This window comes from Podarcis raffonei, chromosome 1 (assembly GCF_027172205.1).
Source record: "Podarcis raffonei isolate rPodRaf1 chromosome 1, rPodRaf1.pri, whole genome shotgun sequence".
Taxonomy (NCBI): domain Eukaryota; kingdom Metazoa; phylum Chordata; class Lepidosauria; order Squamata; family Lacertidae; genus Podarcis; species Podarcis raffonei.
In genome coordinates, this window is record NC_070602.1 from 14,174,192 (window position 1) to 14,462,549 (window position 288,358).

General features: G+C 42.7%; 6 protein-coding genes, 1 non-coding gene and 1 pseudogene across 34 annotated transcripts; 5 read left to right on the forward strand and 3 right to left on the reverse strand.

Moving 5' to 3' along the window:
* Positions 1 to 15,092: 15,092 nt before the first annotated feature.
* TDRD9 (tudor domain containing 9) lies at positions 15,093 to 102,555 on the reverse strand. 4 transcript variants are annotated; one of them, XM_053362315.1, is made up of 36 exons: positions 102,234 to 102,555; positions 81,264 to 81,364; positions 76,980 to 77,080; positions 74,326 to 74,547; positions 73,706 to 73,828; positions 72,732 to 72,812; positions 69,256 to 69,423; positions 61,122 to 61,225; positions 55,144 to 55,214; positions 53,974 to 54,028; positions 52,295 to 52,379; positions 51,456 to 51,513; positions 46,158 to 46,262; positions 45,309 to 45,406; positions 42,723 to 42,854; positions 41,190 to 41,349; positions 40,610 to 40,673; positions 39,952 to 40,015; positions 38,756 to 38,800; positions 36,753 to 36,806; positions 33,378 to 33,494; positions 32,440 to 32,547; positions 31,924 to 32,024; positions 31,010 to 31,183; positions 29,629 to 29,740; positions 28,750 to 28,962; positions 27,723 to 27,812; positions 27,279 to 27,539; positions 25,837 to 25,992; positions 24,934 to 25,004; positions 21,642 to 21,751; positions 21,376 to 21,472; positions 20,037 to 20,175; positions 19,416 to 19,534; positions 17,277 to 17,349; positions 15,093 to 16,488 (listed from the first exon to the last, which is right to left on the reverse strand). In XM_053362315.1, exons 1-36 carry the CDS (start codon positions 102,386 to 102,388, stop codon positions 16,387 to 16,389), a joined length of 4,089 nt encoding a protein of 1,362 aa, XP_053218290.1. In that variant the 5' UTR covers positions 102,389 to 102,555; the 3' UTR covers positions 15,093 to 16,386. The 4 variants fall into 4 exon arrangements, with proteins under 4 accessions (XP_053218290.1, XP_053218379.1, XP_053218436.1 ...); XM_053362404.1 differs by lacking the exon at positions 102,234 to 102,555 and adding an exon at positions 86,857 to 87,010; XM_053362461.1 differs by lacking the exon at positions 36,753 to 36,806.
* Positions 93,976 to 97,620, forward strand: RD3L (RD3 like). Its single transcript, XM_053362860.1, has 3 exons — positions 93,976 to 94,587; positions 95,221 to 95,527; positions 96,702 to 97,620. The coding sequence occupies exons 2-3, from the start codon at positions 95,229 to 95,231 to the stop codon at positions 96,997 to 96,999; spliced, it is 597 nt and encodes a 198-aa protein (XP_053218835.1). The 5' UTR covers positions 93,976 to 94,587; positions 95,221 to 95,228; the 3' UTR covers positions 97,000 to 97,620.
* A 14,980-nt stretch (positions 102,556 to 117,535) lies between the features above and the next one.
* Positions 117,536 to 117,609, forward strand: TRNAK-UUU (transfer RNA lysine (anticodon UUU)). The gene has a single exon. It is a non-coding gene; the product is annotated as a tRNA-Lys (tRNA).
* Positions 117,610 to 125,816: 8,207 nt separating this feature from the next.
* LOC128402387 (multifunctional methyltransferase subunit TRM112-like protein) lies at positions 125,817 to 126,390 on the forward strand (annotated as a pseudogene).
* A 5,689-nt stretch (positions 126,391 to 132,079) lies between these two features.
* Positions 132,080 to 200,119, forward strand: PPP1R13B (protein phosphatase 1 regulatory subunit 13B). 9 transcript variants are annotated; one of them, XM_053363403.1, is made up of 18 exons: positions 132,080 to 132,405; positions 155,703 to 155,850; positions 157,786 to 157,905; positions 160,750 to 160,814; positions 178,921 to 179,022; positions 180,065 to 180,239; positions 181,330 to 181,526; positions 182,489 to 182,653; positions 183,333 to 183,513; positions 185,195 to 185,350; positions 188,261 to 188,427; positions 188,658 to 189,159; positions 193,666 to 194,426; positions 195,255 to 195,392; positions 195,488 to 195,621; positions 195,760 to 195,926; positions 197,358 to 197,557; positions 198,843 to 200,119. In XM_053363403.1, the coding sequence occupies exons 1-18, from the start codon at positions 132,397 to 132,399 to the stop codon at positions 198,882 to 198,884; spliced, it is 3,429 nt and encodes a 1,142-aa protein (XP_053219378.1). In that variant the 5' UTR covers positions 132,080 to 132,396; the 3' UTR covers positions 198,885 to 200,119. The 9 variants fall into 9 exon arrangements, with proteins under 9 accessions (XP_053219378.1, XP_053219121.1, XP_053219196.1 ...); XM_053363146.1 differs by lacking the exon at positions 132,080 to 132,405 and adding an exon at positions 132,534 to 132,638; XM_053363221.1 differs by lacking the exon at positions 132,080 to 132,405 and adding an exon at positions 132,959 to 133,063.
* A 180-nt stretch (positions 200,120 to 200,299) lies between these two features.
* Positions 200,300 to 217,326, reverse strand: ZFYVE21 (zinc finger FYVE-type containing 21). 2 transcript variants are annotated; one of them, XM_053366025.1, is made up of 8 exons: positions 217,118 to 217,326; positions 214,329 to 214,379; positions 212,732 to 212,900; positions 211,559 to 211,634; positions 209,642 to 209,733; positions 206,100 to 206,153; positions 201,819 to 201,961; positions 200,300 to 201,028 (listed from the first exon to the last, which is right to left on the reverse strand). In XM_053366025.1, exons 1-8 carry the CDS (start codon positions 217,247 to 217,249, stop codon positions 200,993 to 200,995), a joined length of 753 nt encoding a protein of 250 aa, XP_053222000.1. In that variant the 5' UTR covers positions 217,250 to 217,326; the 3' UTR covers positions 200,300 to 200,992. The 2 variants fall into 2 exon arrangements, with proteins under 2 accessions (XP_053222000.1, XP_053222092.1); XM_053366117.1 differs by lacking the exon at positions 206,100 to 206,153 and having other exon boundaries at positions 217,118 to 217,325.
* A 334-nt stretch (positions 217,327 to 217,660) lies between these two features.
* Positions 217,661 to 232,381, forward strand: XRCC3 (X-ray repair cross complementing 3). 5 transcript variants are annotated; one of them, XM_053365515.1, is made up of 8 exons: positions 217,661 to 217,750; positions 220,841 to 220,935; positions 222,197 to 222,334; positions 222,743 to 222,955; positions 224,025 to 224,179; positions 229,363 to 229,575; positions 230,731 to 230,780; positions 231,533 to 232,381. In XM_053365515.1, the coding sequence occupies exons 2-8, from the start codon at positions 220,881 to 220,883 to the stop codon at positions 231,774 to 231,776; spliced, it is 1,068 nt and encodes a 355-aa protein (XP_053221490.1). In that variant the 5' UTR covers positions 217,661 to 217,750; positions 220,841 to 220,880; the 3' UTR covers positions 231,777 to 232,381. The 5 variants fall into 5 exon arrangements, with proteins under 5 accessions (XP_053221490.1, XP_053221315.1, XP_053221397.1 ...); XM_053365340.1 differs by lacking the exon at positions 217,661 to 217,750 and adding an exon at positions 219,513 to 219,662; XM_053365422.1 differs by lacking the exon at positions 217,661 to 217,750 and adding an exon at positions 219,513 to 219,658.
* A 6,461-nt stretch (positions 232,382 to 238,842) lies between these two features.
* Positions 238,843 to 277,056, reverse strand: KLC1 (kinesin light chain 1). 12 transcript variants are annotated; one of them, XM_053364203.1, is made up of 16 exons: positions 276,740 to 276,760; positions 263,604 to 263,865; positions 263,181 to 263,411; positions 262,742 to 262,820; positions 261,797 to 262,022; positions 261,144 to 261,231; positions 260,159 to 260,260; positions 259,157 to 259,330; positions 258,573 to 258,672; positions 256,297 to 256,346; positions 256,148 to 256,215; positions 254,419 to 254,527; positions 253,110 to 253,244; positions 247,632 to 247,762; positions 242,965 to 243,031; positions 238,843 to 239,854 (listed from the first exon to the last, which is right to left on the reverse strand). In XM_053364203.1, the coding sequence occupies exons 1-16, from the start codon at positions 276,745 to 276,747 to the stop codon at positions 239,789 to 239,791; spliced, it is 1,896 nt and encodes a 631-aa protein (XP_053220178.1). In that variant the 5' UTR covers positions 276,748 to 276,760; the 3' UTR covers positions 238,843 to 239,788. The 12 variants fall into 12 exon arrangements, with proteins under 12 accessions (XP_053220178.1, XP_053220087.1, XP_053220448.1 ...); XM_053364112.1 differs by having other exon boundaries at positions 253,083 to 253,244; XM_053364473.1 differs by lacking the exon at positions 242,965 to 243,031 and having other exon boundaries at positions 276,740 to 276,759.
* Positions 277,057 to 288,358: the final 11,302 nt, after the last annotated feature.

Genomic DNA, 288,358 nt, shown 5'->3' on the forward strand with positions numbered 1-288,358 from the left:
GTCAAGTGCAATCATTTATTTTTTCAACCTTCAAAATCCAGTCAGCAGAAAAGTCATGAATTAAAACGTATTTCCACCAGTACAGTAGTACGTCGGGTTACATACGCTTCAGGTTACATACACTTCAGGTTACAGACTCCGCTAACCCAGAAATAGTGCTTCAGGTTAAGAACTTTGCTTCAGGATGAGAACAGAAATCTTGCTCCATCGGCACGGCAGCAGCAGGAGGTCCCATTAGCTAAAGTGGTGCTTCAGGTTAAGAACAGTTTCAGGTTAAGTACGGACCTCCGGAACGAATTAAGTACTTAACCTGAGGTACCACTGTATAGATTTTGTTCAGAATGCTCATTCTCACAGAACTGTAAGGAAGAATCATAAAAAGGATGGTTAATTTTAATTCTATAAACTAGTACAGGCATTGCCAGCCTTCTTGAGCCCATTTGCAAACCAGAGAAACTTATAGGTAGCACACACCTATGCACACATCACAACCTATTTTACTGGCTACTACAGAATACTTACCGTATTTTCCCGTGTATAAGACAATGTTTTTTCTTATAAAAAAATGTTACAAATTGGGGGTCATCTTATATATGGATAGTGCAGAGGGTGGACAGGCTATTGGTTGCAGCCGCGAGCAGGAGATTTTCAGCGGGGGGGGGGTAATTGGTGGCTGCATCAAGGGCTGCTGTCATTTGGCTGTTGCTGTGGTAATTGGGCGGGTGATTGGTGGCTGTGTCAAGGCTTGCTGTTGATTGGGTGCCGCTGCGGCAATTGGGCAGGTGATTGGCGGCTGCTGGCGGCAAGCGGGCATACGATTGTTCGCTGATGCATGCGATTGTCAGCGTCAATCAGACGTGTAGTGATTTCCGGCAATCCCCACCCCCATTTTCTTAATTTGGAGTCTCCAAAAATAGGGGTCGTCTTATACACAGGGGCATGTTATACACAGAAAAATGTGGTATATTTATTCCTACTCTCTGCTTCCTGCTATTTAACTTCCTGATCCACAAGCGGACCTCTCCCCTTATTCCATGCATAGAAAAGTAAGAAACAAGAAATATCTCTGGTTAAGAACTTAATTTGTTCCGGAGGTCCGTTTTTAACCTGAAACTGTTCTTAACCTAAAACAAGCTGACTTTACTCCAAAAAGGAGTTGACTTCTGCTTCACTTCCCAGCACTGAAGCAGACTAACATTACGGAAAAAAACCTATTTTAGCTATTGCTGGGAATTTGCTACACTTTTCCCTGTATCTTGGCTTCTGACATCTGAAGTCAGCCCTTTTTAGGGAAGTTTTTGATGACTGATGTTTTAATGTACTTTTAATCTTTGTTAGCAGCCGCCCAGAGTGGCCGGGGAAACCCAGCCAGATGGGCGGGGTATAAATAATAAATTGTTATTATTATATCCTTATCATGCTTTGCATCAGTTTTGACCTCCCTGCCATAGCAAATATGCTCAGATTAGTCCTGTATAACATGAGCAATGAACTTCAGGGCCAGAGGCCAAAAGTGGCCCTCCAGGGCTTTCTATTTGGCCCTTGGAAATGTCTATAAGTCTCCCCTCTCACCAGGCCACATCCCTCATTGCCTCTCACCCCACTAACCACTGTCATGTGGCCCTTGGAAAGTTGACCAAAAGGGAATGGGGCCCTCAGAATGAAAAATGTTCCTCAGCCTGCTGTGTATTGATACCTGCACTTGCCAGTTGGAAAGGTATCTTGCCACTATAATCGGTGTGTTCCATGTCTATGCCTGATAAATGCCAAACCATCAATCCATCCACATCTCCATTTGCAGCAAGGCTGGGAGTGGGGATTTTAAAAAATAAAAGAAGAAGAAGAAGAGTTTGGATTTGATATCCCGTCTTTCACTCCCTTTAAGGAGTCTCAAAGCGGCTAACATTCTCCTTTCCCTTCCTCCCCCACAACAAACACTCTGTGGGGTGAGTGGGGCTGAGAGAAGTGTGACTGGCCCAAGGTCACCCAGCAGCTGCATGTGGAGGAGCGGAGACACGAACCCGGTTCCCCAGATTACTAGACTACCGCTCTTAACCACTACACCATACTGGCTCTCTAAAAAAAGAACAATTGTCATATGGAGAGGAAATTGATGTTGTGCTAAGGCAATTGTTACATCAGGGAAAGCATTTCGGCTTGCTGGATGGAATGACCCCCCTTCTCTACTCCTCTCGCTGTTCCGGCGGTTCTCCTGACCCCCAAAGAACCAATACCTGAAGGAGCGTCTCCACCCCCATTGTTCTGCCCGGACACTGAGATCCAGCGCTGAGGGCCTTTTGGCGGTTCCCTCATTGCGAGAAGCGAGGTTACAGGGAACCAGAGAGAGGGCCTTCTCGGTAGTGGCGCCCGCCCTGTGGAATGCCCTCCCTTCAGATATCCGAAGCCATATGAATGGAGTCAGGTAAGATTTGCTCCCCAAATTTAGACCTCAATAACACCAGTCCCAAGCCTTCTAGCCTCAGGCATGGTGACTCTCCACAGTCTAGCAGATCACATACTACCTCATTTCATAGAACACCCTCCCTTCAGATGTGAAGGAAATAAGCAGCTATCCTATCTTTAAAAGACATCTGAAGGCAGCCCTGTTTAGGGAAGTTTTTAATATTTAATGCTGTATTGTTTTAACACTTGATTGGAAGCCGCCCAGAGTGGCTGGGGAAACTCAGCCAGATGGGTGGGGTATAAATAATAAATTATTATTAGTATTATTAGCATTATTATTAATTAATTCCAAGGGTGACAGGAAGCAGAGAACAGAAAGTCACATTTCTCAGGGCTTCTGCTGATGGGATTCTTTGGCTGATTCCTGCCCATGTGTTTCTCTTAACTAGCTTATCAACACCTTTTTGTGCTAGCCAACCTTGCAAAATCTCTCTAGAATGGTTGGGTGCAATGGAGAGAAAACGGCTCTCACCAGCCGTTTTGCTAAAATAGGGTGCTGCAAAACTTACTTTGCTTCTTTAGGAGAAACGCGATGACAAACCTAGACAGCATCTTAAAAAGCAGAGACATCACCTTGCCAACAAAGGTCTGTATAGTTAAAGCTATGGTTTTCCCAGTAGTGATGTATGGAAGTGAGAACTGGACCATCAAGAAGGCTGATCGCCGAAGAATTGATGCTTTTGAATTATGGTGCTGGAGGAGACTCTTGAGAGTCCCATGGACTGCAAGAAGATCAAACCTATCCATTCTGAAGGAAATCAGCCCTGAGTGCTCACTGGAAGGACAGATCCTGAAGCTGAGACTCCAATACTTTGGCCACCTCATGAGAAGAGAAGACTCCCTGGAAAAGACCCTGATGTTGGGAAAGATGGAGGGCACAAGGAGAAGGGGATGACAGAGGGTGAGATGGTTGGACAGTGTTCTCAAAGCTACCAACATGAGTTTGACCAAACTGTGGGAGGCAGTGGAAGACAGGAGTGCCTGGCTTGCTCTGGTCCATGGGGTCACTAAGAGTCAGACATGACTAAATAACAATAAAAAACTTACTTCCCCAGAACTGAGTGCAAGTAAAGGCACAGAACAGTATATACACTAAGCCAGACCTCTCTGAAGTGATTCAGAACTATGTGGGAACTAGCAACCCATCAGATGGATAGAATGGATAGCATTGTAGAATTGCAAAATTCTTAAATTAAATCCTGCTTGGGTGAACAGTTCTTATACTACTTTCTTTAGATTTGCTGTCTGGAAACACCCTAAAACTCCAGTTTACACTACACTGGTACATCCAGCTTATTGCCAGGGAGGACATTATAATCCACTTCTTACGTATGTTCCCAGGAGTCTATCTAGGGGATTCATCAGACTCATAGCACCATAGCCAGTGGACCTTCCAGAGGCAACTGACTGGTCACTATGGGAATCAGGATGCTGAAGTAGAGAAGACCTTTCAGATGATCTAGCAGGTCTCTTCTAATGATCTTAGGTTTAATTTTAGAGCTGGGGGCAGGGTGGTCTCCTTACAGGCATTCTCCAGCTCTTCACTGGAAAGGTGAGCTCCAGTTTCCTGAAGTAGGCAAATTATTTCCATGTGCCTTTATAGAAAAAAGAAAGAAACACCAGTGTAATTATTGACAAATTCATAGTTAATAAGTTCCTTCAACAGTCCTTAGCGGAACTACCAGGGATGACGTGCCAAGACAAAGCCAGTGTGAGCACTCACTTGCTTTCTCTCTGCGACTGCCTTGGCAGCTACCCAGAAGCGGGAACTCAGAGGTGATCAAGTGAGATGATAAATTGGCTGCTCCTTCAATGATCAACCCCATCTGATGTGCCACACAGAGAGAGAGAGGGAGGGAGGGAGGGAGAGCATAAACACTTGCTCCACTTTTCAGCAAGTACTCAGCCAGCTTTGCGTGCCCTTTGCTTTTTGCAACATGAAGTTGAGTGCGGCCATCATAATCTTCACAGCTTAAGTTTCCACCCTGCAAAAAAGAAACATATCTCCCATCTGCGAGAGCAAATGCAATGCTATAATGAACTTTTTAATAAGCTGAATTCATCTCATCAGGCCAGCAAAGCCAAAACTGAAATGTTGTAAAAGAGATTGTAGCTCAAAAGGTTGCAGGTTCAGTATCTGGCATCTTCAGGAATAAAACAACCTGGAGCCTTAGAGACCAGGGCAGGTGGGTAGATTTCAGCCTTTTGTGGGGTTTTCCAGGAACCCAAAAAACCACCAGCCAGAGTCAGGTGCGAAATAGTGGCTCAGCCTGCTGACATATATTAAATGCACTTCCAGATTACCTGTTTATTGAACATTCATCCTGATTCATTTGCAGGATGAATAATTGGCATAGGCTATTTAATGTGCTTGTTCTGATTAGTTTGAAGGAAGATTAGACAACATTGCCTATTTCACTAGCATTCAAGCTGTTTAGTTTGCAGGGAAATTAGACAATGTTGGCTATTTAATAAGCATTCATCCTGGTTTATTTGCAGAGTGGTTAGAAGATTTTGGATATTTAATTAGCATTTATTCCACTTACAGTGGTACCTCAGGTTAAGTACTTAATTCGTTCCGGAGGTCCGTACTTAACCTGAAACTGTTCTTAACCTGAAGCACCACTTTAGCTAATGGGGCCTCCTGCTGCTGCCATACCACCAGAGCCCAATTTCTGTTCTCATCCTGAAGCAAAGTTCTTAATGTGAAGCACAATTTCTGGGTTAGTGGAGTCTGTAACCTGAAGCATATGTAACCTGAGGTACCACTGTACTTTTCAGGAAAGCTAAATGATGTTGCATCAAAGTGAGTGTTGTCCTACACTCCCCACAGCATTTGCCTGCCACTCCCATTAACAATAAAAGTTTGGTATTTGGGGAAAGTTGAGTATGTTGCACAAGATATTCCGGTCAACAGCAATTATGCAATCTGAATTTACTGGACTGTGATTGAATCACACCACGAAATAGCAATGGTTTGGAAACGCCCTTAGAGGAAGTCACAATTACAAATTAAGTATTTATCATGCTTTTGAGCAGACTTCTGCTATTTTTATTTACCACTTCTTCTATTGATTTCAATGTATTCAGGTTACCAGTATTAGCAGCAGCACAAGCCATAGGTGGAATTCAAGCTTCTAGCTCCTAAAGAATGACAAGAAAAAAATAAAAGAAAGATTATGTATACATTCCATAACATTAAGCAATAACTGTTTGGTATTTATATTTATTAAATTTCTGTAGCACCCTTCATTTGAGAATCACAGAGCAGTTTACAATATAAAAACACAAACATAACATAGCAAGAAATGAAAACAATCCCTCCACACAGAGTTTTAAAAGCCATAGATTAATACATCTTATCTGTGAGTACAACAGATATTTATATAAACATGGCAACACAGATATGTTAAGGTATTGCTGTTTTAACTGACACATTTGTGATGAATTATGCTATTGTTGGGAGACACTGAGACATTCTTTTAGCAAAAAGCAACACACAAATAGAATGAACAATAAATAATATTAGTGAGATTCCAAAATGAGCGAGAGTGTGAGCAAAATAGGAAAAAGAAATACAGGGTTTTCAAGTTAATGTCATTACCATTTGAACTACCCAATACAATAACCAAGTTTTTCAGTCTACTTGGCATGAATCTGAATTATTTATTATTATTTCTTAAATCTGTATACCACCCTTCATCCGAAGATCTCAGGGCAGCAAAAAAATCAAATTTTTAAAAAATGATTTTATATTCTCAGGTTTTAATCAACACATTGTGGCTGGTTTTTTTAGCTGCTTTGGAACTGCTATTGTTATACTATATGTAGTAGTAGTAGTAGTAATAATAATAATAATAATAATAATTTATTATTTATACCCCGCCTATCTGGCTGGGCTTCCCCAGCCACTCTGGGCGGCTTCCAAAAAAATATTAAAATAGTGTAATACATCAAACATTAAAAGCTTCCCTAAACAGGGCTGCCTTCAGATGTCTTCTAAAAGTCTGGTAGTTGTTGTTCTCTTTGACATCTGGTGGGAGGGCGTTCCACAGGGTGGGTGCCACTACTGAGAAGGCCCTCTGCCTGGTTCCCTGTAACTTGGCTTCTCGCAGTGAGGGAACTGCCAGAAGGCCCTCGGCGCTGGACCTCATTGTCTGGGCAGTGGAGACACTCCTTCAGATATACTGGACTGAGGCCGTTTAGGGCTGTTTATGTGCTGCTCCTTAGCAAGCTGTGGGTTCCTGTGAGCATTGATGCATATGTCTGAGCTGCCTGCTGGCCCAGGAACGCTCTCCCCACAACAAGTGCAGAGAGTCCAAATCTGGCAGTCATTGTCAACAGGAGTGGTCTCAGGGATCACTTTAAACCTCTTGTTAATTACCTGAATCTGCATAAATTAATTAAATAAATGCACTTAGGATTTGGGGGATGAGTCCCGCCCACTTCCCACCACCATGTGGACACCCATGTTTTTTCAGAAACCTAATTTAAAGGGAGAAAGCAGTTTAGCCATTGCTGTTGTGAGACAACAACAGGGAGTCGTTCTTGCCCACCTAATGCAGATCGCCCAGAGATCCATCAACAGATCCACAAGCCATTCCACGACTTGCTTTACAGCAGCTTCATATGTAAATGAAAAGTAATACAAGTTCAAAAATGACAACTTTCCATGTAACACATTCTTTACCTGCTTCTTCTCTTTCCAAGAAAGTTGCCTTTTGCCCAGCTCATATGAAAACCTTGCCAAAGAAGCCTCAAGTGTCATATCGCCACCTGAAATCACTCCAACGTGAGCAAGATCCTGTTGTTGTTTAATCCGTTTAGTCGTGTCCAACTCTTCGTGGACCAGAGCACGCCAGGCACTCCTGTCTTCCACTGCCTCCCGCAGATTGGTCAGACTCATGTTGGTAGCTTCGAGAACACTATCCAACCATCTCGTCCTCTGCCATCCCCTTCTCCTTGTGCCCTCCATCTTTCCCAACATCAGGGTCTTTTCCAGGGAGTCTTCTCTTCTCATGAGGTGGCCAAAGTATTGGAGCCTCAGCTTCAGGATTTGTCCTTCCAGTCAGTGAGCACTCCGGGCTGATTTCCTTTAGAATGGATAGGTTTGTTCTTCTTGCAGTCCATGGGACTCTCAAGAGTCTCCTCCAGCACCATAATTCAAAAGCATCAATTCTTCGGCGATCAACCTTCTTTATGGTCCAGCTCTCACTTCCATACATCACTACTGGGAAAACCATAGCTTTAACTAGATATAACCAAATGCCGAAATGTTGGTGCAGCTAATCTAACCGGCTGCAAAGTGATGATGTACAGGGAGTTGGGGGTATAATATCTATTTAGAGAAGGGGTTGGAAACCTCAGGCCAGGAGCCCAATCTGTCCCCTCCAGGTCTCTCAGGGTACCATACCCTCCAACATTTATCCGGGATCAAATCAGACACCGGGACGGCTTCTGTAAATCCGGAACTGTCCCTGGAAAATAGGGAGACATGGAGGGTCTGTGACAGTTTTGAGTGCTAGTGTTCTTAAAACTTAATCTTTTATATCCCCATTTTTGTGCTGGTTTGTTGTTGTTTTTTTTTTTTGTTGTTTTTTTTGCTTATTAGTTGCTACTTAAAACAAAAATCCACCAATTTTTCATAATTTCCCACTTAAAATTATCATCACAGAACCCAGCACAGTCTACTTTATTATAATTTTAAGAAATTCTGCACCATGCACTTGTCCTATTCATCACCCGTCTAGTTCCATAGGTTGAAGCCACAGACCCTCGCAAACACATTCTGCTCCATCACTTGCTGAAACTCTTCCAGCAAATCAGGGCGGTTGTTTCCAGCAAATTGGGGAGGTTGTTTGCTGCATTGCCTCATCCTTAAGTTTCCAGTATGATCCCCTCTGTGGGAGGCTGAAGAAAAGCTTTCATCTGACACCAGGAATGTAGAGATTAGATAAGACTTCTCATTAAAATTATGTTTCTCTTGATCACCTCCCACACCAGTTCTATGTATCTGCTCCTCTCCTGTTCCCCTCCCTCAGATGCTCAGTGACAGCCTTGGAGGAGAAATGTCATGAATGGAACTCACAGCTCGCTAAGGAGCAGCAAATTTATTAAAGTGATGACCAAATTATAAACCTGGATGTGAAGACAGGTTCTGGCAGATGGAGTGGATGAGAGCAGTAGTGGAAGGCAGATTCTGGAGGGAAGTGGGGGACAGATGGCACTTATCAGCCTAGGAAGGTAGCCCATCTAGGAGCCAGAAAGCTCTGATCCTAAACCTCTGCTGCCTTGCTGGATATCTTTGGAAGGGCTAAGGAGTAAACCCTACAAAAATCCCAATTGGAGTCCCTAAGACGATAGGATGGTGCCTTGGAGCCTCCTTCCAGCAATTTCTGCAGCCAAGTTGGTGCCATACAGTGGTACCTCAGATTACATACGCTTCAGGTTACATACACTTCACGTTACAGACTCCACTAACCCAGAAATAGTGCTTCAGGTTAAGAACTTTGCTTCAGGATGAGAACAGAAATCAGGCGGCGGCAGTGGGAGGCCCCATTAGCTAAAGTGGTTCTTCAGGTTAAGAACAGTTTCAGGTTAAGAACGGACCTCCGGAACAAATTAAGTACTTAACCTGAGGTACCACTGTATTCCATTTGACTTCATACCAGAGGCGCACTCCATTGTCTCTCAAGACAGATGCCAACCACAAAGTCAGGCTCATTGCTTTCCAGAAGCTCACTGCTTTCTGGAAGCAGTGAACTACTGAAATAGGAATGTTGAATCCCCAACTAGTGCAGCCCCAACCACTTCCACAGGCTGCATGCAAATAAAGTGGCACTGAGACAACCTGGTGCCATAGAGATGTTTCCAACCACATCTTCTGTTATGTACTGAGTTGAATAGGAGCCAAAATGCAGCAGTCTGAGTAGTCCTAGAACAACAGGATCCAAAATGCAGCAGTCTGATTGGTCCTAGAACAACAGGATCCAAAATGCAGCAGTCTGATTGGTCCTAGAACAATAGGATTCAGAATGCAGCAGTCTGATTGGTCCTAGAACAATGCAGCAGTATGATTGGTCCGCAGGAGCCACCCAGTCCATCTCCAGGTGAAAGTGAATCCACAACCTGATTGGCCTACAGGAGAATCCCGGAATTAGCCAATCACGTGCCGCCTATTGTGTAAATAATGTATATAAAGCAGATATTGTGGGGGAACTTCCATTCCTCCTCACCACCATGAGCTGAATGAAAAGCATGAAATCCACTCTTGACTCTGAGTATATTTCATCTTCCATCACTTCTGACCACTGTCCTCTCAGGTTGGGGCTGGTGGGAGATATAGTTATAAGCACTGAGAGGCAAAGAAGAAGAAGGAGGAGGAGGAGTTTGGATTTGATATCCCGCTTTATCATTACCCGAAGGAGTCTCAAAGCGGCTAACATTCTCCTTTCCCTTCCTCCCCCACAACAAACACTCTGTGAGGTGAGTGGGGCTGAGAGACTTCAGAGAAGAGTGACTAGCCCAAGGTCACCCAGCAGCTGCATGTGGAGGAGCGGAGACGCGAACCCGGTTCACCAGATTACGAGTCTACCGCTCTCAAACACTACACCACACTGGCTCTCCAGGGTTTGGAGAAGGTTTGGAGAAGGCAGATCCACACTAAGTGGCAGCAAGGCTCTCCAGGGTTTCAGAGGAACAAGTTTCCCCAGCCTTACCTGGAGATGTTAGGGATCGAACTGGCACACAAAGCATGAATTATGAACTCTCCCCCACAAGATCAAAAGTGCTCTCTTACTCAGGGACAAGTAGCATCATGCACCATTAAAGTTCCCCAGCCTCTGTCTCCTCACTGTGGGCTGTCACCTCGCCCACCCACCTCCATCACACTCGGCGCCCCCAATGCCAATGGTGCCCCCAGTGTTGAGCACCGGCACCCAGGCCCTAGCCTCCTCCCTGGCAGGGCAGGCCTCTGGCGAGCCCCACAAGCTCTCGTGGCTCAGAGGAAGAGCTTCTCAGCCTCTGGAGGCGTGGGGCCTCAATGCCATGCTCTCCAGGCAATTCCAGGTTTGCCACCGTGGTCAGTGCTGCTGCTGATCTTCCCAAAGCCTCAACCACAGAGTCTCAGTGCACTTGCTATTTTTATCCAAAGCACGTGCACCTCCCATCTGACATTTATCCCTTCAGCAGTGACTACATCCTTAGATTTGCTGGTGTCGCTGCAGAAGGCTGAACAGATATAGCCACCCGCAAACTCTCAGGCTGCAAAGCCTATGCAATCAATCAATCAATCAATCAATCAATCAATAAAGCCTTCATCATTCATCTCATGAGAGAAAGCTTTAAAGGTACCAGGGATTTTTAAACAGAAAGGGTAGTTTATTTGTCACTGTGTTTTTAAAAAAGATTTAAACAAACATCAATTTCCCAGAGCTAAGAATTCACATCAACACACACATACCCACATACAAAACACAAAGCACCTAGCAGTGTATAGGTATAGGCATATTTTTGTACCTTGCTATACTATTGCAATACAAAAACACTCAATTTTGGAACAAAGTGATTATATAACTGTTTTACACCTCTCTAGCTCTGACTACATTAATGCATTTTTTCCTATTTACCATTCAGTTATCCCGTCTCCAAGTGTAGTTTTCCAGTTATGACAAATTAGTTCCTTTTATTTGTTTTTTAAGGCCTCAAAGAGACTTGTGCAGTAGAAAAAACCCTAAACCACAATTCAAGACCATACAATATTATCAATGAATAGTACACTGCACAATTACTACACAGATGGTATTGCACTCCTTTGCAAATGTCCAAATTATGTTTTCTTCCATAGAAAACATGGTTGGAGTTGCAATAAACTTGGTACATAGTATCATTTATGGTTGGGAATGTCAGTTGGTGCAGGATTTTTTGGATTCAACTTTGACAGAAATGGTAAATATCACTAAAGAAACGGTTGTTTGTTGTCCAGAATTAATGTTACTGGAAATTTTTGAGGATACCGATGTAAATATATTGTCAAAAGAATTGGTCTTATTTATTTATGGTCTTGGCAGCAGGAATAGTAATTGCAACTCAATGGAAAATAACCCAAAATCTTACACTGGATGCTTGGTACCGCTCACTCTGGAATATAGCTATAATGGAGGAAATTGTTCATAATTTTAGATTTCAACAAGGACTGGAACATCCAGACACCTTTAATATGATTTGGCATTCCTTTTATGAAATATACAGCAGAGCCATCATTTTTAAGACAACCTGGCAAATCTGGAACTAATACTTGATGATCCAGCCAAACTGATAGTTTTTATTTAGACTTTCTTTTAACTCATGTGCAACAACTCATTCTATGTGCCCATTTTATCCACCTCTTCCCCTCAAAGTGCTACAATTACTAGTGCCCTGGTGAGAATGATTGACGGTCAAACCGCTCTTGAGACTGTTAGCTCTGTGACTCTCAGTACCCTTAACTAACTTCAATTCCTAGGATTCTTAGGTGGGAGCCATGACTGTTTAGAGCGATACGATATTGCTTTCAAAGCATAGTGCAGATGGGGCCTAACTCTTGCATTCTGGTCATCCTTCCTGTTGGCAGTCGATGAACCGAATATATATTCCACGTTTTGGAAGGAGCTGCAAACCTGCAAATAAATCTCAAATACAAAGTAAATCCATACTGTCCACCAGGTGGCAGCAGATTCCCAGCAGAACAGAAAACTGTATTTCCCATGAATGTGTGTTTGGTGATGCTGCTGGGAGGATCAGGCTGCAAGAGATTGCGGTCAAACCTAACTATGCACAACTGCTAGTTATTGCATGAAGGGGTTAAGGACCACAGAGTTGTAGAAAGACTTGGGTTACGTCCAAACCTTTCTACTCTACCCCCCTCCCTGTGCATCATGTAACCATTGAAGAAGGATGTGTGTAAGCTTGATCCTGAGCTTACAGCATGTGTTTGGAATTATATTCTGCATTTTCTACTCAACGGTATGTTGCCTGTATTATCATTGCTGCAGCATGGAACAATGCATGACTGAGACCTTGAATCTGTAAGTAAAACATTTTTAACTTACTTAACTGTGTGTGGTCTGCTCATTGCAAGAGGGGTAGAAAGAGGTCAGCTGCTGTATGCAGCTGGATGAGAAAAGGTTTAACAACCTGTATTCCTAAAACTTTAATGGGCTGCTTATTTTGTGATTTTAACTGGGGCTACCGGGGCTCTCTGTGTGTTAGCCCCCGCATTCGAATCCAGACACTCAGCCATTTCTTTTTGTTGTTCACACACAAACACATATATTTCATATATTTCATTTCTCCCCATACAGGCAAGGTCTTTTGAACCCTCTGCTTCTCCCTCCAGGGAGGAGTCATCCCTCTCTCCAGACCGACTGGCAAGGCAGATAACGCCTCAACTACTAAAATATCATCCAGTTGGAACTGCATCAGGGACTGGAACCTAACTGTTACAACTCTACAGAAACCATGAAGGAAAAACAGGGAGCGAACAAAGAAGACAAGGTAACTTAACCTGCAAGAAAAGGCGGAAGCCTCCAGTTGAGGAACATCTGCCTAAGACAGGGAAAGGAAGCTCTAACAGTATGTGAGGTGGCAGCAGAATTCATTACCTATGCACCCAGATACAGTGGTACCTTGGGTTATATACACTTCAGGTTACATACACTTCAGGTTACAGACTCTGCTAACCCAGAAATTTTACCTCGGGTTAAGAACTTTGCTTCAGGATGAGAACAGAAATCGTGCTCCGGTGGCATGGCAGCAGTGGGAAGCCCCATTAGCTAAAGTGGTGCTTCAGGTTAAGAACAGTTTCAGGTTAAGAGTGGACCTCCAGAATGAATTAAGTACATAACCAGTGGTACCACTGTATTGTCAGGAGAGAAAGGAGAGGTGACCAGAATATTTTTTTTAAGATGGTCCTGTGGAACAGAGTAAGACAAGTTTCCATAGCTGCAAAATGTTGCTGGAAGAAATTCCCAATAGGGATATACAAGAGCAGTATCCAGATCCTGGACAGGCTTCCTTCACCTTTCTCCCTAGTTTGGAGTTTGCATGTTCCCTCTCAACCCCATCTGTGCCCTCCTGGTGTCCAAACTGGGAAGAAACTTTTGGCAGAAGACCTGCTCTTAAAGGGGTGCTGGATAGCACTGAGACCCTTGGTGAGTTCAGTAGAAATAAACACTTTATCCCAGGACTTGTAAATTGTTAGAGAAGGCATGGCTAGATCACGCTCCCTCTGGGAGGAAGTATTGTCTGTTTCTTGTTTCTTTTGTTCCAACCATGTAGCTGAGCACATGTCAGAGGCTGGGGCTCCAGACTCAGACCACATGGTGGAGACTAACACCTGCATTTTGCAACCAAAAATACCTTGCCCTTATGATTTCTGCTGTTGCGTTGAACAATGCATGAGTGAAACCTGTAATTACTGTAAGTAAAGCACTTAAACATACCAAAGTTTGTGGTCTGGTCACTCTAAAAGGGGTAGAGGCTTTGCAAACGCTGCACAGATCTGTGTTTTAAACTCTGCTGGGGGCTGTTTTGGCGTAAGAGTGAGTCAAGCCCCGCGTGCGCTTTTTTGAATTCAGGCAGTCAGCCATTTTTTCTTGGTAGTCCCACACACGTGGGACTTGCAGGATTAACTGGTGTTCCCAGTTATTTCCCAGCAGTAACAGTGTGCCGCTCGTTTCTTTTGGAAACAAGATTCTATTACTTCAGGTTGTTGGTCTTCACCACACAGAAAACTGACAGGATATTCATGTTTTAATAGATCGAACAATATCTTGGATCTAGAGGTGTCCTTCTACTTTAAGACTTTTTCCAGACTTTATGTGAAATGCACTGAGTCAAGAGCACATTAACGTAATCCAGGCCTCTTTTCTTGTACAAGGCAAGGAGGATATCTTGCTCCAGAGTACAATTTCTGGAACATCAGGATTGACAAATGAGTCACTGAAATATTGCAAAAACAAGTAGCTGGCCACAAGGTTGGGTTTTTTTCTTGTTACTTCTTGGATTTGCCTCAGAAAAGGTAAATCCAGGGGGTGAGAGTTACAGGCTGGCATTTGGATGCCAATGATGCCAAGCTGATGTTGTTCCTCCAGTCTGCCAAAGCCCTGCCCCACACGTAGGCCTTCATTGGCCGATTTAGATTTAAAATTTAGGCAGCCTATCCTGTCACCCTCTGTGGCTGCAGCCATCGCCCACCTTAAAAGGTAAGTGGTCTTTCTTGCACTGATGGGAGAGAACTGAGCAAAATCCGTCCTAAGATTTATTGCAGTATTTTTCCTTTGGTTGCCAAACCACGTTCTGTGGTCTGTACTAAGATTATGATCTGGTTAATCAGTTCTAACCGATTTTATAAAATTGCCTTTTGTGTTTCTTGCTTTAGTGTTGCTATTTGTTTTAGTTGTATTTCCACTGCAAACTTCTATAAAGGCATGTCTGTCCGTCCGTCCCGTCCCCCCACTTCAAGCTAGGAAGAAACAAATTGCAATTTCCATCATGCTGTGTGAATGAAAAAAGGAACAACAGATTTGATTTAATCTACGCTGTTCCTTTTGCCCAATACATATTTTAAAAGACACAAAAATCACAGTGTATTAAAACTCATTGGCTTTATTTTTTCAAAGCAAACTAGCAATTGCAGATATAGCTAATAACAGAAAGCAAATGTTAAATGGAACACTTAAAACTTGAAATGCACTTTAATCCAAAGGCAAAACCAAAAACGTTATCTTCCTATTTGGCTGCTGTGAATGTTAACTACGAGCTAAACTGAAGCGGCTTAATTATATGCACCTCACACTCTTTAAAGAATCTGTCGCAGCTAAGCCCTGCTGTCAAAACTATCAATTCCAAGAATCTTAGCCGTAGAGACTTGTATGCATCTTTAAAGCAGGGATAGGGAACTTTTGTCCCTCCAGAACCGGTAAGACCAATTGTCATGGATGATGGGAGCTGTAGATCAACAACATCTGGGAGGCCAAAGGTTCCCCAGCCCTGTTTTGAACTCAAGAAGAGAAACATCATAGGCAGGGTTAAATGGAGGTGGCAAAGAACTCCTCTTCCTGGCACTGCCCACCATGGCAACATCCCACTGTGCTCCCACTCTTCCTACAGCTGCCTGGCTCCATCCCATCAACTTCTGTACATCAGGCAGAAACAGCTGGCTTTGTGGGGCAGAGTCATTACATTAGCTCCTCAGTGACAGATGGGTCACTGCTGCTTACTGGGAGGGAAAGTGGCAAGGGAGGTTGGCACGATGCAAACATGCAAGCAGGAGCACCAGATTGGCTCTGCCTGTGCGTCTGCACTGCACCAGACCCCTTGTCATCTTGCCCCTCTCACAATAAGCAACGTTGATCCACCTGCCAGGAAGTTGGCACAGCAGTTTCATTCTGCCTGGGAAGCTGTTCCTGACACCAAACCCTCCCCTCCGCCAATGCCAGGAGCCAAGGGTGATCAGGGCTCTTGGGTGTATGAAAAAGCCTAAGGGTGTACCATCCCCCTACAAACCCTGGCATTCAGAACTTTACTGAATGCATATAGGTTGGAGGGGTGAAGCCAGGTAGTCTAATGTTAGGGATAAGCCGCTCTTAGTGCCTCATGTGGTTAGTAAGTGAGCAGAACTAAATTTCTTCCAATTTCAAATACTGTACTGCATATACCAGTGTCATTTTCTGGGGGCTTCCTGTTTCTTAGGAAAACCAGACAAACAGTTAAACTGGTAACGTCACATTTTTAAACACATCTTTTATATTTTTCTGTAACAGAACAATAGGTTTTTTTTAAAAACTACAACAACAATCTGATCCTGAACACACTTATTTGGAAGCAGATTGCACCAGGTCTAATGGGACTTTCTTCCAGCGAAGGACGATGAGCACGGAAGCCTTAGGCATTTAACAAAATCAACTTATGCAGCTGGTACAAGGAATCAGTCCTCGCTCGTGCATCTTGTGGTTCAGACTGGTCAATGACAATGTTTGACTGTGGCTAAAAGAGAAAGAAAAACATGGGAACAATGTCCAAGCAACGTAACTTAGTACATGCAAGTAATGAACATTTTATTGTTTCTTCTTTTAAAGTGAAGGTTTAATGCTTTGAATGGAAGGGAAGGTTTTCTGGTGAGGTTGAAGGGGGGAGGGGTGTCTGTTCCAGTAACATTTTCTCCTGGGCAGAGCTTATAACTCACAGAGGATGGATGGATGGGTAGGTAGGTAGGTAGATGTGGTATAGAATGTTAAAATTATCTCTAGCACTTGGCAGGATGGTACAGGCACAACTACAAACTAACACAATGACATGGGGGTAGAGACGGGCATTTCTGTATATTATTTTTATTAGTATGTTCATTTTTGAACACAAGCATTTCTTGACTAGAGAACTGCATCGCAAAATCTGGGGAAGTGTGTGAATTTTGAATGATGGCTGCAGTTCAGTTTACATTTTTTTTTCAGGAAGGGTTTAGCTTCATTTTGGGGGACATTTTTATGCTGATCACTACGTCTCAAAATTCAGAGAAGAGTGGAATGCAAAGGATAAATGTGCTCCAATCCATGCCGGAGTCTAGGTGCTGTGGATCAGGGCAGGTCATACTGAAATTCACTGAAACAAATTCGTCAAGTATCCCCAACCCGAACACCCCAGATTCAAACCCTGGCATCTTCAGTAAAACAGTCAGGTAGTATGTGATCTGCTAGACTGTGGAGAGTCACCATACCTGAGGCTAGAAGGCTCGGGACTGGTGTTATTGAGGTCTAAATTTGGGGAGCAAATCTTACCTGACTCCATTCATATGGCTTCGGATAGAATTTGGGAGGAACAACTTCACGAGGTTTCGATTTACAAATCAGGCTGAGAGAGCGGGGAGAAAGAAACTCATTGTGAGTAAAGAAAAATCGTATTAATAGGACAGACATTTAAAGCAGTCTTATACCACTTGAACAGTCATGGAGAATCTGTTGGGATTTCATTCATTCCACGGCTGATGTGTGATTGTTTTCATCACATGTCTGTGTTGACATTCCATACTACTGGAATCATGGGAACGGAAGTTCAGTTACACTGTTCCGTTATTGTTGTACTTTTGCATTTGCTGTTCTCTCTCGGAGAAGAAGGAGAGAGGAGCCATGTTTTCTTTGTTCTGTAACACCTGATCGTGTACATAATAAATTAGCTTAGAATCCACACCTCTTTGCCTAGTTTCTGCTTGGACTCTACTACAGTATTGTGTGCACATATCTTCGGATATACGGTATTTTTCGCTCTCTAGGGCGCACCGGACCATAGGGCGCACCTAGATTTTAGGGGGAGAAATAAAGAAAAAAAAACTTATGCCCCCCCCCAGCCCCAAAGAGCAAAGAAGCCAAGTCAGTGAGCGGGATGGATCCTGCTAGCTGTCTTGGCTTCGTTTTTAGCCGCAGGGCTGGGCGGGGGAAGCCCGAGCTTCCCCCAACCCCAGCCCCCAGAACGGGTCCGGGAGTGGTGGCGAGGTTGTGCGCAACCTCGCCTTCGCTCCCGGAGCTTGCTGCTATCCGCTAGCCTTCTGAGCCCGGCGGGAACTCCTGCCATGCTCCGAAGGCTTGTGGATAGCTTCCTGAAGCTTGCATTTGCTCCATAGGACGCACACACATTTCCCCTTCATTTTTGGAGGGGAAAAAGTACGTCCTATAGAGCGAAAAATACGGTATGTCACAGAAGAGCATTGGGACAGAGGAGTGATGGATCATCCCGAGAGGCGCTTGAGGGGGAAGAACGCAGCTGCCTGGCGTTTTCCCAAGTTGGTTACAAAGCTCAGCACGGTACACCAACAGAATTCTGGGAACTGTAGTTCTACAGTACAAAACTACTGTTCCCAAGATTATTTGTGGGGAAAGTCAAAACTACTAAAGTGATGTAAGACTGCTTTATATGTATGGTGTGAATGAAGCTCAACGGGCCTCTAATGGTGTTTTTGCCTTGCAAGGGGAGGGGTAGTAGCTGAGGTCCCCGGGGGGGCAGGCAGAGGCTACACAGAGGGCTGGATGGAGATTCCAGGGCCCACCAGTTGCCAACCTTACTTTGTTGGAAGCCGCTCAGGAAAAAAAATCAGCGTCACGCAGAATCTGGTGTCCTAATTATCGGAAGGGGAGGCGTTAAAGGGGTCCTTAATGAAAGCCAGAAAGCCCACTTCCAACATTCCCCAACTGTAGCCAAATCCTGCCCCCTCCTAACCTTCATTAGGAGGACAAGCTAAGAAGGCCAGCAGCTCCCCCTGCCCCTTTCTAATTGGAGCCCTGGCTGAGCTAATTTATTAAGAGTATTTTGACAAGGCAAGCATTTAAAACATCATAATTTAAGTTGATCTCCCAGTGCCAATGTTTGCATCAGCCGAGTGCATATACGTGCATGTGCCCGAATTTGTCTATGCAGATCTAATCCCAGCTATTTTGGGAATGTTTTGTCGTGTGTGACAACTCGATTACTACAGACTCCCCGCCTGCCATCTCCTGTCTCCCTGAGCTGTGCAAAGTACGGCAGTGATACGTTTTAATTCATTCTGTCTAGACATGTTTTTCAAATGCAGAGTTTCCCGTTAAGTAGTGATGACATATGGTAAATACAATTAACTTAAAACTGCAGATGCACGAGTGCCCCGAATACATAATGATACATTTAGGTTCTTTCACTTCTCCAGGACTATTACAGTTGTGCCGGGCCTTCTCTAACCTGGTGCCCACCAGATGTTTGAAACCACAGCTCCCATCATCCCTGATCCATGGCCATGCTGGGTGGGGCTGGTGGGAGTTCGAAACATCTGGAAGGCACCAGGCTAGGGAAAGGTGAGTTAGCGCTTCTTCAGATTTGCAATGCACTCTCTCTCCTGCTGTGTGCTATAAAAATGAATGCAACTTCTTATGGCGAAAAAGGAGGTAATTTACCCTAAAAGCTTCTGGCGAGTGGCATCCTGCAACTGGGCAATTCTCTCCTGACCAAAATGCATCAGGCCATTTGGACCATCCGAGACTAGCTTGTTAATGGCGATCCTTATAATGTTTATCTGTGAATAAAAGATGGTCGATTTTGAAAGCAGCAGAGATGGCGACTGGTTGAATACAGTGGTACCTCGGGTTATGTACTTAATTCGTTCCGGAGGTCCCTTCTTAGCCTGAAACTGTTCTTAACCTGAAGCATCACTTTAGCTAATGGGGCCTCCCGCTGCTGCCGTGCCGCCGGAGCATGATTTCTGTTCTCATCCTGAAGCAAAGTTCTTAACCCGAGGTACTATTTCTGGGTTAGCAGAGTCTGTAACCTGAAGCGTGTGTAACCCAAGGTACCACTGTAGTTGAGCTTTTGATGAAACTACTTTTCAGATTCAAACTGAAACACTTTTAAACCAGATCTGTTAACAGAATTTGTTAGCTTAATCTTCTACCCAAATACAGGATTATTTCCCAAGATGTGGATCAATCTCATCGCACATAAACTAGCCAAGGCAGTTGGGTTCACTTCCAAGAAACCTGGGGGGCAGCATGAATGGGATGAACTGGTGCAGAATTTACCTGGGTTATGTCATCTGCATCAATTTTCACATCAAACATAAACTCCATGTCATGGTCAGAGAGGATGGGGACTCCCTGCGAGTAGTTCCATCCCAAGCCACAAAGGACACCAATGTATCTGTTCCTGCTTTCATCAACCCTAATGAGAGCAACAAGCTTTTTAATGACTGAGTCATTTATACAGTAAACTGGCCTGTGATCCTCAGATGAGGAGCGGTATATTAAAATAAACAAGTGCAGAAACTTTATATGACATCATAACCGAGTACTGCTCGCCTGCACACAATGGTCCTGTTTGTATCTAACTGTAAACCATAAAGCATGAATGAGCATGCTGAATTGCTCCCATTTCACTCCGAGAGCAACAAGCTTGGTTGTTTTTCCCCCAATGACCCATGATCCATAGGCCAGGAGCAAACCTTGGCTTACCACTATAGTTTGTCTGGAGAGAGACAAACCATGAGTGCTGGTTCACACCTCACAGTAAGCACAGGTAAAGGTAAAGGGACCCCTGACCATTAGGTCCAGTCGTGGCCGACTCTGGGGTTGCGGCGCTCATCTCGCTTTATTGGCCGAGGGAGCCAGCGTACAGCTTCCGGGTCATGTGGCCAGCATGACTAAGCTGCTTCTGGCGAACCAGAGCAGCGCACGGAAACGTCATTTACCTTCCAGCCGGAAGTGCTTTCAAACTGCTAGGTTGGCAGGATCTGGAACCAAGCAATGGGAGCTCACCCCGTCGCAGGGATTCGAACCACCGACTGTCTGATCGGCAAGCCATAACCTCTGTGGTTTAACCCAAAGCGCCACCCGTGTCCCTTCACAGTAAGCACACTTGTGGTTTATTGCCCGAAACTCAAGGAAAGGAGGACCTAGACAAGAACGATTCAGCAGCATGCTCATTCAGAGTAAGCCATGCTCTAGGGATTACTGTGATCAGATTTCTTGAAATCCTGTCCCTCCTGATCCCTTTGCTCCTGAGCTTCTGTGATTTGGGCAAACCCTACCCACAGTCTCTTTTCACATCTTTCTTTACAGAAATATTCTTCTCAGGGATAGCAAATTTTCAGTATCACCTTCTGAACAGGTGGCAGGTTACAAGCTTTTAAATTCGGCAACATTTGAAATTAATTACTTTAAATATGCACAGGCCTGGCAGTAAGCATAGCCCTGGATTTGAAAAAAAGATCCATGTTTACTATCAGTGTGGGGGACTGCATTTTATGTCACACAACATGAAGCCTTTGGAAAGAGTGTTCTACATTCTGTCAGGGAACTATAAAGGAAGCCACACAAGCGTTTAAGTTGACTGCGATGCTCTTGTTTAGAAATGTGCACATACCTGAGATCTATCACAGGAGCAAACAGCATGGCCAGCAGTGCTGGAAGTCCTGGAATATGAGGCATCAGAGATGTCTCCCTGAGCAACATTGTGGATCCTGTTATCAGAAAACAAGAGTAGTAATGATAATACTATTTGGTCATTTTAAAGAATGCAATAATTTTGCAAATATAAGATCCAGTGGTAACAGAACTATAGTGCAGGCACAAGTGATCGATCAGCTCTTTATCAATGCTCTATTCACCCAGGAATAGTACACTGTTTACCTGTTGCATTTACTGTCACAGAGGCAGCAACCAGCATCTGTTGAAACGAGTCTTCAGGGGCATCAACGACCACCACCGAGTTCACACTCTCCTTCTCCACTAAGACTGCTCTAGAGGGGAGGGAGGGAGAGAGAGAAAAGCAATTCAGTTCGTTTAAATACCAGCCTTGCACAGAATTCCTAATATGAAGCAGAAGAAATCCAATGCCGTGAAATTGTCACTGACTAATTAGCGAAATTATTCTCTTAAACACCTTTCCTACTAAAATGGTTCTATCAAACATCTTTTCATTTCTTTTCTCTTCTTTTGCATGGAGAAGTATAATGCAATTTGAAACTCATTTATACAAAATATAGTAGGTCGAAAATTGCAATTGTCAATTGATAATGATTGTTATGGCAATGCACAGTATCCTTTGGGGTTTTATTGCTTTCGTTTTTTCCTCTCCTCTCTCTTTGAAGCAGGCATAGGCAAATTCAGCCTTCCAGCTGTTTTGAGACTACAATTCCCATCATCCCTGACCACTGGTCCTGTTAGCTAGGGATGATGGGAGTTGTAGTCCCAAAACATCTGGAGGGCCGAGTTTGCCTATGCCTGCTTTAAAGCCACTTTTGTATGTGTTGTAAATCAGCATCATCATCTTTTATGTACAAGCATTTACACAGAACTACTGCTGCCAGGGGGCGTCATTCTTCAGTCTTCCCCATGGAGAAAAGGGCTTCTCTTCAAGACAGTTCCTACTGTGGCATCTGTGCACCATCCCTTGCTAGAAAAGGCACATCTGAGCACAGCTATATGTGCCTGGGTGACCTATGATTAGTTAGATTACCACAATGCGTTCTACCTGCGGCTACCCTACAGGAGTGTTTGGAACCTCCAGCTGGTGGCAAAATGCTAGGGCTATTTAAAGTCACGCTAGTATCTTAACAGCTTAGGGCTGCAATATGGTGTTGCCATCACTTAAGGCTGCTCAGCTGTCATTTCCCCATAACAGGACCTTATTGGTGGCATTTCTCCATTTGTGGGATACCCTCCCTGGTGAGATGCACCCATTTCCTTCATTATTCATTTTTAGGAGAAACTTAAAAACATTCCTGTTTCCCAGGCATTTGATGGCTGAAAGATACTGGTCATGCCAACCTTGAAATAAGCTGGATGAGATGGCTTAAAAAAAAATTTTTTTTTAGTTATTTTAAACATGTTTTATGTCCGTTTTAATTGTCTTTTTTAAACATGTTGGTGTTTGCTGCTCCCTGAGCATTTTTGGGAAGACGGATGGAATAGAAATTTAATAAATAATAATTATTGTCTGAAAGACCACCACGTGAATCTGCCTAGACAGAAGAGATCATCTTCGTTGGCCCTATCGTAGTAACTTTAGCTGGTACGAATGTGCGACAAAGGCTTCTTTGCAGCTACAATGTTAAGAGAATTTCACACTAAGCAGATACGGTAAATCCTTCTGCCCATGTGTTCAGAACAGCGTGTTGCTGTTGTTGTTGTTTTAAAAAAGTTAGCAGATTACTGTATTTTTCGCTCCATAGGGCGCACCAGACCATAGGGCGCACCTAGTTTTTAGGGGGGGAAATAAAGAAAAAAAAATTATCCCCAGCCCCAAAGAGCAAAGAAGCCAAGACAGCGAGCAGGATGGATCACGCTCACTGTCTTGGCTTCGTTTTTAGCCGCTGGGCTGGGGCAGGGGAAGCCCGAGCTTCCCCTGACCCCAGCCCCCAAAACAGGTCCAGAAGCGGCGGCAAGATTGTGCGCAACCTCGCAGCCGCTCCCGGAGCTTGCGGGGCTGGGGAAGCCCGAGCTTCCCCCGACCCCAGCCCCCAGAACAGGCAGCTATCCGCAAACTTTCCGAGTGCAGCGGGAACTACTGCTGCGCTCCGAAGGCTTGCAGATAGCTGCCTGAAGCCTGCATTCGCTTCATAGGACGCACACACATTTCCCCTTCATTTTTGGAGGGGGAAAGGTGCGTCCTATAGAGCAAAAAATACGGTATATGTGCTTAATGTCGTATTTTCTGATATGTTGCTTTGTGCTTTGTTTAACGTTTCCTGGCTGTTGTCATGAAGCTCAGGGTTCAGAACCTTGCAGGGGGCAGGTAATCTATTTGCTTTGGAAGAGGGAAGTGTCAAGGTGTGAGAAAACCCTCAGGAAAACCTTTGCACTTCCTACTTAGTTGGTTTACTTAGAAAAATAGAGGGAGTGTGTTCTTAGACCGGAGTTTATTCACTTACACACAAACCCACCCACCCTGTGAAGAAGCAAAAATCCAGAAGCACAAATATCTGCACACCTTGAAAAAATGCATGTAAATTACAAGCTCAGACCTGTAAACTGCTACTCAGGTTGGGACCAAGTAAATAATAAATTAATCTCATGAGCCCTTAACACACTGCAGTTGTCTAAAAGAGATTAGGTGCTTGAGTGGGGAGGGGTGTTTGGGGGGGGAGGGTCAGTGAGATGCAGAGAATGGCAGTCCACTGTTAACATTTAAATACTTAAATATTGTGAAATCAGGTACAATTGGGCTCTGAGTCTTAATTAACCGCAACAAAGAGCTACATCAGGAAATGCAAATACGGAACACATGAAATAACTGGTGTGAAATCACATAATGGAACATGGCAATAGTACGACCAAAAAAATGTGTAAAATTCTGGCTGTAAGTAGAAGGTGAGATGATAATGTCACAGGTGGAAGAAGCCAAACTGCAGAAAAACTGAATTGGCTCTGGTTATGACGAATGAATATCAGAATGGACACTGGTCTTGGGATTTTCTCCCAAAGGAAGGTGAGACTAGCCCCATCCCCGATGCTGTTTTAGGTGAGCACTGAAAAATGTTCTTATTATGCATAGATTTTAATGAATTATTGAAGCTTTTAACTCTGCCTCATTGGATTTTAAAGTTTTAGTTTTACTTTATTTTGTTACTTAATAATCATTTTTGGTTTGGTTCTTTCTGTAAAACTGTTGGGGTGGGGCTTATTAGGGCAGGAATGCAGAATTAAATAACCTAAATACCAAAGAAAGTATGCTGTTTTCTGCAGAAATACTACTTCAATGAAGGTCAGGCTTCTGCAGATTTGGCAAATTAATCCATTTAAATTAATTTCAATTAATTGATTATACGTTCTTCAAATTTGGAGGCAGCCCTAATAAAAATTATGAGAGCCAGGGGGACACAATTTTGTACATGACCTGGAAGGACATCAATGAGAAGTCCAGTTCAGCCAGAATGTCACGGGGTGACCTTGAACAAAGCACAGTAACATGCCATCCTACCTAAATCTGGAGATTCTGGTCATGCTGCTGAATTTCAGGCAGTAGGGGTTGTATGGGCCAATAAGCCTTGCCTTAGGAGGAAAAAAATTAGAGCAGAACATAAAACACCCAAATTAGTCCATTTCGGATTTTCTTCTTATGGTAGTAAAGTGTGGCTCATGTTTTGGGGTAGGAAGGGTAAATATGGAGGCGTCAAAATAACCCCCTTACCCCAACCCCTTAAAATCAGTTCATGAGTAACATGAAACCACGGATTGGCGGTGCAAGGATGAGCTACCGTGAGCCTGGGGCTCACACGCCCTCTTCTTCCAGCACAGCCACCAAAAGACTGAAAGACTCTGCCTGAGATTAACCACAGTTAAGTGTGCCATCCATTCCTTAAATGTAGTTAAATTTAACTAAGGTTTATTGAATGTATCCAGCTTCTTAAAACTATGACTTGACATTCGCTTGGTTTCAACAAGCAAACAGTGAAGACTAACCACACTTTGTCAAGTGTGGATGGCATACAAGATGTCACTGAAACAAAATCCTCTTTACGGGGAGCATGAAACTTGCTCCAGTTCCTTCTCATACACACTAAACCATGGTTTGGCAGTACCGTCAATGCAGCCTCTTAGAGCTCTGGAAAACCCAAAGCATAAAAACAGCTTGCACAAAATCGCAAGTTTACATGAACATTGTGTGTTTTGTTATTTCGCTCAGCTGCTCTCACACGTTTCTGTAGAGATGGAGCGATCTCCCACCCCCAAAGTAACCTTCACCAGCCACATGGTTTCAGTGATGAAGAAACCTGGTATTAATAGATACTTGGACGGAAAGGCTGCATTACGTCCTTCAGAGAACCCACCGCACGCCACTCTGAAAGCGGGGGAAAGTAATGACCGTGCCTCTTAAGCTTACCTTGCAGTTTGGCGCACTAAACCTATTGGCAGAGGCGTTTTCCAAGAGCATTTCAATCAAGCGATTCTCCTCTTCACTTGAGCTCCTCTGGAGAGAAGCATCCCTCTTCCTTTCTTCTGGCTTTGAAAACAGCTCTTTAAGATTTTCGTGGCTGAGCTAAGGGAAATTCAAAAGAAAACATTTTGAGAGTTATCGGGCGGGGACAGAGGGAGGAAAGAGACTTAGTTATACTACACGGGGCATAAGAACAATACTTAAGTCAGGCGCCCCCAACCTGCGGCCCTCCAGATGTTTTGGACTACAGTTCCCTTCATCCCTGAACACTGGTCCTGTTAGCTAGGGATCATGGGAGTTGTAGGCCAAAACATCTGGAGGGCCGCAGGTTGGGGGCGCCTGACTTAAGCTTTGCTTTGTTGGGAGTTGAGCCTGGGGCCAGACTCTCCTTCTTCAGGGTATAACACTGAGTGGATAGCCCTCAGAACCAGTCCCAGAAGCACCACAAAATGTGTCTGCAGTCCCTGTCAACCCATGGCCTGAGGCAGTGGACTCCAGTTCAGAAACCGTAACACAACCATAACATCCCCTGCTGCACTGGAGTCAATAAATGGGGCTTCTTTCAGCGAAGGTGAAGCCAGTTGCTAGGACAGAATAACAAAATCAGAGTTGCAAGGGGCCGCCATGGTTACCATCTATCTGCTTCAACCCCCTGTGATGCAGGAGGTGCAACTTGTATTTAATGCGGCAGCTAGACTAGTGACTGGGAGTGTCCGCCGGGACCACATAACACCAGTCCTGAGAGATCTGCATTGGCTCCCAGTACGTTTCCGAGCACAATTCAAAGAGTTGGTGCTGACCTTTAAAGCCCTAAAAGGCCTTGGTCCAGTATACCTGAAGGAGAGTCTCCACCCCCATCGTTCAGCCCAGACACAGAGATCCAGCGCCAAGGGCTTTCTGGCGGTTCCCTCATTGGGAACCAGGCAGAGGGCCTTCTCGGTAGTGGCGCCCGCCCTGTGGAACAGCCTCCCTTCAGATGTGAAGGAATTAAGTAGCTATCTTATCTTTAAAAGACATCTGAAGACAGCCCTGTTTTTAATATTTAATGCTGTATTGTTTTTAACACTCGATTGGAAGCCGCCCAGAGTGGCTGGGGAAACTCAGCCAGATGGGCGGGGTATAAATAATAAATTATTATTATTAAGGCTTGGTCTGAGGGACTGCTGGTGCTGAAGCGACATCCGAGTTCTGCTCTCCAGCCTGAGCCCTGTGCAGAGCTGTCTAGGGAAACCGTTCCCCTGCGGCTCCGCCAACATCAGAACTCACAGCACGACAGAGGTTAAGGCTGCAATGCCTTGCCTTCAATCCTCTCCCCCCTGCTCTCACAGCTTCAAAAAACCCTAAAATGCCAAGACTTCCTATACTCGAGAAGGAACAAGAGAACGCACTTTGGATTCATAGGAGTCTTCCGCCAGTTCGGCGTGGCCTTCCTGAATGAGTACATCGCGGACGTTCACAATGTCCAAAAGCCCAGAGTACCGAAGCACATCGACAAGCAGGATGCTGTGCACGATCGAGAAGACCTTCACCAGCAGAGCACAGCCGCTGACCAAGGAAGCAAAGCTCTGGCTTGCAGCGTGACTCCACTGCTCTCCACATACAAGGGACTGGGCAGAAGGCCGCATTCTGCGCAGCTTGAATTCCAGAGCCTACACCAAAACAAAAACAAAAAACCCCGCCAAACATGAATATATGCACTTTTGGCCCTGGTAAAGTTTGAACTGATGAATTACAATAAGAATAGCAATAATAATAGTTATATAACACACACACTCCTCCCTCCAAAACACATAGCACGGTTCCGTGATTCTTGGAAGAAAAAGGAACGTTACCTGGAACGGAAGCTCTCGGAGATGGCTTGGAATCTCTCGCAAGTGTCCCAAAGCCACTTTTGATCTGTTGCCATAATCTACATAGAAAACCTGGACGGTAAAACAACAGTAATGAATAGAAGGACTGGCAATTATTTCCAAAGCACAGAAGAAAATTGGTCTACAAATTCAGAGGAGCCTCCTGGTGCAAAAATTAGGCCCGTTATTGCATCACGTGAAATTTTATGATTAGGCAGCCATTTCAGCTGGTGCCCCCTTTGCTTAAAATGACCGTGGGGAAGCTGCCTTGAATAGCTTTTCATGCAGCAGCAGCAACTGATCCAAGGGCAAAGTGATTTGTGTGCAACAACGAGGCTGGGCGCCATTCCCCCCCACTATGAAACAACGGCAGGAATGTTTTGAACTGGCCAGGGAGCGCAGAGCAGAGGTGAGGTGCCAATCTGCATACTGTGAGCACCCGGCACACCAGTGGCTTGCTGAACAAGTGCAGCTGTCACCAGGGCAGACAAAGGACCGTGGAGAACAACTTGGTGAGACAGCGAAACCTTTGTAGGCGAAAGATACCGGGTTCAATCCCTAACTTCTCTAGGCAGACATGGGAAGCACTCATGCCTGTAACTCTGAAGACAGAACAATGGTCCAACTCCATATGACAAGGGCAGTCATCACGGTGCCCTCCACATCCCTGACCACCGGCCATGATGGCTGGGGCTGATGGGAGTTGGAGTCCAACAACTGGACAGCCCCATGTTGACTACTGCAGCATAAGGAACCTTACTAGATTCCCAAGGATGCAATTTCTTAAAATGGCCATGCGAACTCAGCCCAATTTGCCAACATGAAAGAGTCTGCCCTATTATTTAATATATTTTAGCCTTTTCTAACCCCTCCGATCGCTCTCTCCCAGCATTTGCCAATCCTGCCCTTCCCCCGTTTTCTAGAACCCTCAGAGTTGATTCAGAGCTGTGTGTGCTTCCTTGGGTTTGAATTAAGCTGCAAACACAAGCACACTTTAAAAAATATGTACCTCTGCATTCTCTCCGGATACATACAGGACTTGGGCTCTGTAGTATCTCTCATCTTCCCACTCAGTGAAGGGTGCCAAGCACACCAAATCTGGGTAGGGACGGACTAGCAGAGGGGTCAGCTGTAGCTGGTTGATCTCAGCAGACACGCTGTTGAGCACAGCCATATTTTTCTCGTCAATTCTGTAACCCCAAAAGTGCCCAACTTCTACCACCTGAAGAGAGGGAAGGGAATAGATAAATAAACAGATAGATAGATGACAGACAGATATTGACTGTGTGGTCAAATTCTTACTTAATCATCCAGGATATGCAGCCAGCTCTGTTGCCACTCCCTTTGCAGAAACAGGAAAGCCAGCAAAGAGGCAACAGTTAACTGCAGCTTCTCATTACGTGAGAAATGGGAAGCCACCATTAATGGCTTTTAAAGGTAGGGATGGGTGAAAAAATTTGGCTGAGTCTGCTTTTTAATGTAAACCTGCCCAGCAGCAGCAGCTGACAGGGCAGCGTTCCTTGCCAGGCTTTCCAACAACTGCACATGGCTGGCAAGGCAGTGGGTAGCTTGGCACAGTGCGGGCACAGCTAAACCCATGCTCATGATGCTAAGCTTGCACTGAGCTCCCTGCTGCCTTGCCCATTCCATAACAAGGAGCATAAAACAGCTCACCAAAAAATGTGTGTATTAGGACAGCTGCACACTGAAATGCTTACATGAGCACTTACACTTGCCAGCTGATGCAGAAATGAGGAGACCTCAACCAATGAATGAGAAGGGGAATGCGAAGTGCAAAGAGGACATGGGAGTGGTTCTGGCAGCAATAATATGATCTAGACTCTGAATGTGCACTAACTGCTGCAGTATAGTTTTATGACATTTGTACCTCTGTGACGTTGATAGATAAATCAAGGCTGCTGATGGTCTGAAGTTTTTCCAAAGGGCTACTGAACTTCTCCATGGGAGACACTGTGTGCTTCTGAAAGTCCACATTCACTCTAAAAAGAAATGCGAAGCACAAGGCAAACAGAACAGAAATAACTCACTGCTACCTTCTGCAGACTGCTCCCTCAATTAAAATGTTTATAGCAACTGGCCTAGCCAGAACGGAAGACTACGACTCCCATCATCCCTCTCCACAGGTCATGCTGGCTGGGCTGATGGTAGATGTAGTCCAACAACATCTGCAGAGCCACAGGTTCCCCATCACTGGTTTAAGTAACCAGCAAACCTGAAACGATCTCTTCTCCTCTCATGGGCAAGGCCAGATTAGCCCTCAACGTAACAAAAGCACATGCTCCCCTCAAGCAAAACACTTGGCTTTTTAGGCTAGAGCATCTACAGGAGTTGAACAAAGCTGACGCTTTTTAAATACATTGAAAATGTTGTTCATACACTTGGCCAATCACCTAATAATAATAATAATAATAATAATAATAATAATAATAATGCCTCTGTTCCATTTTCAGAGCTAACCATGGTGCAGTGTGGCATCTAGGCTGATTTCAAATGTCAACCATGGTTAGTTCTAAACCAGAGCTTGAAACCAAGTTTGAAACAGCTGGTTTGCAAAGCCTGGCTAGGTTAGCATTACCAGCTGCAATCACAACTTGCGGAAATTTGCAAGTGCTATGTTTACACAGACGTGAATGATTACGCCGCATCTTTCATTTTCATAGGTTTCTCTTCAATATTTTGTAAATCTAAATTTTAAAAAGCTAATATTTTTTAAAAAGAAATACAGTGGTACCTCAGGTTACATACACTTCAAGTTACATACGCTTCAGGTTACAGACTCTGCTAACCCAGAAACAGTGCTTCAGGTTAAGAACTTTGCTTCAGGATGAGAACAGAAATCGTGCTTCGGTGGCGCGGCAGCAGCAGGAGGCCCCATTAGCTAAAGTGATGCTTCAGCTTAAGAACAGTTTCAGGTTAAGAACGGACCTCCGGAATGAATTAAGTACTTAACCTGAAGTACCACTGTAGAGCATGTTTTAGAAAATGTAAACCACTCTCCCCTACTTCCTCGACATTTTAGGCACCCAGAACAACTTGCTCTTTTCTTTATTGTTGAGATTTCGGGATTATGCTTGTTTTGTCTCACGAAGTTTCCAAACCCAAAGAATGAGCTGAGCAGAATTCACACCGTGCAGCGCGGCTTTAACTCACTGCTCCCGTCCCTGTTTATTTGCCAACAGAATAAATTTATGCAAAAAAGGCACATGAGAATTTGCATTAATTTGAAAACTAATGAATCTGCATCATACTGTGAACCCCGCGCCAGCATGTTTGGTCCTCCATCCATTTTCCCTTCAATCTCCTCTGGGGAATGTATATTCAGCTCCAATGGAGTCCGCAGCTGTGACATCTTAAGGGCCATATATACGGCAGAAAGTGTTTTAAAGCATTCGGTTGGATTCCGGGAAAATTCTACAAAGGCTCTACAGGGAGAAAATGCAAAGTAAGAATAAAGTATGTTCTCTAGGTTAGAACGAAGAAAATACTAAGGTGGTAGGGCGTGTTGAATTTTTCAACGTTCAAATTCCAAAAATGAGGGCTGCCAGAAAGTTGTAATGTGACTTAGAGATTCAAAAGATATTTTGGTTAAATTAATATAATTTAGTTTTGCTTGGCAAGTAAAATGTGTGTAAAATTGGACAGAAATCATTCAGAATGACTGCCAAGTACTTTCAGTTATATATGACAGGCACACAAACCCGGAACATTTCAAACCCTTATGACTGCGAAGATACCTTTGAAAACGTGTAGGCAATCTTTTTACGCTAGGTATTTATATACAGCCCTTTTCAAATATTTATCCCAGGGTAGTGATTGCAATATTAAAAATGCACAAAAGAGAAAACGTTCTGCCCTGCCCATGATTAGCAAAACCAGAATGAATTATAGTTATAGGTAGGTAGCCGTGTTGGTCTGCCGTAGCCGAAACAAAACAAAATAAATAAAATAAAATAAAAAAATTCCTTCCAGTAGCACCTTAGAGACCAACTAAGTTAGTTATTGGTATGAGCTTTCGTATCTGAAGAAGTGTGCATGCACACGAAAGCTCATACCAATAACTAACTTAGTTGGTCTCTAATGTGCTACTGGAAGGGATTTTTTTATTTTATTTTATTGTTTCGAGAATGAATTATGCCCATGTTAAAAATGGAAGTTCCCTTACTTGGTCCCATGATAGGAAATGGATTTCACTTGGCCACACTGTCTGAACAGGGACTGCAGTTGCTTATGGTAGAGGAAGCCGTATGGGGGAATGTTCTTCAACTGTTAAGAAAAATGTATGCCTTCAGATAGGTCAAAACAACAACGGTGTGTGATATATATATATAAATATTATACAGTGGTACCTCGGGTTACATACGCTTCAGGTTACAGACTCCGCACACCCAGAAATAGTGCTTCAGGTTAAGAACTTTGCTTCAGGATGAGAACAGAAATCGTGCTCCAGCGGCGCGGCAGCAGCAGGAGGCCCCATTAGCTAAAATGGTGCTTCAGGTTAAGAACAGTTTCAGGTTAAGAAAGGACCTCCGGAACGAATTAAGTATTTAACCCGAGGTACCACTGTATATGAGAAATGTGATTATTAAAACAACAGTATCAGGGAAGAGGGACAGGACACTTCAACAGACTTTTCGTAACAGACTTCACAAGGCAGAGTCAAAACTTAGTTAAGCTGTACCATTATAGTTGTTTTGGGATCTTTGCCCGACATCTCCCGGACGGCGATTTCTTCATCATGTTCCACCAAAGTAAAATAATTCGGATAAAAAGCCCCAGCCATTACAACCTAAGGAAGAAGGAAAAGTTAACTGCCTCAGGAGAGGTGGCAGTTCTCCTGCAACAAGCCATTTGTCACACTGCAATGACACATGCATGATTACTTAATCACGTGAGCCAAACTCTCTGGTTTCGTGGGGCTTGCAAATATGTTTGTAGTTGCGTAAATGCAATTTGCAGTAAGAGTAAAAGAGGTTCCACTTTGAAACCAAGCATTTATTTTTAAGTCTCACAGATTTTCATTGGGACTCAGGTGTGTGGGGCTCTGACTGACTCCAGCTACAAAAGCTGAAGCTGCTGAAGAGTCCTGGAAGACCTGCTGCCTGCCTTGCAGGCATTTTTCCAATTGGCCTGATTGACTCCAGCTACAAAAGCTGAGGCTGCTAAACAGAATCTTGGGCTGGGGTGCTTTGGAAGGGTTTGTTGGTAGAGGGTTGTTGCTGGTGGTTTTTTGTATATTTATTTTCGATTTTGTTGTGATTTATGTGGAAATGGTTGAGTTTTGTTGTGTAATTTTTTAAAAAAGTTTTATTTTACGTATGTACAGTGGTACCTTGGGTTACATAGGCTTCAGGTTACATAGGCTTCAGGTTACAGACTCGGCTAACCCAGAAATAGTGCTTCAGGTTAAGAACTTTGCTTCAGGATAAGAACAGAAATCGTGCTCCAGCGGCGCAGCAGGAGCAGGAGGCCCCATTAGCTAAAGTGGTACCTCAGGTTAAGAACAGTTTCAGGTTAAGAACGGACCTCCAGAACGAATTAAGTACTTAACCCGAGGTACCACTGTATATTACGTATGTATATCTAGAAAAACAACTCTCATACATCCAGACATCTCACCTGCAAAATGAATCGCTGCTTATACACATGGTCCTGATCCATAGCAGGGGGGTGAGGGTTGACCTCCATGTTGAACACGCCCATCCTCTTTTTCAGCTCCTCATACAACTCAGCCACCTAAAAAAATTACATCTGAATATTAAGCACAATACATCCCAAGACCATCAAAAGGAAATTTCATTAAGGCAAAACATCTCCCTCTCTTCTGCACCCTGCAAAAACAAACAAACAAACCCACACCTCACTATTTTATTTTTAAAAAATATTTATAAACAGCTCACAGAAAATGCAAGTATAAAATATATGCCAAACATAATACAATGAATCTAACAGCACAACACTAGAAGAGGATTTCTTATCTATTTATGCCATAGGCACCAAGGGCCTAGGCCAAAAGCTAAATTAATATTGGTAGAAAAAAACCATTGTGGTTTATCTCCACAGAGTTCCAGTCAGCCACAACCCAATTTAATGGCCATTCCCACCACTTTGACCAGTTTGCCATTTTTCTTTCTCAATTGGTACTATGTGGCTTCCAAACATGCTCAGTCCCTCACTGGACCCCAAAGGTGGATCTTAATGGTTTTTTAAAAGATTATGTTTTTGCTTCTACAAGCCTTAGGGTTTCCCCAAACATGCCGATACCTCTCTCACTTCTCAGTGGCCTTATTTTTCTGGCACCATTTTTATTGGCTTTCACCATTTGAGTTTGCTGTAAGATGGAAGGATAGCAGCATCGTATGAATGAGGGAATCCTAGAAGTTGAAGGAGGAAGGAGCCCTTTGCTAAGAACCTATGTCCTTAATAGGATGGCACCAAAATGGCCCACAACTATTGCAGCCCTGTTTGCGGCCATGCGCTTCTCAAGGGAGGAACTGAACCGGAATTGCCCTCTTGCCTTAAGCAGCAGCGGCTGCAACAGCTTCATACAGCTTTTATTTTGAGCTTCACTTCGCTGTCGCACAACTCCTCTCTCAGCCGCCATGCTTATTACCTGTCCCAGAAAAATGCTGCACCCAAGTGTTAAAAGCAGTGCCTTCTCCCACCAACAGGAGAGTTGCGTTGCTGCTGCTGCTGCCAGCACGGGGAGCAGTGAAATTATTTTAAAATATCTTTTTACAAATTATTTGCAGTTTTGGAGTAGCACGTTGGTCTAAAAACTGCGGCAGGCCAAGACACAAAACTGCTTTGCCACAAGAACAATTCATCCTGAGAGGGTACGCTCCGAGTCCCACATTAAACGCTGCGACTTTTCTCTGCAAAGCTGCACTGAGAAGTTCCACTGCGTTCCTGTGTGTTGGATCAAAGGGCTTGTTTGCTTGGAGCAATGTTCCCAATTAAACTCGGAGCGGAGGAAAGGCATGTCCCTGCCAATGAAGGTTCCCCATTATTTACTCTTTCAGGGTGCAACCCGTTACGTTCAAGAGGGGATAAACAATTTCCGTTAAGTGCGGGGTAACCTTAGTAACCGAGCGCCGCGATTCAAGCATTAGCGGCCTTTGTCCGTTGTTTGCAGCAGGAAATCTAAACAGTTTTTGCTAAGTTACGCATTGGCTTCTGTGGGCCTACATGAAACGAACTGCATCCGATCACGCTTCTTTAAAAGCAGAACACTGTGGGGAGCAGGGAATGGCAGGGCAGGAAATGTTATAGCTGGCTTAGTTTTTTAGTTTTTTAAGAAAAAAAAGTGAAGGTACTCACCATGGAGTTGTTACAGGAAGTGCCATACTTTTAACATTTGGGGATGGGAAAGGGGCCAGTGGTGCGTACCCTTAAGTACTTCCAGGGAAAAAAGCACTGGGCTCTAGAAAATTAAACTTTCCATTACATTATCTTCCTTACTGAAAATACCCTCGCCTGTTGAGGGGGCCTGGTAGGAATTTTTCCACTTGGCAAACTGGCACTGGCCATTTGGTTTTTGCCTACCTCGTAGGAATCGTCACAACTTTTATAAGGTTTGGTGTTTAGGCATTGGTAAAGCCTGGTTTGGGAGAGGGGAGGTGTGGCCATCACCTGCCCCTCCATGTTATAGGGTGTTCCATTAAAGCAGCAGTTCTCAACCTGTGGGTCCCCAGATGTTGTTGGACTACAACTCCCATCACCCCTAGCTAGCAAGGCCAGAGCTCAGGGATGATGGGAGTTGTAGTCCAACAACATATGGGGACCCACAGGTTGAGAACAGCTGCGTTAAAGGGATCCAGGGGTGTGGATCTTTGTCCAAAGCCCAGGTAGGGCTAGGGCTATGCCACGACCCCATCGGGGACCCTGGGGGAGCTCTAGTTGATGTACATCAGCAGGGCTCACCCTATTGGTGGTTGACCTTTACTAGACTCCCAGCATGGCAGGCAGGAGTCAGACATAGTTGGTTCAAATCGAATGCCTAAGCCAGTGATGGCCAAACTTGGCCCTCCAGCTGTTTTTGGACTACAACTCCCATCACTCCTAGCTAGCAGGACCAGTGGTCAGGGATGATAGGAACTGTAGTCCAAAAATAGCTGGAGGGACAAGTTTGGCCATCACTGGCCTAAGCCAATACCACTCACATTCTGTAACCAATGAAGTTGTGGTCTAAATTTGCCCCATTAACCTAAAATACTATGTCCTTGTGTTATTATTCAGCGTAAGGGGGAGGCCTCGGGGTCTTGACAAGCAACAACAACAACCAATAAAATTTATATACCACCCTTCATCCAAAAATATCAGGGCGGTTCGCAAGATAAAAATGCAACATGAAAGCACAAACAGTTAGAACAAAAACAAAAAATAGAGTGTTGGGCTAGGAATGGGGAGACTCTTGGGCCCAGGTGATGGCTCTCTCAGCACAACCTACCTTAAAAGGTTGTTGGGAAGATAAAACGAGGAAAAGTGGGGTAGCTGCGTGTGAAACCTTGAGCTCCCTCTGGAGGAAAGCTGAGGTATAAATGTAATGGTGAGACAAATTAAAAAATGAAGCAAAAAAGCTTATCAGGTTGTGGTTATCACGGGAACCCCATAGTCGGGTCTCACTCTGGAATTGTAAAATGTGATGTTTGTCTGAGGGGAGCTGCTTAAGAGCTCCTGGCATTGAAATGAGTAAGCTATCACACAGCTGGTGAGCACACAAATCCCAACACGAACATCCCACAAACAATGAGGGCGCTTGTATGGTTTTCATGTGGATTATGTATGAAGGAACTTACACATGTTTGTGTGTGATACACACACATGCACAGATACAGCTGTTGGGCTCATGTCTCGCTTGCAGGCTTCCTGCAGGCATCTGATCAGCCAGATTGTTGGGCTAGATGGACCTTTGGTCTGATCCAGCAGGGCTCTTCTTGCCCAGGTACTTTGTATTATTGGGGGAAAGAAAACAAAGACGCACGTCCAACTCACCTCTCTAATTCTCTTAATGTGAATGTAGTTGGAACGACCCCAGTCGAGCTCATCCTGCGGGAGAAAGCCAGGAAGCTAAGAGGCTAAAAAGCATGCAAAACCTCTTCGCTCTCCACCACCTTCAGCAAAAAGGAGGCAACTGGTGGGTAGTTAATTCCAGTCCAAGGGGTCCATGGAAAGTTTCTTCAACCCCTTACGCCCATCGCTGCTCATAAAGCATCCCGTGGAGGTAATCTGGGATGGCTCAGTTGGTAGAGCATGAGACTCTTCATCTATGGGTCGTGGGTTCGAGCCCCACATTGGGCAAAAAAAGATTCCTTGCAGGGATTTGGAGTCATGACCCCCAGGGTCCCTTGCAACTCTACTATTCCATGATTCTATGAGCTCATGTCACCACCCAAACTTCCAGGATGTTGCCGGTAGGGACGGGTGGATATGTCAATTTGTCCCTGCCTAATGAGATCAAGCAGGCACTTTCACTGTACTTTTTTTGGCCCCTGCTGAACACATTCTTGCTTCAACAAACCTACCCAGGTGCTTAGAAAGTTGAGGCAATTTGAATCTGTTGCAGTATTTTAACAGTTGTAAGGTTGTGGATTTTTATTGACGTTATTGTTTTATCTTTTTGTGAACCACTTGGTTCTTGGCTCCCCCCCCCCCCCCAATCAAGCAGTGTATTCAATTTTATGAACTAAATAATAAATATGAATTTTTGGTTTCTCTTTTTTCCAATCCTCCACATCGCCGCATTGTTTTGATTTATTCCCTCCCCCAAGTCCTCATGCAAATTCATCAGCATTTTAGGACAAATCTCTCCTAATTATACACACGTTTGCTAGGCAATTTCTTCTTATATAATAATGCTTTTTCGTATGGAGGTAGCGATGGCTCCTATATAATCAGGGGAAATGTATCTGTTCACTAGGGATGGAGTAGAAATTCGGTTCAGTTTCAGAAATGCATTTCAAAGTGTGTGTTAGGAGAAAGGCACACTAAAATGCTTTGGGTGACATTGGATGGCTTTATTTTACAGTGGTGCCCCGCAAGACGAATGCCTCGCAAGACGAAAAACTCGCTAGACGAAAGGGTTTTCCGTTTTTTGAGTCGTTCCACAAGACGAATTTCCCTATGGGCTTGCTTTGCAAGACAAAACGTCTTACGAGTTCTTGCGAGTTTGTTTCCTTTTTCTTAAAGCCGCTAAGCCGCTAATAGCCGCTAAGCCGCTAATAGCCGCTAAGCCGCTAATAGCCGTGCTTCGCAAGACGAAAAAACCGCAAGACGAAGAGACTCGCGGAACGGATTAATTTCGTCTTGCGAGGCACCACTGTATTTATTTTTAAAGCAAACTGATGTGGCTATATGGAGAAATAAGGAGAGCTGAGTTTGGGAAAATGAGAGGGGGGAGAGAGAAACCAGAATTGACAGATTTGGCCATGCCTGCTGTTCACCCAGGTGTTTGGAGGAATCTGATTGATGTTGAACTGAATTTTCCGTTACTACAGATATTACAAGTCAAAATGACATAACTGCAAAGGAAAAACGGAAGAGAGTGCAGAATGAATGCAGAAAGAAAACAATGTTACATCATAAACAAGCTTCTTTAGAGAAGGCACAGAGAGCGAAAAAATGTACGAGGAAAATAATGTATTGTAAAGTCAAAGGATCAGTCTGGTGTTAGGATCTAGCCATAAGGAGTATGATTCTTTGAGGTCTTAGCATAATTTCTGGTTGCTGCGAGCTTTTTAAGGTGTTGTTTTATTTTAACTTTCTGCTACTTACATAGTGTTAGTGTTTTATTCATGTTCTTATCAGTTGGGTATGGCAATGGCTCAGGTTTTAAACTCCTTCCTGGGATCCTGAATGTGGACCTAAAAGCTCAATAAATAAACCAACCACAGATCTGAAAGCCAGGCCTGGTACTACTTGAAAGGCTAAGTCTGGGTGCCCAGCAATTAAATAGTCCAGACTGGTGCCTAAACACCCGACTGACAAGTGAAACTAACCTTAGGGTGTCTCAGTTTTCCTTTCTTCTTGCTTTCCTGCCATTCCTAAACAAGAGGGGGGGAAAGGGAATAGCTTTAAACAAAAAACAAAAGACCAACACAACAATAATTTGGTAATTTGCACTTCAACACTGCCTGGACACAAAATACTCTACATGCACCAAGAGCAAGACCTGGGCCTTGTATACACCACACACATTAAGCCCCCAACTTCCCCCAAGGAATCCTGGGTGCTGGGAATTCCCTAGGAAGAGGGACTAAGTGTTAACCCGCTCTGGGAATTGTAGTTCTGCGAGGGGAATTGGGGGGGGGTCTCCTAACCACATTCAACATCTGGGTCCATTTACAGTCTCCACGATTCTTTGCGGGGGGGGGGGGGAGCCATGCCTATTTGAAATGGCAGGTGGTAAATGGGTGGCGCTGTGGTCTAAACCACAGAGCCTAGGGCTTGCCGATCAGAAGGTTGGCGGTTCGAATCCTGACGACGGGGTGAGCTCCCGTTGCTCGGTCCCAGCTCCTGCCAACCTAGCAGTTTGAAAGCACAAAAGTGCAAGTAGATCAATAGGTACCACTCCGGTGGGAAGGTAAACGGCATTTCCATGTGCTGCTCTGGTTCGCCAGAAGCGGCTTAGTCATGCTGGCCACATGACCCGGAAGCTGTACGCCAGCTCCCTCGGCCAATAAAGTGAGATGTGCGCCGCAACCCCCAAGTTGTCCACGACTGGACCTAACAGTCAGGGGTCCCTTTACCTTTAAATGAACAATAAACCCACCACTCTCCATTTTCTTTCCCACCCAGTATGTTTTCCTCACTTACTGGGATTTGGAAAGGGGACAGGAGAGCTCCGAGAGCATCCCAGAGGCCTTGCACCACCTTCCCAAAGCCTGGAAAGCAAGGCGTTGCCTTCCTTACCCCAGCGTCTGGGAAGGAGGTGAGAGGACTCTGGGAACATCCCAAAGGCCAATAAGGAAGGCGTCTACTCGCTTACTGGGAAGGGGCCTTCCTAGATTCCAGTAAGGAGCCCTCTGCCTTATGGGGGGCAGGGAACCGTTCCAGAGGTTCCTGATTTCGCCTTTGTGTGTGGACCCCTGGAAGCAAGCCCCCCAGCTAAGTGGTGGTCCCCCCCTTAATGGTGACACCAGTTGTTAGTAGCAAATGGGAACATAATTTGCGGGTAGTGGCGGAAAACAGTTACCTTAAAGGCATCCAGAAGTGCAATACAGTCACTCTTGCTATTCCCAGAAAAATGCCGTTTATTCCTGTAAACAATTCACCGCAAATTGTTATAAAGTTAAAGAGCAGTTGTCACGATTTACAGTTTTACAACACCGTTACTTTTTTAAATACGTTTTTGGCTACTGCCTCTGAAACACCAAAGGAACACCTGTATGCAAGTACCGGTTCTGATAAAATAAAACAGCAAATTAAGTAACGTCCGTTCAGAAAGAAGATCCACTGCAAAAAACTTAGCTGCAAGGAAATTATGTTCAGGGTTGCAGCCTCGACTGCCAAGTTTTAAATGCTTTTCTTCAGCCCAAATGGAAAATAGGTGAAGACACACAAGATGGCGGATCAAAATATAACTTTGGTGCGACTTCATCCAATTTCCTAGCACTCCCCCCCCTTAGTTCATATAATAGATATTCTGTTCCCCTGCCCACCAACCTTCAAATAGAAGGGATTCATCCACCTCATGCAATACTAACATACATCATCTGAAAACAAAGCAAGTGCGCCCTTTTCTTCCAACTATTTTTGTATTTATATGCAAGCTTATGTAGATTTCACTGGCTAACTGACCCACTGAAATTTTCTTTTTTTAAAAAATCAAATGACAGCCCATGGAAAAATACCTGTATCCATCAAGATGCTGCCTAAAAGGTATTACAAAGAAGTTGTTCAAAGAGAGGGCAGCAGCTGAAAGAGAGAGAAAGAAATGGGTTTAATTCTAAAAATTGTACCCCACCTCTCCTTCACAAAAAGAGGTCTAGGATCCAAATTTTACTTCCGCATCATCCCTGACCACTGATCCTGCTAGTTAGGGATGATGGGAGTTGTAATAATAATAATAATAATAATTATTATTATTATTATTTATTTATTTATTTATTTATTTATTTATTTATACATACATACATACATACATACATACATACATACCCCGCCCATCTGGCTGGGTTTCCCCAGCCACTCTGGGCGGCTTCCAACAGAACACTAAAATACAACAACGAACACCAAAAACAGCTGGCAACCCAAGTTTGGGAAACCCTTCTGTAAGCTCCTTTGGACAACTACCTTACTTAAAATTTTTAAAAAGCACCATGATTTTTAAAGCACCATGAATATTGAGGTTACCAGGAAAACCTTTAGTAACCTAGGTATGCAACTTCCAGCTTAAGGCATTAACTATACTTACTCTGTTGTCCAACTTACCTATTATAATGCATTCTTCCAGGCACCCAAAAACGTGGCCAAGAACCATTAGTTTGCCAAGATGCTGGTTCACAGGTAGCTGTGCCAACACCCTGCCTAGGAAGGTCAGCTCACCGTCGTAAGGGTTATTTGCTTCTGAATGGACAGCAAGTGCTCCTATCTATACCAAAACGCAAGCATAAATAGATGTTAATGGGAAACTGATTTGCCAACAATCACAAAGCTCAAGGCTAAAATTAAGAATCCCCTAAAATATATATTCCAAACCTGCAAATAATTATTAATGTCAGGCCTGCACTATTGTATCCGTCAAAACCCATGTACAACTGATGAACTAAGAGGGAACATGACCTCTTCCAGGACATGTTGGCCTCGTCTTCTGATAACTTCAATACTTATTGAGTACTTCATCCATTTTACAATGGTGTGGTGCATGTGGTTGTGTTCCTCCCTGAGGTCTCAGAGTGGCACACGGCGTACTTTTTTTAAAAGAACCACCATTACTGTGATCTTTTTATGTGAACTGCCCTGAGACCTCTGGGTATAGGGCGGTATATAAATTCAATAAATTAATAACAACAACAACAACAACCATTAGTTTTAAAAATCTAAAAGATAATGCAACAATACTGTAAAATTCAGTAACAGTCAGAAACAAAAGTTTTCCGTCAGAAGAAAATAAAAGCGCTCTGCTCACCATGTTCTTCTTCCTTATGCCTGCTTTTGCAGTTGTCAATGTTAAAAACAATACAGTGGTACCTCGGTTTACGAACTTAGTCCATTCCGGAAGTCCGTTCTTAAACCGAAACCATTCTTAAACTGAGGTGTGCTTTCCCTAATGAGGCCTCCCGCCGCTGGTGCCCTTCCACCATTTGGATTCCGTTCATAGACCGAGGTAAAGTTTGCAAACCGGGACACTACTTCTGGTTTTGTGGAGTTCGTAAACCGAATCGTTCGTAAACAGGGCTGTTCTTAAACCAAGGTACCACTGTACTATTTGAGCATGTACAACCAAAAAAAGGAGTTTTTTCAACCGATTAGCACACAGGTGGGAAAGTGTTCTCAGACTGAGGGCCATATTGCCTTCTGGGGGCCACATGCCAGAGGAAAAAGTGGGCACTGCAGCTAATATAAATTTCACCTTTGTACAGCAGACTACATTCTACATACCGCCACCCTTGATCCTAAATCCAAACAAGCAAGAAGCGTTTGGTTCATGGAGACATGGGGTGCCATTCAGCATCATGGTGTTGTGACCTTCCCACCGGAACAATCCTCCCCCACATGCTGCTCCGGGGGTTATTCCAACCCCCACCCCAGAGCCAATTCCGGGGGGAGCGTGGGGAGAGGAGAGGATGCCCTGTCGCACAAGGGAAGTCCTTGCAGAGAGCTTCTGCTGGAGAGGCACATTAGATCAATCTTGCCCGCTGAAGCCAGGCAAAAACACTTGGGCCCAGAGAAGGGCGTGGCTGAGGGATAGCAGATGCCTTCCCTGTTTCTGAGATTTAATATATCAAAATAGAAGGGCCCAACCTCCTTGAGATGCAGAACGGTGCGCTCAATATCACTTATACTGGGAGGAGACAGAGCGGTTGCTAGCAAGGCCCTCGGTTCGCCCATGTCAAGCAGCTTCACCTTCAGCACGGTACTTTCCAGTGGGCGCCGCTGAAAGGAAGAATAAGAGCACAGTGGCGACAAATGCGATTCTGTGTTGCAAATCTCTTTGCGGGTGGCTGGAAAGATGTTCGCCTTTACTTTCTGGGCTGAGCAAATCATATTGGGGGGGGAGGAGGCGCAGTAATAATCTCCTGACAGTGGCCATGTTCACACATCACTTTAAGCCATAACTAAATGTGAATGCGCAGCATGCAAGCACATCTAAGGCCGTGGGTGCTTTGCTACTCTTCTGCTCCTGCCACGCTGCGAGGAATAAGTCATGGCCTGGCTTAGCGTTACGGCAGAAACCTGGGCTTGTGGTCCGTTTTCTCCAGGTAACCAATAAACAGTAAGCCATGAAAGCACCTTTCGTTTCGTATACCGTATTTTTCGCTCCAAAAGACGCACCTAGTTTTGGGAGGAGGAAAACAAGAAAAAAATATTCTGAATCCCAGAAGCAAGAGGGATCTGGCTTCTGGGATACCGTGTGGCTGTTTTGGCTTCTGGGATAACCGCGCCAAGCCTCTTCAGGGCAGCGGGATGAAGGCTCCCCCTGCCCGAAGAGGCTGCGCACGGCTAAGGCAGAAGCCAGGACAGGCGTGTTGCTGAAGGGGTGCTGTGCAGTTCTCCCTCTCTGAGAGGGAGAACTGCGCAGCGCCCCTTCAGCGAAGCTGGAGAAGGAACAGAAGGAGTCCCTTCTGTTCCTAATCCGGCTTCCAGGACGGGCACTGCACAGAGAGGGAGAGCTGCGCAGTGCCCCTTCGGCGAAGCGGGAGGGGGAACAGAAGGGGCTCCGTTCCTCCTCCCGCTTCGCTGAAGGAACGCTGCGCAGCTCTACCTCTCTGCACAGCGCCATTCGCTCCATAAGATGCACACACATTTCCCCTTACTTTTTAGGAGGAAAAAAGTGCATCTTATGGAGCGAAAAATAGGGTATATTTATTAAATTTTTATACTGGCCCTTCATCTGGGCAGTTCACCACATTAAAAAAAGGTAAGAAACACAAAATACATAATAAAAACAAGAACAAACCTTGGCTACTTGTTTGTGGTTTGCCTGGAGAGAAAACACATGCAAGTTCTGGTTTGGACAATACATTAAGCCAGACCATGACTTGGTTTTCTGGAAGCAGCAGCAGCAGCAGAGAAAAAGTGAAGCACCCATGATGTCAGATCTAGATGTGAACCATAGTTTTAAGCTAAACTACAGTTTGAGGCGATGTACAAACCAGGCCATCAATCTCCTGACAGACATAGCAAGCAGGAGAGACAGGTTGCTCACCTGTAAGTGTGGCTCCTTGGACATCTGCACGGTCCCACATTGGGGTTCGGTGCCTCCTCAGAAGATCAAAACCTTTTCAAGCTAAGTGAGGAATTGTTTTGTCAGGAAGCCCACCCACGAGCCCCAGGGCACATACTCAAAGCGGCACGTCTAGAAAATTGATTTTGCTTGCATTTTAATTGGACTGCACCCAGTTCACACTTCTCAACCCAATATGCATACCAAAACACAGCTATCCCTCAAAATTTGCGCTTCTCCACACAACGTGCACAAAAATGCATTATATCTGAGTAAAGTGTGTATAAGCATGCAAATACCCAAATGAACTACAGTGGTACCTCAGGTAAAGTACCGTATTTTTCGCCCCATACGGCGCACTGGCCCATAGGGCGCACCTAGTTTTTTTGGGGGGGAAATAAAGGGGAAAAAATTATTTCCCCCCCAGGCGCGGGGCTGGGGCGGGGTAAGCCCGAGCTTCCCCCGACCCCAGCCCCCAGAACAGGCTGCTATCTGCAAGCCTAGGGAGCCCGGCGAAGCCTGGGGCGCGCTGAGCTCAGCGTGCCCCAGGCTTCAGGCAGCTCTCCGCATGCCTTGGGAGAGCTGCGTGACTTCGCGCCGGGCTCCCTAGGCTTGCGGATAGCTTCCTGAAGCCTGCATTCACCCCATAGGACGCACACACATTTCCCCTTCATTTTTGGAGGGGGGAAAAGTGCGTCCTATAGGGCGAAAAATACGGTACTTAATTCGTTCCGGAGGTCCGTTCTTAACCTGAAACTGTTCTTAACCTGAAGCACCACTTTAGCTAATGGGGCCTCCTGCTGCTGCCGCACCGCTGGAGCACGATTTCTGTTCTCATCCTGAAGAAAAGTTCTTAACCTGAAGCACTATTTCTGGGTTAGCGGAGTGTGTAACCTGAAGCGTATGTAACCTGAAGCATATGTAACCTGAGGTACCACTGTATATTGGAGGAAACGGTTTGCAAAAATGTGTTTATTAGTCAAAACTGCATGCAAAAACGTGTTTATTGGGAAAGATGTGCAGCAAATTGCTGCCAGAGTCTCGTGGGAAGAAACTCACAAACTGTTGCGGAAATGTGGAGAACTGAATTTAAGATCTGGAAAAACGAGGCACTGAGAGAAACCGAAATTGGCAGGTATACATATATTGTGTGTGATTCTTACCATCATCTCAGGCAAGGTGATCTCAGGTATACAGTTTTCCCAGAAGTCCTTGTACACGAGCCTGTAGCAGTATCCTTTAGAAACACGTCCAGCACGACCTTCACAGAAAAGACATAAGCTGCTTTGACTGGTTACGTTTGAGCTTAAAACTTCCTTAACAGTGGCTACTCCTGAGAGGAGAGCTTGCCGTATCCCACAAATGCTGCCTGCTTGCTTTCATTTAAGCCTTATGCTCAAAAATGGACAAAAGAATCAATCATCCACAGAGGCACCAGCAATAGGGAGACACTGGGGTCCTAGGGGCCTTTTGGATCTTTCCTGAATTTTGCAGCCTTTGGAAGGGCAAAAAAAAAGGAATAGAGCCCTTCCAAACCCATCAGACAAATCCGCCCCATGCAAACTTCATTATAGAACAAGTCTCTTTGCACTCTGGTCTGTAGTTCTGCATCCTCCTTGAAGCTAGGATTTGTTTTACAGTGGTACCTCGGGTTAAGTACTTAATTCGTTCCGGTGGTCCGTACTTAACCTGAAACTGTTCTTAACCTGAAGCACCACTTTAGCTAATGGGGCCTCCTGCTGCCGCTGCACCGCTGGGGCACGATTTCTGTTCTCATCCTGAAGCAAAGTTCTTAACCCGAGGTAATATTTCTGGGTTAGTGGAGTCTGTAACCTGAAATGTATGTAACCTGAAGCATATGTAACCCGAGGTACCACTGTATTCTGGATTGTTTTATTTGATGGCTTAATGTGTTGTAAACCACTTTCAGAGTTTGTCTTTAAAATATAAAGTGATATACAAACGAAATGAATAATAATATATTAATAACTTTACATCAGCACCATCCTTACCTCTCCTCTGATTACTGCTGCTTTTAGAAGCCCAGCACAGCCTCAAGCTTTGATAGTTGGTCTCTTCATCACAGACAAGATTTTTGGTCAAACAGAAATCAATGACTACAAAAATAAATAAATAAATAAATAAATAAATAAATAAAAATGAACAAAGTTTAGGGAATAAAACTGTGCTTCTGCAATGCAAAGGTTGGTTTAATGTAAGATAACACACACAAAAGAGAGGAAAAGACTATGCAAAACAGAGGAGTGATGCTCTGAAACGACATGTTGCATTACAAGAAACTGTGTTCAACCTGGCTCAATCGGAGGCAGTCATAACTTTTCATAGTCGAAATTTGGGGGGAAAGTGTGGCTTATATTCGGGCCAATACAGTATGATAAACATCTTCAAATATCTAAGGGCTGTCACATGGAAGACAGAGCAAGCTTGTTTTCTCCTGCCCCAAAGGATAAGACCCAAAATGATTCAAGTTACATGAAAAGAGATTCTGACTAAGCATCAGAAAGAACTTTATGAAGGCAAGAGCTGTTCAGCAGTGGAACAGACTCCCCCAAGATGTGGTGGACTCTCCTTCTTTGGAGGTTTTTAAGCAGAGCTTAGATGGTCATCTGACATGTATGATCTAGCTGAGATTCCTGCATTGCAGGGCGTTGGACCAGATGACCCTTGGAGTCCCTTCCAACTCTAGAATTCTAAAACTCTATGGTTCTAGGAGTCTGCAGCCCCCAACATCCCCGATCATTGGGGCCAGACTGGCTGGGGATGAAGGGAGTGAGAGTCCAACAACTTCTGGAGGTCCACAGGTGCCCAATCCCTGGGTTAGAAAATGTTTGATGGCAACTGGGGGGGGGGGAGGGGATGACCCAGGTTCAAATTCCACGCAGACATGAAGCTCACGCCAGCCACTGGCCCAGAATGCAAGCAAGGCTATGCCAAACCATGACTTAGAACTTGGGTCGGCAAACCAAGGCCCGGGGGCCGCATCTGGCCCAATTGCCTTCTGAATCCAGCCCGTGGACGGTCCAGGAATCTCCACGCGGAAAGGCGTGCATCTGATTCTGATTGCTTGGATTGTGCCATTTCCCACACACACATACGCAGCAGCAGCAGCAGCGCCTCCTCCCTCCCTCCTCCTGGCTTCTCCCCGCCCTGCCTAGAGGAGGAAGGGGGCTGGGCTTTGTTGTTGCCAGCCCCTCTCCGGAGCCCTTTCGTGCCTTGCTCATCGTCTCCCACCACCAGCCCCTGCCGCTCACAAGACACAGGAGCCGCTGTTGGCTGAGCACCCCTCTCGAGCGGTCGCCATTTAAAGCAGCCCCTCTCCGGAGCCCTTTTGCGAGCCGCTCATCATCCCGCCGCTGTGGCGTTTGCCTCCTAGGTGGGTCATAAGGAAAGGGTTAAAATGAGTGTGATGTGATTGGCCAGTGGAAACTGATAGGAGGAGTTAGGGTTAGAGGGGGAGTTGTGTGAAAGTTAGTTGGGAGTTGAAGAAGGAGGAGGGAGGAACAGTCTGTGGGTTGGTCGAGTTGTGAGTGAGAGGAATTGTTAGGTGGAGTCAAATAGATAATTAGTTGGGATAATCAGTTTGAAGTTGTTAGGAACGAATAGGACAGTTAAGGAACTAAGATTAAGAAACTGCCAAGAAAAATTAACTGAAACCATAAGCTTGTTCATGCCTAAAAATAAACTTGTTTATTTGTTAACCTTAACAACTGACTGGACTCCGTATGCACCCGTGAGGAGAAACGGGTTGGTGGCAGCGAAGCAAGCAATCACAGTGGTGGCACAGGGTCAATAGACCGTCAAACGTCTGGGGGCCCTGTGTGATCGCCACAGCCGCCTCCAGCTCCTGCTGCTCGCAAGACACAAGAGCCGCTGTTGGCTGAGCGCCACTCTTGAGCGACCGCCATTTAAAGGAGTCCCTCTCCGGAGCCCTTTTGCACGCCGCTCATCCCTCATTCATTTTCCCCAAAAAATATAGTCCAGTCCCCCACAAGGTCTGAGGGACAGTGGAGCGGCCCCCTGCTGAAAAAATTTGCCAACCCCTGACTTAGAATGAACCCACAAAAAGATGTGGGTAACTCTCTAATTCATCTCACGGGGCTGTTGTGAGAGGATTGTAAGAGGAGACAGAGAATAAGAAGCACGTATGCCTCACTGAAGAGTAAAGATGGAGAATTTCAACAGAAACAGGAGCAGAAATTGCCAATGTTCGCTTATTCGTCCCACGTCCAGAATGAAAATCACTCCACTGAATACAATCTGCATTCACTGCTGTTGCTTTCAGTCTGTAAACAGTATTTAATTAATTAGATTTCCCCTTATTTGCATTGTGCTTCCTTTGCACTCAAGTGAACGAAGTGGAAGAACATTAGGACAACATAATTTCGCCACAGCGGAGAATGAGTAATGCGCTTTTTGCAGAAGATGAACTGAAGCGGAACTGAAGCAGTGTTGCATGGGATAAATGTAAAGCAGAACAGAAAATGATGACTTCTTACATCCCTGCTGAAGGATCATAAGAGTGGGATAAACATGTGATTGATTAAAATATGTAGCAGCTGTCTGAATCTGGTGCAAACTTTACACACACACACAAACACACACCAAAGAAAGATATTGTTGTTTGGTTTTGCTTGCATTTTAAAGAGGTAATCTCCATTGCAGAAGTTATACCTTTTTTAGCCGCTAAACTCAAGACCAGATTTAAAATGGAGGGAGCTATTGTTTCTAAAAGACATGCTTTTCAGCTGGCAGAAGATTCTGACTACCCACTGAAAAAGCCTGTCTTCCTTTTAAAAAATCAAGCAGCTGTGAATAGATTAAGACAAGGGCACAGACATTCTCCTCCTTACCTCATGGCTGCTGCTGCTGCTACCACCAGAGGTCATGAGAATATTGTCAGCTAAGCTTGGGGCTGCTGCCTGCGCAAAGGTCAAAAACAGCAATACCAAACCACCAGGCAAAATCAAGGAAGTGCCTGCGAGGAGGTGGGGGTAGGATGGAGAGCGAGATGTGAAAACAAGCCTCCTTCTCTCCTAGCAGGGACAGGGAGCTCCCTTTTGTCGAGAAGCTGCTAGTGCCAATCGGAAGGTCTTGATCTTGCATTTGTGTCGCTCTGCATAATTGTTTAGATGCTTCATGTTGCTGCCAAGAGTCAGCTCACACTTTATGGGCCTCAAAGCAGGTTTCCTCTCTAGCGACACACACACACATTCGTCACTGCAATACAGCATATGAAAGAGTTGGTTTTTAAAAAGCAATGCTCCTATCAGATTAGGCCAGTTGATGCCTACGGCTCTTAAGCAAGGGCGCACATCAACACAAAGGCTTCTCCTATGTTAGAGCCCTTTCGTGCTGGTGTGATCGTATTTTTCTGCAACTGGCTGAAAGCAGACTTTTAAAAGATCACACAACACTTCCTATGGTGCTATGCCATCAGCCAACGCCTTCCCCATGGTGAAGATGCTTGTTGTAATGTTTACTCGTGATGCTTCTTATTCAACATAAGATCCCCTGCAAATTTAGTTAGAAGGTCCTCTTCAAGGCTTCTTCCCCTTGCTTTCTTTTCTAAGGGAAAAGGAGCGTCTCCACCTCCATCATCCAGCCCTGACACAGGAGATCCAGTGCCGAGAGCCTTATGGCGGTTCCCTCGCTGCGAGAAGTGAGGTTACAGGGAACCAGGCAGAGGGCCTTCTCAGTAGTGGCGCCCGCCCTGTGGAATGCCCTCCAATCAGATGTCAAGGAAATAAACAAGTACTTTACTTTAAAGGGAAGTTTTTAATGTCTGGCGCTGTGTTGTTTTTAATATTCGGTTGGAAGCCGCCCAGAGTGGCTGGGGAAACCCAGTCAAATAGGCGGGGTATAAATAATAAATTATTATTATTGTTATTAGGGTACTAAAGTGCTCAATTGCAACTTAATTAGTCTGCTCTTTTCTGAGCAGCCTGTGTGCTCTTCAATTCCTGGTTAAGTTTTCTTCGCTTTCCTTAAAAAAGAAAAGAAAATGTAATTCAAGTAAACCTATAATTAAGGCATGAATACTCATAGTCAATAAAACGAGAGTCCATGATGCCATATCTCCACTAGGCAGGAAGCAATGACATGGGAAGACGGCAAAAGGAGGAATCTTCAACTGAACAGTACAGTAGCGCTGAAAAGTTCGGTAGTCTTCATCTGACAGGCTGGAGCGACAATTCCATTTGAAGTGGACAAAATCTCCGCAAATCAGATGTGAAAGAGAAATACAGATACAATATAGAACACACTAGAATGTACCGGGTTGCCAATGATATTGCCTGACTTCCCTATTTAAAGAAAAGCGAGCGAACCAAGGATGGCAGTTCCAGACTAAACAGCGAGTGTTGAAGCTACGAAAGTTAAAAAACACACACACTTTAACCTCACAGAAATCAAAAGCACTTAAGAACCCAACTTGGGTTGGCTTAGCATTATTTGGTGTGAACAATTTGTGTACAACCCAGAAGCTGGAAGAATCAAAGTGCTGCAGAACGCTGATACTTTAAAAATAGTGTTGTAAGTGTCACTGGTTTCTGCACAAGTTTGGTATGGCTTATGGCCTCTGCCTTGTGACCATTATACTCCATGCAACATTATAATATTTGGCTTGCCAAGAGCTGTCAATCTCTACTTTTAAAAGCTCAAGTTTCTAGCCCCTATGGTAAAAAAATACAAGCAACTTGTCTGCAAAAGACTCAAAAAGCCAGGCTTCTGTATACGTGAGGTGCTCCCTTACATCTACTCAACACATCCTAACCACTGCATGAATACAATAAACACTACTCCCCACTTCTCTGTCCTACAACCTCCCCCCTTCTTTACCTTTCTGGTGCCTACCAAACTAGCACCCGAAGCAAGTGCATTTGATTTTATGCAAATTGAATGAATCACAGTAAATTAAAATAATATACCTAATTTAATGTGAGTAGTTATTGCCAAAAGCCATAAATAACTCCCTCTTCCTGACTTTCTCTCTGAACAAAATAAAACTTTTCCTTGGGGCAGAATTTGAATTTTTGGCACAGAGAACACTCCATCCTAGTTTTAAATGTGCCTTTGAGAGAGCTCGGAGACAGGGAGAAAAATACTTTAGCAATTCTGCCTTACATAGTAAAACAGGGACCCAGGGACCTTATGCTCAGAAGTTACTCTGAAGCAAGCAGCTCAAAGGGTTTTAAATGTTGATTTATCAATAATGCTCGAAGAAAAGAAAAGCAGAACATACAAAAATTTGTTTTTATTCCTATGACCATAACGCATCAAAACATGCTTACCGTATTTGACATCTGGAACTGTTACAGAGCTCTCTGCAATGTTTGTAGACAGAATGATCTACATGAAGGTTTTAAAAAAGAGGAAATAAGAAATTATTTATTTAACGATTTACATGATTGATTTAATTAACAGTATTTAAAGGCTGCCCAACAACAATACAATTTACTAGCCTTAATATAAAAAAGCCTAAAAAAAGACCAAGAAAGCAAATAACCACAGCAAAAATTATTACTGTTATTTATATACAGCATATATGACCAAGTAGAATCATAGAACTTTAGACCTGTAAGGGATCCCCCAAAGGTCAACGAGTCCAACCCCCTTTCAATACAAGAATCTCAGCTAAAGCATCCATGACAGATATAGAGAGAGACAAAGACACCATCAGCAAAAGCAAAATCATAAACAGCGCCAAAAGATTAATTTCAAACCCTGGGAGAAAATAAAAATGTGTTCACCAGGCACCCAAAGAACCATAATAATGCGGGCACCAGGCAAGCACATTTTCTAACCAGGAGCCACCACCAAGAAGTCCTCGTCTCCAGCAACCATCCGGTGCTTCTTATTTGGATAAAGCACCTGGAGAAGGGGCTCAGAAACTGACCTCCTGTCCAGGTAGGCATCTATGGGAATAGATAATGTTTCAGGTATCCTAACCCCAAGGTATTTAGATGAGAAGACTATATGGGTTGCATGTGGATGGTCTGCAATAGCTACTTTAATTTTTTTAAAAAAAAACTGGGCATCTTAGCATGTTTGTAAATAAGCTTTGAGATGCACGTAAAAAGAGATTTATGAGTTAACAAATACTACTGAAGCCATTGTTCAAAAATCTCACCTTTCGGTAACCAGGAACTGGAGCCAAGAACACATTATTCTGTTCTTCTAAGGTGACGCTGGAATGCAGCGGATATACTTGCAACCTAAGGAAACGCATTTGAGAAACTTGTGGCTCTTCCAAACCACCTGCTTATTGAGCATTCATCTCTATGTTGTTGTTGTTTAGTCGTGTCCGACTCTTTGTGACCCCATGGACCAGAGCACGCCAGGCACTCCTGTCTTCCACTGCCTCCCGCAGTGGAATTCATCTCTATATATTTTTATGTGGAATTCATCTCTATATATTTACACAAATTTTGCCGGGAGGTAATCGGATGCCCGCTGTTTACCAAGCTATCGCTGTGATTTGTTTGCACTGGTATTATACCGCCTCAAGAACCATTATCCCAGCGCACTTTGCTGCCACCTGCCTTAGTGCAGAAAGTCTTGCGGGGCAGAGACAAGTTTGTTGTACAAGAACATCAACCCCACTTTAACTGTGCAAGCTAAATTTGACCGCGTACAACTGAAACCCACTGGCAAAATAGTGACATTCTGGAAGTGGCCCCAGTAGCAATGGAAGGGCACAACCAGACACTGGCACTGCTGGTGCCATTGGTTTGGAAACTTCCAGCAGAGATTTGGCAGGCATCCTTGCTTTTGACTTCCAGGCATCTCTCAAAGACTTTTTATTCCCACAAAAGGGCCCAAGCAGTTGTTTAAAATTTTCTTAAGTTGGTTTAATGATTGCTCTGTGTTGCTTTTGCAGTTTTTTATGTTGCTACACATCCCCCTGATGTTTTGCAAGAGGGTAGTAAATAAAACTGGATCTTGTGCAGGGGTTTTTTTTGGGGGGGGGGTAGCGTGTAAAGCCAAAATCGCATATAGTCAGTCCCCTGGAACCACCTCTGCACAAGCAATCTTACCTTCCAGAGCCTGTGCAAGATCTCATGGGGCCATCTGAGATCTCACAAAGGCCTCCAGAGCCATGCAAGACCTCTCCAGAATTTACAAGGTCTCTGCCTTGCTTTCTGGGCTCTGGGAAACTCTCGCACAGGCTCTGGAGGCCTTTGCAAGATCTCGGATGACCACACAAGGTAAGGCAGGTGGAGAGTAGGTGCAGAAAGAGCTTTTATGCTCGCTGCCTTACATGCATTTAATTTGTGCGATATCGGCCGGCCACCAAGCACATAAAGCTGCGTTCACACAAGTAAAGTGAGTACAATTTGCACGCCTACTGTGAATAAACAAACAAGGGGCCCACAGTTGTAAAAGAGAACATGTAGGGTAATAGTTTCTCTTTCACCCTTCTGCTGCCCCGAACAGGATCTCTCAAGCTTTCTGTGCTATTACACCAAACTCTTATCTTCATCAAATGTGGCTGTGCAAATACCATGCACTTAAACCACATCCACCCTCCCCCCCCCCCACAGAATTGGGAACTGTAGTTTGTTAGCGGTGCTGGGAATTATATTTCTGTGAGGGGTAAACTAGAGTTTCCAGCACTCCTTGGAGGAGTCACATGCTTTAAATATGTGTTAAATGTAGGGAGTGAATATGGCCTTCATTTAATTTTGTCCTATCCATGTAGCTTACTGCAGCTAAAGGCAAATATATTGGGCGGCAGGGAGAGAGAATGACCTTATTCGACAGGACTAGCACCACAGCGCCTCTCACCATAAATAGATCAAGACTCACCTCTTGTGAGCCATGATCGTGAGAAGCTCATGCATGCGATTTATTTCTGCCAAACCTGGAGGGCGAAAAATAACCGATAAATAGTGTGCTGCATGTTTACTCGGAGCTAAAGAAGTACAAAATCATTTATAGTCATCTGGAAGATTGTTTATTCAACTGCAAGCAGCTTTCACCCCGAACAAACGTCTCCGTTTTGCTTTGCGTTCACACTTTTTGATTCTCCAGCCAAGTGCTCAGATTGTGGCTTACATTCACATTTCACACCCCTGCTATCGCACTGTGTCCGTTGCATTCCCTGTGACCTTCACCTAAGTTGTTAACATTTACTGCCCAGGATGTTCCAGACTCGGCTGAGAGGCTGAGTGTTGGTTGCCATATCTTGGGAGGGTGTGTTTGGTTTCTAGAGCCTCAAATTAAGCAGGAAGGTGGTCTCAGTTGACCAGGTAATGGCCGAAAGCTAGTATTTGCACCAGGCCTGACCAATTCACAGGCTTCATACTCCTGGCCAATGGCAAAGGCCAACTTTGATGAAGCTGTTCCCTTTTGTTCCCGGTGAGGGAGCCACAGAATGAGAGCACATAATCCACTTTAGCTCATCTGGCTAGGCCCCTGTTTGAAACAGGGAGTTCAAAGGGAAAGCCTTTACGTAGGAGTGCCTACATAAGGTCCCAAGTTTAATAATCCCCGGCATCTCCAGTTTAAATCTAAAAGAGTGGGAGAAGATCAGGTAGCAGGAAATTTGAAATACAGTGGTACCTCAGTTTAAGTACTTAATTCGTTCCAGAGGTCTGTTCTTAACCTGAAACTGTTCTTAACCTGAAGCACCACTTTAGCTAATGGGGCCTCCTGCTACTGCCGCGCCGCCAGAGCCCGATTTCTGTTCTTATCCTGAAGCAAAGTTCTTAACCTGAAGCACTATTTCTGGGTTAGCAGAGTGTGTAACCTGAAGCGTATGTAACCTGAGGTACCACTGTACCTCTGCCCAAGTCTTTGGAAAACCACTGCCAGGCAACTGGGCCATAAAGAACAAATAGTCTGGCCATGTGTAAGGTTATCTGCCTAACTCTACACAAAGAAACCACAGCCCAAATGACAAAGAGTTGGTGACATTTCTTCATGTGTTAACAAACAGTTTCTCCTCCATCCCAAAAAAGTAAAAACAAACCTCACCAGGTAAAAATGCCAGCACACTGCCACGCTCAGTCATGAAGTCCAAACTCTGGATTTCTGCATGTGGGTTTCTGGTTTTAGGGAAAGAGACAGTATGCATTAGTTTCACGTTAAAAGCAACAATGATCTACTTTTCCAAAAAAAAGGCCTAAGGAACAGATTCGCTCACAATGCCAACGAGGGAAGCTTCCCTTTGTGTTTAATATTATTCGGCTAATTGAACAGATGTGTTTACAAAGTGTTACCTGGAGCTACAATTTCTGCAAAATACATGCATGAAGAAGCTAAGAGCAAGAAGCCTACAATAGCCTTAACAGAAAGAGAAGCGTTCTTATTCCCTATTATATCTCAAAAACTTGTTGTGTAACAAGCTTTTACAAGCTCTCTCTTTACATCACAGCAGCTCACACTGGAATGCATCTGCCAGAGATGGCAATGTAACAAATAGAATAGTTTTGATGTTCTGGAGCAATTCTAGCAGCTGAAAAACAAAGGCATATGCTTTTGAACTGTGTATCTATGTTTTATTCACAGTCGGAATCCGAGTGGCCTTCCCCATTTTCTAGCCAACCACCTCAGCCAGCATGGCCCACCGTCAGGGATGATGGGCGTTGTAGAACAACATTTCAAGGACACCAGATTAGGGAAATGGGTGCTCTGCAAAGTGGTACAGACTTTAACGTTACCTATCAGCTAACCACTGACTAGTGTGTGTGCCAGAAGCTCACTTTGTTGCTGCCATCCCCAGCACTCTCAAAATCTGAAATGTGACGGGCAGCAGATCTAGGGGTTTTGAGGCAGATTCCCCCCCCCCATCACTTGCCACCTGGCCCCCTTTAACAATAATTTTAGATAACTTTAAATAGAACTCAAAACAGCACCCCGCAAAAACTATGAAGCTAAATCCATCTGACAAAAGTCACCCCCCGCCTCCCCAATTATGAGCTTTTCTGATCAATCGTGGCGGGGGGGGGGGGACACACACTGCAAGCCTCTTTATAAGGGAATACAAAAGAACTCAGTTTTGCAAATCTCTTCCACTTCATAGGAATAATTAGACCTCGATATGAAATGCTGCAGATATTCACTTCACTTACAGCATCCAGAGGATAGAATGCAACGTATTACATAAGCACCTGGTAGTGGGGGCCTTGCAATGCTGGAACACTCTTTTTACCTTGTTAAATACCTCCTTTTAGAAGAAAAATACTAAGGGAGGTGTTATGTACTGAGTTGAATAGGATCCAAACTGCAGCAGTCTGATTGGTCCTAGAACAATAGGATCCAAAAGGCAGCAGTCTGATTGGTCCTAGAACAATAGGATTCAGAATGCAGCAGTCTGATTGGCCCTGGAACAATGCAGGAGTATGATTGGTTGGCAGGAACTACCCAATCATGCTCCAGATAGAAGTGAATCCACAACCTGATTGGCTTACAGTAGAATTCCGGAATTAGCCAATCATGTGCAGCCCATTGTGTAAATAATGTATATAAAGCAGATACTTTGAGGGGACTTCCATTCATTCCTCCTCACCACTATGAGCTGAATAAAGAGCATGAAATCACTTTGCGACTCTGAGTATATTTCAGGAGGGATGGAAGTAAGTCTAGGATAATAATGACTTCTTTTTTTAAATGAATATTTATTCGTTTACCATTCTTCAGTTCCCAAAGAGCTTTTAGGACAGCGAACAAAATGAAAGCCAGTTATTTAAAACAGTCTTCTCCCAACCTTGATCCCTGCAGATGTTCCAGGACTCCAACTTCCATCAGCCCCAGCCCACATGACCAATGCTCAGAGATGATGGGAGGTGGAGTCCAATAACACCTGGAGGGTCCTAAACTGACTACCGCTGACTCTCCTCACCTCCCACCCCACATCCTCCTCACCCACACCCTTCACTACATTGCCAGATTTAGGGTACTGCAGGCGGTTCCCCCATATAGGGCACCAAGCCGAGGGGGTGCAAAATATTATAACAACAACAACAAAACAACAACAACAACAATATTTATACAGGTAAAATACGAGTAAATATATGGGTAAACTGTACCAAAAGAAATTATTGTGAAAAGTAAGAAATTTCATTGCTCGGGGCCCCATATTACCAGTGCCCCTGCTTCCCTAGTCCGAAAATTTTTATACATCACTTGTGAAGACAGGCAACGAATGCCAGTGTACTGGAAGAAGCAAAGATCACCAGTGTCGAAGCAATGATTCTTCAAAATCAACTTCGTTGGACTGGTCATGTTGTGCAGATGCCTGATTCTCGTCTTCCAAAGAAACTACTCTATTCCGAACTTCAAAACGGAAAGCGTAATGCCGGTGGTCAACAAAAGAGGTTTAAAGACTGTCTCAAGGCAAATCTTTAAAAATGTAGTATAAACACCGACAACTGGGAAACACTGGCCTATGAGCGCTCCAATTGGAGAACAGCTTTTACCAAAGGTGCCATGGACTTTGAAGATGCTCAAACTCAGGACGAAAGGGAGAAATGTGCTAAGAGGAAGGTATGTTTGGCAAACCTTCACCGTGATCAACTCCCACCCGGAAACCTATGTCCCCAGTGTGGAAGGATGTGTGGATCCAGAATTGGCCTCCACAGTCACTTACGGACCCACTTTTAAAACCATGTTTATGGAAGACAATCTTACTCAGCTACGAGTGATTGCCAAAGAAGAAGTCGTCCTATTTCATACCCTCTGCTCAAATGTTTTGCACAACTGGAATGTCTGTAGGCTGCCTTGATGAAGGAAACAGAGGGAGGTATCAGTGTGTGCGGAAACTACTGTATGGAAGTGAAATCTGAATTGTTGCTCTACCCACTTTGGCCTCTGGGGTTGCCCATCAATGGCCTGAGACCTCCAAAAGGTTCCCCGGAAGGGAATGTGACCCTCTGTTTGAGAAGGACGCCCCTTCTCTGTTTCAGAAGCTGCAAGGTCAAATTCTTAGCATCACCAGCTAGGGCCGAGAAAGAAACACACACCCCTGAAATAATGGAAGGCCAATCACAGTCAACAATCCTAAGCTAGGTGGAACCATCTTCCCAACCCTGCGAATGGCAATTTCCCATCTTCGCAGCTGCAATCTAAAATCTACTTGTTCTAGTGTAATTTTCCTTATCTCGATGAGATTATGACAGTTAAAAAAAGTATTAGGATTGAGGTTAACAGCAGCTATTTTAAAAACAGCATTTTGTTCTGACTTAAAACTAGGTCAGATATCCAATGGGGGGGGGGCAGTGCAGAGAAGCCATATTTCTCCAAAAGAAAAAAGAAAAGAAGGTCATAAATTACCACAAAACAAAGCAATTATCTGTCCGTGAATGTTTTCCCCTCTGTTTGTTTTCTTATTATGAAACTGCCCTCTGATAAATACAAGGCAACCCTGGAAGTCTTGCAAGAACAAGCTCTCTCCCAATTGTTAAAATTGCTAGACTGTAAAAAAAGATGATGATAGAGGACTCTGCTCTTTTATAATACCTCTTATCAACAAGACGGTACTAAAAATCTCAATAGAATGCAATTTTAAGTTAGGAGCCGGCCTTATGAGGCTTTCAGGTTTTTGCAGTCACTGCAAGCCAGGCTACTCAAAACGCTCCGGAGCACAGCAGATTACATTGCCTTAATCCGTTCTGCACTCTGAACTAACATGGACATTAAGTATCAAAATAAGATAAAATGAAAAGAAAGAGAAAGAGCGCTCAGGAGAAAGTGCATTGGGGTTCCCCTATCCATATAAGAAGTTTTCGTTGCATTTTTTTCTCTCTCCGAAATGATTTCATCCATAAATTACACACATACACACATACACACATACACACAAACAATCTTGCCCCGCAGCTATCAAAGCAAACTCTTCCATTTGACACGGGTGGCGCTGTGGGTTAAACCAGTGAGCCTAGGGCTTGCTGATCAGAAGGTCGGCGGTTTGAATCCCCGCGACGGGCTGAGCTCCCGTTGCTCGGTCCCTGCTCCTGCCAACCGAGCAGTTCAAAAGCACGTCAAAGTGCAAGTAGATAAATAGGTACCGCTCCAGCGGGAAGGTAAATGGCGTTTCCGTGCGCTGCTCTGGTTCGCCAGAAGCGGCTTAGTCGTGCTGGCCACATGACCAGCTCCCTCAGCCAGTAAAGTGAGATGAGCACCGCAACCCCAGAGTCGGTCACGACTGGACCTAATGGTCAGGGGTCCCTTTACCTTTACCTAGAGAGACATTCATACACAGATGTCCTTTTAAATGCAAGCAAGGCATTAAACAAAATCTGTAAAGCCCAAACACGTATTAGTCTATGCAGAATTTGCATTAGCATACAAAAACAGGCAAGAAGAAGAAAGTATCGGGACATATTTTAGAATTTGGTGCCAAGACTTCGGATTTCCTAATCCATGTTTACATCCCTAATCTGGATCTGGGCAGAAAAAAATTGGGGGGGGGGGGGAGAAGTGGTTGGCATATTTTATGCCCACTCAACATAGGAGGGATGAAACATACAACTGGAAAATGGCACCAAGAAAACAAAGAACAGACATGCCCTTGATAGGCTTGAAAGTACTGCCAAGTCCAACCATTCATAGGCTGTGCTGGTGATGATGCCTGTTATGTACTGAGTTGAATAGGATCCAAAATGCAGCAGTCTGATTGGTCCTAGAATAGGATTCAGAATGCAGCAGTCTGATTGGTCCACATGAGCCACCCAATCCAGCTCCAGTTGGAAGTGAATCCGCAACCTGATTGGCCTACAGGAGAATCCCGGAATTAGCCAATCACATGGGGCCCATTGTGTAAATAATGCATATAAAGCAGACATTCTGGGGGAACTTGCATTCCTCCTCACCACTATGAGCTGAATAAAGAGCATGAAATCCACTCTTGACTCTGAGTATATTTCAATGCCCATCCCAGTTCATGTATGGATGGAGGCAGGACTTCCGGTCTGATCACCATTGCATTTGGCTACTTTCCCATGGCACCGGACTCCAGTTGTGCAATTTATCAGGGGTAATATGGGGGTAATTGTCCCCACTGCAAAGAACTTAGGCTGGTGAGGCACACACACAACCCAGTGCACACCAATACAGAACACACACAGCAATGCCACAGCGTGCACACACACCTCCATCAGCCCAGTAAAAACCTGGCTACTGCCTGGGCTCAGACACTTCTACATGAAGAGGTTAACACAGCCCACACCACATCGCAACTCTTGCCAAGAGAAAAGGGACAAAAGACCTTCCCAGAGAGGGACAGATTCTTGTGAAGCACCCAAAAAACAGGGGGCAGGACACGTAGCAGGGGACTTGCAGAAAACATTGCCCCAGGGCTGTTCTGTCGGTGTAGTTTTCACTTGGTGTGTCTTGAGTACGGGAATTCATTTAGGAATTCTGCATTAAAGGGGCTCGATCACAGGAAAACTCGAGTGTTCCTCCAGAACTGACCCACAGCTGCGGGGAATGCTGGTTTCGTTATGGGGGAGCATTCAAGTCCCCACCTTCACAGTGCATTGAAGGCACCCTTTAAGGAGAAAGGGGTGCAAGTCCAGTAGAGGCTAGTCCATTAGGCTGAATGGGGCACTGCGCCCCCAACCTCAGTCTGCCCTCAGCTGGGCAACACCTGTCTGATTTCTTACTCATAACAAGTCTGGGGATGGCACTGCCTATCAGCTTCTTTCTCCTCAGTGTTGCCCCTGTAGAACTCACCAGGAAGGAAGATGAGGACAACGCTGGAATTAGCTGGCTCTGTCATTGCTAAAGCCACCCGGAGCGGCTGGGGCAAACCAGTCAGTTGGGCGGCATAAAATAAGATTATCATAATCTCTGGCGCCACCTACTGTTGAACTCCCTGCCTTCTGCCCTACCAGACACCATCCACCACTGACAAGCACCAATTTCCTGGTCAGAATGTTCAAAGGTCTCTTCTTCAGAGGCAAGGAGCCCACCTGTGCAACTCTGCACAGGGAGCAGGAAGAACAGAATCTCACCTGCTCTCTTTCATTTCCAACTCGTCAAACCACTGGATCAGAGAAACTGCAGCTCTGTACATCTCTTCAGGTATGACTGGGTCCTCAGTAACTTGTATAGGAATCTAGAAGAAGAAGAATTTGGATTTGATATCCCACTTTATCACTACCCGAAGGAGTCTCAAAGTGGCTAACATTCTCCTTTCCCTTCCTCCCCCACAACAAACACTCTGTGGCGTGAGTGGGGCTGAGAGACTTCAAAGAAGTGTGACTAGCCCAAGGTCACCCAGCAGCTGCATGTGGAGGAGCGGGGAAGCGAACCCGGTTCCCCAGATTATGAGTCCACCACTTTTAACCACTACACCACACTGGCTCTCTAGAGGGTAGAGCAAAAGGGAAGGTTACTATTACTCTTGCTATTTATAAAAAATTGCTGGCATAAGGAGGTGAGGTGACACCGAAGGAATTATGACACCTTCCCTGCCTGAAGGGTCTTGCTAACAATGGTAAATGGACAGGGGATGCAGAAAGGTCAGGGACGTTAAGAGAAAACTGTATGAAAATGTTATATAGTAAAGGTAAAGGACCCCTGACAGTTAAGTCCAGTCGCGAACAACTCTGTGGTTATGGCGCTCATCTCGCTTTACTGGCCAAGGGAGCCGACGTTTTCCGCAGACAGTTTTTCCAGGTCATGCTGCCAGCATGACTAAGCCGCTTCTGGCGAAACCAGAGCAGCACACGGAAACGCCATTTACCTTCCCACCGGAGCGGTACCTATTTATCTACTTGAACTGGCATGCTTTCGAACTGTTAGGTTGGCAGGAACTGGGATTGAGCATCGGGAGCTCTCCCTGTCACGAGGATTCAAACTGCCAACCTTCCGATCGGCAAGCCCAAGGCTCAGTGGTTTACACCACAGTGCCATCTGCGTCCCTGAAAATGTTATACAGATGGTGTCTAACACCGAGTAAACTGGCAAAAATGTATAAATCAAAATTGAGTAAGTGTTGGGAATGCAAAGAGAAAGAAGGTACTTTATATCGTAAGTGGTGGTCTTACAGAAAGGTTAAAGCTTACTAGGAAATGATATATAATGAATTGAGAATGATGTTTAAAATAACATTGGGGGGGGGGAAGCATCAGCTTTCCTTCTGGAAATTATAAGGGTAGAACTACCTAAACAGTATAGAAATTTATTTATGTATGCGACTACAGCGGCAAGAATGTTATTGGCCCCAAAATGGAAAGTAGTAGTAGTCCCAATGAAAGACGACTAGATACAAAAACTCACGGACTAGGCAGATATGGCGAAACTTACCAAAAAAATAAGAAATCAAGACAACAAACTTTATTGAATATGTACAAATAAATTGTATACAGATAAGGACATTGGCAGGATTATTGTAATAACCTCCAGTTTCATAAGAGTAACTATAAAAGAATCAGTTAATTCAGAATATGCAGGAAGTGATAAATATAAATTTAACCGCAGAAAGAGGAGGAAGGAAGTAGAGTTTTGAAATGTTAAAATGACTGTAAAACTACTGAAATGTATATAACTGAAAATAACAAATAAACATGAAAAAAAAAAGGTCAGGGATGGGTTGTGAATGGCAGGGATGAGTGAAGGAAATCAGAAGAGACATAGGACAGAAATATAGGTGAGGCAGGATGGTAGCTCAGCGGTAGAGGACCTGCCTTGCAGGCAAAAGGTCACAGGTTCAATTCCTAGAGTGGGGCGCGCTCCATGTTATGAGAATCCTAGAGAGCTGCTGCCAGTCTGTGTAAGCAATGCAGAGCTAGATAGACCAAAAGGTTTGTCTCCGTATAAGGCTGGTATAGTTTGTTAATTGTTGTTGGGAATTATAATTTGGTGATGGGTAAACTACATTGCTCAAAATTCTGGAGGGGGGGAAATGTGCTTAAATGCATAGTACGTACACAGCCCTGGTGGAAGTGGGTTCCCCCACCCCACCCAACCCCACCAAGATACTGGAGGCAGGGAACCAACAGGTACAGAGAATATTTTATGATGAACTGAAGTCCTGATACATTTCAAGCACAGCTGCTTTTCCTGTGGAAGGACTTCTAGTATGATTTTATTCTCTTTCCAATTATGCCAAAGTTGACAGGCAGGAAGTACAAAAGGGCACATTCTGCTCCGGATTGCGAAACATAAAGAAGCTGCTTCCTTCAATCTTTGGTAAGATGTAGTCTATTTATGAGAAAGGAGCTTTTAGGCGAACATGAAGAAACTTGCAATTCCCAGCCAACACAAATCTTCCATCACTACATTTTTCAAAGCCTAATTCACAATGTTAATTAACCGAAAGTCTTCTAAAAGGAAATGCAATTCCACCTGAGTGAACAGCCTTTGTTCCCCTTGGCTAAAGAATGAATTATTTTCTAAGGTCAGAGAAACCTGGCTAATCAACATATTTAAAAATTGTGTGTAACAGAAGTAGACAGATAGTGAAACAATGCTTTTTAAAGAGTTTGCTGGTTTTTTCAAGTTCCATTTATGTACAGTTGTACCTTGGTTCGCAAACGCCTTGGTACTCATATGTTTTGGCTCCTGAATGCCGACAACCCAGAAGTGAGTGTTCCGGTTTTCGAATGTTCTTTAGAAGCCGAACGCGGCTTCCGACTGAGTGGAGGAAGGTCCGGCAGCCATGCCTTGGTTTTCAAACGGTTCCAGGAGTCGAATGGACTCTCAGAATGGATTAAGTTTGACAACCAAGGTAAGGTAAAGGTAAAGGGACCCCTGAGCGTTAGGTCCAGTCGCGGACGACTCTGACTCTTGCTTTACTGGCTGCGACGTTTGCAGATAGTTTTTCCAGGTCATGTGGCCAGCATGACTAAACCGCTTCTGGCGAAACCAGAGCAGCGCACGGAAACGCCGTTTATCTTCCCGCCGGAGCAGTACCTATTTATCTACTTGCACCTTGACGTGCTTTTGAGCTGCTAGATTGGCAGGAGCTGGGACCGAGCAACGGGAGCTCACCCCGTCGCGGGGATTCGAACCGCCGACCTTCCGATTGCCAAGCCCAAGAGGCTCAGTGGTACCACTGTACTAAACTTGGCAGTCCTGAGATAGAAAAGCAGTGAACAATTTTTTTGGTGCACGTAGCACACGCTATGCATGATGTCCTACAGAGATGTGGACACAGAATTGCAGAGTTGGGAGAGACACCTCCCCAAGGGTCATCCAACCCCCTGCAATGTTGGAAACAAACAATCACAATATAAAGTATGCCAGACTGTTAGCAAACAAAGAAAAAAACCATGTTGCACAGCAGAGATGGGGAACCTGTAGTCCTCCCAATGACATTGGACCCCAACTGCCACCAGCCCGTGAGAATGGCTAATGGTCAGGGATGGTGAGAATTGAGATCCACAACATCTGGAGAGGTTCCCTGACCCTGTTGCTCAGTGACCATTAACCCAAATCCTTGTGTGAAGATGTTAGTTTCATTTGAACAGTTGCATATATTTCACCTAAGGCAGTGAGACTGGATGGTCGGGATGGGTTGGTGAACCATTTTATGAAGGCTACAGGCCGTTTCATCTTCTATCTTATCCTAGGATTATTCCATTCTTACTTGTTAGAATGTAAAAGCCATCAGTTTGAGTTTCTCTGCTTCAGTAGCTTTCAGAGCTCGAGTTTTCACCTTGCTGAAGCTTCAGCACTTCTCCCCCTTTTTTGCTATCTCCGAAGACAAGAACTGCCAGGGCGTTTTACCAGGCAAGTTTGCAGTTTGACAAATACAAGAGTCCACAAGTGGAACCCTGGCTGCCAGAAGTGACCCATTCAAACTGGAAACAAATCTGATGGAGACAGCTTTACCCAACACAATGCAGGCTTCTTACAAGCCCAGCACAGAAATAAAAAATAAGAGAATAATTTTAAATAATTTATTTTGCCTTTAAAAACCAAAGTACTCCCAAGTTGCTCTACTCTTGAGGAAAAGCAGCTGTTGGGAGCCAACAACAATTCATGCAAGGAAGCCTGTTCACCCAGCCCCCCCCACACACAAGGGCTGATCTAGTTATGTTGATGCATTCTAATCCGATCTACTGATTTGTGATGTGCTTTGCATTTGGTTTTACTGACGAAATTTTATTGTTGATTTTTCTGCTGCTCAACACTACAACACTTTTTCTTAATGTTGACGGTACAGAACATTTTACAAACAAGTAAGTAAATGTGGATGGGACTCGGGTGGCGCTGTGGGTAAAAGCCTCAGCGCCTAGGGCTTGCCGATCGAAAGGTCGGTGGTTCGAATCCCCGTGGCGGGGTGCGCTCCCGCTGCTCAGTCCCAGCGCCTGCCAACCTAGCAGTTCGAAAGCACCCCCGGGTGCAAGTAGATAAATAGGGACCGCTTACTAGCGGGAAGGTAAACGGCGTTCCGTGTGCTGCGCTGGCTCGCCAGATGCAGCTTTGTCACGCTGGCCACGTGACCCGGAAGTGTCTTCGGACAGCGCTGGCCCCCGGCCTATAGAGTGAGATGGGCGCACAACCCTAGAGTCTGTCAAGACTGGCCCGTACGGGCAGGGGTACCTTTACCTTTACCTTAAGTAAATGTGGTGGGTTTTTTAAAGAAAGAAAATGACAAAACTCTCCTCAGACAAGAGAAATAAAACTTTTGACATGCTTTGTGATTACGTAAATCTTTTCATGTTGCAAGCCCCCTTGAGCATGGATATAACTACTACTTCTTCTTTGGCGATCACTCGTAGCAGAGTACGATTGTCTTCCATAAACAAGGTTTTAACAATGAGTCCGTAAGTGACTGTGGAAGCCAATTCTGGATCCACATGTCCTTCCACAGTGGAGACATTGGTTTCCGGGTGGGAGTTGATCATGGTATGGTTCTAACTATGGAAAGGTGGCATACAAATAGCAGGGCTTTTTCTAACTGGCAAAAGTAGTTTAGGGGGTTTCAAGCACCAGGATGTAGACACAAACTAAAAATGGAGCCTTGTACAGAGTAACGAATGACAAGCAAGTAGGTGTGGTGCAGTATTTTCACTGAAAACGAGAATTCCAAATTTGTGCATCATTCTAACCTTACCTCTTCCAATCTACAACTTCCATAATACAGATATTTAATAATAATAATAATCATGCTATTCCTCCTCATATTCATAAAGTTATACTGGCACAGCTGCCTGGGGTAGGTGGGACTTATAAACCAAGGGCACGAGGGTTGGGAAAGGCTGCTCTAAGCTTTTCTTAGCCCTGGTGCTTTCTGCTCAAGCATCAGAACCTGCCTACACCACTGCAGAGCAGCATCGGGCTCCAAGCCTTTGTGTACATTTATGAAAACACAAAAAGAAGAAGCTGTAGCTGTTCTAACCCATCTGTTTCCACAGCAGCCAGCCAGGCTAGTAGTTGCAGCACCATGGATAGCTCCCATACCCTCTGACACAGGCCAGAGGTAAAGGAAGAGACTGTGGTTCTTAAAGGGCCAACCAGCTGGTCCCTCCTTCTGTTCCCTGCATCACTGGGCAGAACAGGTAGCCAATTTGTGTGATGAGTCAGGCTCAGAGGACAAGCATCTGTGTAGGCTCCAGACCACCAGTGCTGAACTCTGTTGGTTCTCAACACATCAGCATGAGGAGCCTGATCCAATTCCCCAGCTGGAGGCTGAGTATCTTGGACCCACCTCCTCTGACTGTGAGGCCACAACACCAGTTTCCAACTAGCATCCAACCCATTACATAGAATTGCATCCAATGCAGCACTTAATCTCTTTCCAAAATGCTTCTACAGAGTTGTTGTTTTTTAAACTTTATTTGCATTAGCCAACGGCCATAGCAACATAAAACAAGCAATATATACATTTAAAAAGACAACAATTCGTAAAAGGACAAATGGTCAAGATTATCATTCAGATAAAAAGGTAAAGGGACCCCTGACCATTAGGTCCAGTCGTGGCCGACACTGGGGTTGCAGCGCTCATCTCGCTTTATTGGCCGAGGGAGCCGGCGTACAGCTTCCGGGTCATGTAGCCAACATGACTAAGCCACTTCTAGCAAAGCAGCGCAGCACACGGAAACACCGTTTACCTTCCCGCCGGAGCAGTACCTATTTATCTACTTGCACTTTAATGTGCTTTCAAACTGCTAGGTGGGCAGGAGCAGGGACTGAGCAACGGGAGCTCACCCCATCACGGGGATTCGAACCGTTGACCTTCTGATTGGCAAGTCCTAGGCTCTGTGGTTTAACCCACAGCGCCACCCGCGTCCCTTATCGTTCAGATAGTGGCCCTTAATCTCATTGCACCCTCGATAAACCTAGCAACCTTTGCTGTTGTCTGATCATTTTGAACTGATAACAGAAAGAACAATGTGGCCGCAGATGGGTGGCCTGGGATGGTAAGTAGGAGTGGGGTGATGATCTCATTCCTCAGATCTTTATAAAGGGGACAGGACAGGAGAACATGAGCCATTGTTTCCAGATTGCCATCTCCACAGGGACAGAGTCGTTTCTCAGTTGGAATCTTTTGGGATCTGCCCAACCCTCTGGGGCGTGTTTTGAGGGTGGGCTGGAGCTCAAGTGCCCTGCATCAGCAGATCCAAAGTGTTCAATACCACCCATAGCTGTCAGCTTTTCCAAAATAAAATAAAAAAGCAAAAGCCTTCACAAAACAGCAAACGAAGCTTGGTGCCTTTTCTCCTAGGAAAACTCCATGAGGGCTCCACTGCTATTATCAAAGCTGCTCCAGAGCTGCCCTAAAGGTACAAAACACAACCGCCTGTACCATCCTATTTGTTCCTCCCTACTAAGCAAAGAAGAAGGGCCGTAAGCCAGGAAGGGCGGAAGGGGGAGTGAGAAGAGGGGGAGGAAATACAGTAGCAATAATGGGAGGATTACAGCTGTACAATCTTTTCAGAAGGTTGGGGTAGAGGAGCCAGGATCCTAAAGCAGCCCCTTTCCCATACACATGAAGGTGTTGGGCTTGAAATCAAATGGCTAGGAAACCTAATTGACAGAAGCAGTAACACATCTGACAGATCCAATCCTGGATGTTTTTAAAAGGCAGATTTTCCAATTGCACAAATTCTCCATCAGACTTTTATAAAAAGGGGGGGTGGAGATAGTCAGTGTATAGTCTACTATACACTGACTATCTGCCTTAGATCAGCAACTAACAGGTGTAAAACCAAGAGAAGTTTATGAACAAGAAGGTGACAAAGTGTTACCTGCTGAAAGGTGAATGTGAAGAAGAGGCTCCAGCCAAAGAAAGAAAGAAAAAATGTTGTTGTTTAAATACGGTTTGGGCTGTTTCTTTTAAATATGGAAAAGTGTGTGTTCTACCCTTATATAATTTTTGTGCATGCTGCCCCTGACATTGCTTGTCATTTAAGTGATTGATAAACATGTAACACCAAATGTGCCTAATCCCTCACACAGGTTTTTTTCAAACTGCGCATTATCAGCTTCCCAGCTGCAAATCCCCCCCCCGCAAAAAAACTACACACATTTTGTGCCCAACCACACACTAAAGAAACCTTGATCTGACCTGATAGGGAGAGACTTTCTAGTCAACTTTCCTGACTCTCTTACTTGCCACGCATCACCAGGAATCTTTCACAAACATCCAGAAAGATTATATAAGCCTCCCTCCCTGTTCTGTCCATGGGTGTTGCCAACACACTGCTGTCAAATACATGAATGCTGACGGGACATTGTTATAACAGGACAGATACTCTTTGTTCTGTGTATCGGGACTTCGATGACTGCAGGAGTCTATCAGTTTGCCTTTGATTGGCACTCTTGCTTGTTAACAGATACGCCTGCCTGGAGTGTACAGCCAATTAATTTTCTCTTCTCCCACTGGCCCCTCCCCCTCCCCACTGAATTAAGTCTGAAACCATTAAATCAATGCTTCGGCGGGAGTCACTCGTTAGATCACATTACACTGACAATGCAGAATCTGAAACCTGGTTTAAAAGGAAGATGTTATGTTAGGGTGGAAGGGGGAGAATCTCTACTTTAAACCTCTTCCTTTCTTACCTCCTGAAGCTACTATGCATATGCCAGAAAGAGGAGAGGGGGAATTTCTTGGGGTTTTAAGCCCATCTCTTTACCCTTAATATCCCCAAAATTATTCTAGACAGAGAGCCCAAAGCCAGTTGTTTTCCATACCCTGATATGACTGAGAATAGGCCTCAGGTCGTCGAGGTAATACTCTTCAATAGCGTGAGGCTTGCCTTCTACTTCAAACACATATGCCGGATACAGCCTGTTGCGGACTGGGATAGCAAAATAGTCAGCAAACTCTTGGCAGTTGATTGTCGCAGACATCAGAATTACCTGTGGAAAGGGGGAAGTATGAAAACGAGCTTCAGAAGCTTCACAGCTTGAATTCCTACTGTGTACTGAATTTTTTGGGGTGGTAATTGTTAAGTTGTGGGTGAACATATCAGACGACACATCGATTCTTCAAACAGCTCTTGTTTATTCACAGGCCAGAACAGAACTGAACTGAAGGGTTCAGTCAGCCTGCTTATATAGAGCTCCAGTACAACGTAACTAACAATTTTCTAAAACTATCCAATCACTGAACGTCACTTTTGATCCCTTATTTGCATAACTATCTACAGTATCCCCCTGCTGGCCCAGGGTGAGAACTTCAGTACATAACAGTAATGGTATTGTTTTTGTTTGTTACTATGCTATGTATTTTTATGTTTTTATTTTGTAAACTGTCATGTGTTCCTCGGATAAAGGATGCTATGGAAATTTAATAAATAATAATAATAATAAAGCTGTTTGCATTTGACACTTTGTGTGTGTGTGTGTGTTTTAAGAAGAGAAGTGGGTATAGATAGTTTCAGACACTGACTACATTTGATCTTGTCCATACAAGAAAAAAGCACAACGTGTTTACTCAATGTGCACAAGAGGAAGATTAAAAACCCTTGGGGCACAATACTGCTGCAAAACACGGGTCTCTCGTTAATAGATACGAAGTGTCACAAAATCGGAGTCGGGGGGGGGGCTGCTTCCAAATGTCATTCTGCTAGTGTCATGCGATCCCCTCTGTGTAAATGTCATTTCTAGGGTTCGTCATCAGCATGATCAGGCCTCAAAATGTAAGAGCAGCCCTGCCAGTGGCCTCTCTAGTCCAGCATCCTGTTCCCAGAGGCATCTGGTTTGCCAGTGTGAGGAGCTCCCAAGCAGGACTGCTCAATTGCAACTCCCAGCAATTAGTATTTAGAGGCTTACTGCCAGTTAAGAAGGAGGTTTCTGCATGTGCTGTAGAAAGAAGTGAGGGGCAGATGGGGGTCGTCAACCTGGGAAGGTAGCCCATCTAAGAGAAGGAAAGGTAAAGGTAAAGGTACCCCTGCCCGTACGGGCCAGTCTTGACAGACTCTAGGGTTGTGCGCCCATCTCACTCTATAGGCCGGGGGCCAGCGCTGTCCGCAGACACTTCCGGGTCACATGGCCAGCGTGACATCGCTGCTCTGGCGAGCCAGAGCCGCACACGGAAACGCCGTTTACCTTCCTGCTGGTAAGCGGTCCCTATTTATCTACTTGCACCCAGAGGTGCTTTCGAACTGCTAGGTTGGCAGGCGCTGGGACCGAACAACGGGAGCGCACCCCGCCGCAGGGATTCAAACCGCCGACCTTTCGATCGGCAAGCCCTAGGCGCTGAGGCTTTTACCCACAGCGCCACCTGCGTCCCTAAGAGAAGGAAAACTCTGGTCCTAAACCTCCGCTGTCTTGTGGCAGGTATATCTTCAGGAGAAGAAAAAGCTAAGGAATAAACCCTAGACAAATCCAGAGTGGAGTCTCTAAGGGGGTTGGATGGCGCCTTGAATGCCTCCTTCCGGCAACTCCTGCAGCCAAGTTGGTGCCACATTTCTTGCCCTACTTTCCTTTGGACCACATCAATGATAATAATAACAATAATTTTTAAATTTATATCCCGCCCGTCTGGCTGGGTTTTCCCAGCGGCTTACAACATAAATAAAAGCACAACAAAGCATCAAACATTAAAAAACAAAATATCCTATACGAGCAACAAACAAACCAACAAATCAATAGGAACAAATAACAACAACAATAATAAACAATTTGCAGTTATACCCAAATTAAAATAACCGCCAACCACAACTAAACACTTAACCAACATCAACCCAACAAAAAGCAAATCAGAAGAACAAAAATTATAACCATTTAAAACATTTTAGCCAGTTGCCCCAACCCAAGAGTGCATGCCTGAGAAAGTAATGTGGGGGATTTCTAAATCTGAATAACAGCTTTGATGATGTTGCGTCCTGACGGCACATGTTTTGGCGATCCTCTGATACATACTTGGGGCATATATCTTCCCCCACTATAACATGCACCTCCAATGCTATTTCCTTATTCTTTGCGAACGTTGCAAGCAGCAACAGAACATCTCAATGCTGGTTAATGCAAGCATGATCCTGTACTGCAGCAGAGCGGGTAGAGGGGGTTGGAATGAGGCTGAGAGAGGGGGCTTGTTTTCTGGGCAGCCCAGGACCTCCATATACACTGCCCAGGTTTGAACACTGGAGAGGTCACTCCGGTGCTGCTAACACAGCAGTTTGACCACCTTCAGAGGCTCAATCCATCGTCTCTTGAGACAGACAGATGCCAACAACAACCTCAACCATTTCCAACAGTGGAGATAGGATATAGCCTTATCCTCCTATAGCTGCCTTCGTTGTGCCTCTGTCTACTACAACAGCCTCTCCCAACCTCTGAATGTTTTGCAATGCAACTCCTATTGGCCCCAGCCAACACAGCGGTTGTATTTGTAGTCCAAAACTTCCAGAGGCCCCCCAATCAGGGAAAGGCTGTCTTAGAGCATCACCTACCCATCCCTGTTGGGTGCCTGAAGCAGCCCTGGAAGCCTGTTAACTTCTCAGAAGAGATGGCATGCTTTTCAATAGTTATTTACGCAGCACATCAATGCTTTCCACCACTTCGTGGCCTTTTCATCCAACAGCAAAACTGTTGGGATCAGTTTTCATTATCGCTACTCTATGAACAGAGGGTTGAGCCGGAAAAGATCGCAAATGCACGAGGGGCACTCTGAAGTCTGCAGACTGCTCCCAGAGGAACGTTATTCCAGGGGAAACAGAATGCCCAACCATGATGCACTCCAGCTGAAAACTCGCCAGCCCCGACGTACAGGGATTGCTCCGGGGCATTCCCAGCTGCGTTTCCTGGCTTTGAATGGGCTGGATTCAGCTGTGATGCCCTTTTCAGCTGGAGAACGAGTGATAGCTGGCAGCAGATGGCATTGGTGAAAGGAACAACAAGGGAACCTGGAAGGCGCAGGACTGGGTGGTGGGGGTGGAAAAAGAACATGTGCAAGTGGCAGGGTGGGCCTTAACTGACTTTCAAAAGCATCCCGATATCTCAGGATAGAGCTGTTTTTGACGCAAGCCAGGTGTCCTTTGTCCCTGTATGCTGATGTCTAAGTCCTACTCTGTCACTACTTTGAGAGCCTGGTAGGCTGTTACACGACACCCCTAACACCAAAAAGCCAGCATCGCAGTATTAGGAGATTATTTCCATGCCACAGAATTATGATAAGCCGATCTTGCATTTTCAGAATGCATTAACTTGTAGTTTAAATTTACCTTCACAAATCGCGAATTGGTGCGCAACAGCTTACGCACCACCAGGAGTAAGAAATCCATCTCTTCAGTACGCTCGTGCACCTAAAGGGGGGCACAGCAGATGAGGGGGCTTAACACGAGTGGAGTGAACTCAGAGATCAGCATTCTCACTAGCTAATTGTCAGGAGATCAGAAGGGTACCCTTGGCATGCACATTTCTCTTCCTCTCTCACCCCATCTTTCCTGGTTGCAGCTAAAAAGGAGCAGAGTTATCATCTGACTGTGAACCGGTTCAAAGTATGAAAGTAAAATAAAACAGGCAAAAGGCAAAAAATTCAGCAGCCAGATTACTGGCTGGGATGCGATTTAGGACCTACTTCACCCCTAAAGAAACTGCACTGGCTGACATTTCATTTTCTGGCCCAATTCAAGGTGCTCACATTAGTGCTTAAAGCCCTAAACAACTTAGGCCTGAAATCCTGACCCTACAGACCCTCCCAGGTGTTAAGAATAGCAGCTGGGCCCTCTTGGTACCGTTCCACCACGCTCGGAAGTTGAGAGTGGTGGCAGCAGCAGCCCAGGAAAGCGCAATCTCTGTGGCAGCCCCTAAGTTGTAAAATTCCCTCTACACAGGGGTGAGCCTTGCTTCTTTGCTATACAGATTTCAGTGTATGCCGAAGAAGCACCTGTTTACCCAGGCCACTGGGTGTTTTCAGGGCCCACCCTATTCATGTCGTTGTAGTATGTTTTACTCGTAATAAATTTGATGACAATGATCTGCATTTCCATGGGGAGTGCACTCCAAAGATATGGTGCCACCACAGAGAAGGCCCTGGCCCCTGGTACCACCAACCTGGCAGCTCTCAATGATGAACGCAGATATTACAGGCATCCGAGCACTATTCTCATGCAGAAGCTGTGAGATTAAGAGCCTGATGGAAACATTTCCTGCAATAAGCAGCCTTGGTGCAATCTTTTATATTCCTTCAACTTACTTCATCTATGAAGACGTGGGTGAACTCTGAAAGGCTTTTGGACCCCACTATTTTCTGAAGGAGAACTCCAGTCGTCATATAAATCAGCCTCGTGTCCTTGGATGCAACTTTTTCTAAACCAACCTAAAAACCATTGAAAAATATAAACACCACACATTTTGCTTCAAACATGTATCATGAAAACGTTTGTGGCAATCAAAAAAATTTGGTTGAAATGGTTCCCACGCACAGGAAGGGCTGGTATGAAAGGCGCTCTATGCACCCTTGTTTGTCCCAAGCATCACCTGAGCATAATGAAAAAGAAGCTGTTCTGGAAGAGAAATGTCCTCAGAAGAACAAGCAACAAGGTATTAAATTGCGGCCCTTTCTGAAAACACCTAAAATTGGTGGTCATTCATTAGGGAAACTTGAGCCACAGACCTGCAGCAGGACGGCAAATGCCTTTTCTGCACAGGAGACTGGGATTCGACTAAACCTCTGTTTCAGTGCACAACAAAGGCCGTCTAAGAATCAGATGATTTGGCCCGTCCAATTCCAAGAGGGAAGAAAGTGAAAAGAGAGGTTCAGGTGGGTTCTTTATACAACACGCACTTTAACGTTGGGTTAACATGCCACTGTACCTGGTAGCCCACAAGTTCCCCCAGGGGCCAGGCCCGCTGCTTACTAATCCACCTCGCAATGCTGCTGGCACCAATTTTCCTAGGCTGAGTCACTACGATGTTGCAGTAGATGGAGCGCTGCACACAGTGGTCCAAAACAAACTGTGGAAGCTGAGTGCTTTTGCCGCTGCCGGTAGATCCACGCACGATTAGCACAGAGTTGCTTTCTATCAAGGAGATCATCTAAAAAAAAATACAGAACCATAACTTAAGACACGTCTGCAGGATGACAAGCCACAATCTTTAACAGCCTTCTCTGGATTTTGATCACCTTCTCAGTTCTTTCACTCTAAAAAAAGAGAAAAAGATCCACATTTGGTTCCTTCTGTTGCCCGCTGATGGATTTAGAAGGTTGGTCAAGAAAAGCTTCTCCTCCAGATGAAAATGATGGAAGATATGGAGCTGGCTGACCTTACTGGAAGAATCCGCGACCAAAAAGAAGAGGATTACCAAGAAGAGCGGGAAAAATTTAAGGACTATTTGAATAAATACTGTGATATTAAAAATTAGAAATTACTTGAAAGTACCAGAATAGGCCTAGAATTAAATTAAGAGTTAATTAAATAAATAAGATTTAGAACCTAAAGGAAAGTTAAGAAATTTTATTTTAACTGGAATACTGTGTTTAAAAAAAAATGATACCAGAAAACTGCGACATTTTAATTACAAGGAAACTCAGATGGGAGGGCTCAGAGGAGGCCCAAAATATGTTTATGAGGTTAGAAGTTTAAATAATTAATTTGTGTCATTTAGGTGTTTAGGTTGTTTAGGTACCTTGTTTTTATTTTCTTTTTGGTTTATATTTGTGATCTTGTCTTTTTTCTTTTATTTTTTTCTGTTTTTATTTTGTTGTGATATGTGTTATATCTGTAAGAAACTTAATAATTATTATTTTTTTTTAAAAAAAGAAACTTCTCCTCTGTCCCACTTGCGAACGTTATCCTCAACACAAAGTGCTTCTCCTCTCCTTTAAGGCAGGGGTGAGGAAACAGTGGTCCTCCAAATGTGGTTGGGCTCCAGCTCGCATCAGCATGGCCTCTGGCCAGAGGGGGCAGAAACTGCAGTCCAGCAAACACTGAGGCCAGCAAACCATCCGTTCTCCACTGCTGCTTCAAGTCCTATGCATGGCCTTGCCTTACTCTTTCAGTCCATGTTGTTCCCTTGCACATGACCTTCCATGGCAAGGGGTTGGACCAGTGTTAGAAACTCAGCTATATAAGCTAGGCGCCAAATGGCTCCTTAAACCAGGGTTACAGTCACCAAAACGGAATGTCCAGCTGCCATTTTGCGGTCAGACAGCTCAAAAGTTGTATTTTTCCCTGAGGCATTTTTGTTGGGGATTGTAGGGAAAGACCTGCCAAAAAAGTTGAAAAACATCTTCATGTATGTGACAACAGTCGCGAGAGTTCTGGTAGCAGAAGGATGGAAGACTGAAGAAACCCCAACTAAAGAATCATGGCAAGAAAAATTGATGGACTATGCAGAACTGGCAAAACTGACATATAAGCTACGGTACAAAGATAACTGTGACTTTAAGGATGAATGGGAACCCTTTACAAAGTATCTAAAGCGAACTGGACTCCTTGGCAGGTTTTGAATAAACATTCACAAACTTTTTATTGATAATATTCAGCTAAATAGTTTGAGGATCTATACAACTGTGTAACATGCAGAAAACAGCATTCTTAGAGAAACCAAAGACTGGAACTGAGGGAAGTCGGGGGGTGGGGGTGGGTGGGTTTTGTGTGGGAGGCGGGAAGGGAGGAAAAACAAGGATGATATGTTTTTGGATAATATGTCGTTATAATTTTGAATATTTTTTTTTAAAAAAAAAAGTTGTATTTTTCCATTCCAGTTTTTGGTTCCTGAAATTGGTTCTGATTGTGCAGATGAAATATCAGGGGTGGAATTCTACAGGATGCGTTGTTGAGTGTGTGAAAACAGGCGAGATCCAAGGATTCAACCTGGCACCCAGGCATCTTCACTTGGTCACAAGTGGCCGAATTCTGCCTGGCGAATTTCGAACGCTGAGTTGGGATTACATGACCTTCCACACTTCCAGCTCTACTGTAGGGTTCTGCGATTCAATCCCAGCATCTTCAGTTGCCATAACTTCTTCCCTGACACTGTCCAAAATGAAAATAAAGCTCTGGGGACACTGCCACCCCATGTCCTTGCTGAATATTACCAAAGCATAGATGACTACAGTGAGATCCTCTTTCCTCAAGAAAGGATGCAGTCGGCACACTAAGATTTAATGAATGAAAAGATTTAATGAATGATGCAATGGCAGAAACTATCTGGGCATCCAAAGTAAGGGGGGTTAATAGTGCTCAAGTTGTGAACCTGTTCCTTAAGTGCCATTGTGATGCTCATTCAGAGTAGGCCAAAAAACTAGCTCCCTGGTCCATTAATCTAGTCCACATGCATCAACAGAGAAGCTTGAGACAGATATACATGGGAGGAAGCTATTGATGAATTACAAATATCAAAGGCAAGAAAACCCTTTCCAATACCTGTTTTAGCACAAGTGAAAACCAAGCAGACAGTAGCTTGGGGGTGGGAGAAAGAAAACACAGCGTAACTTTATAAAACCAAGATGCAACATCATTTACCTCTTCTCTGTATCTTGATACAGGCAGATCAGGATATTTGTAATTGCTGACTGGCATGCAAGTTGCAGGACTGGATTCACGCTGGGGTGGTTGGAGTGGAGCTGGAGACACAGTCAAAAAGGTTAAGAAAACACGTGTCAAGTCAAAATGTTAACCAAGTCGGATGGGCGAATTTGTCAGTTTCTCATTTTTTCCAATCTTAAATTCAGTTCTCCACATCAGTTTGGAATAAATAAAAGTCCTTTTGAAAATCTATCAGCTTTTAAAGCAAATTTCTCCCAATATACACAAGGACTATATGCAATTTTACCTAAAATACAATTATTATTTTTTGCAAAGCAGATGCTACTGAAATAATGCATTTTCATATGCTGTTTCATATGCCAAGACCTGGCTTAGTTACATGAACTATGTTGCCTCTGCATTTATTAAAAAGATGCTCTTGCATGTGAAGCAACTTTTTTGAAAAAAATACATTGCTTACTCCTGTTTATAGCTGGCTATAAATAATCTGGATTCATTTCTGTTCTATATATCTTCTGAATAGTTCCCCTCCTCTGCCCCCGCCCCCACAAAGAGTATTCTTCCCAAAAAAATCCACGCTTTGAATTGAGGATTAACTGGATTTCCTCATATTTGCAGAGGTTGCATTATTCATGGCTTCTTGAAAGATCTGTTTTTTCTGGTGGCAAAAATCTGGACTTTTTGAAAGCACACAGACAGGCACACAAGCAAGATCCTTTGCCCTTGCTGATACAATGTGTAAATTATTAGAGAATACAAACAAGATTTGGCAGCTGAATCAGCTGCAGACATCTACCAAGTATTTTTTACAGCACCTCTCGCAATCCTATTTCCCAAAATTACATGGGGGAGGAAAAAACACCCACTTGATTTAGGTGAACTTAAAAAAGATCCTGTTTAGCCAGGTATTTGATGGCCAAATGTTCATATTTTGTATTTTTATATAGTGAACCACCCTGTGATCTTTGGATGAAGGGCAGCATACAAATTTAATTAATATATATATATATTGTTCTTGGCAACTTGAAACTATTAGCTGTGAGGGTAGGTGACTGTTTAAATGTTTTCACTTGTTCTCATGTTCTTAGATGGTTTCATTGTTTTTAAAAGTTTGAAACGTGTTTTTATTTTTAAATATTATTGATTTAACGTTTTGGCTGCCCTGGGCTCCTCTGGGAGGAAGCGCAAGAATAGAAATGTAAATAACAACAACAACAATAGTAATATTTAAAAAACCAAAAAACTGAGCTCCTAAAATTGCTTTCCTCCGCAAGTATTATAATGAGTATTTGCTGAGCCTCACATAGCCCCACCCACAGATGCTACATGACACCCCGGTGTGGATGAAACGATGTACAATATTGATCGTGTACAAACTGAACTGAAATTCCGCTAGCAGTTTACAACAGGAGAGCCACTGTCTGGAATCAGCAAGAATGCAGCAGTCTGGTCCCTAACTGAGAAGAGTGCAACAGCCCAGCTTGGACAACCACACTTCAGTTTAATACTTCAACCATACATCCATCAGATGGCCCAGCAGTGCCCTTATCTGGACAGGGATAGCCTAACTTTTTTCTTTTGTCCATGCTGTGGTAACCTCTCTCTTGTGAAACACAGCAAAGGAAGAAGAAAACTCACAGAATCAGAGAGTGGTCATGTTCACACCATTCAGCTATTGTCCATGCAGCTAAGCTTCTAAGGAGGCTCAGAGCAAGTCCTTGCTTATGGGAAGACCTGAAGGCTTACTAAAAAAACATCTCTCCCTCAACCAGTCATAGTCCCATGTCTGAGATTCTCCATAGCTTCCAAGTCAGAAAGAGAAATTGGAGTTGGCAACAACTCCTTGGAAGTAAACCACTTCCTAACCTCTTCTCTGCTGAGATGAGAAAGCTGAGGGCACACACCGGACTGATACGGGATGTTAACAGGAAATACTGAGCCTAGGGCTTGCCGATCAGAAGGTTGGCGGTTCGAATCCCCGCAACAGGGTGAGCTCCCGTTGCTCTGTCCCTGCTCCTGCCAACCTAGCAGTTCGAAAGCATGTCAAAGTGCAAGTAGATAAATAGGTACCGCTCCAGCGGGAAGGTAGACGGCGTTTCCATGCACTGCTCTGGTTTCGCTAGAAGCGGCTTAGTCATGCTGGCCACATGACCCGGAAAAACTGTCTGCAGACAAACATCAGCTCCCTCGGCCAGTAAAGTGAGATGAGGGCCACAACCCCAGAGTCGTTCGTGACTTGACTGAGGGTCCTTTACCTTTAAAGACTTCCTGCATTTCACTGCTGACATGAATGTGCAACTTGGGCCACTGTGCTGTTGCCCGGGTTGGGTGGCCATCTGCCATGTAGGCTTTGAGATTCCTGCATTGCAGAGGGTTGGACTAGATGACCCTTAGGGTCCCTCCCAATGCTACAATTTCATGATTCTGTGATTCCAAATGCAACTGGTCTTAATAATCAGCCCCCTTCCACCGAGGTCAATGGCATTTAAAGGTGATTAACTTCAGCTAGATTGTGCCCCTAATGAGCAGTAATACACTTCTCCTCCTTGTAATAAGGTTTTCTGGCCAGGATTCTTCTAAATATAATCCTTGGGAAAACTCATGTACACTACAGCATTCTGTCACAACAGTACAATGCTTGCTGGCTACCCACCCTCTGGCAAATTCAGAGATGTCAGTATGGAAACATCAACAGCTCTGCATGATTTGACCAATGCTGGAAGATATTTTAAGCCGCTAGGAGAAAATGGTTCTGGCAGCATTGGAAAAATCCAAAGAGATTCACTGCCAGGTGCCTAGAAGTTTGTTGGTGACACCCAGGATCCTGAATTTCATGTTGTTTCCAAGCTCTAAGTAGGATCTATAGAGGATATGTTGACACTGGGCCTTTACGGGCTTAATACTGGCGTCCAGTACGAATTTCTCCACAGCACAAATGCTGTGCCATGGAACACATTTTTTTTCTTCACACAGAAGTGCAACACTCACCCTCTAGTGAACTGTGACACAGCAAAGTGGGTAGCATTATAAGAAGGCGGGGGTTAAGCCGGTGGGCCCCCAAACCTTTGCTCAGGGTAGGGGCTGAGACCTCTTGTCAAGTTCTGCTAAGTTTGCCGCTGTGAGTGAAGTTATTATGGGTGAAGTTGAGGGTTCAGGAAGGGAAGGGGCGTTTCTAACATAGAATCCTCTTGCCTTTGCAGAAAGACAAAAGGGGAGACCAAACCAACTGCCCTCAAGATTCTGTGGACTGAACCAACTGTCCCAAAGGTTCTGTGGGCCATGGAAAGCATATAAGTTCCTCCTCCATGCCAAAGATAAGCAACTGTGATTGCTTCAGGAGCGGGATCAGGAGAATTCCAATGGACTTGGGATGAAGGGAGAATCATTCCTCCTACGCTTCCAAAACTGTTGCTACATCCCTTCCTTTGGCCCAAGGAAAACCCTCATAACAGTTTCAATGGTGATGGGTCAGCTGGTGGCAAAGCGTGGTCCAGAGAAAACTGGCCTTCTGCAGACGTGATGCTTGGACAGAATGCAAGATAGTTCATCTGTTGGGTGGCAAACGATGAAGGAGCACTGCACTCTGCCTGCCCCCAAATTACTGTTGAAGACACTTAACCAGGCACCCCCAAACCCAGCCCTCCAGATATTTTTGGACCACAATTCCCATCATCCCTAACCACTGGTCCTGTTAGATAGAATAATGGGAGCTGTAGTCCCAAAACAGCTGGAGGGCAGAGTTTGGGGATGCCTGCACTTAACAGTAGGGAAGGGATAGCCAATCTGATGTGCTCCAGGTGTTGATGGGACCAGACTTTATCACAGAACCATAGCATTTGAAGGGACCCCGAGGATCATCTAGTCCAACCCCCTGCAATGCAGGAATATGCAGCTGTCCTATACAGAGATTGAACCTGCAACCTTGGCGTTATCAGCACCATGATCTAACTGACTGAGGTATCCAGACTTCCACCAGCCCCAGCTAACATGGTTAATAGCCAGGGACAATGCAGAATGCAATCCAGCAACCTCTGAGAACATTGTGCATTTTCAGTCTAGGAAAATATGCGCTCAGTTCCTCCTGTTGGCTCTTGTGCACAAGTGTTGCGCATATACACAAACACACTCCAGCTAGGCACCGCTTCAAGTTCTCATACATGATCTCTGCCTCTACCAAATGCAGCATCTCACAATCCCTTCTCACAATTTACGCATGGCTGCCTAAGGTGCCTTTAAAGTTAAGGAGAATTTTTTTTTTACCTGGTTCACAGGGAGGCCAACTGCTGTCTGAGGCATCAAGTTCATCGGACTCCAGTTGTCTGTATCTTTCAACATATTCAACTCCAGCACTCTGTCGAGCTCTGTCAGGTGGGAAGACAAAATACAGTCTCACTCTTATTTCATAAACTCAAAGGAACCTTTATTTTTAAAAAAGTTTTGCACGTTGTGTGTCTTTGTCTCGCAATTTGATCCTTCTACATGGTTTTGTATGTACTGTGGCATCTTATGTGTTGTGACTTGCAGTTGTTTTTATCGATCATCGTTTAGTAGTTACTTATTGCAATTGCAAAGAGTGATTTCTGTTTAATTATTTGCCGATGCTTTGAGAGGACACTTGTACCTTGGTTCTCAAATTTAATCCATTCCAGGAGTCCGCCCGACTCCCAAAAATGGTTCGAAAACCAAGGTGCGGCTTCCAATTGGCTGCAGGAAATTGGAAATCCTGCAGCCAATTGGAAGTCATGGAAGCTGCGTCGGATGATCGGCTGCCAAAAAATGTTCACAAACCGTAACACTCACTTGCGACTATCGGGTGCCAATTTGTTCAACAACTAAGGCATTCAACTACCAAGGTACCACTGTATATTTTATTGCATTCTATTATATTCTAATAGATTATTAAAGATTGCTTTGTTTGATATAAGTGGTTACATTTTAAAGTTATGTTTTATGGTGACTTTTTATATTGGGTCAGATTAATTATAAGATGTGTGTTCTTTGTTGTATACTTTGTTCCTGTAAACTGCCTTGTGCATAGTAATGAATGAATGAATTTATTATTTCGGTCCCAGACCAGTTCCAGCCTGTGCACAGTAATATAGAAAGGTGGCATACAAATTAGAAGTGATATGAAATGAGGCACTCCTGTTAAATGATGGAGAAGGATGCAGCAAGTTGTAAATGGCAATTGGGGATGCTCACTGGACCAGGTTTGGTCCCTCAGTCACACACTGAGCTCCAAGGTGCACCACAGGGCCGGTCCTACCATTAGGCAGACTGAGGTGATTTTCAACTGTCATAAAAGGACGATGAAATTACATGCAACCAATCATTATTACAGTGGCACCTCGGGTTACATACACTTCAGGTTACATACGCTTCAGGTTACAGACTCCGCTAACCCAGAAATAGTACCTCGTGTTAAGAACTTTGCTTCAGGATGAGAACAGAAATCGTGCTCCAGCGGTGCGGCGGCAGCGGGAGGCCCCATTAGCTAAAGTGGTGCTTCAGGTTAAGAACAGTTTCAGGTTAAGTACGGACCTCCGGAATGAATCAAGTACTTAACCCGAGGTACCACTGTATAATAAACATCATCATATTTTTAAAGTCATGATACCTCAGGTATCATAATAACCTGAATAGTCTTGGACATATTATGCCTTTCTGCCTCAGACAGCAAGATGCCTTAGGCCAACCCTATGTGACGATAAAAGTAAATTTTCAGTTCTTTTCTATCCTGGCATAAATGATACAATAGTAAGGAATGCATTTGTTTAACCCAATGAGTTTTGCTGAGTGGGCTGGGCTTTTTCAAAAATCCAGGGGCTTTAAAACTATTTCCAAGCAACTCTTCAGGCTATTTTTTTTCCCCTTGCCTGCTTGCTTGCTGGTATCAAGAAATAGCTATTAAGCACTAACCACAAAAATAACATCAAATTAACGAAAGGAATGCCAGCTTGTCCCTTCAGAGGAATTACTGGGAGGGAAACACCATTTAACACTAAAAATAATTGGCACATTTGTACTAAATATACTCCCACAATAACACGTTAGGCTTTAAAGGAATTCGGGGATTTCAAAAGGTCTTCCCTGACTTAAAGCTATGAAATGACCTCAGAAAAGGTTGTGAGCCAATGCCAGCAAAAGGGGGGGGGGACTGAACCCATACAAAGGAAACCACAGAGACACATAAATATGTACATATTTCACATATATACATCACACATATTTCAAAAGCGAGGAGAGGGATCTTACAAATGACACACCTATAACGCTCACATTTCTTAAACATGTGTTACAATTTTTATTATTCTATACAAGAGATGGTCACAACAACTGCACACAATGAAAAACAGGGAGCATCCCAGTATATGGAGCATTTATATTATCCTTAACGATTTCTCATCCAAAAGCTGGAAGACTTTGCGGCTCTGAAACAACCACCTCACTGCAAGAAGTTGAAGAGCCAATAAACAAAAGCTTAATCCAGACAAGACTGAGGCGCTGACGGCTCCCTAGACCAGATGGATGAGAGGCAGCCTGCTCAAGATGGGGTTACACTCCTCCCGAAGGAGCAGGTACTTAGCTTGTAGGATCCGGATCCAAGTGACCTCAGTGGCTCCGACTTGTGGCTACAGCTGTGCCCCTACATCATGGGTAGGCAAACTAAGGCCCGGGGGCCGGATCCGGCCCAATCGCCTTCTCAGTCTGTGAATCACCACGTTTTTACATGAGTAGAATGTGTCCTTTTATTTTAAATGCATCTCTGGGTTATTTGAGGGGCCTGCCTAGTGTTTTTACATGAAAAGAATATGTGCTTTTTATTTAAAACGCATCTCTGGGTAATTTGTGGGGCACAGGAATTCGTTCATTTTTTTCTCAAAATATAGTCCGCGCCCCCCCCCCCCAAGGTCTGAGGGACAGTGGACCGGTCCCCTGCTGCAAAGGTTTGCTGACCCCTGCCCTATGTGGACAGAAGAAGCCTAACCTCTGCTGTCTATGCTCTGGTAACTTCTAGGCTGGACTACTGCAAGGCATTTACATTGTTGAGCTGCCTTTGAAGACAGTATGGAAACTGCAGCTGACATATTATGGGCTGAGGCAGGATAGTCGGAACATATTAACACCCATTCTGGCACTGGTTTTTACCTATGAAGCAAGGACAGCGTCTCCCCACATGAACCAACCCAGACCCTGTGGAGGCCCCTCCTCATGTGCCCCCTTCATGGGAGGTTTGGAGGAGGGCAACAAAAAAGGGGGATTTTTCAGTGGTGGTTTCCTGCTTGTGAAAACTCTCCATGGGGAGGCACACCTGCAGCCATCTTTGTCCAGTCTCAGGTGCCAGGCAAAGGCTTTTCTTTTCACCCAGCCTCTTAGCCCTTAATTTGAAGGATGGCATTGTGGCCTCTTTTAGCAGGGCAGGACTTGTAGCCCTGCCTTTTGGTTTAACTGTGTTTTCAGTCCTTCATTTGAATTTTTTTAAAAAAAAAAAGTTTTCATTGTTGTTTTTAACTGATTTTAATGTAAGTCACTTTGAGTTAGTTTTTAAGAAAAGCAACTAACATAGTAAAAAGTAGCTGTCTTATTACAAAAGAATTTCAGAAATAGACTGGAAAGAGAAGTTGCTGAATTAAAACCATGGAGAGACCTGGTCTGAATAGAGGCATTGGATTCTTATCTCATTATACAGTACATGATAAAGCTATTTTTAGCCGTCTCACCCCTTGCTTTTTCCTGTAAGACTAACTGCAGTTGTTAACAATCGTCAACAGGATTCCCACACCTATCAGCCAATCACCCATTCGCAACACCCTTCTGAGTAATACCCCTCCCCACCCTCTCGCTATATATAAGGGTCTGGTGACTTCTGTTTCAGTGTATCTGAAGAAGCGTGCATGCACATGAAAGCTCATACCAAGAACAAACTTAGTTGGTCTCTAAGGTGCTACTGGAAGGAATTTATTTTATTTTATTTTTTGTTTCAACTACGGCAGACCAACACGGCTACCTACCTGTAAATAGTAAATAGTGGTAGCAAAGCTCCCCAAAGGAAAACAAAGGTTTTCAAACAACACATCCACTAGCAGCACAAGTCAGTGCCACTTCTCCAGTGCCAATGCAACGGGTGCCAGTTCTCAGCGCTACACAATCAGGATACTGGTTCCTGCGGCTGGAGTAGGGTTGCAGATTTCAGCTTCGTAATGAATGGAACATAGTTTATTGGAGATTTGCAACAGGGCAAATGTTTTTGGTTTTTTTAAGGTTCCCCCCACCAAATGATGACTGAACGAAAACCTACACCAAATCCATTAATCGCCAGAACTTAAAATATAAAAACATGTCGTGGGACTAGCTATTCTAACACGGAATTTTCAACATACAAGATGGCTGGTCTTGACCTATAATACTCTCGATAATACAAAGTGACAGGGTGCTAAGGCAGCACATGAACAATGGGAATTTAAGTGGAAGTAGTAAGATGTACCAAAGCCACTGGAAATCGTAACTCTGAACGCAAGCACTTGTGACAGCATCCCATCTTCCACAAGCCTGGATATTTCTGAGGCCCTTATTTTTCCACTTTAATACCCAATTCTCCATCCCTACATCAATGTTTTTGTTAGCAAGAGACTAGGGGTTTTACTTAATACTGATGCCAGCATCAATCAACCCAGAGGTTGTGCTTTCATCTGTATGGATGCTCTTACAAACACTGCTCCCATTCCAGCACCAGTGTCTTCCTCATCCCTCGCAGCTGCTTCAGTTATAGCTGGCGAAGGGCTGAACGACAATGCTATGCGCAGTGTGAGGTCACTGGTGAAAGTGGATGCCCCGTGTCAAATTTGCCCTTCCCCAAGCTTACAGTGAGGTGCACTTACTTGCCATGAAAGCAGGTGCCTATTGAGACTGATTGGGCGGAAGTTCAACAGTAGGGGGAGCCAGAGACAACGAGAGGCAAAAATGTTGCTTTCCTTTTGATTAATTTACTTTGGTGTTGGGGGATGTGTGAGGTGCCTCAGGGTTCTGGCCTCTCCCCCATGCTTTTTAACATCTACATGCAGCCACTGGGAGAGATCAACAGGGGGTTTGGGCTGGGTGTTCATCATTATGCGGATGATACCCAGCTCTACCTCTCTTTCAAATTGGAACCAGTGAAGGCCCTGTGTGAGTGTCTGGAGGCGGGTGGATGGCGTCTAACAGATTGAGATTGAATCCTGACAAGACAGAAGTACTGTTTTGGGGGAACAGGGGGCAGGCAGGTGTGGAGGACTCCCTGGTCCTGAATGGGGCAACTGTACCCCTGAAGGAGCAGGTATGCAGCCTGGAGTCATTTTGGACTCACAGCTGTCCATGGGGGCGCAGGTCAACTCTGTGTCCGGGGCAGCTATCTACCAGCTCCATCTGGAGTGCAGGCTGAGGGCCTTCTTGGTCGTGGTGCCTGCCCTGTGGAACACCCCCCCCCATTAGATGTCAAGGAAATAAACAACTGACTTTTATGTTTTATTAAGTCATTTTTTACATGCTGTAAGCCGCCCAGCATAGCTGGGGAAACTCAGCCAGGTGGGTGGGACATAAATATTATATTATTATTATCATCATCACTACTACTACAGTGGTACCTCAGGTTAAGTACTTAATTCATTCCGGAGGTCCGTTCTTAACCTGAAACTGTTCTTAACCTGAAGCACCACTTTAGCTAATGGGGCCTCCTGCTGCTGCTGTGCCACGGGAGCAGATTTCTGTTCTCATCCTTAGCGGAGTCTGTAACCTGAAGCGTATGTAACCCGAGGTACCACTGTACTTTAAATGTGTACTAGTAGCGTTTTCCAGAAAAAGAAGTGCCGGAGCTCACCGCCAACGTCGCCAACGTCGCCACCATCTTGAAACCAAAATCACATGACTAGATGCTGGGCTATACCATCTTATAGGGAGATTCAGATTGTTTCCCCCCTCAAATCTGTGCATCACGAAAAGGATGATCAACACAGTACGCTGATATGGTGCTGCTCACACTTGCCTTACTTTAGCCTACTGGCCGACAGCTTCCTTTCTTGATTGGCTCCTGATGCTCTTCCTGAAAGAGCCCCCACCCACCCCTCGCAGTTTCTGATTGGTAAAACTTTCACTCTTTCAGCATCAATTATTCTGCAACTCCATCTTGTTGCCTTCTTTGGTAAAGAACACCTGTTGGTGCTACGCAGGGTTGCAGGAACCTAATCCGGAAGCGATACTTTTGCTTTGCTTTTGACGTGTGCATGGGCAGCCTAGCAACGTTGGATCTCCTGCCGTGCTTTACGCCGCTGGCAGCACCATCACTCCCCACCATGCTCCGGGGCACGAACGCTCAAGGCAGGGAGGATGGCAAAGGTGGCGGCAGCGCAAGGCAGGGGCCAAGAAAAGATGCCGGAACTGGGTTCCGGCATGTTCCACCAGAAGAAGAAGAAAGCACTGTGTACCAGGCCATGGCAGCAGGTCTCTGAACCATCCGCCACTGGAGAACATAGGAGAATGCTCTTGTGCTCCTAAAAGAAGAAGACTCCTGCTGGATCAAGCCAAGGTCCTAGCTAGCTAGTTCAGGTTCCTGTCCTCACAGTGACCAACCAGATACTCCAACAGGAAACCTGCAAGGAACAGCATTCTCCCCAACAACCTCCCCTAAAAACTGATATTCAGTGACAAATGCCACCTCTGATATTGGCGGAAGTACACACCTGTCTTAGCTAGTGGCCATTGAAAACATTATCATCCATGAAATTAATCTAGTCTTCCGTTAAAGAGATCAAAGTCTGTGGCCTTCACTACATACTATAGGAGTTCCACCATGCAACTATGTCCTGTTTGTTGCCTTCCCAAGTCTTCTGGCTGGTCACAGTGGGAAATGGTATGTATTAGTACGGGGGTCAGCAAACATTTTCAGCAGGGGGCCGGTCCACTGTCCCTCAGACCTTGTGGGGGGCCGGACTATATTTGGGGGGGAGGAAATGAACGAATTCCTATGCCCCACAAATAACCCAGAGATGCATTTTAAATAAAAGCACACATTCTATTCATGTAAAAACACGCTGATTCCCAGACCGTCCGCGGGCTGGATTGAGAAGGCGATTGGGCCGCATCCAGCCCCCGGGCCTTAGGTTGCCTACCCCTGCTTTAGTGTGATCCAACAGAGCTGCTATTACATTAATAATAATAATAATAACAATAATAATAATAATAATACTCGCTGAAAAGAGTTTTCATCCGATGTAAATGGCAGCGACATTCACAGGGGCTGTGGCCTTTCCTTTAGTAGACAAGGTGGCATTCAAAACTGGAAGACGCTTGAATTCAGCTACTGAAATAGGCTGATTCGGGAAAGGAAAGGGGGGAATGGAAAACTCATTAATTCAAAAACCTTAATGCGCCACTGCATTAACTAGCATGACGCGTACCTTTTCAGAATTTCAAAGCTTCGGGCTTAACAGTTATAAATATTGAAGACTATGTAGAACCGCAGAATAAAATCTAAATTCTTAACCCAAAAGGGGGGGGGGGTTCAGTGCTAACTATACAAGCTACGTACAAAAGGTGTGCAGCTTACAGGCCTTGCATTCAACCTGCTCAGTCACTTTTTCTAGGCCCAAAATGACTTTCAGTATTCCCTGACCTCACAGCCATCTTATTTCACAAAATTCTGACCTTAGTTTATCGGTTGAGTCTTGCCGATCATTCTCATTTTTTCCTTGGAAAGGACCACAGCATCATTTAAGTGAAGGTTTGTTTTGAGGAGGGAGGGGGAAGAGAGAAATCAATCACAACTCAGGTGCACACCCCTGGCTTCGCTTCTGAATGTGGAAAATATATAGAAAGAGTACCCCTTGGCAGTTAAAGAGTTCTCTTGAAGGGCAAGCTCACATTTGTACATTATAAAGCCTGCAACCCACCCCCACCCCCCACAAATGAGATGGCCATCAACTTAACCTTGTCAGTCAGCTGTCATGTCCAGGCTTTCAGCTGGATGCCCAAAGCAGCTCCAGCACATAGCCAAGACATGTCAATCATAAGCCCTAAATATGACTACTAGGGGTCATTCTGACATAGGAATTGTACTGAAGAGTTTTAATGTCTCCATTAATAATTAGTCCAGTGAGTTTTAAAATTCACAGGCCACGGACCACCAGTGGCTTAGATCGCACCTAGAAAGACCACAGAAGAAACTGCTGGTGGTTTTTCTTGACTAAAAAATGCTGGTGACTGTAAAATAAAAACTTAACGACTTCACCCCTCTGATGCAGTTGTACTCAACACCAGACCTATAAAAGGATTTCAGCGGGAAGATACAGGATACACACAGATTGGAAATGAAGCAGTGTGACTGCCCTAAAACTCTTCCAGGAACAAACAGCACTAAAAGTGGGATCACGTATGACCACCCTGATACCATCACGATCACAAATAGTCACAAAAGCCCGATAAATAGGACACTGGGAAACACCCTTATTAACAATGCAATCCAAGCGTTGTGCTACTGCAGCAGTACAGTGCCAACTTAGCTCTGCGCCTGTGCTTTTTTGGTTTCATACACTGTACTATTTTGACCAGGCATAGGCAAACTCGGCCCTCCAGATGTTTGGGACTACAACTACCATCATTCCTAACTAACAGGACCAGTGGTCAGGGATGGTGGGAGTTGTAGTCCCAAAACATCTGGAGGGCCAAGTTTGCCTATGCCTGATTTTGACTAACGGATTACTTTATTGATTGCTTTGTAAACCGCTGGGACCAGGCATGATGAAAACGGCTCTCTCTACACTGGAAATAAATAAAACTGCATCCCAATTTTTAAAGTGTTTTTGTTTTTGGGTTTTTTTACTGCCAAGGAAGGGCAATTTCTGCCTCCAGTGCAAATCCTATTATGCACTTTAACTTTGGGGAGGTGGGGGAAGCAATTGGTGCCCTGTCACAGAAAGCAACACATCTCACGCCAGCCTTGCCCAAAATCCAGGCAGCCTACCTGGGATAAGAGTCCTTTTTTTATCCTGTGCCCCCATCCCCTTCACATCTAACCACAATTTTCTGTGACTTTCCCCCAGCTTCCAAAGCTATTTAAAACTGCTTCTTAAGAAGGCACATCTGGTCCATAGAACTTTATGTCCAACTTCTACCTAGTGCCACCACCCTAGTGCCTCACAACATTGGAAGTTGTCTTATACCCCAGGATGCTTCTTTTCAAAACAGTCCAATACTGCCTACTCTGACTGGCAGCAGCTCTCCAGGAACCTAGGCCAGGGGTTGCCAACACAGCAGACACAGGGGCCCGTATCCCTGCAATCACCTCCCATGTGGTGTCTGCTAAAGGTCTCAGCAAATAATCCCCTCCAAAATACGCGGTATGTGAGAGCCTGTTTGCTCTGGCCTCTCCTACGAATGCTCCCATTTCAAAGGGATGCCAGAATGGGGCACGCACCATCTCTCCCATTTTGAACAAAGAAGAGACACAAAGAGCTTCTCTCAGGGAATGAATTGGGTGGTGGCTGATGTAGGTGCCTTTTTGCCTACGGATGTGAGGTGGGGAAATACTATATTGTGTTGCCATTTCTTTTTCTGCTCTTTTAGATGCAGCAGACCTTCAGAGTTACGCAACACCCACCACGGCGGCCATTTTGTGGCATTTTCCCAGAAAAACATTCATTAGTCTGTTGGGGGGGTCTCTTTTGGGTTTGCGTTCTTATTATGCCTTTTGTGTTTTTATCTGCTTTGCTTGTTTTGAGCCACCCTGAGATCTACAAATCAAGGGTGCTATACAAATTTAATACAGGCAACTCTCAGTTTACCTGGGGGTTACGTTCCAAGGCATTGCATGTTTAAGTGGAATTGCGTATATTCGAAACGCCACTGAAAAAGCCTGCAAACACCCAGTTCCACCCACCCACCCCCCTTTTTGTGATTTTTCAGGTACAGAGCAATGCGCTTGTGCACGGTCACAACACATATCGGACGTACCTAGAGCGGTCACTGCCTATAAATAAAAATTTGGAATATCCCCGCTGGCCTAAGAAGGAACAAAAGCCAGCAACAGTTGCAGGCCTTGTCTTAGGCAGACAAGGTCTGACTCTGAAGCCTGCTCCTTTCAACAAGGAAATAAAGAACTTTTAGATGACATCTGAATGCAGAGGGAGATCTTTAATGTTAGATGTTTTATTGTGTTTTTACTATTCTGTTGGGAGCCGCCCAGTGAGGCCAGAGCAACCCAGTCAGATGCGTGGCATATAAATAATAAAATTTATTATTATTATTATTATTATTAACAATTGATGCTGCCAACTGAATATGGGACCTTCTGAATACTTCTGTTTAATGGCTACTACTATTTAATGGCTGCTTTTATATCCCACTTTCTCCTCCAAGGAGAAATTGGATTCCCACACAACAACCCAGTGAGGTAGGTTAGCCTAAGAGGCAGTGACTGACCCAAGGTCACCCTATGAGCTTCACTGCTGAGTACAGAGTTGAACCCCAGCCTCCCAGGTCCTAGTCCAATGTTCTAACCACTAGACCACAATGGCCTTCTAGGCACAGATTCTACCACCAAGTGATGGTGCCTCCACAACTATAATGAATACTAATTAAAAGCCTCCAACTAGTACAGTTAATATAGCATATATGTCTTTAAAAAGCAACAAAGACAGAAAGGAAGCCTTATGTAAGTAAGGAGGCCAGCTCTACTTACTGCTCCAGATAAAAAAAATAAAGAAATCTTAAGTTAATACTTCAGGCCATGAGTCATTTGCCAGCTGAGATCAAGCAGAGCTGTTTTCTTCATAACGTGCTACAAGAGAGCATCACTTTATCTGAAACAAGGGAGGGACACCAAAATCGTAGCAAGTCTAAATCTGCCTGCTCTGCAGATTTCAGAACTTTTTGTCTGTTCGTTTCGGGACCAAGTAGCACAAGCAAACTTAGCAAAAGTTGCATCCAAACACATTTGGAGAAGGCAGAGTATCATTGCACAGCAGAGAGTCACTTTCAGTAATGTCCTCCTGGTTGTGACCACATGGCAACAGAGCCATTACAAAAAGAGATTACAGCTATTTCACCCACCCCTCCCCACAAAAAAAAGGGTGCTAAATCACCCAAAAGCCAGCATGGTATAACAGTCTGTGTGTCACGCCAGGATCAATTTTGGGAACGTGAGGTGCAACGAGAGCATCCAGCCCTCTGAATTCACACAACTATATTATTTCATTATTAGTTAGCACATTCTTAAATAAACTACCTACCTATGAAAATGCATAGGGGTGTGTGGAGAAGAGAATCCAGTTTTTCCATGGAAGCATTAGCACTTATGCCAACACAGCAGGTCTGTCAAACTAAATTCCTACCTGAGCTTTGCTTTGCTGCATCCAGCCACGGGTGGGGGGAGGAATGCCAGACATTTACAATTTCTACCCACACTATAGACATTTTAAGCAAGCCTAATATCTCCAGCAGATTGCTCACCAAACATACAGGTTACAGAATTTACTCAGTCCTTTTGCAGAAGAATCACATTCTCCAAGGGAATGTGTAACAGGGTGGGTTTTTTGGTTGTTGTTTTTTATAAAAAGAACTTTCTAGTTGCAGTACAGGTTTCTTTTTTTATTTTTACAAAAATAAAAATAAAAAAGAGTGCAGGGACCTGGCAAATCCGCTGGAGAAAATTTGGCAGGGAACATTTTAATTCCGTCGGAAATTTTGCAAAGGCAGCTGTGCCACTGCAAGTCCAGTCTCTTCCCCATTTTTTTGTGGGTTTTATTTTTTGTACTGCCCCAAACACAATGCAATGTGAAAGCCTCCCTATTGAGGATGATTAATACTGACACCTGAATTTTTCCAACATATAAGTAACATCGGCTTTAATAACAGCCACACACGTCACCCTTTATATTGCATGACATCCAGGCCAGATCTGCATGGCCGTTCTACCACACGAAGCAGTTCAATACAACACATCGGAGGGGGAAGGGGGTGGCTGGGAGAGACCAACACTTATAAAAGAGAATATTGTCACTGGAAATTACAGCAGCGGGAGGGAAAAACAGAACAGGCTTGTATTCTACACTTTCTGTTCAGGTTTATGGTAGGAAATGAAATAAAAGGTTTGGCAAAACGGCCGTTTAAGACTTTTTGCACAAACAACACATATAATGAATCTTGAAAGGGGGTACTTCTCCCCCCCCCCCAATCGGCCAGTCAGCAAAGGCAGACTAAGAAAGAAGTCATATTCACATAATGGAGGAGAAAAGTCTGCAGTAAGACCTGGGTATTGTTTCTTAAAAGAGCCAGGGATCTAGGTTTCTTGGAGGGGGCCATTGTTCAGTAGTTAAGATCGTGTTTTGGACGCAGAAGGCTCACAGGTTTCGGGGCATCCCCTTTTGAACAAAACAGGTAAGCCAAGGATAAGAAAGCTCTCTCTGCTTGAGATCTGGAAGGCCATTGCCAGGCAGAAAAGACAACACTGAGATAGGTGGACATACTGAAGGCTGCCTTATCCTAGGCCAGGCTACGTGCATTGACTTCCAAATCCTAGCTAGGATTTTTATTTTTCAAAACCAAGTTTCTCATGGCTTATTGGAGGTGCTAGCAAAGCAAGCTGCTTCTTTAAATACCTTCATCATGTTAAAAAAAAAAACCTACAAAACCGTTAACAGCTGCGGACTATAAATAAGAACTACGCAAATACTAAGAGATTAATTTAATCAGGGGAAGTATAGACTAGGAATCTCTCTCTGTATGCGGCCGTGCAAGTAGCCCTCAACTGGCACATATCCAGTTGAGATGAGCTATCGCAAAGCTGTATTGGTTTGTTATATATGTGTGTGTGTTAACTGTGGATAGGTAAAGCAGAGCAGCTGCTCTGACCTGTCCTCTTCTTCCTCTACCACAAGTCTAACAGGAGGGGACAAAGGGGGGGGGGAATCCAGCATCAAAATGGCCTGAAAGTTTAGTTCGACAACGAAAGCAATGTGGTTATTTTTAGAGCACTACAGGCATAGAAATAGTGCGCCAAACTGTGACCTACAGCTATGCACATCCAAGCATCGCATCATCCGACCGACAGTCTTAACTTTAGCTAGAAGCACATCTGGCATGACTTCAGACCATCGTTGTTCATCCAGCTACCGACAATAACTTTGGATGCATATCACAGCTGTAACAAGCTTCTGAAATCCTCGTCCTTGCCTTTATTCTTTAAAACAAAACAAAGCCCACACAACAGATCAACTACTGCTCAAGACAAAACTGTCTAAAAGGCATAAGCCCTGAATGGACTTTGGGAGAAGAATTTCGGAAGGATCCACGTCCAAGTGCACAGGCTCTCTCTAATGTAAGAAGAAGCAAATTAAGCAACCTCAGAAGCTGGAAAAGGATGCAAAAAGATGAATGTGCCATCTTCAGTGCTTTTTTATCAAGTGGGTAGAGTGAGGAATGCTTGTCTGCTTTTTTACAGAATGTGCAACTGCCTGTAAAAGGGAACGATGCTGGAATAAACAGCCTTCACGTCGAGCAAAACTCACACACAGCCACATCGGTGAAAGATACGCCTTTCAATAAGTACAGTAAGTAGGTGAGTCATTTCACTCAAAACTTACAAAATGAAAATTAAAAGCACAGTACTGTAGTTGTATTGATTTTAGAAATTGTATTGTCTAAAAACGAAACAAACAAGGATCAGAAACGACCAATGTCTTGCATGGGAAGGGTAGTGATCTGGACTTCCAGATTTCTAACAGTTTAGTAAACTGTAGGCATCCACATGTGTGTATGTATTCATGTTATGTACATGCATATCTTAATAACTGGAACTATTAAGTTCAGTGGAAAAACTTTTCTATCTCTGTTTTAAAAAATCACATTTGTGAAGTTTTTTGGGCTTTGCTTAGTTAACTCTTCATACAGTGCAAAAAGCTTAAACATAAACACACACACACACACACACAGCATAACCTGACCCAATCCAAACATGTTTGAGTCCAATTGGTTTTAAAGGGGAAGCAAGCTTATATGTCCAGATTGTTACCAAATAGTGTGATCCTATATATGTCTACTCAGGTACAAGGCCCACTGAGTTCAATGGGCCTTGCTCCCAGGTAAAGTGTGTATAGGATTGCCGCCTCTATGTGTGTGGTAATTTACGAATGTTGTAACTGCACCCAACAAACCTGAAGGCAGAACCGTCTCTCTCATCTTTTTAAACCAGCTGCCAAAATGCCATTCTTTGGCTGGATGAAATGGCCAAAAAACTATTCCTATAAGACCGGACAGTACCCTGGCTCAGAAGTTGTGACTAAGACCCTCCTGAGGGAACTGAAATGGCACCTCAAGGAACGCGAGCGCCTGATACAGGAGATAGAAAATGAACAAAAAGTTCAGAAAACTAGTGTGGATTACAACTGGCTGAAGAGCCAGCAAACTCCTCAGATAACTATCCCAGCGACTGAACAAAGACAGCTTGAAGTCCTTTGCTCCCAAATCCAACCGTGCCAAACTGGAATCATTCTCAGCAGGTAACACCGTTTTATTGACCTAGCATCACATAAACGTCTGCAAAAAATCAAGTACTGCAAAGAGCTCTCCTTGCAGTTTCATCTTAATAATGCTTCTGGAAAGTAAATCCCAGGTAGATAGTCCTCAGTGTGGTTACATGGTTCATTGCAAGTATGCTCTGGACTCTAGCCTTAGCTTATTCCGAAGTCCCTCCAAGTTCAATGGGTCACCTCAAGCCAAGTGTGCATAGGAGCGATTTTGGCAAATTTAACTGCACAAGTTAAATGCTGGTTGATGTAACTTTCAATGTTTATCTGTTCCCTGAGTGTGATGAACAAAAAGTCAATGCTAAAGACTTCTACAAACAAAACTTTAGCTTTGCTATGCAAATTCAATGCCTATTAAAAGGTCTTTATTATTTAAAAATCAGGTGCATGCACTATTTTTGCTAGACATGATATGTATCGGCATATGGATGAACTACCCTTTTCCCCAGTGTGTATAGCTTAAAATTTGCTTGCTATCATTGTGGTTGTGAAACTAGTGAGTCGCGATCCAAATTCATACACATGTTGGTAAAGCTAACATGTGCGACTCACAAAAGCAGCCTATTAAAAGCTCTCCATTAAAACATTCCTAATTCTATACATACAACTTTTCACCCACAGGCAGTGTATAGGAATTCAAAAAAGAAAATCAGAACAATCCTATGCTCTCTTTTTGAGCCCAGTAAAAGACTGGAGGGCAACGTCAGTTTGAATCAACTTGCTCAGACAGCTTAATATGGGAAGGGGGAGCAGAATAGCTTCCACTGTTGTATGACATCAATATGTATTACAAGCGCCATTCTCCTCTGTTTCTTGATGGTGTCTTTAGAAAGCAACCACAAAAAGGGCAGAACATCTTTCTCCACTGCCACCAAAAACAAGAGAGATAGAAGCGATAGGCACATACCAGCAAATTCAGGTTGCTCCCGTATAGCTGATTGGGAGGTATCAGGCAACAAAACCACTTCCCCAAAACATCAGACTTTTGCAATAAGCGATAGGGAAAATCTACTGGAAATTCCCTTCCATGCAATACCCAGCAAAGGAATCAGAATTAAATTAATTTTAAAAATTAATTTTAAAAAAAGTTGTCTGGAATCAACCTTAGATTTCAGGTTGTTTGGGTTTCCCCCCCTCTTCTTTCTAGATTCCGTGAGGTTCTGGCAGAAAACGACGTTTTACCTTGGGAAATTGTGTACATATTCAAGCAAGTTTTAAAAGAGTTCCTAACCAATCTGGAGAGAGAGGCTCAACAGGAGCAGCTGGCCGACGTTTGGAATACAAATTGCTCCATGCACTTTGCAGCACCTGGCGACAACTCAGGCAAAACAGACAAAGAGGAGATCCCGACTGTATCTAGTTACGTTGACAAGAACACACAGGGCATGTTTCCAACTTTCTCCCACAGAATTTGGAATCTTCCCTATTACTACCCATCAAGTTAAGTTTCCCTCTCTTCCCAAGGTTGCCTCTGATGTCCCTCAGTTACCAGCTTTCAGCAAGATTCATCAACTCTGAAGAAATCACAAAATTTTACATCACTCCAGCCCCATTGCTGCAAATTCAGAATATTAAACCTGTTACAACTTGCATATAATTTACAGTCCTTAGGATAATTAGAATGCCAGCCTCTTTCTACTGTTTTGCTAGCTAACCATGTTGTGTAAAAAGAACCTTCCTAACCCAATCCATACTGTAGAATAGACTTTTTTAATGAGATGTCTGAAGTATGCTGTTCATAATGTTCCTATAAGCATGTACAGTAGAAAACTTCAGTTTGCAATATTTTAAAAATGAAATCACTGTATAAATTATTATGTTAGAGAACAGCTACCAGACTTTTAGAAGAAATCTGAAGGCAGCCCTGTTTAGGCAAGCTTTTAATGTTTGATGGACTACTGTATTTTAATATTTTGTTGGAAGCCGCCCAGAGTGACTGGGGAAACCCAGCCAGATGGGCGAGGTATAAATAATAAATTATTATTATTATTATTATTATTATGAAGAAAAGCAATAGCAAAGGGGAAGGGGAGATTGTTCTGTGGTCGGCAGGCATGCAATCTTTTCCAAAGTAAGTCATTTACTCTCTGAAATGAAAACTCAACAGTAAAAAAGGGAAAAATTAAACAGCCTTTCCTGCACTCTTATTTATAACGTTGGTCTTCAGCAGATAGGAAGCACTCTGGTCTAAGGCAAATCACAAAACAATGGACACCACTATTTGCTTTTTCAGTGAGAGAGGCAGGGAAAGAAAAAATCAAAGACAGCATTCATTTACTACTGTTAATAGTTGTGTAAGAACAATGCAGCACTTCCACCGTGTCACAAATTTAAGAGCTCTGATCTTCTCTGCTTCTAGTCATCCTAAAGTAGAAAAATACCTAGGGGGGGGCACGAAATGGAAATAAACCACAAGTCCTATGCTGCAGTGTGGGGTTAAAAAGTGGATTACAGATTTGATAAGTCTGATTACCACAGTACATGGCAGCCTACAGAATTTTTCTGAAGAAAGAAAAAGGTTCCCTATACAGTAAAATTCCTGGTTAGATCTAAAAACAAACCAACTTGGGATACATACATATAAACACTCCAATCTTGCTTGTTTTCATATACATGTTGTTAGTCTGTGGTTTTTAAACACTTCAATATATGCTTTTCCCCTCAAGCATTTGTTGTGGGGGGTCATGCAGAAGGGTGGTTCCCCCCCCCAATAGCTTGAAACTGACATGTGGGAACTGTGGCCACAACTGACATAAGTAGAGCAGAAAATCAATGAAAATAGTTGCCAGAATTGACTTTTCCGCAAACATATCCAAGCTAAATTTAACTCCCACCATTACGGAACAGCAACTGACACGCTTGCAGTTTTAGGGTTATGCCACCAGATAGCAAAGGCAGAGTCGAGAGGCAAAAGCTGCAATCCTAACCCCACTTCACCTGAAAAGAAGTCCCACTGAATTCAATAGGACTTGCTTTTAAGTAAAAACGGGGCTTTAGTTTCCTATTGCATACAAACATTTCTTTTGCCCCTGGTGCTTAGGATATAATAAATTGTGCAGGTTTTCAAGGCTGCATCTTGAATCCAACGCACTCCTAGCATGAGGGGAAAAACATGCAAGGAAGCTGATCTCTGAGTTCCATCAATTCCCCTTTGCAGCCCGATCTTGATTTTCTGCCTTTTACGCACCTATCCTTTTTATTTAAATAAAGCACTCCCAAAGAAAGGAAGCAGTTTTCCCCAAAATTTATCTTCCAGACACCCCCCCCCAAAAAAACCCTGCAACAACCAACAGTTCCACAGCAGGATATGCAGAGACCTCCACACAAAGCGGTCCATGCGCAGTCTGCATTTATGGTGTTGGGAGAGCCAGGGAATTGATGGCCCTGTGGATGGTATTGAACTACAAATCACATCAGCACCTTGTCATCACTGCCAGTGGTCAGAGGTATCGGGACCTAGTCCAATACTCTAACCACTACACCCAACCGACTCTGACCAGTTGACTGAATGGAGGCGGGAGGAGAGAATCTCTCTCAGCTGCTATCATATTGTTAATCTTTGGAAGAGAAGAATGTAAGCAGAGCCCTGCTGGATATGGCCAAACGAACCCCACCTTGGGCAAAAAAAATCCTGCATTTCAGGGGGTTGGTCTAGATGACCCACGTGACCCCTCCAACACTACAATTCTATGATCCTATTCTCACAGTGGCCAGCCAGAAGATGCTTGCCTGTGGGGAAACCCAAAAACATATATATCATTTTCCCTTCCCACTCCCACATGTCTAAGTATTTTTTTACCCCCCTCTTGTAATTTCTTCTCCCTTTCTCCTTTCGCACTCAACTTGTACCTTATTCCCTGCCTTCAAAACTCCCATTTATTCCATCATCCCTCCTCCATGATCCCTTTACATTTCTGCTATAGCCCCTCCCTTTTGGTTTCCAGTCTATTGTTATCATTAATAAATATGAAACCTTTTCTCTCACATTCTAATTTCCTTCACTTCCTTCTCGAGCTTTTTCCCCCTTAGGAGAGAGACCTTCCTTCCTTTTGCCCCTGAACATCTCCCAGCCATCTTGACTCTGAAGGCAAGGAGTTGTTGGTGCAGGCACCAGCCTAACCAAAAAAGCTATGACATAATTAAGGGGCTGGGCAGGCAAGACAGAAGGAACTGTGGCACTGAGGCCTGCCTGTAAGTGGCCCAAGGCCCATCGTTTGAATAACACGGTTCTAGATTTTGCACAGATATGCAGCCACTCTGATTACTGCAAAGCCGTGCCTGTCCAGTCCTGTCCCAAAGAACTCATCCCTCCTGCAGAGGAGTCAACCATCAATACATAAAGAAAAAGTGGCTTTATAAATCAGTCTTGTGACTTTTGAGAGAAAGCGCACACTTGTCAGGTTTTACTTGACCAAGGCATACCTTACTCGCTGATATTTTTAAATATATGCCGCTTAAAGATTCCTGGCATTGAAATTTTGAATTGTAATTCTAATTTATACAGCTTAGATTTTAATTTTATTGACTCCTGTGCTGTTGCCGCTGTTTTTAGATTATTGTACATTAGCTTTTGCTCTCATTCCAAAAACTGCCTGCAGGGCCAAAGTGGGCAAGTGAAGTGTTGACCACCTGGTGGTAACATGATTAGCTTGGAAATCAAACAATCCATCAAATCAATACCTAAGAGATCCTATCAAAAGCTCATCTAGTCCAGCATCCTCTCTCACAGGGGCCAAAGAGATGCCTTCAAGAAGTTCACAAACAGTAGTTAACAAATTAGCCATGTTATCAGGTAGCATGGGCATAGTGGGAGTGGGGCAGGGAGGGGCAGCTGCCCCATCAATAAAAATAAAAAATACGTAACTGAGGTTCTGGCCCCCACCAACAAAAGGCCTCCACTCCCCAACAAAAATCCTGGCTATGCCCATGCCAGGTAAGGTAAAGGTCAAGGAACCCCTGACCATTAGGTGCAGTCATGGACGACTCTGGGGTTGCGGCGCTCATCTCGCTTTATTGGCCGAGGGAGCCGGCGTACAGCTTCCGGGTCATGTGGCCAGCATGACTAATCCACTTCTGGCGAATCAGAGCAGTGCATGGAAACACCCTTTACCTTCCTGCCGGAGGGTAGGAAAACACCTACCTACCTACCTACCTATTTATCTACTTGCACTTTAACGTGCTTTCGAACTGCTAGGTTGGCAGGAGCAGGGACCGAGCAACGGGAGCTCACCCCATCTTCGAACCACTGACCTTCTGATCGGCAAGTCCTAGGCTCTGTGGTTTAACCCACAGCGCCACCCGTGTCCCTGCCCATGCCAGGTAGTCAGCCTCAACCACCTGCTTTTCCGGGTGACTGAGGTGGGATCATACCCCTAAAATACTCACCCTTTCCCCCTTCTGTTTCTAACGAAACGCATAACATACACTCTGGGGCCTCAAATGTCTTTTTTGACTGAGTATTCCTAAGAGGCTATTTCTCTTGGACAGTGGGCTTCACTTGCTTTCCTCCAGTCTCCTGGAGCTACAACCATCTGCATGCAATGAGGAACAAATAATCTTCACAACAAAAGCAGCAATCCCCCACACACCTACCTGGGAGTAAGGCCCCTGTGAACTCCACAACACTTACTTCTTGAGTAAGCACATACAGGATTGTGATGTACAGCCTATTTTTCATTACAAAGCAGTCCCGAAGAGACCACTTCATCAGCTGCATGGAATGTTTTATTGAAAAAAAGCTTATTTTTCCTTTGGACAAATTAAATACAGTGGTACCTCGGGTTAAGTACTTAATTTGTTCCAGAGGTCCGTTCTTAACCTGAAACTGTTCTTAACCTGAAGCACCACTTTAGCTTATGGGGCCTCCTGCTGCTGCCACACCGCCGGAGCATGATTTCTGTTCTCATCCTGAAGCAAAGTTCTTAACCTGAGGTAATATTTCTGGGTTAGCGGAGTCTGTAACCTGAAGCCTATGTAACCTGAGGTACCAGTGTAATCTATAGCATTTTAACCTTGGGGTGGGTATTGTTTTCACTAGGTTACACGTTTTTGTGTTTTTATATTGTAAACTGCCCTGTGATACGGTAAGCAATAAATAAAAATTGATTGTGCAGGTTAGCCTGCAAGGCCCCAACTCTTCTCAGGGATTAATGTACTCTACTAATTAGGTTTGGGGTGAGTACATTATGCAGCTCTATTTCTTCCCAAGATTACCATTTCCACCATTCAATGGAACAGCAATCGACAAATCCTATTTATTAAATTTGTATGCCGCCCTTCATCAAAAAAACCTCGGGGCAGTTCACAGCATAAAAACACTGAATAAAACCACAAAAACAGGACATGATAAAGACAAGAAAAAAAAAACCAGTAAACCCCCCTCCCCTTATATATCCCTGGGCTCATTTGGAGAAAGTTGCTGAGCTTTTTTAAATAAATAACGGTAAATCAGATTACGGTCTGGTTAACTACAATAACAAGCTCCCCCCCCCTTTTTTTGTAATGTACACAATACTATTTTTTTGTTCCTTTTTGTTTTCTACGTGGGTACTATTTCTTGTGTCTTATCTTACTCTATGCACGTGTCGTTTTGTGCTTTTTTTCATTTTTCAGTAAAGCATCCAAAACAAAATATAAATAAATAACGGTGAGCACCAAGCTGTCCCGCAGAAATACATACGCATTGGAAGAAGGGGCCTGCTCTTTCGCAGACCCCCCCGGGCTGTGAGCCGGTCCACCAGCCTGGGGCTGCCCCCCCAAGAACTCTACTCCGCTGACGGCCTTGCCGATGGTGAACCAGTCGCTGATCTGGTCCAAGGTGAGCTTTCGCAACATCTCTGCCCCCTCGCCAAGCCAAGACACCTCAGCAGGGCCAGCGTCCAAGTGGCCACGCAGCGCCCCCTAAGAACCCAGGTTGATGGCTAGGCGCCGCCCACAGCCACGTGCTAAACATTCCGCAGGCAGAATTCTGCGACGACTCTTGAATGGGCGTGGCTTCCGGTGCAGAGCTCTCCTAAGCATCTACTCAGAAGTAACTGACGCCGCGTTCAAACGGGGCTTGCGCCCAGTTTAGGCGCGCGCGGCGCACGTGCGTAAGGACTGCACAAGCCCGTTTGAATCCGAAGTCCAGCTTCAACTCAGGCACGTTTAGGCCTGCAAGCAACCTTGCAGTGCAATCTGCTTTCCGCACCTTTACTCGAGTGTAAGCCTTGCAGTGTGAAATGGGATGTGTGTATTAGAGAGAAAGACGTGCATCCTTTACTCGCACTTGCTTAAAACCATCCGGTGACTTTTCGTGTTTTTGCTACTGGCTGTTCTTTCCTCCCTAAGCTGGAAACTGTGCTGCAAATAGCTAAGGGTGTGTTTGTTGGACTACAACTCCCATCAATGCCTAGCTAACAGGAGCAGTGGTCAGGGATGATGGGAATTGTAGTCCAACAATTTCGAGGGGGGGCGCAAGGTCGAGAAAGGCTGACAGATAAAACCCACAATATACGGTTTATCTATACTTCTGTGGTCGATCGCGCAAAATGCAGTTGTCTCATCGGTTTTTCTTCCACCCACGAGTAAACGTGCCTAGAGGACGGGGTCGGCTCGCTTTTACTCTTTTCTTTCGCAATTCTAAATAAAAATGTAATCTACCTTACTGCAGGGTAAAGGGGGCGACTAGTCTTTTCGGGGGTGGAGGTTGCCGCACACAGCAAGGGCAGTGGCGACCACTTTGCACTCTTACACACACAGCTGATCTCAAAGGATCTGTTTCATTCTTCCAGCTAATTAAATGAAAATCTGATCATCCGAGAGGAGACAATTTACATCCTGTCAGGTTGCTTGGGCTGCACCGAGGAGTTTCTACCCAAATATTTGTACATTTGTATTATTTTTTTGCTGCTGCCCAGTATAGATGGATATATTATTATTATTAAATTTCAATACTGCCCTTCTTCCAAATATCACAGGACGGTTTACAATATAAAAACACAAAAGTGCATACCATAATAAGCCGCTCTGCTGGAGGGAAAACATGCACTTCGTGCGCACTTTTTTAGTTACAATGAGGTTAGCAATTGTTCTACGGCAGGCGGGCGGCAGTCCAGTTTAGCCCACAAACAGCGCCATCCTGTGCAGTGTGGTACAGCGGTTACAGCATCGGACTACAGATGGGCAAGACCCACCCAGGTTCAAGGAAACCCGCCGGCCCCCCCCCCAAAAAAAAATCAGCAATGATGCTCGTTGGGTGATCTTAGGCCAGCCACTTCTTTCTCAGCCTAGCCTACCTCGCAAGGCTGTCGCGAATATAAAACGGAAAGAGGGAAATCTCATACACCTGCTTGAGGATATACATGTAAAAATAAATAATTATAGGTCCCACTGTGCCCAATGGCTCCTACTAATGCAGCTGCCTGTTATGTACTTCAAATCCATTCTCAACAACCTGGATTTGCGATCATCGTCAAATAACTTTAGCGAAATAATTACTGAGCGGCTGTAAGAGAAGTAGAATTTCAGCAGCTGTGCCTGTTTACAGTACACGTGTCAAGCTCACTGGATCACGTGGGGCCAGCCACTGCCTCCCAGCCTAAACTACCTCGCAAGGTAGGTTACAGTACACGTTTACAGTACACGTATCGAGCTCACTGGATCACGTGGGGCCAGCCACTGCCTCTCAGCCTAACCTACCTCGCAAGGTTGGTGTGAGGGATTAAAATTAAAACTACGTGCGCCGCCTTGAGCTCCTTGGAGAACCTGCCACACCGGTAACCTATGCCGTTTTTGCTTTTGGGAGGAGACAAACGCTTGCGGTGAAAAATAAAAAAAATGACAGCCTGGGCAAGCAGGTTTAAGACGCTTAAATTAAGAAGCATGTGGATCGCACGCCGAACTGCTTCAGTCCATGCAACCCTATTCCGAGGGAAGTTTTGCTGAATTCAGTGGGACTTATTTTATTCCCATGTTGCACAGCGATGTCTCCAAACATGCGGGTCTTAATGGCTCAAACAGATGCGGCGGCGTTGTTGTTTTAAAGCGGTTTAATTGCAGCCCGATCCTATGCCTTATCAGAAGAAAAATCCCGCGGAATTTAATAGGCTTCATCCTCACCCTGAGTAAGACTGCAGTCTTACTCGGGAGCAAGCCCCATTGGACTTACTTCCCAGTAACCATGCACATGGATCTGGCTCTAATTTGAAAACGAACACAATTTGAGATCGTTCGAGCTGAATCCTGAGCGATCGGGGAAAGCTCGAGCGGCGCAGGAATTAATTCATATCCTAGGAACTCTTGTCCAGGCGATTTTTTCTTTTTTTCTTTTTTTAATGCTGCTCCTAGTCTTGCTCAGTGCAATGGGCTCTGCTCGCAAATCCGGCTCGCGTAAAAACGCTGCTTTTAATATCTGGATGCAGTGGCTTGAAATCGATGGGAGCGGCAGCTTCGAAGCAAAACTTTCTGCAATCCTGTTTGTAATTTATGGCTGTAAATTTGCCTTGCGCAACCGCTTCGAGGTTTTTTCCCCCCACAGTCAAGCGACATATAAAATAAAATAAAAGCTTGGGCCACGAGAATCATCCCTATTACAATGTACAGTCCACCACCGGGTAGCGCAGGCGAAAGCGGCGGCTGTCGTGCGAGCTCCTCCAGGGTAGGGGGCGCTGCGAGCGGAAGGAAGCGGGCGAAGAGGCGCTCTAGGCAGGCCTCGTTCTTCTCCCGGCAGGCCTTGCGACGATCGGCGGTGGCGGTCCTGGTGGCGGCAGCTTTGTGACCTTCGCCTTCGCCGTTCTCCTTTGTCGCTTCACAGGCTTCGAGGTAGGCCCGGCCTTTTGCTCCGAGCCTTCGGAAGGCTTTGCCCTCTTCCCCCGGCGGCGGAGGAGGCGTCGAGGGCCTTCGTCCCCACGCCTTGGCGGCCGTCCGGGTGGCCTTGCTGAGGGGCGAACGGGGTTGCCTTGGCTACGGGACCGTGAGGGAGTGGGGAGAGAGAGAGAGAGAGAGAGACTTAAACTCAGGAGCCAAGCCCAAGGGGTCAGCCGCAGAAGCTGGCTTAGCGTGTGAGGCCGGTCTGAGACTCAATCCCGGAATCGTGGAGATGAGGGGGACTCCCGAGGGTCATCCAGTCCAACCCCTGCCGCGGTGCAGGAATCGCAGCTGAAGGATCCCTGACAGATGGCCATTCAATCCACTGTGTAAAAAATCAAAAAGCTCCAGTGAACGAGAGTCCACCCCCACTTTCCACTGCTGAACAGCTCTTGTCATTGCAAAGTTGGGAGGGACCCCCAAGGGTCAACTAGCCCAACCCCCTTGCAAAGCAGGACAGCCGTGACAGATGACCACCCAACCTCTGCTTAAAAACCTCCAAGGAAGGAGAGGCCACCACCTCCTGAGGGAGTCTGATCCACTGTGAGGCATTCTTCCCAAGGGAGGTGGGCAACATAAGGCTTGCTTCTTTTACAGTGAGTGAGTGTGTTTTATATATACAGTGAACGCTCGGGTTGCATGATCCGTGCGGGATGCACGTTTGCAACCCGCAGCAGCACGTCTGTGCACACGCGGGTTGCAATTCGGCGCTTCTGTGCATGTGCAATTTAGCACTTCTGCATATGCACGACCTCCGAAAGCCGGAAGTAACCTGTTCCGGTACTTCCAGGTTTCAGAGCGTCCATAACCTGAAAAAACACAACCTGAAGCGTCTAACCCGAGGTATGACTGTATTCTCAACATTGGGTCCCCAGATGTTCTTGAACTACAGCTCCCGTGATCCCTGGTCATGATGGCTTGGAATGATGGGCATTGTAGTCCCAACATATGAGGCCCCGATATTGAGAAAAGCTGCCTAGCCCTAACGTGGCTTATGCCCCAAGTATCTGAAAACCTCCTCCTCCCCACCCAACTCAGAAGTCCTATGTGAAGGTCGGCTCAGCTACTATAAATCAAGTGGTGGGTGGGTCCTCCTCCAGAGATGGCCCAGCATTTCACTTTTCCTGCAGAGACAGCAGCAGCAATTTGCAGAGCAGGAAGAGATGGTAGAAGTTGTTCCGGCTGCCCAGAAGTTAGAAAGTCAAGTCAGGGGGGCTTACTCTCATGATAGTGCATATAGGATTGCATCCATCAACAGTTGCCACCTGTCTCATCTCTTGGTGCTCTGACCTCAGAGAAGGGCGTCCAACAATGATCTTAGTGTGCAGTCGGTCCAGCACTCCTTCAGTTATCTAGGGCTCAAGTTGTGTGAGAGCTTTAAAGGTAAACAAAAGCAATTATGCCTAGAAATGGACTGGCAAAGAGCTTTCAGAATCAGTGAGAGACATTCCCACTAGGCAAATTAACAACACGGCAAATTTATTTTGACATTTCAAGTGTGCATGATATCTGCATATTAGACCATTTTCTTCATGATGACTTTTCCTGTCTAAAAAGATGACACCTCAGAATATGTCAGATGAGCAAACAGCATTGAAGAGGCATTTGACAGCCATTGGTAGAATTCCTGCATTATCATCTGTGGTCAAAATCATATGACCATGTTCACTGGCATAATCTGGTCTTGAGAATCATTCCACATTTTGATTAAAGCTATCTCACACCTCTAAATGTTGTAGTGACTGAGCTCTTAAGCAAAAGTTTTTAAGCCTGCCCTGTGGTGGTTGGGGCTGCCCGTTAGTTGGGAGGTTGTACTCCAAAACATCTAGAGGGCACTAGGTTGGGGAATTTTGCCATATACCTTGGAGTTAAAAAGACCATATTGAAGATAACACATTACCAAAAAAAATGCAATTAAACATTGATTGGAGTTGGGCATTTTGCTAAGCATTCTCTTGATTTTAAGTATAGTGGTACTTCGGGTTACAAACTTAATTTGTTCCGGAGGTCAGTTCTTAACCAGAAGCTTTTCTTAACCCAAGGTGCACTTTCGCTAATAGGGACTCCCGCTGTCGCTGCGCCACCAGCACGCAATTTCCGTTCTCATCCTGGGGCAAAGTTCGCAACATGGAGCAACTACTTCCAGGTTGTTGATGTTTAGTCGTGTCTGACTCTTCGTGACCCCATGGACCAGAGCACGCCAGGCACTCCTGTCTTCCACTGCCTCCCACAGCTTGGTCAAACTCATGTTCGTAGCATCGAGAACACTGTCCAACCATCTCGTCCTCCGTCATCCCCTTCTCCTTGTGCCCTCGGTCTTTCCCAACTTCAGGGTCTTTTCCAGGGAGTCTTCTCTTCTCATGAGGTGGCCAAAGTATTGGAGCTCCAATACTTACATATACAATACTTCCGGGTTAGCGGAGTTTATAACCTGAAGCATTTGTAACCCGAGGTACCACTGTACCTGGAATGAGACCTATGCCTGTAACTCAGGGATGGGGAACCTGTGGCCCTCCAGGTATTGTTGGAACTTAACTCCCATTAGTCCCAGCCAGCATAACCAATGGTGAGGAATGGTAGGAGTTGGTAGCAACATATGGACGGCTACAGGTTCCCCTCTCCTTTTTTTCAAAAACAACAACTATATCCTTAATGTTAGACATTTGCTAACTTCAAAATACTAAGACTGCCATTCTGTTCCAACTTACAGATGTTTAAGAGTGCTTTGACAAGATGGTGGGACATGCAAAAGATTTACCATACTCAAGTTCACCAAGAACTATGGGTTGGTGTCCTCTTAACCAGCCTCGTCTTTTACAAAATCTCCTATGGAGGTAAGTTTTGTGCGTTTCTCTTCTAAAGTTGCAATTATAGGTGTCAGCTAAAATTGGCTTGGGGAGGATATTAGCCCAACAGAACTATAATGATAGTGAGCTACTGAATCAAAACAAAAAATGGATTATGTTTATGGTTATATGTAAAAAAAATATACAGAAGTAGCTTTCATTCATTTGAATGCAAAATAGCAAGCTACAACTTGTATAAACTATAATATTAATAGCAAAATTCTCAATATTCTGAGAGGTGCCATCCTTAACTAGGGCCTAACTTCAAATAAAAAATTCTATGTGATTTTTTTATTATTATTATTCTTTTTTTGAGTTCTTTTTTTTTTTAAGCTTGATTTAATCAAAACAGCTTCAAAGAAAGGTGCACACACTATGGTAGGCCCAGGATAAATCTTGGATTCTTCTTGTAAAAGATTAACAGATTCCCACACTTCTGTCTTGGATTACTTTCATGATTTATTCAGGTACATGTGCCAGTACAAAATAGTTTGACTAGTCCCTTATTGTATGGCCCATATTTACCAAGTTGCACAGCAGTATTTTCTTACTATCTCTTTCCAATAAGTAGTGTAAATGTTGTGCATCTCAATCCTATCCATGTTTACTGTGAAGACTATCCCAAACTCATGGAGATTTATCCCCAGGCCACTGCATAGGACTTCAGCCTTAATAAAAACCTCAGGTGTAGAATTGCCTCACTTAAGAATGATTAGAAACTGGTAAACTGGGTAGTCTTGAATTTTGACCTCTGATGTAGATGTAGTAGTAATGTTTAAAACATGGCTTAAATCTGGCTTTTTCATTGTGCCTAAATTTGACGAGAACTGTTAATTAGTAGTTTTCTAATTAATTTCTTCATTTTCTTAGGTAAAAAAAAGTCACTGGAAGATAGTAAGTACTGACAGCTTTTTTTTTGCAAAATGTTTAATTAGTCAAGACAGAGTTTGAAATAGCTCAAAAAAATTGTAAAATAATTCCCAATCATTGATGCTGAGGGTGTGTACAAAACTCTGAAAATGCTGCTGCCACTTCTGAAATGTTCTGAATAAAAATCATTTATAACCAACTACTGTATATTGCAGGCATTTGCCCATAATATTTTAAAACAAACCTACATGCTGTTATATTTCATCGTCCAGCCAGCTAGAATCTAATTGGTATTAAAATCAATAAATAGTCACTGTCTGCGCCAGATCAACAAAACTGATGGCCCTTACAAACTTCAGGTATATCTGTGCTCTTGAGTGCTGCAAAGGGCATAGCTTGGGCAACAGCTGCCCAACTGCTGAGGGCATCAGCAGGGTCTCCTTGCTAAAAGCTACTGAACTGCGGCATCCCATTTCTTCTCTGAGAAGTGTTGCAACTGCTCTAGTTAGTGTTTGCTTGTTGTCACTAGGGTGGAGATTGCATCAGCACAGCAAAGGGGCTCTCAGACTAATCTTAAAGACACTTGCTAGAAAGTAAGGCTCCTTGTACGCTGTAGTCATGCATAGGATTGTGCTGCTGTCTACCTAGACTTTAGCGTATTGCTCGTTTTGATTTAAAAAAATAGATGAACTTACGTATCCTTTTACCAACGTGGTCATTAAAAGTACTGGTTTCTCTTAAACATAACTAGCAAAGGGGAAAAGTTGTTAGAGAAAACTCACTAACACATTTTCTAAAGGTGTTGCCAGGTTTCATATGTGTTCACACCAAGTTGATGGGGACGGTAGAATGTGTTCCACTAGTTGATCTGCAATATTTTTCATTCCTTATAAAGTGGCTAAATATGGCAGTGTAGAAGTTGAATGCAAATGGCTTCCTGAAAACTGTTCAATCAATTGAGTTTGTCTGTGTGTATTCTTTCAGAAAAATCTTCTGGCCACCATTAAATGTTCTTCAGTATGAATTTGAACCGCCATCCTGACTGTAGATGAAGCAAGCTGCCACCATGGAAAATTAATTGTGTACAGCATTAGCACAGTGGTAATCTGCCATGGACTGAATAAATGTGTTGCTCAATAAATGTGCCGTCTATTATTAGTGCAACTTGTATTACCTTAATCACGTGCCACTTCCAAATATGATCAAAATCTCTTATTATGTGTGACTTTTATTTATTTCTACTTATTATATTCTGCATTTCAACTCTGCAGTACAACACAATAGCAGAGTAGGGCATAGTATGTTGACATAACACATAATAATATGCCTGGCATCTGTTATATGGGTTTAAACCACAGCCTTAAACCACAGCCTTCAGTCAGATTCCCAGGGTAGCTTACAGAATTTCAGAATATAAGAAGGCTGACAGCCAACAAAAACGCTAAGAAAAGCAGAATCTGTAAAAACGGCATAAGAAACTGCCAGCCAAGAGAAAACAAATTCAAGGGTCTGAGAAAATAAAAGACATTTGCTTGGTGCTGAAATGTCATCAGTGTAGGTGCCAGGTAAATCTCACCAGGGGAGAGCATTCCACAACTTTTGCAATACAGTGGTACCTCGGGTTACATACGCTTCAGGTTACATACTTTTCAGGTTAAAGATTCTGCTAACCCAGAAATAGTGCTTCAGGTTAAGAACTTTGCTTCAGGATAAGAACAGAAATCGTGCTCCGGCAGCACGGCAGCAGCAGGAGGCCCCATTAGCTAAAGTGTTGCTTCAGGTTAAGAACAGTTTCAGGTTAAGTACGGACCTCCAGAACGAATTAAGTACTTAACCCGAGGTACCACTGTACCTCAGAAGGTAGGGGAACCTGGAGAAACGCCTCTGAACATCTTAGGACATGAGTGGAGAAGCTGTGGCCCTCCTGCTGCTGTGGACTAGAACTCTCATCTCTCACCATTGGCTATGCTGGCTGGAGCGGATGGGAGTTGGGAGTCTGACAGGTTCGTTACTACTAGTGTACAGAGTGGCAAGTGGTTTTTAAGGTATGCTGCTCCAAAACTTGTGCTATCCCAAATGTGAATTTGCCATTTGTTCAAGTGGTTTCACACTTTCTTCTGTTCCATTCTTTAGACTGTTACTTTATACTCTTGATCAGAGGTCGGCAACCTAAGGCCCATGGGCTGGTTCTGGCCCAGGGAGCTTCCTGGAACTGGCCCACAGCCGTTCTGTGGATCAGTGTGCAGATTCCGTGCTCTCCCCCCCCCCCTGCAGCGCCATTTTTTTCTGCTGCAGGGACTGACTTCCTGGTCAGAAGAGCGCCAGAAATAGTGTGCACTCCAGGGATCCCTGAGATTTGCAGAGGTACGAATACCTGAAACGCCCCCCCCAAAAAAAGAATAATAGTCAGGTGAGAGCAAATCGCCAAAAACAGCCCAATGAGGACTGAGTATGGACTGGTTTGGGAAAACATCAGAATATTGAATTAGAACATGAATGGACTGGAGTGACTTGATTTTAATGCAACTGCGATTGGGCACTACAGTGGTACCTCAGGTTAAGTACTTAATTCGTTCCAGAGGTTCATATTTAACCTGAAACTGTTCTTAACCTGAAGCACCACTTTAGCTAATGGGGCCTCCCACTGCCGCCGTGCTGCTGGAGCACGATTTCTGTTCTCATCCTGAAGCAAAGTTCTTAACCCGAGATACTATTTCTGAGTTAGCGGAATCTGTAACCTGAAGCGTAAGTAACCTGAGGTACCACTGTACTGTGTTTATCTCACCTCACAAACCTGCCAAAGAGAACAGAAAATGTTTGCTGCTACTTCTTGGTGCATATTTACTGTGATTTAAAAACAACCACCACCACCCTGCTAATACAAATTCCAAAGCAAATGTAGTTCATTGTCCCCTTAGAGGTTGTGGCTGGGGAGAATGGTTTATGCAGCCTTAGACTGGTTAAGACTGCATACTGCAGGTCAGGGTCTTCAGTTAGTGGTATTAAATCCTTATTGCACATTGGGAATTGGGCCGAAGCTGAGAGTGTACAACAACCCTGCAGTGTTAAGCATTGCTTTTATTTCCAAATTGCAGGTTGGGCTGAGATTAGTATACAACAAGCTGGGATAGCCAGTTGTTAGGGCATCGGACTCTTAATCTCAGAGTTGTGGGTTCAAACCTCATTCATTGCAGGGGGTTGGACTACATGACCCTTGTCCCAACTATGATTCTAAGCATGTGGTGTAGTTAACTTGTTTTATCCCTTTTGCAGTGTGGAGGGGCTGTGCTGAGAGAATATCTGACAGCAGCCCTGCAATGTAAGTCCACTGTTAATATTGCAGGTCAGAGGTGAGGCTGAGGCCAGCTGGGATTCTCAATTTGAAAAAACAACACCATACCTATCAGGTTGCAACAAAGGTCAAATTTATTTTAACTTCCGCCTTAGACCTCCAATGCCCAATCAAGCGCTTGGATGCGTGCAGAAACCTCATGCTCTCTTGACCTGTGTGCATTTTTAAATGCCTGAAAACTAAGCAGGCTTTCTTGCCTTTAGTGCTAATTTATTTTAACTGGCTTATTGCTAGCACGTGCTTGGGTATCTATTACCATGACACATCTATGATAAAAGGCAACTAGAATAATTGGAGATCTATGATTGAATCCGTGGCTTCAGTTGTCCCATGAAACAAAATATTGCTGCCACCATGGAATCTGCTAGGGACGCCGGTGGCGCTGTGGGTAAAACCTCAGCGCCTAGGGCTTGCCGATCGCATGGTCGGCGGTTCGAATCCCCACGGCGGGGTGAGCTCCCATCTTCAGTCCCAGCTCCTGCCCAGTTTTCGAACTGCTAGTTTTCGAACTAGCAGTTCGAAAGCACCCCTAAAGTGCAAGTAGATAAATAGGTACCGCTTTCTAGCGGGAAGGTAAATGGTGTTTCCGTGTGCTGCGCTGGTGCCAGCCGCCAGAGCAGCTTCGTCACGCTGGCCACGTGACCCTGAAATGTCTCCAGACAGCGCTGGCCCCCGGCCTCTAGAGTGAGATGGGCGCACAACCCTAGAGTCTGTCAAGACTGGCCTGTACGGACAGGGTACCTTTACTTTTACCTATGGAATCTGCTAAATTCCATAAATCCTGGTGAATAGATGTTATTGGAACACTTTACATAAAATGTATGTATTTAGCTGAGGGACCATTTCAGATTAATCCAAAGACTTGTACCCAAGTTGACTGTTCCTCCATTTCATGAGGCAAACTTCTCTTAGTTTCAAAGGTGTTTTGCAATGAAATGTAAGGAAAATAGAGGAAGGATGCTATTTAAAGGAGAGAACCAAAACATCAGTGGTTCCTTGGAACTGATTAAATACTGGCAGAATCCAGGTTTGACTCTGTGCCATGTAAACTAGGATATGACGATGAATTCTGGATTGTTTCCATTCCTGTTCGCTGGAATTTTGCGGTGCTGGTTTAGTCACAAAGCAACAAATACTGAACGTCAGACCCAGGTGTCGCCTCTGTATGATCTCATATCAGCTGGTGCCTGAAGTGAAATTCAGTGAATAAGAGGAAGCCTGCCTGTAACAGCTGCGTTGCTGTAGTCCTGAAAGTTTGGAAATCTGTTCAAACGGAAGCCAGCAAGATTGGAGATTTCCCCTGAGCTTTGATTTGCTGATTACAAAGTTGGCAGATGGGAGAAATTAAATATTAGTAGTTAATCCTCAAGAAACCTCTTCATCGTGTAGCAGAAAGCTCTAGCAATTAACAGGAAGTTTAAAACAAAAACAAAAACAGAAAGGCAGTGAGGCTTTACGAGCAGCTTCTGAGAACTAGAAATTCAGGAATTCTAATTGTGGCAAATTGAGACCTTTCTAACTTCTAGTCATTAAGTGGATTGGCCTTCCCTGTTTGCTTTCCATCTATCATTTTTGACACAAATGAATTCTACACATAGGTAGTCATTATTTGGCCCCATGTTACATAACTGGGCTTCGTTTACTCACTGTAGGTTCCAGTTTGCTGCTGCTAAACTTTTTCTAGGTACTGCCTGCTCAGAGAAAGCGCTGTTTCCTGATTCAGGTAAAAGTAGGATAATTCAGAGAGACAAACCCACATTCAAATAAATTTCTGAAAGAGCCACACAATGATAGCAACATTACTCTAGTGACTTGAGGGATTCACATGTGTTGGGCTATTAAATGTGTTTGTACCTTTATTGGATTTACTCCTCAACTTGTGTCTACAAGTGCTACAACTTATACTACTTGAGTGTGTCCCGTAGTCCTGAATACTTCTGAAATTTTAATTGCAGGGAGGCTGCATCCTTATTTTCCAACAGAGCCAAAAAGAGCAGCACTCCCAGCTTAAAAATGCCACTGCAACCTTTGCAACTAATAATTTAAAATATTTTATGTACAGTGGCAGCTTAGAAAATACCATAAAATCAGATGAACATAGCCATTATAACAGCTAAAAAAGGAGAACTAAACAATAAAAAAATCACCATGAAAACACTTTTGGGAATCAAGTCTTGAGGATCTGCAAAGTTAAGAACACAAGTCATAGGTCTTGCTGGATCAGACTAAAGATGCGTCTCATTCAGCACCTTGTTTTGAACAGTGGCAGGTCAGATTCCTGTGTGAAGCCTGGCAAGCAAAATATGAAGCCAATAGCCCTCTTCCACACCTGTTTCCTAGCAAATTGGTATTCAGATGAATGCTACCTCTGGTTCTGGAGGTAGTATAGCCACTTGAGAGAAAGCCACCTGCCACCATCAGATCTTGGGCCAGCAACTTCCTTAAATTATGTGTCAAGCACGCTCTAGTTATCTCTCACTTGGATTACTGCAATGCGCTCTATGTGGGGTTACCTTTGAAGGTGACCCAGAAACTACAACTAATCCAGAATGCAGCAACTAGACTGGTGACAGGGAGCGGCTGCCGAGACCACATAACACCAGTCTTGAAAGACCTACATTGGCTCCCAGTACGTTTCCGAGCACAATTCAAAGTGTTGGTGCTGACCTTTAAAGCCCTAAATGGCCTCCGCCCAGTATACCTGAAGGAGCGTCTCCACCCCCATCGTTCTGCCCGGACACTGAGGTCCAGCGCTGAGGGCCTTCTAGTGGTTCCCTCACTGTGAGAAGTGAGGTTACAGGGAACCAGGCAGAGGGCCTTCTTGGTAGTGGCGCCCACCCCGTGGAACGCCCTCCCACCAGATGTCAAAGAGAAGAACAACTATCTGACTTTTAGAAGACATCGAAGGCAGCCCTGTTTAGGAAAGCTTTTAATGATTAACAGACCACTGTATTTTAATATTTGTTGGAAGCCGCCCAGAGTGGCTGGGGAAACTCAGCCAGATGGGCGGGGTATAAATATTAAATTATTATTATATTATTATTATTCTAGTTGTGGCCATTCTGCTTTGTGCCTTTGCCTCACTTACGGCAAACTACCTCCTGTTCTGCCACATTAGTTTTAATCATAGAATCGCAGAATCGTAGAGTTGGGAGAGACCTCAAGAGCCATCTCGCCCACCCCCTGCAATGCAGGAATCTCAACTAAAGCATCCAAGACAGATGCTTTAATCCAACCTCTACTTAAAAACCTCCAAGGAAGGAGAGTCCACAACCTCAGTCCACCGTCGAAGCTTAGCTTTAAAGCTAGGCCTTTCTTAAGGTTCAGAATCTTCATGTAGACCAGGACCAGAATCTCCAAGATTAGGATCAGGGCTGGTTCCAGATTTTGGAAATACCCTCAAGCCAAAGTTCCTCTGACTTACCTGTATCTTAGCATCTACTTGCTGGCTCAGAAAGCCAGCAGATAAAGGAGTAAGCATCAGTAGAGAGGGTGGCGCTGTGGGTTAAACCACAGAGCCTAGGACTTGCCAATCAGAAGGTCGGCAGTTTGAATCCCCGCGACAGGGTGAGCTCCCGTTGCTCGGTCCCTGCTCCAGCCAACCTTGCAGTTCGAAAGCACGTCAAAATGCAAGTAGATAAATAGGTACCGCTCCGGCAGGAAGGTAAATGGCATTTCCATGCGCTGCTCTGGTTCGCCGGAAGTGGCTTAGTCATGCTGGCCACATGACCCGGAAGCTGTACGCTGGCTCCCTCGGCCAATAAAGCAAGATGAGCGCCGCAACCCCAGAGTCGGTCACGACTGGATCTAACAGTCAGGGGTCCCTTTACCTTTTATCAGTAGAGAGAGGAGAGGGAGCACAGAAGGGACAGCCAAAATTATTTCCAGGGTGTTGAGGCCCCAACAGCTCCAGCACTGGTTAGGACGACTCCCCCAGTGGAGATGGAGCCTTAGGGTGCAATCTTATACACCAGGGGTGGGGCACCTGTGGCCATGCAGTGTGGCTGAACTACACTGCTTAGCGACCACTGTGGTTAAGTGGTATACAAATAGTTGTCTTTCTTTTTACTATCACCTCATGCTAGCTGAGGCTGACAGGAGTGCCACGACATCTGAAGGACCACAAGTAGTTCTCACTCCAGTTATGGACGCTTAGCAGGGAGAAAATTTCATACAACTTAATGGTCCTTAATTCTGAGCAGACTTTTCTCTGGACTCTGCATCTTTTAAGTTACTTCACTAATGTAAAGGAACACACAGATATTAGGGCTGCCAGATCACCCTGAAAGTTGTTGAGCTCCCAGTACGTTTCTGAGCACAATTCAAAGTGTTGGTGCTGACCTTTAAAGCCCTAAATGGCCTCGGTCCAGTATACCTGAAGGAGCGTCTCCACCTCCGTCGTTCTGCCCGGACACTGAGGTCCAGCGCCGAGGGCCTTCTGGCGGTTCCCTCACTGCGAGAAGTGAGGCTACAGGGAACCAGGCAGAGGGCCTTCTCGGTAGTGGCACCCGCCCTGTGGAACGCCCTCCCACCAGATGTCAAAGAGGAAAATAACTATCTAACTTAATGTTTAATAGGTTATTGTATTTTAGTGTTTTGTTGGAAGCCACCTAGAGTGGCTGGGGAAACCCAGCCAGATGGGCAGGGTATAAATAAATTATTATTATTATTATTATTATTATTATTAATTTGTGATTTTTTTATTGACTTGCCTAAGATCCAGGACAAAGTGCCGCGTTTTGGAACACACACCCCCAACGTCAATTCCACCCTTGATATCCCAGACGTATGGCAGCCCTAGCATATATACAGTCCTTGAACGATACATGTGTGGCTCAGTCAAGTGTCACAGTGTGCTGCAGCAGGGACCGGGTTTCTAAGAAGGGGAATTAGCAATGAAAGAAAAATGAAACAGAACTTGGAACAGCTGTAGGAAATTGTTTCAACCCCTGAGGCTTGCATTCCCTTGTAGACAACTCTCTGGGGCCACATTCCAGTGGCAGGTGGGGACAGAGGGAAAAGTAGGCAGAGTCATGGATGTAGCTCTTACCTAACCAGAGTATGCTAGACCTTATAGCTCAGTCGGTAGAGCATGAGATTTTTAATCTCAGGGCTGTGGGTTTGAGCCCCACATTGGGGCTCCTGCATTGCAAGGGGTTGGACTAGATGACCCTCAGGGTGTGGAAGTGAGAGGAACCGACCCAGACCCTGCGTTTGTCATCTGAGGCCCTTCTCTATGTCCCTCCATCCCAGAGAAGTTCAGAAGGTGGCAACAGGAGAACGGGCCTTTTCTGTAGTGGCTCCCCGATTGCGGAACGCTCTCCCCAGAGAGGCTCGCCTGGCGCCATCGTTACATGTCTTTAGGTGCCAGGCAAAAACATTCCTCTTCGCCCAGGCCTATGGCTTTTAAATAATCTACGGCCTGGGAAAGTGTGGTGGAGAGGGCTGTTATTATGATGACTATTTTATTATTCGGCTGCCTGTCAGTATGCTTGTTATTAGGTTTTTATCACTAATGTTCTGTAATGTGTTTTTAACATTGTACACCTGGGATCTTTTGATAAAGAGCAGTATATAATAATAATATTTATTATTATTATTATTATTATTATTATTATTATTAATACCCCAGCCACCCTGGGCAGCTTCCATCTAAAAAAATATTAAAATACAGTAATCCAAAATTGAAATAAATTGTAATGATGATGATGATGATGATGATGATGATGATGATGATGTGGCCGGGTAAGAATCTTGGAGGCCACATAGGCCTGCAGGGCCACAGTCAGCCACCTTGCTTGAAGCTCCCCACTTTTAATTTAATATTAAGTTTATGCCTGGATAGCTCAGTTGGTTAGAGCACGGTGCTGATAACGCCAAGGCGGCAGGATCGATCCCTGTATGGGACAGCTGCAGGAGGTTGGACTACTAGATGATCCTCAAGGTCCCTTCCAACACTACAATTCTCTGATTCTCCATTATTACATAGCCACGGCAGAGGAGGGGAGGGGGAGTATAGGAGCCCGGGAAAGCTAGGAGTTCCCATAATAATAAACCGTCCTTTATTGTGACATCCAAGCATAGCCAACAAGTTCATAAAGCTCCCCGCACCCGCTAGGGAGAATTTACCTGCTATTTGGGAGTTGCTGGCTTAAGGTAACATAACAGTCTAGCAACATTTGAGAGTCCCAGCAGGCCCAAAGTTTGCTCTCATTCCATGAGCATATTGTCTCAGAACAGATGCTCCTTGTTCCCTGAAACAAAATATTCAGCTTGAAAAATGTTGCTGAGTGGAGGATCGGTAGAAAACATGGCTTTGGTATTCTGTTAATCATTCCCTAAGGTCTCCACGAGTAATAAAGTTATTATGCACGTTTGGCTTTGCAAACAGGTTTGACCTTCAGCTGTTTGGCACTTAATGGCACCAGGTAAACCTTCACGCGAAAGAAATATATTTAACAAACCTCAGGTTCAAGCATTGCGTAATTATAGTGCGTGGAAGAAAATTAAATTGTTTATTTGCTTTGTTAGTTCCCTCCCCCTCCCTTCATCAAGCGCTTGAAGTGCTGCTGCTGTGGTTGTGTAAGATGCTGAGCCAATGCACATTTTTGGTTTTCCTGGTGAAGTATACAAGAAAAAAAACTCCTGATCTTTCAGCATTTTGTTAAAATGTCTTTGGACTGTTCTAACTGGGAGCTTTCCAATCTGCTGAGTTCCCCTCTCCGCTAAAGTCAAGTGGATAAGGTAGTCTTAATTTTCTTTCCTAAGCTTCTGGGAGCATTTTGTGTGGCTGTTAAGAACTCCTCATTCCCCGCAGGATGTAAAGCCATTATGTAAACAGATTGTGAAAAGGCTGTCTAATGAGCACTGATGAAGCCCCTCTCCTGTTCAGTGTGCTGTTAACCCCCGCATAGCTTTGGGGATAATCACTCTGCCACATGGCAGCTGGTGTGCTGGGTTACGTGGGGTTCCACTTTGTCACTGGTATTAATGGTTGAATTTTTGTTGTTGTTCAGTCGTTTAGTCATGTCCGACTCTTCGTGACCCCATGGACCAGAGCACGCCAGGCACTCCTGTCTTCCACTGCCTCCCACAGTTTGGTCAAACTCATGCTGGTAGCTTCGAGAACACTATCCATCCATCTCATCCTCTGTCGTCCCCTTCTCCTTGTGCCCTCCATCTTTCCCAACATCAGGGTCTTTTCCAGGGAGTCTTCTCTTCTCATGAGATGGCCAAAGTATTGGAGTCTCAGCTTCAGGATCTGTCCTTCCTGTGAGCACTCAGGGCTGATTTCCTTAAGAATGGATAGGTTTGAGCTTCTTGCAGTCCATGGGACTCTCAAGAGTCTTCTCCAGCACCATAATTAAAAAGCATCAATTCTTTGGCGATCAGCCTTCTTTATGGTCCAGCTCTCACTTCCATACATCACTACTGGGAAAAATGGTTGAATAGTGTTGTTTAATATCAGGGGTGGAGAACCTGTGGCTTTCCAAATGAATCCAGCTCTCGCCTGCCCTACCCAGAATGGTCAGTGGTCAGGAGGAATGATAAAACTTGCAGCCCAAAAACATCTAATCTGCAGGAAGAGATGACCTGGCCCTTTGTAGCATAGCATTGCAAGTATTCGGATAACACCCATAGCTAGATTTCTGCGACCAAACTGTCAAAAGCTGCTGTTTCACTGCTGGACTAGTAGTGTTTGGAACTGGAAACCACGATCAAGTGGATACAAGATGGTCAGCATAAGCTAAAGTTAGACACAAAGGAGGCAGTGCCCATCCCTAACCATTGGGGTGAGAGTTAATGATGAGTCAGTAATTGCTTGATCAATCCAGGGCTTCCTCTCAATCAGCATGTCATAAGTTTCATTTTCCAATTGCAACAGGGCATGGCAACTGTAGAGTGTGGATCTTGTCATTGTTGTTCATCCCCTCGTAATCTTTATGACTATTTTAAGATGTCTCAAAACATAAGGATTTCCTGTCCAGGCCTAGAGCTGGGAGATAAGAGCATCGACAACCTTGTGTTGGTTTTAATCTTTAAAGCTCTTCACAGACTAGGATTAGCATACCTCATACAGTGTCAATATCATTCCTTCTCACTCTCTTGAGATTTGATGGACGAGGAGCCCTGCTCCAGGGCTCTACTGGAGAAGCTGCATCAGCAAGACCCAATAGGAAGTTGCCCCAAAATTCTGCAATCAATTTTTGGAAGAAGTACACCAGCACACCTTCCTTTTAACCAGCTCCAAAGCATACATTCTGCACGTAAGAAGCCCCAGCACGATCCTTGGCGCCTCCTATTAAAGGATCATGGCCAAGACAGCTAGGAAAGGTCTCTGCTTATGAGAACTGCTGCCACATAGGCAATCCTAGGCTGACAAGCTAATGATCTAACCTCGTAACTTTATATGTTGATATATGTTCACACCTGGAATGGAGTAGCCTCAGGCAGTTTGCAGAGGTTTCATAGGAAGCTGTCTTATAGGAAGTCATTGGTCCCTCTTTCTCAGCACTGTGTACAGCAGAGGTGAGGCATTTTTGGCCTTACAGCTGATGCTGAACTATAGCTCCCCGCATCTCCGGATATTGCCATACTTGCTGTGGCTGATGGGAGTTGTAGTTTAGCAATGTCTGGAGAGCCTAAGGTTCCCCAACTGTGGCCCACAGTGCCAAGCAGTGGCTTTCCGGGATTTCAAGAAGCCATCTTTCTTAGCCCTACCTGGGATTGAGCCCTGGACTTTTTGTGTGCAAAGCAGATCCTCTGATACTGGGCCCTATATAGCCCTTCCCCTTGCAAATACCTTCTAGGATTTGTATTTCACAGCTGTACAGAAGTTACGGTTTCAAATAATTATTTCCAGTCCTTTCCCCACCTCCAAGTTCCTTTTGCTGAACTAAATTTCAGCCCTATGCAAGCACTGTCTTCTGCGCAGTAGAACACGGAAATGTGTTTTTTCCTTTAAAACTCCCAACTCCGCTGATTTAAAGAAAAGCAGAATGGTACGCAATCTCTTTAGCAAGCTTCCAATCAGTCCGGCCCAGCTGTATAATCCAGCAGAAGGAGTTTATCTAAATTAAAGTCAAGTGGTGCTCTCTAAATTACATATTCTTTTAAGCTAACCAGTCATATCCTTCTTGAACACAAGCTGGTACTTTAAGCAGTTGTTCATTTAGGGCCCAGAAGACAAAAATAGAAAACAAGGCTAAACACATCTATGGAAAGAGGGCCTATGTGCCAATTTTGATTAAATATTTTTCTCTGTTTGTCTGGTTCCGACAATTACAGGAAGCTGCCTTCTAGTGCAGAAGTGAGACACACCTGTGGTCTTCAGATGTTGTGGGACTTCCACCAGTCCAGCCATCATTGTCAATAGTTAGGGAGGATGTGGGAGCTGCAGTCCATCAAGGTCCAGAGGATCACAGGTTAGCCACCTCTGGTTGAAATGTTTGCTTGAAAACTAGTCCCAGGTGAAGTAAAAAATGGATGCCATGTGGTGAAGGTTTCAAAAGACAGGGAGCAGTAAGGGGGGGGGGGAAGGATGCAGCCAGCCAACTTAAGAGACAGATTTGGCTTGATGGAGAAGTGCAACAGTGGAACGAATAGACCAAGAAAGGGAGGAGGGGGATTGAAGAGTAGCCAGGCAAATGGAAGCAATAAAAACAATGACATTTGAAAGGATATAAAATCAAGACCCGCTGTTCTTCTCTGTTCCCTGCTGCACCTTAAAGAATTTTGTGTGGCTCCCAAGCCCTGAATTCCACCTTGCAGAACAAGTTGCGCAGAATGCTTGTTTCTCTACATCCATGCAGTGGAAGATAGTCTTGGTTGGTCGGCTGGCTTTTATTGTCCGTAAGTGCACAGTCCCCTGGATGGAGTCCAATTATTTTATGTGGTGCTTAACTGATTAATTCATCTCTTCTAAAGTGGGATTAGCCTATTTGTATTCCGTGCACCTGCTGAGATTTATATTGAATGAGTACCTTTTTCTCTAGATTCCTAACTCAGTTAGGCTTGTTTTGGAAAATTCTTTTCAGTTGCAACAGTGTTTTTGGCTTGCAGCCTAGGCCTGAAATCTTGCCTCCTTTTAAAATCAGCAAGAGTTTGCCAATTAACCATAACAGGGGCAAGATTTTGCATTCAGTTTGCAGAATTTGCTCTCTCTGTTATTCACTTGTTAACTATTTTGAGGGTTGTGATGTGCCTTTTCGCTCCCATTATTTCACATAAAAGGGGAGGAACAAGAGGAAAAAATGTGTTTATGTAACACCCCGTGACAACTCTTTGGCACACAGATCACCTACTACTGCGCATGCTGAACATTTCCAGGCTAAGGATCTTACAAGTCTGTAAATCTAACATAGGCATCCCCTTTGTTCTATGTTCATGCTTTCAACATTGCATGCCCAGGCCTACGCACACGATGGTATTCATAAGAATTACATCCCATCACCAATTAATCCAGGATGTTTAAAGTAGGGCAGTAGTTATAAGAAAGAGTTGTGGTTGCTGCATTGGTCTACGGAAATATATGTTGTAAGGCAGGGGGAAACGGTTGCCCAGTTACACTTCAGCATTTTATATTTGCACGCTTTCTCCCAGGAGGACACAATAGACCTGCAGATGTTGAATCATTATGAACAATATAATAATAATAATAATAATAATAATAATAATAATAATAATACTGCGCTTCATCTGAAGTTCTCGGGGCTGTTTGCAGCATAAAAACACAGAGTAAAACCACAAACAACAGTACTTCAGAAAAACATTAAGAAAAACAGAACAAACCCTTAATAACTCCAGTCCTACCTCATATATCTTCCATATATCCCACTGGGCTCTTATGGTGAAACACAAGCAACAGCTGAAGATCATTCTCTCTTACCAACTAGTAGCCATCATGCTCTACCTTTACAACTAGTATTGCTTCTGAAGACCAGTTGTCTGAAACTGCAGAAGGGGAAGATGTTCCTGTGTTTTGGTTCCACTTGCAAGCTTCCCATAGGCACCTGGTTGGCCTCTGGACCAGATAGGCCTTTGGCCTGATCCAGCATGGCTCATATTAAGTTCTTATTTTCTCCCTGCCCTGCCAGACAACATGGCTCCTTCATTCTTCCTTCCAGCAGAGACTCATCAAGTAAGACTTAGTAAGGAGGCTTAGTAAGCACAAACTTCGGCCAGTTTCTCCCTACCCTTTAGGCATGGTGAGTCCTACCAGTGCTGGCTGGTGCCCATTGGGGCTGGTAGGATGGAAAGCAAGGAGACCATCAACAGGTGCAGCCAGAGCCAATGACAGGCAAAGCCAACTAATTATAATTTTGTCCTCCCTGCTGAGTTTTACGAGAGGCAACACGTCCACACCATACATTTGAATGGCTCCCTCCAAAGAACCCTGGGAACTGTAGCTTGTTAAGGGTGCTGGGAATTGTGAGAAGTAAAGTACAGTACTTGTGATTAAATGGGGGAGCCATACACTTTAAATGACCCATGGCAGAGGAAGTGACACCCTTGGACTGGTTGTCCAAGATAAATGAGGCAGGCAAGCGAGAGCAAACTGAGGTTGATGAGGACAATGTTCCATTTGTCCAATGGGTCAACCTCCACCGACTCATTCTATACTTCACCAGGAGTCTGGCTCTGTTCCCTGCTGCTGTTCTACGTCAGAATGCATGACCTAACGGCAGTGACACAGAAACTATTATGATACCTGTGGGTGGCACCCATCTCTTTGGGCTTACTCAAGATAAAGCTTTTGCAACACACTTTTTAAGGGAGATCCCAAGAACCCAAACTTACCTGTTGCTGGCCCATGGATGAGTCGGGGCGGCGGCAGGGGGGAAGGAGGAGGAATACAGATGTATCAACAATCACTATCCCAGGATAGACAGCATATTGAGGCTGCATATCCTCGCCTCCCCCACTGAGGCATCTCTGGTTTCTTCCCTCATTTGGAATGCAAATGACAGACATGCTAATGCCAAAAGTCTTCCCATCCTTTTTTCTAAGGCACTGCATGAACACTGATTAAATGTGCATTCATCTATTGCTACTTGTGGGCTGCAGTCCGATATGCGTTCACCTGGAAGTAAACCCCACTCAGGTGAACGGAGCCAATTTCTGTGGACAGGACTGCACTTTTTAAAGGATAATGGTATTTAAAACAATTGAAAACAATGCCTGTTTTAAGACATTGGTGATCTCTTCTACGAAACATGCCATCTCCTTCTGTGCCTTACTTGAAACTTAATTTTTTTTTGCTGTTCTCGTGCTAGAAAGCTATGGAATGGAAAACAAAACACTTCCTTTTATGAGTTTATGGTATGCGAGGCATCCTAAATTCCTGGGTCCGATAACAGTTAGAATTAATCAAGGTTTGGGGAGTTGAACTGCAAGCAATGATCTCCCAGATCCAGCAGGGACTCAGGTTGGAAACAGCAAAAGCCAGTTTCCTGATGAGGTTCACCTGATGATGGCTGGTCCTTAATCTAATAAAAGATGAGCCATCAGGGCATTCAGTACCAGGGTGACAATTCACAGGGCTAGCAGTGAGAAGGAAGAAAGAGAGGGGCAAGGAGAACTATGTGGGCTGGCTGTGACAGGCTATAACCAAGAGACAGAGAGCATGGCTGATTTCTCTGTTTTGAGAGCCAATCCTGCTGCAACTATAGAAGCCAGAGACCTTCTTGGAAAGACAATGCTCTGAACTCCCTCCATCTAGGCTCAGGTTGTATATATGTATAAATAAACCATACATCATAAAGACACCACAGTTTCTGCTGTTGGCAGTTGCAGACCCAAAATCTGGAACCAGATAAGGTATGTTTTCTTACGAATCAGTAATGCACTTAATTCCATGGGCACTTTAACTTTTCAATAAATCTAAACTTCTGCTTAGCATCCTATCTTATCCTTTCCTAGGCTTTTATTCTAGGTGTACCGGGACCATAACATTTAGGTCAGCACACGTAACATATTGGATGGGCTCCAAATAATGACTTTCAGGTGCACCAGGGTTTTGGGTGTGACTAGCTGCTTTTTTTTTACATGTTTCATTTGAGTGGTGATACTCAAACACATATTACATAATATAGTTTCCTGTTTGCAGATTACAAGGTGAGGGGAATTTTCAGCAGACAAACAAACCATAGGGGAAGCTAGGAAGGTGCATTAAAACACTCAGTCCATCGGTCCTTCAACTCAGTTCTGTCCACACCAGGGTCTTCAAAAGTGGTTGATATTGATTCCCTGGGGGTGAATGAAGACTTAGGGTTCAAAAGGGCTTGGGGGGGAGAACTTGGTGAGGTGTTGCTCCTCACCTAAGGTAGCTCAAGGGCTGACATGTTACCTTCGCTTGCTTTGGTGGCCGCTGTCCTGAAAACATGAAGCTCCTGACACACAACATGTTCATCTCCCATGTGTGAGGAGTGAGGCCCGGTGGAAGATTCCCCCTTTATATCCAGGCCACAGAAGTGAACAATGTAGATTTCAACCCGGAGTTCACAGCGCGGATGCTACCCAAAGTGGAACAAGCAGCTTTGGCAGAGGCAGTGGAGGTCACCGATCAGATCTGTCCCCTGAGCCCATACCTGACTTCCGAGAGCAATGAGGATTTCCTTCGAAAATTCCATCATGTGCTGATGGAGGTGGAAGTGGTGGAAGGTGTGCTGAAATGCTGAGATACTGGGCGTGAGTTTCACATAACTAAAGGGATACCTAACATGTTGCTGAGCGAAGAGGAGACATGAGCTGGTTTATGTCAATGGAGCTTTGAGAAGCAAGCCTTGCGGGTGAGGGGGGGTGAGGGTGGGATATGTTCCTGTGGAAAGCCCAGCACCCTTATTTTTCTGTGGGGGGAAGGAGATGCTCTGAATATAATATTGGGTTGCTTTTTTGTGCATGTAAATAAATGCAAGTTCTTGGGGGGGGGGAAATCTCAAGGGCTGTCACATGGAAGATGGAGCAAGCTTGTTTTCTGCTCCTCTGGAGGGTAGGACACAAACCAAAGGCTTCAAGTTACAAGAAAGAGGATCCTGACGAAACATCAGGAAGAACTTTCTGACAGTAAGGGTTGTTTGACAGTGGAATGGACTCCCTTGGGAGGTTGTGGACTCTCCTTCACTGGAGGTTTTGAAGCAGAGGTTGGGTGGCCATCCGTCATGGATGCTTTAGTTGAGATTCCTGCATTGCAGGGGGGCTGGACTAGATGACTCTTGGGGTGCCTTCCAATTCTGCAATTTTGTGATTCTATGTTGGGAAAAGCTTTACCTCTTAAAACTCCAGCAATGCAAGGAAGTGATTAAAACTGCTGGAAGATACATGCAGCATGAAAATGGAAGCCAGGACAATACAATGTATGTTTCCAGCACATTCTTTCCTCCAAAGAATCCTGGGAACTGCAGTTTGTGAATTGTGTTGGGAACTGTAGTTCTGTGAGGGGCAGGGGTGCCAACTTGAATAAAATATGGGGGAGCAGGTAAGTTTGACCCCACAAAACCGATCACAAGACACAGTGTTTGAATGGCAATGCCCATCAACTTTGGAGGGACTGGTCTCCTCAGATATTTTACTGGGTCCCTAGGAGTTGGCTCCTATGTTGAGGGGTGAAAACTACAGTTCCTGGGATTCTCTGAGAGAAGCCACCTGCTTTAAATGCATGGTGTGTACGCAGCCTAAGTGTGTCACAGAACAACAGAATTGTAGAGTTGGAAGGGACCCTGATGATCATCTAGTCCAACCCCCTGAAAAATGCAGCTGTCCCATACGGGGATTGAACCGGCAACCTTGGTGTTATCAGCACCATGCTCTTACCGACTGAGCTATCAATCCATTTAAAGTTACCCTGCAGGACGTGTCTTAAGGCGAAAGACTTCTGGGGAAAGATTTATAATGAATTGAAAAAAATGTTGAAAAATACATTTATTAAGAAACCAGAAGCCTTTCTACTTGGAATAATAGGATTGGAATTGCCTAAAAAAGATGTTAGACTGTTTTTGTATGCCACTACAGCGGCAAGACTTTTATTAGGCAAAAATTGGAAATCGCAAGAAATACCAACAATAGAAGAATGGCAGGTGAAGATGTTGGACTTTTTGGAGATGGCTGACCTGACTGGAAGAATCTGTGACCATAAAGAAGAGATACAAGAGGATTGCAAGAAATTCAAAGAATGTTTAGCTAAATATTGTGATATAAGATAAATAGAAAATTCTTGGAAGTAACAAATAGGCCTGGGGTAGAATAAGAATATGTGGTAGTAAATATTAAGGATTAGAATATCAATAAAGGAGAAGAGGTTAGTAAATGAAAGGAGTTAATTTTATTAGAAATATGAACTTGGAGAACTGTTATACAGGAGATATAATGAAATTCAGTTAGAGGGGACTCGAGGAAGTCAGTTATCAATCTGATGAGGGTTGGATATTTGAAGAGATATTCTTTTTTGTGTGTATCTAGTTTGTTGTAGTGTGGTGTGCTTTTTTGTTGTGTGTTCTGTTATGATATTTTTGTGATAAATGTTGAAAATCAATAAAAAAAATAAAGTTACCTTGTAGGATGTCTGCTTATTGTCACAGAAAAACATTTCTGATTGGTTATTATTATTTAAAATACGAAATAATAAATAATAATAATAATAATAATAATGTATTTATGCCCCGCCCATGTTTCTCCAGCCACTGTGGGCGGCTTCCAACAAAATATTAAAAATACAATAAAACATCAGACATTATAAACTTCCCTAAAGAAGCCTTGTTTTATTTTCAAATCTTTATTTCTTTTTTATTTTTTGCAATTAAGTGTTTGTGAATCAAAAGCCCCCCTCTGTAAAAAAAAAAGGATACCGACAACCACTTCCCACCCTCCCCCGTGAAGACCGACCTTGGGTTAACGCCGCGTACTTGATCCCTATAAAAGCTTTTGCTTTGCTTTTTTTATATTGTCCTCCAGGCAGCCTGCACGGCATTCTCGCCACCTCCCAATAACCTCGCCTTCAGGGAGCGCCGGGCGGAAGGGCTGGCCGCGGGCCCTCCCGGCTGCTTTTCGTAGTGCGGGGAAACGCGGCGACAGGAAACCCGGGGAAAGGGGCGTGGTCTCCGCTCTCAGCATTCCACGCACGCCTCGAGTCAGCGCAAGAGCCTGACAGCGCTGGGAGAGCCCTTTGCAAAAATGGCTTTTGTCTGCTGCCCATAGGGAATAAGGCGGGGGTGAGGAGGAAAAGGAAGAATTTCTTTGCTCCAGCAACCCTATTTTTAAACCACCATTCTCTAGCTCGCCAGGAAAAGCAGCAAAAGAGAGAAAGCGCAAGGAAAATGTGTGTGTGTTTTAAAAATATATTTTTAACCACGCTCTATTTCACTAGGAAAAGCAGCAGGAGACAGCCAGCACAAGGGAGATATTTCCCCACCCGCTAAAATATTTTGAGCACTGCCTAGCCATTATAAACAGTAATAATGAGGAGCTGTCAGGATGCCACACCCTGGGAAATGGCTTCGACTTGCCATGTAAACCAGGTGAGGGTAGCCAGTGGGTCTCAAACCCTCAGTGAGTGAGGGACTTCCCTGCATGTGAAGATAGGCTTTGGTGGATTAAGTGGATGAGACCAATAGTGGGTTGAACGGTCAAAAAGGTGGTTCCTGCATGTGCTGTAGATGGAAGCGAGGGGCAGATGAGGCTTGTCAACCTGGGAAGTAGCCCATCTAGGAGAAGGAAAACTCTGATCCTAAACCTCCACTGCCTTGCAGGATATATTGGAGAGAAGAAAAATATATCTCTGCTTTCCTTTGGGCCACACCTGCAAGCACACACCCCAGGTTCCCCCTAACTTTGTGGGAGCCCGGTGTGTGTGTGATGTCACACAGTGGGAGAAGATCACCGCAGGAGGGCCCGGAGGGAGGGCCCGATGCAGGTGGGCCTGACAGTTCAGTTTTCCTGCATCTTGGCTTATGAGTGAGCAGCTGAAGTGACCCAAAGTGGCATTTGGGCCAAAAAGCGGTATGCAAATAAACCACGCCATACCATAAGAAGGGCCAAAGGGCTCTATCAACTCTTCTCTCGCTGCTCACATCACAGCAGACGGGTTAAAGAGCCTTTGTTTGTTGCAGCTTGGAAGAAAGCTGACAATATGACAATGATATTGTCTGAGAGGGTCCTCAGATAATGATATTTTCTGCAGCAGATACAGTAATACCTTGGGTTGAATGTGCTTCAGGTTGAGCGCTTTCGGATTGAGCGCTTTCGGGTTGCGCTCCGCGGCAACCCGGAAGTAATGGAGTGCATTACTTCTGGGTTTCGCAGCTCGCGCATGCGCAGATGCTCAAAATGATGTCACGCGCACGCACAGATGTGCCATCGCATCAGGATGCAAATGGGGCTCCAGAACGGATCGCGTTCGCATCCCGAGGTACCACTGTATGAAGCATGTTCAGGCTTAGATTTGGCCCCTGGACCTCTTCTACTTCAGGGCATGTGTTCTAGTTCATTCTATATACAACCAGAAACAGATTTCTTTCTCCTAAAGAATAAGGTGTAACCTGCAATGTGGGACACAAGAAATCCCCCTCCCTAAACAACGTCTTAAACAATGCCCTTGAGCATTATGAGGGCTCCTCAAAGGTTTCATATGCTGCCAAACTCCCAGCCAGCTTGGGCTCTATCACTCAGCTGCTCATATGCGGTTTCCTGCACCACCACATAATCCACTTCTAAAGTTTAGCCTTTCTATCAACCACTGCCAAAATCAAGGTCTATGAAAATAAGCAAATTATGCTATGCAACGGAAGGAGGAAACCACAGCGGAAACACAGACAAGCCTTTGATATATCAGGGTTGGGAGAAATAAGGAAGAACTGCAGAGGAAGTATGTATCAGATTCTAATTATGTTTATTCAGAATAAAGCCCTGCAGATCTCAATGGGGTTTACTTTCATACAAGAATCCTAAATGAAGTCAAAACAAGAGGTGACTGGCCTTATTTTTTGAGTTGCAAGGGGCTATGATTTATCTAAAACAGGAGGCATTGAGGTGAGTGGTAGGGGTGGGAAAACTTTCCCCCTTCTGGGTAACATGCAGGGGGCGGGGAGGCATGGCCAGGGGCAAAAGTGGCTGCAGCAATATAAGTAAACACTACCTTTGTGCAGTGGACTAAATTCTACACACATAACACGCCCTTCTATCCTTGCAGGCAAGCAAGAGGCATGAGCAGAGTTCAAGGACACATTGCAGGCAGGCAAAAACATTCAGGGAGGATGTGAAGCAAGTGAAACTGTACTGGACCCTGCTTAGGTTTGCGAATGTGCTAGAAGTTTTATTGCAACATCCACAAACTGGGGGAGAGGGGAGTAGAAAGATGTCTCTCTACCCACGCAAAGCCACTTAACAAAACCACACATTCCACCAGGGAAAACAAATGCACCAACTCCCCAAAAATTCAACATGGAGAAGAAGGCTATCAATGGCCCCAATGGCTATGCTCTGCTCACCACAGAAATGCTTCCGAATACCAGTTGCCGCAAAACACGGGAGATCTGCCCTTGCGCTTGAATCCTGCCTTTCCCCCAGACGGCTGTTTGGGCCCCTGTGGTGTGCTGGGCTAATGGGCCCCATATTGGATTGATTCGATTTATTATACGCATGTGCCGCTTTTCATTCAAATGAATGCCAAAGCGGATTACCAAGGGTGCAAAATCGATCACATGACGTGACACCATAGCTGTCAACTTTTCTCTTTTCTTGCGAGGAATCCTATTCGGAATAAGGGAATTTCCCTTAAAAAAAGGGAGACGTTGACAGCTATGTGTGACACCCACAGAGAACCTGAATGGCCCATCGACTTCGGGGAGAGCTCTAGTATTAGATGTGGGGTGCGAAGGGGCCTGGGCCCCTAGCATTTGGCTCCTATGCAATCAACAACAGTAATAAGACCGAACACTATACAGTGGTACCTCAGATTACGTACTTAATTCGTTCCAGAGGTCTGTACTTAACCTGAAACTGTTCTTAACCTGAAGCACCACTTTAGCTAATGGGGCCTCCCGCTGCCGCTGTGCAATTTCTGTTCTCATCCTGAAGCAAAGTTCTTAACCTGAAGCACTATTTCTGGGTTAGCGGAGTGTGTAACCTGAAGCGTCTGTAACCTGAAGCGTATGTAACCCGAGGTACCACTGTAGAGTGTCACAAACACAACACAAATCACGTAGAATAATTAGCTAACCCCCATAATAATTTCAATCTAGAAAACACTGTTCACAAAGCAGGGCTTCTTCTTCTTACTGCCCAGCTGCCAGCAAGAGGCCCTAACAGGTGAGTGCGCCCGGCGGGGTGGGGCTGGAAAGCGACGGTGAGGAACAAATTGGAGGGGGGAGAGGAAACCCCGATCGCTTGCATTTGCTCCCCCGCGCGTCACGTGGAGCACCAAATCCAGGCAGGCAGGCGCGCCCCCGCCCCGCTCGCATTCCTTCCCTCCTCCTCCCTCCTCTCCCCCGCCCGCCGTCCTGCGCCGCGCCGCGCCGCGCCACGGCCAGCCCCGCCCCCTTTTCGCTCCCGCCTCGGCCAATGGGGATCCGCCGCCATTAACCCTTCCCGGGGCGGAGCAGGGCCGGAATTCTGTGTGTGTGAGTGTGGAGACTGAGGGAGGAGGGGGAGGGGGAAAAAACCTGAGGAGAAAAAGAGGCGGCGGCAGCAGCGGCGGCGGCAGACGCGGAGGAGGCCGCGGCTTGGATTCCGACGGCGACGGGAAGGGAAGCCGCCGCCGCCGCTGCGACAACTGAGGAGAAAAGGAGCCCCCCGAAGAAGGCTGGCCCTCCGTCCGGCCCGGGTGGGCAGCGCAGCCGGCAGCAGGCCTCGTCCGCGCCTCCCCACCGCCGCGCGCCCGCTTCGTCCCTTTCCCTCAGAGCGGAGTCTCGGCTCGGGCCTCAGCGGCGGCGCCGGAGATGATGCCGGTGAGCGGCGGCGGGGCTGTGAGGGAGGCGGGCGGACTTCTCCCCCTCTCTCGGGCGGGATAATCCTCCCGTCCGTCTGTCTGTCCCGGCGGAAGGGCGGCCAAAGGCAGGCGGCTCTCGAGTAAAAGGAAAAAAACCACCTCATGTGCTCCCGCCTCCTCGCCTTTCCTTCGATCCCGAGCGGGGAGATCTCAGGAACGGCTCCCTTCCTCCCTCGCCTATCGCATGAGACGGTACAAAACGCACGCCAGGGAGGGATCCTGTCAACCCTCTTTTCGCGATCGGAGCCAGGCTGAGAGGAGGATTTAAGCTGTAAAGGGGGAAACGAAAAAGCCTAATCCGTGATGATTATGGCTAGCACTGGGTGGTGGGGCCGGCGCTGTTTAAAATAACGACAGGAATGTTGATTTATTTTTTTGGTCGCCCTTTTGTGGGTTGATTGACGCTGTCATTGTTGTTGGTAGAGGAGGAAGGGGGAGCGTAATCCAGGCGAAAGAACTGCGAGGTGTGTTTGCTTCCTGGCCTTATGGGTCGGGCATTGTTTTGTGTCAGCCCGTGCTGCCTCTGAATGGGCACCGCAGAAGCACCTAGAGGTAGCTGGAGGATAGAAGGGAATAAAAAGAGCACGAACAGGCTGCAATCCGATGCGCACTTGTGTGTAAGATCCACTGGGACTCGGAATACCTGCGCCTTAGTTTTGCTTTTGAGTAAAGCCCCACCGAATACAGTCGGGTTTGATTATTTCCAAGGAAAGATGCATAAGGCCGGGCTGCGGAGTTCCCTGTTAACCCTTCTTTGCATCACTGCTATTTCTTTATTTAAAATGTGCGATCTGCCCCCCCCCCATATGCATCTATAGTTGCTGCTTGCGTTTTCCACTGCTCATCTCGGCATCAGTGAATATAGGCTTGCTTTGTTGCTCTGGCTTTTATTGCATTGGCAGGATATTTTATTTTTAAATGGTTGTTTATCTGATGGCCCGCTTTGTTGTAAATTTATTTCGATTCCTTGGGGAAATGCTTCATATTAATATGTGGTTTATTTATAGCTAGTTCTTAATGTTGATTAGTGAATTATTCATTTGTTGGGTTCGGAAGATTATTTTGCCTCAATTGCTCCCCAGCGTTTAAAGAAAAGGAAACTTGGAGGAAATCTTCTAAATTGGAAATTCCAAAATAATTCACCCTCCTAAAACTAAATACTGCAGGGATTCCCACCCTTAACTATATGGAAGTGAGATAATGCTTTGATATGAGAAAATAAGAAAGAGTAAGCAATGAATTAGGATTTATTATTATTATTATTTCTTCATGCTGAGAAGAACAGAGGAAGTAGTATAAAGGGGGTTTGTCTGTTGCAGTGGTAATGTGTGGCTTAAAATGCCCCTTTTGTCATACATTGTAAGACAAATACACATTCTCTCCCCTTTGTTGGAAATCTTAAAAAAACAGTCTGTTAAAATTGGCAAAAATAGAGTCACTGGAATGAATGGATTTACAGAATTTGCTTATGATCTAGGCCTCTGAAGTGGAACACATATACATGCATGTAATCTTACTGACTTTAGCTGCAGTCCATTAAGCAGTTCCTTTGGAAGAGTATCTCCCATGACTTACTCGCCATATTCCAGTATCGGTGTTCTGGGGATTTCATCCCATGAGATGTAAACCATGATAGTGTGTGTAGTTCTTCTAGTATGCTCATGTAATAGCCTTTGTCAAGGCTGTAGCTTATGAATTTAAGATGATTGTATATGTTGTTAGGAGGGAGCTGTAAAACAGGCACAGTCAGTTTTACAGGCATAGCATGCAACCTGAAGCATGGCTTGCATTTTCTGTCCCTGGATTGTATGTATTTTAATGCATAACTCTTAAAACAGTGTTTCAGTTATTATTTTGCTTTTCGTTTTAAGCTAGTGATTCATTAGTGCCTATATTTTGTATTCATTTTATTCTTATATTAAATATTCTTTTTTGTCATATGAGACTGCAGTAACAGCAATGACTTTTGAATGTTACTTCATGTACCTTTCAGAAACATTTTAGTAACAATGATCCCTCTGTAAATCTGATACTTCATACAATTACTGCATTTCCAGTTACATTTTGTTCAATCTAAGTACAGTACTAGATACCACCCTGGGGTCCTTTGGGAGGAGGAGTGGAATATCAAGTAAATAAAATAAATAAATGAAACAGGATTTGTTTTCCTTCCATGGCATGAAGTAGTAAAGTGATTTTCTTGATTTTTGTTTGATTTTGTATCTGTCATAATGCAGAAGATTATGCATAGAAAGAGTAAAATACTTATAGTGACTCTGAGTCCTGACCTTCAGCACCAGGATGTTCCTGTTCTTGGCTTCAGCATAAATTGCATATATACAGAAGTATGTCCAATTGTCTGATACCTCGCTTTGTGAATGAGGAGCTCAGTACAAGCAGAGTTACTTTGAATTGACCACAGCAGCTTTGAGCCTATGGCAGCTATCCACAAACCACTTAAAATAATTTAATCCTACTCAAGCCACGGTGGCAAAGCTTTATTAAGTGCGTACATTTATGTTCTGTAATAAAAAGGCCAGTATCATTGGGTATTGCAGTTGTTGGGGTAATACACATATGCATTTAGGAGCCCCCTCAAAGTTGTGTTGTACCACATAGACATTTGCATTGCTACGTTACTGGGTGGGGTAGGAGGATTAAAGGGCTGAACTGTACAGAATATCTCCCCTCTCCTACTATTGCATCACAGACCCACAGACTCATTTCAGTGTGGTGGAGCAGCTTTTCCTTTCAAAGCTGGTTTACTACCAGCAGTCTGGCCAGCTGTAGCTTTCTCTATCTTAGTCCACCACCCTCAATTGCAGCATTTTCCCAGTTCCTTGCCCTTACAGACTTTAAGACTGGAGGATTCACATTGAGTGGGACAGGAAACTGGAAGGGCCTGGCAGGAGCAGAACTGTGATGTTTGAGAGCCAATGTGGTGTAATGGTTTGAGTGATGGACTATGATGTAGGAGACCAGGGTTCAAATTCCCACTCAGCCATGAAGCTCACTGGGTCACCTTGGAACAGTCACCATCTCGTAGCCTAACCTACCTCATAGGGTTGTTGTGTAGATGAAATGGAGAGGAGGAGAACCACGTACACTACCTTGGAAGTTAAGCTCACTTGGAAGATAAAGGTGGTATATAAATGTAATAAAAATGTTTAATGAAATGAAAACCTTAACAGGAGCTGTGATGGGTATGAGATTTTCAGAAGCAGGGAGCTCAGTTAAATCAAAAGTCCAATTCTGTCCCAGTCCTTTCTCACCTATGCTGTGACTGTGGCCATGTTGGAAAGCATTGGAGCTCTAAAAAACAATATATGGATAAACCCAAAGAGATAAAAGTAATTTTGTAGAATACTGTTTAGAAGTGATATTGGTAAAATTGATCAGAACTATATTAGTGAGGTCCTTGTGGTTGTGCTTTATTGATTATTTTTTTTTAGCATATATGGTAGATGAAATATAATTGTCAATTGCTACTCTAGCAGCATGCCAAGAATGGAATCTAGAAGGTGGAGTTATGCTGATGTAGGGTGGGGTTGTGATCAGTAGACTTGTGGGAGGAACTGAAGAGTCTGCAATTGGAGACACTGCTGAGTGGGGAAGACCTGCCTCTGGGCACAAACACTGGGGTTGTCAGGAGAGGGGCAATATTAGTTTACATCCAGTAGGACTGTGAATGCTTTCCATTTGCTTAAATGGAAAAAATAAAGGGTTTGTTCCTATTACAGAAAAGCAAAGAACTGGTGTTGGGGAAACCAGCACCTTTGGCACTATTCTCCAAAAGACTCCGGATTGCACATGCACCCACTGGTTACGTTGACAGGCATCCTAATAGAGTAAATAATTGGTTTTTTATGTATGCATATACATGTATTTTTAAAAACACTTTTCTGTGTTCATCATGTCCCAGCATTACATTTTTGTCATGCTAGATTGTGACAAAGGAGAGCTGTTGGAACTCTGTATAGAATACACAAATCCACAGTGCCTTCCTTCCCCATTCCCTTTTATTATCTCTGATTTTGCTCATTTCCCCATCACAATCCATCACTCCTCACTCCTCTGTCTCTTTGCTTCTCCTCTTATGTGTGGGAAAGACCCTCTAAGGTAGCACCAGCTTATTTTAGGGCAAGATCCTATATACCTGAAGGAGCGTCTCCACCCCCATCATTCAGTCCGGACACTGAGATCCAGCGCCGAGGGCCTTCTGGGGGTTCCCTCATTGCGAGAAGTGAGGTTACAGGGAACCAGACAGAGGGCCTTCTCGGTAGTGGTGCCCGCCCTGTGGAACGCCCTCCCTTCAGATGTGAAGGAAATAAGCAGCTATTCTATCTTTAAAAGACATCTGAAGGCAGCCCTGTTTAGGGAAGTTTTTAATGTTTAATGCTGTATTGTTTTTAATACTCTATTGGGAGCCACCCAGAGTGGCTGGGGAAACTCAGCCGGATGGGCGGCGTATAAATAATAAATAATTATTATTATTATTATTATTATTATTATTATTATTTTTATTATTATATAAGATAAGATCCTAAACAATATGGAACCATTGAGGTGGTGCCATGTTGTCCAATATACTGTCTTGAATTTGATATTACAGTATCTTAAATCAAAATAGAATTTTGCAACTGTAGGCAAAACATATCAAGGACTTGATCATGTGATCACTGCAGTAAGTTTGTTTACTACCAGTTGCTAGGGAGCATAAGTAGGCAAGCACTGTTGCATTCATGTCCTGCTTGTGAATACCTTCCCAAAGGCTTCTGCATGGCTTCTGTGGGAACAGGATGCTGGGCTAGATGAACTAGCAGGGCTCTTTTTATGTTCTTGCTATAACAGTAGCTGTTGAATTTCAGAGCACTAAATGTAATTCTTTTGGCCTTTCCAATATAATATGGTGGTGTTCGTGGGAAACTTTTGGAAATCGTTTTTTGTTGTTAAAATAAAATTTCTATTGACAGTCTCAGCCATTTTTCCATATGTTGAGTAGAAAGCAGAAGCAATACTATTTTGGATTAAGTTTGCATTGCTATTTTACCCAACTCTTGGGAAACCCTAAAATTCTATTATTTTAACCTACTTGGTTCTAGGGGATGTCCTTGAAAACAGTCTTTAGTTTTGAGGTCCAAATTTTAACAAGAATGTTCACAAGCTAGAGAAGATTTGGAAGGCATTAATATAATGGGTTTCAAATTGAACACACACCCGTAATAGAAGGCAGTGCACTGACTTCCTTTTGAACTGAGGGGGTGGGGGGGAAATTACAAGACTGGTAAAAATAAAAGACACAAACACGTTAGTCAGAGACAGTGCTTTTTGAACTGAGGGGGTTGAGAAAAACAAAGAATTACAAGGTACAAAAATACTAGAAATAGTGGCATAATATAAGTCTAAACAAATTTGTTGCAGTAAGATAAGTAATATTGCTAAGCTATTACTTTTTCAAAACGACCTCTTTGACTGTAAGAGTGGCAGGACAATAAAAGTAATTGCTAAGGGAAGGTGTGAATGAGTATTCCTTCAAGAGGCCTGACATATTTTTTTTCAGCCATATTCTGTGGATGGTAATTGATTTATGCTTTGGGGCAGTATTGCCTATTAGGCAGTATACTATGTATTTTGCCCTACCAAAACATGGATTCAGGTATCCAAGAGTCTGGGGTTGTAATTATGCAAATACCTAGTAAGCCTAAATCTACAGCAGGGTGACACTTTTATTAGGACCAACTAAAATGGCAAAAAATAATAAGCCAGCTTTCAAGTTCTGCAGAGCTCCTTGTCAGACACAATATTAAACTCTCTCTCTCTCTCTCTCTCTCTCTCTCTCTCTCTCTCTCTCTGTGTGTGTGTGTGTGTGTGTGTGTGTGTGTAAGTTGGGAGTGGTATAGTTGCTCCTCAAGTCTGCAATTTATAACTATCTTAAAGAGGATCCAAGGAGGAGTGTTGTAGGCATAATTGGATTAGACTCTCGAGATACAAGACAGCATGTAATGCTTCTATTTTGGGGCTTTCAAATAATTTAACCCTTTTTTGCCATTTGTAGTTGTATGTGGCAGCTTACTTTTTGAATTTTTCTTTTAAAGAAAGGTACTGATTTTTCTGTGGGTTTAGAATATTTTATGTATTACTTGTTAAGTTTGTTTTAGACTGTATTATACTATTTTTGCTGCCTTTGAGAAGTTTTCTAAAAGCTTGGATATTAATTTATTACATAATAAAAATACGAAAGTATTGGAAGAGAGTTAACACATGAAGCAAGACAGAGACCTGTATTCATGAGGCAGAGTGTGAGATGGGGCCAGTGAAGATGTAATACTACCAATGTCTTCAGCCTTGTTAGTAGATTGGAAGCAGGCCTCCTTCCCAAATGCCTGTCCCTTACCATCTTTAACCACAGTTAAGCGTGGGTCAGCACTGATATTAATGATAACTAATGCAAACTAGAGTGGAACTAAACATTTCAAGGGAAACACTACATTTCGTTTTCTAACCCATGTGCTTGTCTAACCCTGTGCTTGTCACATGAGCATAGTAGTGGGGACACTACCAGGGGGAAATTGGCAGGTCCAAGAGGAGGGGGAGAAAATAGACACTTGCATGTGCATATGAGGCATATTTTTTCACATATGCAGTGGCATTTTAATACATTTTCAGTCTTCTTCCAGGAAAAATGGAATGGGTTAGCAGCAATGCCTTCCACGAGTCATACATGGAGTTAAACAGTCTTAGGAATCTTTTTGTGATATATTCAGCCATTGCAGCATAACTGTCTGTCTATAAGAAATAAAGGTAAAGTGTTTTGCTTGTGCAGCCAGACATACCTTAGTTGCCTATAAAGAAATATTTCATGAGCTGTTTCAAAGGTAGCAAGACTAAGCCAAAGTTTCTTAGCTGTCCAGTTAGTTAGGCACTTCAGAATAAAGTAATGGGAGTTACCTATTCAGTTCTACAATTTACTTCAAGGTTTTGAAAGAAACATGAATGCACCAATAAAATAAGATGCAGCTCCATTGTGTCCCCATCTCATAAGAGCATAAGGGGAGCTAGATTATTTATTTATTAAAAATTATACCCTGCTTTTCACCATATATGGGTCAAAAAGAAACTTAAACAATAAAATTATATAATACATTTTTGGAGTAAGAGTGGAAGTGACTAATTAGCTGTCAGAAGGCAAAAGTAGGTGCACAAAATGGAAATGGCTAATGATGGGTGTAATTACAAATGCATGAATCTTTGGCTTAATTAAGGCACCTGTTCATAACTTTAATTAGGGATTCCTTCTATCATGGGTGTATAGCAGGCTTCCTCAAACTTGGCCCTCCAGATGTTTTGAGACTACAATTTTCATCATCCCTGACCACTGGTCCTGCTAGCTAGGGATCATGGGAGTTGTAGGCCAAAAACATCTGAAGCCTTGGTGTAGAGAGCCAATATAGAACTAAACTTGATTATGTCCAGGTTCTGGAGTTGGCATTGTTAGGCAAAGAGCCTTTGATCTGAGCTTCAGGGCATTGCACAAAAAGGGGTTGTCCAAACTAGGTAGTTAGACAAGATATCAGTTGGAAAGGAAGCATGATACAAGCAGGCTAGAGCCAAATGCAAGAAAGAGTAACAAGCCAGATAAGAAAGCTTAAATTGTTGTCCAGATAAAGTCCTGTCATAATTTGGAAGCATTTATAGCTAGGTGGTCATGAGTCAAATCAATGGACTATCTAAGGGGTGGAGCGATACAGGAGCCTGAAGGGAATAGTACTGCCCTATAGCTTTCCACTGTGTAGGCTTCAGTGGCCAATAATAATGGACATCAGCATGCAAAATCACAAGCTCCTGTTTGATCCCATGACCCTTTTTGACCATAATCCCCCTTTTACTTGAGCAGAGCACTTGAGACTCATTCACATGTATTTATCCTGAGATAGCAAACCCTTATCTTGCTTCACTCTATAATTTGCTTATAGTATCAAGGGATTACACAAGGACTTAAGTGAGTTGACATTGAAGTAGTGATATATAGAAGTTTTTGTCTTTTCTTAGTTTGCATAACTGACGAGGTATGCAACATGACCTCAGGTATGTAAAGGTGGATGAAATTCAGGAAGCATATATAGTTGAAAATCTCTTCTTCTGGCATGCAACAATTGCTGATTCACCGTAACAATCTTAAGTTAACAATCACTGAAATAACTTCAAGTATTCCTGTTTGTGTAAATAAGCCTTTAGTGATTGTGTCCTATGGTTAATTATCTAAGAATAATACTAAAAGGAGATTTAGAATTTATATGCTGCAGATTTACTGTATGTGAATTACTTACACGTAGTTTGAGGTGTAGCACCAATATATGAAAGTATTAGGTTTAAAATATCTTTCTCCATGGTTACCAGACCTCAGTTCCAGTTCCATAGACTGTTTCAACCATGAGTGTGATAACTAGCGCTTGGACTCAAACCCAATAACATTTTTCATTTAGTATGATTTGCTGCCATGCTGTGTTGAAGGCACTAGTGTAAGTGTCTTGAGCCATTGCTTAAATAAACCATGAAATCCATCTCAACATGTTTCTCTGAATGACTTAGAAGATTTGCAGCTTCGTTTGCTCCTTTATATATCTGCTTTGCCTTTTTATTTTATGACTATTTTGTAACTACAATTTTAGATTCCTTGATGCAGAAAAAGACTATAGTAGGGGATGAAATCTCTGTGGTGAGTGCATGTATATCTTTGTTAAAGAGAACTGTGTGCATACAAAGTATTTGTGCATGTATAATTTACTGGATTGGAAACCATAGGTGCAAATCCTGCACTTATTAACTGTGTAATCTTTTCTATCTATCTATCTATCTATCTATCTATCTATCTATCTAGTCTGAAGTAAGCATCACTGATTTCAGTGTAACTTAGTTTTAGGTAAGTGTAGTTGTAGTCTTAGACACACATTCAAGTGAGGATATGCAGTCTATCCATACTTCTTTGGTTTGATTCAAGTGCAGAGTCTGATGTGCATTTAAATTAAAATTGCATTCTTGTGCTGGTTTTGTTTTTGGTTTTTTTGTTTGCTGCATTGTGTATGACCAGATTTGGATTAGGGCCAGTGTGCTCTAGGCAAAGAAAAAAAAATACTTGGTGGCTGATTTGGGTATTTGAACCACATCTTGTTTGCTATCATTTCGAGCAGAAAGCTGTTGTCTTGACTATTTTTGGGGATATGTTTGAGCTAGCATAAAGCCAGCTACCTTTGGTATGTATAATAATAATAATAATAATAATAATAATAATAATAATAATAATTTATTATTTATACCCCGCCCATCTGGCTGGGCTTCCCCAGCCACTCCGGGCGGCTTCCAAAAGAATATTAAAATACTGTGATACATCAAACATTAAAAGCTTCCCTAAACAGGGCTGCCTTCAGATGTCTTCTAAAAGTCTGATAGTTGTTGTTCTCTTTGACATCTGGTGGGAGGGCGTTCCACAGGGAGGGCGCCACTACTGAGAAGGCCCTCTGCCTGGTTCCCTGTAACTTGGTTTCTCGCAGTGAAGGAACCGCCAGAAGGCCCTTGGTGCTGGACCTCAGTATATCATGTGGTTCTACTTTCGGAAGTGAGAGGAAGCATTTTGTGGTTTTGTATCTTTCAGCCATCAACAGATCAATTAGTGTATCTTTCTAGAACTGCTTTCTAAATTTTATATGAAAATGTTCTTATTTCCAAAACTTAATCTTAGCTGTACATTAACAGAGTAGTCCTATACATGTTTTTCTAGAAGTCCTATTGAATTCATTGGGACTTACTCCCATATAAAATGTGTACAGGATTACATCCTAACTAAATGCCTTTGCATTTCATGTCCCAAAGTGAAGAGAGAGTGGGAAAATAAAACTTTATTGCTTGCATAAAATAAGTAGAACTTGACATGAAGTAAAATGAAAGATGTACTGTACTAATTATTTACAGTCTTGTACTGTTTTTATAGTATCACCCTCAGTGTAGATCTGGTTTTTGAGTGAGATCTATAGACATTGCAAGCCTATCCCACCACAAAAAACCCTACATTAAAGTGCTTCTAAATAGTTACATTTTTCAAGCCTGCTTGAAGCTGCTTAAGAAGGAGAAATGGATTTTTTTCCTAATTAGCCCTTGGGGTGAGCTGCTTCACCTATTTCATTTATGGTAAAGGTAAAGGTAAAGGTACCCCTGCCCGTACGGGCCAGTCTTGACAGACTCTAGGGTTGTGCGCTCATCTCACTCTAGAGGCCGGGAGCCAGCGCTGTCCGCAGACACTTCCGGGTCACGTGGCCAGCGTGACGACGCTGCTCCGGCGAACCGGCACCAGAGCAGCACACGGAAACGCCGTTTACCTTCCCGCTATAAAGCGGTACCTATTTATCTACTTGCACTTAAGGGTGCTTTCGAACTGCTAGGTGGGCAGGAGCTGGGACCGAACGACGGGAGCTCACCCCACTGCGGGGATTCGAACCGCCGACCATGCGATCGGCAAGTCCTTCATTTATGGTACTAAATGAATAATAGTATACTAGGCTGGGTAAATGTGGCTATCAGGCTTCGTAACCAATGTTTGCATCAAGGAATGAACTTGATTTTACTTGGTCCACATTTTTCTAAACTAATATCTAACTTTGGCTTAACGTGAACACACAGCATGCTCAAGAGTCTCCGCTTTCCTCCTACCCACATTCCTGACCATGCTACACCAAGAGAAACAAACTATAAGCCTTAGTTTGTTGTGTTGTCTGAACCTGGACTTGTGGGTTGTTTCTCTTCTAACCACAAATGGAAGTCAATATATATTCTTCTCTTTCCTGGTTGTGGTTTGTTTAGGGAAAAACAAACCATGAGTGCACAATACAACAAGGAAGGGCTTGTGGTTTGTTGCAAAGTGAGGACTTGGGGGCAGCATGAACCAGTGTGTTGCTTATTCATGCTAAACCAGAGTTAAAGATTTATGGTTTAATGTGAAATGTGGGCACAGTCTAAATCTCTTGAGCAAAAGTAATCAAAAAAGTAACTGTAATTACTTTTATATTTTGTGTTAAAAAACCCCTAACATCTTGAAAATCTAGCCAATTAAATATCAAAAGGCATTATGTGCTTTATGTAGTTGTAAGCAACAATTTTCCCTTTCAGCCGATCACTTTCAAGAATTCCAGTTTCCTAATAGTTTAATATTTTTGTGTTTTTTTGGCATATGTGCTGAAGTAAACTGCTGACTATTCTAAAAGTAATTACTTTGCCTATACACAGCATACATGAAGATTGCAGCTGTAAAACTAATTGTTCCTAAGTAGCTACATTGGCCAGAAGGACCATTATATTATTATTATTATTATTATTATTATTATTATTATTATTTATTAACAACAACAACAACAGGCTAATTTCCCATTAATCCTAATCCTATGACGTAGATTTTTAACAGGTTTTGCAAATAGACCTCTTGGGGCAAGATATTATTAGATTGTCTTTGCCAAGTGAGTCTTTGGTTATGCTACATTTAAATCTAGGTTTCCCAGTTCTGTCCTCCTCTCTTCTTTAATGCATACTTGTAACTGCTTGTTGGGTAGTATAAAGTGCTTGGAATGTACTTTTAGAATCAACAAAGGAGAGGGTCGACAACCTGTGCCAGCAACTTTTAAAATTCTACAGATTATGGATATGAATAGATAAGGAAGTATACTTATTGTGCTCTTTAGGCAACTTTCTATGGTCAAGCTGGATTGTCTAAATAAATGGTAGATAGTATTTAACTTGATGTGGCAGCTTCTTCTTCTGAGTGATTAGCTCAAGAAGATTACCAGTTGCTGACATGAATTCTGCGATCTAGGGTGCTTTTTCTTCAGTATATAACAGTCCTGTAGTGCTGGATCTTAATTTAGGAGCTTCTGTCCATGTTCTATAAAAAGTTTGATGCAGGTCATTTATATGGGGTTGATGTCATGCAAGCTGATATCATTTAATGGGTGCAGATGATGGAAGGGAGGCATTGTTTGAAATTGGAAGTAAGAAAGAGAGCTAATTTGTGCACCAAGTCACAGATTTCCTGACCCTTGTATAAATGCTTACCACTGTTGCTACTCGTTTGTCACTGCAAAAGGTTAGCATGTTTGGTCATGGAGATACATTTGCACATGCTGCACAATAATGATTGCTGCTGAAAATAAGTACTGCTGTTGATATCTATTGATTTTAATATATGTATATATAATTGGTAGTGGGAACTATCTTCTATATGGCAGGTAGTAAACAGACTAAATGCTACATTTCTAAAGAGGGAAAATTTAAGTTTCCCTACTTATGTAACAATCACTTCAAAGTTAGCCCATCTTTTAAAATGCGACACTGCTTAAACAGAGGCAGCAGTTAGTACAACTACACACTTGATGAAGAGAGCTCCTCATGTAAGGTTACCTAATTAGGTGAAATTCAATCCACCATATCTACTTGCTGTCACAACTGTGCTCTGCCTTGTTTCATTAGGCTGCCTTATCTAGGCACGTCACTACCTCTTGTATTCATATAGCTGCAGACCAGACCAGAATATCCATTTAAGTAGATTGTAGCACTGTAGCCTTTGCACAGGAACTGTTTTAGATTCCAGCTTTCACTTTTTAAGTTCATTTTTAAATCTCTCTGTGTGGCTTTACACATGAGGAACATTCTAAGAATGATTGTTCAAAGCGTCTTAAACACATCAAAAGAGAACATTTGGCAACTGGGGAGGAGCGGCCTGAAACAGAGAAATGGGAAAATAGGCAAAATAATGAAAAAAAAGGTGAGAGCTAGTTAACATAACTTTGACCTATATTATTGTGTTCTTTTTTTGTAGCATTCTTTTATAGGAGTGAACATTATCTTGTGATTCTGAGCTTTTACATGAAAAACACTGCTTTCCTCTTTAGAGGTTTGCATCCATCCAATGATGCTGTCTTTGTCCATGCACTTGTTTGGAAAGTTGTTTTGCTTGCATGTTTACATTATGTGTGTTTGAATTCTTTTAAACAAAAGCAAATTTTAGAATTTGCTTTCAACCCTATTTTCTTGTTCTCCTAGCTTGTGTTATATTCCTAACAACAACAACAACAACAACAACAACAACCAGAAGTTTGTGAGAAACAACTGCCCTGAGCATATATCTGTATATGTTTCTTTCTCCTATTTATAGTACCCTGTAAACAAAAGCATTTTGCTAATGATCAACCGCTTCAGTCAGCAGAATTGGTACTACTATAGGTGCCACATAATACCCGTTCTGCATTTGTAAGAACTCAGTTGTTGAGTGGGGCAGCACCTGCACTTTGGAACTCCCTGCCTATTGAGATCAAGCAGGCACCTTCACTGTACTCTTTTTGACACCTGCTAAAAACATTATTGTATAGACAACAAGCCTACCAAGATGCTTAGTAGAAAGCTGAGGTTATTTTAATCTGTTTTAGTACTTTAATTCGTGTATGTTTCAAAGAAGGGTTGTGAATTTTTCTCAATTTTTTTGTTTTATCTTTCTGTAAATCACTTTGAGATTTTTTAATAAGCAAGTGGTGTATAAATGGTAGAGGTAGTTCAGCCTTTTGCTACTGTTCATAAAAATATACTGCTGCCATTAGTCACATTATTAACATCTGTGAATAAATGTTTTTTGGGGAAATGCAATTTCCTGGTGCAGGGGATCTGTTTGCTGTACTGAAATTGGTGCTTATCTGGAGAATTCATAAGTGACCTGGCAGCTGTCTCCCAGTCTTCTGATTTGTTTCATGCTACTGTACTAATGACAGAAAAGACTCACGAGATCTGTATTAGCTTGGCTTGGGGGGGGGCGTATTTGTAAGTTGGAAAAGCAGTGCACCATGTTGCAGTGAACAAGAGACTGCATAGTTGTGAGATTGGAAAGGTTGGTTTGCGTAGTTTAACCTTGTAGTACTGATTTGGAAGGTCATGCCTTAGGCTGTTTTCAAAAGTGACAGTTAGAACAGTTTTTGTATTTCCTGTGTCTATAAATGGAATAAAAAAACCTACGTTACCTAGAATACTCTTTCAATGTTAAAATGGCTGCCTTCATTTTTTTTTAATGCTTTATTAACAATCACAAGTGTTACATTTCAAGGGGAAATACACTCTTTACATCACTTGTGAAAACACCCTTAAGGTCATTTCATTGTTTTGTGTAGTTGTTACTCATTTGCTGTGTGTGATTCATTTTCCTCTTTTCATAGATTTATATAACTGAATCTTTATATCCCAAGTTGAGAAATGTGCCCCCAAATTGTGTGGGGAGACTTGCTTGGGTTTAACTGGAAATACGTTATCCTTAGATTAGCTAATTAGGGCTGCATTTGACTTGGGTCTCAAATAATTTAGCCCCATTCCAAACAAAGGACCCATTGTGTTTAGGATGGGTCCTTCATCACATGGCAGCATACTGGGTGCAAAAGATACAGTTCTCATGGATCTACGATAACATCCTAGGATCTACGATAACTACATCTTGTGTCTAAGATTCTGCAGTGGCACCTGGCAACTTTGCAAGGATCTTAGCATCAGCAGGATCACATGTTCCATAGATCTTGTGGCTTGGAAACTAATGTGGCAGTACTGATGGGCTAGGGTTGGGGGGGCATTACTGATTTTGTTTGTTACTATATTAGATATTTTTGTGTTTTTGTATTGTAAATTGCCTTGTAATCCTCAGATGACAAGTGGTATAGAAATTTTAATAAATAAGTAATAAAATAAAATTAAGCCTCCCTGTTGTTTCCTGATAAGTTTGGATAGTGAAAGGAAGTGGTGACTGTGTTGAGGAGGGCTGGCACTAAGCCGAGCTTAACTTTAGAGCAGGGGTGCCAAACGTTTTTCTTTCGTTCTTTTTTTAAAAAAGATATTTATTGAAATTTTCAACTTTAATACATTAAAAAAGAGTCAAAAAAGAAAAAACAAAATTTTTTTAAAAACACATAAAGTTCACCATCCTTATTTTTCTATAACATATTTCCCTGACTTCTCCGCACCTCCTCTTCTTATATTCCAATTCAAATTGTTAGTTCAGCAAGTTCTTATCCCTAATTTTTAACCTTTTTCTATTTAGTTCATTTTAAAAAACCAATTTTGCCTTATCCAAACTTAAACATCTATACTTATACATCAGTACTCATTCTTAAAACATTTTTCTAAAGTCGATCCAAATTCCCTTCCACGAATTCCCCAATTTTCATACAAATAACAAAGCAAAGTAAAAACAGAACAAATTGTAATTATGCACCCTTTGGATTCCCAAACTCCACCCCCCTTTCCCGGTTTCAATCCCCCACAAATGTCCATCAGTCTTAATCTACTATCAGCCTGGAGATCTCACGTCCGAGGCTCTTAATTCTCTCTTAATTCCTCTCTGCTGGTTTTTTTGATAGTCCTTAATATTAAACACCAGATCTCGGAGAAGCTCTGGCCCAACGGGATCCATGTTTCTTCCAGCCAGACCTCCATACTTAAAAGTGGAGCCCGAATCTTGTTTGTTACTCCTTTCAAGTCCAGATGTCCCCAAAGCTCCAACTTCCACCTTAAGCAAATTTATAATCCTTGGGTCTTCAGATCTCCACATAAGGAGATCTCTCCATTCTTCAATCTCCAATTCAGACCAGATTTTCAACATCAAGTTCTTCTTTTCCTTTGTAGCCATCCTGTCAGGCCTCTGGCTCTCCTTTGTCATCTGCAAAATTACAGCTCCTCCTTCCTTTTCCTCAGGCACAACATATATCTCCTTCTCCACACTCTCAAAGCTCTCAAGTTTCTCTTTTTGTCCAGCTGCATGGACTTCCTGAATCAAATCCTTATCAAATTCAGTGATGTTGTTTACTGTTAAGCACAGAGTTGCAACATTTGCAGCCAAAACATCAAATTGGCCTTGTAACTTTCCCAAGAGAACAAAAACTCTGTCCAATTCAGCTTGAATTTTCCCTCCTCCAGCCATTCTTGTAATGTCCCAAATCCCCCTCTAGAGGGATTTTGGTAACTTAATATTCCTTCCAGTTCAAATCCAAAAGTCAAGTTTGTTGGTATCAGTTCTTCCTTGTTTTCAACAAATTGTAACCAAATTGTAACAAATATAATCAGCAGAAGCAACAGAAACAAAGTTCTCTTTTCCCGTCTTGACAGCTAATTTGACAGCTGTCAAACTCTTCAATACCTCATCAACAGGCTCTCTCGCGGAGCACTCCCGGGTCCAGGGGTGGCGGCACTTCAGCTCCCAAGATTAGCTCTTTATCCTCCAGTAAAATTTCTTATACTGCCAAATCGTGAAATTAATGTCTTTTACCAAGTAAAAAAGAAAGGATTTTCTCGACCTTAGTTAGCAGGTCCTTGCTTTAGATTATTTACAAGACGGGGAGACGGACTTCCTGTTTGTGCCTTCCCCAATCGTGCCTAATTAAAAAAAAAAAATTCTTTACAATTCCAATTTCCGTACTACTCACGGGTTGTTGCTTTAAAGTCCAATTGCTCACAAGAAGAAGTCAGCGCTCTCCGACCATGGCAATGCGGCTTCACTCCGCAGGAGAAGCAGTTGACTCTCAGCACCGCGCCGCTCACCCCGTCCCCCGTTCCGAAGCCTTTAAAAAGGCTCCTTCGCAGGTCGGGGGGGCGCAAATGGTGCCCGCCGAGTCACCAGGTTCACAGGCTTCAGCGCCTGTGATTTTTGAGGGTCCCCGCGTCGCCGCTGCGGCAAGACCCGATCCTGCGGAGCCGATTCCCTCCGGAGCTCGGAGGGAATCCGCCATTAGCCGATGGCGCTAACCCGGAAGTCCCCAAACGTTTTTCAAAGAGGGCCAGATTTGATCAAGTGAACATGTGTGAAGGCTGGCCAAAGGTGTTGAGCTTTTTTTAGTATTGAAGTTGCTGAGCTTTTTTTTAGATTTTACCCCAGGACATATACTGACACGGGGGCTGGATTAAATCGACTGGAGGGCCAGATTAGGCCCCCGAAACAGATTTAGGACATGCCTGCTTTAGAGGTTGGCTTTTATTTTAGCCTGGGAAAGGGGGCATTCTGCTCCATACATAGAAACAATTGCTAGTGGAAATGTGTATGGAAATATGACCATAAAATGGACTGGGAAGTGAGCAAGTGGCTCCACTTTTCCTTCCCCCTCATGCTGCAATCCTACATATAATGACCTGGGAGTAAGCCTCATTGAATGCAGTGGAATTTACTTTGGAATAGACATGCATAGGATCCAGCTGTAAGTTCCTCTGCTGTCTCCTTTCCCTCTTCCCTTTAGCTGTAACATGTAACCATGTTAAGTATATAGATTTTACACATTTCTTTTTATAGGTGCTAGGAATGTAAATAGATCTTTGCCAAAGGTGGCGATTGGTGTAATTAACTTCTGCTGGCACTAAGGCGCTGAAGCTTTCCTAAAGAGGAAGAGTAAAGCAGTACTTAGGTCCAGGATAACTTAGCTAACACTTCTGCCTCCTTCCTAGGATCTGAGGGAGAAATGGTGTTTTGTGTCTTGCCTGCCATGGAAGCATGCACGACAGACAGACAGACAGACAGACAGACAGACAGACAGACAGAGCCTTCCCAGTGGCCACACCCAGATCCTAGAATATCCTGTGAAATATGGTTGGCCCCATCCCTTGCTGTTTGTTTAAGTCCTTTTTATTCCAATAGACTTTTTGTTCTGTGGGGGACAGTGCATTTTATCATTCAGTTGCTGGTCCTCTTCAATGGATCATAGAATGATTTTTTAAATGGAATTTGCAAGGGCAGGATGTAAGTATCTATAAACAGTCCCACCCCCCCTCAAGTTAGATATTGCATGTTCCACAAGCTCTAGTCTATTACCGTCCCTTCTCTGTTTTCCTGCAATACATACTTCAGGTGCAGAAGATGAGCAGGCATACATGCAGAACTGTGGAGAATATATAAATTGTTGCGGACCTTTTATAACTACTTCAAGTATCTTCTATTTTTGTAGCACTGCATTGGCTTCTGAGGCTTCTTAATGTGTCCATAGCAACATGTAATTGTATCTTGCTGACAAAATGTTTAATATGTTAGGAATCAGTACATACGCATGAAGACGTTCATAAATTTTAAAATGCACACCGCATGAGATCTATAATCATTTATCCTTTCTGTCTGCTGTTGGAGGTAGGGAAGTGCCACTCCAGAGAATATAATTCATTGTTCACAGCTATGTAAAACTTAAACTTGCATAAAATAGATAAGTTGTCTATTTAAAATAAAATAAAATACTCCTATCTATAGACATGTTGAAAGGGACTGGTTTGATAGGCCAAGTCAGCCAGGCAGTGTTTCTGTAAGTTGTTAGACTTTGTAGAATAAGTGTAGCAGAGTGGAGGTAGAGATGGGCTTCATAGTCCATATTCTGCAAAGCAACTTAACTGCTGTTATGAGCAGAGGTTGTTAGATAGCTGAATGTTCCTGCCTCCATCACACACCTCACCCTGGCATGGTCTTTCTATATAGTGGAGTAGTGCTGTTACTAATTTGTTTCTTGGAATCCTTGCCTGCCTTTTGCACAGGTGAAAAGTTTAACCATGAACCTTTATTTTATTTATATATTTAACAAAATAAATTAAGGAAGGGGTTTCAAAACATTTAAAATTTGGTTTTGTCTTGTTTATATCATCATCTAAAAAGTCAATAAAATTTATTACATAATATTCTAAAATGGAGGAGAAAAGTAAAATAAATCCTTTATATTCCAACTAGGAAAATGCCCACCAAATTGGATTTGTTTTGGAATGTATCCATGCAAGCAGAACATAGGGTCAAACTCTGGATTCTTACATTTGATGTTGAATCTCCCTACAGTCGGGGCTCCCCACCTGCACTGCCAGCAGCAAACCTGCACTGCCAACAGCAGCCGTGTAGACTGCAGAAGTCAGAGTGGGAAAAAGCACCTTGAATATGGTTCAGTTTCATAGTGAGGAGCAAGGCTAGCGGGGAGGAGCCTGTTAAAAAAACCCCACACATATCCCAGCTCAGCACCAGTAGGCTAATGGATGCCGTATCCAGTGCCTCATACAGTAAAATCCACACAATCCTTCTATCCTTCATTTTGTGGACAAAATGCAACAATTACCTTTTTTTTTTTTTTGCAATCTAAATTAGAAAAATTCACCATGGCAATGAGAGCTGGCACAGGAGAGCCCAGGCTCTCTCTCTTGTCTTAGACTCTCAGCTAGCAGGACTTTACCCCAAAAATTGAAGCAAGTGATTTGGTAGGCAACATCAGAAAATCATTTTATTTAAAATGCAGCTAGCTTAAATAATCAGAGATGGTTTCTGTGATCAGAAATATATAAAGTTACAGTTACTTTATTGTTCTGTAAAAGGAAGCCTGGTTTTCATGTTTTTTTCCTGGAAACATGAAGTCCATACACAATGTCTCATTTGCAAGCAATCCCGATAACCAGGAAATCTCTTAAAAGTTAACTGTCGAGTTGATTAAGCATTGTTTTTTAAAAGGTTCTTTCAGAATATGCAGGTTGCATTTTGATAGCTTGTTCATAGGGAATACATTTTTCTGTTAACAGGATATTATAAAGATGCTATTTGGATTGAAATGCATTGAAACATGAAAACCCAATTCTTTCCTATGTGAAGTCAGATAGGAAATAGGGAGTGAAATCATGTACTAAAGTTGAAGATAAAACAAAGTTTTTCTTTCCTCAAGTTCTAGAGGAATGCAGTCCTGTGGGTTTGACTTTTTTCCCTTTTTAGATAAAGATGTGTTTTTCTTTGAAAATCTTAATGAAAATGGCAGTCTCACTGAAATGTCTGAAGTGTTGCTTGGGAACTTGTCTCTGATCCAAAGAAGTTAGTTTGGTATGCCTGAGGGCTTAGACACACCCAGGGGTATTTTTTTACTCCCTTCACCCCCAGAACAGCAAGGACCCCTCCTCCTCCCTTGCTAGATCAGACTGCTTTTGAAAGGTCTCAGTGTTTGAAAGAAGCTTGTTATGTGACACAAGGAGGCTGCTATTCAATAAACATAATCCCAAAGCTGCCTTGGACATGCAGAAATAGTTCTGTGACTCTCTGGATTTTGGTCACTGTATCTTTTTTTCTTCTTGGCAATAAAGCAGTTAATTATCATTTCATTACTACTGGGAGAGTTACAAGAGAGAAGGATTTCCTTCTGAAGCCAAGGTTTGTGTTCGCTCTTTATTATTTGAGGAAAGCATATCATCCCTCAACAGCACTTTCCTTCCTGCTGCTTCTATATTTCCAATAGGCAAAGTTCTACTGGATTGTATTATGTGATACACATTAAAAGATGTAACTTTAACTTGTGCTTGATTACACCTTGTGTAGGTAAGACATGTTTTATTGTGTTAATTAGCTGAGGCCCAGTATAGTGTTGCATATATGAGCTGGAAGTTCAAGTTCAGCCATGAGGTGGCTTGGTAGCCTAAGGCAAGTTTGCTGCCCCACAGTCTCAGAACTCCATCTGTAATAAGGGGATAAAGTTGTCTTACCTTATAGGCTGTTCTAAATATTATTGATGACTGAGTCAATTGTACAGACATTAGTCTCTGCATAATGTAGCCCTTCCAGAACTGTACTTCACATTGCAGGATTGTGTGTGTGCCGAGGATGGGGGATCATGTTTGAATGCTCCCCTTTGTAGCATTGTATTTATATGGTAAGCCATCATGGTAAGGCTGAATGTTGGCTTTTGCCTTCCAGTTGACCCTGAGATGGTGAATGTTAAACAGTTTTACTTTAAAAAAGTGTTACATAACTATGTTATGCCCAGAATCAAAAGAACCATGTGTGGTGTTCATGTGTGCACCAGGGCTCTTCTGCCAGTTTTTTCCTACTTCAATTCTTTGTACTCCCATCAAAATCTGCTCTCGAAGCATCATTTGATATGGAGTGATGTGATACAGCGAAAAGGAAAAGGCCAGCATACTGTAGTAGTTAGAGTACTGGACGAAGACCTGAGAAACCAGAATTCAAATCCCACACAGCCATGAAGCTTATGGGTGACCTTGGGCCAAGTCACTATCTCTCAGCCTAACGTATCTCAAAGAGTTGTTGTGAGGATAAAATGGAGAGCGGTAGAAGTGTGTATGCCACTTTGAGCTAAATAGAGAAAAGCTGTGATGTACATGCATTACAGACAACTCCCTGTTTGCTGGGGGAGAAATAAACTTAAATAAACATAAGACTGTATGGATCCCAGTCTAATATACTGCATGCAATGAATATATATTTGCAACACCTTTAACATGCCTTTTGTTACTGTTTTATAAGCATGTCTTCCAAAAACATTTTCTGTAGGTATTGTATACCATTCATGATTGCATAATTTTACTTAAGAAAATAAAAACAATGGACATTTCTGAAGAATCCAAGCAAATGGTTTGGCACAGGATAACACAGTCCTTTTCTCTAGTTGTCCTGTGATCCTACCCCATGTACCATGGGAACTGCTGCGCCAAAGTCTTGTTTAACATTCTTGCATGGTGCAACTGTAGGCTTCTCGTGCTCATTTAGGAAAAATAAAAGTATCTTAGGCTGTGCACACATTACTGTTTATTCTGGCTCCAGTGTGCTCTCACTGCTGTTGTTTGAAGCCATATGCACATGATGTGAGCCACAATCCATATCTATCCTGTAGTTTCTTGAGAAATATTGCTGTTTGATGCATTTCTCCTCAAACCAGCTTTCATCCAATTTGAAAACACAAGACACATTCACTTTGCAGTTAAGCTGAAGTGTGTACATTTGAGAGAGCCATTATACATATGCAGATAGCAGCTTTGTGAATGTGAGTTTAGGATGGGGTGGGGGGCTTGCAGACATTAGGAAACCAAGCAGGAAATGCACATTGGGTGAAGACATTCCCATTGCTTATCTGGTGTGTACAGCAATGTTCAAATGCAACTTGAAGCACAGCAGGGAAAAATGACCTTACTGTGTTTTAAACCACTAATGGAGACATAGCCTTATTTATGCATACAAATAAATTTGCCACTGTGAGAATATGTACTGGAATTAATAGCTTCTCAATGTCCGACTTCGCTTCTAAGTAGATTTTTCATTAAGATCTAAAATTAGCTGTGGGTTCTTAGCTCTGCTATTCTAACAACAAAAATTTAATTATTCACTTTGAAAGCAGTAGTTTTGACAAGGCACAGGCTTTCTTCCTAGTGAATCATCTGCATAAAAACATGTTTGCCTAACATTTTAATACTGCAGTAGCCTTAGTAGTATTTTTATCAATATGTTAAAACAAGAATTCTGCTGCTGGAATTACGTGATTGTGTTGTGGGGTGCTGCAGGGTACTATCTTGTCTCCAGTGCTATTTAACATCTACATGAAGCTGCTGGGAAACATTGGGAGTAATCTTTAGGAGATTTGGGGTGAGATGTCAACAGTATTCTGTATCAGGAGAGGCCATGCAAGTCCTAAACCAGTACCTGGACTTGGTGGTGGGCTGAATGAGGGCCCACAAATGGAGTCTGAATCCTGGCAGGATTCAAGAGCAGGGTTCATAGTCTGGGGCTACTCCCGGGTCCATGTCTAGCTCTCGAGGCCCAAGTAATCTCAGTGGCTAGAAGTACCTTTTACCAACTCCAGCTGTTTCTAAATCATGATAGACTGACCACTGTTGGCCACATTGCTGCTGTGCACTTTGGTGGTACTGCCCCTGAGGTTGCCCAGAAGCTGCAGCCAGTACAAGATGCAGCTGCTCAACTGCTCACTGTGGTAGAATATTACCATAATCATTTAGTTAGTTCAGCATTTATTGATTGATCATGTTTTGCCATTGGTGAAAGCGTGGCGCCTTTAAGACTAATTAATTCAGCCTCCAATCCTATCTGGGAGCCATCCCCATGGACTTTAGTGAGGGTTAGTTCTGAGTAATATATGGTTATTGTGACATTAACCTCTCCTAAACCAAGGTTAGGCACTTTTTAGTTTATTTAGGCACTAAGTACTTCCACAATGACAATGTTTTTATGTCCACACTTTTGCAAGTGAGGAGGCCATGTTTTATATAAGTTTAAAGTTTAGCATGTTCAGCTATTGGGAGCTGGAAATCCTTGCAGATCTATGGCAAATCACTCGGAGTTTTGTCAGTAGTTTCAACCCATCTGCCTATCCCTGGTGTGTTTATGATATTTTATGCAAATCAAAATCTGTGCCACTTTGAAAGATTGACTCTATATGGTGCCTTTTCCCTCTTTTTCCCCAGATGATATTAACTGTGTTCCTGAATAACAATGAACAGATTCTGACTGAAGTGCCAATTACACCTGAAACAACCTGCCGAGATGTGGTGGAATTTTGCAAAGAGCCTGGGGAAGGTAGTTGCCATCTTTCTGAAGTCTGGCGTGGAAATGGTAAGCAATCACATGGTATCCTGAACTAGTGATTTTATGCTGAATTTTTACTTTTGAGAGGGCAGTAGCTCAATATTATGCCAGGCTTTATAATTTCATTCTTGTTTGAGACAATTGCAGTCTTTCTAATTTTCAACAGCTCTAGCACTATCAACCTTAGGGAAACATACTTACACACACAGTTCCCTCTTAGGCTCAAAATGAAAAGGTATTTTCAGAATGCAAGGAGATGGCTGATAATATGAAAATAGTTAATTAATAAAAATAGGATTGTCAGACATGTCAATGTTGTGTTTTAATGCTGTGCTCCCCCACCCCACCCCGCCCCGCAAAGCCATTATATTATCACTTGCCCTCTAAATTATCATTAGAAGAGGCATGGTATTCAAAATTAATTTAGTAGCACCTTTTGTAGCACCTTTAATTTAGTAGCATCTTTGTGAAGTTGGGTTTGTATATAACATGGACTTGCATGTACAGTAACTAAATGTGCGCATTTAGCCTTAAACCTATGGCTAACTAAATAGATGTGATGAGTTCCTCGGAATGGGAGAAGTTGCCCACCCAGCTAATTCTGGCAGAAGATGAAAGTCTCATATAATTGCCTTAATTACTATAAATTAGTTCTGTATGGCATAATCCCCGAAAATGGGTAAAGAGCAAATTAAAAATCAGTATACCTGGAGAGAGATTAGACCAGACACTGAAGCAGTCAGAGAGCCAATGTTACAAAGAGCCTTACTTAACTGAGGTCCATTTAATATTGCTAAGGTGTGGGGAGAGGAAGGAATACATCAGGAGCATGGAGGAGCTTAAAAGAGTCCTCTCCCCATTTATTACATCAGCAGCCCAGAATGATATTTATCAATCCTCATGAATTGTAAAGAAGCACTTCTGTCTAACCCGCTTAGTTGCCTTCTTTGGAAAAAGTGATTGGCAAAAGGTCTGTTAACCCAATGTACTTTGACTTTAGCAAACTTTTGACCTAATGGTATATTATATCCCTTTTCTTTTTGAAAGCTTAAGAAATGAAGTAGAAGGGTCACCTTCCAGATGTTATCAGCCTCAGCCAGTATGGCCAATAGTTGGGGATGATGGGAATTGTAGTCCAGCAATATCTGGAGAGCACCACAATGGCTACCTCTTCAGATGGCAATGGAGTGAAGGAGAGATCATGCTCATTGGGATAGTAATAAATGGACTGGTATCATTCTGCAAAAGTCATTATTTGGCGTTGTTTAGTATCTTCAGCAGCTTATTTATTTCAGCAATTTATATACTGCTTCACACCTTAGTTTACATAAATGACTTGTATGAAGTAGTAATACAATACTATCTAGGCTAGTAGAACTTGTGATCTGTCATGGCAAACACCTGCCATGTACTGTAGCCTTGCCAAGAACATGTTACCCTCCTGAGTTTTTTGGCTCACAAGTTGTTCAAGGCCTTGGCTAGAACAATGGTGATCTCCTTATATTTTGTTGGACTGTAACAGGGATAGCCAATGTGAAGCCTGCCTGATGTTATGGACTACAGCTCCCATCAGTCCCAGCCTGCAGGGATGATGAGCATTAGAGTACAACAACATCTGAGGGGCATCTGGCTATCCCAGAGGACAGAATTAGTTATAAGCAAATGGCTTGGTGGTATGAAAACTATGCCCTTTAAAAACTCAGCTTTTGTAAGACGTGCAACTTTCTGAAAAATTATTCAAAACAATCTTATTCCTTGAAGATTCCCCCCTCAAAAAAGTTGGAAAAGCAAATATTTGAGAAACTGAAATAAATTATTTGGACCCTACTAACGTGATTTAGAAAAAGTTATTAGGTGAGAGAAAAGTAAAATAAATTGTTAACACTTCATTTTATTTTCTTACTGCAAACAAATGTCCAAGAAGTTGCTTTGATAAGAAACATTTGATTTTTCTATATTTAGAACGACACATCCCCTTTGATCACATGATGTATGACCATCTACAGAAGTGGGGACCCCGTAGGGAGGAGGTCAAGTTTTTTCTTCGACATGAAGAATCCCCAACAGAAAGTAGTGAGCAAGGTGGGTATACGTTAAATTGTTTATTGGTGCCTCAGCAGCTCATCTTTATGTGACTCAGTTTTGTAAAGACAAGTAAAACTTGTCAATATGATGACAAAATACTTGTGCTGTACTGTTGACTCTATAGTACAGATGGATGAAGCTAAATAAAAGAATTTCTATAGGCAAAGCATCCCCTGCTCCCCACCCATAGGCCTTTACCACAGCTGCCCAACTCTATCCAGCATTATTTTGCTCATTGTTACTGGTGTCGGGTTGTTACGCCAGCCCCCACTCTCCCCTTGTTTCTTCTTTTTCCTCTTCATTACTTACCTCTCAAGTCCTTAGACATTTCTGTTTTGCTTTCGCTTCCTTCCATCTATCCACCCATTAAGCTCATGAATTGTAAGAACCTTTTGCCTCCAGACACTACAGCCATTCTTCCTTCTCCCCTTTCTGTTCCCAAGATGTGCCCCCAATAATAATCTTAGCTTTAATTCTTACAAGTAAGCTGCTAGTTATCATGGTTACAGAGAACATTTCAGAAGCTGTTGGAGCAGGTATTTGGAAGACTAAATTTAAAAAACCCAACCTATGTGAATGACTTCAAAAATAATGTCAGGATTTTGTTGGAGCCTGACAAGGATGTGTAAAAGTATTTGGGTTTGCAGACACCCAAAACCAATGTGCTTAATCTGTCTTTCTCTTGCTAGCTGAGTATGTTTCCTTACACATTTTCAAAAAAACATACATTTTAAAATTGGGCAAAAAATGGGGTTTGGGCTCAGAAAAAGGCTTTTAACTATGACATTATAGTAGGGACACATCAGGAATGGTTGACAAAAACAACAACATTTTTTTTTAAAATGGGCTGTTTGGGGAAGGCACAAAATCCTCAGGGGCTGGGGGCTGGATGCTGCATACAGGATACAGGCTATGTGTTAGCCATTTCTGACCCTCCAGAGAAGATGCAAACATTCTCCCTTTGGGCATTACATCCAGTGATAAAATCACTCTTACGTACATGCTTGCCAGCACGTCTAACATTCAAAGCCACCTTTGGGCTCCTTCCTAAGGCTAATACCTGCTTCTTCCAACTTCTACATGTATGTATTTTTGCCTTTACAAGCATGTTGTACTTGGACTTTTCTGCAGTTGAGCTTTTAATCCCTATGTTCTCTTGCTACTTGCTCTTCTCTAAATTCCACATTCCTTCCACCCACCCCACCTCTTCTTCCAAAGTCATTACTAGGTCAGTCACTCCCAGTATTATTATAGAGTGAGAGCCTGTAGCTGCATCCCCAAGCAGCTTAGCTGCCAGTATGTAGCAGCAGCAGCCAATCAAGCCAGGCTTCATTCACATTCATAGTGGTGATAAAATTGTGTTCTGCCAAGCTTCACTATAAACAGGTTACACAAGCTAAGGTCGGTAGAAAATATATCAAATATATAAAGTTACCACTGAGCCTGATGCTTAGTGTACATTTGCTCAAATGTCTAAGCAGCCTGCCTCCTGAGCTTATTTAATACATACCAACTATGTTCCTAAGTGCATAACATCTACTAAAAGAGACAATCCAAACATTCTAATCTGGAAGAGGATTCCTTTAGAAATCCATTTCAGATAATGGGTTTGTGATGATGGCTGTGTTCGGATGCAGTCCTAAACTCTGGTTTCTTTCACTCGACTATGGTATGTTTGTACATCTGCCCCAACCAACTAACTATGGCTTGATCTGAAATCAGGGGAGCCAACTTGAATAAAATATGGGGGGAGGGCAGGTAAGTCCCACCCTGCATAATCAAGCACAAGATGTGGTGCATGCACACCGCTTGAATGGCAATGCCTATTAATGGGGTGGGGCTGGCCCCCAAATGTTTTATTGGGGGGCTGAAGGGACCTCAGTCCCTAGGAGTTGGAACCTATGTCTGAAACTATGATTTGAAGTTGGCTTGTGAACCTTGACTTGGATTAACTGGTGGGCAAGGCCAGAGGCAAAAGCAGATGGAGCAGTGGGTGTAAATCTTACCTTTGTACAGTAGGCTAGTTTCTACACACACTCATACACCCCTCTGTCCTCAATCCAAACAGGCAAGGGACATTTTCAGAGTTCATTGACACATTCCAAACAGGAAAAAACACCCCAAATAAAAGCAAGAACTCTGAGAAGTATAACCCAGGGAGAGAGGGTGTGGTGCAGGAAAGTTCAGAGTGCCAAATGAGCTGCATTGGGCCTGAGGTTCACCACTGCTACACTAGTTTCCCAGGAAAACATTGGTAAAATTGTCACACCTCGCATCGGATACCCCAGATTTGCTTTCTTCCTTCATGGAGCAATAACAAGAGTGGTCAGCTGAGTTCTTACAAGTGAAGGGATGGGCAGACAATTATTAATGGGAACTAGTTAAAAGAGAGGAATGACTTTACCCTCCCTGGAACAGTTGCAGTGACAGTGGCGAGTGCTCTTTACAAAAAATGGGATGTTGTTTCCTCCAGCAAAAGTGATGGTGAATTTTCAAAGGGCAGGAACAGTGTTTGAAGTTTCCCAATCCTGTCTATCCCTTCTAAATTTCTCCACAAAGAAAGAGGATAATTACTTGATGGTTACACCGCAGAAAAACTACTCTGATTATGTTGGTTTCTGTGGTCATTGTGTAGCTCTTAACTGAGCTTCAAATAGGGCTAGAAAAACAAACACCTGTCCCACCAGTAAGTAGGAAAACATTTACTCATAAATTGTTTTCATCAAATCAAAATAGGAGTTCTTGTTTTGAGAGAAGGTTCTTTTAAAAAGTTGACTAAGATTTAGGAAGCTGTTTCAGTAGAAGCAATGCATTTAAATGTTCTAACTGTATTCTTCCCAGGCCGTCAGACTCAAAACCAAAGGAACGGAATCAGTATACCTGGGGAGAAGCGTTCTGAAAATGGGGTATGTGGCCAGTTGCAAAAACAATGTATTTTATGGGTTTTTTCATTTTATTTGCATCTCCAAAATATTTATTTATACATTTTCAAATACTGCTATGTATTTCTGGCCGTAAATCTTTTATAACAGTGCTAAGGGGGAGAACTTTATATTAGGAAATTGTACAAAGAACTTTTATCAGGACTGTTTGGCATCTGCTTATTTTGAATTCCCTGTAGCCTTCAGTTTATAATACCTTGGAAATACTACATGTTTCTACTGTATACCCAGAATGAAAAGACATGTAGCTGTCTCACACATTTACTCAGGAAGGCCTGCTGGATCAGACCAAAAGCCTGTCTAGTCTAGTTTAAGTAGTTTTGGCGGGGGCTGTGTGTGTGAAAAGGTCTCTCCCTCCCTCCCCCAGAGATTCTTTTAATTTTTGTGAGACATATGAAATTTAAGAATATTAGAGGTGGTGGTCTTACTTTAAAATGTGGGCAGTTTCCCCCCTCCCGTTTCTTGTGTCCCCTCCCCACAAGACTTGTTTGCTCCATTGCATTCAAGGCACACATGCTTGGAAGTAAGTACCACTGAACAAAGTGGTAAGAGTTGCGTTATTAATCTTTAGTGGATTCTAGTGCAATATGGAAAGTAGCCCATTTGTATGGTTGGGCTAAATTGCTAAATTGCACTGAAAAATAAGCAGACTAACATTGAATTATTTGAACAATGCCAGTCTAATACGCCTGTGCTCATTTTCTGGCAGGAAGGCAAAAGTGGATTTATAGGCTTAAGTAATTAATCATCTTACCATTTAGTAATTCATTAGGATTATTTATTGTTTTTGGAATGCTGAATATTTTGCTAGCACAAGAGTAAATATAAAAAAGCCAGCCTGTGTAAATGTTCCCCCCCCCACCGTAAAACCTATTCATGCATATAATCAATCTAAAAAATATTTTACTGATCCATGTAAGAATGTGTTAGTATATACATACCTGCTTTTATTCAACATGGATTTAAGACTAGATTATGAAGCCTCTCCATTCCAGTGGTTGTAAAGTTCTTAAAGAATGGCTCAGTCTGGGTTTCCAACCTTTTTAGGCCTGTAGGCACATTTGCATAGTTGAGTGAGTTCTGTGGCTGCCCCCGCTCCTAGATCACGCACACCCTGGAGCAAAAGAAAGAAAGTGTATGCACACAATTTCTCTTTTCTAATGGATCTAGGTAGAAGCCAGATCCAGAGGAAATAATCTGAGCCTTTAAAAGTGGAATAGAAAGAAACTGAAATAGAAAGTGGAAAAAAGTCATTTTTTCCAACTTTCTCCTTCTACTGTATGCACATTTCAAGGAAGAAGAAGGTAACCACCACCACAACCTCCTGACTTAGGGAAGGGTGCCCAAACTTTTTTCAAAGAGGGCCAGATTTGCTGAAGTGAACATGCATGTTGAGCTTTCAGTTTTACTTCAAAGTTGTTGAGCTTTTTTTAGGATTTTACCCCAGGACATATACCTGCCACAGGGGCCAGATTAAATTGACCAGCCGGCCAGATTAGGCCCCCGAAACAGACTGTGGCCATGCCTGACTTAGAGCAAGTAAAGGGGTAGGCAGGGGGATTCAGGGACTTCATGAGCAGCAAGAGATGACTTCAAGATTGCCATTGTGCCCATGGGCACCACAGTGTAATAAAATTGTCTTCCCAGCCTGAAGGCCAGTAAAGATGGAGGCCTGCCTTTGAAGGGTGTTCCAAATAGTCAGTGCATCGACTTAGAGAGACCTACTTTTTATGTCCACCCACAGCACTGCTGATGTTGGAAGAAAGCTGAACAGGGCCTTAGATATGGATCTCAGGAGAGGAGCAGAATATGTTTCTTCATTTAGCCTAATCCTAGACCACAGAGGGTTTTAATATGTTAAAACAAAAAATAAAAAAAACCTCACACTTTGAGTTATATACCAAACAGTTTGATTGTAGTTATTGTAGTTATTTAATTGCAAGCCTGAAATAGCATTCTGGTTACCACGCTTTGAACAGCTGAAATTTCTGAACCATTTTCAAAGGGAAGATCATATAGTATGCATTATAGTTATCTGCTATATATATAAAACACAAGAATGATTGAGGCCATCATATTCTAAAGTGTCAGAAGGTCAAGGCTCAATGATATAACAAGGAGTATTTTCAATATTCATATGCCAGGCTTGTAAGTGATGATTGGGATGGCTTTGTATACATTTTTTGGTGGTTTTTTATCATGGTTTTGCTTTACTGTTCCGTCTTATTTTAACTAAACTGCTTTCATCACTTTAGAAAGGCAGCCTATTAATTTCCACACCACTGTTTATTTAAAAATAAATTCCAAGGTGACTTGCATAAGTAAGAATAAGCCCATAAATATTTTTAATTAAATGGGATTTCCCACCTTGAAAGGAGTTTGCATTGTGTTTAACTCATAGCTGCATGGATAAGTATTCCTTTAGGTGGTAACACTAATACAGAAAAGTGATGCATCATAAGAACAGGAATTTGACAGTCTTTCCTAATAATCTTCCTTTATTTAATAAACAGAGGCAGTGGTCTACTGAAAGAGACAGAGAAGAAACATAGTAGCTTTTTGTCATTGCTGTTTGCAATGAATAACATTTATGAATAACATTCTTTACTTACGGCAATTAAATACAAATACTGGCAGTATACAGGTTTAGGAGAGAATATATAATAATTGCCTGAAGAATTTGCACTCCGATAAGTATACTGATACGATCACAGAAACAAACATCTATCTATACCCACTTCTCACTATAGGTAACAGAAAACAGTAGAAAATAAGGTGAATTGGGAGGTATAATTGTGAACAGAGAGAAAGTGAAGGATGAGATTGAAGTGGTGGATGGTGATTGAGAGACTGATTCATTAAATGCAAAGCATTCTAAGAAGGGCCCTCTTAATTCTTTTAATGAATCACTGGCCTTGTAGGCTTTCTGTAGGAAGAAATAGTTACGCTGATGTTGTTTTGATTTGTATCTACAGAGAACAATGACAAGATTAATCCATAATTGTATCATCATTATTAGGATACGAATTCCTTCTGTAAAAATATAATTAGGTTCATGTACTAATAAAATCAAAAGGCTACATTTTCTGAGAGTGTTTGTGTCTTGATCATCCATTTTCTTTCATTGCTACAGCACAGGCTGATTAATCTTTATTTTGTTTCATTGTTTACTGAACCATTAGCATAAATTGTGGAATATGTGCAGTGCTGGAGGCCTTTCACAGAGCAATGATGCTCAGGTCAATTAACCATTAGTAAAAACATGCATAATCCTTTGAGTATTACATCTACATTGAACAGTGCAGTATAACATTTGCACAAAAAGTATCTTCCAAGAATTGAATTATGCATGCAATGTTAACAGTAAAGTGAAAAATGCTTTAAATATTATAGGTCGTTGCCTTCTACTGGGGACTGATTTTATAAGATCATTTTTATGGGAGCATGATGCAAGTTGAGTGAATATGATTTGAGGTTCCTATTTTTCCCTATCCCCTAGCACATGCTCATGCAATTGCCTTGCTTTGCTCCTAGATTCCAATTTATTGCACTACTGCAAAGCTTTGGAACTGGTATGGAAAAGTGTGGCCATATAATGAAAACAGAATCTGACTCGCACTTGCAAATGTCTAGAGGTGTGGGAGAGAGAGAACTTGGACTGTATTTGTGCAAGTCACATCTCACCTAAGTATGGATAAATCAACCTATTTCTGGTCTATGTCACTTTTGTGCATTAGGTCTGTTCTGTCCTGTTTACTCATTAATCTGCAAATTTTAAAAATCTCCATGTAAGACACATTTTAGCAAGTATTTTTGGAAGTGTTTTCTCTCAGAATAGCATTTCGGAATATATTTTTTCCTCAAAATATGGATTTTAATTCATTTTTATGATTATGTTTTTGCCAAAAGTTGCATCATAATACTTGTAGCAGCATGGAATCCAATGGATAGCTGTTTTCCAATGTGTTAATCCAAGTGGTGCAGACCCCACCAGCTAAAAATGGTCCAGTTTGCCTAGTAGTGCCAAAGTTCTCTCCAGCTCTTAGGCCAGATTTCTTAGTTTAAAAAAAAGAAAAGAAAAAAGGCAAAAGATGGAGAACTCATGGCTTTTCCATATCATACTGGACTTCAGTCCCCAGCTGCCGCAGCAGCGTGACCAACAGTTGGAGACGATGGGAGTAGGAGCCCAAACAACATCTGGAGGACCACAAGTCCTATCCTTGTTTATATGCTCAGAAGAGCTCAAGGTTTCTAACAAGAGAGATAAAACCAGAAATTGACTTTTAAAAGCATGTCATAAACCAGCACTGAAACAGCAGCAAGAAAGTAATAGACAGTAACCAAGGTGGCTACAACCAATTCAATAAAACAACTATTTACAAAACAAAATCCTTCCTTAAAAAAGGTTATTCTTCAGGGGGTTTTTTGTCCATTTTCTGCAATCATCAGAATCAAGTGAAAAAGCTTTTCCTGGACTGTTGTTGCTGAAGTCTGTGGGGGGAGGGCCTTCAGGCAGAGGGAGGCATAAATGCTTCTCTGCAAAAAGAAAAAGAAAATCCCTTGATGTAGGAAAACAGTGCATTAGGGAGAAGGATAAGCCCTTCTTCACATTCTTATTTTCTGTGTGCAAGGATTCCCCCTTCCCAACCCGATGAACAATGTAACTATGTCACCCCTCATCCTAAAGCCATGAGGTCCAAGCAAAACATTTCCACTTGATTCTGCTGTTTGCATAAACTAGCTCTCAAGAGAGATTCTGGGGATTGAACCTTTTGCCCCGTACATAACAAAGCATGTTATGTACTGCCCATCCCTGTTCGGATGACATAAGCCTGCAAACAATATGCCTGTAACCCATCATTCAGATAGAAATGGTATAAACAGATGAAGTGTTTGTTTAAAAGCAGTGTGGAGGCATGGGGGAAGTGGCTTCTATTTTTAACATGTTGAAATGAAAGTATAGCTTCGGCTTCAGCGTTTGACACTCTGGGGACTTTGTAGACTACATAACCTGATGTTTTCCTTTTCGTGTTGTATTCTTGCTAGTATTGAAGCCAGGTTCTGTATCGAGATACCATGTCACTGCTGCATAGTGGAACGGGGGATAACAGCATTCCTTTTCACTTAGTAGCAGGAATTCACAGTGGTCAAACAATATAAAACAAAACAATCATCCCTCTGCTTCCATTGTTGAAGCTATGAGTGTTGGTCTTCTGTAGCCAAAAGAGCGCCAATCCATGCACAAAAGGAAGGCACCGTATTTTCCCCTCTATTACACGCAGATTTTTTCTCCTAAAAAGTAAGGGAAAATGTCTGTGCGTGTTATTGAGCGAATGTGTGGTCCCTGGAGCTGACAAGCGCGAGTGAAGGCATAAATCAGGCAAATATCAAATCGTCCGGAGAAGGGAGGAAAGGAGGAAGTTGCTGCTTTCCTGCATTCTGCCTCAGGGTCTTACTGCCCACCCGCTTCTGTTTCCTTACTGTGTTTGCTCAAACGGAACAAAGAGCAGAGAAAACCCCTCCCCTCCAGGCAATTCCTTTCCGTGCGTCTGGGACTCGAAGGCAACATGCAGGTTGGGGGGGGGGGGAGAGAGAGAGCTGGCTGGCTTGTGGGGGGGGGGGACTTTTGCCTTCCTTTCCTCCCTCCGGTAAAACCCCTCTCCTGCATTCTTAGCCAGCTGCTTCTCTGCACACCCCTCTCCTTGTCGCTTCTATGTTTTTCCTTCCCTCCCTACTTAAAACGTGGTTCCAATCACGGATCCACATGGATCCTCAGGATCTTTGCATTGAGTCACCCCAAATTCACCATCAGATCACATAGCAATGATCTGATGCAAAAACAGGGCTGCAATGGTGCAAAAACATGGTTACAAAGCACGGATCCACATGGATCCTCAGGATCTTTGCATTGGGTCACCCCAAATTCACCATCAGATCACATAGCATGTCCATGGCTACAGCCTGCACCAAAAAAATCACGCACCCACTGTTGCCTGGGGCTGCAATGGTGCAAAAACGTGGTTACAAAGCATGGATCCACATGGATCCTCAGGATCTTTGCATTGGGCTACCCCAAACTCACCGTCAAATCACATGTCTGTGGCCGCAGCATGAAGCACAAAAATGATACATCCACTGTTTCATTCAGAATTTTTTTTTCTTGTTTTCCTCCTCTAAAAACTATGTGCGTGTTATGGTCAGGTGCGTGTTATCGAGCGAAAAATACGGTATCTTCAGGCTTTAGGGAACAGAATGGAGTATCTGGCATCCTGAACAGGAGCACTCCACACTGTACCTTTTTTGTTGTATATCCCACTTGCATAAATGCAAAATAAATAAATAAGCAATTGCTGTGTCGATATGTGTAGATCAGTAATTGCCATCCAAGTCGGTAGCAAACTTAGCAGATAGCAAAGTCTGCCACTGAACTCAACAAGGTTTGCATCTTTTGAAGCATGCATAGGACTGGGGTGTTGAACAGATGCCCTATATCTCCCTTGTTCCCAAGGGTTTCCCAGTCTTCAGTAGTGGATTTCAGGCCCTGTATACCCGAAGGAGCGTCTCCACCCCCATCATCCAGCCCAGACACTGATGTCCAGCTCTGAGGGCCTTCTGGAAGTGCCCTCATTGTGAGGAGTGAAGTTGCAGGGAACTAGGCAGAGAACTTTCTTGGTAGTGGCTCCGACCCTGTGGAACACCCTCTTGTCAGATGTTAAAGAGAGAAATAATTATATAACCTTCCATAGGCATCTGAAGGCAGCCCTGTATCAGAAAGGATTATGTCAGATGTTCCATTGTGTTTTTGTATATTCTATTGGAAGCCACCCAGAGTGGCTGGTACAACTCAGGCAGATGGGTGAGGTACAAGTTGTTGTTGTAGTTGTTGTTGTTACTACTACAACAACAATTTATTATTTCATAGGGCTACAGAGAGGGAGGGTGAGGTGGGAAAGCCCCATTTTATAAACACAACTCTTTTCAGGGAAGTTAATATCAAAGCCGCTGGTTGTAAATGATGCAAGAATAGAAAACACTTATCCAAATGATAATCACTTATAATTTTTATGTCCTTGAGATTGATTGGTAGTTAGTATGTGTAGTTGTTTAAGCAGATAAATTACTGAGATTCTTCCTGGCAATTTTAGTTTCATTTCTCTTTTGAAAACATGTTAGACCTTTTATTGCTTTGCTATGTTGCTGGAGGGGAAGACAGTCTCTTGAAAAAAATAAATATACATCCATTCTTGTGGTACAGAACTACCAGTAAATGTGCTTTAACTACTAATCTATCCATCTTTCAGTACTATTCCAGTGGCATCTTTTTTTGCTAACAACACCGCCCCCCACGCATACATATACACCCCCGCTTACAAGTACAGCTACAAAATATCTATGTGGAACTCCATTTTGCTAGTTTGTAATCATTATTATCCTGCTTGGGTTTTTTTGTTTGCTTTTTTAGAGGACTAAAAGCATTCAACTATGAGTCATTCTGGGTGCTATAAAATCTACCAAAGCCTTTAAATTTGTTTTTCTCTTGTCCTTTGAAAGCATGAGCAAGTGAATTTTATTATTTTGATTCAGGGTTGGGATGGGTGGGAAATTAATTTATTGAAACTGACTGGTGCTTTTGGCTCATTGCATCCCCTTGACTGTAATATTTTTGCTTGTGTGCTATGTTGTTAGCTGGTTCATGTGTTGTTCCATTTCCAGTCTGAAAAAAGTAGCACAGAGTATGTTATATTTATCTTGTACATCCTGCTTTGCCCGATAAGAGAGCAGGTGTTGGTGCACGCCAGTCAACATGGTACCCTGTTATCCTGAACAGCAAAAACTGGTGTAGCATGTGCAGGGGAGGCAGTCTCCTACTTTGTTTTGACAAGCAGATTCACACAGTTAGTTAATATGACCAAAGAAAGACAGAGTTTAACCATTCTCTTCCAGACTAAATGCAAAGTGTTTGTATTTCGAATTTAAATCCAGAGTCAGCTGCAAAAGGAGAACCTATTCAACATTCTTCAATGAATATGAAAAGTGCAATGCATCAAGCTGATTCGACCTGACAGCTGGCTTGATCTTGTCATGATTAAGTCTTTCACTGCTGGCAAAATCCACTAGCCTTTTCTGTTTGCTGATTGCTGATGACTGCAGAGAGACAGCTTTTCCTATTGATAAAGGATTGTGGGGGCAGGGGCAGGGGCAGGGCAGGTTCTGTTCATGACAGAAAAAGCTACAAAACTTACCTGATAATGATTAATTTTTCACAAATTGAGAATGAGGGTTTACCTCCTGTAAGATTTTGAGGGCTATATGCCAAGTTAGCTTATAGACAGCAGTTATTGTGTTTGGGAAATCCGGGGTAGGTATGGGTGGGGAGATGGAGTTGAAGCATGTTGAAAAAATGCAAGAGTTCACAGCTGATGGGCAATGCAGCAAAATAAAAGTTTGCTCTTTTGAAATTACATGGGGAAGTTGCCAGCAGGTAATTACTCTTCCTATTTTTTTTCCTTTTTAAAGAAACTATTTCTTTTTCATGCTTGACACACTCTGATGTTTCCCACTGAATTTTAATGGTATAGAAACAAATTGTTTTAATAACCATAGTTAACTCTGAAAATGTTTGTTGAATTACAGGAGCTGGGGCATATTAGTTCCATGCAAGATGCAAATTGTAAAGTTTTGTGTCATTATTTGCTGAATTTCAGCTAAACTGTTGAGAAAGAGGATAGAGGAGAGGATGCAAGAGGGACATAGCAATCTTATGGTGCCTCATGGTAACATATTCAGTCGTAAGGCTGTTTTCACTGTCTTTGTTTTCCGAAATACCTTTATGGTTTTGATGTTTTGCATCCTCTCCATAAATATTTCCTTAACACAACTGTGTCAGGAAAAACAAATTATAAAGTAGTAACTATGTTATTTAAGAATCATGTAATGAGTCTTAACATTAGTGGGCTAGAGCATATCAAAATAAGATGGCATTTTCTCTCACTTAATATCCAGAAAAATCCAGTTTCAGACGTTTCTATTTATAGAAATTGTGCCTGTTTGTATTGCTTGATGAGGCATTTCTATTACTCATATACTGCTTTTGAGTAAAGAATTATGGTAAACAAGTCAGAACATTTTGCCCGAGTTTTTCAAATTAGATAAATGGAGAATGAAAACCACATCTTTATTTACCAGTTTTAATTCTCAGTACCTTTGTAAGTATCACTTTACACAGTGCTATAAACAACCCACCCCGCTTTCTCTCTATAGCTGCTTTAGAATTAATTTGTAGAAACTGCTTTTAGCGGTTGGAACTGATTACTAGTGATACTTCTTTGCTTGTGCAGTAGACAGTTGTCAGAGATAGTTGTAGGGTTTTTGTGTGTTGTATTGTATATGTTGCAGTGCCCAGTAGCTATAGTTCCCCCTAAAGAAGAGGAAAGACACTGCATTTACAGTTTGTAAATTTATTTATTTATATATGTTATGAAAGCTTCTTGATTGTAGAAAAAAATTCAAAGCAGTTTACAAAAAAATAAATAAAAGAATCACTAAAAGAATTACAACCATAATTGAAAGCACATGGAAAGTTAAAACCAAAAAAGAAGAGACTAAAACATATTAAAACACATACAAACTTTCTAAGCATCTGGGCAAGCTTGTCTAAATAAGAATGTCTTCAGCAGGCACTGAAAAGAATACAGTGAAGGCACCTGCTTGATAACAACTAGCAGGGAGTTCAAAAGTGTCAGTGCTGCCACACTGAACAATCAAGTTCTTACAGATGTGGTTGAATTAGAAGTTGTAAATGATAGGATATCTTAAAGCTGGCATCTGAAGTCTTCTCAGTAGTCCTAAGCCTTGTTTCAGGAAGCTTTTAGGTTTTTTGTATGCTTGTTGGAAGCTGCCCAGAGTGACTGGGGCAACTCAGCTAGATGGGTGGGGTATGAGAAAGAAAAAAAATTATTATTAATGTAGACTGAGCTAAATGTGTCAGTATTTGATGGTGGGTGATGCTAATAGGGTAGCAGCTCTATTAATTTCTGGGACTTAATTTATATGGGAAAATGTATATTTTACAGATAAAATCTGATAGACACAGAAATGGGATGATGATTTTCTGAACAGTAAAGAGTCCCACTTTACTAGTACAAGTTAAATGATTGCATACTTTTTATAATATCATAGTAATGTTAAAAAAGTTTCCAATCTAGATATAAAGGGTTAACCTGTGTCAATAGTTCACTGGGTATATTATTTTTATTTTTAATTCCAAAAACTGTGCTTGATTTATCTGAATTTGATCAGCCTGTTTCTTTCTATGAAGTTAAGCAAGGGGCACTGGTGTTATCATCGGTTTTCCAAGTGGATTGTGCTGCTGGCATTTTCTGACCTAATTAAAAAGACAGAGCTGTGGATGAAACCATCAAGTGAACAATAACGCCATGTACATTGTGAGCAGATAGTGTTCTAGTTGCAGCAGAACTAGATATTCCTTCCATCTGATTCAAACATTGATAGCACAGTCTGCTTGCTGTAGGACCTGGCAGCTAGGTGATTACAGAATATGAAATTCTAGTTTTGACCTTGAAAGGAATTCTTGCCCTGGTAGGGATCACCTTCTATCACTCTAAAGAGCAAGGCTTAGTTTATGCCACGGTACAGTCTGTTTTGAGTGTTGGTATGTAGCCCCAGGAGCAGACTGTTAAGTCATAGCAGAGCACAGTCAAAGTAAACATTGCGTAAAACACGGGGACTGTGCAAATAGCTTCCATACTTTGGAGAGGAATACACTCCATTTCCCCAAGCTTGAGGCCCAGCAAATGTCTTGCCTTTTTAGTGGCTTAGATTTCATGAAGCCTTGATGCATTAGAGGAGGGGAAAGTGTTTCTCATTTCTGTAGAGAGGTTGGGGGCCTCCGTACAGTCCTTGGACTTCACCCTGGCCTAAGCCTCTCCATAGCTCTGATCTGTGCTCTCCTAAAGTGCTTTTGCTTGGCTGGCATGTGCCTTTGAACTGTGATAGTGCCTTTTGCTTGCCTGGATGAATAATGGAGAGATGTGCGTGTAGAAACCTCTGACGTTTGTGTGGCTGGAATGTAACCTACTGTACAAACGTAAAAGGAACACACCTATTGCTCTGCCCACTTTTGGCTCTGGCCTTGCCCACTACCGTCATGCAACCTCTGAAAGATTACACATCTCTGGAACTTAGGAGCTGCTTTATACTGAGTCAGACGATTTGGTCCACTTAGCTTGGTATTGCCTGCGCTGACGACAGTGGCTCTCCAACGTTTCAGGAAGAAGCTTTTTCCATCCCTGCCTTGAGATGCCAAGGATTGAACCTGGTTCCTTTTGCATGCAAAGGTCTGCATCTCTAGCTCCTCTGAGCAGCATCAACCTTCAGGAACATTTTTTGACGTGTTTCAGAGATAGCATTTTGGATCCCAGCCAGACATTATTTTCTGCTGCTAATACAGCAGAAACATAAAGAATTGAAAATATTGGTGTAGGATGAAGCATCTCCACCATGAATCTTTGAGGGGGTAGTCATGTGTTCTGTGTCTTTGAGGATAGATTCGTCTTTTCAGAAGTATGGGCTGGCATTTTGGTGCCTATGGCATTGTGTGGACATGCATAGATTCCCCATTAAACTGTCATCTGAAAGTATACTTAAACTGCTTCCTTTTCCTTAGCGTAAGTTCGCAAGGAAAATGTTTGGCAAATCCTTCCTCTTAAAGGCTGTGTGAGTAGCCATTATTTTCTTCCCTGTTCCTGAATTGATAAATAAGGAAGGATGGTTCACATTGTCTCAGGTACTGACTGTTCTACTACAGTTCTGGAGAACTGTGACACATTGTTTGTGCAAGGACATGCATCTACTGTGCGGGCCAGGTGAATTCCCCCACATGGTATGCACTGTAGAAGGGTATTATTTCAGTATTTGTAGCTGTCCTTTATCAGGAGGGGTGCTGTAACTTGGCTTGCTGATATGAAATTATTCCTCTCGGAATGGTCACATCCTGTCATACTGTACATCAACACCAACAAAGCTGCAGGGGGAAACGGAACCTGAAAGCTCTGAATGAGGGACTAAGAGTTATCTCAGATTCACACTTTTTGTGACACAGGTGTTTGCTGCATATTCAGCAGTGTCTGGGAAGGCAAATGTTATAAAGTGGGAAGTGGGATTATGTATTTACAAACCACATGGGTGCATGCCAGGGAATGCCTTTTTTGAACCCACTTCATTGTTATGTTGCTTGCTGCTCCAAACACTGACACCTGTTTGGCAAACGTTTTTGACAAATAAAGTGTAAATCAGCCCTTAATGGTTGTTTTAGAAAATGAAGGTAATAAAATGAGTCAACACTCGGAGGCTTAGCAGACCCTTCCTCAACCTTGGGCCCCCAGATGTTGGTCCCCAGATGTCAGTCCCTCTCTTCCCCAGCCAGTATGGCCAGTGTTCAGAAATGGTGGATATTGTAGTGCAACAACTCTGAGGAAAGCTGGGATAAGATGGGGCTAAGATACTAGGCTTAGTGACTGCATTGTTATTTTAATAATATATTTATTGGCTGTATTCTGAGCAGCCTTAGGAATTTTGTCTATGTGCAACAGAGGGGCAGGCATAAACACCAAATACCATTTTTACAAAAGGTTTTTGTTCATTGCTACCAAACTAGTGCCATTTTAGGTGCTCTGTTGCAGAGCGAGATTCCTCAGATTTCAACGGAAAAGAAATGTGTATAAGTCATCAGAATGTTAAGCCCGGCGTGAATTTATGGAATCTGTGGGAGTATATATCTTTTGCCGAAGGTCTTGTGTTTATTTTAAGTATATGTTTAAAAGTAGGAGGTGCATTTTTCCATTCGTGGGAGCAAGAAGGTTTTTTGTCTTACATATGATAGGCTCAGGTTTGTTGTGAAAGGTGAGTGATGTCATTTTGAGATCTACTAATAGCTAGCGTGAGCACAGCAGGAAGTTAGTTACCAGAGAGAGCTCTGAAAGGCTAACGTCTAGAAACACGTTCGGCTCTCTTCTCACTGAACGTGATCTAACAAGAGAACTTCATATGGATTAGCAGGATTGCAAACTTTCCTGAACTTCATCTGCAATTTTGTTTGAACTTTAGCTGTGAATTATAATGAGTGAGATTAAAAGCAGGAACTTCAGTGATTAAGTAGAGCTTTCAAGAAAGAGCTGCTTGCTGGAGGTTCTTCTATAACAGAGTTCTCTGATGTTCAGAGGCTTGGCTGCCCTTCTTTGGAGGCCTAAAATATTGGTTCTAAAAGTACAGTTCTGAAGAGGAATCTGGAATCTGGCTTGTTCTCCCTCAACCATCTTTTGCCATGTGGATGGAAAGGAAGCAGCTGAGAGTAAAACTACAGGTTTAAATCTTTCTTTGTTTTTCCTTTCCCCTTCTCTTCCCCAGTGCTAAATAGTCACTGTGAAAGGCACAGATGGTAAAGATTTGTGTCCAAAGTAAACACAGTAATGTTACAGAATGCATGTTTCTAACTAATAGCCACTGTCCTGGTTTGTTATTTTGTTATCTTTTGTCAAGGGTGTGAAATTGCATTCTTTGGAAATAGTTTCGTTGCCTGTAGCCACTTTCTATTGCGGACTATTTTACAGGATAAAGTTAATTCCATAGACATATACTGTGAAGTTACGTTTAGTCAAATGCTAATGAGTTTTAACGTGCTATCATTTTATATATAATGCAGGTTATAGAATATTAATATGACATTGATTAACATGATATAACTTTTATTATATAACTTATTATGAAAAACAGGAGAGCAGTACTATAAGAATTTAAGATAATAACTTGATTGATTGAGTTCATTGTGAAAAATATACTTTGAAATGAGTCTAGTACTTATTCTTTTAAAAAAATAGGATTGTGTTCATTTTGAAAGCTAACATTCTTAGCTTTCAGCATACATAACCTGATGCTCTTCTGTGTCTCATTTTTGTAAAATCCCATCAGTGCTTCCTAATGTGACAGTAACTGATGATCCTAACAAAACCATAGTTTGTAGTCAGATGACATCAGGGCTCCAGCAAGGCAAACAATGGAGCTCTGAGTGCGTCAGAGACCTGTGGGTAGCAAAGCAGACCCTTCAGTGGAATGTGAATGTCAAATTTTGATAGCCTTCACAACCTGGCAGGAACAGTTTGTTCTTTTGGCATCTCTCATAAGAATATCTTGATTTTTGTTGTTGGAATTTGTAAATGCTCCATGGGTTGCTTTTAGGGGAAAAACCCCCAGCAATGCACATTTCAAGTTCTGCTTATAACATAAATTTATATGTTACATGTAGTATTGAGGATCAACTGTGTGAGCTCTGTGTAAAATGATAACTGTAGGAATAATTGAAGGTAGAAAGCCTTCATTATACACAACTTAAAAATTGAATCAAGTGAGGTTTTCCTCACAAATTTTTCTGATTTTTACTGTTCTTGTGCTTCATCTTTTTGTGGGGGAGAAATGTTTACTTCAGTTTTTAACCTTTATTTTGTTGCAGAATGGTTGCCTAAAGTTAGCCAACCACCAGTTTTTCAAACCATCTGCTGCTTATTTTTGTGTGAGTACTGTGTGTGTCCAGCTTTGTTAATTAGCTCACAAGAGTTGCTAGCCTTCAAAAATGTTCTCTAGCCTGCTGAGAGCCAGCAGAAGAGGGATGGAGGGGTCCGTCTCTCTTGCAATAGCCTGCTGCATTTCTGTGCTGAGAGAAGAGGAAAGGGCTTCCCTACTCTGGCACTCCACTTGGTTTCTGTGTTCAGCGCAGTGGAGTGCAGTTTCATGCACTCCATGCCTGTGGAAATATGCCTTGAGGCAGCCAGGGAGAGGGCCTCCTCTGTCATGGTACGCAGTTTATGGAACCATCTCCCCTGGCTTTAAAGCAGGCACCAACCTTGTTGAGTTTTTTTGTACCTCCTGAAAACACATTTATTCACCTTTGGAATTTACCTTGAGAACTATTTGAGTTACAGACTGAATAGTTGCATTTTAATATGTATTTATTATACAGTTGTACCTTGGTTGTCAAACTTAATCGGTTCGGGAGTCCTTTCGACTCCTGGAACCATTCAAAAACCAAGGCGTGGCTTCCGATTGGCTGCAGGAGCTTCCTGCACTCAATCAGAAGCCACATTGGATGTTCGACTTCCAAAAAATGTTTGCAAACCAGAACACTTACTTCTGGGCTTGCTGTGTTTGGGAGCTGATTTGTTCAGGAGCCAAGCCTTTCAACAACCAAGGTACTTTTGTACTGTTTTAAATTTGTGTTTAATGCACTGACCTTTAAGGTTGTAAACTGCCTTGGGATTGATATGGAAGATGGTATATAAACATTTTAAGAAGTAAAGTAAAAATAAAGCTACTAATTTTGATTTGGGTATCAAGGCTGGATAAAATTTGTAAACTACTGCATAAGGTTTCATCTAAAATAGTGTTTCCCAAACTTGGGTCTCTAGCTGTTTTTGGACTACAGTTCCCATCATCCATGACCACTGGTCCTGCTAGCTGGGGATTATGGAATTGTAGTCCAAAGCTGCTGGAGATCCAGTTTTGGGAAACACTGATCTAAAGACTAAGATAGCAATCCTAACCCCTACATCTGCTGATTGGAAGTGGTGTTAAGATGGGGCAGAAGTGCCTTTCTTCCAGTACAGATGAACCAGACTGGCAAAGGAGAGCCACAGTTATGTGTAAAATTCTGCAAACATAGATCTACCGCTGGCACTGTTTTCATATGCAGTAAGCCCTAAATCAGGGCATTCCGAAGGCAGGATGGAGGCAGCTGAATCCAAAGCCCTTCATTCATTCCCATGTGATGCCCCAGGATCAGGCCCTCATTCATTTATCGCATTTATACCCCACCTTTCCTCCAAGGAACTCAGGGTGGTATACATGGTTTTCACCTCTCTATTATATAGTCACAACAACCATCCAAAACAAGACTTTTTTGAATTGCTTGAGAATTGATATAGGAAAAACAGTAAAAATAAAAACACTCCCAATGCAAGACAAAAATAAAATAAAAAAAGTTCAGTTAATAAGCATAATATCCCACAGTGATTCCTCCAGCAAAGAGCCAAAGAACCCATTGGCTCCAACCTCTGGCAACAGAAGCGTCTGAGCAGGAGGAGCAAGTAGCCAGCTTAGTGGAAAGAGCAAGTAGCCAGCTCAACTACCTTTGCAGTTACTTTCTCTCTGCATTTTGTGCTGCTTTTATGAGATGTGAAAGTCATTTCAGCAGACAGCAGCATGCCCTAAGCATAAGCTTCTATGCTGTAGTTGTAAAACATGAAGCAACCATATATTTATGTATACATGATTATGGGATACTAGTAGATTAAGGAGTTTTGAAAGTGATGGTTTGGGACTCCATTGATTCATGTAAGCCTTCCTCCCTCTCAGGGAAGATTTTGTTTTTCTGCATCAGTATCTCCATTTGAAAATCCTGCTCCTGGGTCATTGCTTGGAGGCATTTAAACTCCTAGACATTCTGGGACCAAGCACTGCTTTACTCTTGCTGGACACTACAGTGCCCACAGGTGGCCCGTGATGGCACATTATTTTGGTCTCTGCTCCTCAGTCTTTGTTTTGCTTTATCGTGCTGCCTTAGTCTCTTCCATGCAAAGCAGTGCTCCACGTTCAATAGTCAAACTGTCTTGTATTTTATAGAAAGCATATAGGAATGCAAATAGAATTCCATAATGTCATGTATTGCTCATGTATGTAATTATATTTGTTTTACTTAACACCACGTTTGTACTTTCATTTTTACTTTATCCGCTCACTGTTTTCTTCCTTTTACATAGTTGAACTTTCATTTCCTTTTAGTGGGGATTTCTAGGAGGACGTTGGGGAACCAGTAAATAATTTACTAGCTTTTTATTGAAGAATGAGCTTTGTTTTGGTCCTCATTAGAAATTGCATTTGAAGTCCTGCTAAGTAGCAAAATGCTACTTAAAGAACAGCTTGCAAGGAAGCTCTTAGTAGCTGGGATGCTATTTGTGAAGGCCTCACTGGCCCTCTGGCAGAATTTGTTGACTAAGATTTCCCACCTGAGCAGCTTTTGCTATTAAGTGTAAGAGTTTCTGTGTCCTTTCTAGGACTCTTAAGAGTGGAGTAGAGGAATTCTGGGATTGCAAAGACAGTATATATTGAACATTAATCTCTGGAGGACAAAATAGTCCATAAGAAGAGGAAATAACCTCTTAACATAAAGGAGAAAAAAGCACACACATTTAGGAACAAAAACTGTGAGAAGCTGAATAGAGTTTGAAACAAATTATCCCTTGGGAAATTTTAATATTTTCAGTACTTCCTAATGGCATCTTATTTTCCTCTTTATAAAGCCAGTTCCTTAGCTGTTGTAGCCTGATCACATTGGGCTACCTTGGAGTGTGTTTACCTGCCCTCTAGATTTGTAAAGACAGTTCTACTATTCATTTGCCCCCTCCACACACACATTGAAGTAAATGGTAGGCTTTCATGTTGGTGGGGGAAAGGAAAGCATTGGACAGTGGTGGTTTTGTATCTTATTTGGATTACATTGCTTTATTATTTAATGTAAACCACCCAGAAAACTTTTTGTTATAGGGTGACTTACAAATGCTACAAATAAAACAAATTCTATGATTCCCACTCACCTCTACCCCCACCATCCATCAGCTGTAGTGTGGGCTGCATCAAGGAATTCCAGTGTTTCCTTCCCTTATCCCTCAAGGTGATGCCTATCATCATGTATTGGCAGAAAAGGTGGGATCGGTCCTTCGTGAGATTTTCCTGTTTCAAGGGTGGTAGGTTCATCATCTATGAAGGCATGCTTCAGTCTCTGCTGCAGCCCTGTAGTGCGCCACATCATGCTTGTCATACAAACTCATATTTTCAAGAATATGAAAGGGGGCAAAGGGCAGGCTGCTTTCCAAATTGTGTTAAGGACAGTTTATTGCAGAAAATGGTCAACTATTAATGTGTGGCAACTAAAATGTGAAAAAAAATTATGAGCATTCACATAGTGTAATGACAGAATAATGTTGCTTCTCTTTATTCTCTGCAGGTTGGAAACCCACGTGTTGAACTCACACTTTCAGAACTTCAGGATATGGCTGCCAGGCAACAGCAGCAGATTGAAAATCAGCAGCAAATGCTGGTTGCCAAGGTAAACTGCACTTCCAGTAACAAGAGGAAGGAAAGAACAGAAAATGTGCTGTTTTCACAGAAGGCTCTAAATCCCAGTAGCACAGAAAATTTGCAAATTGAGAACAGATATGGCATTAATCCTTTGTGTGATGCCATGTTGCCTTCGATGTAGGTCTCAGGTCTAGGGTCACATAGTCCATCGGTGATTGAGGCTTTATGGTTATCAACAGAGGTCCGCCTACTGACTTGAGCAGAGACAAAATTTCACTGCTAGTGTTCTTAACCCTTCTGAAATAAAGTCCTGTTCAGCGTTTTGTTCAATACAGTGATTTGCCACCATAATCATGTTATAATATCACTGTCAGTTTGCTTTTAAATGGAAGAAACAATATCTACAAGGTGAAGTCTCTGTTGAGTTAGAGGACAGAAGTGAATTGAGAAGCATTTAGGTTATACCGTAGTAGTTTAGTGTTGGGGTTGTTTTGTTTTAAAAAAACCTCAGGAGAAAAAGGAAGCATTTCCTGTATTTGTTTAGTCCATAGGCTGTCATTCTAAAGAAGTCGCATTTATCTTGCTCCAGATCTCCTTATCTTTGCCTGTTTGTAGTTTTCTGCTAGTCATTATTTCCTCTGGGAAATTATGTAATGGGGGGTTGGGGAGCCATTTTGCTGCAGGAGGAAGTGTGTTTGAGGAACAGGAAGTACAAGTTGCAGGAAACTTCACAGATGTGTTGGAATGAATGTTTCAGCTGGAGCTTGTTTTTGTGTAGATGAGAGATTTGATTTTGTAGCTTCAGAAATGAAGGGCCTGGTATCTCTTGGAGGATACAACTGGGAGGCACATAAAAACTTTACATTAATAGGTTCATAAAAGATAAGTTCATGCTGTTGTTTAATATATTTGTTTCCAGACTGAAGAAGTATGCAGGTAAGATTTTTCTAATTTAAACACTGGCTGACTCACACTGGGGTTTTGTTTTGTTTAGAAGTAATAGGCAAGTGACTGGTAATGCTTTTCTAAAAATAAGACAGCACGATTACATGTTCTACTTGTTTTGATAGGAACAACGTTTACGTTATCTCAAGCAGCAAGAACGCCGTCAACAGCAGTCTGTGTCTGAGAGTGAAAAGCTTCAGAAACTTAAAGAACGAGTGGAAACCCAGGAGACAAAGCTGAAAAAAATCCGTGCCATGAGAGGGCAGGTGGATTACAGCAAGATTATGAACGGCAATTTGTGTACGAGTGGCTTCTTCCCATTTTTTTAAGCTCTTAGGTTCTTGGCCCAGAGGTTGATTGGGGGCTAACAATATATTTGAGCTACTGCTGTTGGCCACTTGTATGGGGAAACATTAACATGAGTCATTCAGAACATGGAGTCCTCTGGAAGCCATTTTCACTATTCTGAGTGCACTTTTCCAGTTGCCATAATGAAGGGAACATGTTGCAGCCTAGTAAGCATCCTGCATTAGGCACACAAGCAGAAACATGCCGTTCTGTAGCATTTCAGAATGTCTTTTCAGCATTCTCAGACTCGCGCGTTTGCTATTTATTTATTTCATAAAATTTATACACTGCTTGGTTGTAAAAAACCTCCAAGCAGTTTGCAAAAGATAAAACAGCCCTACTTAAAAAAAACATACAAAAGTTGAAATACTAAAACAGATTAATATCATTATGAAATCTTATTAATGTGAATTGCTTATATAATGTGCTGATTGTAAGGAACAGAAATTAATCGACCCCTGATATCTTAATGTTTCAGGGACTCTGGAATATTAACCAGGAAACCCATGGCTTGAGGCATTCAATTGTGTCCCTGCAATTGGCTTGTGCTAGATCTGATCAGCAGAGCATTGCCTTCTGCTTGCTGCACTTCAAACTCCAGCAGCTGATTCGGGGGGGTTGTGGACTGGGGAACATAACAGTCTAAAGTCCAATTTAGGCATGACCACTTAATAGCCTTATCCAAGCAGAATCAACCACAGCATTTTCCTTTGCCCCCACCAGGGGTGCGGTGCCAACTCGAATAAAATAGGGGGGGCAGGTAAGCCCCACCCTGCATAATCGATCAAATGATGTGGTGCATGCACATTTCAATGGCAATGCCCATCAACCTGGGGGAACATCCCCCTCAAATATTTTGTTTTGGGGGCTGAAGCCTCCATGGCTCCTAGGAGTTGGTTCCTATGGCCCCCACCCCCAAATTATTTTGCTTATAAGCTTCATTCTGCAGCAGCTCAGAGAAAATATTTGAACAGAGTTGCTTATGGCCTCATGCTCATTTCTCTTTCTATGTGTTTGCATTCATTCTGCATTTTAATTTCAGCCACTGAAATTGAACATATCAGTGCCATCTTCCAGGAAAAGCAACAAGAGTTACAAGCTGCAGTGTTAAAGGTGGACCAGCTTACTCAACAGCTAGAGGACCTGAGAAAAGGGAAGCTGAATGGGTTCCAGTCTTACAATGGACAGATGACAGGGCCTGCCGCTGTAGAATTAAAAAAATTATACCAAGAGCTACAGGTAAACAATCATGACATGCATTTTACATAGTGCCAATGAACAAAACTGGGGCTTTCTTCTATTTAGTGTCAGTTAAGCATCTCAGTTAAAACATAGCAGTTACAAGGGACCAAGTAAAATTGTTTCAGGGCCATATCCAGGCTGCCAGTTGGTCATGCCTCCCCATTACCATTGAAAGCAGTTGAATAAATATTTTCCTTTCATCCCTCTTCTAAGAAAGAAAAGCAGTATTACAATTAGGCATTTTAGTTGGTGTTTCATTCACATATTAAGCACTATATCTTCTTAGAAGTCTTTGTGAGTTCAGCTTACTCCCAGCTAAATGTCTATAAGATGACATCCTTTATTTGGAAATGGACAAAATCCAGCAGCATAACTTTTATACTGGAAATCATATCCTAATCAAATTTCTTATAAATTAAGGAAGGTTTTATATTATTGCTTTTCTTTTCAGTGTTCTTTATATAGTTTTGATGTTTTACTTAGGCGCTGTTAATTGATTGCATGCCGTATTTATTCATGACTGAACAGGTGCTTTCTGGGAAATGAAAGTATGTCAGAAGGGGTTACAAAGAAGTATATAGATTTTAGTTTCTGCCCCTGAGCACAAACCTTAGAAATATATCTGAAAGAAATAAATTGGACTTACAAGCAAGTAGATGTATTTAGTCTTTAGGCATGTGTTAAACTACCTAGGCTTGACTCCAAAGAAATATACAATTAATTTTGTACGCCCAATAGAGCTCTGGACTTGTTTTTTCTTATACAGCAGTTCCCCACTAAACCTCTTAAATTTCAAAAGGCAGTTTGTTGTCTAGCATGACTATTCTACTATTTAAATGAAAAATAATTCCAGAGGGCACACACAGGACATAGCTGTTTTTTTCTACAGATTATTGAGTTTTTTTACCTTTAAAAACAACCCAAACCGAAGTAGTGATAATCACTCTGTTTATTTATAGATTCGTAACAGGCTTAATCAGGAACAGAACACCAAGCTTCAGCAGCAGAAAGAACTTCTGAATAAGCGTAACATGGAGGTTGCCATGATGGACAAGCGTATCAATGAGCTACGTGAGCGCCTATACAAGAAAAAAGTTGAGGCACGTCAAAAAGAAAACATCCCTGTAAGATAAACTATTAAAAGGGCCACATTTCAATACTTCTACAAAGCTCATCAAGCTTCATCAAGTTTCCATTTCCTCTAGCCCCATAGAAGTGAATAATGCATTACTTGTGTTTTGCCAAAATCTGCTGCGGTAATATGAGAGTATAAATTGAATGTGGGGTCATGTAGACATGAATTGAAATTTAGTGATAAAGTATTAGTTCCTGCACAGGAGTACTTTGGTGGCCAAGATAGGAATAGTAGACTCTTAATTAACTTTTTCAAAATTGAGTTTGCTGAATTACATTGGCAGTAGAAACTTTCTTAATTTCCTAATAATCTCATGAGTTCCATATGATGCAGACTTTACAGCTCTATGACATGGAACCAAAAGGGAGAAGAGGATATATTATATGATGCTTTTTGGTGCCTTCTGAGATGAAATGCTTTCCACATTCCCAGTAGTTGGGAAAGAGAGATAATAAAACGGAAGCGGGACTGTTATTAACGTTGTTTATGAACATAAAAGAGAAAATGCCCCAGGGGTGAGGGAGGAGAGGAGGAAGGGCTAAGGGGTTTGAACCCCAGAGAAGCACACTGTAATTCTTCTATAACTCTTCCTTTTAAAAAGATTCTGCAGATATGTAGACACATGCTGATATTGATGTTAACACACCTTTTGATTTGCCATTTTTTAGTTAAACCGGATAAATGGAACATCCTCTCCTCAATCGTCGTTGAATGCTTCGGGCAGAGTTGCAGCCGTGGGGCCATACATTCAAGTTCCTAGCTCCAGCAGCTATGCTGTGCCAGTTGACCCAGTGAAACCACAGTCCCTCACTATTACTACTAGCGCAACTCATGGAAGATCGAAATCTGGTAAGCAGTTCACAAAAACAAGTACACTGTTTTGTACAGTAGGAGGTGACAAAGGAGTTGCCTTTGGGGATGATCATCAGTCCCTTCCATAAGGTGGAAGGGATCAGGACCCCCAGAGCTCACTTTCATATTGAACAAATTCGTTTGTTCAGTCATTTGACAAAAACATGAGTCGAGCTGCTTCCTGCTTTGTCCCAAAGTTACTATTAAATGCCTCTGTGGTTTGCCAATATGATGTTGTACCATATGCAACTCCTACATTAAGTATGGCTGTGATTAAAAGTTCATATTTAATTGCAAGAAGAGCAATTCTGATGTGAGTATTGTGACAGAAGGGGAGTGTTCAGAAGAGCCTCTCATGTCCTTCCTTGCACAACTGCCTTTCGGAGTAGGGCAGTAACCAACCAGTAGCAGCTGCCACCTTTGAACTCACAGGTATCCCCCCCCCAGGTGGGAAGAAATCTGGGGTGCTCAAGGAAGTTCTAAGAGTCCTGAGATCCCAGGAACAGAGCCTCTTGTGTTTCCCATCCAGATCCCTCACAGTTTACTCAAGGCATAAAGTGAGCTGAAAAGTTCTCAATCTCTCCCAGAGATCAGAGCAACTTACTGATCCTTAACAACCCCAATTCTGTTAGCATGAGCCCAAATGATCTGGGGTTGTAGGGGCAAGATTAGAATCCTTGAGCTTGGCAAATGTACCCACTCCAGATCTGCAACAGTCAAATTATATGAAGTTTTATTTCTAGTAGAAGAAGGAAAGAAGAAGGCAGTTGGACAAAACAAAATACTGAAAAAAAGGAACTCTGTGGCTCAAACCTGATTGATCCTAAACGACTTCACTTGCAACATAGTGCTCTGGCCCTAAAAGGGATTTTTCGGAGTGAGGGTATGCTAGAAACCTCACAAGGGTCAGAGGAAGCTACTTTTTGCTGGTATAAATAGTCCCTATGGTCCCCCATCTCATTGCTAGACAGCCTGTAATTTGTGGATTCAGAGGTTTGGCAGGGATTATTTTTCTCACGTGGAAAATGGAGGGCAGGCCAGTTCTTGCTCAGGCTGAATGGAAGGCGAGAATTGCCCTGCCTTATGAAAACGGAGAGGCAAGAGGCCAGACTTTTAACATAAGTAGCATTTCAGGAGATGTAAAAACAGTATAACATGCATCTTCACACTCATTTATGTAGATGGTTCCTGCAACTTGCAGATTCCTTTTCGATAGGTTATCTTTGAAAACAAACAGTTGATACCTAACTAGTCAAAACAAGTCCTGCTTGCAGTTTCTGAACACAGAATGCCTCCAGATATGTCATTGGCTTTAGCCTTGTACAATATTTTGGATATCTGGCTAATTGGTTTGGTTATGAGCCCTTGTCTCTAGCAGCCAAGTACAATATATGCAGAATGCACTTTAGTCATATAAATTACATATGCACTTCTTTTTAAAAAACTGACTTTTTCTCCCCTACTGCTTAAGTTGAAAATTGTTTTCTACCCAGATTTTGTATGAGACACAATATGAGGGCTCTTTCTTAATATGTTGAGTGTCATACTTTTATCTGTACATTTTCCTGTTCTCTTTTACGTTTTAATCTCTCTCTTGTCATTTATGTTGTAATTATTTTCCACATCCTATTTTTCCCCCTTTTTCTTTTACTGTGTGACTGGATCTGGTCGTCTCCAGTAGATACAGACTATGGGTGTGTGAAAAAATCTCCAGGTCCCTGGAAGATTTCTGATTTAGACATTATAGTGGATCCTATTCTGTCACCTCCCTCTCTTCAGTCCGCTGTTCACAATATCATCCATTCAGCTTCTACTCTTTCTGAGATCCTGCACTGTGAGTCTGTAGAAGATCTTTGGCAAGCTAAGAAATCCCATTTTTAATATGGTCATCTAAGCTTTGGCACACAGATGCATATTAAACAGGAATTTTTAGAACTGTGTCTATATATTGTCAATAGAAGCATGTGTGTGTGTTTCATTGTTTTCTGGGTATTTCGCAAGTGAACAAATCTAAAATGCTCTCCTTCATGTATCTAGAAAAAGCAGAATACTTAGCTAGCAAATAATTAACTATCCTGGTACCTTGAGTCAAGAAAGTTCACATAGGGTCACATTGTATATATTTTGACATAAGCTTGTACTGTTTTTTGTGTTCTCTAGTCTTGTTCTTAGGTGGTTTACTTTGTGGCTGTGGACAAGTTACTTAGGTTGTGATCCTGTACTCGTGTACCTGGCAGTAAGTCCCATTGAACTCAGTGGGGCTTTTTTGAGTAAACATATACAGGCTCACAGGACGCGGGTGGCGCTGTGGTCTAAACCACTGAGCCTAGGGCTTGCCGAATCCCCGCGACGGGGTGAGCTCCCATTGCTCGGTCCCAGCTTCTGCCTACCTAGCAGTTCGAAAGCACGTCAAAGTGCAAGTAGATATATAGGTACCACTCCGGCGAGAAGGTAAATGGCGTTTTCGTGCCCCACTCTGGTTTCGCCAGAAGCGGCTTAGTCATGCTGGCCACATGACCCGGAAAAACTGTCTGCAGACAAATGTCAGCTCCCTTGGCCAGTAAAGCGAGATGAGCTCTGCAACCCCAGAGTCGTTCACGACTGGACTTAACTGTCAGGGGTCCTTTTTATACAGGCTCACATCATCAGTCTGAAATCCTAAACACACCTACTAATGAATAAATTCCATTGAACACAGTGGAACTTATGAGTGCACAGATTCCACTGAAATTGAACTTCACTAACATTTAGTTTTCATCTTCTTAATTGGGGGGGGGGGGAGAAGGTGAGAAGGTCACTTTAACCGCCAGTCAACTGATGGGTAGTTACAGGAACTGACACTGGTAGTTACAAAAACTGCTGATTGTCACTGGGAGTGGACCATCAAAGGGACTCTCTTAGATTTTCAGTCAGCTGTTGAATTCTGAATAGTTTAACGAGGGAGTTGGGGCAGTTTTGAAATAGAAACAGAAATAAAATGAAGTGTGCATGTTCCGCTGTGGACCCCAGGTTTCCAAGAATCATACAAATAATTCTGCATGCTCAGGGTGGCTTTGGTATTGTTTTCTTGAACAGCAGACCCCCCCCATGCCATGCAGCAAGGCATGTTTTAAACCAAAGGCAATTTCAAAAGCAGTTTGTTATTTAGCATTGGGCTGTGTGTGTGTGTGTGTGTGTGTGTGTGAGAGAGAGAGAGAGAGAGAGAGAGAGAGAGAGAGAGAGAGAGAGATTATTGGGGGGGGGATCAGACCTCTCAGGCACACTATTTCGTGAAATAGCCTCCTAGAAAAAAATAGAGCGAGTTTTGTACCAAATGTTTATTTTCAGATTAAATGCTTTATTTCTGCTTGCTACTAACTGTATCAAGTGTTTCAAATCAGGCCTCTTATCTCTGGTTATAACATTTATATAATACTGGGTTCTTGCTGTTCTTGAAATTATGAAAGTTGAGATGCACAAATTGGAAACGTTGTTACAAAAGAAGCTTTTTACGGCATGTATGAGAAAGAGCATTTTTTTGTTCTAAGAGTAACCATTACTTTAGACAAATTTCATTAAAAGTCAATTCAGGAAGTTGGCATCCTCTTCAGGTGCTGTTTTGCTTCAAAAAAGTTTTTAAATTTTTTTCCTAGCTTCTGGGTTTGTGTCAAAGTATTCTGATATTCAAAGTCAATTTCTCGCTTGAAGAGGATAAATGAAATGCATGGATACAAACCAGTTACTTCCATAGCCACCATACTAGTTTCTGCTATCCCCCTCCAAAGACGGGAAAATAACACACGAGCAGCAGATCCATCTGGTTCTCAGTGCATTTGCTTGACTGCTGTGCTTATGAATATGGCATGCATTTGCTCAATTGGGGTGGGTTTTTTCATATAATCTATATCAAAATTCACATTTAGAAAGTTTCTTCTTATTTTCCAGGTGGGCATGATGTCAGGGTGTGTTGGGGAGATAATATCTTCACTTGACTTTCTGATTCTTTGTACTACCCCAGATGATGATAATAGAAGGTCATGGACAGTGTCAGATCTTGATGTTGGCCCTGAAGGCAGCTCTTCGTGGCGTTCAGGAAACAAAAAACAGCAGTTTATGAACTGTATGTTGCAAACCACAATGCATTCTCAATGATCTTAATTCTAATCAGAAATCAAAAGGCATCTTTAGATTAAGATAATGAATTATATTTCAGCACAATACATCTGTAGAATTCAGTTTTAATTGAAATGGAATGTTTAGTGTTAATGTATTTTATTATAATTTTCCCATCCTGTGGGCTCAGACCAACTTACAGAAATACATGGGCGATATCCAGTTGTGAGAATCTTTATTGTGCGGCCTTTTCTAGAGCCAGCAGAAATCTATCAATGTATCCCTAAAATAATGAAATCTCACTAAACTCAAAACAGTACTCAGAGCTCTAAACAGGTTACCAGTTGCTTCTTTGGCCTTATGTATAAGCTTGTAATTTAATATGCTTTATTTATTGCATATATGCTTTATCGGTCTTGGCCACCTTTGGAACCTAGTACAGATAGGCTGGGTAGAAATTTAATAATAAAATACATTAATAAACATTATTTTAGATTAAACACATTTAACTGATTGTTGGCATCTCTAATCCTACTCTGATTTTCTTAATCTGAATTATTCTGCACTATCTTCCATTCACAATTTCATATTCTCTTTATACAAATGTGTGGGCACCAGTAACCATTTAATAAACATTTTCCTTTGTTGCCAGCTAACGAGGGAACCTGGTCAGCAGTTAAGCAGAGTCCGGTTCCTGTGGTGAAGCCGCCACAAATCTCCAATGCAGACTGGAAGGAATCCAGCATGGACGCTGGTTTAAAACAAGGAACGATATCAAGTCAGCCTTTGTCTTCTTCATTAGGAAGTACTGATAAGCTGGTGAGTTTTTATCACTTCTTCCTCCACCCCCTTGCTGCATACAGTATCAAAAATTCATGGTGTTTTGCATGTTTGTGTACTACATTTCTGTATGTGCTATGGGCCTCTCTGGCAAGATTTTGTGTACTTCGTCCATGAGATATGTGTTAAAAAGGGACTTGTTTTCTATATAGGATAGAAGAACAGCCTTCTCAGCTTTTCAGACACTTCTTCTGTTTTCCCCTCCACAGGGTCTTGATATAGGGAAAGTACCACCTACCATCCCTGGAGCAAGTAAGCAGTTGCCCCAGAACTATGGGACCTACCCAAGCGCCATTCCGTTGGGAACAGGTTCTACCAATTCCCTTGAAAGGCGAAAAGATGGCAGCCTCCCGAGACCAGGCTCTACAGCAGCAAGCCGGCAAAGACCTGTTCCGTTACCACCAGCCAGCAGCGTTCATCAGCCAAGCTCCTCGCAACAAATACAGCAGAGAATATCTGTGCCTCCAAGCCCCACATATCAACCTTCTGGCGCCCCATTATTTCCAGGTGGCGATGGCAGGCCTGATCTTCCCTTAACTGTGGCCATCAGGCCTTTCTTAGCTGACAAAGGCTCAAGGCCCCAGTCTCCCAGGAAAGGGCCCCAAACCGTGAACTCCAGTTCCATCTATTCCATGTACCTTCAGCAAGTGACGCCACCAAAGAACTATCAACAGGCTGTATACAATACCCTGAACAAGTCCGTTAAAGCAGGTAGAATAATTTGATGTTGCATCTCTCTTCTGTTTAAGAGCTGTTTGATACTTACAGGAGTTAAATTAGGTTTGATGTAAATTAAAAAGGTAAAGGTACCCCTGCCAGTACGGGCCAGTCGTGTCCTGTCCGCAGACACTTCCGGGTCACGTGGCCAGCATGACGAAGCTGCTCTGGCGAGCCGGCACCAGCGCAGCACACGGAAAAGCCGTTTACCTTCCCGCTATAAAGTGGTACCTATTTATCTACTTGCACTTAGGGGTGCTTTCGAACTGCTAGGTGGGCAGGAGCTGGGACCGAAAGACGGGAGCTCACCCCGCCGCAGGGATTCGAACCGCCAACCATGTGATTGGCAAGCCCTAGGCGCTGAGGTTTTACCCACAGCGCCACCCGCGTTGATGTAAATTAGATCTTTGCTAAAAAAAGTGCTGTTTATTTCAAATGGTAGAAAAGAGCTTGGGCATTCTGCTAACCCAGGATTTCTTTACAAATAACTGTACATTACAGGTTTGCAGCATTGCATCTAATTGGGAGGCAGAAGTGGGTTATGCTTTGCTACAAATCTAAAATTGGGGCTTGTGCTCTTCCTCTCTCTACATCGTGACAGGTCTGAGGTGCTGAACAATATTTGCTTCAAAGACAGTTGTTAAGGGGACATATTTGAACCGGTTGGGGTGGAGCTGCAAAGCTAGATTCTCAGCATGTTTGTCACTGCTGCTTACCAAGAAGGAGAGGGGTGAGGCGTCAAAGTCAGCGCAGTGCATACACACTGGAGAGCTAATTCATTGTTTCCGCCAGTGCACCCATACTGTGCAGACCTCTCCCCTTTCCTTCTCTCTAATTGGCAGCGACATACCTGCTGGGGAAATAGTGATGTGATTCTGTCTCACCTGATGAACCACTTCTGCAACCATCTCAAGGATTACTTTAGGGGCCTGTTTTATTGAATTAGTTGTTTCCAACTAATCTCAACTCACTGAAATTAGTGAACCTGAGATAGCCCTGTTCATTAATTTCAGTGGGTCTACTCTGAGTACTCTAACATCGACTACAACCCAATATTTAGATGAGTGATTGGGGGGAGTGAAGTTAACACTAGGTTTATTAGCATTTCCAGAAGAGACATGGAGGTATTAATATAATGCTAAAAGACAATAATAATAATAATAATAATTAATAATAATTTATTATTTGTACTCCGCCCATCTGGCTGGGTTTCCCCAGCCACTCTGGGCGGCTTCCAACAAAGATAAAAAATACACTAAAATGTCACATATTAAAAACTTCCCTGAACAGGGCTGCCTTCAGATGTCTTCTGAATATCAGGTAGTTGTTTATCGCTTTGACATCTGATGGGAGGGCGTTCCACAGGGCGGGCGCCACTACCGAGAAGGCCCTCTGCCTGGTTCCCTGTAACTTGGCCTCTCGCAGTGAAGGAAGCGCCAGAAGGCCCTTGGAGCTGGACCTCAGTGTCCAGGCAGAACGGTGGGGGTGGAGACGCTCCTTCAGATATACTGGACCCAGGCCGTTTAGGGCTTTAAAGGTCAGCACCAACACTTTGAATTGTGCTTGGAAACGTACTGGGAGCCAATGTAGGTCTTTCAAGACCGGTGTTATATGGTCTCGGCGGCCGCTCCCAGTCACCAGTCTAGCTGCCGCATTCTGGATTAGTTGTAGTTTCCGGGTCATCTTCAAAGGTAGCCCCACATAGAGCGCATTGCAGTAGTCTAAGCGGGAGATAACCAGAGCATGCACCACTCTGGCGAGACAGTCTGCAGGCAGATAGGGTCTCAGCCTACATACCAGATGGAGCTGGTAAACAGCTGCCCTGGATACAGATTTGACCTGTGCCTCCATGGACAGCTGTGAGTCCAAAATGACTCCCAGGCTGCGCACCTGGTCCTTCAGGGGCACAGTTACCCCTTTCAGGACCAGGGAATCCTCCACATCTGCCCGCCTCCTGTCCCCCAAAAACAGTACTTCTGTCTTGTCAGGATTCAACCTCAATCTGTTAGCCGCCATCCATCCTCCAACCGCCTCCAGACACTCACACAGGACCTTCACCGCCTTCACTGGTTCTGATTTAAAAGAGAGGTAGAGCTGGGTATCATCCGCATACTGATGAACACCCAGCCCAAACCTCCTGATGATCTCTCCCAGTGGCTGGCTGCATGTAAATGTTGAAAAGCATGGGGGAGAGGACAGAACCCTGAGGCACCCCACAAGTGAGAGCCCAGGGGTCTGAACACTCATCCCCCACCACCACTTTCTGAACACGGCCCAGGAGGAAGGAGCGGAACCACTGTATGACAGTGCCCCCAGCTCCCAGCCCCTCAAGACGGTCCAGAAGGATGTTATGGTCGATGGTATCAAACGCCGCTGAGAGATCCAGCAGAACTAGGAAACAGCTCTCGCCTTTGTCCCTAGCCTGCCGGAGATCATCAACCAGTGCGACCAAGGCAGTTTCAGTCCCATGATGAGGCCTGAATCCCGACTGGAAGGGATCCAAATGGTCCGCTTCTTCCAGGCGTGCCTGGAGTTGTTCAGCAACCACTCGCTCAATCACCTTGCCCAAGAATGGAAGATTTGAGACTGGGCGATAATTGGCCATCATGGCTGCATCTAAAGATGGTTTTTTAAGAAGCGGTTTAATAACCGCCTCTTTCAGCGGGTCTGGGAAGGCTCCCTCACGAAGGGAAGCATTCACCACCCCACGAAGCCCATCGCCCAGTCCTTCCCAGCTAGCTTTTATAAGCCAGGATGGGCAAGGATCCAGGAGACAGGTGGTTGGCTTCACTCGTCCAAGCAGCCTGTCCACATCCTCGGAGGTGACAGATTGGAATTGATCCCACACAACTTGACTAGACAGGACTCTAGCACTCTCCTGCCCTGGCCCTGCTCCCACGGTGGAGTCTACTTCTTCCCGAATCTGAGCGATTTTATCTGCAAAAAACTTTGCAAAATCATTGCAGGAGATCATGTGGCCCGTACTGGGCCCCGATGTCGCAGGTGGTTCCGCTAAATTGTGAACCACCTGAAAAAGTCTTCTTCGCCGTCGCTATCGCCACTTGGTAGGCTCGACGTTGAGCTGTAACCTGTGTCCGGTCAGATTCGGAATGAGTTATCCGCCACCGGCGCTCTAGCCATCTCAACAATTGTTTCATTGCCCTCAGATCCGTGGAAAACCACGGGGCTCTCCGGGCTCTATGCAATCAGAGAGGGCGCTTCGGAGCCAAACAGTCAATAGCCCTGGTTAACTCCACATTCCAGCGGGCCACCAGGGAATCGGCTGAAAGGCCATCAACATGGGATAAAGCATCCCCTACCACTCTCTGGAAACCATTTGGATCCATTAAGTGGTGGGGGCGGACCATCCGAATTGGTCCCACCTCCCTGCAGAGGGGAAGGGTCGCAGAGAAGTCCAGTTGCACCAGGAAGTGATCTGACCATAGCACTTCTTTCGTTTCGCTTTTACTTAGTGTCAGATCACCAACATCCATAGAGGTAAACACCAGGTCCAAGGCATGTCCGCGGCTATGGGTTGGGCCAGACTTATTCAGGGACAGCCCCATGGAGGCCATGCTTTCCATGAAGTCCCGAGCGGCCCCTTGTAAGGTCGTGTCGGCATGGATGTTAAAATCCCCTAGGACAACCAAGCTAGGTGTCTCCAGGAGAACATCCGCCACAACCTGAAGCAGCTCGGGCAGGGAATCCTTGGTGCAGCGAGGAGGTCGGTACACCAAAAGGAATCCTGTACTGCCCCTATTGCCCAACTTCCAGGACATAGGATTAAAACCCACTTGACCTGTCTAGTCACAATGTGAGAGGGAATATGATTGACCTCTGCAAACATTAGAGGGGGCTAGTGAGGGATTTACATTCTATGCATTTATGTTGAAAATTACTGTTGATAAGAGAACTAAGAACTGTCAACTTGCCACTAATAACTTCATGTTGGAAATGGATAAATGCAACAAAATGGTGAACTATCTTGTATTCTTTCTTGAAGCCATGGATGTCCTCAACTATATTTGAGATATAATAACAGAATGTTGTTTTTCATTTCGCAGCAGTTTGATGTCACTGTATCTGTAGCTTAGTGGGCACCTTTGGTGTGCTACTCTTTGTTCTCTTTTGCTTGCTATTTAAAGCACATCATATCTATATTTCATAAAGGGGCTGACTTGCAAGGAATACTACACATTAGAGATGTTTAGGCTTTTTAGTGCTGTATGTCCTTCCTTTTTTAGATATCTATACCCAAGAACCATGACCTCCCTTCCAAATCTTCCCCACTTTTATGACTGCTTTATAACTGCATGAAAATGTCCATAATTGTTAGAAAGATGAGTTGCTTTTAAGTAGCTTCCTCATGCATTTGAAGCTACAAAATTGACAACTGTCACCATTAATTTTTATATGATTTTTAAAACAACAAACAACACTTCTGAGAAGTTATTCCATGTTGATTTAGACCCATCTCTAACTGCTACTTTTTCTTCTCAGTTTATGGGAAGCCTGTTGTACAGTCCGGTTCGACTTCCCCTTCGCCGTTGCCGTTCCTTCACAGCTCTTTGCCTGCCAATCCATCACAGCCTCAACCTCCTAACGAGTATAGTGAAAAAGATCAAGAACTGGAAAACATCCCACCCTCTGGTGATAACAGCAACGTAGAAAACATCCCTCGCCCCCTCAGCCCCACCAAGCTCACGCCCATCGTGCATTCGCCCCTTCGCTACCAAAGTGATGCCGATTTGGAAGCCCTTCGCAGGAAACTCGCCAATGCTCCCAGGCCCTTGAAGAAGCGGAGTTCCATCACTGAACCAGAAGGCCCCAGTGGGCCAAACATTCAGAAGCTATTGTACCAGCGCTTTAATACCCTGGCCGGAGGAATAGAAGGTGCCCCTTTTTACCAGCCAAGCAACTCACAGGACTTCATAGGCACCTTGGCAGATGTTGACAATGGGAACACAAACACCAATGGCAATATTGAGGAGCCCGTAGCTGTGCCCCCGACAGCTCCTCTTCCTGATGAGCCTTCATCAGATGCCAATGATAACGAACTACCTTCTCCTGCAACTGAGGAGTTGATCAGCGAAGAAAACACAAATCAAATGCCCGAGACAACAGAGGATGATAACAACAACAACAACCCTGCTATAGCCCCTTCTATTGAGCGGCCACCTAGTCCAACCCCAGAGGCAGAATCCCCAGAAGAGGAGGAAATGCAGCCGCCACCTGCTCTTCCTCCTCCTCCACTTCCTGCGGTAAGATACTGCGCCAAAACCAGTGTGATCTGCGGGAGGGGGGCGTAAGCAGTGCTATGCCACATCGTGGAATCTGCAAAACTTTGAATCCACTTTAGGTTGAGTGTGTACAGCGAGTCCAACCCCCCCCCCCGCCCCATAAAACTTTCTTAGTATATTCTAAATTTTTCCCAAACAAATGGCCAATAAGTCTAACCTATGTCTTGGATGTAGGACAAAAGTGTTCCATAGGGCAAGTTAGGCAAGTACAGAAGCAAGATTTGACTCTGCCTGCAATGTGTATTTTGGTGAAGTGCACTTTGATCCACAAAGCTGAAAGCAGTGTAACAGTCGCATTGTGACCTGCCAAGTTCTTGATAACCTTGGTTTTGAATTCCCAGGCAGGCAGACAAAACAAAAGGTTCATCGAGCTGCTGGTGGGCTCCATTCAGCTTATAGTTGTGCAGGCCTGTCTTTTAAGGCCTTGGTCCTCAGTCGGTGGGTTATGATCATGCCACCAGCACCAAACATTTATAAGTAAAAGGGAGAGAGCAGGACATGTACAGTTAAAAGCTAGATCTTGGGTCTGAAAATATTAAAGACTATTGTCATATGGGAATACATCAAGCGGGCTCCCTTTCAGTTACATTAGGAAAACAAGTAGTGGCGATTATCTAGATATTATGAGCATTAAAGAAAAGCTAGAGACAAAGTTGGGGCAGTTCTCATGTTTCTACTAGTTCCAGAAAACGAAAGTTTAAAACAGGATAAATTTGTCTATGATAGACTGCAGTTCACAATGTTCTGATACTGATGCAGTTTGAAACTCAGGGTTGCCTTTTTACTCAGACCAAAAGGACCAACCTGAAGAAACCCAATTCGGAGAGAACTGGCCACAGCTTGAGGGTCAAGTTCAATCCCTTGGCTTTGCTGCTGGATGCCTCTTTGGAGGGAGAGTTTGACCTGGTGCAAAGGATCATATATGAGGTAAACTTGGAAATATTGTTACTCACCTATGTTATGTTTTGATGGTGGAAAATATTTAAGTTCATGCAGTCAGTCCTTGTTTTCCCCCAACTTAGGTGGATGACCCCAGCAAACCTAATGATGAAGGAATCACTCCTCTGCACAATGCAGTGTGTGCTGGCCATCATCACATAGTTAAGTTCCTGTTGGATTTTGGTGTCAATGTGAATGCAGCAGACAGTGATGGATGGTAAGAGACCAAGTCGAGCACACACTTCTGTTGGGTGCCAACAAAAGCTAGTAACCAGTTACTAGTGCAAATCCATCTTCACAGGAACGAGGGCACGTTTTGTCTCACTTGACGTTGAGTCTTTTGCTTTGTTTTCAGGACTCCTTTGCACTGTGCTGCCTCTTGCAACAGCGTTCATCTCTGCAAGCTACTTGTTGAATCTGGAGCAGCAATTTTTGCTTCAACCATAAGTGACATAGAAACTGCAGCAGACAAGTGTGAGGAAATGGAGGAAGGTTATATTCAGTGTTCCCAGTTTCTGTATGGTAAGTTTCAGGTTCTATAACTTGAGATTTCAGAACTTTGCTTGAATTTGTCCTTCCTCACTTGTTCCAGGATCTAGAAGTATGGCATTGCTTACTTTACAATGAAAAGTGTGTATTCGATTTTGTGTGAAGATTTATGCAGCACCTTTCAGCCAGCTGATCCTCAAGGCAGCTTACAGCAGATTCCAAGTACACCAAAACAACAATAATGTTAGAATACCGACTGTTGTTGTGGAGAGGCAAATGAGGTATCAAATTAAGAATGTGTGACATACACCGTGTGGCTAGTTTGCTCACTAAATCAGATGATAAAGGGGTGGAAACTAAGGTAATACAGGTTGTATTCTTCATTGATTTGAGGAATTCTGTGTGCTGTTAGTGGGAACACTGTGTATGTGAGTGGGTAGAAGAGTGGAGAAGGCGTTAGACACAAACACATCTTCAAATGTTCCCATGTCTGGCTTTAGGAAATGACTGCCTTTCTCACCATGAGCTGTGACTCATATTTAGCCTGCTTTGGAGCAGAAACAGCTGTGCCACAAAAGGACAGAGCAGTTCTAGTAGGATCCAGAATGTAGCAGCCTACCTACGAATCTCCAGAAACATGCACTTGCCATATTGAATAATAAAGGAAGGGATAATTATTTCCTGTTGACTGTGCTTAAGCGATTGCAATGTAAATTACTGCTTGAGCTGCTGTAGCTTAAGCCAAGTCATAAAATTCAGCCACCAAAACGTGTTCACAACCTCGGACAAAATGGCCATTCTCATATTAGTGCTAGTAGAGTGAGGTACTCAGAACAGATATATAATGGGGTATAATAGGGACGCAAGTGGCGCTGTGGTCTAAACCACTGAACCTCTTGGGCCTCCCAACCTTTATTACCTTTTAATGGAGTATAATACTTACTGGTGTAATCTCCTAGAACTAGTTGCAGGGTGCTTCTTTTGCCTTTCCCCATGACAAAACCACCTGTCTCTAGAAATCAGGCCTTATGACTGGTGGGATTTGATAAGAACCCTACTCCACCTCTGGTCCATGACAATTTCACATGTGTGTATTTATGTCTGGTCCATCTTGTTTTCATAACTCTTCATATTTTATCCTGGTGTACACATTTTAAGTGTTTTATCCAAAAATATGCACTTAAAAATGACTGTTGGTACTTTCATTGAGTTGAGGATTGCATCACAGAATCTGGAGAAGTGTGAAATCTATCCATACATTAATCTGGAAGGTGCAAATTAGGTCAGTTTGCACAAAAATGCAGACCAAACAGAATTCTCTTCCCTCACTACAATTATATTACACATTGTATTACATTTCTATGCTGCATAAGAGCCAGGGGCGTCACGATTGCAGTATCCATTTTCCAAATAGTGGTTATTGCTTAGTCATGTTCGGTTAATGTAGTTGTTTCTTGGTCATAGGTGTGCAGGAGAAACTGGGAGTAATGAACAAAGGCATTGTGTATGCGTTGTGGGATTATGAAGCTCAGAACAACGATGAGTTGTCATTCCATGAAGGAGATGCAATTACCATTTTGAGGCGCAAAGATGACAATGAGACAGACTGGTGGTGGGCTCGTCTCAATGACAAGGAAGGCTACGTGCCTAAAAATCTCTTGGGGGTAAGTCTTGCACGCTCTTCCTAATTCCAGCACAATACAGTGCTTTTCAGAAATCCTCCAGATTGCTCAATTAGGAATGATTAAGACAGGGGTACTGGTTTATTTGGAAGAAAGTTCTTCCTGAACTGTACCACTGCAGGTTCAAGTACAGATCAAGAACAGTAAAAAAAAAGGGGAGGGAGGAGCTGGTCATTTTAATCTCCACAGGTAGAGTTGCAGACCTCAGAATAACTCTTTTTAAGGTGGTGAATCATGTGGAATGTATAGAATATGGGATAGTCAAACAGGGTTCATAGAGAAATTTAACTAATAAACTGGGGCTCAACAGAAATTACCATACTTTTCTGCGTATAGGACTGTTTTTTTACTCTAAAATAATGTTCAAAATCTGGGCTTGTTTTATACACAGATAGTATCTCCCCCCATTTTCTCCCAAAAAATATACATGGGGGCATCTTGTAGATGGAAAAATACTGTAGTTTTCATTGTTGAATTCCTCCCAGATTATTTATAATGTACATTGTGCTGTTACAAACTTTCTGTCAGCACAGCATTTCTGCTTGCTTGATGGAACAATCTCCCCTCCCCTGCTGTTCTGGTAACTCCTACACACCCCAATATTCTGTGTTGCTTCTGACACCCATAATTTGCAGTTACTAGTACAGTTCTCAAGAGTGCAGCTTTGTCTTCTAAAACACAATACTAAGCTGCAAGCCTCTATGAAAGGAGACAGGATGTTGAACAGGATGCTGTTTGGGCCTTCCCTATACATGCCAAAGACTTACTTGTGGTGGGCCCAAGCACTCAACAAGCAAAAAGCAAGAAACCTCCATAGAGTGGGTATGGATCTGAATTGGAAGACAGTGGGCTTTTGGCCCTAAACAAATCTGAAAGCAAACTCAAATGATGGCAGTGGAATTTGCTTCCAAATTTGTGTGTTAAGTTCAGAATGCTACTATTAGTCCAAAGCTTGAAACAATGTGGAACAACCAGTTTTCAAGAGAATCATTTTCTAATACAAGGGTTTGAACAGTTAAAATTACTAATGTTCCCATTTAGAACTGATTATTACTATTGTTGTAAATTGTGAAGCATCAGCCTAAAGCACCTTTTCAACAGCTCAGTTGAAAAGATTCTAGCAGAAATAAAGGGAAATGGAACTAATATGTATGATGCTGTCAAATTATTCTGCTTAAAAGTTGCTTTTAATGCAGTGGTAGAGTTGTAAAAACTAATATGCTTTATAATTTGCTAAATAATAATTTTAAATCTTGTTTTATTGCAGTTATATCCAAGAATAAAACCTAGGCAACGAACTCTTGCCTGAAAACCATCATTTGGCAATACAGTATCTTGCTGGCAACTGGAAGTATACACTGGAAACATTTTCAATCACATTTCACCAGAAGTAAAGCTATACTTGTTTTAATTGGTGCTCTTGTTAAATTGATGGACAGCATTTGAGATTTCCGATCTGAAGTTTGTATGTGAGATCTGTTCCATGTTCACCCACCCAGTCATTGGGAGAGGTACTCAACACAGCCTACAGTATTTTGCCAATTGAATTAAAAGAACAAAACTTGTGCTAGATGTTAAAAACCTTTGCAAAACACAGGTATGCTGTCTGATCCATTCTAGTCCACAGTAACTGTCAAGGTCTTTATTAAAATTGTCAGCTGATTGTTGAGTTTACTGTGTAAATCCTTGAAGAGCTTGGTAAGTTGGCACCTGGAAATTACCAACAGTCCTCTGGTATAAAAAGTGTTATTAACTAACAGAGAAGCATCAATGCTGAATGGATTTTTGCACATTTCTCAAAACCACGTTCCTTCACTTGATGTTTTTTCATGATATTCTGCTTACAGCACCACTTTAAACTTTCTCAAACACACCCACACTGAATTCCATCTTCTGGACAAACCTGCATTCATATTTAAGGGATCTGTATGTCTATATGAAAGAAAAGTGCAATAGTTGAGAAGGTAAGAGTCAGGTTATAAAAAAGCTAATAGGTTCCCTTCAAGGACCTTTAAATCTTATCTGTGAAAGTAGGGAGGGGGTCTGAAGGACTGAATAAAGGCTGAGCTGGCTATGTAGAGAGTGAAGGGAGAAAGAAGAGGACGTCTTGCTGTTTTGGCTGGGGCAGCATCTGTGGTTCTTGGCAGCCCGGCATCTTGTGCCAGGGTGAGTTATGCAATAACTTTATCCACTATCTAGTTTCGAGCAAAAAAAAGCACTTCACTGGAATATTAGTTGTACATTATTTTATATACAGAAGTCTATTTTGAACTTCCCATTATGTTGTAGCCATACGTGTTTTATAATTTCCTCCCTGTAAACTGTAGGCCATTTGGCTTTATTCATGTACACGGTGTGCATAATTTATATATCCATTGATGCAGTGCTGTAACTTGCTTTTACCACTGTTTAGCATTAATTGTATATATTGTGGTGATGAGAAGTGGAAGGGTATTGTAAAAGAATATTTGCTAAATGAATGTGAGTTAAAAGCCTATGATACACTGCTAATCCAGTGTGCACAATAAAACTACTGCTAAGGTATAGTTGTGGTTGTAGGTGTTTCTTACCCAAAAACATTTTTTAAAGAACATAATTTGTAACGAAGCCCCCTGACCCATTGAATGTACCTGCCTCTGCTTTCATGTCTACACAGTAACCAGTTTGAGCCTGGCATGAAACCTTGTGCAATAGTCAACAGCAATACTACCACAGACAAGCTCATAGTGTTTAATCAGGCTTTATTAGCCAATGCTAGAATTACCACAAAAAGCATGAATATAAAACTTCAAAAATCAGTCTTGCTAGAAGCTTCATTCAAAAAGATTACACAGGACAAATTGTGGTATTTGGTAAATTGTATTTTACAAAAAAGAAAGTTTTTATCTCATGATACAAATCCCCCACAAGAAAGAGTAGCTTCTAAAAAATGACATCTAAGGCAAATTTCCATAGATCATTTGGATATGAGGAGAAAAAGAACCTGAGATCTACACACCTGAAAAGCTATTATTCTCTGGAGCATCAAATAAAGTTTGTTTCCTTGTTTAAAAATGAATTACACTGTATACATAATTTGTACTACAAAAAAGTTGTGCTATATACTTAGCAGTAGTGCAGGTCACACTTCATTTTACATATTAAGTGCAGACAAGATTTAACAAAATATAAAGTCATAGATGCAAGGCTATATTTAAAGCATTAATAATCTGTTTACATATTGCACACTAAAGTGAATACTTATAGGTCAAATACTCACATTGTAATTGGCCAGTGCTCACATGATGAACCACGTCTGGGATAGGAAAGGGTGGGTGGGGGATCCCTATTACCAAATACTTATTACCGTGTTTCAACTAGCAAGTATTAAGAAGCTTATTCTTAGAGCTGATCTTTTCCCTCAAGTTGGAGAAGCTGTTATTGGTCCCGAGATTCATAAAGAAGTTTTGCTGCCTGCAATGAAAGGGAAAAAAGGAGAAATGCTGATAGCAAAGCAGTACTACTCAGCTTTAACTAGATGCTCATGTCTTTCTGGAACATTCACACAGGCTGAATTGAGTATTTATCAATGCATTAGAAAATGCAAAGATCAAGACAATCAGAAATAAAGGTATGTTATAAGAGATTTCACAGTTGGGCAAAGGAACAATGAGCAGTTCTAGAATATTTCTCCTAAGAGAAATGGTTGGAAGTTGTTTCGCTATTACATTCCTTTTAACAAAAACAGACATACACCCTGCACCTTAAACACTCATTCACCTTTTGCTTTCAAGCACACGAACCAGTTTCCTACTGTTCTGTGTTGATTCCTCTATAGCTAACCACATAGAGCAAGGGGTGGAGAATCTCTGATGGGCAGGAGGACAGGTTTAATCCCGCAATAGCTACACACCCTGTTTCATGCAGCAAACAGGACTGTGCAGCCAAGGCAGCAGGGTCTAAATCTCCACTTATCAGCTGATGGGCAAAGGGTACAAGCCCTTTGTTCTTTGAAGCTGGAGTGATGTTAAAAGAAGGGTGGGAGGAGCTTCAGAGAAGTTTGGCAAACTGCTCTCTCAAATGTCTCCCCCCACAATTATTTTAACATTGCTCCAAGCAAGGGATTTTGACATCATGCAACATAATGCCGCCATGTGATTGTCAGGTTGATTGCCCCACTCCCTGGTATTTGGACCACATGGAGCCAAAAAAGTTCCCTGCTCATGACACAAAAGGACAATGATCCAGCAGTTCAACTAGTTACCTTATGCATGGCTGCTAGCCAAGTAGCCGATAGCTTTTTGTTGGAACTGAAGTCTTCACCAGAGGTAAATCTAAACTGCCTCAGTTCCTCCAATCCTGGTACCTTGTACTGAAGGAGCATACCTGTAGCACGAGTATTGCCTCCTAAGGGAAAAAAGTAACCACTGAAAAGAAGGTTTAATCATTTTTCTAGTTCAAACAGAGTGGAGTGACTCCACTCTGCTGTAACGCAGGGGTGCTACAACCCATACAACTTTTGTCAAAAACCCTTGGTAAGGTAGCCAGGCTGAGGAGTGACATGGTCAAGACCACAAGCAGAAAAGCATGTGGCTGAGCAAGTATGCCCATCTCCTAGCTCTGAATTACACACACAGTTATGTGGGCTCTTGTTAACATGCTTAATGCTGAACAGAGAGGAATTGTGTATTTTCAATACCCCGTGTACACACTATACAGAACATTAATTTTGGGAATGTATGTTTGGTGAGTCTATAAGAGTTTTGCACTAAACTGTGTTAGGCAAACAAACAGCCATCCTACCCCACAGCACCAACAGAAGTGCTGTATTTGCATACTAGGTGTCAGTATTCAGTGGAATGTTATTTGCCAAAGGTAACCAGATGGAAGAAGGGCTGACTCCTGCTATATTAGAAGGATTGGAGGTTTGTAAGCGTGGATGGAGATGGTCACAGAGTGAAACAGGCCCATCCATGGACCACTGAATGCTTTCCCCAAAATTTCTGGCTTCAGAGGATTGGGATTAAAACAATCAAACGAGACAGTTCAGAAATAAAATTCCAGATTCACACCATCTTTCGTCCTGCAGATTAGCAGACCTTCTGCAAATGGCACTAAAATGCAGAGCTGACGCTGTACATAACAGACTAGGCCTAGTCTGCTCTGTATTTTGTATTCCAAAGGCAGTGCTACTTGAAAAAAGGAATTGGGGTGTGGGTGTGTAAAGGCTCTGGATTATAAAAACACTGGCATCACCACCCTGCTCCCACTCTGTCAATTCTGCAATAAGTATTATACAAGTTGATCAAATGTATTAATGTACATATTTCGAATCCTGAGGTCTGATTTGTTTGTTTGTTTGCAAGCCTGGGGCTTAAATGAGGATTCAGCTGAAGCTGGTGAATTCTTCCATCCACAGTACCAGAAGAATTTCCCCAAAGCAAAGGTCCTGTCCCAATGTAGGTATAGGGCAGAATAAAATAAAATAAATAATAATAATGATCATAATAATGTCATGCTTCTTTGAATTTTGCTTGGATTAATTTATTCAGTTTCCGGGGGGCGGGGGCGACATGCACAGTGCCGAGGCCTTGACTTGTTTAATGTTGTTGCAAAAGGCAGAGAGAGTTTGACCTGATTCAACAGCAAGCAAGCAAGCAAGCAAGCAAGCAAGCAAGCAAGCAAGCAAGCAAGCAAGCTCAGCAGCAGGTTACATAAGTCACATTGAACCAGAAAAGACAAAAGAGAGGGATGGGAGCAGCGAGCAGGCAGCAGATGGTCTTGCCACTGCCTGATTAACTCAGCAATGAGCAATGATGTGGCATGGAAACTTTTCCCATTATGGAAAGTTATCAGTTGCTGTATTTTTCTGTGAAAAACTTTCGTTTCCAAAATTGCTGTGTTTCATAACAAAAGTAGCAGCATCATACAACAGCAGTCAAGGACAAGTTTTTAAATTCTAATTAACTTTTTTTTCCAGATGGCTACACCGAAGAAATAGCTACACAGCCAATGCACAGCTTGATCATGCTAAGCGGAATATACCTTGCAACTTTTTCCACTTAAAATTTAAACGGATTAGTATCCAATGTTGTTCAAACCCATCAAAGCCTATTTAGGAGGAGATGGGAGAGAACTGCCAAAAATTGCCTCCCTCTACCATTCTGTTGATGGATTCCTTCCAGGAGCAGACAGCATACCCATAGTAAGCCAAGTGCATGCTACTGAATCATGATGTCTTTAAATATTTTAAGTATTCCAATAAAAATAAGTTCTTAAACAAAACTAAGTTTGAATCATTTTTAGTGTGCTTTATTGGATTACCCCCCAAAAAAAGTTTTAAAAAGCTTTGAAATATTTATACTGTACAGTGGTACCTCAGGTTACATGCGCTTCAGGTTACATACGCTTCAGGTTACAGACTCCGCTAACCCAGAAATAGTGCTTCAGGTTAAGAACTTTGCTTCAGGATGAGAACAGAAATCGTGCTCTGGCGGCACGGTGGCAGCAGGAGGCCCCATCAGCTAAAGTGGTGCTTCAAGTTACGAACAGTTTCAGGTTAAGAACGGACCTCCAGAACGAATTAAGTACTTAACCCGAGGTACCACTGTACAGCATATAAGATCATTGTAGTGGAGTTTTTAGTTCTCTTTACCACCCAAGTAAAATATGTTAAAATGGAATCCCCAATCAATTTAGGCACCGGGGGGAAATGCAGGAACTCTTCCAGAAAGGCAGCGTGACTCATGAGAAAAACTAGGAGGGCAGACAGCTGGACCTGCAACACTCTCCACAAATCCACTAGGTTTGGCTGAGCACAAACAGCGGCTTGTGGAACAGCAGTTTAGTTTCCATTTGGAGAAGACACACAATCGTCCATGGATCAGAGTTCACTGCTTACTGTGCTTTCTGAATGACAGCCAGGAAGCTCTGCTGGTTTCAACGCTATTTTTCAAATAATATGAAGCTGCAGCATTTTAAAACTTATTTGACACTTCAAACTCATGCTGGTAGTGTTCTCGAAACTGCGGGGGGCAGTGGAAGACAGGAGTGCCTGGTATGCTCTGGTCCATGGGGTCACGAAGAGTCAGACACGACTAAACGACAACAAGGGTGGGTACACGCAACCAGCTTCTAAATACCCTTGCATAGAAAACACACAACTATACTGTTTCACTGCATTAAAAGTGATGCCTCTTAAACCAGCCTTCTTCAACCTGGTGCCCTCCAGATTTTTCTGGACTCCAACTTCCATTAGCCTCACCCAGCATGGCCAATGGTTGGGGCTGATGGAAGCTGTAGTCCAACATCTGGAAGGCACCATGTTGGGGAAGGCGGGCCTAGAATATCCACTCCATTTGCTACTTCTCACATGCGCGGTGGCAGCCATATGCAACAGGGCAGCCATAATGGAGGCTTAGCTAAGGAGCCCACCACATTGCTCTCCCCCCCCATCCAACAGAAGGCCATTGTTGAAACTATCTACAAGGCTTACAGTTACAATGCATGTGTCCTTTGCAGGACTGCTGACATTTATCCAGGCCTGGCATGTTGCATGAAAGCGTTCCCCAGTATTCCTGCTTCTTTCCATCTCACTTGTAATTAAAGGACCCCTGACCATTAGGTCGAGTTGTGGCCGACTCTGGGGTTGCGGTGCTCATCTCGCTTTATTGGCCAATGGAGCCGGCGTACAGCTTCCAGGTCATGTGGCCAGAATGACTAAGCCGTTTCTGGCAAACCAGAGCAGCGCACGGAAACGCCGTTTACCTTCCCGCCGGAGCGGTACCTATTTATCTACTTGTACTTTGACGTGCTTTCGAACTGCTAGGTTGGCAGGAGCAGGGACCGAGCAATGGGAGCTCACCCCGTTGCGGGGATTCGAACCGCCGACCTTCTGATCGGCAAGTCCTAGGCTCTGTGGTTTAACCCACAGCACCATCCGCTGTAATTAGAGTTGTAATTACACAACTCTAAAACCTCCTTTCAGAGAGGTGTCATGGCCCCTTTAAAAAACAACGACAGGAAAAACAAATCTCTCCAATGGACATGAATAAGCAGGTACACACACAGCACTGGAAGAAAACCCTGCAAAAGGCACCTATTCCTAGTCATCTGGGAGGTCCAATGTGTACTGATATACACAGTACAGCCTCTGTGGTCCATTCCAGTGAGATTACAGAGGCAGTACCCTCTGTTTGTACCCTATTCCATCATGTTCAAGTCATGGCTGTCCCCACTCCTCCTCTACCTTTCATTTCTTTGATGGAATATCTCTCAGTCCAAACCTGGCTGTCAAAGGAGGAGGCGAATATGATCAGGTTGGCTGATAGCTGAGCCAGACAATTTTTTTTAATAACAGGTTCAAGCTGGATATAAAAAGGGGACTTAACCTTCTCCAGAACATCAGACAATAGATGGATTTTAAATTGAGCACTAATCCCCCACCCTACCCAAGTACATTTGCCCTAAAGCCTGCAGCAGAAAACATGCATTGAACGGGAGCTACAAAAAGCATGCTTAGAAGAAACTGAGCTCCAGTGCTGACCTTCCATAATGTGTTCATTTTCCAAGAGGCTGGTGTAAGTATGAATGTCTTTTTCTACATCAAGGAGGCAGGCAAGCAATGAAGAGAAAGATCAATCAAGAAAAATAAGTAAGAAAGTGTTCAGTTTTAAAAAGAAGATTTCATACACAGCCAAAGTATTAAAGGATTTGATTGCAGTTGGATTAAAGCATTTGGAAGAAACATACAGGCTAGAGGTGTGCATAAATACAATCAATGTTACTGAAAGAAATACTGCTTGAATCACTAGTCCTAAATCTTGCTATACTTTTGCTCCTTTGTCCCACACCTCCTGTTCCTTTTTCTGTGACTAAAACTACAAGAATGTAAAAGTTCAGCCAGGTCCCAAATGAATTTGACATGCCTCTGGGCTAGCGACGTTTTTCAGAGTTTGCCCTAACACAGCCATCTCATCACACACATCTAATAGATGGAGACAGTGATGAGCAGCCTATTGTTTAGAGCAGCTGCAGACAACCTGTTTAGAGCAGTATTCCCCAAGGAGTAATCTGCTGGGGGCATATTGGCAGGGAATTGGGCAATAGCCAAAAGTGAGCAGGTCCAACCCTCTTTCTCTTTCTCCCTGCCTCTTCCTTCATGCTAAGCAGGCTATACCATCTCCAATTTAAAGCTTATCAGAAAGCATTCATTTTTGTTACTGATGTTTAGTCACTACATTAGCCCAAGACCCACCAAAACAGAAATATTTCATGAATAGCAGCACCATGAAATTTATGACCCACATATTTTTCATTAACATTGTCAGCACTGCTTTTTAGCAAGTTACCCAGTTGCTATTGGCAACTGGAAGCAGTTTCTAGTCATCCAAATGGTGACTCAGATATCCAAATTTGCAGCATATTCTTTTTAAAAACACACTGGGCATGCTCAGTGCATTGTTTACTGAATAATCTTAAACCAGAAATTTCACAACAAATTGCCTGCTTTGCATTTTGCAAAGCACTCCACTGTTTGTATCTCTTTTTAAAAAACACAGAGGAAGACCTAATAAAGTAAGATTTAAAATCATCAGACTGTCTGTGCTTTGTGAAATGTGGACTTGCATTTTTCTTTGTCTGGGGCCAAATAATGGGAAGCTTTGAAATGAATCCTAATTGGGTGTTTGAATTTACTGAAGAAACTGCCATTGATTAAAATAAGCTCTTTTTATGTGGAGCTTCTATGAGAGCTATGTAAGGGTGCTTTTATATATTTGGCAAATAAAAACAAGAAGGCTTTACTAATGCTAAGAAATTATCTATACCGTCACATGGTGGGGGGGGGGGGAGAGGAGAAGGTTATGATGTTCACTTCCAAGACCCTGCACAGTCCTGTAAACAGCTGTCAGTTTTGGCAAAAAAGTGGTTATGTCATGTCTTTGGACAGTAAGAATCCAAGAATCAGATTCAGCAATGAAACAAAATGATACAACTGTGGCTGCATTTTTTAAATATGCTCTGCTCTTGTTTTTCATTAAGCAATTGCAAGGAAAAGAGATGATTCTAAAATTCATGTATGCATAAACAGACAGGGTACTAAAACATTTATAGGACAATAACTTTAGTGAACTTATCTAGCGTGACAAATATCAGATCCTACACCTGGCAAACAATGCATGCATTTTAATATGCTCATTACTCACAAATGGGAAAACCCAAAAGCTAAGAGTTGAATATATCTTGATGTGTAGGCAACTCACAAAGGTTGAAGAAAAAATCATCACCTCCAATCCTTCAGCATCTGTTGGCATTATATTAATCTGCAGTCATGAGGGCTAGAAACTTTTTTCCAGATAACATGGAAACTAAGTTGCTAGCAGCCTGTCACAGACTGCAAACAAATGCCCTATACAGTCATACATTGGGTTACAGCTGCTTCAGGTTGCGTTTTTTTGGGTTGCGGACCACCGAAACCTGGAAGTACCGGAACGGGTTACTTCCGGGTTTTGGCGGTCACATATGCACAGAAGCGCTAAATCGTGCTTTGCGCATGTGCAGAAGTGCCAAATCGCAATCCGCACGTGCGCAGACGTGGGTTGCGAATGTGCATCCCGCACGGATCACGTTCGCAACCAGAGCATCCACTGTAGTCAACATGCTCTCTGTGATGCTATAACTGCCTGCCACTGTGTTAACCATTGCCAGTCAGTTATACCTCATACTTTTTGCAGTAGGTGCTTCAGGATTATAATCTCCATTTACAACCTCCTCACAACACAGAGGTAAGTGCCTTCTGAAAAGAAGCAGGCAGTTCTTCTCCAGGCAGTGAAGCATCTAGAACTGGTGTGATGGCTCTAATTGCTTCGGGAACAAGAAAGTTGTTTCCTGTTCAGCTTATATGGGGGGAAAGGTGAGTTAAAGGTTTTTTGGAATTTACATTTCATATAGAGGACTGGGGAAAGTCCCAGAAGGTACAAAAAGCGAGGGAATGGAACTCAAAAGCAAGGGAGTTAAAGGAAAGTCGAGAACTAGGCAAGCGAAGGACCCATTTAGAAGGTTAAAAATAGAAATAGGCTGTAGCAATAATGAGCTATGCAGAAACTTCACTAAAGTCTATTGAGGGTAGAGAAAATGTGGAATTCTAGGAAGGTTTGTAAAAGGAAGGATGGCAAAAAGGAAGTGGGACTAAGTAGGCAGTAGCTTGAAAAGTAAAGGGAGGAAAAAAAAGGGTAATGGCGACATCTAGCCAATGAGAAAGGACTACCTCTCTCCATATGGACCTACCAGCTCCCTGCAATCATCGTCTAAGGCCCTTCTTTGTGTGCCTCCCCCATGAGAGGTCAGGAGGGTGGCAACACAAAAACACGACTTTTCCGTACTAGCTCCCCATTTGTGGAACGCTTCCCCCAGGGAGGTTTGGCTGGCACCTTCATAATACCCCTTTAGGTGCCAGTGAAAACACTCCTCTTCATCCAGGCCTTTTAAATATGTTTGTGGGAGGGGGTGTGAGGAGATGAGGGTTTATTGGTTTGTGGTTTTGTTGTTCTTGTTCTTGTTTTTATCTTGTATTTTTATGTTGTGAACCACCCTGAGATCTATGGATAACGGGCAGTATACAAATTTAATAAATAAAAATAAATTAAGAAAAGAGAAAGTACGACTGAGACATGTACTATTAACAAGAACAAAGAAACGGAGGGAGCCAACAGTAAGCAGGGCTACTAGGTCTGGAATACAGACCTGGATAGGGGGATTCTGCTACTTGTAGCTTCTACTGTCAATGGAGCATTATGACCTGGCAACCCTAAGACCACAAAGGAAGTTAAAAAGCAGTGAACTATAGGGATCGACCCAAAATTCATATACTGATCTGGAATAAATAGCCAACTGTTTTTTGTCTGCACTTAAGTTAAGCCTGAATTCTACTGAATTGGACATCGGTAAAAGGACTGAGTTCCGAATGTACAAAAAGCACTGGGCCAGGCTTCCTGAATCAAGGTAACAGAGCAACATCCCTGCCTTCAGGGTAGGCCAAAACAATACCAGCTGCTGGTTAAACATCAGTTAATTCTGTACAAGATTTACCTCCAGGAGTAAATCCCTCAGTAAGTATCTGGACTGTGGAAATCTGTGCAATTTCAATTTCATAATGGCTCTCTCCATCCAGAAATAGGTATCTACACACAAAAGAGGAGAACACCACCATATGTCAATCTGCAGGGCTCACAATACATACCAGTCACACTGGTAAGAAGCACATGTTCTACTAATATAGATCCCTTGATTTTTTAAATTGGCAAAGCATAGCAAAGATCATTAGATTTAGGTACAACTGTTACTTAGGTGGTTATCCTGCACTACTTCAGTCTGCAAGTAGAGGACTCATGACTGAAAGCTCCTTCATTTAAAAACCGCCTCGACACAAACACCTCCAAATACAGGAACTAGATGTCACTGAGAACAGTTCTAGTTTAGTAAAACAGCATGCCAGCAGAAGCCTATGTGCAGGAAATTTGTTTATATAGAAGAACAGTGAATTTTGCTGTCCCTTCCACCAGATTCCTTCCATCTCGTGTCCAGGTCCCTCTTGAAATGGTAGATAGTGCAGGAGGTGATTCTTCACATTCTATGAATTTAGGCTATTGAGGCAGAGAATTCTGCAGAGTAATTCTCAGAGTTCTACTGCATTCATGGTGCCCAAACAAGACATGTCTTGGAGGGCCATTGTGAAATTCCTAAACCTATTATAAAAAATTCAGGCTGGAGTCCCTCTTTATCATCAAGGATTACCATCAGAGCCTACCCTGGTTGTGTGGGTAGGGTAGCTGTCCAAAGTTGGTTTGCTGATTGCACTATTACCTTGTCTCTGATTGGCAATTCAAGAAGCACAGGACAGGCAAATTGCTGATTTGGTTTTACATGGATATTTGCATTGCTCTGTGTTCCTCCTGCATTTTTCTGTTCGTCTTTGACCTACCAGAGCAACTTCTGGCCTGGAGTCTGCATACTGCAAGGCAATCTACTTCCTCAACACTGCAATCCTATGGGTGATAGATGGCAGTATCTACCCATCTGGTAGATTGTCCTCCAGTAGAAATTACTTTCAGGTAAGGCCAACAACAGTGGGACTGTCCATGAGCTATAAAATTTTGGTTAATGGTCATTTCTGAAATGTTTGCTCCTCTAGTTCACGCATAAGAGTAAAAATAGTGAACGATCCATAATCCATTAAAGCAGTGGTTCCCAACTGGCGGTTCATATAACCCACCCAGGGGATCCATAGAACCATTTGAATAACAAAAAATACCATAGAGTTATCAAAATTTTCAAAAGTAGGGGGTCCATGGCTTGGCTTTTGCAAACAGGGGGCCCACAGTACTTAGGTAACTGGGAACCACTGCATTAGAGTATTACGATATGGTACTGCACCCAGCATCTACAGCAAGAATGATGCATGGGAGTCACCAGAAAGATGCAACCAAATGCACAAAAAGAAAGAATGGATGCTGTAGATATGTGAAACTGCTTAGATTTTTTGTAATGAAAAGAGCTTGTAGATATCAATTAATCAGGTTGAATTACCAGATGGAGTTTCCCTCCCACCTCACTCCAAGGTTACTTTTGTACATTCAAAACTTTACACCGAAACTTATGTATCAGTGCCATACTGGTTCAAAATCAGTTTTTACTGATGCTTTCGGTTATGTGGTGCATCACTTTGAAAACAATATAAATGCCTACATTAGTTGCCCAGAAACAGCTGTTATTTGGATGGATTCAGAGATCACAGATTTACTGCTACTCAATATCAAATCAAACTGAAGTGTGCTGCAAGTGTCAACAGCCCAAACTACAGGTTGTTATAACAGCTGGAACAGAGACTGGCAAAATCAATTCTTGGGCAGCAATAAGGATCTAGAATTGCAGCTTATGCAACAGCACTATGAAGAATAAGACTAACTGCTGAGCAAGTTCTAGTAGCCAATGAAGCACACTTCTTACCTCTGGTTGTTGGAAAGTCGACAAACCATCATCTCTGACTTTTCTGATGTCCCTGGAGTTACAAAGAATGTAGCACCTAGATATCCAGGAAATGGGGAGTGGAAAAAGGAAAATATGCACTTAATATGCCTAGAATTTATAATTAAGGTAATGACTTGAAAGATCTGGCTCTAAACCTGCCTCAATACAGGTAGCTATGAATTAATGGTTTATTAAATATTCTCAGATCTACTTTAAGTGAAAAAGCAGCGACAGCATGTTCTATCACGATTAATCAAATATAATAATATATGATATGAAGTCATTTAGGAGTTTAAGCTACCATTCAGAAGAACTAGGACGTTTCTGACTACATTATGCTTAGGAAAATATACCTTATTTTTGCACTGAAAAGAGTGACTTGCAGGTTACTATTCCAGTGTAAATTGATAAGAAGAAATCCCTTGTTCTCTTTATGCTGAATGCTCTGTAGCTTTTAATCTAAATATTCTGAAAGAGCTGAAACAAAACTGCACAAATTGAAATCAAAGTTTTCTACATTGGATAGAGGTCTATTTTGCATGTTTACAATTTGGGCAAGAATTGTGTCTATTAGATACTGAAATGTGAATGATGTACAAAGGGACACTATTACATAAGAATCATCCTTTAAACTCACATGCAGAACATGCCATCCTTATTCACTGTGCTTGTTGCTGACTTTGTATATCGTAACAGTATGGTTTCCTGAATGTCAAATTAAGCTGAACACACAGAATAGGCATTAAAAAGTGTCAAAGAACATTTCTAAGAAAAATAATCTTGACAGAGCAACATGGCCATTTGCTACTATAAAAGGACTGAGATTTGCCATTTTCATGATCTGACACTGCAGACAGATTCCCAAACTGAGAGAATGCATTTTTATCTAGCACCATTTTTAAAAAAAGTTGCCTTCTTTCTGATATTATAACCATTTATTTTTAAAAGCAGATGATTATTAATTGCCCCAAACAGACCTTTAAATACTGCCTCTTAGATAGTTAAGTACGAATTCTATAGAATCAAACAGCAAATCACACTGTCGTTTATCATGCTAGATTTAATACAGAACTCCAAAGTCAACTCTAATTTCCCATGCCCAGCAAAAAAAGCAAAAATCTGGCCTATGGGCAGCCCATGCTTAGTACTTACCATTCATAAGCACTTTGAGCTGCTTGTCATAGAACTCTGCTTCTTTTTGAGAAATGAGAGCACATTCGGCGCACTGGCGCACGGGATCAACAAAGCACATACGAGGAAGAGGCACTTTCTTGCTGCAGCATTTGTCACAAAAGCACTTTCCGCATCTCCTGCAGTGGTGCTGGGGGGAGGGCAAGGAGAAACAAAGGAAAAACTGTATCAGCAAAGTCGGAGCTTTGTGTTAAAACCGATGGCTCTAGCATATGACTGAAACGCAATGGGAGATAAATATAGTATGCAGTGTTTGGGGGATGGAGGGGATAGCCTTGAGATGCCTAGTTAAAGAGTGCCAGAATGATTGTCAAAATGAAAACTATGGAAAAGTGTATTTTGATCTAGGTGAACCAGGAAGCGCTGCCTTTTCAGATTTATAATGCACAACAATAATTGCTTCCCCTCTTCTACTAACGCTCAAGTCTACTTCTTTGAAATTGTAGTTATCAAGAACATTAAAATGTTCTCCCTTTTCCTTGTTCTGATAAAGCATGCAACATTCAACATGCTTGAAGTGTCAACACTGTGAAATTCATGTTTAAGCACTCAACTTCACTGCAGGGGAAGAGCAGAAACCTGCAAGCTATTGTCAAAATGTAATATGCTACAGTGTGTTCCCTATCTTAGTCTCTGAACATCCTATATAGCACTCTAAGTGAGTGGTCACTGGTTCCCAGGATGACTTAAAGTGAATAATTATGTATTGCAAGTCTGAAAAAAAGCTGAATATGGATTAAATATGTGTCAAAGTCGCCCAAGATTTTAAAAATAGCAAAAGATGGCAGCCTTGTGGCAATATTTACTAGTTAATGTGTAGTAAGGTAAAGGCCACATTTGTGTGTCATGCTAAGCCATAGTTTAATAAGACATCAAGACATTGCAATGTACCTCTGGCTCATGCTTCCCCCCCCCTCCTTTCCATACACAGCTGAGAGGTGGCATTCATAATTTTCTGTTTTGTTTGTTTGTTGTAGTCAACAACTTTCCTCAGGAGACCCATTGTAATAAATGGACCCTAGTTAGTCAGTGGCTGCATTCTGAGTAGATGTTAGTTGAATACAACCCTTTGTCTCAACTCACAGTGGCTAACAGTCATTATGGTTTAACTGAAACAAACTATAGTGCTGACCACAGTTTGTCTAGAGGTTAAGGAGAAGTGGGATGATTCCAAACTTCTCCTGGTCGTGAAAGAGGATGTTTTTTCTGGGAGTGGGAGAAGTGAACAAGTCCAAAGCTCACTGCAGCTCATTCAAGTTTTCCTAAACTATGGCAACTGACAATGCTGTGAGTGAAATACGCACATAGGAAGGAGCTTCAATACAATTCATATTGCAGCAGCTCAAGGTGGACAAATCATAACATAAAACTAAAGAGGGGCTTTTATCACTAGCTATTATAAGTAAAGTGCTCAGGGGAAAACTTTTCCTTTCCCCCCAAAAGCAGCCCAGCTGTCACATTCATATGCCTAATTCTGGATCATGGCCAGTGACCATGCCAATTTTGCCTCAGAACAAGATTTCGTATTTTGGTGTATTTTTTGCGTTTATCTTCTTACCTTTCTGGTTATGAAGTCAAACTTTGCATTGCACTGCATGCATCTGGGACACTAGAAGATAGTAATGGAAAATATGGGAAGACTTGTGTCCAAAACTAAAGGAATGCATTTAGTACTTCATCAACATATTTATATGCATTTACTTCTATTGTGTCCTAGTCTCGTCTGTAGAAAAACACACACAAGTTAGAACTGGAATTACTGAAAGGTATTTAAAGAATAACCTCATCTGCCCATTACTTTTCAAGTAGATTTCATAGTACAACTAGGAAGGGGGGCCCAGAACCCTCCATATATTGTCGAACTACAACTCCCATCATCCCTGACAACTGGCCATGCTGGCTAGGGCTGATGGGACTTAGGAGTCCAACAACATCTTAAGGCTCATGTTCCCCACCCCTTCTTTAGAGCTGTATATACAGAATAGTCCATATGGTAGATTCAACTACACAAAGCAGACAAACTACAACAGGGAATATGTAAACCATCATGAAGTTTACCTGTGACTTCTCTTTCTAAGAGACTCCTCAATGGATACTGTTATTATTGATAAAAGATACTGAGAAACTGTGATTACCAATAAATATATTTCACACATCCTTTTGTGTCATATAAACATGAAGTTCCTGGGGAACCTGAATCCTTTGTAAGCAAGATAAAAGCCAATCTTTCTGCTAACCAGGTGCAAAGGGTCTCAAGGCTCAAAAAGCCATTTAAGCTCATGCACACCTGACATTGTTATTGAACGTGGAACAGCATTCTCTCATATTCAGCCATGTCTCATCTCACCTCAATACCCTCCTCTGAGGCCTGCATTTGACCTGACTCCGTACCTACGGGACCGCCTCTCCTGGTATGCCCCACAAAGAAACCTACGGTCTGCAAATAAAAACATCCTGAAGGTCCCAGGCCTCAGAGAGGTTAGGCTGGCCTCAACTAGAGCCAGGGCCTTCTCGGCTGCGGCTCCAATCTGGTGGAACGCTCTGTCAGAAGAGACTAGGGCCCTGCGGGACTTGACATCTTTCCGCAGGGCCTGCAAGACAGAGTTGTTCCACCAGGCCTTTGGTCAGGGCGCAGCCTGACTCCCTCCTCTGGCAACTTGCACAGAGTTTTGCTTAATGGTTGCCATTAACTTGATTTTAATTAATTTTTATAATGAAATATTTTTAGAATGTTGGTTTATTTGATTGTTTGATTATTTGATTGTTGTTAGCCGCCCTGAGCCCGGCTTCGGCTGGGGAGGGCGGGATATAAATAAAATTTATTATTATTATTATTATTATTATTATTATTATTATTATCTCTGTTGGGTATTCCCTCTTTGACTGCTTTACACATACCCAACCTTCCTGTTGCTCTGTCTCTTGACCCCCCATGCCTTGCAGTTCCCTGATGCAACAGCTGCCTCAGAAGACTTGTCTGGTCTTCCACCACTTCTACCTACTTCTGAGACTCCAAGGCTTCTACCTTTAGTCTTCCTCAGGCCTTGACTTGCTCATGAGTCAATAAATTATGACCACTCCTACCTTATTGTTGAAAAATGGTCTAAGCTCCACTCATCCCTCATCTTGATTTACAGCAACTGTTTTCTCTCTGACCTTCCGTTAAGACATCTCCTCCAGCTTCCCACCTCTCTCAGGAACTCCACAACCAAAATAACCCGCTACTTAGCTTCTCCTTTAGATTCCTGTGCTGGCTTCTCATCAGCTCCCACACCCAGCACAAACTGCAGCTGATCCTTAACTCGGAGCGTGTAATTTCAGAGTTGGTGCTTGGTGAGGAAGCAGCCAAATCCAGACACATTAGCAGAATGAGGTGGCCGAAAAGAACAGGTCAGGTTACCACCAGAATAGAGTTCAGATTACAGGTGGGATATACAGCTTCCGAATGCTCTTCCCCATCTGCCGCACTAACACACATAACAAAAATCCTCCCTGCAAACAAAAAAAGCTAGCATGTCAATTTCAAGCGGAGGAATGAGGAACTGATGACCCTCCAGACATTGCTGGATGCCCAACTCCACCCATCCCTGGCTGGGGTTCATGGGAGCTGGAGTCCAGCAAACCTCCCAAGGGACTCCTTGCCACTCCTTTCGGTGCCTCCTAAAAACATTCTTGTCCAGACAAGCCTGCCCAGATGCTTCGAAAGCCGAGGTCAAAATCTTTCCTATGCTTTTTAAGCATGGAATTTTTCTAGATCTATATCGAGAGAGAGAGAGAAATTTCATGCTGAAAAGGGCTCCCAGATGCAGCACGAAAGGGCTCCCGGCTGCAGAACACACCTTGTCGCAAGGCGCTGGCTTTCTACTTGCAGGGAAGCTACCGTGATCATATTTCATAATTGGAAGGGACCGTAGAGGTGAGCTTGTTCAACCCCTCAGGAACGCTATTGTGATGTTCTGTATTATGTCTTGATTATTATTATTATTATTATTATTATTATGCCTCGTAAATTACGTTCTTAATGCTGTGCACCGCCCTGGGGTTTCTGGATACAAAGGGCGGTATATAAACCGAACAAATAAATGATATATATAAAGCGAGGACATTCCGCGAAGGGCCCAACCGGGGGGCTGTCAGGGCAGGTCCTCCTTCTCCAGCCGAGGCGGGGAAAGAGAGACCCTGAGGCGGTCGAGGGCGAGCCAAGCCCAGTTTAGGGATGGTGATTTTTTTTGGGGGGGTGGGGGTGTCTCCCCTTCCCTCGAGGTTCCTCAGGCGGGATTTCTGAGGGGAATCGCTATGGGGAGCGGCTGGAGCCTCGCCTTCCCCGCCCTGCGCTGCCTCCGTTACCTCCTTATCGGGCACCCACGGCGGCTCCTCCAGCCCGAAGGGGCTCCCCGCCGAGCGGCTCTCGGGCACCATCCGGAGCCCGCTGGGAGAGCGGACCAGCTTCTTGGCGTCGAGGGCCTCCCGGCCCGACATCTTTCGCCTCACAGCCGCCGCTCGGCGACTCGCCCGAAGCCACCAGCTCGTGGCAAGGCCGCCCCCGCCAATCAGCGCTGCTTGGGCAGAAGACGGGCGTCCAAGCCGCCCAATAAAACTCTTTCAAAAAGCCCTTGTCCTTTCCGCCCCGCCCACCAACCTCGGTCTGTTGTTTTTCCCCGCCGCGGGGAGGCGCTGAGGGACGTCCCCGCCCGTCCGCCCGTCGACGGGACTCTTTTGAGCCAATCCCGTCGGCTCGTGAAGGCCAGTCGCGCGCGGAATGGGAGGGGAGAGCTCCAGCGCGTGCGCAGTTTGCAAGAGAACGTTTGCAGGAAACCGTACACTCTCCGCCCTTTCTGATTGGCTGTGAGGTCTTCGAAGCCTTCCCGGATTGGCTCGCGCGCAGCGCGGGCTACGATGGCCCGCTAAGGGGAGATTTGCAGTTGCAATGCAGGTCCTGCTCTCTGGCGATGCGTGAGTGCGGCTGCAGCTGCAGTTGCGGTAGGTTGTTTCCGCGCGTTGTAACGTGGTTGTTCCTCAGCGACAAGGGGGGAAAGCACACAATATAAATCAAATTACAGGAATTGGTGGAGACGGCTCAATTGACTAGCAAACTCAGAGGAATCTCAAAGCGAAAATTTGCAGAAAAATGGGGTGGTTATAGAAGATATGTTCAAAAATGCAATAATAGTTTTGACTCCGTGCTAGCGTTAGAGTGATAAAGGAACTAAAAGGAGGTGGACAACAATTAAGGATTTATTATGTTTTCAGAATGTATTGGAAAATTTATATATTGTTCTGTGTACGTTCGATTGTAAGATAAAATATATGCAAAGGTACGTGACAGGAAGTCAAAGTTGAAGGAAAGATTTTGTAAGATAAAAGGGGGGGAAATATTTACTTTCATTATTATCATTGTGGGTGTGTGGGTGTCTGCACATATGTGTTTTTGTATCGAATGGGAGGAAATAAGATGGTAAATAACAAATGACAAACTAAATATTGATGTATGTAATTTTTATTTCTTAATTATATTTAGTAGTAGTATGGTTGTATTGTTTTTTGTAACATAAAATCATTCAATAAAAATTATTTTTTTAAAAAAAATTAGTTGCAGAGGACCTTGGCTTCTGCTTGGGGGCCTTTGGAGTTTTGCTCTCTTGCATGCCTGATCGGCTGCAGTTGCTGCACATGCTGAAGAATCTCAGGAGGAGAAAACCCTCATTGGCTTCATTAGAACATGCAGAGGCTAGAGCAGGCACCCCCAAACTCAGCGCTCCAGATGTTTTGGGACTACAATTCCCATCAGCCTGTTAGCTAGGGATGACGGGAGTTGTAGTCCTAAAACATCTGGAGGGCCGAGTTTGGGGATGCCTGGGCTAGAGAGTGTAGGACCACAAATTTACTTGGAGGTGAGTCAGGTGGCTAATTTGAAACACTGAGAGCATGACACAAGAAGTATGCAACCCAATCTAAAGTTTATTCATAGATATGTTTTTGTATATTTATTTTCTTATGCTTCTACCACAGGCAGGACATGAGCACAATACAGTGGTGCCTCGCAAGACGAAATTAATTCGTTCCACAAGTTTTTTCTTCTTGCGAGTTTTTCGTCTTGCAAAGCACGGTTTCCCATAGGAATGCATTGAAAATCAATCAATGCGTTCCTATGGAAACCGCCTTCAGACCAGGTCCGGGGACAGTCTGTCCCCCGACCTCTTCTGAAGGCTGGGGGGGGGAACAAGGGCTTTTCTTCCCACCCTTCTCCCCACCTCCCACCCCGCAAGCTCTGGGGACAGGAGGGCTTCGCTGCCGCCCGCCAGCATTTTAAAAGCCCCCGGGACAGCGGAGAAGTCTCCGCTGTCCTGGGGGCTTTTAAAATGCTGGCGGGCGGCAGCGAAGCATTCGCTGCCGCCCGCGAGCATTTTAATATCGCCCCGGGACAGCGGAGAAGTCTCCGCTGTCCCGGGAAGGCAGGCGGGGGGGAGCAAAGACTTTTGCCCCCCGCCGGCCTTCAGAAGAGGTCCAGGACCTTCTGAAGGCCGGCGGTGGGCAAAAGTCTTTGCTCCCCCCGCCTGCCTTCGAAAGCCGTCGGGATAGCGGAGAAACGCGCTGCGCTTCTCCGCTATCCCGGGAAGGCAGGCGGGGGGGAGCAAAGACTTTTGCCCACCGCCGGTCTTGCGGAACGACTCAAAAACGGAAAACTCTTTCGTCTTGCGAGTTTTTCGTTTTGCGAGGCGTTCGTCTTGCGAGGCACCACTGTAGCACTTTAATTGCTAGTGAGCCACAGCAACTGGGATTCAAAGAAACACCTTCTGCTATACTGGAGGAAATATAAGCACTGTGACTAGCAGGTCCGATAACCTTAAACTCCCTGAATTCATCTAATCCTCTTTTGGAGATATCTAAGTAGGTGACCCAGGTGGAGCTGTGGGTTAAACCACAGAGCCTAGGACTTTCTGATCAGAAGGTCGGCGGTTCGAATCCCTGTGACGGGGTGAGCTCCCGTTGCTCGGTCCCAGCTTCTGCCAACCTAGCAGTTCGAAAGCACGTCAAAGTGCAAGTAGATAAATAGGAACCGCTCCGGCGGGAAGGTAAACGGCGTTTCCGTGTGCTGCTCTGGTTCACCAGAAGCGGCTTATTCATGCTGGCCACATGACCTGGAAGCTGTCTGCGGACAAACACCGGCTCCCTCGGCCCATAGAGTGAGGTGACCGCCGCAACCCCAGAGTCGGCCACGACTGGACCTAATGGTCAGGGGTCCCTTTACCTTTATCTTAAGAAGGTGACCATCAGAACATATTGTGGTAGCAAATTGCATCCTTTAAATATGTGCTGTGTGAAGAAGTCCTTCCTGGATGAAGGAGCTAAGAATTATTATTATAATATTATTATTATTATTATTATTATTATTATTATTATTATTATTATTAATGCCCCGCCCAACTGACTGGGTTGCCCCAGCCACTCTGGGAGGCTTCCAACACATATAAAAACATAATAAAATGTCAAATATTAAAAACTTCCTGATACAGAGCTGCCTTCAGATGTCTTCTAAATGTTGTGTAGTTCTTTATCTCCTTGACATCTGATGGGAGGGTGCTCCGCAGGGAGGGCACCGAGAAGACCCTTGGAACTGGACTTCAGTGTCCAGGCTGAACAATTGGGGGTGGAGACGCTCCTACAGGACTGAGGCCATTTAGGGATTTAAAGGTCAGCACCAACACTTTGAACTGCGCTCAGAAACAGTGTTTGTTATGTGGTCCCGGCGGCTGCTCCCAGTCACCAGTCTAGCTGCCGCATTCTGGATTAGTTGTAGTTTCTGAGTCACCTTCAAGTTGGCATACTTGTGTCTCCAGGAGGTCTCTCCAGGCACTGGGCCAGACCTTGGCTTGCTTAACTTCATCAAGATAGTGACCTCATGTGCCTTCAGAGCATGCCCTGTGTACATGTGCATAGAAGCCAGCCTTGAAAGGAAAGAGGAAGTGATGGTCAGATCTGGGAGTGATGCGGTTACCATCACTCTTTCGGGAAGTAACTTTCTTACGTTTTCTCTTAGTCATATTATTTTCTTCTCCATGCTTGCCATAGCTACTGTGTTGCAGGATATTGGCTCAGCATTTGTGAAGAAATGGACTGGGAACAGCTTGACATGAACCCCAGAGTGATTGCAGCAATTAAGAAAGGTAATTTGGCTGTTTACTCCTATTCTCTTATTTGCACATCGCACAATCACTGTACAGGCATAAAGAAAAGAGGGTTTTTTGTTTTTAGAAAGTCTCTTGCTACATTTGACATAGGGGAAATGTCCTCAGACTAGATAGGTTGCTGTTGCAGCCCAGACCTGTTAGAAATGTTCCAATCATTTTGTAATAGGATTTGCATCGAGGTAGATGTGTGTAGGATTGCAACTTTGCAGCCCAAAACTTATTGATCTCAATGGGATCAGGCACATATAGATCTGTGTTTAGTTGTCTATAAATCAAACTTCCCCATCCTGGTGCCTTCCAGACATTGGTGGACTACAACTTGCCATCACCCCTAAGCATTAGCTGAGTTCGCTGGGGCTGATGGGAGTTGTAGTAAAGCTGCTGCCAAGGAACTCAGGTTGTTTTCTGAGGTTCAGCCCCATTGAATATTCTGAGACTTACTTCTGGGTAAACAGACACAGGATTGAGTTGTAACATTAGCTAATGTGTAGAGAAGGGTACCAAGAGGTGATAAATACAGAAACTTCATCTCAGAACAGTAATTGTCAGTGCAGTCCTATACCGTATTTTTCGCTCTATAAGACACACCAGACCATAAGGTGCACCTAGATTTTGGAGGAGGAAAACAAGAAAAAAATATTCTGAATCCCAGAAGCCAGAACAGCAAGAGGGATCTGGCTTCTGGGATAGCCTCTGGCTGTTCTGGCTTCTGGGATAGCCGCACCAAGCCTCTTCAGGGCAGCGGGATGAAGGCCCGGAAGAGGCTGCGCATGGCTAAGACAGAAGCCAGGACAGCAAGTGGGATTGCTGCGCAGGAGGGCGCTGCGCAGAGAGGGAGAGCTGCACAGCGCCCCTTGAGCGAAGCGGGAGGAGGAACAGAAGGAGCCCCTTCTGTTTCTCCTCCCGCTTCGCAGGGTAGGCGCGTCGCTGAAGAGGCGCTGCGCAGCTCTCCCTCTCTGCGCATCGCGATTCACTCCATAAGACGCACTCACATCTCCCCTTACTTTTTAGGAGGAAAAAAGTGTGTCTTATGGAGCGAAAAATACGGTAAATTTCTATTCAGAAGTAAGGCTGAGGAGTTCAACAAGTTTTTACTCCCAGGTTAGTATGTGTAGGACTGTAGCCTAAGGGCCTAAAATACAACACATGCCCAAGACCTGTACTCCGCTACTACTACATTTCATATTTTTTTAAAAAAATCTAAGCAAGTTATGTTCAATCACTTTTCTCTTTTCAGCAAAAATCAAATCTATCCAAGAGATTATGAACCTTTCAGGAGCAGATTTGCAAAGGCTGACTAATCTGTCCCGTACGGATGTACAGTACCTGCTAAGAGCCATTTCTGGTGCATTAAGGAAAAACTCTGTACTTACAGGTAAATCTACTTTTTCATGATGTTTCTTTAAATGCACATTTAAAGAAATATCACGAGTTTGCAGCATGGATATGAATGTATGGCTTTATCCAGTTATGCCCTCCCCCAATTGGGAGTTCTGAAAATGGAAGATTCTCTGATCTAGCAGATGTTAAGGGATCAATGTAAATTGTGATAACGTTCAGACATGTTCAGGGAAGTTTTTTATGTTTGATGTCATGTTCTGTTTTAGTTTGTTGGAAGCTGTCCAGAGTGACTGGGAAAACCCGGCCAGGTGGGACAGGGTGTGTGTGTGTGTGTGTGTGTGTGTGTGTATTTATATAAAAAACTATTATTATGTTTGATATGGCTACACAGGGATTGGGGATGGAAATACCAGCTTTTTTCTTTCCTGAATCCTCCTTTTAGCTCTTCAGCTATTCCAGGACAGAAACCACAGCACTTCCCAACACCAGAAGCTCAGCCTGGGCTGCCCGATTCTGGACAGCTTGCTACAAGGCGGCATTCCCCTTGCAGGAATCACCGAAATTGCTGGCGAAAGTTCTGCTGGGAAGACCCAGATTGGCTTGCAGCTGAGCCTTTCTGTGCAATATCCGTACAAATACGGTGGACTGGAATCTGGTAAGAAACATACATTTCTGTACATGTGTTTGGCGTGTCTAATATCTGTAGCAGAGGTACTGCATGCTTGAAAAACCTGTGTCCAAATAAATCAGTTCTTCAACTGGCATGTCTTAAGTTCTCCGATTTGTGATAATCGTGCACTACTTTTATTCTGCATAGTGTTTATTCTGGCTTTGCTTATCCTTTGGAAGAGCAAGATACTCTGCATTGGGCTTCAGGTACATGCTTTGTTATGGAGAGGGGCTTGAGGCTCCACTGAGCATTGCCAGCCCACTTTGCAACATGACTTTTCCATTCTTGTTCAGATATACCGTATTTTTCTGTGTATAAGACTAGGGTTTTTTTTAACCAAAAATTTAGGTTTACAGTTGGGGCTCGTCTTATACATGGGTAGTGCTGAAGGGTGTTTTCTTAATTTGGAGTCCCCCCCAAATAGGGGGCATCTTATACATAAAAAGGTAAAGGACCCCTGACAGTTCCAGTTGCGAACAACTCTGGAGTTGCAGCACTCATCTTGCTTTACTGGCCGAGGGAGCCGACGTTTGTCTGCAGACAGTTTTTCCAGGTCATGTGGCCAGCATGACTAAGCCGCTTCTGGCAAAACCAGAGCAGCGCACTGAAATGCCATTTACCTTCACGCCAGAGCAGTATCTACTTGCACTTTGACATGCTTTTGAACTGCTAGGTTGGCAGGAGCTGGGAACAAGCAACGGGAGCTCACCCTGTCACAGGGATTCGAACCGTCAACCTTCCGATCAGCAAGCCCAAGGCTCAGTGGTTTAGACCACAGTGCCACCCGCATCCCTTGTCTTATACATGGGGGCGTCTTATACACGGAAAAATACAGTATTTTGTACCACTTGCTGTGCCCACAAAATGCAAGTCAACCAGCCTAACATTGAAACTCCTGACAGGTTGACATACCACTGCTTTTACAACAAAAGTGCTGGTTGTGTTTCCTCTGTGTGATTTATCCAATGAAAACCAACAGCCTTGTTATATTCTTCCACCCTTCTGCCATGATAGAAAGCCTGTCATTCCAGTAGTTCCCTTCTGAATTTTGCAGGTGCTGTTTACATTTGTACCGAAGACGTTTTCCCAAATAAGCGCTTGCAGCAACTGATTGAGCAGCAGCCCAAAGCGAGGGGTGACATTTCGCCCGATGTGGTGCAGAAAATAAAATTTGGAAGTGGTATTTTTGTTGAGCATGCCGCAGACCTGGTGAGTAGCAGAGCAAGTTTCTGGCTGGTGGGTTACATGGATCTAGGGTAGTTGAACTGAAATCTCATTGAAACCAAAGGGACAAGTTAGTTATGACACCTAAAGGACCCATCTCTGCTTTGTGCAAAACACATAGAGCAGTACCATTTGAAATCCCACAGCTGGTACCCAGTACTTCAGCACCTCAGTTGGGGTGATAATTCATGGGAAAGGCTGCAAAAATGCGAAGTCCTTGCTGGATGCAGAAATTAGTTTTTTGGGAACCTGAACTTTCATGGTTTATTGTTTTTCTTTCAAAAGTAAAAGTTTCTAGACATTAGGGCTGTGAAAATGTACTTGAAAGTGGGTAGGTATTGCTGCTGAAATCTTGGAAGCTATGAAGTGATTGACTAAAGTTTTTGCTGTCCTACATATCTCCCTGTCTCTCATTAGCACATTCAGAATATTATTTAAAAAAATTAAAATTGCGCACAAACATGCATAATTTATCAAAGTAGCAGAATTTCACTAGTATTTTTTAAAAAATGCGGAATCTGGACTGTTTTGAAATTTTTTTTAGGTTATGGACATTATATTCTACCAGGGTAGATAAAAATCAATGATTTTGTTAAAAAAATAAAAAATCGGATTTATTAAAATTTAAATCGGATTTTTTCCCATTTAAATCGGATTTTAAAAATAAAATGCTTTTTGAGGAAAAATCTTTCTAAAGATAGTTTTCTATTTAGTCCAAAGGCTGTTCATCCGGAAATAAGGATTTGTTTTAAGTTTTTCATGTGTGCTAAAACTCAGTCTAAGTCACCCCCCCGCAAAACCGTTTAACCACATCGGATCCATATATCCATGTATCCACATGGATACATATGCTATAATGTTAATATTTTAGTTAAATAATTTGTTTAAATTGTTATTAATGATTATTTTTCTCCTTCCAATAAAGTACAGCAGAAAAGTTGTCCAAATATAAACACATAACTTATTAAACCTCACAATAATTTCATAATTATCTGTCTGTGTATTTCTAATAGTATATAGCCAAATCAGTAATTTTTGATATAACTGTAAAAACTACTCTGAAAATTTATTACTCCAAAAATGAAACCTTCATCTGGTTGTAAATATTAAGATTATACCAGCAAGAATGAGTCTTTCTGTAAAAAAATCAAAAAATCAAGTCTTACTGACCAGTGATTTAAATCAAGTCTTACTGACTAGTGATTTAAATCAAGTCTTACTGACTAGCAATTTTAATCGATTTGATTTAAATCAAATCTACCCTGGATTCTACAGTCTCCCCAGTCCTACTTAGCTTGAAACTTATTAGTCTCTCTTCCTCTGACATTAGACCAATTAAGCCAAAAGCAGCCTGCTTAAGCATCCTGTGATATCAGACTAGATTGTCCATTCAGAGCTGGACAATCTTGGGTGTTCATGGGTGGTGATTATGCATCTCTGCAGATCTGCTTGCCAGGGTCAAGCGTGCAGGGAAGCACCTTCCAACTGTGGACAGAACCACAGAGACTTGGGGCAAAAGGGGGAATTGAACAAGAGGGAGCAATCCATTGCATCAAAGGTGGCAGCGAGAGCCAGGGAGGTGCAGAATGAATTGTACAGTATTGTACTGCTGCACGCCTAAAGCCCTGCACTGCAATAAACGCCTAGAGTTTGTTTCCTGTTGTAGCTGTTTTGTTGCATCATGCTTCTTGTGAAGAGACGTCAGCCTTGCATAATCAATTACTTGGCAGAAAACCAACATTCCCTCCAGCATGTTCATCATTCCCTCTTTGTAAGCACAACAAGGGGATCAATTTGGTTTTCCAATAGGGCACAGTGTTATCTTTTTGCCTAACCATGTTTGCTTGTTTTTCTTCTTTTTACAAAGTGGCACAATGCATTCTTATCTGCCACAATTTTTCGTATAAAAATCTGCCATGTGTGGATTTTTATTTTAAAAACATGTTCATGCTTAAGAGGCGTGAAATGCAGCAAGGGTAAACATATTTGCTAAATGCTGCCCTGCGGCTGTGGAATAGCTTGGGCTATAAAATTAATGCTTTTTGAATTAGTTTAAAAGCAAAACAAAACCTTGCTTCTGTTTTAGCATTGATTGCAGTGGGATACAAGTTCAGCTTCTGTTCACTTTCAGTGGGGCTTAGCCATGACTGATCTTGGCATCCCAAGTTTTTTAGGATCTTCAACTTACGGTAAATCCCTTTCAACTCTATAGTTCTATGAAATCCTTGTTGGCAGTCAGGTATGGGAAACCAATAGTGCTTCTAGTTGAGGTCCTTGCCCTGTTGAACTTCTGGTGCCATCTAAGGGCTTAAAAAATAAAATAAAAATCCAGCAGACATTTAAACCAAATCTGGTTTGTATAATTTAACTGGCTTTTATTTTCATTGTATTGTGGGTGGGTTGTTGTTTTTTTGTACACTGCTTAAGAGACAGTAGCAACTAAGCAGAATATAAATGGTCAGAACGAAATAAAGAAATTAATAACAGCATTGTAAAGGTAAAGGGACCCCTGACCATTAGGTCCAGCCATGACCGACTCTGGGGTTGCGGCACTCATCTCGCTTTATTGGCCGAGGGAGCCGGCGTACAGCTTCCAGGTCATGTGGCCAGCATGACTAAGCCGCTTCTGGCGAACCAGAGCAGCGCACGTAAACGCCATTTACCTTCCCGCCGGAGCGGTGCCTATTTATCTACTTGCACTTTGACATGCTTTTGAACTGCTAGGTTGGCAGGAGCAGGAACCAAGCAATGGGAGCTCACCCCGTCGCGGGGATTCGAACCGCCGACCTTCTGATCGGCAAGTCCTAGGCTCTGTGGTTTAACCCACAGCGCCACCCACGTCCCTATAATAACAGCATTAAAAATGTTATAAATCAGGTGTGGGAGCCTCTGACCCCTCTCATCAGCCCCAGTGTCCAATGATGATGTGCATTTTAATGAAGGCCAAAGGTTTCCTGGCACCTACTTCAAGTATATAGTGTGTGATCACAACAAAACAGGAAGCAATCCATTTGTGGATCTCTCACGATTTTAAATTTGGGGTGGGTCTGTTGCACTTTGCACCCAAAGGTCCTCGTCTCAGTCCCTGGAATTGGACCTTTGCTTGAGACGCTGCAGAAACGCTGCCGGTCTTAAGATTCAAGAGGAGACAGTTTCTGGCGGGATGGACCAGTGGTCTGACTTTCAGCTCCATTTGTTCAGTTTTCCAAACAGCAACAAAAAAATGAACTGTCTCATTCCTGGGCTATGTAAAATGTTGCTTGATGTAACAAAGATCAAGATTGTGTTGTATCATACGCTATAGTCCGGCCACACACCGCAAGTTGCGGGACTCCCTTCCAGGTACCATTGTATTGCCTCCTATGTGGACCACATATTGGGTGTAAGGTATATGTATTTTAATTTTGTATTCTATTGGCATTTTTAAAAACGATTCTATGGTTTTTGTTCTCTCCCCTATTGTTGCTCTATTCTGCTCAGGTGTCTGGTTATGATGTTGTCAGAGGCTCAGGAGCAGAAGAGCAGGGGAGAGAGCAAATAGAGAGCGGAGGAGAGGAATCAGAGGGGAGCGTAGGGGAATATGACAGTGGACCGAGAGATTCCATGAGCTTCTCCAGCGAATCAGAAGATTCCCAGAAGGGGGCGCCTATGGTAAGGGCGAGGCGAATCCCAGGGGGGACGATCCATAAACAAGGAACCAGAGGGGAGTCCCAAAGGAGTAGCGGAGGAGTAGGGCCAGTTCCCCCACCAGAGCACAGTGGGGGGGAAGAGTCACGTGAGTCAGGACCAGCTTCTCCTCCATCGGGGAGTGGGGAGACGGAGGGAAGGCCAGGTCCAGCTAGCCTCCCCGAAAGGGGGAGCAGTGACACAAGTGTAACGGTCAGAAGGAAAGTGGGAGGCTGCGCGCGCGCGCCAAGTTCAAATGTGGAGGAGCGCGGGACAGCAGAAAACCCGGATTGGGAGCCAGGTCCTAAAGCCCGAAAGAGGGGGGGGAGGAGTCGGGAGAATCAGCGTCAGAAGAATCTCGGAGGGCTGAGACTCCGACTAGCAGAAGGACCCAGAGAAAGAAGGAACAGAGGAAGAGGTGGAGTAAGGCTAGAATCTTAAGCTGGTGTCAGGGGGGAGGAGATTCAGATGGGACTTCTACGGTCTGATGGATAGATGTAGCGTTGCGCGCTGCGCGTGTGGAAATGAGACTGAACTTCAATAAAGACTTTTTAACTTGAGCAAGAAGCAGCGTTGGTCTTGTGTGAGCTGGGACCTTGGGCAGCGCTGACAGATGTGATGCTAAAGGTACACCTTGCAATTGTGTGCTGCTATTTTTGGTACAGATTTGTTGGCAGTTCTGTGTTCCCACTGGCAGAATGGGCAGGATGCAAATATGAGGAAATAAATATGGAGTTTCACTGGGGCTTACTCCAAAGTTAACGTGCACAGGTTTGCAGGATTACAGTTACAAATTGCTGATCCAATAACTTGCTTTTTGAATAGTGTATTAGTGGGTTGCTATGATAGCGTCTCAAGCAAATGCAGCCATCAAAATGCTAATAGTAGTAGTAATAATAATAATTTATTATTTATACCCCGCCCATCCAGCTGGGTTTCCCCAGCCACTCTGGGCAGTTTCCAATAAAAGATTAAAAATACATTAAAACATCAATCATTAAAAACTTCCCTAAACAGGGCTGCCTTCAGATGTCTTCTAAAAATCAGACAGTTGTTTATTTACTTGAAATCTGATGGGTGTTCCACATGGCAGGCGCCACTACCGAGAAGGCCCTCTGCCTGGTTCCCTGTAACTTTGCTTCTCACAATGAGGGAACCGCCAGAAGGCCCTCGGCGCTGGACCTCATGGTGGTCCTGAATGATGGGGGTGGAGATGCTCCTTCAGGTATACTGGGCTGAGGCCATTTAGGGCTTTTAAGGTCAGCACCAACACTTTAAATTGTGCTCGGAAGCGTACTGGGAGCCAATGTAGGTCTTTCAAGACCAGTGTTATGTGGTCTCGGTGGCCACTCCCAGTTACCAGTCTAGCTTAGGCTCAAGAAGCTTCCCGCTATTAGCTGAAGTATAGCAGAACAGACCCAGTGAGGTTGCAGAAGAGCCCCTTCAACAGTGCAGATCTTGGCCACCTCAGTCTGATTTCTGAAGGTTCCTTATCATTGCAGGAGACTTTCCACGAGTGTATTACCAAGAGGATTAACTTGCTGGTCTCAAGGGGCATGGTTCGCCTGGTCGTGATCGATTCCATCGCTGCCTTATTCAGATGCGAGTTTGCCGCCAAGGATTCCGTCCTGAAAGCCAAATATTTGCAGATATTTGGAGCCAAACTTCACAAGCTAAGCAGCAAGTTCCGAGTCCCAGTGGTATGCATTAATCAGGTAAAGCTTAGAATTTATTTGATTTCACCATTGTGGGCATGGATTTCAATGGATCTAAATGTCCCCAATTGGATTTTGGCTTATCTGGCAGTTCTGGGAAATGTAAGCACCGCTGATGCACTGAAGGGACAGTGAACCAGAATATTACATCAGATAAGAACATAATAACAGCATGCTGGACCAAGCCAGTGATTTGGCCTAGCATCCTGTTCTCACAATGGCACAAGCAAGATAGGGGTGGAACACGATGGCATGTATGTGTGAATGCAAAAAGCCCTTGGGCTTATTTATTGCATTCTCAAAAGTCGCTCTTTTTTGGCTGATTTTTTGGGAAATAGTGAGATGTGGAGGTATTTTTCTTCTCCATCAGCTGCTCAGCATGGAATATTTGGAGCACGTTATCCGAACTCACTTCCAGATGCGATTGCAGTTTTACATCCACATACCTGGTTTTGAAATGGAATTGATCTTGCTTATCTTCCAATTCAAAAGCGTATTAAGTGGCCCCATCTAAACATGCATCATGGTACATTGATTCCAATGGAAGTTGCCTCCAAATATATAAAAAAAATGCCCTTATGTTTGAGCTTTTTACCCAGATACTTCAAACTGGTATTGGGGATCAGAAACATTCAATCACAATGGAGTTTCTCTCTCTCTCTCTCTCTCCACCTTCTTGTGCAGACTAACTGAAGCTGCAGTCTCTCAGTATAAATGCAAGGGCTCAGTTGGTAAAGCATGAAATGCTTATTCTTGGGGTCCTGGGTTCTAGACTCACATTGGGCAAAAGATTCCTGCATTGCAGAGGGTTGGACTAGATGACCCTCATGGTCCCTTTCAACGCTACAGTTCTGTAATTTGTAGTTCTAGTCCATCATTGCTTAGGTGCAGACCTTGCATTTAAACATTATTTACCCGGTAGCCATGGGCAACAAGGAATTGAATGCAGATTAATAAAATGTTGATGTGGGCTTCCGGAGTCTTGTTGCCTTGTCTGCCACCACCACTCTTTCCCTCCTTGGTGGCGGGGAGGGAGAGAATTGTACAGCCTGTCCAAAATCCTTTATTGCAAGGGGAGTATTTTCCTCCCTATTCCCCTCTTGGCAGTGTGCTGTAGAAATCTTTTGCTTGCTCTCTCTTTTTTCCGCATTCTAGGTAACTGACACAATGGATGAGAAAGGAGGTGCTGCTCAAAGTAGTCCTGGGTGAGTACAACACAACATGCATGCATGCAAACACACTCACCCACCCAGCAAACACATTTGAAGAACATATGAAGGGTAGTTCACCTCTCCCCTAGCAGCAGTGGACTCGACACACGTGGCAGTATTGCACCAAGAGGCTCCAATTCTCCACAGCCCCCTTTGGCACATACTGAATGCATGGGGCGGGGTGGGGGTGGTCATCCAATTTGACATATTTTGTGCCCATGTATTGTATGGGGGTACTCAGTGCTCTGGTGCACCCAAAAAACCACTCAACACTTAACTGACATTAAGCCAGGGATAGAGAAACTGAGACCCTCCAGCAGCTCCCAGCAGCCCTAGCTAGGGCTGGAGTGGTTAGGGGCAAAGGTAGCTCAAACACCACCAAAAGGGCCATAAGTTCCCCCCATCACTGATTTAAGCCGTCTGTTCCACAAGGCCAAGGCCCTAGCAGAGCCCTATAATTCCTGCATTGCAGGGGGTTGGACTTACATGACCCTTGGGGTCCCTTTCAACTTTGCTATTCTATGATATGCCTCTGGGTCAACTCAAACTCTTAACTTGGGGTGGAGAGCCTGGCAGATTTCAGATGTTGTTGAACTCCCATCAGCCTCACCCAGCATGGTCTTAGTAAGGGGTGATGAAATTAGTTGTTCAGCAATCTCTGGAGGTTCCCGATCCCCGACTTAAGTCTGCCCATCTTAAACTTAGCAGGATGTTTTGTTCAGACACAGGCTTTATTGTGTTTTCAGATGCACAACCAAGAGAGTAGTTCCGGCACTTGGAATAACTTGGTCCAATCAGCTGTTGATGCGGCTGATGGCAAGCCGGAGAACAGACCAACCGCTGGCTGCCAATGATGCGCCACACCAGGGCAGAAGTGCGCTGCGGACGTTAAGGGTGGTTTTTGCTCCTCACCTGCCCCCGTCTTTTTGCTACTATGCAGTCAACTTGGAAGGTGTAAAAGGAATAAAGGAGACACCACCGGATTTATGAAGAAAACTGTGAAGCTTCTTGTGTGCTGCAGATTTATTAACGCTACAGTACAATGGAATTTAGCTGCTGTAGTAAAATCGGCAGCGAACCATGGTTGCATCCAGACTGCATCCTTGGTTAAGCTGGGAAGTGCAAGCAAAACTAGGGAGTAATTTTTGGACAAGACCAGCCCAGTTTTAAAGCAACTGCAGAGTCAAGCAGCTAACAAATAGCCTAAGTATTATCTGAATCCTCTGGAAGGTTAACTTGTTAAAATTTGTCGAGGCAAAAACTGAGCAAGTATCTTATATTTATTGGTCCTAGGGTAAGAATATCCTTTCTCTAGAACCTGTGTGTGTGAATATTTACAGTTGGTTTCATCTGTTAAGGCTGAACGTAAGAGTTTGTATAAGACCAAGACACTACTTTAATCCAGTTTATCTTTGGAGCCCCTTTGTACATTTCCTTGTATATTCTGAAGAACTATAATGAGTTTGGTCTACAAAGCTTTGTCTTTTATGCCTTTTTTTAAAAGAACAGGTTATTTAATATTTGCTTTTAAAAGATAAACAGAAATATTAACTGCTTTTGTAACACTCTTAACATAAAAAGCCACATTTGCAGAAGTCTTTTTCTTTCAGTATTTTATTTTTACACTTTGAAAATGTCAAGGACGTTTTACATGTTAAACAGTTTCACAACGGACCACAGCTCTGTAACAGGTTTAAAAGAAAAAGATCAGGAATCATTTCATGGAAACAAGCTATACATAAGAAGCAATATCTTTTGTTCTACGTTCTAAGGCTGCTTTCTATGGAGACGTGTATTTAGAGAACTAAACCGCCAAGTTGAAAGCACAGTAATTCTAGTTAAACATCCAGAATATTTTAGCATTAAGAGTTAATGGCTTAACTACTGACCTCTCATCTTATACCGTGCAAGAATGGGATTCAGAATTTCAAATTTAAGCAGGACCTAGCCAAATCAGGTTTAGGTAGATCAACGTGCAAAACCCTTTACTCATTCTTCAGTGATTTAAATTTACCTTGTGTCAGTTTTTTAAAAGTATATTTCTAATTTAAAGCTGAAGTGCAACTCTTAACTTATCCAGTCAAAGACTTCCCTTTTTTAAAAAACAAAACAAAACATTGCTCCCTTGTCAACTCTTCACTGACCGTAATTGCCTCAGTGCTTTAAAGTGACATTCAGCTATGCCTGTTTGTTTAGATTAAGCATCCAAAAGGTAAGTGATCCAAAAACTCCGCATTATTCAAACTGAGAAGATGGAATTTCCTATTACAGTACAAGAAACTCAGATCTGCCATCAAAAACAACAGCTTAGATTTCCCGTCCTCTATCCTAATCTACAGCACCATTTAACCTGGAATGTCCTGACATTACACTATCCTCCCATTAGCTGCTGCTCTTGTCATCAAGTGTGGGAGAGCAAACCAAGCATATCGTCTATATGTAAGGATTTTGGAGAAGCTGTTGGGGTTGGGGAGCTGTGCTCTTTGCTGTTTCTGGCAGGAGCCCTTTTGCTCCTTTGTGATGGACAGACTGAGAACAAATGTGTCCTTGGTTTAGTATTTCCTGGGTCTCCCTGTCTCGAAATCACAAAATAAAGCTCCGTATTCAAAATCAAGAGCAGTATTTATGGGCTTTTCTGAAGTATGCACGAGGCCAAATTCCGTTATGCTAGCTTGCTTTATGAGAAGCGCACATTGCATATGACTTGAGCACAACGACATAGCAGCATTCAGGAATATATGTGCCCTAGTAAACAAATCCGTACATTTCAACTTAACATTGTAAACCGTTTCAGTACAGCACTGCACTTTCCGTTTTCGGCTCTTATGTACAAAATAACCGTATTTCATATACCAAAGTCAGTGGAATCCTGTTAGTTTTAACTCCAAATAGCCCTCAGTTTTCCCAGCTTGATTATTTGCATCCAGCTCATTGCCCTCCGTTATCCCTTAGTGTGTTCCGATTTGTCCCTTGTCAAGCTACATTTTGCTGACATTGGCAGAAATAGCCCTATTGGCTTGTATTGTTTGTATACCTGACTGGGGCTTGCATTGAAATAGCACTTGGGTCTTCTTCAGATTTAACCTTTGCTTCCATAGAACTGCTCTTGTAAAGCTACACTTATGGGAAACCTTGTCTAATTAGTAATACACATGAATCTTCTGGAGCAAGAGTTGATTTTTGCTGGCTCCTGCTTAAGGAACAGTCGCACAACCATACATAGTGGTGATCAAACAGAGTGTGTGTGTGTGTGTGTGTGTGTGTGTGTGTGAGAGAGAGAGAGAGAGAGAGAGAGAGAGAGAGAGAGAGAGAGAGAGAGGAGTTATTCCCTAAGACATAGGCAAGCATGCTATCTAGAAGTTACCCCACTTAGAATTCCCTTTCAGGGAGTTTTGCACAAGAGTAGGTCCTGTGATATTAATAGGGCATCTTAATGGAGTATAAGGACAGGAAGCAAATAATATAAAGAAATGACCATATTTAATATTGTGAGTTGAACACCAACTTACATTATTGTGTAGATGCTAGGTGCTTTCACCACAGGTCGCTTGTGATAACTACCTGTTTGGTTCTAATTCTAAATTGACAAACACGGATTTTCATGGCCTTCATTTGCAAGAAATCGCAATTATGTGTACGCGAGGTATTATTCAGCAAAGTCATCTTTAACATTGTAGCAAAGATGCTTATTTGAGAAGAGGGCAAACAAAGCAGTGTTGCAATTTGACTTGCAATTCATGCTATATTGACTGCTGTGTTTGTTATACAGTAATTGCTTGGGGGAAAACATAAAGCTTCATAGTATTGTGCGCACTGGAAATGACAATTCAACAGGATTTCTAGGGGGTGTGATTTAACCCAATTGGCATAAGTAATAGCTATCAAAGGAAGCAGTCCTCTGGCGAGAGAAGAACATTCATGTCGTGGTACAATGGAAGTTGTCACTCAAACTGCTTCTGCAGCGGATAGAGGTCTGATCTATAACGGGAGGCATTTGCATATCACAGTTCCCATCAAGCATGCACTGAAGCTGCACAACTTCAAATGGAACTTAGTCCTGCACCGAACACAAGAGCTCAGTACAGGGAATGGAGCATTTAATAGGGGGGTTGTGTGTGTTTTAACTGACAAGTTGTGCAAGTTAAAAGGCTGAACTGAAGCCTGTCTCTTCATGCACCATGGATTAAAGGGATGCACAATCTATCCATATGGGACGCGGGTGGCGCAAGGGGTTAAACCACAGAGCCTAGGACTTGCCGATCAGAAAGTTGGTGGTTCGAATCACTGTGATGGGGTGAGCTCCCGTTGCTCGGTCCCTGCACCTGCCAACCTAGCAGTTCGAAAGCACGTCAAAGAGCAAGTAGGTAAATACTCTGGCGGGAAGGTAAACGGCGTTTCCATGCGCTGCTCTGGTTCGCCAGAAGCGGCTTAGTCATGCTGGCCACATGACCCAGAAGCTGTACGCTGGCTCCATCGGCCAATAAAGCGAGATGAGCAACCCCAGAGTCGGCCACGACTGGACCTAATGGTCAGGGGTCCCTTTACCTTTACAATCTATCCATGGTGTGCCCAAAACTGTGATCTTAAGACTCTACGGAGGGCTGCTTTACACAGCAGCATGAGCCTGCCACAGGCTTTGGAAATGGCATAAGCTACAGAGCAAGTGACTGAGTAAATCACCACTAGGCTGCTCCTCTCCAATCTCTGACAATCTGCAGGTACATTTACAAGGCTGGCTAGCCCTGTTGCACAGCACGACTCCTGCAGATCCTAAAAGTCAGTTTTGGTTATGCTGGAATATAAGCCATTAGCATAGTCTTAAAGGGGAACTTCTACAGAATGCTGCCATCACTAAATTTGTGCGCACCTTTGCTTTTCCTGCTGTGCTTAGGCCTGTCTATAGGATCACTGCAGAAGACAGTGTTTCTCTCCACCTCTAGCCAACCAAACATGTTTAATTCACCTCGAGTTTTAGTTCTTAAAGCACATGGCAAGTGTGTCATCAACTGTAATCGGATACAGGTTGAAAAGTTAAAATGTGAATGGTTCCATCTGAAAACAAAAGCACCTCTGGAGTTGTGGGACAAATGTCATTCTCAACTATGTTAACAAGCACAAACAAACCTCCCTGTGTATTTCATTTAAATCTATGTTTCTGTAACTTACCCTTCGCCAAAAAAAAAAGGCCCAAACAATTGGAGAGGATTGAGGAGATAAGCAGGAATGAAGGAAGGGTCTCTTTCTCTCCCCCCCCCATTCCTCTGTAATGCACACACCAGCTTGTAAATATACAACAGACTGGCCATCATTAGCCTACAACAATTTCATTCTGAGGAATTATATAGATCTACAGTTTTAGTTTAATGTTACAACAGCATATTTTTTTCAGAGTCTAAAACTCTGCGGAGTGTTCCACATGTGTGAAATTTCTGCCTTGGTACCAAATGGCCTAAACGTCTCAACTGCTATAGGAAAGCACAGGAACATTAGAAGCACCTGTGGCCTTCAGAGGCAGGGATGCCAAATGGCGACATCTTCAAGGAACAATGGGGGACAATTAATAGCCCAAGCGCACTACGTTTATAATAGTCCCAAGATTGCTTGACAGTTAGGGATGGAGTGCTTGTACTAGACGAGAAGTACAATTAGCTTCTCATTACACCAACTTGCCAAAGCCAATTTCTATTATATGCAGGACCAGGGTGGTGAAGAATGGAAGAACCCTTATTACCAATGTAAAATTCTCTCAAAGTTCAGTGGTTTGCAACAATCTGTCCCAAAATTCTACCCATTTAGCAGCACTGGGTCTCAGGACATTACCACACAGCTATTGTCATTTAAAATTCAATGGATATACCTCAACACACAAACCTTGACAGATGCACTCTCTGTAGACAAGTCGCTTGCCTATTTAAAAAAAGAATTCTGCAAAATAGGTAAGCACTTTTAGCAACATTAAATATCTTCAGCTCAATCTAATAAAACTGCTTTCCTCTTATCCTATGACTAAATGATGTTAACCTTGCTTGTTTATTCCTACTGGCCAGAGAGCAACCTTTGCTACCATATAGCCGTGACTCACAAAAACTTTCTTTCTCTCCTTTCTGCCTTCAATTAATAGCTCTGCAAAATGGAGACAGACTTGAAAATTATACGCATTTTATTAGACTGACTGTAAAACCAAAATGCTGAAGCGTTTCCTCTTCCCAAGTTGGTCCCCTGAGAATAGACAGTGCATCACCCACAAAGTATATCAGGCAATTAGATTATTAATAATAACAAACAGCCTGCCAGTAGCAGCTATCCAGTACAACTTTGACATTATTAGTAGCAAATTTCCAACAAGGCCCCTATCCACAGCAGCTGCTTCACAGTGTAACAGTCCAATATGCTTCAGTTTCCTCCTTTTCCCATTCTGAGCAGTGGCAGAAGTTTGAAACTCAAGAGACAACAGTAACAGTATTTCCATCTTGGAGAAAACAGGAGTGCTCTGAGTGACTGGAAAGACTCAAAAGGTGGTTGGCTTCCCAACCAGCCTATTCCTTGTGTTCTTCCCTCTCAGTTTAAAAATAATTGCACCTCTTTCCACTGATTTTTAGGCCCAAGAAGGCCACAACCACCATGTTGAAGTGCTGTCTTAGAGCTTCTCTATTCCACTAGTATTTTCTTTTACTTATTAAAGAACCTTGAAGCCCAATCACTAGTCAGACGAACTCTCTGCACATTCTGATAGCTGATGGTGCAAGGCTAACTGTACACAATCCTGGTTTTATACAGTGATAAACTTAATTCAGCTCTCAGTCATTCCATCAACATTATAAATAGTCCAACACACTATCCCCTTAACAGCTTTTAAAACAGCACATCCCAAGGATACATTTGCACTCCTTTAGATTTCAGTACATTTCCATTGGGGTACATTTCCCCCTTGCTTTTGGAGGCTGCAACAGGGAGATCTGTAACACAGCTTTGTAGAATGACTGGACTCACCTGACGGGTGTATATCTGTGCCACCCAGGTGGGATTAGCATTGGCCACTAGCTTGAGGGAGGAATTTAGTCGCCGCCTAGAAACTTTTGTGACTGGTGCTCCCGGAAGCAGCTTCAGTTTGCAGTTTTGCCAAGCTAAGATAAAAGCCGTAACTAAGGATAGGTCAGGGGTAAAGACAGTGTGATTATGAAGGTGGTGTGTGCCAATGATCTTCCTGAACTTCCCAGGCATGCCAGCCATACAGTAGGGCATGGGCCATGGGTCCAAGATGCCATTACCTTTCTGGTGAGTGCAGTGGACCCATCTCCCATGCTGGCCTTCTGGACTCTGATGCGATGTTCAAAAGGTGATCGTGTCTAATGGATGTCTAAGAAAGAGGGAGCACACACTGAAGTAGCTGCTGTCCAAAGGTCACCATGGTTGTGCTCCATTTTGAAGTGTGGTGTAGATGTTTTTGGACTGACCCATGTAGGAGATATCCAGCAGCAGAGCATTTGCTGAAAAGGCTGCTGCAGCCGCTGTTTAAGTAGAACTGTGTTGTGTTTTGGCACCCTGAACCATAGATATGGAAGCCTTAATCCACCTGGCGAGGGCAGGGGGAGAAGACTTCCTAGCTCAGCTTCAAGGGGAGGAAGAAAGCGAGTAAGTCGGTCTAAATAGATGAGTTTTGGCAACAGCTCTTAGGCTCTGCATACACCCAAAGAGTGCCGTGCCCCCTCCATGAAATGAGGGGGGTGGACAACAGTTGGTAGGATGATCCCCTGATGTTCATGGAGAGTGAGTTTATATTTGGCACAAGACCACTCCATCACTGTGGAAGAAGCCTCTTCCTCAGTATCCAAATCACCCTTCTCTCAGCATCACTCAGGCCACTCTTGCCGAGAAGTGTCCAAAGGAAAAGTAGAAGAGTTGTCTAAAAGAGTAAGTAACTTCCCAATTCTGCATGAACTGTACAGTAGACCAGTTCTTATGCTATTAACTTTGCAGAACAGTTTAATTAAACAATCAGTTAAAAACTTCCATTGGTCCAATCATCTAATTAATTCTGCGCATTTCGTCCAACCATCAGCGTGCACACCAAGAAAGTCAGAGAGATAGAAAAACATGGAGGACAATGAAATGTCAATGTGGCTGAGCTCCCAAGCAGGATCATAGGGGGAAACTCCATGTTGGGGGGTGCGGGATTAAGAGAAACAGGCCTTGAAAATATAAGCCTGAGAGAGGTTCTAGAAACCAAGTACGCAATAAGCATTGAAGTGAAAGGCACAAAAAACAAGCCTTAAAGCAGGAAGTGGAGAGTGTATCTCCAGTGCTACTGCTTCAATCAATTGCAATGTAATTGTATCATTAAAATTCATTAACTTAATTGGTTTAATGTTCACAAACACACACACCAAGTAGCAATTAAATCACAAGGAAAGTAAACATAACACGACAGCCACCAATACTCTGGTTGTGACTGGAACTGACCAGAATTACGAGAAGTCTTTGTAAGACAGGGTGGAAGGGGTGCAGAAAGAAAAAGGGGCATTTTAAAAACTGATTCAAGGAAAGGTGATCTGATCACCAAAGAGGAGAAACTGAGCCAAAAAAGCAGGTGAGAGGAAATAGGAGAGAATGAACAAATTTGGGCCTTAAACAATGCACCCCAGAGAGAATTACCGGAGGAAGGAACTTGAAAACTGAACCAACTTCTGGGAACACCCATGAAAAGTTTCCAGGAGGCAACTAAATTCCTGGTTTGAGCTAGTGAGAAGTGCTAATCCCACTTGGGTCCAAGGGGTCAGCACAGGATATCTAGCAACCATCTCTATATTTGACAAAGAAGCAAGTCTCTAGGGGCCTTTTTTAAATGTCACATTTTAGGAAGGCCTAGGAGCAACAGTCCTCTCAACGACATCTCTAACCTAGATGGTTCTAGAAAGACCATAACAGGGAACCCAAAAACTTTGAACCTCAGTGCTTTGTAATTCACAAGGGAATTTTGTTTAGCTAGCATCTGTCCCAGAACCTCAGTGGGCCAAATCAGTGTGACTGGCACTCAGAGCTCTTGAGTCTGTCAGACAATTAGTTCGTCCCTGCATGGGGAAAAAGAATGGAAAGAGTTTATGCACAGTTTAAAACAATCCCAACCATTTAAAATACAAACGCTGGAGAAAAACAAAAGAACAATGAATAATAAGAATCAAGAATAAGACCAAAGCAGACAAGTATTTTTCATTTACCATTAGTTTGAATTTTTTTTAAAACCAAGTTTCAAAGTGGTTTAATATATGAATAGGAAACTTTGCTCCAGTTTGGAATGGGAATAATTCTTACCATCTTTATCAGTGCCTGCGTTGTATTTCTAATCCAAGCAGGAATAGAAAGAGCTCTGAACATGAACAGTTAGCTCTCCCCACAAAGCTCTGGTTTGGACAAAATGCTAAGCCATGGTTTAGCATTCAGAGACACAAGCCCACTCCCCTCCCCTCCCCTCCCCTCCAGTGCATCAATGTCCATTTTCAACCATGGTTTATCTGAACAAGCCAGGATCGGAAATTAAAAGTTTGGCTTGTCGGGACAAACAGTAGAACACAGTTCGTTCTACTAATTCTAACACAGTTGGTTGAAAATAGATGCTTCCAATCTCATGGCCAGACTGCCAAAGGCAGTGTGTGTGCATATGAGTGACAAGTCCTCTCCAACCTTCAGAAGTGTTTCTTCCAGGAGCATGAGGAGGGGGCTGTAATAGAGCCCCCACTATATATGGTCTTTCGTGTCACAGCCCTTATGAATAAGCCATTTCCTAGCATGGGAGACAGATGCCTTGTAAGTGGTGAAATTCAGAGCAACCTTGGCCAACTTAAGAGAATACAAAATGTTGTACTCTGAAAGCAGTAGCAGCTGATGCTTCACCTTATCCAATACAATTTATTGCAATTTTCTGTGTGTATGTGCTGTGTCAAGTACTTGACCCAGAAGGTGAAATATTGCTCTGACTGACAGCCATTTTTAAAAAAATACAGTTTTCTGCACAAATAATCTCTGTGTAAGAAGAATGCGTGTTTATTGGAACATGTTAAGAGTAGCACAGATCTCATCCATGCCATGAGATCAGGTTGCCTCAGCGGTTAATTTCTCAAGGCAGGAATCCTACCTATTACACTTCTCTCTGGTGTTGTATTAAAGATCTGGTGCCGATTAAAGAATTCAGAATAAAAACCTCTCAATTGCCATTTATTTTTTCATACGGTAAGATAACCCAAAGAACAGCGGAATTTCTTTTCCTCAAAGTATTTGGATTGTGTTTCATGGATTCATTTTTGGAACTTAACACAATAACATTTTGAACAACTGGAAATGCTACTTTACAGACTCGCTCCCTTTCCTTTGTGTAAACTTTTCGACAAGTGCATCAGGTTAGTACTGAAGCAGTCGCTACTTCTTCACACAAGTTAGTTGCAGTTATGTATTAGTTAAGAGGCACAATACAGAACACTAGTGATTTCGGTGAAGGTGTTATATGAAATACAGGCTAGGATCTTGGCACATGAGAAGTGTATTTCATGCAAATGATATGCAAGGGCTACTGTTTTGCAGCCTTGGCTTGCCCTAATGTCACCCCAGTATATTTTTTTCATCAGCAAGCACTCAGTAGGTGAACTTTTAAAAGTAACCCTTATTTTAAAAATTGCTGCCTAGTTTCTAAAGAGGCCTGTGTCAGCACAGTTTCTTCTGCATTCATTCAAGGAAGCAGTTGGTATTCCTAGCCATCTATAAAACCATGTGCTGGATCAAATTGCTCTGGAAGCCCAGCTTTTTCAGGTGAAGGCAAGGGCCTGCAGTAGAGAAGATGAAAACTGAAAAACCCTAGTACCCAAACTGAATTCAGGCCACTGTCACTTAGAACTCATTTTATTTCAACTGTGCAAGTCTCTGTCTATGCTCATTATCTGGAAAGCTCACAGCAACTATTGCTATTTGACATTTATTAAGCTGCAATAATGTCCCGTATGCTGTTCGCAGGCCAACTTTTCAACACTATACAATGTGGAAGAATACAGCATGCAATTACTGTAACACGTCCAAAAAGGTGCTCATCTTTTCACAAAATTGAGAAAGGGAGATTGCATTCCTAAGCAGCCAAGAACAGTTTTCCCATCTGTTCTTGGTTTTCAAAGCTTAGGGACAGGGATGTTATCCTGAAATGGACATTCTTGACTCTCTTGATAGCTCACAGCATGAAGTGAGCCACAGCGGCCTCTCAGGCAAGTGGGGCTCAAGCTTTCAAGAGCTCAATCAGCCTCTGTTACCACTTTTAATATACTACAAGACAAGTGTGGCGAGTCCTGCCTACTCCCACTTGTGCAAGGGCAGGTAGCTAACTTCTAAGCCAGTATCAAGTCTCTGATCCCTTATTAAGAGCAGCTCCAGGTGGAGCAGATAAGAGTAGTTTTAGGCCTGAAAAAATGTAAGCTTGTTCACTCCAATGGGACTTTTTCAAATTATCCCAGGAGGACATAAACAAGAAATTCAAATCCATGGGATTTTCATGTGAGCAGAGCTAATAGATAAGAAGCATTCACCCATGCAATTCCCAAGTGTCTCCTGAGGCGTAGAGTTTGGGAACAGTTTTACCATCTAGCCCACTGTTTTCCATAAGGCCCAAGTATCTGGTGTTTCCACTAGCTGTTATTGGACTCTACAGGATGCTTATAGGAATATTTTTGAATTACCGTATTTTTCGCTCTATAACACGCACCTGACCATAACACGCACGTAGTTTTTAGAGGAGGAAAATCCGTAGGCATGCCACCCGTAGGCATTTCCTCCATAACACACACGGACATTTCCCCTTACTTTCTAGGAGGAAAAAAGTGAGTGTTATGGTGCAAAAAATACGGTACTTACAATATCAGTACATGACAAGACCCATTCACACATGCAAGCAGCTGTTTACAGAGTTGCCACCTTTTCTTTTTAAGGAGTTTGGCTCACATAGCAAAAAAATGTGCAAAGCAGTTCATCAGAGTGTACTGCCAAACATTGTGTCATATGGTCCAGTCTCTAAACAGCCGACTGAATGTTTGAAATCAGAACCAGGAATAATCCAAAACTGCTGCCATTTTAGTGACCGATCCAATTCTTCAATCCAAGCCCTGCCAGTACCATCTACTTGCATTAAGAATATGATAGGGCTTCTTACTTGAAAGTGATCTTCAGTTGCCTTGCCACCCATGTTAAGAACATTCAGTGAGCTGGCACGCTTCATGCTGGACAGTGAACATGCAAGGATAAACCAATCAGAAGGGCTGAAATGGAGCGCTTTGAACACATATGTATACAACAAGAATTTTACTGCAATGTAACTCCTAGTATCTTCTAAAAGATAACATTTGGCGCACATGCATCTTCCTTAATCTAAAATATATCAAAGCTAAGACACCAAAAACATTCAGGAAACACTAGATGTCATTCCATCTGCAGAATGTCAGTTACTAAATTGGATCTTAATCTGAGAGGTGTCCAGTCTCTTAGAAAAAATAAAAATCAATAAGCTACCCAAGATAAAGTTGTATAAGTAGCATTAGCAAACCCATCAAAAAGGAGCATTTAACCAGAGCCCTTGGTGGGCTTCTACATAATTAAGGCTTGGATATTCAAAGTTTTGGTATGATTTGTAACTTTAATGGAGAATGGGATAGATAATACAATCTCTGTCTTGCCTGGATTGTGGGGTGAAACTTGTGCAAGGCAGTGAAAGCTCTGCTATTCTAACAATCGTCAAATGAAGCTCTCAGTTTCAGAGGGTATTGTTAATACACTGCCACATCAACAACTAACAAATTTATAGCTGCAATATATGTATCACAAAAGTATGTGAAGTTATACCCATAGTGGTTCAAGGATTTTTTAAAAGAAGTTATCCAACATTTAACCATATTGCAATTTAAAGTGCCTCAAAAAATCTAGGTAGGGATCATTGTAAGATGAGTAGCCACCACCTATATTGCAGAGCAATGCGTGAGCAATTAATATTTCTCCATAACATTAGCTTCCAAATCTTTTTCACAATGCTGTATCAAAACGGTCACGCTAATTCCAAAATGCATTCCTTGCAGGCCGACCCTTAATGCGCAACTTTTACACAGAGTAGACTCACTGAAATTAATGGACACATTTAAACTGGTTTCGGTGATGTCAATGAGTCTATTTTGAGTAAAAGTTGTTTACTATTTCCTATGTGTAGAAGAAACTACCTGTCTCAATTGACAGCTCTAGGAAACAGGACTGCTCTCACTAGCCACTTTGTAAACTGCAGGACAAGGAACCATGCTGAGAAACCTACACTGAAACCCCCTTGCACTTTTGCAAGAATATGGCGATCCAAATTATTTAGTCTCACAGACAAATTAGGAGAAGGGGACATGCTGATACAGGTTAATTGGAAGGCAAGGGCCAGGCCTGACAAGCATTCTACCCATCTGCATCATATTGCAGGGTGTAAAGAACTGTTCTCAAAGAGCAGCCCTCTGTGCCACATAATAGATTGTTCTTAAAACTGAGACTCTTGCTAGCCAGGGGAGAAAAGGAGCTGGTTGTTCAAAGTGAAAATGGCTCAGGGTTCGTCCAAAAGTCCCAACAAGAGTGTACACAACATTGAAGTCAGTGCGATTTCTCATCCTTAAAAATTATGCAAACATTTGACTATAATAAATCTGTGACCTGGCAATCAAAATAAAGATTATGAATGAAGTTATACATGCATGTATAGTTGGGCATAATCTTTACGGCTGCACCTACACAGTGTCAGTGCCACTATGATTTTATTTAAGCAATAATTTTTTTAAAGCCTCCAAAAACTACAATGCACACGTTTTTTAAACGCAACACAAGTGTTAGCAACACAAAGAAGCAGCAAGCCATGCAGCGTTGACACCTGTGTTATTTATTTATATATATATAAAATAATACAGTAAAGCGAAAAAAATGTTAACTAAATATACATAACGCACCACATAGAGCATGAACACAAAACTCAAATTCTAAGCAAATAAAAAAATAAATAAAAAGTAAAAATCCACAGATGCAATGCTGAAATGTTAAATAATGAACTAACAAAAATACAGTGTTTCATCATGTCAATGAATTGTCCCTATACAAATTTAGTAATTTTAGAACAAAAAGTTAGCTAGCTATATGTGACCATTAAAATTTTGGCAAGTGCACTTGTACATTTTTCAAGTTTGAGGCAAGACTGAAGAGAACTGGTTTATTTATGATTTTCAGCATTTCCCTTTGCATTCGAATCTACAACTGGTTAATAGCACTAGTATTATTGCAGCACATCTGAAATCTCCTTCAAGAAGGTATCACTGAGGTAGGAGTCTTGCTTGATTATATCACTACGCTCACAGAGAGTCTGGGTTTCCTTAAATGTTCAGAAGAACTGTAAACCAAATGTTAACCATGAAGCAGGTTCCAGCTTTCAGTTTTAGGGATTAGTAGTTAATCAGAAAATTATACCACCACATTGCGGGGATAGTGGTTAAAAGTTAATTGATTAATAGTTGATTACAGACATGAAGGTGCTGAGAGAGACTGCTTATCTGGCTCCTTCCTCAATTCAGCCCGACACCCCTCCCCCCGCAAAAATATCCAAAGAACCACACAGTGAGTTCTCTGCACCTATGGACCTTGGTTGCTCATCAATAGCACCCTAAAATGCATGAAGCCTCTTAAAATGCCAGGTGTTTCAAAACCAGTTTATGTGATATGGCTGGGGGGAATCAAAGTCAAAACTCCTTGTTGGGAGTGTTGAAATCATTATGCAATGGCTAAAGTGGCTCTTTGTATCCTAGTCTATACCTGAGGACATCTGGAAAAGTAGGAATGCTTCTGCTTGCACACATGGGGTGGGGGATCTAAAACGTTTAGCTAAAATTCTTCACAGCATCACCAATATGTAACTGTTCAGAGTTCTATATATTTGTAGAGACTGGTAGAATACCGCTTTCATTAGGACAAATCAATATTCACAATGAAGAATGCAAGACTAAGGTTACACACACTGCAAATACACAATCTTGCAGTTCATGTTTTTCCCTATCTTTAATTGAAGATACTTAAAATAAAAACTAAGAAGTTTTTGGGGGGAAAGAACTATCCCTTTGGGTGGTATGGAATTCTAGATGAAGCTTCTAAACTGATAAATTATGTCCAAATACTTGAAGAACTTTCAGATGGGATAAACTGCATTCCTGAACTGTGTGTGGGGGGTGGACTAGATGACCCTTGGGGTCCCTTTCAGCTCTGCAATTCTATGAGCCAGATTTATTTTTTGTTGCTCCAGAGGGTAGGACCGAAACAAAGAGCTTTAAATTACAAGTGGATTTGGGCTAAATATTATTTAGTTATTGAATTTGTATACTGCCCTTCATCCATAGATCTCACGGCGGTTCACAATATAAAAATACAAGTTAAAAACACAAAATAATTAATAAAAACAAGAACAAAAATAAAACAATAAACTCCTCTCCTCCGTTAGGAGGGAAGCACTTTCTTACAAATAAGCAGTTCAATAGTGGGAAAGATTGTCTTGGAAAGAAGTGGACTCCCCTTCTTTAGAGGTTTTTAAGCCCCCTATCAGGGATGCTGCAGCAATGGATTTCCTACACTAGCATGGGATTGAACTAGATTACTTTCCAGGACCCTTCCAACTCTATGATTCTATGAACTTCCATAATGATCTGCAGACAAGTGCGTAATAATATAATTCAACTCAAAACAACTATTTCCCCCCTTTTTAGAGGATCTCCTCCCGAACCGCCAACCTGCAGAGTTCTGTGTAACTCTAAATCTTGTACACTATATTATGAGCATTGGTTTGTACTAATCAAGTGGTCATTTTACAAGCCTGGCTGACGTCTTACAATAAAACTAACACTGCAATTTGTACAGCAGTGATAGTATTCAACTTCAGTGAATACAAGCACCAAAAATATCTTCAAGCCTAAAAAAAGGTTCCTGGTAATACTGATTAGTTCCCATTTATAATCTAACTTCAGAGAACAGTGGCTATTTACCTGCTACTGCAGTTCTTCTGAAATTAATCTCTGCACATACACATTAAGGATAACAAAATTTGGATACTGACTGTTTTGCACAACAAATCCAGTCACATGATCCATGTATAAGCAAGTTTCAAGAGGAAGACTTATCGGTACTAGTACCATTCATATTTCTGGTGTATGTCAAGGAGTGGCTGATGTATTTTGCTTAATTTTCATTTCAACAATAATTTACACTTGTGTTCTTTGCAGAAAGTAGAATGGCTGATATTAGTATGTAAAAAATGTTGAATGAAAGTGCAAATATTTAGCCAGTTAAGTAAACATGAAGCATTTCAATAACCTATCGCAACCACATTTATACACACACATTCATAAATGTATGTTAAGTTCTTCTGAACCAAATATGCCTTAACCCTGTTATCAGAATTAATATACTCATATTTTATTGTTAAAGGGGAAACTGCTGAAATTCAGTGAAGTGCATCAATATTTTTCCTGTGTGGCAAGACAGAACAGGTAATTCTGGGGCAATTCTTTCTGGAGTTTACATAACATTGGAAGTTTTGCTTTTACAGAGCCATTGTTTACAATCAAATTGTTAAGTACAGAGAACAATCTTTCCAGCTGTTAGGGCTAACTTATAACAAGTGCTACAAACATCCTTTGTATTACATTTCTGCGAGATCTGCCGTCAGATTTTATGCTGCAATTCACGCACGAGATACAGCAGAAAAAGCCATTATACAGCATGATGGGTACAGCACCAAGCGTTCCAGCACATCTAGAAATAAATAATTACCCGGGGTTCTTTGGTTCACTCTCTCGTGAACTTCCTCCCTTCAGCTTTCTAACCAACTTCTCACTGCTGCGTCTAATTGAAGCACGAAGTTTGCTAAAGGAGCCACTGCGTTTTAGAGATCCAGTACCATCCTGAAAAAAATGAGCACATTTAAAACTGCAAAAGCTTTGACCTTCTGTCACAGTTCAGCAGTTGCTACAACTACAGTTCAATATTCTTACTTTGCTACCATTAAATGGTAAGGACAAAATTGTATCACTTAATTTATAAACAAAATTTAATGGCGTGTTTTTTAAATTTGCTGTTACCTTCTCTGGTGCTCTGAGATGAGCACCAGAAATCTAATGAAAAGCATTATTTGTGTTTATCAAGCATTCTTCCGGACACAGTCCAGTATTATCGCCCCTATGCCACCAGATTCATTGAGATGAGAAGTTACACAGCTCCACAACATCTCAATGAAGCTTACTCAGGAGAAGGTCCTGAAGGATTGCGTACACTTCCTTAAAGAAACAAGAGATTAAACTCCTAACTCCCTCACAGATAAAATACAAAATTAACAAATGTATATTAAAACCTTATGGGCAGGTGCCCTTTCTTACAGGATATATAAAGTTTTTATTTGCAGGACCACCACACCACTCCATGCTAACCATGAATACAGTAAAAGACCACCACCAAGCAGTAGCATTACATGTTTAATGAATTCGTTCACTCTAACTTGGGCAATATGTAATAAACATGCATATAAACAAGAACAAAAGCATATGCAAGCATTAAGTTCCATAGTGAAGTTATTCTACTTTGTATCCTTAACTGTGTTCCAGAAAGATAATACGTGAATCAAGAGCTTGCTTCACATTACATTAGTTTATTTTATAGTACAGTATTTGGAGACAGTTTTTTTTAATAGTTCTTATTTTTCCAGAAGTCAAGATGTATGGCCAAAGACCTATTATATTTATTGCTTGACAAAGAAATCCATGTGTACTTAACTGCAAGTTAACAGTGCCTTGCAGTTTCTAGAAAGCCTCCTTTCCTACAGTAGCTATGCAGAATTCAAAGTACTACACAGCAGACAGAAACAGGCATCAGTTGGAGTGAGTTTATTAGAAGTTAGAAAGACAAATACACAAAGTCACCCAACACCAAGATTAGTAGAGAAAAGCGTAACTGCTGAACTTTCACATGAAGACTAAACAGCACTGCTACTTTAGGATAAGCATAAGACACCCAGAGTTCCATATTGATGTTAACCCATGTTATAGGTCTCTAAATACACTTTAAAGCACTGTGAGCACATGCCTTGCTTTTTTAAATAAAAAAACCCACCTGTATATTCTGTAAAGGTCACCATCATGCCATTTTAATAACACCTTGTGTGATAATTTAAACTACCTTTCATCATAGTGAAACAGCTACTTATCAAGTTCATTCTTAGTTTTGTTAATTCTCATCTGTTACACAGCAAATGGTTATTAACACCACATTTTGTAAGACTAGATACATATCTGGCAAAGCTAAACATGTACAGGAAAGAAAGAGGAACCCTTGCCCCAAAGAGAGAGAGACACCAGCACTGAAGAAGTGGCCATTTTTACAAGAAGTGCAGCTCTGACAAGGATCTTAAGGGATTGCTAAATACACAGCAGTCAGTAGTGGAGAGAAGTTTAGAGCTTGAAGATGCTGCACGCCCGCCATGCAGGAGACAGTGTAAGAATCAGAAAAGGCATCTAGGCCTGTCGGACAGAAATGGAGAGAGAAAAAACTGAATGAAACTGTTGTGGGGAGAAGTTCAACAGTTTTCCATTTTGAGCTTGTTAGTCTTAACAGTATTTCTAGGTCACCCGCTAATGTTGCGTATAAATTCTCAAAATCAGCAGAGACAACAGCTTAAAAAATTCATAGGATCCATAATGCAAAAGAAAGCCAATGAAGGACCGCAAACCTTCTGTTGTCTTTTATTCTAGGTTCTAAATTGCGCAGGACTTTGAACTTTTAAAGGAGTCAATATATTTCCTTAAATGTATATAAAATCATATTCCTGTGTTTAATAAAGGAAAGCAGATACATTATTTTAAATCAAAGGTGTATACTATGGCATGCGACATTCCAATTTTTAAAACTACACAAGCCAAACTAAAAAGTGATGAAAAGAAATCAATTGGGACAAGGTGCATCAATTTAAGCTTTAATTTCTATGAAATAAGTGAGATGTGCCCACTCCAACAGCACTATCAACAAACCCATATTACAAAGCTTTAGTGTTTCATTAGAGTGAGGATTTCCAAACCTCGTTCCTGGGAATGCTGGAGTTCCCTAGAATTTAGTAGGGGTTCTTTAATGAGATTAGAAACTGCAGACAAGCTCCCCTTAGTACTGAACGTATTCTGAGCTCACATGAAACAACAGTGAGATCTAACGGGACAGACCAGTGCCTATGTGTCCGCAAACATGCCACATAGTTATCTAGACTTTTAGAAGTCTGGTATCTGAAGAAGTGTGCATGCACACGAAAGCTCATACCAAGAACTAACTTAGTTGGTCTTTAAGGTGCTACTGGAAGGAAAAAAAAATTTTGTTTAGACTTTTAGAAGACATCTGAAGGCATGTCTGAAGCTTTTAATGTTTAACAGACCATTGTATTTTAATATTTTGTTGGAAGCCGCCCAGAGTGGTGGGAGAAACCCAGCCAGATGGGCGGGGTATAAATAATAAATTATTATTATTATTATTATTATTATTATTATTATTATTATGATGCACAGGTGTTCCTTAGTGGAGAAGATCTGCTGAAAAGTGCTTTCCTGGAGGTAAACAGTTTTTAAAACCCTTACACAATCATGCCAGTAAATGGACTGAGATGATTCGAGATCGTAAAACAATGAATGCTAATGCAGAAAAGAGAATCTATGGCAAGGACCCAAAGAGCCTTTTGCATGCAGCTGAGGCACTTCGACCCATACATGGAAGTTTCCATTCAGTGGCTATCAAACCACTAATGCTAATCATTAAATCACGGGCATCCAATATTGTGCCCTCCAGGAGTTGTGGGCTCCAATCCCCATAATCTCTGACCACCAGCCGTGTTGGCTGAGGATCCACAAAATCAGGAGGGCACCACATTGGCTACCCTTGCATGTAATATTAATAAATGAAAAGCACCAAGTAGGCAAAATCAGCTTTGGCTTATGGCAAATGGGGTCACTGTACTTCAGTGGTTCTGTTCCTACCTGCAAAGTTTGTTTCAGAGAGTAGCACTGGGGAACTGCCCATCAGCCCCCTGGCACTTATGCTATGGGATGCCACAGGCTGCCAACCTGGCCCCTCCCATGCTGTTTAACATTGATATGAAGCTGTTGGAAGCTGGAGATTTGGAGCGAAGTTTGATTAGCACATCCAAGTCAGGTTGGCTTGAAATCCCAAGGCCAGCGTTTAAATGCTGCAGTAGACTGGGTGACATTTAGATAACTTAAACAATCCTGGCAAGACAGAGTCCTTGTGGGTGAGTGCTTCATCTGGGGTGTAGGCCAGTTACCAGTTCTGGATGTGGTTACATTCTGGCTTGAAGAACAGGCACATAGATTCAAAGTACTCCCTGGGTCATTCATTGGAACTAGAGGCCCAAGTGGCCTCAATACCTAGGAGTGCTTTTTACCATAACTGGTATACTAGTCATGCCCGAATAAGGACAGTATGGCCACAGCACTCTATGCTTTGGCAACCTCAACACTAGAATACTGCTATGTGCTCTATGTGGGGCTGCCCTTTGCCTCAGTTTGGAAGCTACTGGGCTGTCATGAGCATTACGGAGAAAGAAAGGATGGGATACAAAATGAGATAAAATATTATTAATAATTATTAGATTACTATCATGGTGAAGAAATGAGCAGAACTGAGCACCTGCAAAATTAGAAAAAGTAAGAATGCCAACATGAAATGGGGGAAATGTAGAAGAAAACCAACTTCAGTTTAGAACTTGAACATGAAAGTAACCAAAACGGAGTGAAAAAGTGGACATGCAAACCTAAACGAAATAGAAACCCATCAATGCCACATTATTTTAAAGGTGGAACATTCCACTCTGGAAAAGTTCACTTTCTGAGTTTTATCAAATGTGAATGTCACTGACCTAGAAATACTGTTTAGTTATTTTCTTGAATGCCCCTGTCAACCCCACACCTGCATGCTTTTTAATTAAAACACAAAATGGATGGGAAAAAATGCTTCCCTCACACTTGACAATTTGAAGGCATGCCAACTACAGAAGAAAAAAGGGAAGAGTACAGTACACAGTTCTAGTGCCAAGGGGACAAATTAAGGAAGTATTAAGGTGATAATATTTGTATTATATGCTGATTGACTGTCTTAGGACAACACACACCAAAGCCAATCTGAGAAACAGTGGAAAGAGAAACCTTTTTCTGCATCAAAAGAGCAAAAAATATAGACAGCTACAGCAGCCTTTAGGATCCTAAAGCTCTGGCAAATGACAGAGTTATAGCTGATAAGTATTCCACTATGAAACAGGACCTACACACCACAAGACAAACTTAGAAAAACAATGACTACTGCAATCTGACTAAACGTGTACTGCATAACTAAACCACCACAAGGCTGACCCTGGCAATTTGCACCTCAGAGCACTCCATGTGCCCAATATAACCGAAATCAAAAGTAGTAACCATCTCAGTACTACCAAAATCCTGAACTAGTTTCACTTGTAAAAGACACCAAATAACAAGCAGGTTCACAGACACATGTTAAACAATGATGGGAAGTTTTAGAAAGGTTTTGTTATTGTAACCTGTGGCACACCTTCCACGTTAAGCAGTGGAACTAGACGTCGTGAGATAGGAAAGGCCTCACTTTAATCAAGGATCTGGCAGGCTTCCATAGGTAAATGGAAAGCAGCAATTTGTCATCAGCAGATGGGTAGATTTTATGTTTGCACCATCATGATGCCATGACACAGCAAGAAACTTGCATCCAGAAACCTATGTTGTGTGTAGTTTTTGGTTTAATTCTCCATACCAATTCCATTTAATTGCACAGCAGTGCTTTCTAGTGAACCAGAGAAAAAGGAAATCTTCTGAAACAAAGGGGGATATTAAAAAAGAGGGGGGGATTATTAAAGTAAACAAATTGCCATCCTGTTGCATCCAGTAATAAAACAAACCACTGGTAAGGATTAGGTCCTATACATTAACCAGGACATTCAATCAGCATTCAAACACTTCTATCTAAATCCAAATTTTAGTGAGTTTTTCTTAATTTAAGCTTAATTGGTCAGAACTCACCCTCAAAAGCAAGATCTTATTGCTTTTGCTTACATTCAAAACTACAGGTGCTTATGAGCCAAGAACAACCCTGAATACACAACAGAATGATAACTTAACTGCTATGCCAATCTAGGTTTGGTTTTTTTCTTACACTGTGTACTGTACTTACCCCATTCCATTCTACGCTCATACTCACTTCCTCTCCTCCATCAGGGCCACTCTCATACTTTACCACGTCGACATTGAGGCTCTCGCGGCTTCGCCTTCTCTCTATACTTTCTGGGTCATTGAGCACTTCAGCAACTCTCTGTTTGTGAACATTATCAAGACCCTGTGAGCCAAGTAAAGGGGAAACAGACATTTTACTTTGCACCAAGTAGTTCAGTGCCATGAGTGAGAAGAGCAATTATCATCAAGTTACTATGGAGTCTACAAAACATTACTGAATAAATAAGCACCCATTAGCTGTATATGAAGCATAACCATGAAGCACATATATTACAGAATTAAAAAGGTAAGGTTGAGGAGAAAATATTGTTTGCATATTATCTACACCAACAAAATTAATGTTCTAGTAAAAGTAACATGTTCTGACTAATTTGTCTGAAGGTGATAATTTCGCCAATGACGCACTATATTCTAACTAGGTTTGTCAATTCCGTTAACTTAGGCCAGGTTCAAGGGGCTGCATATGGAATTCTCTGCAAACCATTTGTGTTTTTGTTTCCCACCCTTCTACTGCAGCATACATGTTCCTGAAGGTCAGGAGACCCTTTGAAGCAGGACAAAGGGCTGCAGTTAGAAAGGAAACATTGTAAACCCCTCTCCTTAAGTGGAAGTGCTTTCTGCTGGCATGCACAACTGCTTGGGTCCTGGCCTTACTTACTTCCCCAGTTTAAAAATCCTCCACTAAAGGCAGTTTCAGGATTTCTGTCCTTGTTCTTAGTAGCATCCTTTTTGAGGCCAACCAAAACTGCACACAATATTGCAAATGTGGCCGTATCAAATATTTTATATAAAAGTTATTATTACTCTCCACACGTTTTCTTAAAAAGTGAGAATTTTCTTTTAACATAATATCATTAAAAAATCAGAGTAAAAGAATGTGTTATCTAGTTACATATTTCTGATTGTTCATACTAAACTTCAGTGTGGTCCCCCCCCCCATGGAAGTTGGGATTTCCTGTCTGGATTATTTTGCCAATATCTGCTTCTGAAAAACAATAAAGGGAGTGCAGACAATCTCCTAACCATGACATTTCCTCCTTTCTCATCTGTGTAAGTCCATCCTCATCTACAGTATGTTTTAACCAGGATATAGCATTGCCACAGGATCAGTGTTAAATCACGGTTTGCACTGAAGCAGGCTTCCAAGCGGAGGTACAAAAAGAAATTCTAGACAGTTCAGATTCACTGTAGTTAAATTCAAATTCTTTGTAACAAAATACTAATAATTGTAGCTTAACACTATCAGAAGTGAAACGCTTGATGAACAAAGCACTTGCCTGTTTACGGGACCTCATTGCTGCCTCTTCTAATGTTTCAGCAGCTTCAAACTTGCCCTGGCGTCTGTAAAGTGCTCCAAGATTCTTTAATGTAGTTGTAACTGTTGGACTACAAAATATGTGTTAAAAGTTAGATTCCGGCAGGAGACCATTGCCTCCCAAACTTGAAACAATTCTGTCTAATAGTACAGCAGAATATTCCATTAAAAGCCAATGCTCGTCATAAATTTATAATGGGCACTTACTGCTCACAAAGAGTTCTGAATAGGTCTGCAAATGAATAAGCAGTTATTTACTAGAAAGACCTTTTGCCAGGGTACCATGTACTGTTGCAGCTACTGCTGTCCGTTATATAACTAGGCTAGTTCTGAAGCAGTAACCTTGACAAAGACACAGATCACATATTCCTAGTGTCCTCCTTATCAGCCCTGCTCAATTTTCTAGTCCCAAAGGTTTACAAAAAAATGTCTGCTATATAACACTTAAGTCTGATGCATGATTGTCTGGTTCTTGTCTCTTGCTGTTTGAATGCAAGAGAAAACACCCTCACATATGCTACTATTTAAAAAGCTATTATATAACACAGATAAATTAGCAGAAACAGAGGTATATTGCAGCGATGAAATAACTAAGATTACTGAAACTGTGACAAGTGACAATTCCTCTGCTGCCCCTTCCCACTCCATGAAGGAGGAAAACTCCCTCCATGCATCAATATACCTTTAAAAATATTATTATTTTATTAAATTTGTATCTGTAGATCTCAGGGCAGTTCACACAATACACAGAATAAAAACAAGAACAAAAGGGGGGAAGCAAAACCCTCGGGAGGTTGTGGACTCTCTTTCCTTGGATGTTTTTAAGGAGATGTTGGATGGCCATCTGTCATGGATGCTTTATCCCGAGTTTCCGGCATTGCAGGGAATTGGAATAGATGACCTTTGGGGTCCCCTTCCCACTCTACAATTCTATGATTCTATGAAAACAATAATCCCCCCTCCCCACCAACACATTTAAAAGGGTATAGGATGCTAATCAGCCATAGGCTCCAACCCAAAATAAATCCAAGACCCTGAGTCCATTCTGAAGTTGGGAAATATAGTATTGGTGGGCTTAACTTGTAGTCAGTGGTTTCAAACAACCACCTCTATAAAAGGACGGCCAGTAGGGTTTTTAGCAGCCACTGAGCATCTCTCCTGACATGTTAGGAAGCTCCAGCCTTCCAGCCAATACTGCACAATATTCCAGTCACTTTATGCTTCTGTTTCCAAATTTTATCTTTCTAGGTATTTACGCAAAGCCAAGTCTCTCTAGGTAGTATTGCAACACCTGTTTCTTTGGATGACTGTTTCAGTCACGATCAAGACATTTCCACCTGGAGAAAAACCTGTTCTGGGCATTCTCCTAACACCCACAGCGAATTTGGAGGGGTGGGAACCTTGTTGCACTAGCCAAAGTCCTTGTGCAAGCTAGTGAGACCAGTTAACTAAATCTGGTTAATTGATCAGTTAACTGAATTAAGGTTATATTCAATTAACTTTTACTCAGAGTAGACTCATGTAGATTTATGACCACTAATTCTGCTGGGTCTACTGTGCATAAAAGTTAGTTGAATACAACCTTTATTAAGTTTCTCCATAAGGTCATTTACAATTATCTTCACTATGGACACACTGTCAACAACATTATTATTTTAACACTTTAAATGTTTTTAGGAAAGTATACCTACCTATCAACTTTGCAAGCTTTATACCAGCCTCCATATTCACCAAAAGTAGTGCCATCTTTTTGCTTTCCCTAAATTGCAAACAGTGTGTTAAATTGTTATCTTCAACACTATAAGGAAAAAATAAATTTCTGCTTCAGGTATCCGCTTACTTTGCATTCTTCTCTTTCTTCAGCATGCATCCAGATCGGTTTATTTTCATCTATGCAAAAATAAGGTAAGGGATACTGTGTGAAATAAAATGACCACATTTGGCCAGACCAGCATTGTGAAAGAATGCTCACCAACACAATCCTATATCCACCTATGAGGGAGGAAGCCCAACTGAACTTAGTGAGGATTACTGCTCAGTAGACATGTATAGGATTGCACTGTAAAGAAACATTATGGAAAGCTACAGATATATCCACCCCCAATGTTCCCAGTTCTAGGACACTTTATTCACTGATCAGAAGCGACTCACAGTACTATTGTATATAAATAATGCAAACCTTGAGTTTATCAAATAAGCTAAACAGAGTAAAGGGTCATCTTATCACACTGTGACAGAACAAAGACATATTACAAGTAGATGTCTTGTTTTTTTCACAGCCTAAGGATACAAAAAAAGAATACCTAGAAATCAGAGTTACAAAATGGTTGCAACTGCTCTTTCAAAGCAGCTTTGATGTTAAACGAATTGCAAGCAGCACATGCAGACAGAAGCTTAGTTGTCTGCTAGAACATACGGAGACGTCACTTTTATCACAATGACAAATTTGACACCTCAAGCAAGCTGCTTACATAATTAACTCATCACAAGGAAGCCAGTGCTCTGCAACTACTGCTTGCAAATTATATTCTGCCAAGTGTATTCACAATCCAACCAATTCCTTAAATCGCCCAATTAAAATGTATGATTCTTCAAGTCAGTCTTTTGGGCATCATTATTATCATGATAACCTAAAACCCTCTGAAGAATTCTGCCAAGACTTGTAAAAGGAAGTCTAGAGCCAAAGAGCAACTGCAAGCATGCCCAACAGGATTAGATTTTGCTTGGACTAAAGAGCCAAGTGCTCTCCCCACCTTCCCCCTAGGGCAGGCATAGGCAACCTCGGCCCTCCAGATGTTTTGGGACTACAACTCCCATCATCCCTAGCTAACAGTGAAGGGCTTCAGAAATAGAAATTTCAACATGTTATTATCAAAGCAACTGTTACAAGACGGGCAAGGCCATAAGCAGGCAGACAAACAAAGCAACTGTTAAAAGACAGGGAAGGCCGTAGCAGGCAGGCAAAGAAAGAATGAGTAAATTAAGAAGTGCTAACCTTCAAAAGGAGAAACATGGAATGTTAGAGCCTGATTGGATAAGAATGTAAAGTCTCACTCTCTGCTGTTGTTTTTTTTTGTATAGTCTATAAAAAGTGGGCGCACCCTGATTGGGGTGTGCAGATTGCGAGATTATCGCGCTGCACCTTTGCTTTGCGTATGCATTTCAAATAAACCCTGTTATAACCTGCAAGGATGTTTGCCGCTTTGTGTGAATCTGTGCTCCGGGGACCCTTGGGCAGATATGGATCAGGTCCAACAACAGGACCAGTGGTCAGGGATGATGGGAGTTGTAGTCCCAAAACATCTGGAGGGCTGAGGTTGCCTATGCCTGCCCTAGGGGCTCAGTTTATATACCATATTAAACCATGGCTTAGCACTTGGTGCACAAGCTGGAATATGCGTGTGCTGGGATGAACCCAAAGAAAGCCTTGAGTTTGCATACTCCTGCTCTTCTTCCCCCACTCCTGACCCACAGGTGGTAGGAGGAGGACGTCTGCAGAACTTAATTTCACTTTCAATATATCCTGGCTTATCCTTAACATACAAACTACAAGTTGTGGTTTAAAACAAAATCTACGCAGTAAACAAGCAAGCTTCCGCCATGAGTTATGAATCTGGTTTGTTCAGAAACTGACTAGAGTTTGGTTCTAACCAAAATGTCTGGTTAATACTTTAACAAGAAGCAAGGATTTGTGAGAAATGAAATTATATTTTGCAGAAGTTCTTCTGCCAGCAGGGAAGGACAAGGGAAAGAGGGAGCTCAAGGCTTTGCTCAGGCTTTTGCCAGCTTCTGCACATAGAATTAAATAATGATTTAGCATTACATGCTTACTCAATTTATCATTATCAAAAACTGCTTGTGAAAATTCCTCTCAATTTTAAAGATGGTTTGCCATACAGCATGGGGGAGAAAACCTAGAGAAACAATGGCTAAACAACTTGTCAAAGCATTTCCTGTAACAATTTCTAAAATGATTTCTCAATATGTTCTGCCATTATTTAAAAGCAGCAACAACCCATGACCTCTTACAATTAACAAAGGACTTGAGTCTCTACTATTCACAACCCCTAGTTATTCCTACATGAACTAACTTTCCTTCATAATACAAGCATTTACCATCCACAGAGCCAAATTCCCTTTCGTGGGCACGAGTAAGGATCTCTTTGTACAGAGTTTCGGCTTGCTTAAATTTGCCTTGTTTCAAGTAGCAGGATGCCTGAAAGAGATGACATGAGCACAGTCAGATTTGAAAGAAGTTCAGAAACATGATATCTGAAGGCAACTTGCTTAGCACATTACAAAGGGTTGGATCCAAATGTGTTTTTCTGCCTGCATAACAGTCATTGGAAGCTAACTTAAACCATTGGTCTATCTAGCTCAATATTGTCTATGCTAATTGGGCAGCACTACAGAAGGTCTATGTTACATGTCACACTAGAGCATGGTGTGAAAATAGTGACACTAGATCCAAAGTTGTACTTCATCCAGGCCAGCAGAAGCACAGTAATTGTAAGACACAGTATAATATATCACTGCTGAAAGTCTTCCTCTAGCACATGTGCAAGTCTTAGTGTGGCAGTACTGGCACTAGGAACTATTTTCATTCTGTTTAGTGTTTTGGATCCAAGCCCATGTTTTCAGCAAATGAGAAATACAGTAGCTCATGTCTCATTATTATATACGCCACTGTGCAGACATACCAAATTATTCTTGGTTTTTGCTACGTTTGGATCATCCGGCCCCAGTTTTGTTTGGTAGATCTCAAGTGCCCGTTGATAGTAGTATTCCACTTCTTCATATTTACCCTGGTTCTGACATAGTAAGGCCAGATTATTTAACTGTTTGGCAACATCTGGATGGTCTTTTCCCAGTACCTAGAAATTAAGGAACACTAGGTTACCACTGTATCACCTGCTTTTTAAAGATAAACTTTTTTTAAAAAGCCGTCACAGTCATATTTACACTAGCATTGGCTCAGCTAGACTCAAGCCCCTATTTATACTCCACCTCTGGAAACATTATATTAAACAAATTTAGCCAGAATTATTTACGTATTATACAGGGGTATGGGAAATATTCCAGATCACAACTTTCCAGGTATAAATCCTTCAAACCTCCACAAGAAACTTCACAAAGAACTTCCGCCTACACTATGGGAGGATTACTACTTTCCACACTAATTCCTTTCCTTTTCTGTCATTCACCCCACTTCTACATGTGCAGACTTCTGGAAAGTTAGGGTGCTCCCCAATGCCTACTTTTCATCTGTTTTGCATTCCAAATCATATGCACAAGGTAGATTTCCAAAACATATTGCTGTTTTTGAAGACAGAGAAATAGCATTCAAAGCCAATAGTATGTAGTGCAGGAAAAAGTGGCTCAGAACTGTGATGTGTGACAGCTGTCATGACACTGCTGGAATAAAATATCCCATCTGAGATGTTGAGATCTTCCTTGATACCTGATCTCCCTGCCTCGTAACAAATATGGGGTTTCCTGTCTTTTGAGAGCAGGTTCTGACACATCTTTAAAATACAGTGAGTTGATTTCTAAAAACTTAATAGATCATTACAATAAAATCCTAAATGTGCACAACTGTACGCACAATCTCTATTTTAACCAACACACACAGCCAATATCATGACAAGTCTGAGATTGAAAAAGCAGAAGTCAGCAAAAATAACACAGTTGTTCTGAGCTACCTTCTCTCTGATTTCCAATGCTCTCTTGCATAATGGTTCAGCTTCCTTGTATTTTCCTCTTTTTCCATAAAGCACTGCAAGATTGTTTAAAGTTGCTGCAACCTGCAAAATGAGGACAAAAGCTATGTAGGTCTACTAACATACCTGCTGAAATTATCTGAAGAAAAATTAAGCAGCTCCTAGAGCATTCATTTATTTGTAATTCAGATGTTTAAATACTTGTGAAACTAAGAAACATAAAATGTGTCTTAACTAGCACAGTGATGCCCAACCTTTGGTGGCCTACAAATAGTAGCAAATTGTTGTTGGACAGTACATATTTACTCGGTTGTTAAGTTGAACCAAGTAGTAAGATCCAGCAAACATGGAATAAGTCATGCTAAAGGACTAGGTCTATGTTTTGAAAGTACTGGCCCAGAGCTAAAACCTTAACTGGGACGAGCATGTGGACAATAGATTAGTTATAACATACTGGCTGGGAAGCACTGGGCTAGGAATATTAGGAAATGCAGAATTTTGCTCGATGAAGCAGAATACTATATTCAAAAGATCTATATTAGAAAGTGACATAGTTTCATATCATAGAAAGGACATCTGAAATTATCAATGGAGAGTATTTAATAAATGGCTTACACTGAACAAAAGTTTTTACTATTGCTCCAAAAAAGCAATCCAAAAACACATTTGAAATATTTCAGAATTTCAGGTAAATTCATCATGTAAATGATTCAGAATCAGACAAGTGTGCAAGAAAGTAATTTAAGTGGACCAATGTTGAAAGAGTTTTGTGCTTAATTATTAAAAGTGCAAGACATTATATTGAGAGTTACCTACCTGAATGAAGTTAACGATAAACCAGGGCTTAAAAACCTTCCTGTTGAGTTAATATTAAAATGAGTTTCAAAGGAAACCAAAAGGACTTGGTACTACAAAGAAGGAAGAAACAAAAGAAGGAAGAAACAAAAGAACTATCTAATATACAAACCGCTGGATGATCTTTGCCCAAGGTCTTTTCACGAATAGCCAAAGCATCATTCAGTAAGTTTGCTGCATCTTTGTATTTATTCTGGTCCCTAAATTAGAGAAGTCATGATTAACAACCATATCTCATGAGCATATTATTTAAGAATTCAGTCAGGCAAATCAGCAAGAATTGGATTCAGTATCTTAAGTATATGAAACTATCAGAATCCAGTGCAGATTCTGATCTTTTCATATCTTAACCCATGAAGCTCCTATTATTCAACAGTTACAGCACAGTGGCTAGGTACTAGAACAGACCATGCTGATAATCTGAGGCTGCCCTCTACATCTCTATAAAGAACAACAACTGCAGGATACTATGGACAGTATACCCAGTTCTCCTCCCAATCTAAGGTCATCAGATGCACCAACCAGCACCAAAACAAAATGCAGATTCAGTTCCTAAGCCACTAGCAGCAAACTACTGCTAAAGTAAGAATGTCCTCAGCCCAACTCAAAATATCTAGGAATATTATTCAAGTTGCATGACTGTCTCCCTAAAAAGGCCATGTCCTCAAACTAAAATACAACATTGTTACTGAAAACACCACCCAAGCACTGTATTTTAGTCTAGCTGCAACATCAAACACGTTAGAAAACCCTTTAAATACCAACCTGTATACCAATGCAAGTATATTCAACATAGTGGCAACATCAGGATGATCATGACCTGATGTCTTCTCCAGGTCTTCAAGTGCTTGTTTACAGAGGGGTACAGCAACTTCATATCTGCCTTGGGAAGCATACTGAATGACAAGATTATGAAGGGTCCTTAATCTTGCTGGGATTTCATAGCCACCCTGCTGGGCAGCTGCTGCTGCACTGCTATGTGGTTGTTGAACTAGAAAGAAGAAAGCAGTATATTAAAATTAATATGTAACTGGCATGAATGAATTGAACTTCTTTAAGACTACACACTCAAATGTTTTAACTGTCAAAACTATGATTGAGTTCCATGAGGTTATTATACCTAATCATTCCACTCTTGTGGTTTTTTTTTAAACACACACATTACTTTGAGCATACTCTGGCACACGTTTTGTTAGCAAGTTCTATTTCTTTTATTCATTACACTTGAAAGTCTCTGGCTTCTCAGGAGAATGAGATTGGATGTAGCCAAAGTCATGGAAAAGCAGGAAATCAAAGGCTCAGCCACCATGGTTGCTGATGCAAGTTTTCCCCCTTCTCATTTAGCAAGCCAATGTAACCTGGGGAAAAGCCCAAACCTATAACCATGGGGGAGACTTGTTCCTTGCATGCTTAGCTTCAGAACTGGATCCTAGCCTCAGTATAATTTGAGAGTAAAGTATGATTTCCCCAGTTCAGACATGATAAACTGTGGTTATCGCTAACTAGAAAAAAATCTTCACACTGAAGTCCAACTTCTGATTGCCCATCAGAAGTTTCAAGTCTATCATTTTTATTGTTTCTGGCAAGTCAGCTGCCAGGCTTCAATACTGCAGCTACTCTTTTATGCTGTGCACTGTGCACTAATGAAGCAGCTAAACTTCCACTAGTCCCCACTCACTCTGTATAATGTATAAAGTTACATTCACTTACTCCCTTGTCCTTGGTCATCTTCATCATTGGGGAATAAATCATCCAGTGGCTCTTTGGTAGAATCTGTGTCTTTATCCTCCTAGACAAATCCCAAGAAACAACAACCAGTTAGAACCACTGAATCAATATGGATATGTGCATCATGCATATCCACAAATTGCAAAAGGCACCTTTTGTCTCACTACTGTCTCCCCACCCTACTTCTCAAACTAATACCATTACTGAAAAGTGTATCATCTACTAAGCATGATATTTAGAAGTGCAAAAAGAGAACTCTAAGTTTATGACCAGATGATCTTGAGAAAAGGGTAACAAAGGTGATCACAGGGCTGGACAACTCTCCTATGAGGAAAGGTCCCAACATTTATAGGGTAACGTTCCTCAGCAAACAGAAAAAAATTAGGAAGAATAAAATGTGTTTTAATGTGAAGCTACTTACTGAAGGAGATATATCATCATCGTATTTTTTTAACTGATTCATAAATTCTAGGTGCTTCTTTTCTTCTTCCAGCTGAGCCACTGACTGTTCACTCTTTTGTAATTTCTGCTGGGTATTGGCTAGCTCATCTCTTAGCCATTGATTTTCCTGGCATAGCCTGCGAACCTGAGCTCGTAATTTCTGCTTCTCTGATTCCACCGCATTTAAGTGATTTGACAAGGCCATCATTACCTAGAAAGGACCAGAAATTACAAGTATTATTCCTCTTGTCTTACAATATTTGAACATATATGTGGGTTAGCATCAACTGCATCACTGCTTTACAAATCCAACATTTGAGATTTTAATTGTTAACATTGTTAAAATACTGTATCAAAGCAAGATAACATTTTGACACCAGACTAAATAGAAATGGCTTTTTACCTGTGCTTCACTGAGTCCAAGTTCCAGCATTTCCAGAGACTTGCGAATCATGTTTGATTTTTCTTCCACCAAATTTGTTTCATCATCTTTCTTCAAACACTTCAGTGTCTCCAGTAAACTCTGTAAGATGGAATTGTGCTCATTCTTCAAAGCTTCTAGTCCTTGAATCACTTGCTTAGTCTTAGAAATAATTTCATCTTGAGTGAGTTTCTCCAACTTGTCTTCCTTTAGATACACCATTGTGGACATGTTGTCATACATTCTAAGAAAACACAGAAATGGTAACTTTAGTTTAAAGCCAAACAACATATTTTACAATTCTTATTGGTCTTAATTGAAAACTGATGCAGTAGACCAAAGCATGCCCAAATGGCATAAAATATTTTGGTATACATACTCTAGATTTTGAATGTAGGTGTCTACAATAACTCCTGTGAAATTTTTTATTCAAAACAAACATTTTCCACAATACAAAGCAGTACTCCAATATTTTGTATCTTGTATACAGCTACAGATTCATGCAATAAAATATTGCCAATACATTTGCAGTAAACATTACTATCACAAAAAGGCTATGCAGTCAACAATATTTTAATTTCTGAAAGGTTTGGGTAAACTTTGCCGGCCAGCAAGATACATATATTTTAGTAGATGAGCCTCAGGGTCACTTCCAAATCTACAATTATATGATTTATGATTTATGTAGCAGCCCATCAATAAATATTCACTGGGCAGCGTACAATAAAACAGTATTAAAAATACAGGATAGATAACTTAACTATTAAGACAGTACAAAAACTTCCTTACAATAGGGACAGCATAATTTACAATCCATATTTTAACCAATATTAAAATATTATCCCTGGGCCATATTATTAATAATAAAAAATAAATTAACAATATTCAACTAAGTCATCACACTAGTGGAAGCCAGTGCAATAGCCACAACATGCCCTCCCCAAATCTGCTCTGGAGAGTGAGCAGAATCCCCAGAACAGCAAGGGCAAGGAAGGAGAGACTGTGCTGTCAAGCAAGCAGAAACACTTGAGCTGATGGACTGATCTCCCCAGCATTACACTGAATACGGCCCCATGGTCTCAAAGCTTTTGAATTCTGATATCCTTCCTACACACACACGGACCAGAAAGCCCTTGATTCGTGTGAAATATCCATTTATTAATCCTAGTTTGCAGGCATACATTGTCACCCAACCCAAAGGGATGGGAAATTTTAAAAATGACAAGAATATTGAAATGGCTGAGTAATGAAAGACAGGTAAAAGGGATTTTTCCTGTTATTTTATAATATAGCAAACCAGTGCATTCAGCTCTAAAAGCTGCTGACCGAAGCACTTCTAAATGACTTACATGGGTCAAAAGCAGTTTACTGCTCTCTCACTAACCTGTAGAGCCTGCTTGGGCACAATTCATTTAACCAGTTCTTCCATAGATTTACAATTTCAGAGAGGTATTCAAATTTCCATTGAAGACATGTTTAGGAGGGAGGGAACCCAGTAAGTATATGGTTATCAGGATAAATAATAATATTCATGGACCATAAGGGATTATCTCAGAACAGTAAAGAAGAGCCAGCACCTTTAGGCTCCTCCTCTCTCAGGACAGAGGTAGATGAAACTATAGTCTCCTGCCCACATGCAAGATGAATCACATTAAAACAATTGAAGTAAACATTAAAGCAGCAGCTATTGTGTGGCTTCCAATGTTGTCCAATTCCCTGATGGAAGAAAGGGGAGAGGAGCAGTTTCTAGCAATTCCCCCTGCTCCCCCTCCATAAATCTCATTTGGAGGACTGAAGGGACCCTGTGCAACAGAATTTTTTTTTGCATCAGCTAGAGCAGGCTTCCTCAACCTTGGCCCTCCAGATGTTTTTTGGCCTACAACTCCCATGATTCCTAGCTAGCAGGACCAGTGGTCAGGGATGATGGGAATTGTAGTCTCAAAACATCTGGAGGGCTGAGGCTGAGGAAGCTTGAGCTAGAGCAAATATGGGGAACTTCTGGCTATCTATATGCAGTGTTCAAAACTCCCATTGTTTCAGGCGTATTTTGCAACAGGGAATTTCATTAGCGAGAGCAGTTTCTGAGCTCTGGGCACAGTACTGTGCCTAAGATTTCAGATTAAAACTGCAGAGTGGAAGGAAAGGAGGAACTTTTTCTGTCTCCCCACTTCCAGCTACTCTCTGAAGACTGGACAAGAGAACCTTTTAAGAATATTAGTGGGGGGTCGGCAGGGAAAGGACTAGACCATGTGAAAAATGAACATAATACTTCAGCTGCAGTTCATTCATTTTCACCTTTGTATTCTTGTTATAAAAAGCGCGCCTAGACATTCCATTCTTGTGCCCATAACCTAGGTTTAAGGTGCCATTTAGCTGTCATATCTCAGTTTCTAACACTATATGTTGCTGAACAACAACTTCTATAATCCATTACTATTGACCATGCCAGCTTGAGTGATGGGAGTTGGAAGTCTAATGACATCTGGAGGATCACTGACTCCCCACCCATGAGTTAGAATGGGCACGATTGAGCTGTCCTTTCTCTGAATCTGAAAGCAATACCAAAATACTTAGTCGGCTCCACAGATCTGAAAGCAAAAAGAAGAGTTGAGAGACTTGTCACACTTCCCTAATTTGCCAGGAACTGTTTCCTGAAAAAACAAAATTTCACACCGCACAGTCAGACACACATGACTCACTGGGAGGTGGGGTTGGGGTGAGAGACTGCAACTGAATTTTGAAAAAGGCACAGCAAAAACAGAACAGCAATTTCCAACATATTCAACACAGAATATATTCTAATTGTAAAGGACCACTCATTAGCAATTAACCAATTTTCTTTTCCCATTATGATACTAAACTGCAACTTGAATTACGAGTGCTATAGACAAGCACATTCACCATCCATAGCTACTACATATCATGGCTTGGATCCAGATATGTCTTGCAAAAGCAAAAAGGGACTTCCACAAGGCAGGCTTATATTCTCCCAGTTTCCCTTCCCCACTGCAGCCTGTGCTCAATTAAAACCTATTCCGGAAGGTCCATCAGGAATAGCTGTAATAATGGTAACTACTAGTTGCCAATTCTCTGTTAAAGCAAATACCTCTGTACCACTCACAGAACTCCTTCCCTAGGGAGGCTAACCATGCACCCATTCTTCTCTTTTGGCACTGTAAGAAGATCTGCTTTTCTGAAGCCTTTCATGCTTCATGCTTTAACCTATTTTAAATGCACCTCTGTTCCTGGTTTGCTGTGTCCTATTGATTTCATTGTTCTATGCATTTTATTGTGAATTGCCAGGGAGCAAATTGGTTGTATACAAATATGCAAAATGTATCCGAAAATAAATCTAAACAGCCTTTGGGTCATAACATGTTTCCAAACACTGGGTGAAGCTTCTTATTCCTAAATCTGAGCACGTGCATACCTGTGACAGAGCTAGAAAAAGGTACGCAAAGTATTTTATCTTATTTCTCTTGTTCTTCAATGGTTCTACTTGGAACACACCTTTACTTGAAGTAGGAAAATAATGTTATGAATTTGGGGGGGGGGGTGTCGCAAACTACCCATAATCCTAAGTTTAGTAAAGGAATAGAATTTATCCGATTTTGGAGTATGAAGGGAAGATACCAGTGAAAAATAAAGGCTGAGCTAGGTCTCCTGGTTCAGGAACTCACTGATAGCAATGCCATTAAGATCACAAGGAGAAACAACCACCCCATTAAGATCACAAGGAGAAACAACCACCGAGCATTAAACAACAATTGACCATGCAGATGTTGTCCTTCCTCCAGTTGTGTGTTAGTTAGCAGAAGACAATATCAAAGTTGAGCTACTGGAGAGTTACAGCGTCTGCTGTGGCAGTAGAGACCGATATGGAAAATACAGGATCTGTTGCAGCTGAAGACGTCCAATTGTGCTGACGCAAGTGTACCATGGTGTTTCTTCTTCCAGCTGTGGATACACAACCTGTCTGTCTGTCTGTCTCCAGGCACTGTGGTCGTCTGCAAGGGATTCCCACACCACAGGATTAATGTTGCCAGCCTTCATGTCAAGTTTGCAGACATTTTTGTAATGCAGAGTTGGTCTGCCAATGGGCCCAGTGCCTGAAGCAAGCTCTCCACAGAGCATGTCCTTGGGGATTCTGCCATCTTTTATTCTGTGGACATGACCAACCTAGCGTAGATGTCGCTGAGACAGGAGGGCAAACATGGTGAGAATGTGGTCTTGGGAGAGCACATCTTTGTTTGAGATGCTGTCCTGCCATGTGAATCCCAAAATCTTCCTGACATGTGTAGAAGACTACAGTTATCACAAGGACTGATGCTGGCAATTGCCCCTTTAATGCCCCAGCATAAGGCCTAACATGCATGGACTTAGCTTTGTTTGCTATTTGTAACCTGTCCCTTCCAGAGTCAATATGAATCTTTGTCAGCAGCACAGCGTGTATTCAGTAGAAATTAGCAAATGTCACATGGCCTGTAAAGTATGATAAACAATGCACTAACTGGAAGAATCAAAGGCTGGTTGTCTGTAACATATAAGCTGAGTTTCTCACACAACTGCTTTTAGTTTGAAGAACGTTGCTGCTTGGGATCTAGAGCAGTATTCCCTTTTCCTCCCAGGAATGCATAAAGAATATAAAGCCCAGTGACGTATAACTCATATGTGTGTTATGAACACATGAATTAGCCTTGTCAGCGTAGTGAAACAATATATAATAGGGAGCCAGACAACTGGCAAAACCACAACTCAGCTGCTGAAACTAAGATGAGGAACTTAAGAGACAGATCCAGAACTAACAGAGATGCTTCACCCTGACTGTAAGATGCCATGCAGGCTATTGCTTGATAGCCTTACGCTTAACTGTTTGTAGTATTATGCCTTATTTAGTTTTGTGAGGGTTTAGTTAGCTTATTGTATAATTTATACAATTATTATGCTTTTTGCAGGCTCGCTATCACAAACCTTGTTTGTGATTTTACTTGCTGTACATGAATAAAATTGATAATAAGCACACTTTTGGGTGAAGACTGCCTCCAAATCCACAAAGAACATGAGTCTCCTCTATTTCATCAGCTACATGAGAATGGTACCGAGGCATCATGATCTGTGTACTTGAAGATTCCGAGAGATAGGAATCCTGATCCCCATCAAATCCCTCTGTTGTGCACTTTGATTTTCAGTTTTCTACCTGTGGACTGGACAACAGTGTCTTGCTTTGTGTAGCTTGGGTCCAATTCCATAAATAAAACTGTCTACAGGATCTTCTTTTGAATGACTTGCATGGCAGCACAGTTCTTCCATATGTTCCTATAATTTCACACAACTACGAACTTCTGCAGCCTTGCTTCATTAACTAGCTTCAGTTTCCATGGTTTAAGCTTTTGTTACCTCATTCCAAATTCAATCACTTTAAAGAAGAAAACATGGCTTGTACATTCTTATTTCCGTCCTGAACCTTGAAGGCTGAATCTTCCCTTGCTTAAAAAGGCATCCAGTGAAGCAAAGAAATCCAGATAGGGATTTGCATAGTTATCATAAATGAGCTAGCTATCACACATCTATGTAGTACTTCAAACTGCTCTTTGATTGCTTTCAGAATTTCCTAGAAGAATGAGTAACATATCCATGTCACAGGTGCATGTAATAATGTAATTTAGTGAAGTACATGACAAGGTAATAAATTAAGTCAGTTATATATCTTCATGTTGTTCCAGGTCTTGTTTCTGGTCAGTCACTGCCAGTTCAGACTCCATTAGCATACACATGGAAAGAAGGAACATTTCATCAAGTCATTTGCAAACTATGATAGATAGCTGTTGACTGTGGATTCTACTTTTAAGTGAAAACTGTCAGTTTAAAACATGGTTGCATCTATGCGACCAAATCAGAGGTACTAATATCAGGGGATATGACACCTATAACTCTTTTTTACAGTGATACAGGAGTTGTCACCTTAAATATACAGCATTTTCTTTTTTTCTTCTGACTGTTGTAAAAGATTACACCTTCTAATTTGCTGGTTGAAATGTAATAGATTCTCACAGCAATGAAGTTGTCATAAGCTTTATTTCCCTTGTGGAACATATTCAACAGGAAATCAACTGTAGTGGATGGTGCAGCTTTCTTGTAGCCATTGTCTCTTGAGACAGATGGATGCCAACAACCATGCCAAACAATGAGAGTTTGATGTATGCTTCAAAGGGATACAAACTTTCTTCCACCTTTCTTTGATCTTTATCATGAAGATAAACTGTACACGATCCTTCCTCATGTTAGTTGCAGTTCAGCAGTAGTATCTTCCTCTTTGTGGCACCCCAGCTCTTCAAAATTTGGTTTTACTCAAAATGCTTGATCTTAGTTAATGACTTTATGTCCAGCTTCGTCCAATAGAGATGGGTTGGTAAATGCTAATATTTCTGTTAGATTATCTGTTCCAATCTCATGTCAACAGCAGATCTTGGGATTTTTTTCCCTTTCCAACATATGCGCAGAGCTGCTTCCCAGGGTGAGGCTCCTACATTTTCAGCATGTTGTCTTGCAGTCAACACAGGCCATCTTGCATAGGTTGGCTGACTGAAGAAAAAGAACAAGCTGAACACCTGACCAAGGCAATGTACAAGTAGGCCATGTCTGTCAATGTGTTTGCTACAGGAAAATGTGTGAAAGAGGTAAATGAGTCAAATGCTGGTAAATTAGTATGATGCCATTTCACTATGCTCACCTGACTTAAGTTTTCCTTGATAATTCCACGTATGCACTGATGAAATGTCTTATTTCATCAGTCAACTATTTCCTTCTGAAGGCATGTCTCAAACAGCCAAACTCCTCAGGTTATTTCAGAAGGACAAATGTTACACAGACTCATCTCTCAGCACTGGTAATTCCTACAGCACATATACTAGCAACATTATAAACGTTGAATCATACAATGTTGATTATTTCCCCCAACTGTTCTCATCGTGCACAGAATTAAACTATATCAGCATATTTATTTAAGTACAGTTTGTGTAGCTATTTAACACCACTATGGCCCAAATTCATCAGAACACAGAGTCATCAAAAGATGCATCCAGCCAATTCAATGGGGTCCAAATGAGCATGTCCACAGATTGGAATGCACATCTTTATCAACAGGGTACATGCAATCCTGCTTCTACATGCAGCTCTCCTTTGCTGGAACAAGGTGTAAATGGCTGGTGCCATAAATGAAAAATACTTAACAGGTGCCATACAGCTGTATCCCAATGAAGCCAGTGAGCTGTCTATTGGGTGATATCCAATAGTCACACACAGAGATCAACAAAAATCAATTTGCAGCTAGTTTCAGTTGGACTTAGTGGAGATCACCCATTGTCAGCACAAATAACACTTTCAAGATTAAGAATTCCCATGTTCAGAGCTATTCCCCTTCAAGCAACACTCCCCCCGCCCCCGGCCTTAAACAAATAATTCATCTTGAGTCAGTTATCAACATATCAACATATTTATTTTCTTGTTCAGGATAAAAAGTAGACATTTTTAGGTCAATGCCACTGAACGCAATACTATAAAACCATAAGTATATAGAAATCCTGACACTACCCTTGAAATACAGATTTTTTTAAAGCTGCAAGTGTACAGTTTTCCTTACTCAAATCAAAACTATCGAATGTTCTTACTTTGATAATATTATTCTTATGGAATACTGAGAATTTATCAAGGGCAGATAATCACAGAGTGCCACCAGCAAGGTCATGAGCAACATGGATGGTAATTTGGAACACATATGGAGACAGATGGAAAAATAGTTTTATAGCCCTAAAGGTTAGTGAGGTAAGACAAAAATTCATGACAATTGTTCAGATTCTCATAAAAACATTAAAACTGGCAGAGATGGACACTCCAAAGCAGATTGGAGGGCACAGGGGGCTGCAGAGGAAGAGAAGAGGGAGAGGGATTTTTATCACACAACTTTGGGTGAACCATACAACAATTTCAAAACCTCTTACACACTTACTTCAGCTCAGAGATCATGACTTGCTGAAATCACAGTTTCCTATCACAGTCAAACCGAGAAACTATGATTTCAATCTTGGTTTACTAATCAGCATATGATAATTTCCTATGCTAGTTAATAGTCAGTAATCTAACCTCCTCATTTCAATGTAACAGGAAACTATGGTTTAAATAAGCCATAATCTCTAGTCTAAAGTGAAGTCAGTATGTGAAGGAAGACTTCTTGCCATGTTGAGCTTATGCAATTTTATATTGGTAAAAAATTATATTGGTAAAAAATATGTTTGAAAAAATATATACAGACAACATGACAAATTAGTCAGTTCTCAGCAATACAAACACAAAGGTTAGTTTTACGCAAAATACTTCAGTCATTTCAGGTACCAAACCTATTGATACCCCAATTATTTTGGAAACCAGATGCTTTGTTGAGTTACTCAACATATGTTAAGTGTATTGGAAAATAAAGTGAATGGAGGGAAAAAGCTGGCAAGTGTTTATTTTGTGCTGGGAATGGAAGTAATGAAGTACAAAAGTACAAAAATTACTTCTTTGCATTTATGTATATAGCATACTGAGTGTTAAAAGTGTTTCAAATATGCTGTCAATAATCTTTACAATAGCCTTGTGAGCAGTGGTTTCCCCCCCCTAGAAAAATAGGTGCCGGTACTCGCTATTAAAGGGTGGTGCTGTGGGATAAACCACAGAGCCTAGGACTTGCCAATCAGAAGGTCGGCGGTTCGAATCCCCACGACGGGGTGAGCTCCCGTTGCTCAGTCCCTGCTCCTGCGAACCTAGCTGTTCGAAAGCACCTCAAAGTGCAAGTAGATAAATAGGTACCGCTCCAGCGGTACGGTAAACGGCGTTTCCATGTGCTGCTCTGGTTCGCCACAAGCGGCTTAGTCGTGCTGGCCACATGACCTGGAAGCTGTACGCTGGCTCCCTTGGCCAATAAAGCGAGATGAGCGCCGCAACCCCAGAGTCGGCCACGACTGGACCTAATGGTCAGGAGTTCCTTTACCGTTACCTTTTACTCGCCACTAAGTTGTTACAGTAAGTGCCACACTTTTTAGCAACAACAAAAAAGAGGTGCTGGTATTCCGTACCCTTGAGTTCCCCCTGAAAAATAAGTGCTGCTTGTGAGATAGGTCAGTATTATCCTAGTGAGGGATGAATAATTGCTAGCAGCAAGTTTATGGACAGAAACCAGAAAAGGTAACAGCTCACAGTCCTTGCCGCTGCAATAGCTTCAAATTTTATCCATTACAATTTTATCTTTGATTTGAAAAAGCCTAGAATCCCTTTTCTGTGGTGACAAGAGTTTATTTTCTAGAGATAACAGGAAAATTGCACTTAATACAACTACAGAGTAATAAAAAAAACGGGGGGGGGGGATTTCCAAATACTTTCCTGCCTAATAAGTCATCTTAAAAAACCCATTCATCCCCCCCCTCCAGGAATACCAATATATTTTGCATGTGCATCAGCAATAAGACATAGAAAATGCAGTATGGTAATAAGGACAAACTACCTCAGGGGATTTTGCTTCCTATGCTATTTTACATGCAAGCTTATGAGCAGTACATCCTGCAAAGAATAAATTAAATTGGAGGGCCTCCATTTATTGAAGATTGCAAAAACTGAAGCTTAAACATTTGAAGCTTAGTTCCTATTATAAAGAAAATGACATATTTGAGCACCATAGCTCTTTCAGACAGCTTTTGTTTGATGTTGCCTCATGCACTTGTTATTCTGAATGTTAAAAAGCCTAAAATGTATAGAAGCCATGTTGTCACACTAGATAGAGTTATACTGAAAATTCAGAGTAAAAACATATTCTAAGCTAACTGCGCCTCAGAGGCAGATCAGAAAGGTGGAGACTGAAGAGAAGCTGCACTAATCCTCATGTCCAAAGGGAATTTAGCCTGCAGTAAAAAGCCAGAGACTGCATTAGAGGGTACAATGAAACATCCCAAGGGCACCCAACTGAGCAAAAGAAACCAACAGATACAGCACAAAGGAAGAGAGGCAGGTGAGCATTTTGCCAAAGCCTGATGGAAAACTCAGACACAAAGCTAACAGCAACTGATCCCTCCTTTAAAATAAAATCATATTACACTGATTTTTTATATTATAACCCACTTCATCTTCCTTTGATGTTCAGATATTGTTCTGTGTTCTTATTTAATATTCAGAGGCTTCGTCTGAGGTTGCAAGTACTATTACTGTTATGCCAGTGACCTAGATTTCTCTTTTAACCTTTCCATTCTAAATCACTTTTGTTTTTTACTCTGCCTTAGTAAAAAGGCAAGCATGGACACTGTTAAGCAGCAGTGGACAGAAGGCAGAACGGAATTTACTGGTAGATCTTTGGCAAGAATTTCTGACTTCTAATTGTTTAACAACAGCAACAACAAATTGACTCTAAATTATACTGCTGAAATAAAGAAAGCATTGGGTGACTAGGATTCTTCTGTGTCAGGACTGAGAATTCTGTTCAGTTCTAGTACTCAAGAGCAAATTCCTGGGATCAGATTTCTTTAAATGTATTTCTTTTACACCAGACTCCAGTAGGTGGGTCTCTGGGTTCTAATAAAAACACAATAGTTTCCTCAAGTCCAAATTCTGCCCCCACTTGCAATAAATTAGTATTTCACAATTACTTTGGGTAATCCTTTACTTTATTTTACAATAGGACATGTATTTTTAAACAGTATATAATTTTAACAATATCAAGGTAACTGTATGGATCAATTTTATTTTCATGATCACAAAAATATAGGTAAACATCTGGAACATTATATAAAAATGTTATTCAGTCTTGGACTTTTTAAAAATAAAAACAATAGATTTTGGCTCCTAAGCATTTCTGAATGAGCTGTGTTATTACCACACAATTCTCAGCTTCCTAAAATATAAAGTCATCTCAGAACAGTTTCCTGTTAAGCAATATGTTTGCTATAACTCAGATGTGCTGCCTCATAACACATTATAGCTCTGCCTAATGGATCTGTTTTAACTTCACTGTTGATGAATGCTGAATTTATTATTCCAGATGCATTTAAGTCCTATGACTAATGTCTTCCATCATGATGCAACCTAGTTTTCAAAATTCTTAGAAAATGAACTTCTGTGAGATATTTTAAATCAAAATATGTTCATGTCATTTTAAAACAAATGGCTCTTTAGGAAAGCTGAGAATACAATTCTGACATGTACGCAATAAGTAGATGGTTCAACTGTTTTCTATACAACTTAGCTCAGAAATGCATACTTATTCTATACACAGCACAATCCTATTCATGTCCACTCATAAGTATGAACCACTTAGTTCAAAAGGGCTTACTACCAGTTATGTGAGTATTATAGGATTGTATCATTCATTTGTTTATATTTCATTCTACTGTCATACTGTTATGCTTGAATTGCAAGCTCTACAAGATATTTTCTCCCACCAAGATACAAAAATGAAAACTACTTCCTAGATTTTTAAAAGTTTCCCAAGATCCTATACAAGTCATTTGGCAGATTTCCTGTTATTAATGAATAAGGGTTGGTCCTGTTTGTTCAAAGGGCCTCTTATGCTTCAGTAGTTTACATGTAATTTTAGGTAGGAAAAATGAGGGCTAATTAGGCTATAATTCAGTGGGGCTTACTACTGAGTAGTAATGGTTAGGACTGGGGGTTTACTAATTGCAACCTGGTTTCAGTCATCCTGCTTCCATGCATAAGTATTGCTTCAAAACAGTTTCAGATCCAAAATCTTGTAATCAATTGAAAAGAAAGCCAGGAGACAGCAAGCTGATGAGCCTGCCTTAATAGACTCAAAAGCATGCCCAACCCCCTCTCCCTTCCTTATTTCAATCAAAAACAAAAACCCAGAAGGATTGAGCCACCCTGCATCTAAAAATGAAACTGAGGTAACACATATCCTCATCCCAAGATGCTACTGTCTAGCCCCTGAAACCAAGATATGAATGTGAAAAGGAGAGAGGGAGGGAGAAAGGTAGGAAAGGGGGTTGTCGCCTCTGTAAAGGAAGCACATCCCCTACATGCAGGCCTATCCCTTCCTCTCCTGCATCCTTTCCCCAGCTGCAGGTGGGGGAGAAAGGCAAGAGAGAGCGAGAGATTGAGAGATTGGTGTTGGCTACTTGGCTCTTTGCAAATGATCCACGCCTGAACATCCGCGGAATCCCAATGGGACTGGCTGTTGCCCCAAGGGACCAACCCGGGACTAACAGGAGCCTGGCTCTGCCTTTTGTTCTGGATGAGTAATCGACGGAAAAATGGGGTGGGGGGGCCGCAAGAGAGAAAGAGCCTCCAAGGAAGGAAGACACACATACGCACACTTCCTTCACACCCAGAGCTTAATAAATAAACAAATCTGGCTGCTACCAACCTCCTATTACTCCTTCCTCCGCTGGTGCATGTCCCTTTCCTCCATCTTCTAGATCTGTATACAGTTTCAATTCTATCAATGCTCCAGTTTTTTGTTGTTGATGATTGGGGAGAGAGGCATGGTTTTTTGCTGTTCTTATATTTACCTGTAATCTGCCTTGAGCCCCATCAGGGGAAAATGAATATATAATAATGACAATAATAACCATATTTTGGAAGTACAGTGGTACCTCGGGTTAAGTACTTAATTCGTTCTGGAGGTCTGTTCTTAACCTGAAGCACCACTTTAGCTAATGGGGCCTCCTGCTGCTGCCGTGCCACCGGAGCACAATTTCTGTTCTCATCCTGAAGCAAAGTTCTTAACCCGAGGTACTATTTCTGGGTTAGCGGAGTCTGTAACCTGAAGCGTCTGTAACCCGAGGTACCACTGTACTCCATTCAGCCCACCCACCCAGCGTTACACCCCCTCCTGTAAGCCGCCCAGAGTGAGGCTGGGGAAACCCAGCCACGATGGGGTATAAATAATAAAATTATTATTGTTGTTGTCATCCTCATTAGCCGCCACAACCCACCCACGCAGGATCTGGCCCTCCCTCCGCAGAGGCTGCCCATCTGCCTTAGGTGCTCGGGATCAGCATCACCTCACGCCTCCTCTCCCCCCCCCATTAGATCCAGCATCGCTCCCCACTATACACGGGACACGCATACACACACACCTTCCCATAAGTGGCGCCCTTTCCCGGCATCTCTGAGGGGCGGCGGGAGGGGGCGTACGGAGGGGCGGCAGGCCGCTGGCTCCGGGGAGGGGGGGCTCTGAGGAGGCAGGCGGAGAGGGAACCAGGATGCCAGAAAAACGGCCACTCACCCCAGCTATGACCTCTCCGCCCAGGCCGGAGTAGCCGGCTGTCAGTCCCGGGGAGGAGGAGGAGGCTGGTCTCCGCACAGCCGCCGACGCCACCGCGGCTATTGCAGTTACAGCCGCCGCTGAAAGAGACAGAGGTAAGTCCTTCCCGGCTTCCCAAGGCTGACTGAGCGGCCTCAGCTCCGCCCCTCTCCTCACCGAAAATGGCGGCCCTCCCTCCCGGCCCACAATCCTCCGCGCGGCGGCAGCAATGATGTCAGTGCTGTCAGAGGGAAGGGAAGAGGGAGGGAGAGAGGCTCGCTCGCGCGCGCGAGGCAGGCCTTTCGTACAAGGCGCATGCGCCAAGCTGGGTTGGAGTGGAGACGGGGCTGGCTTGCCTCTCCGGCCGCGCGCTGTTCGACCCGTTGTTTTGGCAGGACGGCGCGGCCCTCCGCCTTCGCCTCATGGGCGCCATGGAACGTTCTAGCGCCCAGCTTTATTGACGGTTGAGTTAGGTGGACTGTGGAGCCCGCCTGATTAGGCAGCTGGAAAGACTGAAAAGTGAGGGAAATACAGTATAATGAAAAAAGCAGACACACATATTCAATTTTTTTAAAAAAAAATTGGGAATGGTCTGAAGCTCAACATCAAAAAAACAGATCATGGCCACTGGTCCCATCACCTCCTGGCAAATAGAAGGAGAAGAAATGGAGGCAGTGAAAGATTTTACTTTCTTGGGACCCATGATCACTGCAGATGGTGACAGCAGTCACAAAATTAAAAGACGCCTGCTTCTTGGGAGAAAAGCGATGACAAACCTAAACAGCATCTTAAAAAGCAGAGACATCACCTTGCCGACAAAGGTCCATATAGTTAAAGTGATGGTTTTCCCAGTAGTGATGTATGGAAGTGAGACTGGACCATAAAGAAGGCTGATCGCCGAAGAATTGATGCTTTTGAATTATGGTGTTGGAGGAGACTCTTGAGAGTCCCATGGACTGCAAGAAGATCAAACCTCTCCATTCTGAAGGAAATCAGCCCTGAGTGCTCACTGGAAGGACAGATCCTGAAGCTGAGGCTCCAATACTTTGGCCACCTCATGAGAAGAGAAGACTCCCTGGAAAAGACCCTGATGTTGGGAAAGATGGAGGGCACAAGGAGAAGGGGACGACAGAGGATGAGATGGTTGGATAGTGTTCTCGAAGCTACGAGCATGAGTTTGACCAAACTGCAGGAGGCAGTGGAAGACAGGAGTGCCTGGCGTGCTCTGGTCCATGGGGGTCACGAAGAGTCGGACATGACTAAACAACAACAACAAAGATTGTTATAGAAAATTATACATCACTGTCAAACAAAACAGACATTAAGCCAATGTATAGGGCCAGCCCAAGCATGAAGCAAGGCAAGGCAACTGCCTTGGGCGGCAAGATTCACAGGGGCATCAGATCCCAATGTAGAACTTTATTCTGCCATTTTCCTGATATAGATCTTCATTCACCCCTTTTTCCCTGTTGCAGAGGGAGGGACCGTTTTGTGGTTTGCCTCAGGTGCCAGAATGTCTTGGGGCAGCCATGTGAATGTATTAAATAACACGTTTTAAGGGTTATACAAAATTCAACAAAATACAGTGCCTATCAAACAGATCTGGTGATACAATACGCAGTACATATTACAATTATAAATCACTGTTGGACAAAAACGGGTATAAAATAAAACCAAAATAAATAAGGCAATAACTGGAACTATTTATAGCATAGACATAACATAAGGGTTAAACAGGATGGGGTTACAAAACATGGACCTTATTATACCAAAGGAAAGTAATTAAAATTATTCATATGCACTGAGTCACTATCAGCCGTATTCATTTGTAGGCAAATTGGACCAAACAGGTATGAAATTGTCACTTTATCTTTGTCCCCTAAGGACTCTCAGCTTATTAGTTCATTTTTCCAGCAGGGCAATATCCCACACTTTAGTGTACCACTTAGTAAGACTGGCCCCCATCAAAACAGACATTCAAATCAGTCAGCCAATAACTCTTTAAATAAAATCAGTCAACACTGGAAGGAGGGAACCAAAATAGACCCAGGAGAGCAGGTTCAAACTCAAATATTATTTCAAATATTTTTATGCTTTCTTTCCTGGCAGAAAAGAGGTAGGGGGGCTCACATAAGAATAATGTAAACCATCAAAAGTACCAGTTCAAAATTTAAAACATTAAAAATGATTTTAAAAGACCAGTTATTGCCTGGCTAGGAGGAAGCTCTCTTGAATTCAAAGGAACTTGTGAGTGGATTGCCCTAGAATTTTTCTGCATTCAAAGCCAGGAGGGAAGCTCTGCAATGCACTTAGAATTTTAATTTAGAAACAAATATACCTCCAGTCTAAGAAGTTTGGGACACACTTCCCAATGTTGCAGATGACCTGTTTAACTGAGCATTCGTCCCAATCTGTTTGCAGGGAGATTAGACAAAGCTGGCTATTCAATGAGCATTCTGATTTGTTTGCAGGGAGGTTAGATGGTGTCCTTTCAAATCCAGAACAGAACCATGTTCTGGACCAGCTCCATTTATAAGCCAACTTCCATCTTTGATTGTTCCTAGCTACCTTTCATGCTTTTTGGGGTGACAAGTATATGGGAAAGTGGGCTTGCCCATGCCCTGCTATTAAATTATTGCTGGGATGACATTATGTATAATTTAATGTTGATTCGTTGTATGTGTTCATTATGTATTATGAATTATATGTATTATTTATTACTATGCATTGCTTATCATTATGCACTGTATTTTTTACAGTATGTTTAATTTTTTTGTATTGCATGGATGTTAAGTTATTCATTGACATACTGTATATGGTTTATTGTGTTCTTTGCTGTAAACCTCCTTGTGGTCTTTTAGCAAAGGGCAGTATATAATAAATAAATGAAAGTCATGTGTTGTCCTACACTTTCCAATGCATTTTCTCATCACTTTCCTGATTGGAGGTGAGGTTTGTTGCACATTACTGCTATTGTTTGTTTCTCCAAGTGGAGTAAGATAGGTCATGGCGTGCACAGGATTTATGGTATGTTGGGGGGTCCAGAACCTAACTATTTTTATTGTTTTACTTTATCTTGGGGAACAGCTGCCCCCCCCGGCTACGCCCATGAGCTGGGTCGCGGTTGCTGAGGCAGGTGTACCAAAACATAGCATATACAGTGTTATGTACTGAGTTGAATAGGATCCAAAATGCAGCAGTCTGATTGGTCCTAGAACAGTAGGATTCAGAATGCAGCAGTCTGATTGGTCCTAGAATAATAGGATCCATAATGCAGCAGTCTGATTGGTCCACAGGAGGCACCCAATCCAGCTCCAGGTGGAAGTGAATCCGCAACCTGATTGGGCTACAGGAGAATCCCGGAATTAGCCAATCACGTAGGGCCCATTGTGAAATAATGTATATAAAGCAGACATTCTGGGGGAACTTCCATTCCTCCTCACCACTATGAGCTGAATAAAGAGCATGAAATCCACTCTTGACTCCGAGTATATTTCATACAGTATATTTGTTTACTCTCTCCACACCTTTCTTGCAGAATTATGTATAGAGGAACTGCTATCAATCGTACCTTTCAAGGACTGACAGCACCTCCCTAGCCTTGTAGATATAGGAGCAGGTTGAGAAATACTTGTTGCACTAGCAACGTCTGGTTTCCAGTTGTAGATTTAAATATCGTCAGACTACACCCTCTTCTAGAGTGACCTGATGATGGCTGAAAATAGGTATTGATATAGGCAAAACTCCAGGACTTGCAAGGTAATAAATACTATTTCTTAGGCTGTTTACTCCTGTTTACTTTGCATCCAACGCGCTCCTGTCACTGGTTTCTGAAGCCATGTACACACAATGTTAGCCACAACCCTCGTCTAACACTACTGATGTGCTGAGTGACATGCAAATGTGATTTGAAACATGGCGGTGGAAACCAGCCTCACTGCATTTTAAGCAGGTAATACGTACAAACCAGCTGCAAACTCTTTTCCAGGAGCCCTGTCCTGTCCAACACATCCAGGCAGAGGCTCTTATTTGTCAGTAAGGAAGAGATCTTTATTCAGGCAAGTTAACAGTACAGATTCAGCAGCACACACAGAACTCAGGAGTTATGATTCAGGAGTTCAAGAGGGCAAGAAGTTCGGAACTTGACAGAAGCAACAAAGATGTCTCAACAAGTTTCCCTGCCCCTCCTCTAGCTTTTAAAGACAAGGTGTGCTACACTCACTTGTGAGACTCTCTTACTTTATGTGAAATTCAAGATTGCAATCACTCCCTCTGTCAGGATGGGTGGGTCTGCTCCCATCTCCAAAGGTGGCACTTAGTTCTAGGGAAGAAGGCTGCATCCATCCTGTTCAGGCTCCAGTTCAGTCACTGCTATCTCCAGCCTATCCCCTTGGCTGACCAAAACCTTCCCTAGCCTTTACTGAGGTTCTCTGCTTTGCAGGAAGGTTGGAGGGGAGAGCTGGGACCCCTGTTCCCCCTCTGAAAGCAACTGAAGACCTCACCGCTACTTCAATCCAGCTTTCCATCAACCATTCCCCTCTTTTGTTTCTTCCTCCTGCATCAGAGCCCATAAACCCAAGCCCATTCATCCAGGTCTTGCTAAGCCATAGTTTGGCGTAGCATTCAGTGCAAAGCAGGCTATTACATTAGCTGTTATCTTATATTAGCTGCCATTCTAGCAGTTTGAAAGTACGCCAGTGTAAGTAAATAAATAGGTACCACTGGGGCAGGAAGGTAAACAGGGTTTCTGTGTGCTCTGGTTTCTGTCACAGTGTTCCGTTGTACCAGAAGCAGTTTAGTCATGCTGGCCACATGACCCAGAAAGCTGTCTGTGGAAAAACTCTGGCTCCCTCGGCCTGAAAGCGAGATGAGCACCGCAACCCCATAGTCACCTTCTACTGGACTTAACCATCCAGGGGTCCTTTACCTTTACATTATATTGTTTTGGGAGAGCCTGCTATTTTTTTATATACTTTAACCCATCCATTTGGACTATAACACTATATATTTACTCAGCAGTGAACCCTACACCAGCAACCTTTAGCATTCTTTCCAACCGTATTGTGTGCATTTTTTTGCCAACCCTGAGTGTTGTTGAAGCTGAGCAGAGATATGCAATCACAAGTTTGGAAGTTTGACGTCCCGTTAAGACTTCCTCTTTGCCTTTTATTTACATTTAAAAATCTGTCCTTGGCTCCACACAAAGCTTCACAGTAGCATTGAGGTCACAACCCTCGGAACAGGAAAACAATATTTAGCCCGCAAGAGAATTCCTGTCTGATAAAAATGATAAGGGAAGAGCTTATTTTCATAAAAGTAGAGGGTAGTTTTCAACAAATGAAAATTGGGGCTATACTGATGTGGAATAATCTGCACACTTAATTTATTTATTTGGAATTAAATCTTGTTCCGTTCTAGGGCTTTTGTGAGTCTTCAGAAGAACATTTCAAAGCTGTGGGAGAGCCACCAAGACCATCTATCTGTTCTATCTATCTGTCTTGATCTGGCAGACAGATGATGTACTAAAGTGTTCTTTCATACCATAAAGGTCAAGGTGGGATGAAGGTGTAACATGCTTGATACAAGCTAATGGATATCAGCAGCACCTATAGACACATAGCTATATTATAGACACCAGGAAGGTCCTTCCGGCTCTCACTCTCTTCTTCTCTGCTCCCATCACATGTTCTGATTCCCTTCTGAGCTTCCTGGTAAATTTACAGATCTTGTTTTGTAGCAACCTAAGGTTTAGAGTATCCAGGAGGCACGTGAGAGAATTGGAGTATCCACGCATAAAGAGCACATTCCTGATAATTAAACCATGGCTGCATCTACATAGCTATAAAAAACACTCTGAAAATCTCTGAGAATTTTTTTTTAAAAACTCACAATGGAAAATTTCATAGTTCTGATTTCAGCTCTACAGCGCCATCTGGGGCCACAGTGTTATAACACATTTATAACACGTACAGTCATACCCTGGGTTGAAGTAGCTTCAGGATGAATATTTTTGGGTTGCACTCCACAGCGATCTGGAAGTAATGGAGCGTGTTACTTCCGGGTTTTGCCGCTCGCGCATGCGCAGACGCTCAAAATGACGTCACGCACATGTGTGGAAGCGGTGAAATGCGACACGCGCAGATGCACAGACGTGCAGTCGCGTCTTACGTTTACTTCAGGATGCGAACGGGGCTCCGGAATGGATCCTGTTCATATCCAGAGGTACCACTGTATGTGTTTTACTAATGTAGCTGAATCCCATGGTTTGGGCACACACACACACACACACACACACACACACATTGCCGTATTATAATAACTGTTCATATCAGTTGGCTTAAAAGAAATACATTTGTTTTTCACTTTAAAGTGAAATCTGTGCTGTTTTGTACCATAGCTTATCCATAGCTACTTGTGGGTAAACTGATATATTATTGATTTGGATTTTATACATGGTGACAGCAGTAAAAGGGTTAGAGAAATTAATAAAAGGTTTCAGCTTAAAGTAAAGAATACATCTAAGGTATGTGAGACCACCTCTTTCAAAATAAGTAAATAATTGTGGAGGTGCAAGGTGGTTTGCCACAGCCGCCATCTGTATACACACATACCACCCTTCCTCCTAGAAAACCCCAGGGGCAGCAAACAAGTGATATAACAATAAAAACATTAAAAAGAATTAAAATCCTTTGAGGAGCCCTGCTTCAGACCAATATTTTTGTGGAACTGAATCGGCAGTCAACAGCAGTAATTAATCTAACTGGTTAATCAACTAAACATTTGACTGGTAACCATGTTTTTTCTCTCCTTCATTTGCATATTATATATTTGGCAGCAAAAACTCAGGATTTTTTTTAACTGGGGAATTTCCACATTGTGTACTTTTAATTTGACTTGCCAAGGAGCTTTGTTTCAGGAGTAATATAGAAGTCCTGCCCTGCAGGTAACAACAGTTTTAAAATAGGAAAGCAACTGGCTGCTTGTTTTTCTTTTCTACTGTCTTTAAAAATGTCATTTGCAGTCTTTAGTTAACACCTGCCACCCAAAGGAAACTGGGAGTGTAACCTACAAGCAACATGAAGTCCACGAGGGACTTCTCTGCTGTTACCTTGGAAGGTCAACTTGGGATTGCTACAAACATGGAAGAAAAGCAGAAATGTACCCAGGGAAGAAAGATGACAAAAAATGCCTCTTTAGTTGAGAATTAAACAAGGAAGTCCTGTTTTCAGAGGGCACTGTTTTTTTCTTTTAAAATGTTGGATCAAAAAGTATTTAAGGATCAAACTGCATATGCAGTTAGGATACGGTTCAGTGGAAAATGCACAGTTAATTTTAGCAAACAGCTAAAAACAAACCAACAAACAAACCTGGAGCCAAAATTTGTGGTAAGGACCCCTTGCAAACTTTATCCCCCTCTCAAAAAAAAAATGGGGGAGGTAATCACACAGCTGAAAGAGGGTAGCCTCTTTAAATCACATGAACATGCCTCAGTATCCTTCACAGGTTCCTGAATAGACTCTTGCTACTTTCCATCTCTGCTTCTCGCACAGACTAGCTTGTCAGCAATTCTGCAGGGAGGTCTTGCTGACTCATTACCAGATTATGTGCCAGCAAAGCAGGTGAAGCCTCATCCCTCTGGGATGCTGACAAACATTGCAGGTGCATATGCCACTGCATTTGAAGGAGATTCTTGCTACAGCAGCCATATCTCATCGCTATTATCAGAGAAGCTCCAATGTTTCCTCTTTATGCATGCATAAAAATGCCAACTACACACTGGTGGAAATCTAGAGCAGAGCTCTCTCACACTTGTTTCTCTCCCTTTTGTCCTTTGTCATCATTATAGTTATTTTTATTTTTGCTCTCACATGACTTCAGCTGAGAGGCAAGAAGGTCACTCACTGCCTTCAGCTGTGTACAGCCACATGCTGTTACGCAGAACGATGTAAGTAGACATTGCCTCCTCTCACAGCTAGGTAATTTAGGATGTGATCCAGCCCCATCTTCATGTTTAAAAGACAAGATCACAGAAGCTTCCACACATACAAAACCTGCTGGCCATGAACCCAGTCTCTTTTAACCTCCCAGCTAGATTACTGCAAAACACTTTACATGAGATTGGCTCTGAAGAGTTTGGAAGCTACAGCTGGTACAAAATGCAGCCTTCTGGATGTTGGTGGGGACCCAAAAAACATGAACACATCAAATTTGTGCCTGTAGCACTGGCTACTAGTAGGATTTCTGGCCCAATTCATAGTGCTGGTCTTAATATTAAGAAGATTATGGAGCTGTCCCAACATGTCACTGGCCCAACACATGCAGTAGGCATATGGACCTTGTTTTCTCAAGTAAGCAGGATTATCCTCCATCTGAAAGTGGAGGATATTGATATCAGTCCCTTGTTGTGGTTAGATCACTTCCTGGCAGGGATTTATTAGGATGGTCCACCCTCAGAGGCTGATGGAAGCAATGGGTTTCCAGATGGCTCTGGTGGATCTTCTAGGTGATATGACTGGCACTCCTGTCAAAGCCCTGGCCAACTTCTGGAACATCCAAATAGCATGGGCTATTGACATTATCACTCCTGAGTGTCCTCTTCTGCTTCGTGGAGCCCATTTGACTCTCTGGTATACTCCAGAGTTTAGGGTGATAAGCTGGGAGATGGCTCAAATGCGAATGGATGAAAACTCCAGTCGAATGCAATCAAACGCAGGAGAGGACTGATAATCAAGCATACCTAGTGGCAGTGAAGGCAGCAAAGAAGGCATACTTCGCTGCCTCCACAGCATCCTCATTGTGCCATCCAGCAGAGCTATTCTGGGTAGCGTGGGGCTATTTACAGTCTGGCCCAAAGGAGGTGATAACAGTAAAATCGCTTGCATCTATCTGCCTGGACCTTGGCTCCACTGTTAACAGCAGATGAAACTCGAGAGGTGTCCAGAGCACTGTCTAGTCCTGTTATGTTGGATGAATTTCAGCTAGCAAGGCTCAAGGATGTGGATAAGATGCTTGGATCGGTCAGGCCAGCCACTGTGCTCTGAACCCTTGCTCCTCTTGGCTTTTTTAAAGAAAATAAAATAAAATACATTTATTCAAAAGGTACCCTTCAGCTTTGTCCACTGCCATAATGCAACCTCTTTTGATAGATTAATGATACTTACCATCACCCTCAAAATCAGTAAATATTGATTCAAATGAGTTGGCAATCCAATAGGAAGCCTATGGAAAATCTTGGGGGCAGGAAAGGCCAGGTAATTGCCAAGCTCTTAATATTATTTTTGTTGTTGCAATGCATGTTAGGTAATGCATTCAATTTATGATTAATGTTCTAATTTTACTAGAAATGTAGAATTTAGCCAGAGGTCAAAACATAAATGTATGCTAAGCAAACCAGAGTTTCAGGGAGCTGTTGGCTAATGGCTGCAACTGGTTATAAACTCAATATGGTAGAAATAATCTTTTGTGACTGCAGAGACAATGTATTTCTCCTGGGCTTAATCTGCTTTAGGCCTAGTCTGTATGTAGGGTTTATGCATGGAACTCTCCTCTTTTGTCATTTCGGGACTACATCAAGTATTTTTGCCACTGCTGCCAGGCTAGTCAAGGATTAGCACAGACACACAAGGTAAGGTCAGAAAATGAGGACATTCTTTGTTAGAAAACAGACTATATTGCAATGGTACACAATTTAAAAGCATTTCTAAACTGCCTAATATTTAAGATATCTAAGCAATGCCCCCTCAGACCACATGAAAATTGCTAAGGGTCTTGACAGACCACTTAATGATTTTTTTCTGCCTGCTGTAGCAATTGTAATGCACTGTGCTAGATGTTGTATTTGCAGAAAAATGTTTTTATTAGTTTTCAAATTCTTATGGAACCACAGAGACAAGTAAACAATAACCAAAACTCAATAATATAGTGGGGTAGGGAGAAATATCTCTCAGTCTGAAACTATATGAAATAAAATCCTACCATGCTGAATAGAAATGATCCGAAACTTCTTGTCCCTTAGAGACCCATTAACCTATGTGTTATTTTTTTTCTGCAGTAGCTATATTCTATATATACTGTATTGCACACACACACAATTGCGGTTTGTTCAGAAACATTGCTAAACTGCTTAATATTTAAAATTTCTAAGCAGTGGAACCCCCCCCCCAAATCACTTGAATATTACTGGGTCCTGGTAGATTACTTAATGATTTTTCTGCTTGTTTTAGCAATCACAATTCACTGTCCTTGCTGTAGTATGATTTTTAATTGTATTTTTGCGGACAGGCTGCGGACCAGAATAATCAGGTTCAGACTACTGTTTTGGAACCCCTGGCCTAGGCAAAAAGATACATCTTTTAAAAGAAGTCTGAAGCAGCTGATGGATGATACTTCGCATATGGCAAAGGGAGAGGCATTCCATACTTTTCTTTTACCTTTGATCATACAAGAAAAAGGGTTCTGAGATACCAAAATGCGACACATAACCCAGGAGTGACAACATTTAGAGGGCAGCAACATGAAATCTAATATTGAAAGGAACACTTGTTAATGTTTGCACTGTTACAGGTAGCATGACACGTTCTCAGTGCAAGAGACTCAAGTCATAACCACATGAAGACACAAATATATCATTGGCCATAAGCCAAATGTTTTCCACTACTGGCTTCGTGCTAAATACTTAATGCTTTTCTGCTAGGTGCCTGAAGAAACCTTTAAAAAAAAAGGTGGTGGTGAAGAAGGCACGAAAAACTGAAACCCTAACAATATATCCTGCTTATAATTATGCTAGGAAAGCTCATTTCACTTTTTACATTAACTAATACGCTCTGATTTATAAACACACATTATCTAATATAGGAGCTGCATTCACACAGAGACATTCATGAGTCTTCAATCAGCCTCTTCATTCCCTTTCCTCCTCCTCTTTTATTCCACTGAAATGAATACCTCAGTGGAGAGATCCAATGAATACTAGGAAATAAAAACATGATTGGAATGCAATAATCATTTCTTTATCACAGTAGAAACCATCTAGAATTACAAACAATCTGGCATTAGCAAAATAACTCGTTATATCATTGCAAAAAGACTTGAAAGATAACATGGTGATAATTGGGTTTTTAAAAACGGAAGTATTTAAAAGCTCACTGGAAAGCAAATCTCTTGTTTTGGCAACCTCTGTGGACAGTCAATGGCAATGTTGCCTTTCACATTTGGTTTAAACAAGGGGGCTATTACTGCTACAGAGCAGGTGCGAATTTATTTTGAAAAATCCATAGGGAAGTCCATGTTTCTGAATGCTTTGATGTATGATTTATGATCACCAATTATAATGCAGAGCCAATCATTTAACAGCAGGCTAGCTTATGTTTATGAAAAAATAATGACTTTCTTGCTATCACTCTCAGCTGAAGAATGATTGTTATAAATCAGTATGGTATTGATGAGTCACCAT

What these genes read in the sequence shown, in the direction of transcription:
- RD3L (XM_053362860.1), top strand. Translation starts at nt 95,229, where the DNA reads ATGCCATTCTTTGGCTGGATGAAATGGCCAAAAAACTATTCCTATAAG. An exon ending in ACTGGAATCATTCTCAGCAG is followed by an intron (nt 95,528 to 96,701) that starts GTAACACCGTTT and finishes TCTTCTTTCTAG; the next exon opens with ATTCCGTGAGGTTCTGGCAG.
- TDRD9 (XM_053362315.1), bottom strand. Translation starts at nt 102,388, where the DNA reads ATGTTGCGAAAGCTCACCTTGGACCAGATCAGCGACTGGTTCACCATC. An exon ending in GGAAGAATGCATTATAATAG is followed by an intron (nt 40,674 to 41,189) that starts GTAAGTTGGACA and finishes TCTCTCTTTCAG; the next exon opens with CTGCTGCCCTCTCTTTGAAC. An exon ending in CAGCATCTTGATGGATACAG is followed by an intron (nt 40,016 to 40,609) that starts GTATTTTTCCAT and finishes AATTGTTTACAG; the next exon opens with GAATAAACGGCATTTTTCTG.
- PPP1R13B (XM_053362969.1), top strand. Translation starts at nt 145,123, where the DNA reads ATGAGGAACATTCTAAGAATGATTGTTCAAAGCGTCTTAAACACATCA. An exon ending in TCTTTCTGAGATCCTGCACT is followed by an intron (nt 185,351 to 188,260) that starts GTGAGTCTGTAG and finishes CTTTGTTGCCAG; the next exon opens with CTAACGAGGGAACCTGGTCA. An exon ending in GTGTTCCCAGTTTCTGTATG is followed by an intron (nt 195,927 to 197,357) that starts GTAAGTTTCAGG and finishes TCTTGGTCATAG; the next exon opens with GTGTGCAGGAGAAACTGGGA.
- ZFYVE21 (XM_053366025.1), bottom strand. Translation starts at nt 217,249, where the DNA reads ATGTCGGGCCGGGAGGCCCTCGACGCCAAGAAGCTGGTCCGCTCTCCC. An exon ending in CGACTTTCCAACAACCAGAG is followed by an intron (nt 209,734 to 211,558) that starts GTAAGAAGTGTG and finishes TTTTGTGTGTAG; the next exon opens with ATACCTATTTCTGGATGGAG. An exon ending in AAATGAACACATTATGGAAG is followed by an intron (nt 201,962 to 206,099) that starts GTCAGCACTGGA and finishes TTTTTCCCTTAG; the next exon opens with GAGGCAATACTCGTGCTACA.
- XRCC3 (XM_053365515.1), top strand. Translation starts at nt 220,881, where the DNA reads ATGGACTGGGAACAGCTTGACATGAACCCCAGAGTGATTGCAGCAATT. An exon ending in GAAAAACTCTGTACTTACAG is followed by an intron (nt 222,335 to 222,742) that starts GTAAATCTACTT and finishes TCCTCCTTTTAG; the next exon opens with CTCTTCAGCTATTCCAGGAC. An exon ending in ATACGGTGGACTGGAATCTG is followed by an intron (nt 222,956 to 224,024) that starts GTAAGAAACATA and finishes TGAATTTTGCAG; the next exon opens with GTGCTGTTTACATTTGTACC.
- KLC1 (XM_053363797.1), bottom strand. An exon ending in CAAAAACCAAGAATAATTTG is followed by an intron (nt 258,673 to 259,156) that starts GTATGTCTGCAC and finishes CATCTCTTTCAG; the next exon opens with GCATCCTGCTACTTGAAACA. An exon ending in TGAGCGTAGAATGGAATGGG is followed by an intron (nt 247,763 to 253,082) that starts GTAAGTACAGTA and finishes CATTTTTTTCAG; the next exon opens with GATGGTACTGGATCTCTAAA.